At 51.9% G+C, this 242,224-nt stretch overlaps 5 protein-coding genes across 24 annotated transcripts; 2 read left to right on the top strand and 3 right to left on the bottom strand.

Moving 5' to 3' along the window:
* Nucleotides 1-2,365: 2,365 nt before the first annotated feature.
* Nucleotides 2,366-18,228, bottom strand: GGT7 (gamma-glutamyltransferase 7). The gene is made up of 15 exons (XM_072350189.1): nt 18,016-18,228; nt 15,490-15,716; nt 15,151-15,302; nt 14,433-14,547; nt 13,886-13,953; nt 13,226-13,299; nt 12,632-12,825; nt 11,279-11,366; nt 11,011-11,138; nt 9,576-9,664; nt 8,856-9,008; nt 8,006-8,123; nt 7,226-7,363; nt 6,416-6,515; nt 2,366-4,958 (listed from the first exon to the last, which is right to left on the bottom strand). Exons 1-15 carry the CDS (start codon nt 18,197-18,199, stop codon nt 4,795-4,797), a joined length of 1,992 nt encoding a protein of 663 aa, XP_072206290.1. The 5' UTR covers nt 18,200-18,228; the 3' UTR covers nt 2,366-4,794.
* A 1,736-nt stretch (nt 18,229-19,964) lies between these two features.
* Nucleotides 19,965-23,225, bottom strand: RAB5IF (RAB5 interacting factor). Of its 2 annotated transcripts, none has more exons than XM_072350358.1 (4): nt 23,021-23,223; nt 22,656-22,759; nt 21,213-21,342; nt 19,965-20,801 (listed from the first exon to the last, which is right to left on the bottom strand). In XM_072350358.1, exons 1-4 carry the CDS (start codon nt 23,150-23,152, stop codon nt 20,760-20,762), a joined length of 408 nt encoding a protein of 135 aa, XP_072206459.1. In that variant the 5' UTR covers nt 23,153-23,223; the 3' UTR covers nt 19,965-20,759. The 2 variants fall into 2 exon arrangements, with proteins under 2 accessions (XP_072206459.1, XP_072206460.1); XM_072350359.1 differs by having other exon boundaries at nt 20,622-20,824; nt 21,208-21,342; nt 23,021-23,225.
* A 2,154-nt stretch (nt 23,226-25,379) lies between these two features.
* On the top strand, nt 25,380-32,126 carry MYL9 (myosin light chain 9). The gene is made up of 5 exons (XM_072350357.1): nt 25,380-25,511; nt 26,269-26,340; nt 29,648-29,851; nt 31,213-31,374; nt 31,495-32,126. Exons 3-5 carry the CDS (start codon nt 29,668-29,670, stop codon nt 31,665-31,667), a joined length of 519 nt encoding a protein of 172 aa, XP_072206458.1. The 5' UTR covers nt 25,380-25,511; nt 26,269-26,340; nt 29,648-29,667; the 3' UTR covers nt 31,668-32,126.
* Nucleotides 32,127-34,198: 2,072 nt separating this feature from the next.
* TGIF2 (TGFB induced factor homeobox 2) lies at nt 34,199-40,800 on the top strand. 4 transcript variants are annotated; one of them, XM_072350173.1, is made up of 3 exons: nt 34,199-34,274; nt 35,879-36,117; nt 38,070-40,800. In XM_072350173.1, exons 2-3 carry the CDS (start codon nt 35,914-35,916, stop codon nt 38,646-38,648), a joined length of 783 nt encoding a protein of 260 aa, XP_072206274.1. In that variant the 5' UTR covers nt 34,199-34,274; nt 35,879-35,913; the 3' UTR covers nt 38,649-40,800. The 4 variants fall into 4 exon arrangements, with proteins under 4 accessions (XP_072206274.1, XP_072206271.1, XP_072206272.1 ...); XM_072350170.1 differs by lacking the exon at nt 34,199-34,274 and adding an exon at nt 34,929-35,113; XM_072350171.1 differs by lacking the exon at nt 34,199-34,274 and adding an exon at nt 35,260-35,354.
* Nucleotides 40,801-45,274: 4,474 nt separating this feature from the next.
* Nucleotides 45,275-195,926, bottom strand: DLGAP4 (DLG associated protein 4). 16 transcript variants are annotated; one of them, XM_072350502.1, is made up of 15 exons: nt 195,490-195,925; nt 174,113-174,258; nt 113,672-113,812; nt 106,166-107,206; nt 104,627-104,797; nt 99,678-99,895; nt 97,584-97,698; nt 94,701-94,751; nt 93,378-93,621; nt 53,093-53,454; nt 51,617-51,708; nt 50,780-51,189; nt 49,016-49,107; nt 46,647-46,799; nt 45,275-45,858 (listed from the first exon to the last, which is right to left on the bottom strand). In XM_072350502.1, exons 4-15 carry the CDS (start codon nt 107,114-107,116, stop codon nt 45,643-45,645), a joined length of 3,075 nt encoding a protein of 1,024 aa, XP_072206603.1. In that variant the 5' UTR covers nt 107,117-107,206; nt 113,672-113,812; nt 174,113-174,258; nt 195,490-195,925; the 3' UTR covers nt 45,275-45,642. The 16 variants fall into 16 exon arrangements, with proteins under 16 accessions (XP_072206603.1, XP_072206602.1, XP_072206609.1 ...); XM_072350501.1 differs by having other exon boundaries at nt 113,719-113,812; XM_072350508.1 differs by lacking the exon at nt 104,627-104,797 and adding an exon at nt 105,497-105,550 and having other exon boundaries at nt 113,719-113,812; nt 195,490-195,924.
* Nucleotides 195,927-242,224: the final 46,298 nt, after the last annotated feature.

The raw sequence follows: 242,224 nt of genomic DNA, 5'->3' as shown, positions 1-242,224 counted from the left end.
TGATCTTCCCCAGAACATATTCCCCTACCCCGCACACAGTCAGATCAGATTGGTCTTCTCAAAAATCCCCTTCCAAATCCCGCTGTTTGTCCTCATTATAAATTAGTGCAGGATCATCCTTTATTTTTCCTTTCCTTGTCTTTATATATCTATGTTAACACAGGGTTAACCACAGCCAGCAATGACAAATAGAGCATTATTCTGCCCAGACTGAGATTTCAGGCAGTGCAGTATTGGTGCATCTCGTCAAGGTTTGCTCTGGCCACCTGAGTGCTTCTTACCTGGAGCAGAGAGGCTGTGTGCCACTCACTCGGGGTCTGCAAAAAGCCCTTCTTTCACCAGTGGCTCCCTGCGTTGCACATCCATTTAGAGCTTCATAACACCACTTCTGCTGACTTTATCTTATGCTTCTGAGCACTTGAAAAAGGCCAGGATTGGCACAAGCCCTGCATGGCCAAAATTAATCCCATTCTACCAAAGAGGTGGAAATAACTTTACCATGTGTGTGGTAAAGCTGGCCTCTGCACAGCATGAGTGGGACCAGGGGGTTTTCAGGCCAGTCAGACAAGATTCTGGTTATACGATCCTATATGGAGTATTTTAAAAGGAAAAATGCTATATAGCAAAGATGTCCCCGTGGCTAGTTTTAGATTCCCTGAACTTAAATGTTGACTTGGATGGAATGATTTACCTTCTAATACTGGCATAGGGCTCACTTAGAGAGAAGACCTGCCGTGCTGTCCTTGTATCTACTTCTGATCCCAATCTGTAGCTATCTAGGATTTGGTTAAACTGTGAGTATGGTGACAGACATGCATAGCTGGTAGGTAGGGTGGGGGTACTTGGCTGTTGGCATCTTCATGCATTTGTGGAGGGCTCAGGCCAGTCCCTGTTGCCTGAAACCAGACTAGCAAGCAGCCTTGGTCACTCAGGATTTTGTGCTGGGCTGGACTCCCGACCATCTGCATCTAAAGATGCTCTGGCCACTGGAGGGCCCTTTGTGGGCAGCGTGCTTCGGCTACCTAGCCCTACTGTGCCCTCTGCCCTGCACACTGGTTTCTTTGGCTTCCATCGGATCCCTGCCTCTCTGGAGGCTGGATGTGCCTACCAGAGCCCTACCAGAGCCCTCTCCACCCAGTTTTTCCTAAAACCTTGCAAAATCCACAGTGTTTTTGATGCATAATAAATATTGTTTTGTTGTTCACAAAAGAGAACGGGGTCTGGGGAACTTCAGGCAGAAGCCGACAGCACTGCACAGGGCAGGGCAAGATTCCCATCCCTAGGGATGAGGACTAGAGCCCTCCTATGACTAGTGCCCTCCAGGACTAGTGCCCTGCCTATGACTGCTCTGCCCTGTGGGACCCTTGCAGCCCCTAGCCCTGAGGCACACGAGGTCTGGGCAGCAGGGAGGCTCAGCTCACAGCCCTTCCTCGCACCAGGTACCACCAGCAGCGTGGCTCTGACCACCCTATGGAGCTCAGCAGCATTTCGTTTGGGAGGAGCTAATGGGAGCAGCACAGGCTTCAGCCTGTCCTTGTGTCCAGGCACTCAACAGGAAAATGAGGCGAACAGAACAGTGCTGCAACAGGGCGCAGAGCATCCTTGGCCCTGGATGCTGATTTCCTCTTTGTCTGGCAGTGGTCTGGGCTTGCAACACACAGACAGAAGTATCTGCAGGTAGCGAAGCAGTGCTTGTTAATTGCAGTCGTTAATGGCATTGAGCCTCTGTGAGAAATCTCTGCCTAACTGAGCTGATGCTTAATGCCAGGCCCCATTTTCAGCTTACCCCAATTTGAGAAACCGTGCATGTTAGTGGAGAGCAAAGCAAATGGGGACAGATACGAACAGATGGCTTTCAAGACCACAAGAGTTATATTTGTCAAAGGTATATCTTATTTTTATTGCTATTTTTTGTTATTTTTATTATTATTATTTCCTTTTCTCAGCCATCCCATAATTCATATTTTATGTTCTGAGGACCTCAGACACTTGGATGTATAAGTACTGGGAGAGTTCTGCTTCAGAGTTGTTAGATGTCTGCAATAGCTGGCTTGAAATCATTGCAGACACTGTGCACCTGTGCCTCCAGAATATGGCCCTTTATTTCACAATGTCTGTCTCACTAATACATATGGAAACATCAGGTGTTTATTGGTGCCACAAACTATGTTTGATATGTCTCATCACAACAGATTGACTTGCAGTACCAGAGACATGGGACCAATTAGCTGATCAAAGGTTTCAGTTCTGAATATAGCTGTGCAACATGGGTGCCAGTTTTAAACAGAAGAGGTGAACAATTCAAAGTACCTCCCAATTATTCTAAACAGTATTTTTTGCAACATAAGCCAGAGAGACAGTAGGGCACTTAGGAACGTGCTTTATTTTATGGTTCTTAATAATTGCTCTGAAATCACACCTTGGGGCATATGAGCCTCTTTCAATTCAAAACCAGAGTCTTCAGCTCACAAATGAATACAGTTTCCGGCATCACAAGTGACTTTGTGAAAAGAACTGAAGGAATAAATAGAAATGTCCTTTCAAAGTGTTCTGCAGTATTCCATGCTAGGTACTGTAGCAACAATTATCTGATCGCTTTGAGCTGTACTCATGCCATGCCATGTCTGAGGCACACATCATTGCTGTCCTCTACCAGAAAGTCCCAAATTTCCACCCATGATTCAGCGCTCACAAACACATGCTCTCCTTGCTGTCTGGACCTGGAGAGGTCACCTAATGTTTTATGAATGTTCCAGCTTTGGGCAGTGCCATTTCTAGTGCCTATGAGAGAAAAATGAATGAGCCGAGGTCCTTCTGGTGAGGAGAGCCTGCTCTTGCCATAGGGGCAGTTTGGTGACAGAGGACACAACTTCCCAAAGGTAACACTGTAATTTCCCCATCTCTTGCCTGAGGCCACTTATGTGGCCAGAAACTGTAGATGTAGCCTGTTCTGGTTGCTGGTGACCTTGCACATAGCAGGGGGTTGAAACGAGCTGTTCACTGTGGTACCTGGGCCATTCTATGATTCTGTTTTTCCTAACAGAAAGTGCTGTCAGCATTGATGTCTGCTTGTGGCTGCCTCCTGGCTGGCCACATTTCAGCAAAGCAGAAAAGCACCCTTCTCCTTCCTCAGCATAATGAGCAGGACTTACTGTAAGATACTTTGGGATTCTAAGCTGGTAGGTGTCAGGAACAATTAGTCCAGTTCTCTCTGGTAGTTTCCTGACCACCTCCAAGTGCCCTGCATGCTCCCTGTGCCCTGTGGCAGCCTCTGTGGGCACAGCACTTACATGTGGACTGGTGTCTGTGGGGCTCCTTTGGAAGGAAGGCTGGGCCAGCTGTGTCACCGAGGGTCACGCCAAGGCAGCCACAGGCAGACACACACGTGGAATTCATGCAGCAGCCACTGACCTATTTGCAATGTGAAGGAAATCACCACTGTGGAAGTGTGTCCAATTCCAGAATTTTCTAGGGCCAATGGCTTCTTGCTAACTTGTTAGTTAAAAAAATAGAAGGAAACGTTCCAACATGGATGGAATTAAACGGTGCAGCAAACAGACGTGGTGTTTTCTCCATTCTCTTTCAGACAAGAAACACAGAGTTATTCTTATATTCTGTGTTTCTTGTTACAGACAGACAATTACCCCAATGGTTTTTTCTTTGCATTGGACCCTTTCTCTCAATCTCCACAGCTTTTCCAATAGGGCTGCTGGAGCTGAAATACAGGCATGGATTTAGCAAGCAGAAAATCCTAAGCCTTTCTGTAGGGATTAAACAATTTAGGCTTTCACAGCAGGTTGGGATAAGGCAGCGTAAGGAAAGCCCTGAATCTACCTAAACTGTTTCCATGCAGTTTTCAGTCTGTGCTCCACAGATTCTTACAAGCCTGCAGAGTACTTTGAAGATATCTCCAAAAAGTATCTAAGAAAAATAAGCCCATTATCACTAAGCTTAAAATCACTGCAGAGGAGGCCAGAAAACTGTAAGAAAATTACTGGGGGGTCTACCAGTTTTTAGAAGTTGAAAACCATTGTTTGTGTTACAAAATGTGTGGTGGGACAGCTTCTTCTGGGAACAAAAGCAGTGAATTTGGGGTCCATGTTTGCCAGTAAAGAGGCAGACTGGTTCAAAGTTGGACTCCAATGTGTCTGCACAGAGAATTGATTCAAAATAATCCAAAAATTCAAGGTTTGAAGTGATGTGAGAAAAGGAACTAACACAGGAGGCTGCATGCTGATAAAAACCAGCCAGCCCAGACACAACATTAAAGGGTGCCCTGATATTCTAGCTACAGGCACCTACAAACACTACGTTAGGCTGCATTAATTACTGACTTACACAAGAATAAATTTGGGAAAGAAAAGGAGATGAAGATTAGAGCATTATCAGCAGCTGTTTTTTCCTGCCATTGTTTCCTTTGCTAATGTTGCTGCTCACTAAAATTATGTAGTTGGCTAGAGCTGGGCTTTTGAAAAGACTGAAATGAATGATAAGATGGTGCCAAAAGAAAAACTCCCTGTGTTCCTCTGTGTTCCTATAACAATGACTGGGCTGCTTGCAGTTCAAATTATTTTAAAAGGAAAAAAATCAGAGAGATGTTATGCTGGCACCATTAATGCCTCCTGTGTCATCCTGGGTAGGGAATGCAGGACATTTGCTCAGCGATGTAGATGTGCGAGTGTGTGTATGCAGTGTCCCACCCTGAGGAACAGCAGGGGGCCATCCCAGAACATGCACATTAGCTGGGCTGATCTGTCTAAAGCCTTGTTCAGTGATTAAGTTGTCTGAGAGGTGCTACAGTATTGTGGCTCCAGCAGCATCCATACTCCTGGGGTCCTTCAGGCCGATGATGAAACTGTTGGTTCTCCTGGCCCCATGGACCAGGGAGAGCACTTTGACTTTATTCACTTCGTTGCCCCTGGCTACAAGACATTCAATATCTTCTTCAGGAAATTCACCTGTAGGGATTTTAAAAGAGGTGTTTGTAACTGAAACCACTGCTGCCCTTGATGCAAAGCTCTGTCTTAACCCTGTTGAGATCTTCAGGGTGTATGAAACTGCCTGTGTCCCAGACTGGGTGAGCCGAGGCTGAGGACGTCCAGCCCTCACCACCCCGAGCACATCCTCAGCAGCAGAGACTGCTCAGAGCTGGGCAATGTTCTGTGCAGGGAAGGAAAGGAGAAGATCCAGAATATCATTTAAATATGTGGAAAACTGTCCTCTCTGAAAAGGGAAAAAGACACTGCTGGCACCCATCCTACTTATTCTGTTCACCGAACAAAGGACGGTCTTTACTCTGAAGAACTCCGTTACAAATAACAGTATTAAAAGCCATTCATCAGCATAAGATGCTAAGCAACTCAAAACAACACAAGCTGGCAAATGACAAACTTTGTCAATTAGAATATGATAAACCCTGGGCTGTTTGCTCTTCTGTTCTTATTTTGTTTACTTGGTGTGTTTTAATTTCCATATGAATAGGAGTGCCTGAGGATATGGAGCAGGGGAAACAGATTGACAAATCCGGCAGACACATAGAAAGACTACAATGATAAACACTGTAGATGTATCTTAACATCATCTTGTTGATATCAAATGTCCAAATCTACAAATCAGGAGCTTTTGAAGTTCTGGCCTTGTTTTTAGTTCCATTTTAGTTTTCAAGCCCGTGGGTCACACTTCATAGCCATCTTTACATTTTCCTCCTGAACAAGAAGGCTTAGAAAGTTTGCTATTTTTTGTGTGCAAAATAAGAACTAAATTTCACTTACAGTTCATTCTGGTAAGATAGGGATCTTTGTGAAGAACACCCAATAGACGAAGTATTGCAGTAACAAGGACAAGAGCCGACAGTGCACTTTCAACTGTATCAGCACTGCTGCTGAGTTTCCAGCCTTGTCCTGCACCTTGCCTGCTCTACATCTACTGGGATTCGAGAATGGAAAGTGAAATGAAAGTATTTATGGCAGTAGTTATATAGTGCGTGAATATTTCCTAGCTTTTGGGACCTGTTTGGGTAAAGATATGATTGCAATATATATATATTTTTAAATTTCGATGTCCACAGTGATATAATATCAGATCAGCTGAACGGTTTTCAGGAAAGGACAAAAGTGCTGCCTGGAGGTGGGCTGGGGACAGAGAAGCACCTAAAAGAATTTGGACAGGTGGTGGTGGGGAGGCGAGGGAGCGCTCCCCAGATGACAGCATGGCTCAGCACGGTCTCCAAGCTTTGAAGAAGGCAGGCTGCCACTTTCTGTCTGCCCCAAAACCTCTGCGCCCACCAAGGATCCTACAGCTCGGTGAACTGTGCACTGGGCTGTCTCATTTCCACAGCAGCGTTCCAAGGAAGTGCTGCCACTCTCCTACATGCGCCAAGCTCGCAGGCTGCACCGCACCCTCTGCCCATACTCACTGTCAACCTGCAAAGTGTTGGACTGAAGCTGTGGGTGAAGACGACCAAGAGACAAACTTTCACTCAGATTCTTGTTGAATGCTAACACGTTTACCAAGACCTGCAAGAGAATAAAAGACCCCAAGTCATAAAAATGTAAAGAGAACAGGAAAAGTGAACTTCCTGAGCATCCTCCTTATTTGTGGCTCCAAGATCTGCAAATGCAACAGGCAAAGAAGAACTTTTCGCCAAACTGCATGAACAAAGGCAGGTTTTCACAAAGTGAAGAGCACCTTGAAGTACTGCCTGTATGTTGTTGTTGGAAAAGCAGTACATTTCAGGCTCACGTGGGCAATTTGTCACACAGTTCCTGCTAAATTAGGAGAGTTTTAAGTCCAGAACATGATATAATCTCTAAAAGTATATTTCTCTAGGCCACAATATCAGCATGCAACTTCTAACAAAGCATAAGGAAGTAATGGTTGGCTTTAATTTTGCCCTGGATTACGCCTTCCAAGAGATAAGGAAGACAGAAGCCAAATTTATTTTTAATAACGTGGTACTGTTGTGCAAATAATGAAGCTACTGGCACTTGCTTCACTCAGTTACAAATTATTACAACAGAGGAGCTCCCCAGTATATAGTGAAAGCTGAGCAGGGGGAAATATAATCTGGACATGCTAACAGGCATTTTTCATGTGGTAGAAAGAGCTCCCAGAGGCACACAGCCCAGATCATCAGGATGGAAAGCTTGCGCTGCAGGAGGGGATGCTGCTCAGTACTGAACCCAGCAGCTGCATGAGGAGGTGGGCATCTGGACACAGCACTGACCTGAACGATGCCGCTCAAGGCTTTGTCCCCACTGTTAGCCCCCAGACTCAGGTACGTCCCACACATCCCCTCTGATGGCCTTACGATGGTGGGCAACAAGAAAGACAGGGGTCGTTTCCGAGGCTGAATGAGATTTTGCTGTAGAAAAGATGTATCAAAAACATTCATCGAGGAGTTGTGCAGGTTAACTACTTACTCCTTCTGCTGGAGCCAGCAATTGCACCTGCGCAGTTTTATAATGCTGTTATTGTCACTGCTGTCATCTTGCTCTATGAAGTTATCAGGACCCAGCCTGTTTCATGTCCTCAAAGCTCTTTTACAGAAGACATACAGAGCCATTTACCCACTCCTAATGTACCAACACAGAGAACTGGGAGTTTTGAAATATATGGCAAGAAGACTCAACAAGGCAGAGCTAGATGCTACCAGGACCAGTCTGTAATTGTTTCTTTGAAAGACCTGAAGATTTTTCTTTTACCATTTATTACTTTAAAATCTGCAGAGCAATAATTCATAATGAGTTATTAATTCAAGTCCCTAGAGGACAATTGTTCTAAAGTGCATCTGGGCTACAGGAAAAACAGTTACCTAACACACACATCTGTGCTATGCTATTTGATAACACCGCTCATGTAGTGAAAAGACAGGAGCTTTCTATAGACAGTTCTCTCTGAGTTACTAATAAGCCACCAAATAACCCCACCACTGTGGAGACGAGAATGCAATTAATACGAATAGTGCAGGCAGCTCAGACAAAGGATTTGTTGTACTGCTCATTACCGGCCTGGGAATGGAGTGGTTCGTTGTTGTGTTTTGCCAGGAGAAGTCCAACATCTGGCTGTTCAGGAGCACTCCAGAGGGTGTCATTATTCCACTGCCAAACGGACGATTCAAAGAACTGAAAAGAAATGAGAAGAAATCTCATACCGTTTTTCACAGTGTACACATTGAGGCCTTCAGTGATGTGATTTTCTGTCCCGTCTTGGCTTGACAGAAAGTCAGCCATGCTTTTTGAAGCTGTGCACAGTGGAAGTCTCCGTGTATTTAAGAACAGCACTGTAACCAGGTGAATGACAGAGGATCAATCCCTCCTTGCGCTCAAGGATTCCCCCTAGGTGGTGGGTCTGCCTTCATGCTGCCAAATTCATCTGGAACCTCTATAGGGAGCAGAGTGCGGCCAGTTGAGACACGTGAGAGCCACAGGCAGAGCTGGTAGGGCTGCACAACATGGATCAAACACCTTGGGACCTTCCCAGCTCCACCCCAGCTTCTCCACTCCTCCTGTTGCAGAACTAATGGCTGGAGCAACCCCACAGGGGCCGGGGAGTTTGGGAATGCCATTCTTACAGTCAGGATCCACACAACGTGTAGTCTCAAGTGACTACAGATCTCTCCTAGGAAAGTGCAGCCTCTTCCCATCAGGTCTCTGGAGGAAGGCTGTGGGCTGCCCCAGCATGCTGGACACGGCTTTGGGCTGGTTTGTATGGGAGTGAAGCCCACGCTCCACCCAACAGCACTCTGGGTCTGGCTCTGTCCTGCCCTGCTGAACCTGCTTTCTTCTCTCTGCTCCCACCCTCTGAGTTTTTTTGTGAAGCAAATTGTGAAGCAAATTGTGAAGCAAATCCCTTACCTTAGGACTGCAACAATGAAGTCGTCAGGTCCCATGACAAGAACCTGGCTGGCAGCAGGTCCGCTCTCCACAGAGAAGTGAGGCAGGCGGAGATCCGAAGAGAAGGGCTGGGAATCATTTATCAGCTGGCGCAGGGAATCAGCTTCTGATTTACTTCAGCAATGAGGAAGGGAAAGAGAAAAGAAGGTGGTGAGTGTAGGAGGCCGAATGTCTCTTGGTCTCCTGGTGGGGGATTCATTTATGCAGCTGCAGGATTGCTCCCCTGCACTGCAGGCAGGGAACCACCCCACTCAGCCAGTGGAAGGACACAAGGAGGCTCTCCCACAGCCACCAACCTCCCAGGCTCTACCCATGGGTGTGAACTCCACCCTGGAAGACGAGAGGTGTCAGCACTGGCTGAGTGCCAGTTCCCTGCATGCAGAGGAGGGTGAGACAGATTGGCTGACCCCCGAGATGGAAAACTTAGAGAGGTCAGAAAGTGGGAGGAACCCTCCAGAAAAGCAGGAACTCTGTGTGAGGACATCTTGTGTTTCATCTCCACAGCCCTGTGGTATCAGCTGTGATCCTTGTGGGTGAGTGAGCCCAAGGTCTGAGCTTTCCTCAGTAAAACAGAAATAGAAAAAACTCAGGTTTCCTTGTGTGCAGGAAAGAGGAAACCCAGGAATGATACCCAGACCACACACCTTGCAACCACCAACGTGCCATCAGCCTCAGACCTACCTCAACATCCCTTCTGCAGCATGAACGATGGACGCATCATCGGATGGGTCTCCCAAGTTGCTGGCTAGGCTCAGAGCTATTTTTAATGTCTAAATTGAACACACAAAGAAGGAAACACAGAACATCATTTAGGTGGTACTGGAAATATCATTTCTGATACACCAAACAGGAGGTACCTGCTCTGCCAGCATGTTGTCCAAAGCCTATGAACTCTAATATGGAGATGGGAACCAGAGGGGGTCAGATTTTCATGGCAAACTGCACGCAGGGGGAAGGCAAATGCATCAAGTAGCATTTGTGTACAGTCCACCTTCCAGGTGGGGTTTTCCAGTTGGTTTAGCCCAGCAATGGTTCAGTAGTATTACAAGCTGACAGATGGGGTTACCAGCATGCTACTTTCTTTCTATTTCTGTTCCTGAATGGTCACCACAACAGAAGAGATGACACCAAATCCCGGTGCAAAAATGGGTCCTGGGCTTGCTGTTATGTCTGGAATGGCACGAGACTGTCAGTTTTCAGGTCATGCCATTTTCATCCAAGTTTCAAAAGAGCTCATTTGCATTTTGATATGTCAAAATCAACAACCAGTCTTGATATGCTGTACTTTATCTTCTGATGTACAATTCAGAGCATGATTAACTTCTGGACAAGGTGGTGTTTCTGTGAAATCATGACCACCACAGCATAGGTAGGATGTACAAGCAGCTTGGTGGCTTCCTTGAAACAAATGGAGCCGATGTCTAACCCATGGGCTCCGGTTAAAGACATCGTGGTCACTGCTGTTCCAGGGCTGACTTAGCACTGAATCTCAGCAATGTGATCAGCTTTGCAATCCTGGGAAGTCAAGATTATGTGTGTCCTGAAGTGAATGCCCTTTACCTAGAGGCTGCTGCTCCTCACCTGTGACATGATAACTAGTGAGTGAAACTCTTCATCAGGTGTAAATGCAGAACAAAAGATTCATTTAAAGCTCCCTGAAGAGTACTCAAAATAACTTTTCTGAGTCATCCTTCTCACTCTCTTCATAGCTCTAGCAGCATGTAAAACCCCCAGCTGCTGTATTTTTGTTAAGGCAGTAACTTTCCTGTGCTGTGCAAGGTGCCCTCTGCAAGAGCTTCTGTAGCAGAAAAGGTGAAAGAAATCAGTGGAATGCCATTAGATGTTGTAGGATCATTCTCACATACAGAAAGTTGGCAAAAGCCACAGTCTGATCTTCTGAAAAGGCTCTGCTTAAGCTCGAAAGAGCTCAGCTAAGCAGGGAGCTCCAGCATCGCACCTACCTGAGGCAGCAGCACAGCTCACATTTACACCTTAGCAGTCTATTTGCTCATTCTCCTCTGGGAATCACCTACAAACATTTTTGTACAACCAAGGAATAAATGAATCATCCTCTAGCAGCACAACAAAGTCATCCAAATGCTGACCCTCCTCTTACCTCTGCAATCCAGTGCAAGACATTCCCCCTGGGTGCTAGATTTGTGATGTTAAAGCCCTCAAGGATATTCAGTGCTGTGATCAGAGCAGGACCTGCATGTGGAGGTGGGGGACTCAAGACAAGATGACCTGTGAGGAGAAGAAACTTCCTGAACACATCTGGTGCATCAGTTGCAGTAGGGAACTGCAGGGCTTTTCTGCAGATGCTGTCACACTGTCACCTCCTGTCAGGTGAAGTGTGTGACAGTGGGTCAGGCAGCGATATTTACCTCGATATATTGTGTGCACAGGATTCCCCACTGTAACACTGTAATTGCTGAAGTCTTCCTCCACCAAGACTCCTCCGTAGTTTTGGACCTGAGTAGGAGAACAAGGCTGAGAAAGCTGGGTTGAGGCTCCTGCTGGCCTGGGTGAGCAATCACCACATTGTTAAGCAACTAACATGAGATTCCTGAGCCATGTTCTACAGAATCCCCTGAAAATGTGTACTTTCATGGCCTTGGCAGCTTGGCTCACCCTTCACCAGCACTGGAAAGCTATGCAGTTTATCTTCAACAGCCCACTCACCCCATGGCTGCCTGCAGAAGTTCTGCCTACCCACTGGGAGGTGACAAGCACTGCCTTGCAGCCTTTCTGCCCCTGGGTGGCAAGGATGAATACGCTGAAGGTTATGGAGTGTCGGAATGCTGCCAGGAAGGACACTGGGTGCAGCAGATCTCCACTAAGAGAAATCTTTAACTCCCAATTTCCATCCTATTTTTGATTAATTCATATGATAAGGGAGGATTGCTGTACCATTGACCTTCCCCTAAAACTTCTTCCCTAGGCTGGTAATTTTCATGTGTGCAGTAAAGGTGGGTAATTCCATCTACTGCAGGTCCTCAGTTCTTGAATTATGATGGAGATATGTTAGAGCCATCATAACAGCACTGTGCTGGTCTTAAAAACCCCTTGGCACAGGTACTGCTCTCAGTCAGTGCACAGGTGTTACTGCGTTCAGAGCACTCCCTGCAGAGCACTACTCTGTGCCTGTGCATTCCCACCTCATGATTGAAACAAAGGGCTGCGTGCTTGAGTGATTTCTCCACCTCTCCCTTGGCTGAAACAATAAACACTGTGAAGCTGATGTGGGAAGCCAGAACTTTGCTTTGCAACCGAATCTAGAATAGCACACCTGATCCCAGAGTTTGCTGGGCTCTTTGTGCTGCAGCCCCAGAGCTGGCACTTCCCTGCACCGCCAGCCTGGGACGTCTGCTATTCCTCATTCTCCACCTCTGCTGTTGTCCATGTGAGACAACAGAAAAGGTATCCTAACACACAGTTCATGTCTAAGAATTGAGCTGAATAAGCCCATCCCAGACTACTAAAAATACACTGAAGGAGCATCACTTGAACAACAGTGGCCAGGAGAAATGGTGCCACCAGCCACCCTGACTGCAGCTACCTAGGTATAAAAGCAGACTTCCAGTACTGACTACATGAAAGGGCTCTTAACATGCTAGTAAACATTCGTATAGCTGTCACTGTGGCCAGAGCAGGTTGGGTTGTTGTTTGCTTTCTTTTCCATTGCTATATTTTGAGAGCACAACTAGCAGCAGGAGTAGCTAGCAGATGTGGCTCACCTCAGAGATGATCTCCTGGCTCAAGTTTCCGCTGTAGAAGGCTGAAGTCCCTTCTGCACCAACTAGCTCCAAGACAGCTGCGAGGTCCAGGCGCCTCACAAACATGCCAGGCAACAAAGGCTGGCCATCTGGCAGGAAGGTCTCCCGAAACTTGTCAGAGTAGTTCAGGTCTTTAAGCTCACTTGCAGCTTTGGCTGTGGAAGAGAAGGAGAGGGGCAGGGGAGGGACATCCAGAAGCCCCAGGATGCACAAATGTGTAGGGAACCTGGGAGCTTGCTGCTGCCTCTTGCCCTGTTTCCAAACCAAAGAGCCAAAATGCAAGAGATGGATCACACCTCCGCTGCAACAGGGGAGGATCCAAAGAAACCCTGCCACTTTCTCACCGCCCTGACAAAGGGCTCTGGGTTTGCAGTCACTACACACCTCTTGCATACCCCTGCTCTGCCTCGCTCCCACTGCCACCCATTCCCAGCTCCAAAGCACTCTGATTTCCCATGTACAACCACCTAACATGTCCCAAGCCCTGCAAGAAGCCACCCTCACAGTGGTCTCCTTTTTGCTTTGTGCCACCTCGGCTCCCCAGCGTGTGCTCACCCAAATCATGCGTGACATTAAATCCATCCCGGGCAACGGCAGCCACGAGGCCCAGCAGCTGTGACCAGGGGAGCCTGCAAAAGGAGAGCAGCCAAGGAGCCATGTGCCCATGTGGGTGGTGGGGCAGACAGGCTTTCAGCAAGCTGGGTTCAGGGTTGGCGGTGGCCAAAACAAGCACGGGGCTTTTAGTGGGTTGTTTCTTTCCATCAGGATTCATTCCTCCCCAGAGAAAAATGTCAGCGCAAAGATGGGGAAATGGGCACCTCTGGAGCAAAACGTCACATCCCTGAGCAAGTTATTCAGTCTCTCTATTACTCTCTCACTGCTCTATCAGGGCATCAAGCACAAGTGCATTTCTCAGGAACCAGCTAAAGAGAGAGCTGAGAAAGTACGAAAATGCGCAAGAATGTTATTCACATATTTCTGAGAACATGAATTGCCTATCTCATTGGAAAGCATGTGAAAGAATTTCACCGTGTGGAAACTCTGGCCAAGATGAATTATTTTGTTAAATAAAGCAACAAACCTTGGATGTGCTTTTCAGCGTGAGCCTCTAAGTGCCTGTTAGCTGATGGTTTTGACTGGTGGCTGAGGGCATGCTCTGATGGAGAGGGGCTGTGAGGGAGCCCGGGGTACAGCACGTGCAAGGTGGGCTCTTACCTGCCATGCAGCTGGTGCGCACGGTGCATGCCTTGTAGTGTGCCGGGCACTCCAACGAGCAAACCTGGCTGTAGAAAGGGAAGGGAGAAAGAGAAGAGCGAAATGCAAGGCCCCTGGCTACAAGTCAAGGAGCTGTGATTAATGCTCACACAGAAAGTGTTTGGTCTTTAGGAGAGAGGAAGAGGTCTGTGGCAAGACACTAAAGCTGGAAAGAAGTCTTTGGAAGGAACGAGGAAACTTCAACCCCAGTGTCATTCCAATTTGGTCAGGAGAAATAATCCAACTGAATGACATGGGATCTTGTCCTCCCAGATCGCCGCTGCCAGATGATGTTTCGCTCCCTGCCCCAACAGGCCTCTCTGCTCCTCATGCCCTGCAGCCTCCAGGTCTTCTCGAGGTGATACAGGAGGGTTTCCCTTGGCTCCCCATGCTCACAGGGCCCTGGGGCTCCCACGGTGGCCTCCTGTCAGTTCCCTGGGCCTCTCTCACACTGAGAGGCCAATGAGAGGGCCCCCAGCCCGCCCAGCCCTGCTGGAGGGCTCCTCACCTTGGTGTCCTTCAGCAGATCGCCATCCAGCGGGACACCCAGCGGAGCCACCTCACGGAAGTCGATCACCTGGCTCTGGTTCTTCCGGATGTCATGGACCAGCATCACCCCACCCCTGTGTGAGAGTGGGGTCAGACATGGCACCAGCTGTCCCCATTGCCACCACTGCCGTGAAGCCCATGCAAAGAGCAGACCCTCATCAGGGATGAAGCTGATCGGTGCCCGCCAGAATGGCCAGAGGGCCGCTGGCCCTGTTCCACCACCAGGCTGGACTGCATGGGATTTTCTTGCTAATCCTGGCTGGTTTGCAACAAAAGAGGGGGTTGCTTACAACGGAGCAACATCCTACCCAGCCTGGGGGAGCTGTGGGGTGGGTTTGTGCAATGTCCTGCGCCTCCCATAGCTCATAGACACCGGGAGGAGTGGGGAGATGGGGCCAGCTGGGCTGGAGGTTGGGCTTCAGGAAACTTAGGAAACACTTCTTTACAGAAAGGGTAGTTAAACACTGGAATGGGCTCCCCAGGGAGGTGGCTGAGTCACCGTCCCTGGATGTGTTTAAGAGCTGTTTGGATGTGGTGCTCAGGGATATGATTTAGCAGAGGGTTGTTAGAGTTAGGGTACTATGGTTAGGTCTCACTTGATGATCTTTAGGGTCTTTTCCAACCTCAGTAACTCTATGACCCTGCTGGAAGGGCGCATGGGAGCAGCTGGCACCTACCCGCCGATGCCTGAGGTGTGGGGGTTCACCACTCCTGCACAGAGCACTGATGCGATGGCTGCGTCCACCGAGGAGCCTTGCTTGCTGAGCACCTCGATGCCCAGTGCTGTGCAGCGGGCAGCGTCCGTCACCACAGCTCCACGCTGGAAGAGCTGCCAATAGAGAGAGGGTTGTGCCCAGCTCTCCACCCGCGCGGAGCTGCAATTTGAATGCCAGTAAGAGGGCAAGAAACTGAAAAGAGCAAAGCTCTCCCATTCGTGGGTGTGCAGCCAGGTCTGTCCTGCATGTCCCAAGCCAAAACAACCCAAAGCATGCTGCAAAGCCACTGCTTTGTCTTACCTGAGGGTCTCCAAAGTAGATCTGCATGATCAAGGCCACCGTGACCCCCGTGGCAAAGGTGAGGCAGGCGGTGATGATGACGGTCAGCCCGTCCTGCCGGCAGCTGCAGTCTCCAGTGAAGGGGTCCTTGCTGGTCTCACGCAGGGGAGACGCGTCCTGGCTGCCCATCTCTGAGGAGGACGAGGGCAGGCGCTGGAGGCGTGCAGACTTCAGGAAGGAGTCTGGGTCTTTGTGGGCAGCAAGGAGAAAACAAGGATTAGTGATTGAGCAACACAGGGCTCCTGTTGCAGTGTTTACCCAGCACTAGCGTTACACCAAGCCACATCCAGTAGACCTATTACTTTCCCTATTGGTATGAGCCCTTAGTAGACTTTCTGGATCAGGTACCTCTCCGGGTTGTTTTGTTGTTCCTTTCCTTTAGCTCAAACCATCCCAAGATTACTTTCCTGGAGATTAAGAGGGGGAAAAAAATGAACTTTTCCCTATTCATCATTCTTTAGGGGTGGACCCACGATTACTGCCCTGTTTGGATGGGTTCTAACGCAGCACTGACTTGCAAACAGGTCTCAGAAATGCGGTAGAACTGAAGAGGACATTCCAACTCAGAAAGGCAGCAGCCATATCTGGAGCTGCACTTCAGCACTTCAGCAAAAGTCTCAGGCACAGGAAACACATCCACTGGCTCTTGATTGAAGTGGGGGCAGAAAAGAGCAAACCTGCAAATAGTACCACTGTAGGTCCCCCGGCCCTGGCTGCAGGGAAGGCTCTGTGTGAGTCTCTCTGAGATCCAGCAGGGTGCTGAACGCCCAGCCTCACAGTGAACACCATGAGGAGGAGTTTTGCTGGGCAGCAAGCAAAGCTCGGGATGATCAAAAGGTCTGAGACATGCCTTGGCTCTCGGCTCACACTGGCTCTGAGGGGTGTGCTGGCCCAGCACCCTGGGCAGCACAGCATTCCCATCCCTACCAGGCGCCGTACAGCCCCAAGCCAGGAGCTCCCAGGCAAGAAGGTCCAAGCAGGAAGGTCTGCAGCATGCAGTGATGTTCCTGGTGCAGGTGGTGGGGACACCCTGCTGAGGGTTGTCATGGATGTCCCACAGGGCCTTGGGCAATTGCTCAGCTTGCATGACCCCAGTGCTGTGCTTGGACAGCACGGCCATGATTCAGCTGCAGGGGGTCGGTCCGGGCACAGAATGCAAGGAGCATCCCAGCACCAACATGCATCCTCCTTGGCCGTCAGCCCCACCTGGCTGAAGCCGTGAAGGGGCATTTTTATGGTTTTATGTGGGGACCAGCACTGTGGGGACATGGGCCCACCTCAGCTCTGCATGTGCCGTGGTGGGACAGCAGAGGCCGGATCTGCTTGCAGGTGCACGCTGCAGTGAGGGACACTTCTGCCCTCTGAGGTGGCTGTCCCTGTACCCACCAGCACTACGGGGGACAACTGTTAGCAACCTTCCGTGCTGCAGAACCCAAAGGTCTGGATTCCCTGCCCTGGGGCCTGGCAGACAACGTGATGTGAAGCGTGGATGGTTTTTGCAAGACACACACAATGTCAGATGAGTGTGAGGCTCCGCGTGGCAGCAGAGGTGATGCATGCAGCTCTTCCAGACAGCACCTGCAGGACCCCCACGCAGCCCACACGAATCTCCACTCATGCCCCCCATGCAAAAGGACAGAGTTGGCACTGCTCCTGCCCGGCTGCCTGTGCCACCTTCACCTCACCATGTCCAAAGGCAATGGGAAAATGTGGGAAATGGGGTGGCAACAGACAATGGAAACTGTACTCAGTGTTCACAGCACGAGGTCACAGACAAGGTGTAGGCAGTGCTGAGATCCATCTGCAGGCTACGGAACAGCCCGGGAGCAACGTGCATTTGAGCTGTGGGGCCACAGCCAGCGGCCAGGGTGGGAGCAGGCCTTGGTTACAGCACAGCCCAGTGGCAAAGAACTGTGGCCCGGGATGCACACGAGGAAGAACGTAGGGCTGTGGAAACCACCTCGTGGTGGGGTCCCGGGGATGTCATGCAGCGATGGGCTCTGTTGCTTGCAGAAACATGAAATGAATGAGAACAAAAAAACCCAAAAACACAACACACCACGACTCTGGACTATTTACAAGGAAGTAACAAATTAAAAACAGGCAAAAGGTTTTCCACAAGCATAAAAAGACCACCTGACTTTATTAAGGCCATGCATCCGGCAGGGAGGAGCACCGCCTCCTTGCAAAACCCCTCTCGCCCGCCGCTGGCGCGGGCTGTCAGGGCAGCTCCGGCTCGTTTGCGGCAGGAACGCGGAACGTGGGAGCGAGAGGAGAACGCGCGACACACAGCGGCGGCGTGACGGAGCCCCGCGGGACGAGGGGTGGCCGTGGAGCGGCGCTGCCCGGCGCCGCCGGATGGATGGGGGCGGCCCTCGGGGAGACCGCGAACGGACGGGCGGGGCGGCCGCCCTCCAGTGCGGGGGGCCCCGGGATTGCGGGCGCGGCGGGGCCGGGAGCACGCGGGGCCGGGCCGCCGCCCCTCACCCGTGTCCTGCTCGCCCAGGAACGCGTCCTCCTCCTTCCGGGCGCGGAGGCCGCTCTCGGCCGCGCCGCCCGCCTCCTCCTCGGGCAGCCGCGGGAAGCTGGTGATGCTCATGTAGTCCACGGGCGAGTAGGCGCCCAGCGCGCGCTGCCGGCCCCCCGCCGCCTCCTCCTCGGGCGCCGCCATCCCGCCCCGCCGCCCCGCGCCGCCGGAAGGGGCCGGGCCGCGCCGCAGCCTGCGCCGGGGCGGGGCCGTTCCCGGGACGGGGCGGGAGCTGCTCGCCGTCAGCCCGCCGCGCGGCGCTCCGGGTGCGGGGCTCCGCGCTGTGCGGCAGCGCGCCCTTCTGCTCGCGCCCGCCGGCAGACCGAGCGGCACGAGGGCGCTACCGGGAGATAACCGCGCGGCCGGCTGGAATCGCTGCGGGGCTTTGCCACCCTGACGGCAGCTGTTCTAACTGGGGTCTGACAGCACAGGAGAGACCACAACAAACTCCTCTGGCGGGACATCTGCTCCTCTCCTCACAATGAGCTTAGGACAAGGAAAACCTTCCTCGTGCTCCTTCCCGCCAGGGTCTGCTTTTAGATGAGAGCCAAAGCCGCGTTCCCACAGGGCCAAAGCAAGTGAGCCTCCCAGAGCCTGCAAGCAGAACAGCCTCCTCTGAGCAGTCACAGGGAAAACACAAGGATGGGGCCTCCTTATGGAGTCACACGAGTGACAGCTGCAGCTCCCACAGCTCAGCTCTTCCGCACATCGCAGCCCCGTGGCAGCACAGACTCCCAGCAGTTGTTCATTCACCAGCCCTGCGAGAAACCAAGAGCACAGAGCAAGCGCACCCAGGCCTTAATGGACAGCACAGCTCATACAAGAGGCAACGCTTGCTTTACCCTGCTTGTTAAAGCGTGAACGTGAGCATTGGCCACCACTTCCATTACAAATGCTGCTCTCTCCTGAAAGCACAGCAGTCGAGCCTGCAGCACAAGAGACTTAAGAAACCCAAAGAGTTGCTGTCTAAGATACTTACTAAAATTCAGGCCCTTAAAGGAATCTCAGCTTTCCAATATTCTGCAAAACCCCAAAGATCAGAGGATACAGAAGCTGCACAGCTGGTTATCCAGGTGACATTTATTAGAGCATTTCAAGTATACAGTGATTCTCCCAATGGCTGCAAACTGATGCCAGTAGCAAAGAGCGACTAAGAAGTAGCAGGCAATGTAATCATCATGGGAAATTAATGCTCTTAGCTGAAGTAAGAGGAAAGAAAGAAGCAGACTGAAAGGTTGAGCAAGTTTGGGGATGGGGAGGAGCAAATGTAGTTCTTGTTTAAGACCATTTACTTAATTTGGCAACTCACACGTAGCAGAAGCTGCCTCCTATTGCACTGTTCCCTCAGTGTCACAAGGACCTAAGTTACCCAGGGGTGTATTTCCCTGAGTGCAGCCAGCATCATCCCCAGTAAGGAAAAGCCACCTGCATAGGTGGGTCAGTTCTAGAGCCCAGCTCAGCAGCTGGACAATCAGACCCCCAGCTTTGCACAATCACATGCAAGAACCGAGGTGTTGCACTTCCACCAAGAAAGCAGCACAGCCTTTCACCAAGAGCATGCTAAAACCATCGGCTCCTGGCTACAAGGCAGCTTTAGGTCAGGAATCCTTTTGGATAAATGGGCTGTCGTTTATAAAAGCAAGAACCACGTGGCAGCTGGGCTGCAAAGTCCTCTGGCAAAAAACAAGGACGGTGCATTTCTCAGTCAATACTTGTGAAATACAGGTCCTTAAAAATACTTTTAAAGCAGAACTCCTCACCAAAGCATAAAAAGGGCATGGATAGGAAGGAACCGAGCTATGGTGTGACCAACTCAGAGAGCACCTCGCAAACCAGAGGCTACAAATGTTACTGAATCTGCCTGATTCACAAAGTAGTAGTTATACATTTAAGATATTAGCTGCCTTGATGGTGTTGGTCTCCTGCATTTATTAACAAAGAACAGCTGAACTAAAAAAAGCAAACATAAAACCAAATGAAAAAGTAGAATTCAAAGGGAGACCATTCCAAGGGCACCTGCTTAATGACAGCTCCTCAAGACCACTGAGCTCTGAGGTAAGTGCTGGCAATTTCATGGTCAGGCCAGCAAAATGCAGTGGTGTTTCCAAGCCTCCAGAACACATCTTTTAAATTAAACATTCATTAACAAAATTAATCAGCGAGTAAAGCAAACTATGAGAAATTGTACCAACACGGTCTGTTTAATCAAATCAGGTCTGATTACTACAAAACATGCTGAGGGCAGCCACTGAACTCAGCTCCTGGCAGCACAGGGCCTTCCTCCCAGCAGCCTTGCAATTGCTTTTTAAAAACCCATCTGCATAAAGGACAACAATGGAAGACACGTCCGAACATCATGGCAGATTCCAAATACAGGGCATACATACATTAAATTAATGGGTTCAATCTTCAGCACTCAGGAGTTTGGTACAGTTACTGGCTAGAGTCGTAAAGTTGAAAATCAGAACAGTCTTGAACTACTTCCAGGAATTCCAATGGCTTTTTAATAGTTCCAATAATTAACGGGTATATAAAATGGAGCGGGACTGCTTCTCCAGCAGAAGAGGTGGGGCTTTTCCACGCTAATCAAAAGGAACTCGATGGCACTTCCCAGCCTTCCCACCAGTCTGCTAAACATGATGATTTATTAAAACCTTCTTGATTTACTGACGACTGATTTAACAGGCAAAAGCTGCAGACTGTGTCAATCATAGTGGATGGCAGTGTAGAAGATTATCCAAACAACCTGTAGAAAAGAAAGGAAGGAAGGTTGTTTTTGTGCCTCTGGAGAGGGTTTGAACACTGACAACAAGCTTCATGCCTCGCTCTGACAGGGGCAGAATCCCAGCTCTGAGAGTCCATCAGGGAGGCATCGGGACCTCTATGCACCACAAATAGTGCTGTTCATCTCACTTGGCTTCCAGACTTACTAACACAGCTACAAGAAATCCCACCACAGTCCCTCCAGCAATTTAGAAACACCACTGCATCAAATCGTGACCTACAGAAGGGTAGTGATGGTAATCCTGCTCCCCATCAATCCTACTTAGCAGATGTTAGCACATCAGTGCCCCGGCTCTCATGCTTTTCTTCCAGACCCTCAGAAAGTTTACCAACACAATTCACAAACCACCTTATAGAAAGCAAGAGATGTTACCAGAAACAGTGCAAAAGATGTCATGAATCCTTCCTTTGTTAGTTCCCAAGTCCCCCCATACTCTTCCTCATCTATCTGCTGGAAGCTGCTGAAGTAGAGGTACAGAACACCAGCATTGATCAGGCAGAATCTGGAAGAAAGATTAAGAGCTGTCATTTTCCATGGCACATTCCATATGCCACACAGCAACATACAAAACATCAGCAGAGAAGAGGTAAAAGGGAGCACTATCCCTACAGCTTCACACAGGCAGCTCAGTGTCCTCCTAACAAGAGTCCCTCCAGGTCAGTACAATGGGTTTGGATGAGGTTCACCTCACAGAGCACAATGTGCAGCAACTAAGGCTCAGCAGACAGTGATCAGAAGCTGGAATTATCAGCAGATCTGCAAATCCTGCAGATTTTCTTCGGCTGCAGATCAGCAATAGTCCTGCTCCCAACACAGAGTCCCATTTCCTTGCACACACTACTTGATTTTGAGGCTGCCAAAAGGGAAGAGTGTCTGAAGACAATGGAGACAAAAAAAAGTGACCTCCCATTTGTTCTTAGACCCGTTTGGCCTTATATTACCCTAACTTCAGGCTGAGACAACCTGGCAAGTGACAAGTACATGTCCTGGAAAGAAAGCTGCAGGAAGGGCCACACTTGGAAACATGCAGGTTCAAAGACCAGCAGCAAGCTGCAAGCAGCTGCTCAACCACAGAGCAACTGCATGCACGGTTCTGGAAGCTTTTAGTTTTCCAAATGCTACCACGTTGCTTTTATTTCTAACACGTAGCACAGAGGTGGCACATGCACCTGAAGGCACCTTGGGAACAAATGGAAGACTAAGAACAAACACTTCCCAGCTCCTCCTCATCTATTGCCAGGAGCACTTCAGTCTGCATGTAGCTGCTGTCAAAGTGTTGCTGTCCTACAACGCGTTTCCATACGTTCCAAACTTTGGGGTTTTTTAGAGGCACACAGCAACACCCCGTCCATCTCCTTGCCACAGATGGAGCAGATCATTTCATCTTCCTCCAGAGCCGTGAGCTGTTTGTACAGAGGCCTTAATTAAGCCGAGACATTCGCAAACAAGAGACTCCCCAGAACCAACACGGCTTTTCCTGTTACTTCTTTGAAGCCCCCATTTACACACACACAAATAGGACGCTTCACAAGTCAGCTGAGCCTTTTATGCACTCCTTCCACCCCTGCCTTCTTTAATATCGATAAATAAAGAAGAAAGCGTTAGTTCAAGGGGGCAGAAAGGAGCTGACAGAGGCGTTATGGATTGCTTGAGTTTCCTGACAAACAGCAGCCTGGAATGCAGCGCTGGGCTCAGGACACGAGGCAGGCACAGGGGTGGCACCCGGCTGTGTTGACAGCACAGGCTGCAAGCAGACAAGAAGCCAAATCCAAACGCGGGAAGGTTGTGCGGGGCAGAAGAGGCAGGGAGCCTTACATTGCGATGCCCACGAAGCCCTTCAGAGGAACCACCCCCCAGATGACTCCCAGGATAACCGCGATGATCTGTCGGAACCAGTAGATGACATCCAAGAACTCGTCCTGGGGAGACAAAGCAAAGCGGCACTTCACTCGTTAGCAGCAGACAGCGGCCGGGCGGGAACCCGGCACGGCGCGCTCGGCCTCCAGCCGTTACAGGCCGCTCCGAGCCCCGACGGCCCCGACAGCGCCGGCTGCGCGCGGCCTCGACGGAACGGCCGGCCCAGCCCGGCGGAGGCGGATCCCGGGTGCCGCGGGACGAGCGCGGTCCGGCGGCGCTTCCCCGGAGCCGCCCGACGCCGCCCGCCCCGCCCGGCCGCGCACCTTGTCGTGCCAGGCGGAGTCGCTGCGCAGCGCTTTGCCCCACACGGAGCCGCGCGGTCCGGCCCCGCCGCCGTTGGCCACCGCGTGCTGCTGACTCTGCGGCGGCTCCTCCCTGCGCCGCGCGCCGCTCATCCTCCCGCACGGCGGCCCCGCACGGACCCGGAAGCGGCCGCCGCGCGCCGTCACTCACCCGCGCCGGGCGGCCGCCAATCGCCGCTCTGCCGGGTGGCGCGTGACCGAAGCGGGCGCCCCGCCCTCCTACGGCGAGAGAGAGCGGTCAGCGCGGGGCGGGAGCGGGAGGTCCGGCTGTCAGTCAACCGGCGGTCCGGGCTGTCAACCGGCGGCCCTTACGGACACGGCGCCGCTTCGGGCCGTGCGCGGGACCTTCGTGCTCAGCCCTGCGGGGCGACCGGGGCGCTCCGGGGCTCCTTCCCGGCGGAGCGTTTGGAGCTGGGCGGGCTGGATGCCGCCCGGCAGCCAACTGCGGGCACCGCGTGTGCTGCGCGGTCCGGTCATCTCGGAGCCGCTGGGAGAGCCCGCACAGCCCGCACAGCCCTCACAGCCCGCACAGCCCGCACAGCCCACACAGCCCGCACAGCCCACACAGCCCTCACAGCCCGCACAGCCCGCACAGCCCACACAGCCCGCACAGCCCACACAGCCCACACAGCCCACACAGCCCGCACAGCCCTCACAGTCCGCACAGCCCTCACAGCCCGCACAGCCCTCACAGTCCGCACAGCCCACACAGCCCGCACAGCCCTCACAGCCCGCACAGCCCGCACAGCCCGCACAGCCAGGCCTCGCAGCCGGACCCGCCGCCTCTGCCTCAGCCCTGCGCACATCCTTCCCCGGGAGCCGCGCCCTGCCTGCCCGTCTGCGCGCATCCCGCTCGGGGAAGCTCGGCGCTTCGTTCCTGCATTGCAGACGGCGGCTCTCAGGCTCCGCGTCCTTCTGCTGCACGCGCGGCACGTGCTGCACTCAGCAGCTCCAATGTTGCACGGTAGCTGCGGGCCCCCAGCACCGCCCAGCTGTCTGCCAGCCCCCCGACTGTGCGCTCCGAGGCTTTTGCCGCAAGCTGAAGAGGCCGGTCCGAGTCACTGGACTCACGTTGCATTACATGAGGCTGATGTGTGGCAGAAGGGGACTCGTGCTGTGTCTCCCGTAGGAACCTTCACGTGTGACTCCTACCGTGACAAAATTAATTGCTGAGGGCTGCTCTGACCCTGCTTTGCTGCGGCTCCTCAGGCTTTTGGGGCACGGCAGCCCCCTCTGCCTTCACCCTTCAATGAGAGGGGCACTGAGCACAGTGAGGGCCATGTCTGGAGGACGACAGGACTTCGGTCTGTGTCCTTGGTTTGCAAGGAGTCTCAGTGTCTCTGGCTCCGTGCTCCTCCTCGATGCCACTTTGCAGAGGTGGAAGCATTTGTGTGATGATGGGGCACTTGGATTGGGGAGCTGATCTAAAAATGACGTGCTAAAAGACTGCCTGGTTTTACCCCAGCTCCATTCTATGACCCACTGCCCCCAGAGAGAAAACAGTGAAATTATAGCGGGAAAGAATAAGGAAGAGGCAGAAGAAAAGTGAGAGAAGACATGGAGGTAGGAACAGACTCCCTGCTGAGGGACACATTTTGGCAGGGGAGGAGGATGTACAGGGAGCTGGAGGCACTGTGAGAAGGGAAGGTGGGAAAGGCTGGAAGGGAGGAAGAGGAGTGTGTGCCCGGCATCCCAGCTGCAGCCCTTCGTGTGCACCCAGCTGCACAGCGTGAGGAGCTGCCACGTTCACTGCTGCTCCTGGAGCACAACGGCTGCTCGCTGCTGGGAGTTGGGGCTGCCAGGTGCTGCACAGACACCTCTGTGCTCAGTGCGGACACGTGGAAAACTCCTGGGAGCAGCACGGGTCTGCAACTCAGCTCTGCCCCCTGAGATACGTTATTTCCTTTTTTATTCCTCTCTTTTCTTTAAAAGGCAAACTTTTTCGGGAAGGCCCCACGTGGAGCTCAGGCTCGGCACAGACTCTGCACAGCCCCACAGCCAGGCAGCCCTAGGGCGGCTATTCCCGGTGGGAGGGTGAGGGCTGCAGCTCGATGTAAACCACAACTCATGTCAGCTCTTTGTCCCCCTCACCCTCACCCCTCTGCAGGCTGAGTTCTGGCCACGGGGACCCAAGGCAAATCCCCCCGGGTCGCCGTCGGGGCCCCCACGAGCCTTGGGCTGGGGTCACCTCCGGGTGACCCACCTCCATCTCCCTGGACGGCGGCCACGCTTGGGCCTCCCGGCCGTCCTTCCGTCTCTTGTACGGCCGACAGCGCGCCCCGCCGCCCCGGCCCCGCCGCATTCTTCTGCCTTGTATGGGCCGAGCCGGGCCGGGAGGGGCGGGACGAGGGGTCCGGCACCGCCCCGACCCCAGCCCGAGCTTAGGGCCGCGCCGCCGGCCAGGAGCTCAGAGCAGCGACGTCGGCCCCGCAGCTGCCCCGCTCCGGCCCAGGTGAGAGTTCTGCGGGCGGCGGCGGGGCGAGAGGGAGCCGGGCGGCCCCGAAGGAGCGGGCGGGAGGGATGCGAGGCAACCCCGGGGGCAGCTCGGGAGAGGGCGGCGGGGCACAAGGGTACAACCGGGAGCACTGCCGCGCTGCTGCAGCCTGGGGGAGGGGGGGGGGAGACGCTGCAGGGGGAGCCCCGCGCCCCTCGCGGTAGAGGAGCGCCGCTCGGGTCCCCGTCCCGCACGAGTGTCCCTCGGGGAAGGCGAGGATCCGGCCCGAGCGCAGCTCTCGGCGGCTGCAGTGACCGCGGCCGGGACCCATCCGCTCTGTCACCGGGCGTTGTTCGTTCTTGCCCGGAGCGTCTGCTTTCCCCCGGGTCTTACTGACGGCCGGAGTCCAAACCCAGATGTATGCGTGATGCTCCAGAGATCTCCTGTGGGACCCGTGAGGAACTTATTCCAGGCAATAAACTGTTGGAAGGCAAAAAAGCTTTATTTAGCTCGTTTTCCTCAGAGGCGGGGGAATTCTTTTGCCCATTAAGACTTTAGGTCCCCATGGCTTCCTCCGCTCCACTCCCCGCATGCCTTTTTGGTACTAAATGTTACGAACGTGATAAAAGCCAGGGAGGTTCTTAGGCATGGAGAAAGCAGTGGCTGGGGCAGCATTCTTTGGAGCGGAACATCCTGAAGTGTCAACAACCGCTGCTGCTTACCAAAGATGGTCGGTTTCTTCAGTCACTTGAATTTTTTCCCTCGTCACTGGCAGGCTCTGCGCTGCTGTAGGAGGAGTTTGCCGTCGCCTCCCCCCAACGCACTGAGGCCGGATTCCCCCTGCAAGGTGAGCTCCTTCATGCCCTGGGAAGACGGCAGGGTGTGGGGCCATGCAGCCTTCCTGCCCCGCAAGGGCCGAGGGTGGTGTGGTTCCACATGCAGGCAGTGTCTGCGTGGTTGAACGTCTTGTGTGTGCAGCGAGGACAGGACTGAGCAGTGCTGCACCCTGGGGCTGGGGCATCCTGTTCTAGCAGCAGGGAAGAATGGGCAGCTCAGCTTCCAGCACACTCACCTTTCAGTAAAGGCTGTGTGTTCTGGCTTGCTGCTGCTTGAAACAGACTCTCAAAGGAGCCATTGTTTATCCCCACGGGTCTGTACTCCGGAGCAGTGCAGGCTGTTTGAATTGCCCTTCCCCTGCCCTACACAACCCAGAGCACCCAGAAGATGTGTGCCCTGTGTCTGAGTGCTGGGGTGTTGTGCAGATGATGTCCTTCCCTCCCACAAGCAGCCCTGCACGGTGGCAGAGCCGTGCAGCACTCCCTGCAGTTGCATACCCAGCCTTGAAGGAGCCACCCCTGGGACACCCTTAGCAGCACAGGAGTACCCAGCATCGTATTTGCACCACACTGAGCTGCATTGCAACTGGAAGGCTGAGGTCCCCGTGTCCCCTACATGTCAAGGCACCTACTTCATGCCAACCAGGCCCTCCAGGTGCCCCTGCAGTTGCTCACCCAGCAGCACCTCTCTTCTGGTTTATAATTTTTTTGTTGGGACAAAAGGCTTAAGTGATACACGAGATCTGGTGTGGGCAGGAGGGGCTGGGAAGGTTCTCGTGCCCTGGCAGCATGGGGATGCCCCTTCACCTTGTCTGCCCCCCCAGCAAGGACAGGAACTGCACTGGGGTGAAGCTGCTTGCTTTTTACCAATGAGGAAACATATGGTGGCTTATTTTACTGATAACGGCTCATCTTTGGTCTTTCTCTTTAAAACGACAGCTATTTTCTATAGTAACTTTTCAAGTCAGGCCCGTGGCTGTGTGGGGCTGCCTCTTTAGAGGGGAAGGTACGAGCCCTGTGATGCAGGAGGCAGGTGGCAGAAGGGCAAAGGTGAGCTGGTGGCTGCTTTCGTGGCAGCACTGAGCTCCGTGGCTCCACTGCTGGGGATGGGCAGGTTCTGGGCTAGTGCCGTCCTGGGGTGAGCCTTTCACTGGAGCAGGTCACATCACTGTGGCTTTTCCTCTTGCTGCAGAAAAGCTGGACGCACAGCCCTGCAGCATGCAGGGTGTTATGGCCCAGCACTGCCCAAACCGTTCTGGCATTGGGTTTTCTGAGCAGCCAGCATCTCACAGCCTGACCCTGAGGCTGCATGGTGGAGAGCTGCCATCGGGCCCTCCAGTAGGGTGTAGACTGCCCGGGTCAGTGGCACAGCTCTCCTCCTCCAGATAGAGGCGCCTTCCCTGAACCCACCCTCAGAGTCTCTTTCTGAGCCACAGGCAGCCCCAAGAAGCAGAAATGAAATGCTCAGGAGCTGAGCTGCTCCTTGGGACCAAACACCTTCCCAGGGAGTTGTTGTTTTTTTTTGATCAGTGGAAACAGTGGAATTGAACAGAAAACCACGCGCTGCCCAAATCACACTTAGTCCCGCAGCGAGAACCATCACAGGGGCCTCATGCCAAGCTGTGCTCGTGCTGGCTGGTCACAGCTGGGGCAGCATAAATATTTGGGTTGTATTAATGCATGTGATGAGAGCAAAACTCCTGCTTATTTCTTCTGCTAATAGCTCTGCTCGTTGCTCTCTGGTTGGGAGGCACAGTGCTGGCTGAGCCATGTTCTGCTGGCAGAGCTTTTATTGCTGAGTCTGCCCTGGCACAGCAGACTGGGGGGGGGGTCACTTGAGCAACCTCACAGAGACTGGTGCCCTCACTGCTGGGAGGGCCACAGGCAGGTGGGGTCAGGCAGGGGGTTCTTCTGGCACACAGCACAGTGCTGTTGTTGCTTTGCACTGCTTCATGCGGTGTGATGTGGCCCTCAGCTGCTCTGTGTCCCCTGCCAGAGCAGGCAGACCCCAGAGACGGCACTGCCACCAAGGCACTGGGTGCACCCTCTGCTCCTCTCCGCTGAGGAACTCATTCACAGTCTGTTAGCACTGCTCCCCCTCCTGCAGCAGGCAGGGACTCTCTGTCCCTGATGGGAAAGCTGAGGCATGGGGCTGCCTGCAAAGCAGTGGCCGTGGCAGAAGCGCAAGGACCCAGGGACAGTGCCATGGCAGTGGGTTGACCTCACCCAGGTTCTCTCTCAGGGCTGTGCTGAGTGGCAGCTGATGCCAGGAAGGTCCCTGTGTCAGGTCTGTCTCTGGTGGCAGCTTTGCTCAACTTCACTTTTCGGGATTTGACAGGGAGAGCTCTAACTAAGCATCCTCTTGCTGGGCAGTGTGGGTGGTGGCCAGTGCTGCAGGGCCCTCTGTAAGGATTGGGGTTGGGCCCCGGTGCCCACAGAGCGGGTGTATCAGACACTGACCCGGCCTGGCAGCGCCAGAGGGCACCAAACAATTGCTCGAAGGCTCTGAAGGGGTTTGGGTACCGTCTGCTCATCCCGAGCTGATCTGCTCACCCCTCTGCAAGGCTACGGCCATCCGCACTGCCGTCCCCACTGGGACACGGACTGCCCCGGCTGAGCCTGCTGGGGACCGTCCATCCGTCCATCCGGTGGCAGAGGTCTTGCTGTTGACCCCTCCCTGCCCCCCTGCCTGGCTCTTCTCGTCTCCTGCCACTCCTTACATGTACCAACTACGCGTTCCTGTGTGCCCGCCGTTCCCTGGTCGCTCCCCAGCACCCCCCGGCGGTGCCCTCGCTCCCCACCAGCCTCTGGGACTCTCCCGTGGCCACAGCCGGGTGCGGGCGGCTGGAGCGGGGTGGGGGGGGCGGGAGGCTTTGGCACGCGAGGAATGCGCCCGCAGCGATAACCCCGGGCACCAGCAGAGCCTCGGCCCTGTGAGGCGGGGGGCTGCTCCGGCACAAGGAAGGTGTGATCGCGTTCGCCCAGCGTGGGGGGGCTGCGTCAAAACCCGAGGTGGCACCTGGGAGGCACCCCTGGTGGTGCTGCTTTTGGGGCAGAGGGCGCAGCCTTGCAGCAAGTAGGTCTGGGGGCGGAGGGGGTGGGCGTGGGGACGGCCCTGCAACGAGCTGGGAAGGCAGGGCGCTCAGCAAAGCCCGGCTCTCCCCTGTCCCCACATCCTACCCAGTGACCACATTATGTCACTATGGCCGAACTCGGTGACTGCCGTGAAACCGATAGAGCTGGTGAGCAGCGTTTGTGCAGCAGCACAGGGAAGCTGTGTCCCTTGGCTCCCCGCTGACAGCCCTGCCCTGCCTGCAGGTACCACCCCAGCTGCCAACATGTCCAGCAAACGTGCCAAAGCCAAGACCACCAAGAAGCGCCCTCAGCGCGCCACCTCCAATGTCTTCGCTATGTTCGACCAGTCACAGATCCAGGAGTTCAAGGAAGCTTTCAACATGATTGACCAGAACCGTGACGGGTTCATCGACAAGGAGGATCTGCACGACATGCTGGCTTCCATGGGTGAGGAGACACTCCCCCGGTCCACCCACATCCCCCAGTCCCGTTTCCCCTCTCGCCTCTTTAGCCAGCTGCTCGTGGGCCACAGGGACAGAGATTGGTGAGGGGTTCTGGTCACCATGCAGCGAGCCCACTGTTGGTGTGGCATTGGGGCACAGCGTTCCTGCTTTGGGCCAGTTTGGTTCTGCAAAATCAGGAGAGACATCCTCTGGTGCACTGGTTGTCCTTGAAAGTGTGCTTGAGGAGGTGCCTGAGGTTCTGTTGCTCTTACAGCTGCATTCACCAATAAGCACAGGTCATGCCTCTGCTGGGGCTGGAGCAGCTCTGCACAAGCAGCAGCTTTGGGCTGGAGTGCTGCCACCCCAACATGTCACCAGGACAAAGCCCTTTCGTTGCTCACAGCCTGTGTGACAGGACAGACCTGTCCTGTGCCAGATCGCATGGCTGGGTCAGTGCAAGGAGGGGGCTCCCAACCCAGCACCTGCAGGCTCCTCCACAAGGGGTGGAGCAGGATGCAGCTTCTTGCTGGACACAGGGTCCCACATGGGAGATGGCTTCGAGCTGTGGGTGGGTGAGGTCTGTGTCTGTGCTGGCAGGGGGCTGCAACAGGTGGGTGCTGGTGGGACTGGTGACAGCACTGAGCCCACAGAGCAGGCTGGCTGCTTGGGGAAGATGTGCACTTCCCAGGCACTCTGGCTCAGCACTGCTTGGCACAGGGACTTCTGGGGATGAGATCGAGCCCATCTGTGCAGACATACTGCCCACCCAGAGCCTGCCCCTCCACTGCCCCTCTCTTGGCCCCATGCCATGCTGGGAGATCTGTCAATCATTGATCTGGTGGCTGGACCTGTTCTGAAGGTCTCACCTGGGAGAGGAAACACAAGAGGGCCATGCACTGAGTGCATCAGGGCTGTGCTTGGCAGAAGCCAACCTTAGTGCTCTACTGGGAGCCATGCTTGGGACACAGTGACATGGAGAGAGACTGAGCAGGAGCAGTGGGTGCTGTGGAAACCCATCTCTGTATTCAGGGCACATGAATGAAGGAGTCCCCAAACCCACCTCCTGTGGCAGTTGGTGCCTGGCAGGGGCATGGAGCACTGGAGGCTGTCAGGGTGCTGCCCTGCAGCCCTGGGGAAGAGCAGCTGCTGTAGGCGGTGAGCACCATCCCACTGGTGTGTCAGCAGCAGGGGTCCATCCCCAGGGCAGCCTAAGGTGGTTGTCATCAGCTCAGGCACTGTTTGGGCAGGTAATGCCTAAAATAAATGGCAGAATCTTTGGGGGTCTATCATAGCTGAGTTCTGCGGGCAGGATGGGCATGGGGCTGGGCTTGGGAATGGGACCCACACACTGCCTGTGTCCGACAGGAAAGAACCCCACTGATGAGTACTTGGAGGGCATGATGAGTGAGGCACCGGGGCCCATCAACTTCACCATGTTCCTCACCATGTTTGGGGAGAAGCTGAACGGCACTGACCCGGAGGACGTCATCCGCAATGCCTTCGCCTGCTTCGACGAGGAGGCCTCAGGTACACCTGGGGAGCACTGCGGCCGGCTCCGTTGCCGTGGGCAGGGCTGGGAGCAGGGCAGTGGGGGGTCCCCACTCACGGTGCTCTCACATGCTGATGCTGTCCCTGCCATCCCCACAGGGTTCATTCACGAGGACCATCTGCGTGAACTGCTGACCACCATGGGGGACAGGTTCACTGACGAGGAGGTGGACGAGATGTACCGGGAGGCGCCCATCGACAAGAAGGGCAACTTCAACTATGTGGAGTTCACCCGCATCCTGAAGCACGGAGCCAAGGACAAGGACGATTAGAGCCAAGAGCTGCGCCCCGCCTCCCGCACGTGCCACCCGCGCCCCTCCCCCTCACTGCCCAGCCCCACTGCAGGCTCCCCCTGGCCGGGACGGCACCCTGCTCCGTGCTGGTGCTGCCATCGCGTGCCCGCCTGCCCTCTCCCATTGCCCCGGGATCCCGGCCAGGCTCCCCCCCCACGCGCTGCTGCTCACCCCGCTCAGCAGGAGGGTCCGGACGGGGGCAGGCAGCCCGGGGAGTGCTGGCCGGGGGGGTTCCGGCTGGCTCAAAGCAGTGCAATCTCTCTCCCAGAGGACCTAACACAGAAAGAAGCTCTCCCCTTTCCTCCCACACTCCCTTCCTTTAGGAAAGAAAGAAAAGAACACTTTGTTTCCTCCTCTTTGGCTGTTTTATGGCTTTAGAGCCTGTGATCTAAGGGATTCAGAAAGCTGAAGCAGCCTATAAAGTCTGATGGGTGTGACACAACGGTGTGCTCTGTGCTCCCTCCCTGCCCGGTGCAGCCCTGGGCTTGGGGGTTTGGATTAGGGCTGCTCGTGTCCCAGCTCCCCCTTTCCTCGCTGCCCTGCTGCAGCTCCTCCCGAAAGCAATTAATTTGGTTTTGAAGCCAAATTATTCCCGACCCATCCGCAAAATCAGCTTAAACACCATTGACCGCCTTTGCTGATGAGAGCTGCACTTAAGGATGGGCAGAGGGGTGGGTGCGGGGAGACGTTTGGATGCGGCACGGCACGCGTGGTACGGGCTGCGGGTGCATGTTGCGGAGGATGGGCCCCCGCCGCTGTGGGGCTGCGGGCATTTAAGGAATTTAAGTCCCGCGCTCGCAGGGAGGTCTCAGCTCACTGCCAGCCTCTCCGTGTCAGCCCTTCCCAGCTCCTCGTGCTGCCCGTCCCCGGCTCCGGCTGCTCATCCCGCAGAGCTGCAGCGCGGGGGTCGCGCCATCCGGAGTTCCGCGGGGCTGCGGGAGCGCGACGTGCGGCTGCGAGCGCGGATGGGTGCGCGGGGCTGCGCGGCTGCAGGTGTGTGTCAAACCGCGCTGCACGAGGGGACGAGCGGCCGCTGGGAAGGAGGAGCTCAGCCGCTGTCGACATACAGAAAAGAAAGAAGAGGGGGCAGGGGGGGGGGGGCGGGGGGTAGAGAAACAAGAAACAATCACATGCTAGGAATTAGGAGGGGAAAAACGTGGATTAAGAGAGAGCAGTTGTCTGGCCATCGCCTCGGGCCCCAAATCGCCCACACCTCGAACGTAAAGCAGACCCGGCCGTGCTGGGAGAGTTCAGAGAAGGGCATCTGAGAGTTCGACAGCAAGGAATGGGATTTGCTACAGCAGCTTGATTTAAACTGGGAGAAAGAGGAGCTAAGGGCACACGTGCAGTGGGAGTGCCGGTTACACGGAGCAGAGCAGCAGCTCCTGGGACCGAATCGGATCCTTCGGGCTTTTCCCCTTCAACCGCACCGCCTCCAGAGCCGCCCGCAGCTGCCGGCCGGCTTTCCAGAAGCACCGCAGTGCGCCGGTGGTGGGGCCGGTCCGCTTCAGTGCGGCCAGCTGGGCTCCCAAAGGCATCTCATCCCCTTTGGGTAGAGCTGCTTGAGTATCAGCAAACCTGCGAACTATTTTCGTGTGCAGGTTCAGGGGTTTTACTCCTAAAAAGGCCCCAAACAACAACAACAACCAAACCGAAACAAACAAACGAATCTCCCGAAGCAGCTCTTTCAGAGATGTGCTGTTTCAGCCCCCCCAACCCAAAACTGGGCATAATGTCAGCACTGTTCGCTCGAGGCAGGGACACCGAGACAGGAATCCATCTTTCAGGGCCAACCTGAAGCAGCCGCTTTCTCCCCTTCTCGCTGGGCCGCACCGTCTCCAGCCTCCTCGCTCATCAGATAAGACTGTTATCATTCCTGAGGAGCGCAGCGGCTCTGCCGCTCAGTTGGTGTCCGCCAATCCCCTGACCGGGGCTCTGCTCAGATTCCGGCTCGCCAGCGGCCGCAGCCCGCGTCGCTCTCAGCTGTGCTTTCTGCCCGCAGCCGAGGCAGCGCCGGCACATGGCAGCCTCCCCATGGAGGTTTCTCCCAGGCCCCGACCTCTCCGCGCAGCGCTGCCGGCGGATCCACGCCCCCCGCTTCCCCTCCTCCCCCCGTGTTCCTCCCGCAGTTCCTGCTCAGGTGCGGACGCGGCCCGGGCAGGCAGCGCCCCGCTCCCCCCCAGGAGCCCCTTTCCATCTAGAAATACAACTCGCACAGGGAGCGGCTCCCGAGCGGAGCCGGCAGCCCCGCGGCCCCATCGGTTCGCTGCACCCCCTCCGGCACCGCCCGCCCGATTGTTTTCCAAACGGCCGAAGTTTAACGGCATTATCATGTCAATGAGTCCGGAGAGGCGGGGGGGGAGCGCTGCTCGGGCCGCGGGGTCGTTCCCGGCCGCCCCGGCCTCGGGGTGCGGGGGTTGGGTCCCTCCCGGAGCTCCCCGGGCCGTGGGCGGCCGCGGGGCGGTAGCGTTACGCCGAGCGATTCGGGGCTGCGGGTTCACGGGGGAGACGTGGCGGACTTCGCGGCAGCGAAACGGCCGCTCGGAGCGGTTCTCGTTCGGCCGCCGCGGAACGTCGAGAGCGGCTGTGAGCGGGGATCGCGGCGGGGCCGCCCCGCGGAGCCGCGTGCGGGAGCGGTGTGCGGGGATCGCGCGGCCGCGCCGGGCTCCGGGGAGCGGCCCCACCGCCACGCGTGACGCCGGCGGCGGTACGGAAACGGGCCGCGCGGTGCCGGTGGGAGGGGGGGGGGGGGGTCCCGCGCGTCCCCCGAGTTAGTTTCCCACTTCGCTCTCCCGCTCGGAACGCCCCCCCCGTTCCCTTCCTCCCCCCCCCACAACGGGAGCGCCGCGGCGCCGAATCCGATTTCCCACCCGCGTGAGTTAAAAGCGTCCGAACGCGGCGCGGACGGTGCCGGGGCGGCTTGAGGCCCGCGGAGCCGCCACCCCCGGAGCCGCCGCCCCCGGCCGCTCCCCTCCCGGGCTCCGCTCCCCGCCGCGCGCTCTCCCGCCCCGGGGCCCTCCGGACGGCTCCGCGGTGCCCGGGCCGTGGGAGGGGGGTGGGCGGCACCCCGGGGAGCGCCGCGGGGGGCCGGCGGTTGTCCCGCGAGGAGCCCCGCGCCGTCCGCGGGAGGGGGCGGCCCCGGCCCCGGCGGCCGCGGCGGTGACAGCCGGGGGCGGGCGGGCGGGCCGGGGGCGGGGGGCCCGGCCCAAGTTCCTGCCTCCTTGGGAACAAAGGGAACTCTGTCTCGGCATCTGTCACCGCCGCGGCCCGCAAACTTTTCGGGGCGCCTCGGCCCCCTCGCCGCCGGCGCCGCCGCTGCGGGAGGGCTCCTCCCGCGATCCCCGACCGCGGCCCGCGGCGCGGCGGCGGCGCGACCCCGGCGCTGCCCATGCGAGGGCCCAGGCGGCGGCGGCGGCGGCCCGGGGGTAAGAGCGCGGCCGGAGCGGCACAAAACATGGAGTCCCGCGCGGGCCGCACGCGGGGCGGTGCGGAGCGGTGCGGGGCGGTGCGGGGCGGCGCGGGGCGGCGCGGCGCTCGGCGGGGCAGTGCGGGGCGGGGCGGCACGGGCCCGCGGCGCGGCCTCGCTCCCTTTGTGCGGCCGGGCCGGGAGCCGCCCCCCCTCGGGCGGCGTGAAAAGTTTGTACGAGTGCCGGGCCGGAGCGCTCGGTGCGTTTTGTTGGCGCTTGGCGCTGTTTGTCTCTCCGGGCTGCAGTCGGGGCAGCTCGTTGTTTGTTGTTCGGGGCAGCTCGTTGTTCGGGGCGTGTTTGGTCGGTTTTTACTTCTTTTTGCGGAGGGGGGCGGGGGAGTCGGAGGGGGGGAGTGGAGTTCGGGTCTCCGTCGGCTCTCCGCGCGGTTTCGGGTTTCCGTCCCTCTTTCCGAGCTCCAGCAGCGGGGCGGGTCCCCCCGCCCGCTTTGTGCCCTCCGGGGCCCGGTACCTGTTGCGGGCGGCGCCGCTCCCGGCCCCTCCCGGCGCGTTCCCCGCTGACAGCGGCCGGGCTCCGCAGCCCGCCTAACGATGCCGCCGGGGCCGCGGCCCGGACCCCCCCCGCGCTCTCGTCCTCCGTCGGCCGCGGGGAGCCGAGCCCGGCCCGGCCCGGCCGGAGCTCCGCGGGCCGCGTGCGCTCGGGCGGTCGGAGCCCCGTCCGTGCCGGTGCTCGCTCCGACGCGCGTGGTGCCGTTACACCCTCCAGGCTCGAAGCAGGACCGCGCCGCGGGCGGCCCCGCCATGTCGGACAGCGACCTCGGGGAGGACGACGGCGCCGCGGCTCTGGACCCGTCGCAGTCGAACAAAAGGAAGAGAAGGGGCAACCTGCCCAAGGAGTCCGTGCGGATCCTGCGGGAGTGGCTGTACGAGCACCGCTTCAACGCGTACCCCTCGGAGCAGGAGAAGCTCAGTCTCTCGGGGCAGACCAGCCTCTCCGTGCTGCAGGTACGGGTGCGGCCCCAGCCCGGGGGGGGGGCACGGCGCCGCGGGGCAGCCCCTCCCTGGGAGCTCCCGGAGCGGGGGCTGACGGTGCGCTCGACGAGGCCGTGCAAAGTGGTGCCTCTCTGTCACTTCGGTGCCCGTGGGTGCTTCGGGCTTCCGTGCGTTCCCAGGATAGCCCTGCACCCCCCCCGGGTTGGGGGCACTCATCCCAGGAGGACGCCGTGCCCTGCCGTGCCGTGCTGGGGGCTGTGGCAGCGCTGGGAGCTCACTGCCCTGCACTGCAGCAGTGGGGCGGCTCGGCACAGCGCTCCTCTCCCCCTCTCCTCACGCTGCTGCTGGCCCAGGCACAGCTGCGTGGGCCGGGCACTGCCCGCTTTCTGTCTCCTGAGCCGACAAGGCAGACTTTATTTTCTCTTTCCCTTATCGGTTTGAACACCAGTGGAGCAGCAGGTCTGTGTCCAGCAGCCTTGGGGGAGTCCAGGGCTGGGGCTGGCCGTGGGTTTGGGGCCAACTCAGCCTGGTCCTGTCCCTGGGGCCCCGGGCTTGCCCGGCCAGGAGTTCTCGGGAGGTGCTGGCAGGGCTTTGGAGGGTTCCTTTCCCTGAAGCCCCGGGGGGGGCTGGCCCAGTGTAGTCTCTGGGTTTCCCCTCTGAGGTGACCCAGGGGCATGGCTGCAGCCAGGCTGGGCTATGGAGTGTTCTCCCAGGAGTTGGGGCAGTGGGGCCAAGCTGGGTGCTGCACTCCCAGCGCCTGGTTGCACGCACAGCAGCCCCAGCTCTGCAGAGCGATGGCAGCTGTGTGGCCCCACATCCTCTGTTGGGGTCACTGAGCTCCTGGCGAGGTCCTGCAGCCACCGGTCTCCTGCTCTTGGAGTGTCCTCCCCAGGAGCGAGGAGGTGCTGCTCTTGTGGGAGTGCTGTTTAAAAGAGAAATAAAACAAAACTCAGCCCAGTGGCATGAAAACTGAGGAGCTGAGGCCTGCACAGCCCCGAGCAGCTGAGTGCTGGAGTGTGGCTGCAGCAGCCCTGGGGCCGTGTGCCCGTCTGTGGCCAGGTTGTGTGCTGGGCTGTGTGCCACGTGCAGGGCTGCTGCCTGCTGGCGGCGGTGCCGTGGGGCTACGGGAGCACGTCGGGGGCTGCTTATGGCCTGTGGGAGGAGAGAGCTTGTGAGGGAAGAAGGGGTGAGACTTGTGGATTGGAGGGTGTTAAATGCCAGATATTGTCTGAAAGACAACAGAAGGACAACTGAGATCTTGCTGTGATCGAAGCTGTGGTAAGTTCTCTTTCCCCAAGGAAATAATTTACAGAGCTGTTGATTTGGGAAAGATTCATCATTTGTTGGCCAGATTTATTCTCTTCTAATTGTTTTCTAGGAAATAGGCTTTTTTTTTTTTTTTTTTTTTAAATGCAGCTTTTTATATGAAGACCCTGAAACAATGCATGGCAGAAACCAAACACACGGCTGCTTACTTCCAAAAGGGCTTCCCGAGGTGCAGCTGAGGAGCCCTACTCTGTTGCCATGCAGATGTTGGGAAGTGCCTTCAAAACTCAGCCGCAGCCTCACGGGCGGGCAGCAGGCATAGAATCCAGGCAGGCACAGAATGCAGCTGCCGTGCTGCTGAATTCCCTGCTGCCCACACGGGGCTGAGGCTGCAGCTCTGTGGGTCGGGGTGTTGGTACCGGCGATGCTGAGGACGATGCTCTGCCTGCCTGTGCGCCACAATGCTCCGCAGGGCTGGGCTGCACTGCACACAGTGCCAGGATGGAGGTGCTGGGGGGAAGGGGCTGCTCAGGCCGGCAGCATGGGGCAGGAAGCAGCCGGTGCTGGGGTTTCCGCGTGCAGCTCCTACCAGGATGGCTTTGCTCCTCCAAGGGAGGTGTGGGGTGGGAGATCCCCGCGGTAGCTGAGGGGGGCACGGAACCTCTCGCTGACGGCGCTGTGCCCCTCTCTCCTCCCAGATCTGCAACTGGTTTATCAACGCTCGGCGGCGGCTGCTCCCTGACATGCTGCGCAAGGATGGCAAGGACCCCAACCAGTTCACCATCTCTCGCCGAGGGGGCAAAGCCAGCGACGTGACCCTGCCGCGGGGGGCCGCCGCTGGCTCCGGAGTGCTGGTGGTTCCTCCGGTGACGGCGGGGGCTGCCAAGGTGCTGCCAATATCCATGTGCCCGCAGGTACTGTGCCATCCCACCCAGGCGCTGGGTGGCAACCTGACGGTGCTGGGTGCCCGCAGCCCCGAGCGAGAGAAGCAGCCCGGCCTGCAGCGAGCGGAGCCAGACCCCCACCCCAAAGCTCCACCAGGTGCTGGCAGCACCATGGCCCTGCTGGCACGTGCCGAGGCAGCCAGCCCCACCAGCGGACTCTTCAACACGCCACCCCCCACGCCCCCCGAGCTCTTCGGTGACGACTTCAGCAGTTTCCAGCTGCTGGTGGAGGTGGCGCTGCAGAAGGCGGCCGAGCTGGAATCGCAGCGGCAGGGTGGGCAGCTGCCCCTCTTGCCTCAGACTGAGTCGCCGGGCGCCTCCATTGCCAAATAGCCCCCTGTCTGGGTCCTGCGGGGTGCCCCTCCCCAGGGGTGCCCAACCTCCAGCCTTCTGCCACCCACGGGGCCCCTTTTCTCTGGCCTTGGGAGCCTGTGACCACCTGCACCCCCACACAGCTCATCTCAGAAGCAGACCTGTGCGTCCCTGTACCTCTGCTGGCCATTGGGGTGAGGAGAGGGGAGGAAGGGCTGTCCCACCCCATCCTGGGGAGATGCCTGCCGCCACGGAGCTCCTGCTGGGGATGGGACCCTGGGCAGGAGGGACCAGACCTCTGCAGCTGAGACCTCTCCTTGCCGTGACCGATGGTTGCCGCGTGAAGCCACAGAACTCCCTTGGAAAACCTGCTGACTTCTTTTTCTCGTTCCTAGAAACAAGGGTCCAGCCAACACCACTTCTTCAGAGAGAGGAAGAGAATCTAGAGTTCATTAAGTTCGTCTCCATTTTAAGGATTGTGGATCTTTTTCCTCCCAGATGTCTCCGATCCTTTTTATACCTTTCTCCAGTTGCAGAGGGCCGTAGCGGAGCCCCGTGCTGGCCAGGAGCCACGTCCTGCCTGGAGAAGGGCAGGGGACGGGCCAACTGGAAACTTGAAGCCCGTGGCAAACGCGGGACCTTCCTCTTCTGCCTGAGTGTGCGACAGATGCTGCCAGTAGAAATCTCGATGGTGCTGTTTAGTGGTTGTTGTTTTTATTACTTTTGTCGCTGTTGAAACTTTTTCCCTTTCATTGTGATTTATGTTGTGGGGTTTTTGTTTTGTTGCTGTTGTTGTTGTTTTTTTTAATTTTAAATTTCTTCAACAAATGTTTCCACGATTTCCCCGCGTTTCTCTCACGTTCCTGCTGAAGATGTGCACGCTGTCCTGGAGCAGAGCATGCTGCACAGCCTGAGCAGCACCGACTGCAGGCTGCTGCGGGGGGCAGACGCAAAGCCGACTGTGAAATGTTTGTATCCAAGGTTTTTGTTCTTCATTAGTTTTGTTCTCAAATAACATTGGGAAATAAGTGTGCCGGGCAGGCCGTGGCGTTCCTCTGCAGGTGCGCTGCTCACAGCCTGCACACTGCTGTCCCTGGAAAGCAGCCGGACGCCGGTGAGATGCTTCGGGGGGGAGGCGAGTCCTGCTGCTCCCCACTGCCTCCCCAGCCCTCCAGCAGCACAGTGTGTGCTGGTGACATCCAGCAACGGCTGGTGCCTGGGGGAGCCCTGGCATGGCAGAGCTTGCTGGCGCTGGGGCTGTTTTGGGTCATGGGCAGCTCCTCCTGGGCATTGCTTTCTGTGCTGCAGTGAGAGCCTGGGCACTGCAGCGGTCCTGGGACTGAGCTATTGCTGTTTCACTGTAAATTGAAGTTAAATAATGATACGTACACACCTATGTTATCTATCCTGAAAAACGCTAATTGTAGGTTATTAGCTTGATGTTAAGTTGCATGACTAGAGATAATGTCTACAGGACCTGCTGCTCTGCAGCTAATGGAGCCTGGGGAGAGCACTGACTCGGGGGGCTGTTTTTTCCCCTCTTTTCTTATTTAGAGGAAAGCGACAGGGGAGGAAGGAGAGCTTCCAAGAGCTGAGAGGCTGGGGATGGTTTGCCAGCAGCGCACTGCATCGGCAGAGTGCCCTTCTGCAATGGGGGACCAATCGTAAGTGGTCCCCAGCCAGGCCGGGGCACCAGCGCAGTGCTGTGGGGCTGATGCTCACCATGCAGTTACAAGCATCGCCCTGCTCAGCTCCCCAGGCTTTGGTTCTGTCCAGCTTTTGCCCTGTCCCTCCTTTTTGGGGAAAGCCCTGAACTTAAGGACTGCCTTTCTTATTTGTAGGTAGCCCTTCTCCCCAGTGCTGTTCCCCTTGGCAGGGAGAGGCTTTTCCCTCACCTCCCCTTATTTTTGCCTCAGTCAAACCAAAGTGGGGACGAGCAGTGCTGCTGCACTGGGGGCAGGAGTGCTGCAGCTGTGCCCGTGAGATGGATCGATATTGATGAAATGGTATTGCTGCCCTGGGGGTGGACCAGAAAGAATCTGGGGGTTTGGGGGGAGAGGGGTGGGATTTCTGGAATTAAAGTTTGGAGCAAAACAACTACTGTAAATACATTTTTGTTTGTTCTTCTGTTGTCAAATAAAAGGTTTTGTTTTGTTTCTTTTTTTAAATACGAGATCTGAGTCAGGCTGTGTTATATCTCTCTTGTTCCTCCTTCACCTCATTACCCAACACGCCGACGCACTGCAACGCCAGCCCCCAGCTCCTGACACTCAGCCAAAGCAGCTTAAGAAGTTTAAGGACCACTGCTGGGTGAGGGGAAAAAGGGGCCTGTGCCTGCCACCAGCCTGTACCTACCCTGGTCTGGTGGCCATTACCCACTTGCTGCTACAGTGCTGGGTCATGATGTGTGCAAGCAGAAAGCTCCCTCCTCCACCTGGCCTGCATCAGAAAAGTTGGACAGCAACACTGTTAGACCTTTATTGAAGGGAAAAAATGATAAAAAGTCCATGTCTTGACCCTGCCTGATGTCACCTGAGTGACATGTGGAGCTGACCACAGAGCAGCAACCACAGCCTCGCTCGTCCACGTGCAGCTGCGACAGACCCAAAGGTAGCAGCAGCACCAGCACTGTAAGTGCTGCCCTGGGCACTGTGGCAGAGTTGGGTGCTGAGCAGGACTTCCCAGCCTGGGGCAGATGCTGGCAGTGCGCACAGTGGTACTCTGTCTACTGCTGGCTTTGAATGTGCACACCCGACACTGCAGTGCTGTTGGTTCCTGCTGCCCTATCCTATGCCCCAGGCCCTAGTCCCCCTGCAGAGTCTCAATCCTGCAGCTCCAGGGATGCCCTTTAGCTACTCTGGGGAAAGGAACAGCAACAATTGACCCCACCTTGTGCTTTCTGCTGCTGATTTCTGTTCTTGGTGATGGGTGCCAGCTAAAGTACCTGGGTGGCAGGGAGGCAGTGAAGGACTGAGCACACAGCCAGGGTCACCTGCCCAGCATAAGGAAGACTGCACAGCAGTGAGGTCTCTGACAGCCTAAAGCACAGCTGGTGCCCTCCCACCCAGCTCTGCCTGCCCCTCCAGCAGCCCCAAGAGGCACCTTGCGCTCCCTGAGCCCCAGGTGGGGCTCTGAGCACCCTGCACAGCTTGGACATGCTTTGGGCAGAGCCTCACGGACCTGCATTCAGCCCTGCAGGGATGGGGTCAGCAGACTTCAGCAGAGCTCAGGCTGCTCAACACCTTCCCGATAAGGAGATGATGGGAAGTCGCAAGAGGCTGGGCACTGGGGCAGCAGGGCTGCTACCTGCCCGTAAGCACAGCCACAGGGCTTGGCTCTGTTCCACTGCTGCCCGTCACCTGCTTCTCTGAGAGAAGGGCGAGAAGCCATGAAAGCGAGCAGCAGAGACGGCAGCAGCCCTCAGCTCTGTCCTGCAAGGCAAGAAGTGCAGATTTGTGCTCCTTGGGGGAGTCCTGCCTCCTGATCCCAGACATGCTCAAAACAGCCCCGTTAATGTGATGCTTTCACACCACACGTGACACCCCCACCGCCCTGAAGAGATCCACGTGGTGATGAACCCGGGCCACACGCCCACGTGACCGCAGCCCCCATCGCTGGGGCAGAGCGAGGCGGCGCCCATCTTACACATCCTCCTCCACAGCAGCGCAACCTCCGATGGGGTGAAGTTACGGGCGGTGTCACCATGTCGGCAGAGCGGCGACCTGCCCCGCCGGCGCCAGGGGAATCCCGCAGCCATCCCTGCGCACAGACGGTATGAACAGGAAACCGGCAGCGCTGCGGTGCTGCGGGAACTGCCGGCCGGGCGGCGCTCCGACACACGGACAGCGCCGAGCGAAAGGAAGGCAGCGCCGGCAGCACCAGAGCGGCGGCTGCGGGAGGAGGCCGAGGCCCCGGCCCGCTTCCACCCGCGGCTGACGCTCCCGGCCCGCAGCACCCCGCTCCCCAGTCGCGCGGCCCGGAGAAGCGCCGACACGGCGCCGTCCGCAGAGCTCGGAGCCGCCCGACCGGAGGGAGCTGCCGCCCCGGGCCGGGCCTGCGCGGGGAGCAGCACAGACAGGCCGTCCCACCCTCCGCTGACGGCGGAAGTCCCGCCTTTCCCAGCGGCCTCGGCGGCAACTTTTACAGAACGTTCCTCCCCGTTTTCCTTCACGCTGCCCGTTGTGATTGGCTGGCGGGACCCGTGACCCCCATCGGATTACCCGGAAGCATACGGAGCACAGGAAACCCTCCCCCTCGTCAATGGGGGCGGCCATTTTGTCTTGACCGCCATTTTATGGCGGGAGCAGCCATTTTGTTAAACGTCACACTGCTCTGTGATTGGCCGGCGGCCGTTTCTTCACACCCCACACCCACGTGTTCTGAGGCAGCGCTGCGATTGGCCGCATTCTTCCTTCGCCCCCAGAAGCGCTCAGACTCGGAGATGGGTTCGTTGACAGACGGAGCGTACAGGTAAAGAAATAGTTGTACAAAGGCTTGTACAGACGTGTATAAATGTTTTATTTATATGTATTTGTATATATATGTTTATAGCTTTACATATATATGCATTCATCGAGCTGCAGAAGTTAAATGCAGAGCCCTCAGGGACCTGGATGAGGGCAGTGCAAAGGGAGCAGCTGATGTGCCTCCAGGTGAGCCCAGGGCAGTGGCTACAGCTGCCAGTATCACACAGCTGGCATTACCACACAGCTACCAGTATCACACAGCTGCCATTACCACACAGCTACCAGGATCACACAGCTACCAGGATCACACAGCTGCCATTACCACACAGCTACCAGTATCACACAGCTGGCATTACCACACAGCTGCCGGTACCACACAGCTGCTATTACCACACAGCTGCCGGTACCACACACCCGGCCCACCACGTGCCTCCCAGCAGTGTGTTGAGGCACAGCTCCAGGCCCGCTCCTCTGTGGGGCAGGACGCAGCTGACTGTGCCCAGGAAGGCAGAGCCTGCAGGCCCAGGGCATGCATACCCACTGAGGGGCAGAGGAAGAAGGGCTGTCCCCACACAGTGTTCTCAGCACGGTGCTGGTGCATCTCCCATCCCTTCAGGCCAGAGCCTCCCCCTGCAGCAGCCTCAGCTCTCTTGAGAAGCATTATATGTACATATATACAAACGTCCCTTCCCCTCGTCTTCCCAGTTTCAGTGCTAGAGATCTCTAAAAATGCAGAAGCTTCTCAGCCTACCCCAGAAACCCAATGGTGTAATTACCAGGTGAGTCTCTACACGTGAAGTTGAATTTAAGTAACTTTGCAGCCAAACTGCAACGGAAATATAATTCCGCTGTGTGAGTGAAGGCATCTCCAAGAGCACACGCATGCAGCACACTGGTCGGTACAGAACGTTAACTCAGACATCGTTTAAGATTTCACTTTTATTTATTTTTTTTTGCCTTCTGGATCACCAACACCCTCACTGAAACTTCTTTGGGATTCCACTCCCACCCCCATGAAAGTAGCAGACCATCTCCCAACTCATTCAAGCAAGTGAACAACAGCAACAAAAAAAAAAAAAATCCCCAGCAAGATCACTCGGAATGGGACCAAATGCTTATTTTGAGGGGGTGGCAAAGAATTGGGTGGTGACAGCTCTGGCTTCAAGAAGCCAAACCGAAAAGGAGGCCTACAAAGGGGAAAATAGGCTAAAAAATACTTAGCAATCCTTTCTCTACCCAAAGAGCAGGGAGATAAGGAAAAAATAGTCATCTGATTACACACAGGGTATATATTTTTACACACACTTTTACACACATCTAGATATAGTACATGTAAAAATATATGCTATACATATGCCCATCCTCACGAAGGTGCTTTTAATACACCATCTGCACTGTGTGTATGGGCACGTATACGTGTGTAGGAATTAAATGTACAGGTACTAAGTGTATATGTGCATATGTACACATACATACAGGCAGGCAGCCTACCTTTAGCCACCCCTGCCTTCCACTTTGTACAAAAGCCCAGTCCTCCCACCCTGAAACACCAGCACACACACCCAGCCCTCCCCTGCCCCAGCCCACTTTGAATCAGGTCCCTCAGTGGTTAGCAGCTTCTTTCTAGCAAGCAACTCAGGGGATGTAATTTTGGGTGTGTGTGTGTGCGTGGGGCGGGGGCAGAGAAATAAAACTCAAAGTGAAGCGTGTGTGGATCATGTCCGTAGTTGCTCTGTGGTCCTTCAGCTCCCCTCCTGTCCCTGGGGTAGGGCACTGCCAGCCAAGCACCATCCCTGCCCCCTTTGCCAGCTTATTGCACGTTTGCTTTCAGGCTGCATTTCAGCAACTCTGCATTACATTCCACAGATCCTGTCATCCTCTCACTTCATTAAAACAGGAATACGAACGCAAGGCCCTGATCCCTGCCCACCCATCCTCCCCCCACCCCCTATCCCCATCAAAAGGGGAACAAAAAAGAAAACCGAGGAAGGCTGCTTGCTAGCAGAGTGCAACAGTAGTACACACTGAATAGGTGTTCTCTTCAGGAGCTCTGTGGAAGAGAGGTTATTTCTAACACAGTAAAGAAAGCCATGCAGAGGGAGGAGAAAGGGAGCAGAAGGGGGAAGAAAATAAAGGATGAGGAAGAAGAACAGAACTAAGGAGGAAGAAGAACACAGCATGGCAAGTGCTCAAGGCTTCATGTTTTGTTGTCCTCTTCTTGTAAACAAGCTAATAATTCTCATTAGTTAGAACAAGTAAAAAGATTGAAGTTCCAAGTTGAGGGGCTGGAGGTTCCAGGAGTCTGTTCAGTCCATTCAGCAACACCACAGCCAGTGAGAAAACGAGGGGGATTTTTTTTTTCTTTTTACGTTTAAAATCTTCATTACTTAAAGCTGAGAGAAAAAGTCAACTCAGGAGCCCTTTGCAAGGATGGCTCATTGTCTCTAGACTGAATAAATCACACTAGTTTAGAGAGAACCTTTTTTTGTTTTGTTGTTCCTTTTTAATGACTTATAAAACCCACACGGTTCCTTCCTCTGCCCCTTTACTCAAAGGCGTGTCTGTGCCTCGGGGACGTAGATCTCGATGCTGTCTGCACTCTCCGTGGCTGAGTTCTGCCGGACAGAAGCAGCGCGCTTGGCTGCCATGAGACGCTTGCGAGCTTCCTGGCGCTGCTTGTCTGAATCAGAGGCTTTGTCCCGGTTCAGTTGGGATTTGGACTTTGCTGGCTTCTTTGGCACTGGAGGGGGTGGTTTCTTCTCTTCCTTTAGGGAGACAGTAAGGAAAAACCCAAACATAAAATAAAAATGCACATACAGAAGTTTGCTCCCTGCTATGGCAGGGATGCTCAGGGCCTGAAGAGCTAAGAAACAAGGTTGTGAGTGACAGGTGCAGGAGGTAGGGACAGTTCCCAAGCAAGACACTCATAAAATAAGCTCTCTACTTCTTAAATAAAAAACCAAACCATTCTGCATTTCATGGTACAGACTGGGTTTTTTTCCTGACTGCAGCTGTGGCCCAGCTGTACGTCAGAGCACAGAAAACAACACAGACTGAACATCATTGAAACTGCAAAATCCTAGTTTGCTGCACTGCCCATAGCCATAGCATTCTTTCTTCCCCTCATATGTGGGGTCAGGCATGGTGGCCCTGAGATGTAGCCTTCCCTGAGTTTCCAAAAGGCTCCAGCAGATGCTTTTTATACCACCCAGACACCATTACTTATGCAGTGCTTATAACACTAGAGGCCTCTGCATCACTGCTTTGAACGTACACCACTTGTTTCTCCCCGTCTTCCTCTTGTAAAAATTGCTTCCGCTATTACTCAAGAGGCTGTGAAAGCATGCACGGGGAGGGAGGCTGATTGACAAAGCAATCTCATTAGTACAAGTGTCAGAACTATTATCACAGGCAGCTGGATTATATGGAGGGATTACACTGCAGAAATAGAAGGCAGCGAACATCCTAGGGATCTTCCGTTTGCAGAGAGGAGTAGATGTCATACCTGAAACGCCTGAAGTGCTCTCACCACTCTGAATTGCCCCACACTCACCTTTCTCTCCGGTGTCTCTGCCAATTGCCAGCTATTAGCTTTCAGGTGGTAGAGCTCATCAAATTTCATGCTGATGTCTTCAATGGACAACTGCAGGAGATCCCAAAACCCAGCTAGGTCCTGGGCTGTGGGTCTGGGATTGGCATTAGGGTTCTACAAGGGAAAGCATAAAAATACATCAGAAAGAATATGCCTCCTTGAGAAGCAGAGCTGCCTGCACAGCTTACGTTTGTTCCTTTCAAATCACTGAAGCTTCAGAAACCCTCAAGAAACTTCAGTCCTGTCTGGGCAGAGGTATGAGGCCATCATTTACAGCCAGAAGTTCTTTTGTAGCAATCAGGAAGAAAAGATCCTGATGGCATTTCTAATATAGGAGACCCAAAAAGAATCCTAAAAGGCGCTCTGCAGCAGAAGGCAACAACACCTTTCTCCTCATGGCACGCCTGGTTAAATCCACTCCCACAGCAGTAACCTCTAACCGAAGGCCTCTGGGCATGCAGTTCAGAACTACAACACTGTTTTAGAAGTACATAGATCATAACTGAAGGGAACCGAATAGCAGAACTTGTGCAGCACGATGCAAACCACAGCATGCAAGCTTTCCAGCTGTCAGCCAGTGTTTTCCCAAGCAAAACTACTTTGCTACGTATCCCTGCAAAACAATCTGAAAGCATCAGTTCAGGTTAGGGGATGACCTGCTGGAAGGCTGTGGAGAAGGAGCTGGGTGCCTCAGTTCACAAAAGACAAGGATCTCCTAGATGGAGTCCAGCAGAGGGCCATGGAGATCTCCAGGGCCTGAAGCATCTCTGTATGATGTATGAGGAAAGGCTGAGAGTGCTGGGGCTGTTCAGCCTGGGGAAGAGATGACTGAGGCGGGGGTGGGGGATCTTATCACTGTTTACAAGTATCTGAAGTGAGGAACTCAAATGGGAACTCAACTGCTCTTCCTGTGGTGTGCAGTGACAGGATAAGGGGCAACAGGTGAGAACAGGAGCACAAAAAGTTCCATCTGAACACGAGGAGGAATTTCTCTACAGTGAGGGTGCCCGAGCCCTGGCACAAACTGTGCAGAGGGGAGGTGGAGTCTCCCTTGGGGACATATCCAAACCCACCTGGACACTTTCTTGCATGACCTGCTCTAAAAGTGGGGTGAGACCGGGGATCTCCAGAGGTGCCTTCTAACCCCTTTGATTCTGTGATTCCTTAGACTTCTAGGTTCATAGAATCGTAGAAGGGCTTGGACTGGCAGGGATCCTACAGCCCACAGCCCCATCCCTGCCGTGGGCTGGCTGTCCTACCTCAGCTCAGGCTGCTCAGGGCCCAGCCATGGCCTCGGGCACCTCCAGGGATGGAGCACCCACACAGTGCTGGTCAGCAGTGCCAGCACCTCATCACCCCCACCTTCTGAAAAAACTGCAAGGAGCTGAAGTACATCTACCCCCATTAAAAACAGAACTTCCCTAATTCTCAGGCATCTGAGCTGTCAACATAGACCTGCACTGTCCCAGGAAAGCACAGGATTAAATCTAAGCAACTCAGCACAATGTGTCAAAGGAAAATTTCAGCACAATGTTCCTGAAAGCCTGGCAGCTGGTGTTGCTGTTGCTCTTCTCTCAGCCATGTTCAAAGATCAGCAAGGAACATCCAGCACTTCACCTCCTTCTTTCTGAGCTTCTCTAAGCTTCTTGCAAGTAAAGGGGAACACATCTTAAGAATTCTGCAAAACCCAAAAGCTTGAGGGGGAAAGAGACAACCTCCAAATCCTAGATTCCCACCCATCCTTAAGTGAGCTCAGCAAGGGCAAACCTTTGGTGTTAATTTGAAGAGATCGGATTTAAGCCACGTTTTGTGATTAACCAGAGACAACTGTGCTGGGACAGTTCTACCATCCGCGTTATCCACATGCACAGTAAGCATCTTTAGAGAACAACGTGCTTTTCAAACACTCCCCCCCAACTTGGCAAAAATCTGTGTTTCACCTCAAAAAACCCTTTAGAATCAACAAAGAAGTGGTTTCCAGGACACACAGCAGAATGGCTACATGGCATATCAGACCTATGAGAGACTCTGTAGGCACCCTTTAGTGTGACCTAATGGCAGTTGTGCCACACGAGTACAAAAAGGAACTGCAAATATTCATCCCTGAGAAGAGCACAGCTGAGAACTGCCTGTTCAGCCACCCACTGCTCACCTGCTATTTGAAAACAGCAGGAATCCATCAGGGCACAGTGGTCAGGTTGTAGGCTACAGCTGTTCTGGCTTTGCTCTGTACCACTATCAGGTGTTATAGTGTAAATAGTATTCCTGTTGTGCTGTTGAAACAGCTGTACTTCCCTCCCAGAAAGAAGTGGGAATAAAACCAGACTCACCAAGTTTTGTTCACAGAGACCATGGAATTGCTGGAACTTCTGTGACATGAGTAGCTGTGCACTGCCCACCGCACTCAGGACTTTTCCTAGGACTATTTGGGGTGAGAGAGAAAAGAAAGGACTCAGTTGAACAGATCAGAAATGCAGCAACAAACTCAGGCATTCCTGAAGCAAGAAACGATCATAAGCAGTTACACAGACCTCTTAAGAACCAACTACACTCAGGCAACAAAGCTACACTGAAACTACAGTCTGTGGTTGTCTTCGCCTTCCATTATTGCTCCTTCTATCTAGAGCAGGTCAGAAGCAGGACAACAGACCAAGATCATGGCAGAAGAGATTTCAGGAAGTACCTTATGGCTGAAGATTACTCAAGCACCAGCCAGAGAAGTTCATTAACCGGCACCTGCTCACAGATCATCACCCGCTCTTCTGCCCGTGGACAAAGCAGAAGTGGCAAAGGACAGAACAGTATCCAATCTCCATTTACCAGAATGGGTTAAAATACTGTCAGGCAAGTGTTTTTAATCACAGTGCTTTTAAAATCCGGGGCTTTATGCTGCTCTTAGTGGGCTTCCAAGGAGCCTCTGAGTATAGCAACATTCTTCTGGTTGATAATGGAAAAGAACTAAATAAGGCTTTTCCCTTGCAAAGGCAGGGATGAGACTCAGGGTGCACACAAATACATCACGAGCACAGATGGAATGATCTGCTTTGTTTTCCCCAGCCTGCTGCAGCTCTCCCAAATCAGTTCTGAATGTTTACAGATTTGTGCTTGACTGGACAGACATAAGCAGGGCTTTCTTTATACCCACCATGTTCTTAGTTACCAAACCTACTAGAAGATTGTTCTCAAGGTCACAGATCTAACATCACACCAGTCTGTGCCTCTTCATACCAAGGTACAGCTACCACAGGCAGAGCAAGGGCAACACGACACGCTCTATCCCTCTGAAGTGTGCAGGGCCCCAGCACTGCCTGTCCAGCTCAGGGACCAGTGCAGCATTGCAGTGCGATACGATTAGAGTTGTACCCACTCCCAGCAGTGGCAGTAAGCTGTAACTAAATCTCACCACCATTTCACCTTCCTTGGGTACTAACAGGCCCCAGATATTGTGCTACCTGCAGCCTAGTTACTTGGTTCTGTCACTCAGTACACACCCAGGCATGATTACCACTGTAAGCAGCAGAGTATTTGCCAACTCATTTGAAAATAATGGAACAAGTCCAACTGTGACTGAGCCCAGTAAAATCAGGCACCCTCGTGTTTCTCATGTATGTGACTCTGGTGTACTTTGAGGAATTCAGTGAGATGTTCCCCTGTGAAGAAACCTCCTCTTTGCTATGAAGACAAGCCAGGTCACACAGGCATGCGCTCATGGTGCCTTCTACCCCACCACCAAGTAAACCTTTCCTTGTACATTAATTAAAACAGATTGGCCAGGAAGAAAGCTCTCACAGCCTCTCTGAAAGCAATCTAGTCAGGCTTTTAGCTGCTTTGACTTCTCAGCAGATGATGGCAACTTCTGAAGTCTTCGACTGTATTATTTCTTACCCCATTTGCTAAAACAAGTTGCCTTATCCCTTCCTGTCCTTCCCAAGGACAACTTGTTGCATACCCACCCCTCCAGATTCCACTGTCACCCTGTGGGCAATCAGCAATCTAACTACAGGAAGCGAATCCAGTACTCTGCTTTAATTCCTTCTCAAAGGAGGAGCTACTGGACTGCTCCAGCATTGTATCTAGAGGCTGGCGGCACCTACCTTCTTCAGAGAGATTGTTCTCTTTGGTCTCCTGGTCCATCTGGCGGCACCAGCCCTCTAACCGTTCTGTTTCTGCCTGCAGTAGCTTCAGAAACCAGAACCCGTCCCGCCGGCAGGCTCCTGGCTGTGTGGGTTCCGATGGCGAGGCAGATGATGTCTCAAGCCAAGGGTCAGGAGGAGGGAGAGAGGAGGGCTCCAGGGCTGGGTCAGTGTTATCTCCATAGGAGAGGTTTCTCTTAATCTGTGAGGGCTTGGCTGGTTGCCTGGTACTGGTATCAACACCAACAGAGTTGTTGTGTTGGGGGCACTCAGCAACGTTTCTCTCAGATGATTTACAGCTAGAGTTACTGGGCTCCTGCGTGTCAGAGTCTGTATCCTGTTTGGAGGACATACTGCGAGAGTGGCTGTTTCTAGAGAGATCAAACCCAAACATATTAAACAGCAGAATTCAACCTGTCTGGTTGCACACACTAACCGTTAAAGACACTTGTTTATTATGCCTGCAGTTGAGCCTTCTCTTCACCTTCTCACACACAAACACACTACACATTCAGACAGACAAAATCGTAAGGTTGCCTGCTTACTGCAATAGGCCATTCAGACGAGAGGGCTGATGCATAATTCTAATTACATCTTGGACTATTCTGTTTCAAACTCCCATTGATTTGTCTGTTTGCAGCAGGTGTGTGCTGTGGAGGAAAAGCTATCCATGGGCCCCACACAACACCATTTGCATTAGAACAAAAAAGGGGAGGGAGGTGGTCTGAGCAGAAATGGGGACAAGAGCAATTTAGAAGAAAGGAATAAGAATTACAAAAGCCTGAGTCTGTCACTTACCGCCACTCGTCTTCTACCTGAACCCCGATGGACTGGAATTTGGTGACTGGTGGAGGAGGCTCCTCTTTGACCACTGGCTGAAGGCAGTCAACCTTATTAAACAAAAGAAATACAGACAAAAACAGACACAAGAACTTGCTGCTAGAATTCACGTTAGTAGACAGGAGAGGTGCACACACACACGGCATGCAGACACCACACAACAACTGCAGAGTTGTGCCAGGAGAGGTGCCAGGCTGCTGCACGGGTTTGCCTCCACTTGAGCATCAGGACTGTACCCCACTGGGCTGCTGCCAGGCACCTGCTCTGAGCGCACCCGGCTCTGCCATCTGCTGTTTGCATGGCACTGGCTGGGGAAGGGCTGCATGTCCCCAGGGGAGCAGCTGCACGTGGCACCTGACATGGGCAAAGGCCACGAGCTTCACAATCCAATTAAGACTGACAGAAAAGCCCGACTTCCTCTTCCCCAGGGCTGACACTCTCCACAGCCCTGGACAGAAGACTTAGAAGGTTTCAGGAAGGAAATCCAGGTGGTGGGCAGGTGGCACAGGAACCAACTCAGGAAAAGAGGAATGATGTCAGCCTCTCCAATGCAACTTTTCTTGCTCATGGCCCTTAACACATGCTTTGTCCCACCAGTCACACAGAGAAGCCTTTGCTGTGCTGTGTACTTAACTGGCCATCTAATCCCAGTGTAAAGCCATGGAGAACTTGTTCAGCACACACACAGTGACCTGCAAAGCCCAGCTTGTGATCTGGACATGCCGAAGTGCACGTGTTCTTGTCTGCAGTTTATAACTTGCAACACTAAGCCAGCAGTTTGGGCCAGAATTGCTGTTTTCAGGGAGCAGCCACCTGTACCTGGGAAATCGGCTCACAAGGAGTGCAATTGCAGCTGACAGTATTTGCTGGACAAAGCATAGGTTTATGCTACTCTGTGGGCTCTCACTTGCCTACAGTACAAACAACTCATCTCCATTAGTTTTCACAGAGTTAAATGCTTCCAGCAGGAATAGCAGCAACCTACTGGCACAACCAGCCAGCCCAGGGGAGCAGAGGCCACCAAGAAGTGCTCCCATCTGCCTAGAGCTCTGCAAGTCACACTGCAGCAGCCCACACTGCACAGATGGCAAGAAGGGGGGCCCATCACTCAGAAGAAAGTTGTCCCAAGAACCACAAAGGGCAAGGAACAGAATGACGCTGAGGAGGGTGAGCAGAGCACAGGATCAGCGCAGGTTTAACAGCACCAGAACGCCTCTTTAGAGAGACCCACTGATTTATGAAACGTTTCAAATTAAACTATCAGGTCTGTTACAGAAAGCATCTGCCCTATCTCCCCCCTGGGAACACGGAAGTTAGTATAACAAGCTATTCTAAGTGGGTTCAGATGAACACCTGGTCACACAAAACACACATGCTAAATAGATGGGCTAAGGACATTCCTTAGGACACAAAGAACAATGAACTGGTCCGTACTTGTATTCCTATAGATGACAGCTTCCTTTTGGGGATGTTTTCCACTTTAGGCTCTTCACTCGTCAGAGTCCCCTTGTCGCTTTTCAAAGTTGCATTTTTCTGTGGTAGTTCTGGAGTGTCTCTTGCTGGAGTCACGATGCTGCCCCTCGTCACGCTGGGTGTCCTGGTGCTGTCTAAACTGTCTGAAGAGTTGCTTAGTCCCGACTGGCTGGTCACCTCGCTCTTGTGGTCCTGGCTGTCCAGGTAGGTGTCCTGCGCCGATTCAGTACTGCTCTGCACAGTGACAGAGATGAACGGCTTTGATGTGGTCCGAGGTGGGACAGGAGGTGGAGTCTTTTTATATGCCACTAGGCATGATGAACCTGCAGCGATGGAGGTGGGGAGAACGGAGAACAGAAGAGGCGGACAGAGAGAGTACAGTAAAAGAAAGAAAAAGCAGGTCAGTCACAACATCCAAGAGGAGCCTCCAACCAGAAGCTGGAGGCAGAAATGCAGAAACAGCTTACAGCCAGCAGCTCATACTGAGTAACCCAAACCACAGCATAATGGGAAGCGGAAGGCAGAGCTAGAGCTAGCTTGCAAAAGAAGTTAAAAGAAACACCATGATGTGTGAAAGGCTAGTAACGGAGAAGAGGTACAGAGAAGCCTCCCAGGACTGCTACAAGGTTTGGCAGGCGTTAAGTCTCCACGCTGGGGGAACTCTTTTTGTCTATGCCCTAGGTTTTAGAGTCCTAGTACAGCCAAGTGTCTCAGCTCTTTGTCCCATCAGTTGACAACTTTCTGGACCAGGGTGGTGTTTTTTCCTATAAAAAATGGAAAGAAGCCATAAAATGTATTAGATGTTGATAGTAAGAATATAAAAATCTAGCTGCTGTACATGACAGGAAAATACATCACTCCAGATCCAATAGCTTGAGAGGTGAGGCTGTGCTGCTCCACATGGCAACAGGGATACACACACAGCCACTACATACATATATACGCACACAGGCTCACAATGTCAAAAAGACATTAGCAATGGCCTCACCAAGATAGGTTCTCCCCTCTGCCTGTCTCCGGACTTTGGGCTCCTTAGAGTCTGGGGACACAAGCCAGACTTCCCCAGCTGCAGTACAGACTGTCACACACAAACAGAGCCCTTGTGCTCTCAGCCCAAGAGCTGCCCTTACAGACCCACTTGCCCTGCTCCCAGCCTGCATCCCCTACTCACTGGTTCAATGGGGATGCCCTTCCCTAGTGATCACAACAGGCACTGCCCCGGACACGAGGACCCTGTCCTCTGGGTCTGCTGCAGCCCCCTGCAGCCTCACCCCATGCTGTGGGGAGCACTGAGCCCTCACCCAGGTAAGGACTTCCATATGAACAGTACAGGCTGTGCTGGGCAGGACAAAGCTTGCAAGCAGCCACCTCACTACACACACCTGCACCCTTTCATTCCCTTACTCCTCTTCACCTCAGTTTTATTCCTCTCTCAGTCACCCAAACCCTGCCCTTGTCCTGTCTTTGGTCTAGCAAGTCCTATGCCATCCCAAACCATTCTTCCACTACACCTGGGTACCCGCATGGGAAGGGTTGTTTCAGGCAACTGAGTCTCACAGCTCCTCCTTTTTTCTCCCTAGAAATATCCCTGTGTGCCACCATGTCCCCAGCAACGTGGCCATACCACCAGCAGACAAACTGCTCAGCAATGCATTGTGCACCATGGGCTATTTACACAGTCCACATGTACCTTTATTAATGGCTAGAAGCTCCATTTCAAAGAAAGAGCTAAAAAAAAAGGGTTTATGAGGAGGAGACCCATGCTCCCAGAAGTGTCTGCGTAGCTAAAGCTGCTGTGGAGCGCTGTAATGGCCCCACTGCTGCAGGAGAATGGAGCCCGCAGAGAAGCTCAGGAAGGTGAATCAGTACCAGTTCTGATCTGCTCGAATGCACAGACTGAGTATGGAGTGAGTGGAGACCTGGAGGCCACCAGAACAGAACCTCTCCTGCCAGCTCACCCCACAACTCACACTCCCTTCTGATACAGGTCCCTCCTGCAGCCACGAGGGCTATCCAGCTGGGAAGCACACAGCTGAGAAACACCTGGACAAGCTATTTTGTGTGACAACTGGGCAGTTTTTCAGCTTGACCTGCTCCTGCTATTCCTTACGGTGACACAAGCTGTGTAAACTGCTCAGGACATCCCAAGCCTGCAGCTGCTGTATGTCCCGCCAGAACAGGAACATATTCAGCACTTGAAAAGCCACCCACGGTGATATCCTAAAATGTCAGACAAGTGTGGCAACTTGTCAGATTTACATGCCAAAACACAGCTACACACATCCTTTAGCCAATACTTGTTCAGTCACATTAACAGCGCGCTGCCGTCCTGCCAGGGCACTGCCAGCTGCTGACTGTAACAGCACCAGCATTCACTTCCATCCTGCTCACCCCAGACCACTCCCATCCTTTGCAGGGCACAAGCTCACACTCCAGGACAGCAGCAGGACACGCTCAGAGCAGCACCAGATCAGAACCATTTAGTATCTCCAAGCAAGTCAACCTTGAAACTGGGATGCTGAGTTCAGCAGAGGTACCAGATTCAATAGCAGTACTTGCACAGGCTGCACTGCAGTATGGAGCTGGTCTCTGCCCACAGCAACGCATCCCAGCACTGTGCAGACATAGGAACCAGGAGGTCAGAGCACCACACACCACGTAACTGCTGCCTCTTTCCCCAAGTTCCTTGTTGCACATCTCCCAACACCTCCTTGAGCACACTGCAGATCTGATTAAGTTAGAACTTCACTTGTTACAGATGTTCACCTGCTCAAACCTTTCAGGACAGGTTTTGGCTACACCTACCCAGTCACTATGCTAGATGGGTGAAGCACTTCTCATGTAAGCATGGTCAGGAGTGGCTCTCCTGGGCAGGGAAAAGGGAGCCATGGAGCCCCCCACAGGTAAGGAGTCTGCCTAGGCACCTCATCAAGGCTTTCCTGATACAGGAACACCATCTTAGCACTGTGCCCGGCCCCAGCATGCCCCCTGCCAACCAGCAGTGAGGCCTGGGGAAATCACGCCATGTGGGGCAGAGCTGATGGGACTGCTTTGGCACTTCTGCTGCTGTGTTTACAAGCAGCACAGCTCGGGTTTCCCAGCTGCTGTTTATGCCCACAGGGCTGTACTGTAATTAGGAAAGTAAATCAGCAGCTATCTGATATCGAATACTGCAGCTAGGCAAAACAAGGGGGGGGGAGCACATCAGCAGGGACAGAAAAAGGCACATTTCCTAGGGAAGACAGGTGGTGCTTAGGGTCAGTTGTGCTTACAAGCAATAACGCTGTTTGCAGTGCTGCGTATGCAGAGCAAAGCAGCAACTTCACATTCCAGCAGATGCTTTTGTGGTGTCCTGCTCAGCTGAAGAGCACAGATTTTCGCTAAAAGGGAACCCCACTGTGCAGCAACAAAATGCCCTCATTGACCAACCTGTGGTCAAAGAGCTGCCTGTGATTTCTTAAGAGTCTACTGCTCTAAAAGCCCACACAAACAGAGGGAATGCAGGAAGATCTGGAACCTTGAATAACTAAGAGTGCTTTGATGAGCGCAGTTCCAAAGTAATCCCACTGATGCCCTCTGCAATCATAAGACAGGGACTTTTCACTGCAAAGCCAGAAACCACAACAAATCTAAACCTAACCTAAAATGGGCTCCAAAAACCATTCAGGGTAAACCGACCTGTAACAGGCAGCCCTTCTCCCTCAGTGCAAATATGAAATTTCAGTGTTTCTTGTGTCCATGGGAAGAGATAAGAAGTCCTGAGGAAACCAAGTGCATTGTGCTATTTCTGTGGGGGAAATGTGATGAACCAACCAAGCGGGCAGCATGCCCTCATGCCACCAGTTGTTCCCAGCAGCGAGCAGCTCCTGATCCAATGCAGGTCACAGCCTACTGCACTTCTAGTTCAGTTTGTGATGTAACGTGGAGCTGCAGCCCACGTTACATCCCATGGGGGCAGTGGAGCAGGTATACATTTTACTCCACCGTTTGCCTGTAGTGTGCAGCACCACTGAAATTTGTGAACATCAACCAACACTGTGGAAATGGGGAAGCTTTGCTTAAGCCCCCAGCTCTGCAGCACCAGAACCTTCCCACCTGTAGGATCTCCTACAGTCATCAGAATTTACAGCTGCTGTGGATGACTGATGGGCCAGGGGAGTGCTGTCTGCTTATAGCCTTCTTTGCATTATTGCTTTTAGAAAGCAGCATGTTTCAAAACTAGCATCTTCCACACGGCATGACCTGCTGCTGGCAGGGATTAGGGCAACACCCACCAACTTGACTTCAGGCAAAAGAGCTTCACTTTCAGAGCGTTAACCTGGAGGGCTGCTCTGACCCTCGAGCCAGTTGAGCATACTGTGATCCTCACCCTCTCCTTCTGAACTGGGCAATTGCTTCTTGAAGGACTAAAGCACAGGAGTCAAAAAAGAATATTAAATCCAGCACCGCCTTGAGAGGCCCCTGTTCAAACACGAGCAAGCTGAACTTACCTGCACAGTACCTGCAGCACTGCCAAGATCATAGCCAAGGTATTTGGTTTTAGATTTAAACACTGTAATTGCTGTCTGGTGTGTGTCTAGCACAGAGTGCAATTATTTTGTTGCTCTGGTTGATTTAACATAGACAAGCAGTATTCCTTGTCATCCTCATGGCTTTAAAGACCTATTTAAGCCATTCTCAATTTTATTAAATTAAAAGCTCCAAGTCACAAGTTGTGAAGGTGAGGTGCATTAGCAGAGCTCAGACTGCTAACCACTTCTGTGCCCTACACATCATCCATGGAAAGACCTAAAGAAATGACATACCTTCCCCTTGCATAAGGCCACGCACTCCAAAATAATCTCTCCTGGTACAAGACAAACTCCTTTGCCTCTTAAATGAAACTTCCCAATAATAATGCAGCAGGAACAAGAACAGCCCTAAGCTGCACTTTGGTCACATGTCTCCAGGCTTGTTTACGGGACATATTTACAGGTAGCTTTTAATAGTAAATGATACCAGAACAGTCACATTCCAAACAGCCTAACCGCCGATCTTCATGAACTTGCACGGCACAACACAGGACCGAAGCTCTAAAGACCCGCAGGATGCCTTGTTTGTAGGATGTCCAAGAAAAAACGATTCCCACTAACAATTGCTACTGCAGACAACACAACTGAACAATAGTTCAGACAGAAGGGACCCCCACCTTTTCCTCACGCCTACCTCTTAAGTGATCGCCTTCATAAATATCAGTCCAGTGCTTCCTTTAGATCCCTTCTTGCTGCTGACATGCATAAAAGAGCCCTTTTTCCATTCAGCAAAAATCGTGTACTGATCTATTTCACCATCTTCCCAGCCAAGACAGCCACCTGCTGTCACAGCTCCCACAAGACCTCCTCTATTCTAAAACACGTCTAGGAAGGCATTTTTCCTAGCTGGCTCGCTTGGTACTTGCAACACAGAGTTATCTTTCATACGCTTTAGGAATATCCCAGACTTCTTTGTCACAGCAGTTTGTGGTTGAGGAGAGGATGAAGGCAACTGTTCCAGAAATTTCCCCCTACAGAGTAGGTCAACCGTGCCATCACCCTGGGTAGGTGATCAATAGCAGACACATACCACATTGCTTTGCAATGCACTGCCTTAATCATCACTACCCAGAAGTTCTCTCCTTGTATCATCCCTTATGGTGATGGCCATAAACCTAGATCTTTCCACCACCACCTGCTTTGCTATTGCTCTCCAACAGCTGACAGCCCACTAGCCCAGCACCCCAGGCACGTGAGTGTCATTGATATCAGTTTCGGAAGGACCAAAGCTCATTCATTCCATCTCAAGCATGCACACATTAGTACATATCTCTTGGCACAAACTCAGTGCTCCTAATGATGTCCCCCTCTCACACCAATCCTGGTTTAAAGACTTCTCCATCACCCCTGCCAGATTATGAGCCAAGGAATTGTTTGCCCATTGAGACAGTCGGGTTCCACCCATTGATAAAGGCAACTTGCCAGCTGAGGGTGAAGATACTTACAGTGATAAATTCATCTACCCACGTTATTAACCAACAAGAAAATGTTTCCATCTAGACAAGACAGGCATTCTTTGCATCCCCTACTTTCAATTTCACTAAACCTTGGTTAAACAAAAACATACTCCTGAAAAGCAAACTTAAGTGACTGCTTTAAAGAGACCGCTTGTGGAAGTGCTACAGATTCGTACTCCAATTTTCAGTTTTCCATTTTAATAGTAGCAAACTTTGAAAAAAGGAAAAAATCTCCACACTACAGGGCAAAGGAAGTGCCTGACAGGGAAGCGAGCTGCTGACAGTGATGATGGAGCTGAGGGCCTGCAGAGCTTTGCAGCCCTTCTGCCCCCATCAGGACAGCTGCCTGCCCTCGCTGCACTCCAGCCTGTGTTGCTTCCATGGAAACTGAACGTGCCTCTCAAGCCCTATGGTGTGACCAGCCCAGGCCCTCTGAAGCTCTCAGAAAATCAAAACCAATATCTTCAGCAGCCAGCCAACCCCTCCAACTTTGCTCACTGTAACAGCTCTGGGCTTCCAACCACGCAGATGCCAGGGAGCACCACCAAGTACGCAATACACCTCCCACTCGAGCCCACACACACAATGCTCCTGCTGCACAAAGCATTGCATGTTGTTCTGAAGGAGGCCAAAGAAATCCAAGCTCTCATTCCTCTCCTGTCAACTTCCTCATCCTCAGAACCTAGGCAAAGCACAGCTCTGCAAGTAGAGCAGCACGCCAAGCAGTTTGCTTGCACACATGCAATGACAGCCACAAAAAGGCAGCCATTGCTACACTACTGTCTGTGTCACCGCTTCCCCTCCTACCATCAACACCACCATTCTGAAGACAGATACTTACTTTCCAGACAGACACAGTGACGCCTGGGGCTGGTGTGCACTGTCCCATCCGTGCCAAGGCATTGAGCATCCCTTTTAGCCAGCCCTGGGACACAGTACCAGCTTCACTAGCACACCCAGCCTGATGTGACAGCATCACAATGCCAAAGAACACAACCGAAGCAGGAACAGGGATGGAAGGTGGGTCTGCAGATAGGGGAACTGACTGTTTCCACCTTACATCAACAGCAGTAATTCACCTGCGAGATGAGCATGCATTAGATGAAGGTGCCTTTACTAACAGGGCTGTTCTTCCCACACATCGCACAGGCTTTCCCAGGAGCACCCACCATCATACCAGACACACCTGACCCACATCACTGCCTCCTGCTGCCCAGGGCCTGCAAGTAGACTTCTCCATTTCAGCCTGACATTTCTTTGCCAGAATAACTACCTACTTAAAGGCAAGAGAAACATCCACTTCTTTAAAGCCTAGCTATGAGTCAGCCAAAGCAGCTAACAGTTGTCTCCTCATCACTAAGCAATAAGTGCTGCCACGCTTCTAAGTGCTACAACATTACAAAGTCACATGCAAACAGATCTTTGCCTCCTAGCTGGGAAAATAGTTGCTGGTCAAGCAAGCAGAAAAGCAGCACCTGCTGCTTCTGGTTCAGTACCCATCTTGGTCACAGCACTCTTGCATGTTTCCAGGGCTAAGCTGGCATATTTATTCATCTGCTGCCTGTTATTAAGACACAAGTGACTGCCTTGCATTTATTTGTCCATTGCTTGGTACACGAAGTTCCTAAGTATTATGGAAACAAAAGAACTGGACATCTGCAGGAAAAGGACCTTGAATGCAAGGGAGCAACTTCAAAGTAGTACAGCCACAGTAAGAGCTCCTCCATACCATGCAAATACAAAACCCAAGGGCTGTCCTCAAATAGCTATGTATTTCTTGACTAACGGTACAGCCTTCATCCAAAACGGCCTGTGCAACCATTACAACGCTGCTCATTTGTGCCCAAGATGCCCCAAATGTGAGAAGTATGAGTTCACAGTCAAGGGGGGCTGTGATGCTGAGCCAGGGGCTACATAAAGTGAGGCATGGACAGGCAGGAGGGCACAGCGCTGCCACTCAGGACTGCAAGGCACTTCAATGGCCACTGTAGATCGGACGTCCAGGCCTCGAGCTCTGCAGAGGGAGATGGAAAGTTCACCCAGGGAAAGAAAGGCTGTGACCACTAGAGGAGCCTTGGATTCTTCAGCATGCCAGGTGAGAGCATTTTGGAGATGCTCCTATTCAAACATTGTAGCAAAACTCAGAAGTTACAGTAAACACTTATACAATGAAATCTGCTACACTGGGAGGGCACAGCAGCTTTTCCTCCTTCCCTTTCTTAAAAGGCAGCCTTTCAGAAGGTCACAGTTTTAAGGAGAAGCATGAGGCATCGGATGACACTGCCCAAGAATGACAGGGTTTAAAAATACAGCATCTCCCACAGCTGGGCTTCTGACCCATCTGGTCATCTTCTCCTTTCTGGGCGCAGTTAATGTTACTGTGAGGACAACACATGCTGCAGAGAATGCAAGCCATAGACACTCCCAGACCCATCTGCAACAACTGTTACTGGGGCTTCTATTTGTACTCCAAGTGACACTAAATTCTCCCCACCCTCCCGAAGTCATTTCAGCACGGGTTTTTAAAGCAAGAGCAGCTATGCGCAGCTCCACCCTGCTCCACAGCCCTGCGCTCAGCAAGCACACCATCTGTATTGTGGACTCAGGCAGGACTCCAACCCAGCAGGCAGAGTAGCAGCATAAAGGAATATTTTTTATTTTCAAGCTGTTAATTCACTAATAAGCGGCAAAAGCCTTAAAAACTGTCACTGGAGCCTAGACAAACTCTTGGGCAGCAGCATGGGGTGACCAAGTATCCATGCTGCCAGCTGGTCTGATAGGGGCTGGGCAGTGGGCAACCCCATCTGATTCCTTCCGCTGCTCATTCTGCCCTGCAGGCCCTTCTGCCATGGCTCCACCTGCACAGTCAGGTTGGCCTCCCCTACCTGGAATATTATGAGCAGCTCCAGGCTCCCCAGTATAAAAATGACAGGGATCTCCTGGAAAGAGTCCAGCAGAGAGCCACAAAGATGATGAAGGGCCTGGAGCATCACTTGTACGAGGAAGGGCTGAGCAACCCATATCTGCAGACCCACCTTCCATCCCTGCTCCTGCTTCAGTTGTGCCCCCTCGCCGCAGCACTGCAGTTACACAGCAGCCAACTCCCTGTCTGCAGAACAAGCAGCTACAGAAGACCAAGCGTAGTCCTAGGCCTGTAGCACGTTGGTTTTTGTTTGCTTGTTCTTAAAACCAAGTGTGGGAATCTCACAGGGGCAGAGGCTCAGTGCAGCTTTGAAGCCACACTCAGACACACTGCTTTTCTTGCTTGCTTTTGGCCAGAGGACGCAGAAGCAGCTGGAGAGCACACTGACACAGACACCCGTGCCTGGGAGAGCAGCACTGCCACACCACGGGGCTGACTGTGTCACCCAGCACAGGATGGCTGTGCACTCACACTCACCTCCTGGCACCAGTGGCAGCCCCAGCATGCCGGAGTGTCTGCCCCAAAGCAGAACCTGAGCTGTGTCCACACAGTGAGTGTCAGTGCAGATCAGACACAGATCTCAGCACTGACACCACCAGCCAGGAGATCAGAGACCACAATGATCTGCTAGCAAAACAGGAGAGAAAGTGACTCAACACATCTGGAGCCCTATGTCCCAAAAGGGATATTCTTCAGGAACAGTGCTCGCTGTGGGCTCCATTCCTCCTTTCTTGAACAGGAATACTGCAGTGATCCAGAAATGATGATTCCTTCACTGAAGAGCTAGAAGAATGTTAGTGCAGACCTCCCACGACAGCTTTTATCTGGGGCAGCTTTGGCTCAGCAGCTCCAAAGGCATTAGAGAGGCCTTCTGAAGAGTAAGAGCTGCACAGGACACCCAAGGCCACAGATGAGACAGCCAGAGGCACTCCAAGGAGTGCTGTTCTGGGCTGGCTGCTGTGGCATTACACAGAGCACCAACCATGCTGGAGTGTCTCTGTGTTCAGCACCCCTCCCCCTGTAATTTTTGTATAGAGACACCAAGGCAGCACACATTAATTAGGGGCACATATGTGAACCGGACACAAGTCATTAGCCAGTGCCACAATGTTGCAGGCTGTTTCCCTTCTCCACTGGGGATGTTAATCCATCACTGTCAGTTTACCTACTGCTGCAAGAGCAATTGATGCACCATGGAGTGTCAAGCTGCACTGATCAGCATCAGGCATTTAATAGAGACACTGTTCTAATAAGAAATCAATGAGCATCCTCTGTTTATCTCCTGCTATAGCCACTTCTAAGTGGAGCAAGAGTATTAGCATTAATCTTCTGCGTTTGAGAAAGCAGGTTTTATTAGTTTTTCCTCCAAGCTAGCAGTTTCTAGAATATCCTGCAGAAGTAGGTCCCACAAGCTAATTATGCATCACATGAAATATTCCTTTCCATTTGCCATCACTTTGCTTTATGCGATACCACACCACCCTCAATCAGAGGATTGCATTGCAGATGCTTTCAACTATGCCACTGTAGGAATCCAGGGAATCTTAACACCTCCTCAAAGTCACACCCAGTGAAAAAACATATGGCTAAAAACCCATGCAGGACTGCTTGGTAACCCAAGTCTGCTCCTGTCCATGTCAAAGCTCAACAGCTCAGACTTATTTTAGCACTTGCTGACCTCTCAAGCACACACAAAAAAAGTCATTCTGAAGCATTTATTCCCATGTCAAATGAGAAGCACTGCAAGCTTTTAAAGTACAGGCAATAAGCTGTACTGTACACGTTGAGCACCAAGTGCAACAACCCAACTGCTTGTCTGCTCAGAGGGATTTATCCACTGGCACATTACCAATAGCACAGCTATTCTGCAGTACTTCCCATGCATCTCCTGTTTGGCTGAGTGAACACTCTCCAGTCCCACCATAAATCACAGAAGCTCTAGAGTTGAAAGGGACGTTTAAAAGTCATCTAGCCCAACTCCCCTGCAGCGCACAAGGACACCATGGCTCCATCAGGTTTTCCAGGGCCTGATCCAGGCTCACCTTAAAGTCTCCCAGGATGGGGCATCCACATCTCTGAACAACCTGCTCCAGCACCTCACCACCCTCACTGTAGAAGTCTCTTGTATCTAACCTAAATCTACCTCCTTCGATCTTGAAACCTTCCCCCCTTGTCATTCTGCCTTGGTCCCACCAGCAGGCAGCTTCAGAATCAGTGGGGATGGGTTGCCATTATTTTAAGTGCACCACTTAAACACTGTTCACAGAAGAACTAGCCAAGAGGGTGCTTAGAATGCTGATGGCAGCCAGCAGCTTGTCAGCAGACTGTGATAACTGGAACAGGGCTGCACTGATGACAGCAACATCCAGGCTCGTTTGCTCCCCTGGTATAAACACGACTACCTTGGGGATGGCTTCACTACCAGGAGCAGCAGTCCTCCAGCCTACCTCAGACAGCAGACAGAACAGGTAGGAATTGTCACCATTGCTGGAGAGAAACCCTGAGGCAAGAGGAGAATCAAATCCTCCATTGCTTTATTCAGTCTCAAGACTTCACCACAGCATTCAGTTACGAGGTTCCAACTGTTACTCAGCCCCAGAAGAGGACCTGGTGGCACCCGCTCACACAAGATGAAATTTCAGCTGTTTTAGGCTATGGCAGCTATTCAGTGATGCCACCAGAAAAGCAGCAGATGGTTTTGCCAGAACATTATGGAAAAAACTCCCCCCACACCCAGAGACTGGGAATTAATTCTTTGTAAGCTCCAAACAAACCACACCCTGTACCCACAGGGGCAGGGAAAGCAATGTGTCAGCAGACAAGCAGACAACAATGCAACAGTCTCTGCGTGAGGAAGATGGGGAAAGGCATCAGGATACACTTCTGCTTACCTACCCTGAGAAAAGTCCAAGCATTAGCCAGGAGGGTCTCCTTGCTCAGAAATATGCTGCCAGGCAGCCAGCACTCAAGATTTACATCGACAAAGCTATAATCATCTCAACAGGTTCTAATATTTAGATTCAATTGAAGCTGTTTCCTGCCTTAAGAATATACAAACCGAGATGTGGCAACATTATGCTAATACCGAAGAATCAAAGTCAAAGTTGCTGGGAAACTTCTGACAGCTGAAGCACAGGACAAGCTTTACAGGTTGAGAAAACTAGTCCATATTCTAATTCACAGCCCAATACGGCATTAGTTAAAAGATAAATAACATGAACATGCAGAAAAGGCTTCCTCTATAATCAGGTTGCTCCTTCACCATTAGCATTAAATTTGAGAGCAATTAGCTGTTGCTCCAACCAGAACTGGCAATACTGCACAACCCTCACCTGATCTGAAGAGACCAAGTCAGTCCTCAAAGTAACAGCAGGCAATTAAGAAAATAACTCGACCTTCTAATCCTTTTGGATAAGGTATTAGAAAGCTTCTGAAAGCACAGCTGTTATCATCACTTGGTTTTCAGCATGCTCCTTTATGAACTACCATGTTGCAACAAAGCTGAGCTGACTTGAGTTCTAACACCACTTCTGTCTCACTCTCTAGGCACAGAGGAGGCAGAGACAGTACAGAATGTCCCGACTTCACTTACACTGCTCTCCTACAGGCCTAGAGTCCTCAACTGTGATTTCCCAGGAATTTCAAGTATCACAAACACTCCCAGGGCAATGCTCTGTTCTGCCACCCTTCCAAAGGGAGGAGATATCAGGACTAAACTTTCTGGAACTCTCATTTTGGTAATCAAGGAGACAATGATACAAAGAAACCACTGTTCTAAGCTCCAAAATGAAAGAGCACAACAAACCTCGGGTACCAACTGAGTCTTTTCCAAGCACATCTGAGCTAACTCTGACCTAAACAGCTTCAAGCCATTGACAAGCCTTGCTTTTTACCAGAGGTTCCAAGCCCCCAGGTTCCCATCCGACAGCCTTGAAGAGTTCCTGCAATCTTTTAAGCTGAGAGCCCAGACCGCTGCATTTCTACCACAAGTATGGGAAGCAGGAGGAAGGTCTGCAGTCATACATGCAATACCCACATCAACATCAGCCTGGTCGTTTGGCTTGCAGAACTCACCAGAAAGCACTTTGAAGGCTTTTAACTAGAAAAAGGATGCAAAGGAGAGGCTAACAGTCCTACCACATCAATTTACCAGATTCAGTTACTAGGCAACAAATCTGAACAACACTTAGTTATGTTGCTTCTCACTCCATCTTGTCCGCCATGGTGTATTCAGGAGTTTGGTATTAGACATGATGACTCCCTGACCTCCAAGGGAGGGTTTGCAATAGAACCCAGTCCTAAGCAGAAGCGTTCCATGTCAGTGCAGCACAACCAGCTGCTCTCAGGAACCTGCTCAGCTGCCCCACACTGCTTTCCCATCTTGAAAGCTATATGCTGCAAGACTTACGGGCTTCCCTACATTGCTTTTCCCAGTTCAAGCCCTGTTTTCTACTTGGGACTTCATTCCACTCAATTTCCACCCCCTTTCAACCCACTTCTTGCATAGCTCCCACTACAAAGCAAACACCATCCAGATCACACTCTCAGGAATCTTATGGCTGTTATTCAACACACTTGCTGCAGGGACGCCACCTGCAAGGCTGAAACATCAACTAGTAGATCAATTAAAGCTTCCTCAAGTAAAGCTGCCAGCACTGGCACTCTGTTTTTCCTGATCACAGGACCAAAGGGAGAGGTTACTCTGGCTGGTCTGGAAGAAGACAGCAAGCACTGGTTTAGAGTAGCTTAAGGAAGGTGATGTGAATGAACTTGAGTCTGACAGTTGTGAAGTTGTTCCAGTGGAAGGCAGTTTACCAGAGATGTTTTTGGAAGAAGTCTCTCCTTACTCAGCCACAGCTATGTGACCTCATTAGCACTCCCCTGACTACCCAGAGCTGCACAAGCCTTCAGGGAAGGCTCTGAAAGATTCCTCCAGCTGTTCTGTGAGAAGAGCTGTAAACAGATGTCAGCAGCTATCCAGGGAGACTCATCTAGAAGGATGGAATGGCCTCAAAAGTGTTCTATCCAAAATGCTCCTCTCTCCTACCCATCTTTAGCTTCCCCTTCCAGCATGCACACTGGTTTCACAGAGCTGTCTCAGCCATCTGCGCTTGTCCCAGGCAGCAGAAACATCAGCAGGGTTTTTTCTTCTTTGGTTGTGAAGCCCTGCTCCAAACACACACAGAAGCCTTTTGTCAATTACAAAACAACTTCAGCAATAACAGAAATGGTACCGGGGCAAAAAACACAAGACCTATGGTATTCAGTTTGACACAAGGTGCAGGTCAAACACCAAAACTAACATAAGCAGCTACAGCCCTGCTTCTTATACCAGGGATTTGCCAAGTTTGAAGTTCTAGACAGTAGATAAGGGCCTTTTTGCAGGGGTCTTCTGAGTCCCAATTATACCAAACAGCTGTGTCACCAGCCCCTTGGAGGATACCAGAGATACTGGCAGAGAGGTGTTGGGACTCATTCACAACAACTCTGTGATTCCACCTGGCAAAGCTGGAGCATTCAGACAGCTGTTGGAATACAAAGGTAGAGACAACTCAAAAGCGTACAGTACAAGGAGAGTCTTCCTGCAAGAGTGGAGTAAGCTGCACAAACTGCTACTTGTGGAGACTTCCTCACCAATCAAGGATGAAAATACCTGCAAGAAAACCAGTGTGGATTTTCCTGGCTAAGGAGCCAGCTCTGCAGAAGCACCAAGTGTTGGCCTGACCTTGCTCTCACAAAGACACCAAAGGGAGCACTGAGCAGCACAGCAAACAACCCCACCTCTCCATCTCCCTGAAAAGCAGAGACAGAGCAGACGCTCTGAGGACTGCCCAAGGTTGGAGTTATTTCTTGGCTTGGCTATTTCCCTGCTCTTGGCCAGGGCACAATTATGGGACAAGAGGAAAATCACTGTATTTAATCAGCCACTTCATGCCAATTGTCAAACAGCAACACTGGCTGTAGAACAAAACTCACAGTAGCAGCTGCACTCTTCCATGTGAAACACCAGTATTCTGATGTGTGCTTTCCCCTCAGCTCAGCCTTTGCCCTCTCTAGCTCAAAAGGATCTCTGAGCTCAGAGCTATACTGTAGCTATTACAAGACAAGCCCCAGTATAGACTGGTACCAGGTCAGGCTCTCTGAGGTTAGTCCAGCAAGTGCTTTCACCTCTAGTGTCCATAGAAAGCAAGATGTCATCATGTAGCCACCTAGAACATAATTTTTTGTTTTGTGTGCACAGTAAGTTTGGGTCAAGGTGAGACACAAGTAACACCTCTATGAGAGATGGGCACAGTGCGAGGGCAGAAGGAGGCTGCCATCATCGCAGGCTGAACCAGGACCAAACCCCAGCCCAGGCCTTCAGCACACACACTGCAGTGCTCCACATCCCCAGCACTCTGACACCACCCTTGAGTTGCTCAGGGTCACTTCTGAGGCCAGTGATATTGGACTGGGAAACACAAGAATCTGTCCTTTCTTCTACATTTTCTTACAAAGCACCTTCAAAAACATTCACATTGTTTAGAAAACAAAGCCACGCTTCCAGAGGAAGAGATACCAGACAAGTCACCACCAGTCTTCCAAAGACCAAAACAACTACAATGCTTCTGAAATTAATAGCCCTGTGCTAAGTAAAGAGATGGGAAAACACCAAATATGTGCCCTTAGTTTTTAGGTGTCCCGTGTGAGTAGAAGAGAGAAGCCTATCTGGTGACATGCTGGATACTTCCCCACTTGCTCAAGCCGTGGCTGTGATGTTAATCCCCAGCACATGAGGTTGAGGTGTCCTTAAAATCAAGGAGGGCCCAAAAAGCTGCTCCTCTTCAGCAACCAGTACATGAGGCTGCCTTGGGATCCGCTTTCTCCCACTCCCACCGCACACAGGACTCTGCCTGTTTCATGGGGATCCCAGCACCCAGCTGCAGAAGGATCATCCTCCTGCTGACTGCCAGGGATGTGCCAAAATGCAGCCAGGAGAGCCCTTCCTGCACAACTGGCCACCCCCTGCACATTAGGGCTGATAACACAACCAGAGTGAATCCCAACTTCAGGCAGCACTGTAAAACTGTTCAGTTTCCGGCCCAGACTTCCAGAAGACGTAAGATGCCTGTGAGATGACAGCAGACAAGCTTCACCCCAACAAGCCCAAATTCCAAGGGACTGAAAACAACGCTGCATTGAAGCACTGATGGGTGAAAAGTCCAGCCCTCCCCTTACAGCAACAGAGATTCAGTTCTTCTATTTTTTTCATCTGTAACCAAGATGCACAGCACAGCTGTGGGGAACAAAACAGTAACAAGTTATTTGGGATACCGCTTTGTAAACAGATGCATGGCCAGTTATCTAATTGTGGGAACATGACGACGAGGTGGCTGTAACAGGGAGCAGCAGAGTATTTGTAGGGTTATTTAACTGCAAGCTTCCAGCAGATTGCATCATCTTCATCAGTAGATTTCCATCACTGCAACATCAGCAACTTATGCTGCAAGACACCTGGAAGAGTTTGCGAAGTAACTCTGGGTACCACAGGACTGTCCTCTCCAACTGTAGACATAACCGGGAGGGCAGCTCAAGGAGGTAATCCTATGGCAAACTGTTAATTACATTAATTGATAAGATATCTGACTCAACTGCCATAAAGTCCAGTGCAACCTGGGCCAGCTCCCTCAGCTGCTTCCCATCACAGGGATGCCTTATCCCTGGGGAAAGGGTGTAACAACAGAAGTGAGTCACCTTACACAGCAGGCCTTCATGCTGAGAGAATTTATGCCAGGACATGGTCTGATTTCAACATGATTTGCCTACCTTAGCAGGCTTCTTACCAGGAAGTCATTATCTGAACACTTGAAAAAGCTGCAAACTGTTCACATGGGCACCAAGAAAGCAAGGCACCTGAGCAACATTAGGGAAAGCATCTGCCATATAAGTTCCCACAGCAAGCATTAGTTTGAGATGGACACAAAGGCCAGGAACTGCACACGTGAGACCTACAAAGCACTGCATTAGATGGACAGCACAATAGAGAACATGAGCTCCGTCAAGCCTCTCCGTCCACTGCAACAAGAGCAGCATGGCTGCACACCTAAAGGTCAGCAGCCAGAGTCAAGGCTGGAAGACAAGCAGGGCTATAAAAGCAGCCCAGAAGGTCAAAGCCCTTTTTCTACCAACTTCCTTCTTACAGTTGCTACCTATTCCCCACCATGCTCAGTGACCTCTTTAAACATGTCCAGACATCATGTGGTCACAGACAGCCATGTGACACAGGCCTACAGCACTTAACAGACAGTTGATCAGGTAGCAAAAAGGTAAATATCCACCTGATATGTGGCTTCTCTAGGCCAGGAAAGCAAGCAGACTGTGGGTAATCTGCAGTACAATTATTAGTATTCTGTTATTTAAGTACCACTTTTGCTGACAAGATCAGACACAACTGAAAAACAGCACAGCCTCCAAAACCCACATTCCTACAGGACACACATCTCTGGTATGCTTGGTCTCTCCCCCAGGACTGTTCTGTGTAAGTGACAGCTTTAGAAATGCTCGCTGTCTAAAATTAAAGGAGAGAGCTCACATGCTGTGGCAGTGCAGAAGGAAACAACCAGATCCAGCTCCAACACATATTTCAAATGAGAAGGAAGGTCTAGCACAAAAACATCAAGCACCCAAGTTCTGGGGATGCTGAGCTGCCCAGGCACAGCACTATTTCTGGAAGGCACAGTAAAATAAATCACTGGAAGGTCCAGTAGCACCATCCACCAAGCTAACAACTCCTGAATCAATCAACTGAAGTCTAAGGACCCTGACCCATCCTTTCACTTGGCTTGCTTGTGCAGTGATGTTCAAGCCAGGGCATGACTTAAGGGAAATGTTTGACACAGTAATAACCTGCACAGACATTGGATTTCTCACGTGATTAGAGTGCAACTTCTTTACTCAGGAAGCTGCGTTCCAGGACATCCCACCCTCTCCTTGTCCAGCCAGGTTCCAGGAGCAGCCACCTCCCTGCCTACACCACACTCAATACTGAGAGCGCAGGAAGATAACATTTAAAGCTAGAGATGGTCTTGGTTAGGTGAATTGTGCTGTTCTCAAACCCAGAATGTTATTAGAGCAAACTCTCAGAAGTCTGACTAACTAGAGAACCTTTTTCGTTGTTGTAATCAGCTGTCCCCACCAGAATGAGCTCTTGCACATTAATGTCCTGAAGCTTTTTGTCTTTAAAGTTCCAACACTCCCTTTTGATCTCGCATATAGCATACGTATGCCCTGCACATTACTACTCAGTTCTATTCGATACATATGTGAGAGCAATGACATGGAACAATTGCTTCTGAAATTTCAAAGCTAACATGCAGTCTGACTTACCACGTAGGACAACCAACCCACAGCCTGGGAGGTCCCACTGCCACCTTGAGCATCCAGGCCCTTAGCAGAGAGGAAAGCTGACCTGTTGGTTCTCTGAAGGTGCCAGAGAAGGGAAAGGTGACAAACTGAACTCAGGAGTGAAACAGAAAGCACAATGTGAAACTCTGGAGGGTGACTGCACTTCAAAGAGCCCACAAACACAGCTAAGCAAAAGCTTCCCTATGAGGTTATGGCCTCCCACCAACCCCCCTCCGCATCCCAGTTCCACTCGGAGCTGGTGGGTTCCACAGAGTGTAATAATATGGTGAGCAACGGATGCAAGGTAACAAATATGAACACTGTAAGGAAACATGGAGAGTTCAGCTACCACAGCACAGAGCATGAGCACATCTGGGATTACAGCACTCAGAGCAGGGACCTGGAGAAGAGCAGCCCCATTTGCTGTGCCTTGGTACCTGCTGGATTAAGAAGTACCAGCTCTGGTGCATCAACAAGCACCCCACTTCCCTGAGACACCAGAGACATCTGACCTCCTAATGACAGATTCCTTACCATGGAAAATCACTCCTTTGTTCTGTCAAAGGGATTTTGCCATGAAGCCAGTACAAAAGCTACTCATACATCTTATTCAGAAGAGGAAAAAAAATGTAATTAAAGAGTAAAGGTAAAGACAAGACCAAGTGGTAAAGACAGGACCAAGTGCAAACTGCAGACACAAAGCTCACATATGTACGAGTTCCACTGCTGAGCATGCAAAGTTTTGTAGATCCTGCTGGACTATTTCCTACATTCACGGCTGTATACATAGAAACCTTAGCTCTGATCCCCACCACCACACACCACAAGGTAACAGTACCCAGTGGGACAAGCTAACCAAGCTGAGAATGGCCATCAGCACTCCCCAGTCACAGACTTCCCTGCACGTGACACGCTCTGTCACCACAGCCAGAATCTGTCACAGTCAATCAGAGCAGAGCTGAGCCCAGCATGAATCAGCTGCTGTACAGATGAACAGGCTCAGAGAACCTCAGTACTGGAGACCAAACAGCACCTACTGTCCCTTTAAATTAAGGCTACTAATAGCTCAAAGCAACCCTGTGCAGTAAGTAGACTAAATATACGACCACAGTTCTGTCCGTGCCACAGCAGGGCATGCACAGGCATCTCCTGCATAATATTCTCTCCAGGAAAATGACAAAGATTTGGAAAATCTGGACAAAGACTTCCAAGAGTTCTGCAGCTCATGGGGACGGGTGCTGGGGGAGGTTATGCTGCCTGCAGCCAGGCCTGCAGGTTTTCAGACTTGTTTCTTCCAACCCCACAAAGAGGCTTTGGCACCAGGCAGGATCAGCAGCACTGAGGCAAACTGGCAGTTCAGCTTCCAGCTGCAGTCCACACCACACAGCGCAGCCAACAGCACTGTCCACCCATCCTATCCTTACTTATCCTTATTCTATATCCACACCATCCTACCCTTACTCAGCACTGCACTGTGATTTGGGCAGAAAGACTTAAAAATAAATAAATAAAGCAAATTCCACTGACACATAACTGATTCACATCCTTGAAGTGAGTAATTACAGGCTAGACCAGGAGAACTTGAGGACTGAAACAGCACAGTCCTACCCCTGCCTCCTTTATGCCTGCCCTGCACATGACACTTTACTGCAAGCAGTGCTCAACGCAAGTGAAAAGAGTCCAGGTAAGTACAGACCTAGGCTCAGTAGTTATTTTCCTTCTAGTGAGGGACTGGAAAAGAACAGATAAGGCTGTCAATGTGTTTTGCTTTTAAGCAGAGGGAAGGACTCCCTTATCTCACACCACTCACTGACCAGCTGTTAACAAGCAGTGAAGACACATCACAAAACATAAGTCCTACCCTACCACTCCAAAGCACGATGGCCTATCCTGGGGCTTGCAGATTTGCTTAAATGATTCCACTTTTAGCCATCTTCTTGAGAGCATCTGACAGCTCTGCATCATCTGCTTTTCTCTGCAAGTCTGCTTTGAGCACAAATCCATGCCTTGTCAACCCCCATCTCCATGGGAGATCCACAGGTGCTCTGTTTGCCTTTGACCACTACTGCTACAGGATCAGGCAGCTCTAGTTTAAAAGACTTTATCAGAGATCACACAAGGTGATTTGATTTTCATCTCCAGGCCCTGGCTCACAGCACGATCTGTTGACTTGCAATCTGAACAAGCACTTGGTGTCACAACCCTTAACCTACTGCTGCTGAAATGATGCCTGAAACTTCAGTGCTGGAAAGATACCCAAACCTGTAGCAATTTTCATTATGTTATCTTTCAGACAGGAACACCACTGCTCTTTAATACATGAGATACATTCTGCAGGGTTTTCTTTGCAAAAGATGCCAGTAGCCCATTACTTCCTCTTAAGCCTGGAAACTGCTTACCATCTTGTCAGCAATCACCTTGGCAAGCATCTTTTTAAACTTATCTGAGTGGCAGATAGGTGCCCCTGTGCCTACATTTCAGAGAACACAGACATTTGCAGAATGTTAACTTGCTTCTGGCCCTATCCTCAACTGCTCCACCTACTCCGGCTGGCATCTGTTTTCCCTCCTGCAGTACATCAGTTGGTTTACATGCCAGCCAATCCAGCCCGGGGTGTAACATTTGAGAAAACTGCAAGTATTGAGTAGAAAGGGTTTGGCACAGGAGGAGGAAATCGCAGAATGCAAACAGGTTAAAATACCTGAAGCCCAAGGTGGTCAGCATAGACCTGCCACTGGGAACAGAGGAGAGGCTGCAGACCACAAAGAAGCCTGGAGCACTGGTGTCTGCCTTTCCTGCCAGCCCCTTGCTCTCCAAAGCAGCTCAATGCTGACCTAGTTTTCCTTTGGCGGTGTGACAGCAGCCATAGAGGAACCTATCAGAAAGTATGCAACACAGATTTGTCACTCGTGAGAGCTGCTCCTCTTTAGTCTGTTCCAGAGCTGGACAGAGCCCTTTCCCACTGGCACAAGTTACCTGTTGCATAGACAGGGAAAGAAGAGGTTCCAAGCTGGCTCCCAAAGGATCACGACATCAGTTAGGTGCTTCATATTTGTGAAAGACGGGGACTCAAAAGCAGCCTACATCACACACTTCAAACTGGCTACATATAATGGATTATTGAGAACTCAGCAGTGGAATTTATCTAGTGGTCAGATTATCTGATGTATATTTGGTATTCAAGTGAGCCAGAAGTCATCGCTGGCATAAGAACAAAGCAACTGAGAATATTAGATCATGGACTCATCCACAGGTAACTCCCTAGGGCAAAAACAAGTCTGGAGGATAAGGTACACCACACACAGCCTTATTCTGGAGGAAGAAGCCATTTCTTAGCCACTCAATCACACAATGGAGGAATGTGTAGGGATAGCTGCTTAGACAAGACCATGTGTAATGAAAGAACCAATTTCCTGCTAGTAAGTGATCCATTCATAGCCTTTAATGGAAATCTCCAAATACTTTGGTACTGCTGTTTTGCTGTATGTAAGGGAAACTGTCTTATCCTTCCCAGAGATGAGGTAGCTTTCCACACACACAACTGGAAGCACACTAAAAATACAGACTAGACATAATTACAGATGAACTATTAACATTTTTTCCTCAGTGACATCCATCTTCCTGCAAACTTCGGTCTTCAGCAATTTTCATCTTCGACTTTTTAAGCATCCATTCCCTCCTAGTTTGACACTCCCTCCAGATAAGGTTTTTTTTTTTTTTTAAACAGTCAGGTATCCTCAGTAAAGCTGCTCACAGCCAGCAGGTCACACCTGACCTATGTCAGGTGAGAACACCCCCCACCCTTCTCAGCTGGTAACCAAGCTAGCCAGACAGCCATCTGCACTAAGATCAACCACTATGAATTAACGTGAATGCAAATGCATTTGGCCTATTGTCCACAATCCTTCCCCCGCCGGCCCCCCCATAGGGCTCTTACAGGGTTCCTTTAAGAGTGAAGGACACTGCCTTTGTGCTTCAGCCTTTCATCTTAAAGGCCAGCAATTCAAAAAGTAAATGAGAAAAAAGGCATCTGTCAGCAAAATGGTTGGAAAACAGTTTCAATCCCTTCAGGAAAACAGCCAGAAATTTCTCACACTGAAAAAGTCAGCTTGTTTTAGCTTCCATCTTACATGAAATTGTATCCCTTTGGCCTAAACACAAGGGCTGCTTAAAGCAAGCAAAGCACGAGGGAGATGTACTACTGTGCTTGCCAAGCAAGTACCGGCCCTGAGAGCTTAGAGCCCAGCACAGCCCAAGGAGCTGCTGCAGGTGCAGAGCTCCAGGTCCCTGTGCACAGCAGCATGGGAGCACCCTGCTCTCATCCCAGAGCTCCACACACACCCCATGGCCAGGGAAATCCGCATCCCTCCTCTCTAACAGCAGAACAACACAAAGAGAAAAGTTACAGGCAACGTGCTTCTGTGGCAGCAGGGACAAGGCCCCTTATTAAGGATGAAGAATAGCTGAAAGCCATTAGCTATCTGCTTGCCAGGTCAAGCATTGAGTCCTGCTTTCCATTAACCAAGAGGAGACTACTGAATATTTGAGGAGGTCGTTACAGCCCAAGACAGTACATTGTGCCACGTGCTCAGCCTGACAGCTTACAGCAAATGGATAAAGCTAGGGACAAACACGTGGCGGACACTGTAGAAACCAGAACACATTCTCAAACATTGTCTTAGCAGTGATGAGTCATGGCATTCCAGGAAATGAGATGCAAGTTCCCAGTATTTTGGCAAAAGACAGAACTGAGCCATGAAAGAAGCCTGATTCTCCACTACATTGCTGTCTCCACTGAGCTCATGAGGACGTACAAGTCAAATCCTGTCGGCCTTCATGATCTCACTGCATAGTTCTCAGCACCCTGCTACACCACAGCGCACTGAAGTAACGCCACGATGGAAGCTGCTGTCTCAGAAGTGATGGAAAGCTACAGAGACCCTTAGAAAAGTCGCTCTGACAGCCACGTCAGCATTTCAGACCGATATCAGAGCAATGGAGATGAGCTCGGTGTACCTGTTAACCAGCCCAGGCCTACCATAGCACCGCTGGAATGCAGCCAAGGGGGTACTTGGGTTTTGGCATCACAAACATTTGCTAACAGGGCTCAAGTGAAGCGCTGAGATAGCTGGAGATTTTGGGCTTCCTGCCATATTATCATTATTAAAGCATGCTCAACGCAACAGACATACAGCCTGGAGAAAGCAGTTATGTTACCTCTGCCTTTGTGTCTCTCCCGAAGCAACAGCAGCCTGGCCTTGTTTAAAAGCTGTGTATCATTCCTGAGCCCTATGGAGCTCTCCCGCACTCCCCTCCCACCAGTAGTCAATAGGACTACTGGGGCGAGGGTGAACGTTACCAACTGCCTCCCAGCCACTTCCCTGTGATGCCATAGCATGTGACATCACGATCGTCTCCATGGCGACAGAGCAACACAACGGAATCCGAACAGGAGGAGGCCAATTAGAACAAGAAAGCTCTTTTGTGGTTGGAGCCATAGTAATTGACAGGAATAAGAGGAGCTGTTAGAAAAAGCACGTCTTGCCGACAAAGAAAATCTTGTTTTTAGTTTGTCAGGTGAACCTAAAACCCCCAAACCGTGGCTATAAATACAAAGTCCTTGTAGACTGGAAGATTCATGAGATCATTAGCACCTTTCCCAGTTTTAAGAACACTGAGCACAGCCTGGCTCAGAGATAGCATTTTTCCTCCCCTCTTCCCTCACATTGAGTCCTCCTTTCCATTGTAGCCAGCCCACACGCTTCAGACTCTTCTCAGCTCATTATTCCTCAGCAAATCTTCTCAAGTGCCTTTCAGCTTGTTATAATTAGCACACACATATGGGGGCAACACACAAAAGAAACCAACCCAAGGAGGCTGCCAACCCATGCAGTGAATCACGACAGCTAAGACAAGGATGGCACAGACCTGGGATTTGAAACGACTGTGAAAGAGATTTGCACCTTCTAGGTATCCGTGTTACCTTGCTTTCAACTTCCAGAGCAGTAAGAGACACACAGAACCAATCTCCACTACTTTAAGTGAACGAGCCAAAACAATTTAAGTCAGGGAGGATTCCCCTGACATCCCCACACTCCCTCCTACAGCACATGCTAACCAGGAAAAACTTTCTCCAGACCCGGAGACTGGAGCAGCACAAAGCTACTGGGGAGCCCTCGGGGCAGAACAGCTGCTCAGAGCATGCTACAGTTGGGCTTTAAGTCACAAGCACCTCTACTTGTCTATAAATTCGGCCAGCCACATTTCTCAGGTAGCCTAAACATTGCAGCAAGTTATAAGCTTGGTTTACTTTCAGATACAGCAAGCCTAAGGTGCAAGCGATAGGACAAAGTCAGGCTATCTGAAATAAGAACAGCTGCACCCAACACAGCATCTGGAGTACAGCAGTGCTGACCATGCTCAACACCAGCAGTGGTTAAGCCTTCAAGGGTAACACTGGACAGAGCAAACCTAGTCTGTTCATGTGTCATTCAGTGGGAAGGAGAGGCCTGTCAGCCTTGGCAGGAAAAAGTGTGCAGTCCCAGCACTGGCTGGCTCGTGGCATGCAGAGGCTGGGCAGTCATCAGGATGGCAGCTGTTCTGTGATAAGAGGCACAGCTGGCAAAAACTTCAAGTCACCTTAAAGCGATGCTGAAAAAAATCATCGCACCATAAGAATTAGCATAAGAACATTTAACAGGTACCCTTAACAACTACAGCAGAAGCAGTTCTGAGCTATAAATCCATGCTAGTGAGTTGCTGTACACAACACTTACCAGCTCCTACCTCAGCCTGGCAATGTTACTTTGCGTGCAGAGGCAGGACCTGAGTCAACGCCTGAACAGCAACCCATTTCACTGCCATTAAAACAAACTGTCCTCTGATGCTTCCAGGTCTTCTCTCAGTCACTGTCACCTGCAGACACCATTGGCTCAAGCTGCAGAGGAACAAGCACCCTCATGCTTCCACCTGCAGGCCAGCCTCTGAGGGACACCACATTTCACAAACTACTGCTTTACCAGAACAGCCACTTCATTCTTCAGTATGGCTTCAGTATGGCTGCCATACAACCTCACTCTGCAGAGCTGCAATCACATCTGTTGGCTGTGAGAATGCATGCCATCACCCATACCCAACCGTGTTTGCTAGGAGATCAAGAGCTAGAAGTGAGCAGAATGTGTGATTTAGTGTGAGCCAGACCTTGCTGCAGGAAAGACATCACCTGCAATGGGGACGAATCGAGAGAAACAGTAACTCTGGACATAACCAGCCTCTGAAGTTATTTTGAGAGCTGCTTCTCCCAGCACCCTGAATATTCAAAGACCTCAAAACATGGGGTGGGGGGAAGAAAAAGAAAAATCAAAGGTAAGAAAAAAGCAGACAGCACTTCAAAGTTCGCTGCTGTCACAACACCAGCAGCCTAAACAGCTGGCCTCATTCTGTCCCGACAGCAGGAGAGAGGCTCAGCAGCCCCAGCCCTACAGCACAAAGCACAGCACTCTAAAGAGGCAAGGCGACAGACACACACTCATCTCTGCTCCTTAAAGCTCCCTGTTGAACATACAGGACAGGTTCAGAAGGGATTCATTCCCCTGTGCAGCCAGCAGTCCTCTCTCCAGGAGAGCCAATGGACCCAGTCAGAACAGCAGCAGGGTGTTATGGCTCTCACTGATCAGAGGAAGCTGCCCCAGCTCCCAGGTCTCCTGCAAATGGACTGCAGTCACAAAGCCACATCCTGCTGCAGCTCCAGCCCTGCTGACACAGCCACCTGGGCAGGGACCATGCAGAGCAGCACCGTGCATCCCCACAATTCTGGGGACAGCCAATGCAGCAACCACTCATGCCCTCACACTTGTGTACTCACTAGGAGACACCTGCAGTGCAGCCATGAGCTGCTCCCAGGCACTAGGGTTCCCTGCCCCAACCCTACACTGCTCAGCAGGCTGGATGCTTCCCCTTAAAGGCCTGGCTTCCTTTTTATTTCTAAAGCTGATGCCTTGCTTTGATTCAAGGAGCAACTTCTGCAAGAGCAGAACTGCACCAGCCTATGTCAGCAGCCTCCCCTCGGCAACACTAAGCTTTTTCAGCACTTGTCTCTAGTAAGCAAGTTAGCAGAACATGAAAAAAACTTAACATGCAGTATAACATCACTATTAGCAGGGGCTGCCTCCAGAATGCCCTAAAAGATTGCAGAGTGTCAGTGAGATGCAAACATCGAAGCTGGTGCCTACTGCAAAGCCAAGGCCAACCTCAGCAGTGCTGAGGCTGAGTCAATAGGCTGCTGGTTACAGCTCTGCACTACCTGCTACCTGAGATTTCCAAGGCCTTGCTGCAAGCTGAAGGGTCGCTAAAATTCAACACTTTTGGATCCCAGCAGCTACTCCGTCCAGCACCAGAGCTCTGGATGTGCAAGCACTGCCTATCACTCCAAGGGAACAGGAGAAGCAGCTGCTCAGGCACTCAGGGAAGAAGTCCCCTGCTCTGCATCACCAGCATCTTCTTCCCAAAGCTGCCTTCTCCACAGGACAGTCACCCCACACACTGTGTAGGGCTGGGGCATTATGCCAGCTACCAGGGAGCTTGTTTGCTCTGATCAGCACTGCTAAGAGGCCAAAACCCTCAGGCTGGGATTGTTACTAAAGTGGCAGGCCAGGCAAGAAAGCACTGGTAGTCTTTCAGTAGAGAGCACAAAAACCTGGAAAAGTTCCTGGACAAAACAGTTGTGACTCGAGACCCCATGTTTAGGCCAAGCTGAGAGACTGAGAAAAGCCTCAGGGTTCAAACAAGGAGATGAAGGCTTCCTGACAAAACAGGGACCAAAGCAACCTTCCAGTCGGCAGGGAGAACGGCTGCACTGCAGCGTGCTGGCACCCAGGCTGCTCTGACGCACGGTGCCCTGGCAGAAGCAGCACAGCAGAACCTCACCAGCAGCTTCAGAGGAGGGCTCACAAATCCCCACAGGGACAACTCTGCTGTGCCTGGGACGCTTCCTCAAGCTTCAGACATCAGTAGTCACCTTAGGAATAAGGCCTAAGAGAGATGGAATATCCAGGCTGTAACTTCTCACTTCTGAGTCTGAATGGAATGCAACGGTAGATAGTCCCACTCTGGCGAGGAAGTTTGGGATCACCTGCAGCTCAGCAACACCTCGCGTGGGCTACGTTCAGTTAGAACCTCAGCTGCTCCCAGAATGGAAAACAGCAGCACAAATAACTTCCTCAGAAGTTTGACTATCCTCATGACAGCAGCTCCCACTGAAAACTCCCTTTTATCAATTTTTAAATACCTTTCATTAAGTGTCACCCTGCACTGCAACAGCACCAGGAGGAACTCGTGCTCAGCTTCTAATCTTGGCTTTAATTCCACGCTCTGACAGGCTCAGAATTTACCAACACAACTAAGAATTTACCTTTGAAACACTCGTCACTGGAGTTTCTTGGTCAGCCTCAAACCGGAGACGCAACACAGTAACTTCAGCTTTGATCTCTTACAATTAGGCTTAAAAGAAAAGATGACTGAAATGAAGCCTGAACTTCTTAATGAAGAGCATTAAATAAGACGCACAAGACAGATAGTCAGCACGTCCTTCATGTGAACACTGGAGGTAATTTAAATTGACGTATCCTCACACTGTTTCTCTTTGAGCAGTTCTACCTGGTGGAACAAACTGCAGCCCGTTTCTGGTAAGTCTGCTGTGAAGAGACTTTGTAAAATCTTCTTTGCTGTTGCAACAAGAGGTGACAAGCTTAACCCCTGGGACCCCGTACGGCAATGAGGATTATCAAGTTCCTGTGTGCACCCTCTGCTAAGGGGGAGCAGCAGCACACAGGCTGTAACACTGCAACTCATGCAGGTGTCAGACACCCTTCCTGCATCCTGGTATGCATGCATGGGAATTTCATGTTGTGAGAGCAAGCAAGGGGCCTGGCAGGGCAGGAGAAAATCCTAACTGATGTTATCTTCCTCCAGAGTGCCCAAACGCCGTAAGGAGAAATTCAGGGAGACCTGGCAGCAGGTAACCAGAACCCTAACTCCTGCACAAGCTGGAAGGACCTCCAGGGGAATTCTGCTTAACTCTCCTGGGTGGAGAAAGGCAGGGTTGAGAGCACTTCCCTCTCCAGCCATGGCCAGCAGTCAGCTGCTCAAGTTTCAGACCTTCAGTAAAGCCCAGCAGCTCAGAGAGCAACAACAGCGCTGCATTCAAGTCCCCACACAAACTCACCCTTACACAGCCCTGGGTCAATCTGTGCCTTCCCCTGCTCACATGTTTCAGGTCACTGTTGCAGCACACCCTGAGAAGAACTTCTCTGCTACATTTCTGCTCAGTAGCACCTGCAGGTGAGGACCATCACCCCAGGGCTGCTCCTTACCCACCCCAGGCTGCAATACAGAACAGCTGGTACTGCCCCACGCTGGGGCAGAGATGCAGAGGGCTGAACTCAGGCCCAAACTTCAGCTCTGGGGCAATCGCTCCCTTTGCCTGCTGCTGCTCCAGAGGACAGAAGGTTCACTCAGCATGCTCATCTATACCAAGAGCCCAACAATTCATTAATGCTGAAAAAGGAACGGAGGCAGACAGCATGCCTGCTCTCTCACTAACTAGCACAGCTGCAAATAGTTTGACTTCCACTTGGTTAAGGACAGTTTACTTCCAGCGCTCCTGCATCGCTGCCCTCTCACCACACCACAAAGAGCAGAACAGAAGCAAAGAGGATCAGCACCTTCTGGGAGCTGCACTGGAGGGACCGCAGTTCACCACCGCTGTCCCAAGTTGCAGTACAGCCTTCACTTGATCTGACAGCCTGAACACTAATCTCCTTTCAAAGCAAACCACAATCATACTTAGTATTTCTTCCCTCCCTTTTAAAATCTGCTCTGATAGGAAACATACTGACAACTTTCCACTGCAGAAATTAAAGTGGATTTTTTTTCCTTGAACAAGGCCACCCGCCTGCACAGCCTTAATCCTTTCAGCTCACATATGTTACTGTAACTTGCACTGCGCTGAATCCAATTATACCTCCTCAATCCATTAAAAACATTTGAGGCTGTTGTGCAGGTTGCACAGAGCAGAAGCACCGGCCAAGGCCTTGCAAATGCACAAAGTGAGCACTGCGAGGCCCAGCAAGTAGATCTCTTCCAGCTACAAGAGCTCTAACAGCACACATCCATGCAGGACACAAATAATTATGAGTCGGTTCTTGTGAGTGCTTGGCACTTATTAGTTATCTATTAAAAGCTTTCTCAATTGCACTGCTCTGGCAGCACGCAGAGCTCAGAGCGAGCTCATGGAGCAGCAGGTCTCCATGCACAGCACAGTAGGTTGGAGCAGCAGGTAGAAAACCCTGAGCTAAGCAGTCAGAAGCATCCACAGGCCTGATGTGCGTGTGCCAATCTGGCAGCTGAGCACCCAACTGCTGACCCACCCACAGCTGCAAAGGCCAAGGCAGCTCAGCCAGCATCTGACTGCCTGCCCTACAGCCACGCTGCAAACACAGCCCACTACGTCCTGCAGTGTGCCTGTTGGCCAGGGAGCTGGGAGGGCTGCACAACTCCAGTCCCCTCTCTCCATATTTTCACTACTCTCCAGACATCGAATCTACAAACAATGACAACCCCGATGGCCACAGTACGAATCCAGCAGTCATCTGACTCCCACCTGCTACACAGAGGAGTCAGGTGCCACCCTGAAGAGCTCTATAGCGCTGTATCTTAAAGAACAAGCTGCCAGGATCTCCACAGCTCCAACACCAGCCCAACACACATCACCTCGCCCTGACTACCACTGCAGAATACACACACACGTTATCTTACAGATGAGCCAAGCAGGCCAGATGCAAGCCCTGGCTGCAGACACTTCCCCACAGGCTGACAGCAGCCCGACCTCCTCCCAGTACCTGCTGCAGGAGCAGGCACCAAGCGGACCCTACAGAACCAAGTCTGCCGATGGGCACAAGCTGGCAATCTGGCTCATGATCGTTCCACATGGTCGGGATTTATTTTTAGGATCCAGTGCTACAGAGTGGGATTTTGGCTTTTATTTTTAATCTCTTAACTGGGGAGTTACAGCCTAGGAGCCAGAGAGCCTGATTTCACTCCTCACTCAGGTATACATTTCCCAGGGCCAAGGTCCACACTCTCATAAAATAAGTAACGTGGGTCCTAGCAGACCATCCTGGAAATAATGCTTTTCTTTGAGCCTTTCAGTAAAGGCTACAGTAGAAACTAAGAGTTACTCAGAGCTCTAGATGTGAAACCCCTCTCACCTGACACCACGCTGCCACCAGAGCTATTTTTGCTGCTCCGTTCTGAAGCACCCAGCGTAAGGCAGGAGCCCCGGAGGAGGGCACAGCGCCAGGCAGCCCCAGCCTCGTCCCAGCCCAAAGTGGCACTTTCCAACAGAGAATCCAGCTCAGCACATTGTCGAGCATCAGCCTTTAGCAGCAACAGGCACGGAAAGCTTCAGCCAGCGGCAGCCAGACAATAACCTTCCCCAGCGGGTGGAAGAGCCCTACCAGCACCCTTAGAAGGGTTCAGCAGCACTTCAGGAAGCGTGAAACCCCCAAAAAAACCCGCTATTTCGTTTCCTTCAGCACCGAGGGGCCGCCCGACGGCCCGAAGCGGCGATCCGGGACGCTCATGCGCTGACCCGCCGTGACCCCGGCCGGCTGACAGGCGCGCGGCACGGCGCGGCCCGATCCCCCGGCGCTGCCGCCCCTCCCCGCCCTCCGCACCCCCGGCTCCTGCGGGGAAGCACAATAGCAAGCGGGATCCGCAGCCGCGCGCCTCCCGCCCCCACGGAGAAGCGCCCCTCGCCCTCCGCCCAGCAGCGGCACGGCACGCCCGCGCGGCGGGGCTGAGGCCGGCTCGGCCGGGAGCGGAACTCGGCCGCGGGCCCCGGAGCAGCGGAGAGCCAAGCGGGGGAGGAAAGGAAGCGGGGCGCCCCGCGGAGCGGGCCGGGCGCGGCGGCGCCCCGAGGGCGGCGGCCGGGGCAGGGAGCGGCGGCAAGCGGAGCAGGCGGGGAGCGGCGGCCGCCGCGGAGCCATGCAGGGCCCGGCCCGGCCCCCCGCCCGCCCAGCCGCGCCCCGGGCACTCACATTGCTTCAGGAGCTCCAGACACAAAGCCATGGGAGACACAAAGGAGGGGCGGAGGGGACCGGAGAGACGGGGAGGCGCGGGGCGGGAGGGCGCTCGGCCCGGACCCACCGAGGGAGCCGCGGGGCCGCTCGGCGCGGCGGAACGGGCCCGGCAGCGGGAGGAAGGGCGGGCGCCGGGCGGGCCGCGGTGCTCGGAGCCGCCGCTCGCTGCTCCTGCGGCCGGCGAGACAAGGGAGGAGACGCGCGCCGCCAGCGCCGCACTCACCGCGCCCGCCCGCCGCTCCGGCTGTGCGCTGCGGGCGGGGCCGAGCCTTAAAGCCGCGAACCGCCCCGCGCAGGCGCGGCGGACCCGGCGGCGGCGCCCCCAGTCCGGCCCGCCCCGCCCGCGGGGTGTTCGCACGGCCGGGGCTGCGCTGCAGGACGAGCGGAGCGCCGCGCGGAGGACGGCGGAGGGAAAGGGAAAGAGAAAGGGAAAGGGAAAGGGAAAGGGAAAGGGAAAGGGAAAGCGCCCGGGCTGGAGGTCGCGGCGCTGCGGTCGCCTCCCGGTGGTGCTCGCGGAGCGGCGCTGGCGTTCCTGCAGCCCCGAGGTGGAACTTTGTTCCTGCGCGGGGCTCCGGGATCGACGCCGTCCCCGGCGCTGCTCCGCTCCCCGCACGGTCTGCCCGCGGGTGTCCCCCGCTCGGGGCTGCTCCTATGCGGCCGGGCTTCGGCACGCGGCTCCGTGGGCTCACGCAGTGTGTGCCCGAGCTCCCGCCGCCACGATCGGCCGCCGGTTGTTCTGTCTTGTTTATGGCTCCCTGCGCTGCTGGAGGACTGCTCGGGTTCCTGCGGCACGGAGAGGCCGCGCGGAGGACCGCGCTACAAACACGGCACCCAAAGCCGCGGGGCCTCTGCCCCCCACAGCGCGAAGGACGGAAGCTTCGAGCGCAGCAGCGGGCGGGCAGAGCATGCCGGTGTCTCGCCCTGCTCCGGGCAGCGCACTGCTCTCGCCGGAGGCATTTAGCAAGTTGGGCTGCTCTTGGTGCTCCGATTTCACCTCTGCATGCACATGGACAGAATTACTGACTGCAGTCAGCGCAGCTGATAGTAGCAAGCGGTGAGAAGGATGTGGCTGCTGAGCATGTTACTGAAAGGAAATGCTGGCGGCTGCCTTCCTTTCCTGCTTTGTGTACGGCCGCTGCTGCTCACTGGTGGCCCGGACTTCAGAGCCGTGCTCACTTCCCAGTGTTAAGACTGAGCCACTTCTGCCTGCCCTGCATCTGCTGGGCAGCCTCACTGCTGCAGAGGGACAGAGGTACTTTGGTGTTACAGCCATGGAGCAACATCAGGGACTTCCTGGGAAGAGGGAGCAGCTTGGGCTTGGTATTGGATTTTCCATAATGACGATGAAAAGGGATGAAAAAATGAGCAGATAAGTATGGAGAGAAACAGCTGTTAGAAATTTCTTTGTGTCTTACGGTCATATGAGCTGAACATGGAACACTCGTACCCTCCCTTATTCCTTACAAGCAGTCCTGAAGCATGCACCATAAATCGTTCTGTGTGTGCACACACGCACACACAACTCCCTCTCTCTCTCTCTAATCCTTTTCCTGCTGGTATGTCAGAGAAAGCTATTTCTGGAATGTGAAATCTAGGTCAAAAAGAAGGAGAAAACCTAAAAGCACTGAGAACAGTCCCTCTCCTCAAAAACCATACGGGGTGAGCCCTGGTTGGCACAATCAGCACGGGGCTGCTGGAGTGTCCCGCTGCTCAGCACGGTCCTTCACACCCTGCCTGTGCTGCGTCCTGGCTGTGCTGCGTTTCCCTCTGCAGCCACACTGCAGGATTTTCTCCAGGAGAGGAGAGTGCTGTGCTCCAGTTCGGGGTATGCTGGTGGCCTCTGCTTGGCCAGCTGAGGGAGAAGAGGGAGCACAGTGTGCCTGCCTACTTGAGAGCTGCAGAGGGGGAGGAAGGATGTTGGACCCTTCCATCCCATCCTATTGCTACATAATTCTCCATGATAAGTTTTTCCATAGCAAAGCAGCCTTAGTGGGCCCGCTCAGCTGCATGCTGTGGGCATTTTCTTGCTGTGTCCCTCATGGGGATGCTAGTGCTGGGGCTGGGCTCCAGCTGGCCCCTCCCAGTGCAGGGTTCCTGGTTCAGCAGTACTGCTGGGAACCATCTCACTAACTCAGAGATGAAGAAGACAAACCAACAAGCGAAAGGCAACGCAAAGAGCTTGGAAGGGTGACTGTTCTGTCATGCATCTGGGGGATTGCTATCCCAAATAGAGCTCTTGTGGACTTGGCAAAGCTGCTGCCTGCAGATAGGCACAAAGTGTGTACAACTCCAATGGCTGCTGCAGGAACAAAGCTTGTGCCTGGTTCTGGGTGGGGGGAAGGATTGTCCTTCCCTTTGCTCCTTCTGCTCTGGGTACTGCAATTCCCTTGCTGGGCTAGGCTCAAGGCTTGCAGTCTCTGCTCCACCAGAGTCTCTGCCATGGGGCCAGCGGAGAGGGTGAACTGGAGCTCACACTGTCAGGGATGGCTTGTCTCAGGGATTTGTGGCAAAGACAGGTCAGCAGGAGAAGGAGGCAGAGCTGCATCCCCTGGCCTCCCTGCAAGAGCTGGGTACAGTGCAAGGAGCTGGGAAACAAGATAGGCTGATGAATCCCAGGGAAGAATGTTGTGAGCAAGGCTGATACTACACAAGGCATTAGAGAAGAGCTCGAGTAGGAACTGGCCTGGTACAAGCTTTCCCTGCTGCCTCTGTGTCATTGTTTGGAGGTTGGGATTGGGTCTTGCCTTATTTTGCTGTGCTTTGCTCACCTCTCTGCTTTCCCTTTTCCCCTGGACATCAAATTCCCAGGGCTCGTTGAGGGCAGTTTGGTATTACCAAGTGGTCTATTTATCATGCAATTCCTAGTGATGCCTCTAACAAGAAGGCACTGGGGCTGGGAGCCCTCCATAATGCACAGGGGTGAGCAGAGCTGTCAGCAGAATGCCTGGCAATTAGTTGAATAGGTTTCACAGAGCTTCTGAGTCTCTTGCTTTGCAAGGCACATAGCTTTGTTTAAGGCTGATCAAGGGCAGTTCGTCTTGCTGGCTGTCAAATGGGAGCTAATTGCCCTGTAATGTGGGAGCAACACCAGTTTGTGGGAGGCACGGAGCAGTTTGTCAGAGGGGTGACAGCTGTCAGGCCTCTCCCACCCACCGAGCACAAGCAGGCTGCAAACCCCAGGGCTTGCAGTCCTCTGTGACATGGAGCTTGCCGCACATCCTCAGCTCCTCAGCTGGGGGCTGAATCCCCACAACACTGCTTAGTGCTGGGATTCAAACCCTGCGCGTTCCTCAAAGATAGAGAAACCTGTGGGAGCTTGGGAGACCAGCTCTGCAGCACAGCAGCCACCAGTCAGAGCCTCACCGATGCACATGGATGTTTGCAGGAGGAACTGAGATCAAGTGACTGATTAAAAATGTGACTGCTGCCCAGATATGCCTCCTGCCTTTCCTATCATACTTGCATATAAAAACAGACGCCCCTCTGGTGGTGCACTCCACCCCCTCCATCATATCTACTTCCCTCTCCAAGTCTCTGCAGCTAATGCAAATAGATGGAGAATGTTTTGGAAATCTGCAAATTTCTGCTGCTTGTATCACTGGTGGCACATGCAAGGTCCTTGCTTGGCCTGATCTTGTTTCCCAGCATTAGCCTGGACTCGTGGCAGTGCTGAGCTGCGCTGTTAGGAGGAGCAGGATGGGAATGGGTTGCACTTCTTGGCTGCTCATGCTCCCCACTGCTGACACAGGGCTCTGGCTCAGAGCTGGAAAGCACGGTCTCTGCTCTCCAGTGCCTCTGCCAGCTGTGTCTGTGTGGAGGCTCCTCTGACACTGTTCTGTGCCCCTGCAGATGGGTGCCAGTCCAGTTTGTGCTGGGATCAGCCTGCCCAGCAGGATCTGCCTGGGTGTCCCTGTGGGTGACTGCTTGCTATTTGCCTCGTGTCTCCAGCAGCATGGTGCAGCCCTGGTGGGATACTGGCACCTGCTCCTCCTGCAAGCTCCAGAATGTGCCTAGAATCCCCATATCAAAGGCATCTCCTTTTCTAACCTGTGCTCACAAAATGTTTTCCAAGAGTTAACACAGCTTCCTTTCAGCCCACCATGGAGCTCTAGGCTCTAGCCAAAGCAACAAGCTGGATCTACAGCCTGAAACCGTGTGCTCTGAGCAGCAAGGCTGACAGTGCGCTGCTGCTGTTGTCCCAGACAGGTGACATAACAGAAAGGATGCAGTATGTGTGCTGGGTGGGCAGGATGGGAGCCCTCAGCTCCACTGTTGTGGACAATCCTCACCTCTGAGGTGAGGCACTGACACCTGGCAAGGAGCTCAGAGGCCATGCCATGCCAGCTGAAAGGCTGCAGTGAGAACAGAGCTGCCCCTACCCTGCAGCTTTGTGCTGCAGTACCTGTTTACTCTGCCTTTGGGAGCCATTAACAGAAGCACCATTTTGAGAGCAGTAGCCCTTCCTGTCACTCACAGTCACACACAGAATCACAGAATTGTAGGGGTTGGAAGGGACCTCTACAGATCATCGAGTCCATCCCTCCTCCTAAAGCGTGTTCCATGCCACAGGTTGCACAGAAAAGAATACAGATGGGTCCTGAGTATCTCCAGAGAAGGAGACTCTACAGCCTGTTCCAATGTTCTGTCACTCTGACAGCAAAGAAGCTCTTCCTTGTGTGTTAGTACGGAACTTCCTGGGTTTCAGTCCTCACGCACCTTTTGCAGAAGAGTAGACCACTGGTATGTGAATTTAACTGCTGCTGGAGCCTGTGAGGGGTTAATGCAGCCACTGATGGAGCCTGGCGGCACAAATGTGTCCCTGGGCCAGGGCTGTGCTGCACTTGGGCTGGGGCAATCCTGGGTATTTATACAGTCTGAGGGAAGAACTTGAGAGCAGCCCTGTGCAGAAGGACTTGGGGGTCCTGGTGGATGAGAAGCTGGACATGAGCTTGCAGCCTGGAAGGCCAACTGTGTGCTGGGCTGCATTAAAAAAGGGGTGGTCAGCGGGAAGAGGGAGGTGATTGTCCCCCTCTGCTCAGCTCTTGGGAGGCCCCATCTGCAGTGCTGCATCCAGGCCTGGGGCCCCCAGCACAAGAAGGACGTGGTGCTCTTAGAGAGGGTCCAAAAGAGGGCCAGTGAAATGATCAGAGGGCTGGAGCACCTCTCTTATTAGGAAAGGCTGAGGGAACTGGGCTTGTTTAGCCTGAAGAAGAGAAGGCTCTGGGGAGACCTCATTGTGGCCTTCCAGTACTTGAAGAGAGCATAAAAACAGGAGGGGGAATGACTATTTACATTGGTTGATAGTAACAGGACAAGTGGGAACGGCTTTTAACTGAGACAGGGGAGGCTTAGGTTGGATATTAGGAGGAAGTTTTTCACCCAGAGGTTGCTGACAGGAACAGGTTGCCCAAGGAGGTTGTGGATGCTCCATCCCTGGAGGCTCTGGGCAGCCTGGTCTGGTGGTTGGTGACCCTGCACATAGCAAGGGTTTGAAACTAGATGATCTTTGAGGTCCTTTTCAACACAGGCCATTCTATGAACAGAGTCACTCCAGCCTCTCCCCTGCCCCAAGGGATGGAATTACTCTGGCATCTCCTCCAAATGAGAGGCCAGGCTTTTGTCCATTATAGTAATTACCAACTAAAAGAGTAGGACCTGTCTGGAAAGAATAATGCCAGCAGAGACATCAGGAACTGAGGAATAAGAGCACACTGAGGCTACAGGTTGCTGGGCACTGGACTCAGAAAAGCTCCTTACTCTATGAAATTCAGAGCAGATATTTTTGTACTTCCCACCAGAGATGCTGAGTGGGGTGTCCAGGCAAGTACACTTGATGGGCAAGGGGCACATAGATGCCTTAAATAACTACATGGCTGCTGCCATTCAGCATGACTCAAGGAGATAAAGCAATTGGAGCCAGTTCAGCCAAAGTTCCCAGCACCTCCTTGTATGAGGGTTTTGAAAGACCCTCCTCCAGGCAGTACAATGGCAGCAACAGCCCAATGATCCAAGTGATGGAACACCTCCCCTGTAAGGATGGGCTGAGAGAGCTGGGGCTGTGCAGCATGGGGAAAAGAGGACTCTGGGGAGAGTTGAGAGTGGCCTTGCAGTATCTAAAAGAGGACTCTGAGAAAGAAGGGAACAGGCTCCTTAGCAGCGTCTGTTGTGATAGGAAAGGTGGAAATGGTTTCAAACTAATAGAGAGAGGAGATTTAGATTGGATATAAGGAGGAAGGTTTGTACAATAAGGGTGGTGAGACACTGGGACAGGTTGCACAGAGGGGTGGTGCGTGCCTCATCCCCATAGGCATTCATAGTCAGGCTGGACAGGGCTCTGAGCACCTGATGGAGCTGTAGCTGTCCCTGTTCATTGCAGGGGAGTTGGACTAGATGACTAGATTACCTTTAAGGGTCTCTTCCAACTCCGATGATTGTATGATTCTATTTCTTCTGCGCTGGCCATATCACAGGGCTAGGCTAATGCTGGGGCTGCATGGGAAGGTCCTGTCCTTTCTGTCTGTGACTGTGGAGCAAAATCACAATCCCTGATAGTCTGAATGGGGCAAAGTTACATAATACACATTTTCACCCAGACCTGGTCCCCTAGAGCTATTTCTGGAGTCTACTCTATGTGAGAGTGTGCAAAGGAAACTTGTGAGGAGTGGCTGGTGGAACTGGGGTTGTTTAGTTTTAGGAAAAGGAGGCTGAGGGGAGACCTCCATCATATTTGGAAAGTTGTGGCTGTCAGGTGAAATCCCCAAGACTGGAAGAAGAGAAACATCACTCTCATTTTTAAGAAAGAGAGAAAAGACCCAAGAAACTACAGGCTTCTGAGACTCACATCTGTGCCTGGAAAGATCATGGAGATGATCCTTCTGTAAGCTGTTTTAAGGCACATGCAAGCTGAGGAGGTGATCTGAGACAGCCAGCACAGCTTTACCAAGGACAGAATGTTCCTAACCAACGTGGTGGCCTTCTGTGATGGAGTGATAGCATCAGTGGACAAAAGAAGGGCAGCTTATGTCATCTACCTGGATTTGTGCAAGGTCTTTGGCATGGTCCTGCACCATGTCCTTATCTCTAAATTGGACAGAGATGAATTTGAAGGCTGGACGACTTGATGGATAAGGAGTTGGTTGGATAATCATAGCCAGAGGGTTGTGGTTAATGGCTCATTTTCCAGGTGGAGACTGGTGATGAGTGGTGTCCCTCAGAGGTCTGTATTGGGACTGGTGCTCTTTAACATCTTCATCAATGACAGAGTGGGATTGAGTGCACCCTCACCAAGTTAGTGGACAACACCACACTGAGTCATGTGGTTGATATTACAGAAAGAAGAGATGCCATCCAAAAGGGCCTGGACAGGCTTGAAAAGTGGATACATGAGAACCTAATGAGTTTCAACAGGATAAGTGCAGGGTGTTGCACTTGGGTCAGGGCAATACCAAATACCTGCACAGACAGGAGGGTGCTCCTTGAGAGCAGCCCTGTGGAGGAGTTGAGGGTCCTGATGGATGAAAAGCCAGCAGTGGACACGATGGACATGAGCCAGCAGTGTGTGTTTGCAGCCCATAAAGCCAACAGACTCTCCAGAAAAGCCCCAGTGCTATAGCTGGATGGGGTTGTGGGCAACCTTATCTAGTGCCTGATACAGTGTGTGGCAACCCTGCCCATGGCAGATTGGTTGGAAGTAGATGATCTTCAAGGTCTCTTCCAACCTAAGCTGTTCTGTAATTCTATGATTTCATAATTCTCTACAGCTACCTGAAAGGAAGTTTCAGTGAGATACAGTCAGCCTCTTTTCTCAAGTGGTAAGTGACATGGAAGACATGAAGGAATAGCCTCAAGTTGTGTCAGGAGAGGTTTAGGTTACAGGTTAGGAAGAGTTTCTTCGTGGAAAGACTGGTTGGGCATTGGAACAAACTGTCCACAGAAGTGGTAGTCACCACCCCGGAGATGTTTAAAAGATGTGTGGATGTGGTGCTTAGGCACGTGCCCTAGTGATGGACTTGAAAGTATTGGGTCATATTTGGACTTGATGATCTAACGGGTATTTTCCAACCTAGATGATTCTAGGTTTACTCTATGCTAAAGGACTTCACAGCAGACTCAAAAACCTTGTCGCTCCTCCATCACTAAGAGATGAGCGCTGATGCCTTCTGTCTCCTGTCCACCAGCCCAAATTTCTGCCTCTGACTGAAACAGCGGAAGAGAGCAGGGTATGCTCAGACCCTGTGGAAATGAATGCTGAGTTCCTGACATACCCATTTGCTCCCAAGAGACAAGGTCAATGCCCAGACCAGAGGAATGTTAATGACATGCGAAGTGGAGAGCATGAGGAGGATGAAAGCTATCAGCAGTGGAGACCCTCTGGCTGAAGGTTCCTGCTGCACCTGCAGCCCCTCAGTACTTTAGCCACTGCTCCCACCCTGCAGTACGGCAAGGCAAGCATCCTGCTTCATCATTCCCAGCTGGATTTGCCTTCCCTGAGCAAAGACGCTGAGCTCTCCCTGACCTTTGCAGCCTGCACCAAATCTGCAACAAGAGCCCATCAGCCGTTTCAGCATCCATATGCAGAGACTTCAACTCAGCCATCCTGGAAGCATCCCTGCCTGCTCCCACTGGTGCACAGCAAGCTCAGAGATGCTCCCCCACAGAACCCTTCAATGAGGCTGGAGATACTCCACAAAGTGTCTGAGGGCAGTTGCCTGCGCTCCCAGCACCTCTGGGCACTCAGAGCTCTATCCCGGCCATGGCTGCGCTGGCACTCACTGTTGGTGGGCAGGGTCCTGCTGCCGCTGAGGCTGCCTGCTGGCGGGGGGGAGATGGAGCGGACGGAGCTGGTGTCCTCGTCCTGGGAGCAGCCCGCTTGGATGGCTCGGAGGTAGCTGTGGCTCCGGGAGCGGAAGTAACTGGGCAGGGGCAGATCCAGCACCTCGGCGGCAGCTGACTCGGCCTCGCTGTAGGTAGAGTCGCAGACTGCCTCGTACTGCTCCCCCAGCTCCGGCTCTCTTGCCTGCATGAGAAGAGGGGCAGAATAATCACCCTCTGCCCAGAGCTGGGCCCCTTCCCCTCCCTCTTGCAGCCTTCTCTACTCCCCTCTGTGCTGCCGCTCTGAAGAGGTTTTGATCAGGCACGAGCAGAGCAAGAGGAGCAGTGCTGGCTGGCCCAGGTCCTGGGCAAGGGAAGAGGGGACCCTCCTTCTAGGTCAGAGGATCCCCACGGGAGCAACAACTTACCACCACAGTGCTGCAAAGCGCTACCCTGTCTCTGATGGAGGGGCTGGGAGTACCGGAGGACAAAATCCCTTCCCAGACACCAACAACTTGGTTGTCCGCTGGCATGGGTGGAGGACCCCAAGCTCAGCTGTGAGACCCTACTGTGGGAGGTGTGCTCCCCAGTGGGGTGTTGCCCTGGCCCTGCAGTGGGGCACAGGACTGGGGATGTGTATTCATGCCCTGGGCCAGGCCGGCTGGCCCCATGCTGGGCACCGTGTTGCTGCAGCCCTGCTTGAGAGAGGAGAGGGCCAGGTGTGTGGGCTGAGGCCCAGCATGGCCTGTGCAGAGGCAGCCCCACTGCCTGCTCCCCGCTCCCTGCCGCCTCTGCCTTCCCTGGCCCTTTCCTGTCCACTGGGGACAGCAGCTGATTCAGCTTCAGCTCAGTATGTTCACCTGGGTTAAAACAAAGCCAGCCTGAAACAACAAGCGTTTTGAAATACTGATGATGAGAGACACCGAGGATGGCTCTGTTGCCCACTTCCACCTCTCCTGGCCCTTTATTTTTTTGCTTCAGGGACACTACTTATGCCTGCTGCTGGCATCTGTAGCCTATTCTGGGCTTCACAAGGTTTGGCTGAAAAAGTTCTTCACTTCCCCCTACAACACCCTTAAACCCTCTGCCTGGCCTGGGGTTGCTGCAGTTTGATATCAAACTGTCCCGGTGTGCTGCAGTGCCCTGAGCTGGGCAATATGTCAACCTCCTCATCCTCTGGCCCTGGGCGAGGGGACCCCACAGCTGCCTCACACCCTGCCAGGGTCCAGGGAGACCCCAGAAAGCTCCATGGAGAAGGAAGAGGGAACACCAGTGGGACGGTACCTGCTCTCCATGGGCAAATATCTGAGGGATAAGTGAGGGGGGTCCAAAGATCTGGAAGAAAGAGTTGAAGAAGGTTAAAGGTCAAGAAAGGGGTAGCCCTCACACAGACAGCCATTGCACAGGGACCACAGACGAGGGGAGCAGATGGCCCTTTCCTGCACTGCAGACACTTCGGTACAAACTTCAGAGCCCATAAGATGCCAAGCAAAATGCCGCATGGGCTCCTTTGACAGTGGCACAAAAAATGATACGGCAAAGCTCCACAGGACACCTCTGAGACAGAGAAAAGCTGCTGATGCATTTAATCTTCTGTATGCACCGTATATTAATGTATATAAACAGGGCACGCATGGACACTGACAGTAGGAACACAGTGCTGGGGCACCCTGGGCACACACACGGTGCCTGTGGCTATGGGATGAGGGCCGGTGTGGCTCCTGGCTTGTACCTCACGAAGCCCCAGAACCTCATGGTGGGGTATGGAGCAATGACAGCCCCTGCAGCTGCAGAGCTGGGTGGATGGCAGGCTGAGTGCTCCATGTCAGGGACTCTGTACTTTGGCCTGCCTGGGATCAGGCTGGCCACCTTGCTGCTGACTCCTTGATCCCTACAGCAGGAAGAAGCTCCATAGAATCCATGCTCCCTTCTTTCCATAGCAAAGCCGTGGCATGTACTTGTCATCAGAACAGACACCTGGCAGACCATGCATGCACTGTCTCTGTGAGGAATCCCACCTCCCCATCTCCTGGCAGCTCCCTACATCCCCAGTCTACAGAGCTCATCCCAGGAGCTCTTTTTTGCACAAGCTGAGCAAGATGACTTCTTCTGTGAAGAATCCGGGTTCAAATGCCAAATGTACTGCAGGCTCTGGGGGCTTCTGTACAGGGCACAGCTTGAAGTGTGCTTCAGAAAAGTTGGGGGTCAGCAGCCACTGGTCCCCTCATATTAGAGGTAGATACTGATGCTGTCATCAGAAGAACCCCAAATTTCCAGAGGCTTGCAAGGTGGAATTCAGCCAGCAGAAAAACAAGGGGAGTGGACTTTGAGAGCTGGAGATGCTTCTGCATTGTAGGTCTGACAGGGGAGGTGTTGGGGATTGCCCAAAATGAGGGCAGGGGAGGGGCTGCCTGCAGCATGTACAAAAAGGCAGGTTGGAGCTACCAGAAACTCAGGCCTCAGGTGAGGTGGCTGCAGTAACTCCATCCCGAATCAACAGTTATGCAGTTCTGGGAGGACTTTAAATTCAGCTGCAATTTGGTCACTGGTTGATTTGGAGGACGGCAGGCAAAGCACAGACAGTGACACCAGGCCCAGGCTCAAGCCAGTGCTACAGCAGTCAGCATTATGGGTCTACAGGTCTGGGCCTGGAAAGGGGCACAACTGTGCATCTCCTGTCACATTGCAGACTGCCCAGCCTCTTGAGATACTTCAGGCACCTTTGTAAGGTACTTCTCTCAGCTACTGAATAGCACATATGGGCTGGGAGAGAGCACAGACTCAGCCCACCCCTGGCAGAGGCTTGAATTCAGACACAGATTTACATGCAAAGGACAGGAATACAATGGCCCTGACCTCTTTCTCTGTGCTCATAAACACCTTGCATATTGTCTATGTACGAGACTGACCACAAGGAACATGTATGCCCCTGAGCAACACTTTTTGCCTTTCCCTGAAGCTCTTCACAAACGGCTTCAGCCGTCTGCTACTAGTAGCTGCTATGGGGCCGAAGCAGCCAGGTAGGGATGAATGTGGGCTCAGAGTCCTGCACACCTGGAGCAAGTGGCAGCACACATCTCTAGCCCTCCTATTCAGGCTCTACTTCCCCGTGTCCAGCCTGCTTCCTTAACTGCTGCCTCATTTTGCCTCCCTTCATCAGTGAGCACCAGCTGCATGTGAGAGACAAGCTGCAGCAGCACGGAAAGGGCATGTGTGTGCATGTGTTCCCACGCAGGCACACATGAACAGCGACAGGACATGGCAGAAGCTCAGGGTGGCAGTGACACAGCTGGGCAAAGCTTATGGAGCCACTGCTGCCCAAGGCACCTTCACCTGCATCCCAAAAGGAAGGATCCCACCCCACAGTGGAGATAAGCATGTGAGACCTGTGCAAGTGCCTCATGCTGGTATAAGTGATTTCCTGGCCTGCAAGGCAGCTGCCTCATAGCCACCCAGGCCCCAGGTCCCTCCAGGTTCATCCCAAGGGGAGGTGTGGCATGGGGTAGGGACTTAAGTGCAGAGGCTGTGGTCAGGGTTTGCCGCCCACCCTCAGTGCCTCCATGGCATCCCTGGCTCTGCTTGTCCTTCCACCAGGCATGAGGACCAGGAATACCTGAAGGAGACATCCCAGGTAGCAAGCCAGCATCCTGAATCACAGGCACCTTGTTCCTGGTCCAAGCTGCTTCCCAAGGGATGGGGTACTCAGATCATAGCAGGACTGCTGCTCCCTCTGCAGGGTCCCTGGCAGCCAGCCACAAACCACCTGCCACCGGTGAGGCTGGCCTGGGCCCTGTGCTCACCCAGTGAGAGCGTAGAGCTTGTGACAGGAGTGGGCAGCCTTGCAGGCAGCTCCTGGTTGCTCTGCAGTGCAAGCCTGCATACACAGGAGCCTTGAGCTCTGCCCACCACTGTGAAGCATGCAGGGCTCCAGGCTGCTGTACCCATGGCCATGGCTACAGTGCCCAGCAGTGCTGAGAGGAGGCAAAAGCCAGAGCAAAAGGAGTCCAGTGTGAATAAAGGAGCTGGCTCTGACCCTTTGGTAAAGCTTGCAGGGAACAGCACATCTGCTGATAGAGTGCAACTGGTGCCTTGTTTTTAAGGGATCACCCTCTACCAGTCTCCATTCTTTCAGGCTGAGTGTGCAGGCTTCACTCTCTAGCACCTCACCTGGTTGATGCAACTGGACTCATTGACGCTGTCAGAGATCTGGTTGTATTCTTCCTCCCAGGTTGGGAACTTTGGAGGTAGGAGGATCTCGACAGAGTCCAGGCGGTCCAGGCTCCTGCCAGCAGAGAGAGAGGGTGTCAGAGCTTGTCCCCAGAGAGCAGGAAGCACTGGGGCTGTGCTGGAGCTGCTGTCCCAGCCAGACCACACTGTGAGGCACAGGAACACATGGCAGCACAGAGCTGGTGCTGGGTACTAGGCACACTGCTTGGCCCTGGCTGCAGCTGCTGCAGGAGATGGAAGTGCCTTCTCACTAAGCTGTCCCCTGAATTAAGCTGGTACAGTGTACATGCTAGGTTTGTTCAGACCAGGAAGCACGCAGGATCTGTGCCAGTCCCCAGAGTCACTGTCACAGTTACAGATCAGCTTCAGCACAGACTGACGCTGAGGGCTGTGGTCACAGAGCCTGCTTGTTTGTTTGCTTGCTTGTTTCTGTAGAGGAACCCAAAGGTTTATCTGGAAGAAGCCCAGGGGAAGCCATGCCTGGATGGCAGTACTGCGGCAGCTAAGGGGATCAGTATTTCCAAAGTAGCTTTTGCTGCAGGCTGTGAGGGAAGAACCGTCCCAGACCTCGGGCTCATTGGGGTTCTCTGCAGCAGCAGCAGAAGAGCAGGGCTTTATTATATATATATTAATAATAATAACCAGGGATACTGCCAAGAGCTGTGTGCATGGGGCTGGGAGTGATGGAGGAAGAGCAGGAGGCATGTGGGAGAGCCAGGAAGGGTGTGGGAAGGACCAGGCTTTCCCACTCTTCATTGCTACCACAAGACCCTGTGTGAAGCTGGAGTCCTTGTCACAGATCAGGTGGGTGTGTGACAGCCTTGCATATTAGTTCAGTGCCATCTCTGAGTGTGTGTGGTCTGTGGGGGCTGCTGGGGCTCTGGAACAAGTAGCAGGGCACTGACAGGTGTGGTGAGGGGTGAACTGCAGTGGCTCTGCACTGTGAACAACCTGTGGTCCCCACAGAGCAGTGTGAGACTAAGTCCTGGGGGGGCTGTGGGGTGCAGGAAGGTTACAGGCTGTCTCCTGGCTAGGCAGACCCATGGGAAGAATGATGGTATCTCCTGAGCCTCTATTCAGGGGTGTGATGGACAGAGGAGTTGCCTCTTCTCCCAGGTGATGGAGGAAACACCCGGCCCTTCAGGGAACTACTGCTGAGCTCTTTGTGCCTGGCTTCACCCTGTGGGGAAACCAAGTCACAGAGCAGGCAGTGCGCTCTGAAGGAGCCAAAGTCTCCTTAGCAGGATGGGGCCCGGTAGCTCTACCTGAGGAGACTGAGGAGTGTGGTCACGATGGGGTGTGGGGCCACTGCTCTGATCCAGCTTCTGCCTCACCGGTGTGGCCCCGAGCCAACCTGCATGGCCACAGCTCCAGAGAGTTTTCTACGAGGGGGTTGGGGGGAAGGGGCGGGGAAACCGGGGTGAGGGGGTGGTCAGCAGATGGCAGTCGTGCTCACGGTCCAGGCCAGCAGGGTGCTGGACCCCAGCAGCCGTGATGACGTTTCATGCTCTGATGGGCATGACCTGAGTGAACAATTGGCCCAAGACAGGAAGAACCTGAGTGTTAGTTATTTTTCATCACTGTCTCCCACCAGAAAGCAGACTGATGACGAAGGGTCTCCAGGACTTGTGATGCTTGTGGAGCAAAGCAGATGACACAGTTGCAGCAGCATGTAGCCTGTATGCCACATGTCCTCAGCCATGCTGGCTAAGCATCTCCATGTCTAGATAGTATCCCTGGGTTGTGATCTCCACACTCCCTTGGAGCAGCAGACCCTCAGCCAGAGAAAACCCACACAGCAGCACCAAAGGAGGGCCATTCCTGTCACTGAGAGACCTGGAGAGTTCTGTTTGGAGTTAGCAGGATGGGGAGCTCTCTCCCGTCTACATCTTCTCCTGTCATACTCTGCCTGCCCCCTGGGCTCTGCTGCCCACGTGAGGTCTCTGTGCAGTGCTGCTGACCAAACCCTAAGGATGGCTTCCAGCATGGCCCCCAGGGACACATGCAGAGCTCTTGGAAGAGCTCTGGAGTTACCTTTGGGTGGTGCTTTGCTCACTCAGGGACTGTTGGGTGGCCTTGAGGTAACTCTGCCTCCGAGCTGCAGTTTTTGGGGATGGTTTGGGGCTGGTTTCTGAGTCTTCACTATCATCATCCCCCATGGCTTTGATGTAACTCCCACTCCGCATGCGCCGGCATGGGATCTCACTGTCCTTGTCCCGAGACAGCGTGTTGTTCCACTCCCCCTGAGGCACCTGCAAGAATAAAGGGAGCGTGAGCAGTGATGGACAGTATCTCTGGGACCAGAGGGACCCTGGGGATTCAGGGGATTGCGGGCAAGGCCAGTTGTAGTAGCCTCAGCTGGAGAATAGTGGGAATGGGCAACGCGATTCCTTTCCAACCCGCCCTTGCCAGCTCATGCCAAGCAGTCTTATGTTTATTTGCCTCAATTTTAGCACATGTACCTTCACACATTCACTTGATGACCACTGCAGACCACCTTCACACTGGACCATGCTTACACAGTTGATATAAGCTGCACAATGCCAGACACAATGAGAAGGGAAGAGCCTCACCAGATTCGTGCTGCAAATTAGGACATGAGCGGCACACATTTGTTTAACACAAAGCCCATGCTTACTTGAAGCACACACACTGTTCAGGCCAAAGCCAGTAATATCTGCACAGACCAGGAACTATGGACCAGAGTCCAATCCTCCCTCCAAGGTTTGTAAGTTGAATGAGATTCTTAGTGTCTGAAATTCACTTTGGCAGCCAAGCCAGCCCCTCACAAGTCCTAGAGCAGCTAGGGCATGTAGGCTTTCTGCTTTCCATAAGTCCTGAAGTTCTGATCAGATCACCTAATACCACTGCCTATCTGCAGTGGCACAGGCATGGCTCTGGACCAGCAGAAGAGCCAGATGTCAGCCCAAGGCTGAACAAGGCAAGAGCACATGCACACAGGCCAAGAGAAAGATGGGGCAACTGGAGCTGACAGGAACAAGTCCTGTTTTTGTGGCTAGCTTGGTTTGTGGTTGGCCCTTGCACAGTCCTTAAGATAAGAAGACATGGTCAAGGAGAAGAGGGGAATGAAGGGTGGGATGAAGCAATTGTTCCTACACGTTTCCCTCATCAGCAATCTGTTCTGCAGTTTTTGCCTATCAACGGGGTGTAACAGTATGGGCTGTCTGTGCAAGAGAAGGGCAGGCCAGTCCAAGGACAGCAAGGGTATGCCTCAACAAAGGGTCTGCTGTGGCTTTTGGTACATCCAGTACCATGCAGAACTGCCCACTGCACTGCCTGTAGCTGTAACAGATCCAGAGAGTGATAGTGAGAGAAAGTCATAGACTGTGGGCTCTGAAAGAGATCTTCACTTAGAAATGTGCAAGGACCAGGACAACTCAAGGCTGCCCAGCCTGCTGCTGGGCTGGGGAGCACCAGTGGGAGCTGCATGCTGAGCCAGCTCATGCTGGTGAGAACATCCACATTTACTTTGCTGACAGAGCTGTTGGATTTACCCAACTCCCTGAGGGGCTGTAGGATTAATCAGCCAGTGTTTATCTAGTGCTTTGGGAATGCAGCTAACTGTGATCAGCTGGAGCTGCTAAGTACCACTGTTCCAGCTCCCCTCCTTATCTGCAGCAGGTTGTTTCTGTGTGCTGCCTGCAGCTGCTGGGGTGCTAGAGCTGCAGGTAGTGAATTCCTGTTCTGCCTGTGCAGGGTGTTAAGATGTGGGCTCAGACCACACACAGCAGCCTTTTGTGATCTGCTCTAATGAAGTCAGTTCAGTCCCTGCTCCCCAGCCAGCTACTGTGCCTGTGCAGGGGAACCCTCACAACCTTTGGGATCCCGCTGGTGATACAACTGCTATAACCCCAAAGGGGTTTCCTCATCATCAGCCTGTTCTGCTGGCTTTTTATGTGTCCAGAGTGCACCGGTTTGGGCTGGCTGTGTAAGAGAATGTCAGACAAACCTAGGGACAGGAAGGGGCCCTGGGAAGCACTGTTGTACAGATTCAACTGCCCTGGTGTCAGGTCTGACTTGAGACTGGATTTTGCTTACTGAGGATGGGCTGCAGCCTCCTGCCCCCACAGCTTCTGGGACAGTGAGCAGCTGGGGCAGAGGCAGACAGGGCTGGGGGCTCTGCTGCTGCAGCTGGCCTACAGCACTGTAAGCTGAGCATCCCACAGCAGTGCGTGCCCCTAGCTGAGCTGGGATGTAGGCTTCTCCTCGAGGCAACCTGAAGCAGCTTCCCTGTGATTACAGCCATCTGGTCCTAACTCAGCTGCCTTGTTTCTCCTTTCCCTCACCCTGGCAAGGCAGCAAGCTTGGTGTCAGAAACAAAGAAGCTCCCAAGGTGCTCCACATTTCAGTTGCCAAGGAAAGGACCATGCTTGGCAGGACACCCTTTGACTCTAGTGCCCCAGTTTGGAGTTTGTCCCACGTATTGCATGAAGAGGGCACGGGGCCTCCCATAGCTCTTACTTCCCATGGGCCAGAGTGCAGAATGAGCATTTAAAGCGGGTGTCCTTGGGGATCTTCAAGAGCAGTACAGGTATTTGAGGTGCTTGTTCAGCATCCTGCTGGGTGCTTCTCTGCATCTTCAGGCATCCGAGGACTCAAAGAGCCTGTCTCACGCTCTTAAGTCATAGGGGGTGAAAAGACGAGAGCACTTCCTGTTATCCAGGGACTGACCTTGACAGTGACTGACACAGGATCTCTGTGGCAGATGAGACCCTGGGCTCTGAACACAGCCTGTGTTTTAAAGGAAGGACAAATATGCTGATATTACACGTTGGCCTGGCATGAAGAAGCCTGGGGCTCCCTGTCAGCTGGTTTCTCCTGCTGTTTTTCCAAATGCAGGCTTTGTTCTGCCTGTCGTGGTTTGGTTGGTGTGAAAGGTGTGGGAGCATGAGAGTGCCCAGGTCCACAGCCCTTGCAGGTGGCCACTGGCCACCGGGGCTTGGGATCCACCCTGCCCAGACAGCTGCACGGGGGGAAGAATGAACAGTGGAGAATCTGCCAGGCTTTGGGTGCGGGTCCCTCTCTGTCTGGTCTGCACAGTGCCCCTTAGCACAGCCACTTTTCTGCCCCTGAGAGCGGGGCTCCATTGGTGTTCTGTGTGGTACTGCATGCTGTAAAACAGCAGTGCCTTCTGGCTCATTTGGCCTTGGTATCATGAGCCAAGTGTGGAGGGGACAGGAAAGAAGGTGCCACATAGGGATTTTTCCCTACAAGGGCATTCCTAGAAGGAAATATGCGGCCAAGAAAAAAATTCCACCTCTTAGGTGGGGGGTGAAAGAGCTGTGCTTTTTCTATAACTTTGGGGTAGAGAGACCTACAGAGCAAGCAGTGTTCCCATTCACATATAAGCCAGCTCAGACATGCAGCCCCACCCTGGGACACATGGACATGCACCCAATGTGAGCACACCCACCGAGGCCCCGCAGAGCTGGGTGCAGTGTGCAGGGATGCACGAGCCATGCAGCCAGGCTGCAGTGCAAGAAGGAGCTTGCTGAGGGCACAGTGCTGCTCCCTCTGGAGCTAGTCCTTGTGATGTCCTGAGGGCTACATGTAGACACATCCCCAAGAAGGAAAGCTGGAGCCCAGGCCACCTGTGTCCTACCTGGCCTTTGAGGAGGAATGCTCTGTGGACAACCCAGGCTGGGCTTCCTTCCCTCTGGGAACTGTCATGGAGGTGGCTGGCACTCAGTGGGCTGCCCACCCTGACTTGCCAATTTATGTTTGGGGCCACTGGGGAAGCTGTGGTGGGGTTGGGGAGTCAAACCTGGATGGAGCTCCAGGCTAACAGTGCTGGTGGTGTGGCCCTGTCCCCTGGGAGCACTGGAGAGGCAGAGGCTGTGCTGCTGGTGCTGTCACCATGGCTCCCTTTCCACAGTTGAGAACATCCATGATACAGCCATCTCACTGCTTATTCTGGGAGACGATTATGAAAGAGAAATATCCAAGGCCTGGGCATGGCTGCAGCATCCCTGAGTGCCCCCTGGCTGCACTGAGGGACACAGAGGTGCCTGGGCAGCATGGATCCTTCCGTTGCTCAGAAGTGGGCTGCCTGCAGCTGGGAGCACTGCCCAGATGGGGCCCAGCTGTGTGTGGGGCAGAGGCAGCTCAGTCCATCCTGCTCCTGCCTGCCCATGGCCCAGGGCATCCCTGGCTCCAGGGAGCTCCTTTGCCACTGACTGCCACCAGTCATACACGGGACCCACTCCTTCAGAGCTGTGCTCCAGCCCTTCTCCAAGGTCTTTGCCTTGAGGGCTATGCCACATAACTCCCCCCTGTGAGGCACATGGCCAGACCTGAGTGGAGTTGGACAGTCACTCATTCTTAGGTCTCATGACTGGCTCTGGGAATAGGCCTTGAAAATATCATGGGGAGCCCCAGTTGTCCCTGATGAGCCCCGAGCCTTCCCAGAGCCTGCAAATGGAGCAGAAAAGGTGAAAAACCTTGGGGTCTTACCCCTGTTTGGAGGATCGGGGGGGTCTGTTTTTCCTCACTCCACTTCTCATGTCCTTGGGTGAAAAGGGCATTTCTGCAGCAGAAGGGCTGCACTCCCCATGTGTGGGCTCTGCAAGCAGGTAGAAGCATCTGGCTCCTCACCACTGCAGGAATGGGAGCTGACAGGGGACCTGTCCTCTTCCAGGGGAACGTTTCCTACATGCTGTCCACCAAATGCTGGAGGTGACTTCTCCACTTCTATCCCTTCCCAGGTCAAGAACTGGTTGCAACTGCCATCAGTGACCCCGAGGCTGTAGTCCTTTGCCCTGCCTGCTGGGTACAGCGTTGGCCATGATCTGCCAGGTTTTGGGAATACACGGTGTCCATCTCCTGGACTTGGTGCCTGGCGTGGTGACTCTGTGTCCTGCCCAGCCTTGTGGCAGGGGCTGCTGGCCCCATCTGATGGTTCCAGGAGGGTCAGGGAGGGGAGGGAGCTGGGCAAAAGCTTCCCCTCAAAACAAGATCCCTACCTGGCCGCTGCCTGCGTCGGTCGGCCCGGGGCTGAGGGGCTGGTCCCACCTCCGTGGGGGCTCGCTCGGTGGCAGCGGGGCGGCACCCGTGTCCTCCCAGCCGAGCGGTGGGGCTGCCCAGCTGCTGGCCGGGCTCACGCCACCCAGCTGTGCCCACAGCCCTCCGTCAGGCTGTCAAGAAATGGAGGCTCATTACATGGGTGGGGAACAAAGCAGCAGGACCTGTCTCATACCGGGACTGGCCCCACTGAGGGAGCGAGCACTGCACGGTGGCTGTGGGGTCTTGGCTCCTGGGGTCTCTTGTGCTGGGCCTGCTACCACAAACAGGGGGGATCTGCAGCTCTTAATGCTCCTAACGGAAAGGAGGGGGCAAAGAAAAAGAAACCAGGCCGAGGACATGTCTCCGATGACATTTCTGGTACTGCAAGTCCCTCCATAATTTGATTTGCAGCAATGACCAGCCAGATATGAGCAACAGTTTGTGCTTCAATAATTCATGGCTCTTTACAGCTTGTAAGCCCGCTGGCTGCAGCCAGGAGAGCCGATGACACCTTTGCATTAGAAAAGAATGCTAGATTTACATCAAGTTGCCCACCGGATCATCCCACCCCCTGCTTTCCCCATCCAGGCCTGGCTTATTTGTCTTCATTCCTCTCTCCTGGGCACAGCCAGGTTTATGTTGTTCAGGTGCAGCTTTATAAACCCCCAGTGACGTGGCGCTCCCCATGATGGGCGTTCAAGCCTGCGGCCCGCAGCATTAGCCATGCAGGCCCTGCCATGCAAGCCAGGAGGCTGGCACTGCTCTCCTCGCCGCGCAGCCCCAGGGGGAGCAGCAGTGGGAGCCAAGCCCTGCTGAGCTGCAGGTCCTACCAGCACTCCAGGGAAGCTCTGCGGAGCGGGGCTGACAGGGCGCGCTGGCACATCCTTGCAACACATGGATATAAGGGGTTAACATCAGTTATTACTGGCATCCTTTGGGCTGTGTGATGGTGGCAGCGCTTGGCCAGAGGCCGGGAGCCATCCTGCTCTGGTGGGACGCAGCCAGCTGCCTGGGCACCCAGCAGAAGCAGTGCTTGAGTGCTGGGTTTGCCCTGGCCGCAGTGGCTGCAGGGTCTGTGTGGGCAGTGGGATGTGTTTGATGTGTGGGGATCCAGCAAACTTTGGTCACAGCAGCAGGAGCTGTGGCTGTGGTGGAGTGGGGAGCAGGGGGCTGGAGGTTGCCCTTGTCATGGGCACCACATCTCCTGCTGGCACTGCGGCGGCCCAGCACAGGGCCTGGGGAAGCTTGGAGCAGCCTGACCCCATCAGTGCTGACCCCATCAGTGCTGCGTCTCTGCGGGTCTGTCCCTGAGCACAGCTGGGGCCTGGGGGAATTTACACTTGTGTCCCCCCAGCCCGATCTTGGCAATGTGACTTTGGGTAGCTGCTGTAGCATCTGGTGCTGTTTGGTTAAAGCCCACCGGGCAATAGGGTGCCCACCCAGTGGCCATTTTCTTGTTTTCCTGCATGAAGCAAACCGTAACCCTTCGCTGCACCTACCTGCAGGTAGTGGTAGGCCAAGTCTTGATGGCAGGACTTGGATTTCAGCAAGGCTTTGTCGATTGTGGCCGAGGCCTTCTGGCACACTTCCCGAGCATGGCTAAGTGTCAGCGTGGACCAGGAGCCCCTCTTAATGTAGTTGGAGTCATTGTTAATGGGGATATTGGTGCAAGGGGTGACCTTGAGGTCGTTATTGCTCTTGGAGGATTTCAGCATGTGCTCGCTGATGGTGTTGTAAGCATGCATGAAGTACTTCGGCTGGCTGTGGTCCGGCTGCCGGCCCAGCGTCATGAGGCCCATCGGGTTGCGGTAACTGCAGGTGTCACTGTCTAAGTTGTCATCTGAGCTCCACCAGCCTGATATGTTGGATCTGGTCCTGCGCTTGGGCTCAGAAGTCTTTGCTCGGTCTTTGCTCTTGCTCCTTCGGTTCTGCTTGGGGTCATCAGCCCCTTTTTTACCGTTCACATTGCCTTTGGTGGGGCCCTCCAGAGACTGGGACTTGGCAAATAGTTTCTGGACGGAGTGGACAAGGTGCCGGATCCGCCCAGGGCTTTCACTCCGGTGTTTTGCATCACTCCTCTGAAACTGGAGGGTGCTGAAGCCGTCTCTGTGGATGGGCAACTGTTTCTCAAACTGGTCAAGGAGGTTTGCAGGCAGGCGGTTGATTTTGGTGGCTTGGGCATGGCTTGGAAAAGGGTTCTCATCCGGGACCTCAAAGTGGGAGTTGTAATGGATGCGGGGGAAAGTGCTGCTGTTGGAGATCTGGTTGTTGAGTGGAAGGAGACAGTCACCGTGGAGGGTGTTCTGGGCTGGGAATCGGGGGTCCATGGTGAAGGAGTCAGTGGGGCTGAGGAGATATGGATTTCTGTCCTGGGGGGCATAAAGAGAGTCTTGAGGGGAGTCCAGGTTATCGGAGAGGTGACGGCTTCTGTTATCTCCTAAGCCCTTCATGGTCCCAGTGTTTTCTAGAGCATCGCTCAGAAATGCTGCAGCAGAAGCTTTGTGTGAGTGCCAGCCCTGCTCCCCCGCACTTCTCTGCACCTGGAGAAAGAGGAGAAATGCTCAGAGTGTGCCGAAGAGCTCTTTGGGCAGCCCAATCCTTACTGTGGCAACCTTGTAAGGGCTCTAAAAGCAAATGTCCCAAGGTCAAGGGATGGAAGAGAGAAACAGGACATGAGAGGGATAGTACAGCTGGAGGGGAGGAGATGTGAGAACCAAGGGTTGGAGATAACAGGGCACAGAAGTAGAGGATATGTTTATTTTAATGGAGTCCCTTCCTCAGCCAGCATAACAAATGACAGCAGGGCTACTGCCAGCAAATCGCTGCTCTTGTCCCATTTGTTCAGGGGGCTGAAGAAAAACCTGCTGTCAGATACTACACATGGGCCTTGTCCAAGCCATGGGAAGCAAGGTGCTGAACGTCCAGTCCTGCTGCATTATGTTTTGTGTTTCTGTGGTTGCTGGATCTCTGAAGGGAGCTGGCAGCCCTGCTCTATGTTGCTTGCAGCTGCACTAATGCAATATGATGTCTAACGTCTCCTCTCTGACAAGCACTGAGGTTTATGGCATGTTTTACCCCGGAGGAAAATGTTTCAGTAGCTTGGATGAGAGCAGAGGTGTTTTTAAGCACTCAGAGCCTGACCTGAGAAGCTGCTTGCTGCTCAGTTGATCTTTTCTGCCCTGCTGCATTGCTCCTGGTGGAGCTGTGCTGTCCTGGCTGGCTGTCTCTTGCTATGGTGTCCCTCTGTCACCATGGCCTACGCAGCAGGCACAAGCATCCCTGCGGGCTGGTGGAGGGAAGAGGCTCTGAGATTTGGCTGTAACTAATCTGCATAGCAGAAGGGAGCACCAAGGTGTACTGATCCCATCCTGCTTGTCTCTGATTGACTCCTGTCTGTGCAGGGCTATACAGGGGGATAAGACTAAGTCTTCTGGGGTAGCATAAAGAAAACCAATGATTAGATTTTCCATACTTAAAACCTCACTGAAATCATGGAGTGTATAAGATAATTTTGGTTTCCTTTGATCTTTTACTTTAGTTTCTTATTTTGAACTGAGTGTAGTTTGAAGGCAACTAGAAAACACAAGCATACTGAAGGTGTAAAAATCCTGAGGGCTCCAGCCACACTGCCCAAGCTGCAGAAAGCAAAGGTAAGAACTTCAAGGAGGAAGACCTGCCTACTGTAGGTGAAGATCAAGTCTGAGACCATCTAAAGAACCTGAAGGTGCACAAGTCCATGGGATCTGACAAGATCCATCCACAGGTTCTGAGGGAACTGACAGATAAACTATCCATCATATTTGAAAGGTTGTGGAAATCTCGTGAAGTTCCCACTGATTGGAAAAGGGGAAACATAACCCCCATCTTCTAGAAGGAAAAAAAAGAAGGTCCAGGCAACCGCAGGCCACTCAGTCTCACCTCTGTGCCTGGCAAGATCATGGAGCAGATCCTCCTGAAGACCCTACTGAGGCACATGGAAAATAAAGAGAAGGTGATCGGTGGTAACCAGCATGGCTTCATCAAAGGCAAGTCATGCCTGACAAACTTGGTGGCCTTTTATGATGGAGTTACAATGTCAGTGGGATAGAGTAACTGATGTCATCTACCTGGACTTATGCAAAGTGTGTGACACTGTCCCTCATGACATTCTGGTTGCTAAATTGGAGAAAAATGGATCTGATGAATGGAACTCTTGCTGGATAAGGAACTGGCTGGATGGATGAAGATGAGATGGAGAGGCGAGGAGAGGCGAGGGGAGGGGAAGGGAGGGGAGGGGAGGGGAGGGGAGGGGAGGGGAGGGGAGGGGAGGAGAGGGGAGGAGAGGGGAGGAGAGGAGAGGAGAGGAGAGGAGAGGGGAGGAGAGGGGAGGAGAGGGGAGGAGAGGAGAGGAGAGGAGAGGAGAGGAGAGGAGAGGAGAGGAGAGGAGAGGAGAGGAGAGGAGAGGAGAGGAGAGGAGAGGAGAGGAGAGGAGAGGAGAGGAGAGGAGAGGAGAGGAGAGGAGAGGAGAGGAAAAAGCCAGTCTGATTCTGTCCTGCTTGCCTTGGGCATCCCTTCACCTGATTGCCAGCTGCTCAGTGGGGCACAGCTTCCATGCTGGGCATGCATGAATCTGCTGGAGCCCACATTGCTGTGGCTGCTGCAGCATCCCCTGTGAGCTGATTTCCCTTTAAGATGGATTAAAGCATTTTCCTTGCATTTCAATTACTCTCTGCAACTCTTGGCACTTCATTGAGATGTGATGAAGGGGAAGCAAAAGCTCAACAAGCCTCTCCCTCACCTTTTTATTTTTATTTTTATTTTTATTTTAAATTTGGAAGGATGATAAAGCTGGAAATTAAATCTCCCAAATCCATGACCCTGCAGCTCACAGACTGAGCAAGGGCAGTCTGCCAGGACAGCTGCCTGGTCCCTGCTCTGTCCCCCCACATGCCCAGCAGAGTCTGACAGGGGAAGGCCCTACTTATGAGACACTCGTAACAGCTGCATGGAGAGGATGCATCCCTGAGCCCAGGGGAAGCAGCGTGGCCCATTACCTTCCTTCCCCTGAGCCTGTGCTTACTCTGTGTTCCCCTTCCCTTTCTGACTAATTTTGCTGATGCTCAGAGGTCTCTGATGTGCAGAAGATGACCTGACAAGTCTTATGGCAGCCTTGTGTGTCCCAAAGGTGTCTCCTTTGTCTCGGTCATGATTTGCAACAGCAGCACTGGAGTTGCTGTTTGCAGCATCCCATCTGCAGTTCCCAAGACTGAATAGTAGATGAGACTTCAAATAAGGCAGATGATAGCCTTGCCTGAAGAAGCTTCCTGCTCAGCAGGTAGTCCTCTCCTCTCGTGGTAGAGCAATGCCGACTGCTCCCTCCTGTAGGGCTGTGCTCCTCTGCTGTGCTGGGAGATGGGGCTAGGCTGGGGGCTGCCAGGTGCTGCTGGTGGGAGATGGTTTGCTGTGCTCCAGGAAGACTGAATCACATCTTCACTGTGAGCTGAAAAGCCTCTGCTGTTGTAAGAGATCCTTCACTGACTGCAAGTATTTGCTTGCCAGTCTCTTTTTAACAGCAAAAAGATTAGGCTGGCCTGGCCTGAGCTCTGGACAGAGCAGGGGATAAACAAAAGGGAACGGATGGAGAAGAGGAGCTGAGTGCAGTGTGTATCCCAGTCAAGCACACTTTTCCTGTCTATCTGTCCTGCCCTCTCTCCCACACGCCTGCCCAGATTCTGGTTGCTCACCCACCCAGCAGCCAGGCAGCGCTTGCTGAATTACTGTGACGTGAGTCCTTGCAATTATGGTTTGTAACTCCTGTAAGAAAGTGAGAGAGAAAATGTCAAAATGTCACCCCAGGAAGAAGCCCAAAGAGCTTCCCTGGAGATATCTGTCTATCTTTGCAATCCTGTAGCACCTCTGAAGTTACTTCTATCCAGCCAGGATGCCTCTGGTGGCAGCTCCAGCCTGTGATGTCTTGTCTTGCCTGCCCTCCCCATGGAGCAGATACCTTCCTGCCCCTCATCCCTGGAGACTAACTCCATGTCCTTCTGGAGATGCCCCCCCAGACTGTGTGCTGTGTCTTCAAAAGGATGGCTGTCCAGCAGACACTGGACACTGGACACAGATTCATTTCCATCTCCCCATAGAAATTACTCCCTTGTTGCCCTGATGTGGAGAGGGCAGCAGAAGGTTCTTGTTCTGACCACTGAAGACTCCACGCAGACTGTTACTTGCCTGTTCTGAACAGGCTCGAGCTCTGTGCATGAAACACCAAAGTCCGGGAGGCTCCTGTGCTCTGAGGGGACAGAGCACTCACCTCATATCAACCACTGGTCTGACCAGCTAGGACTCTGTGATGTAATGGACTTTGGAGAAGCAGCTGTTCCTTCCCACCATGCCTCCACCTGGTGGGAATTACAGCTGCAGAGCTTTCCAGACTTGTTCCCTATGGAAACACCAAAGCTGTGCTCCCACCCTGCATGCCAGCCCAGGAGCCTTCATCCTTGCTGAAGAGCAGAAGGAAGCTGCTGTGGTGGGTGGCTCCTGGGACTGCTTGGCTCTGCCACATTAACCAGTCACATCCTGACTTAAAACACAATGCGCCGCAAAATAAAAGCACCAGACACCCAATAACCAGGCCTTTGCCCAGGTGGTGCCCACAAGCAGCCAGAGACTAGGATTTATGGGATTTATGGTCTATGAGACTAGGCTTCTTGGCTGGCATATGGTGAAAACCACAGGCTTGTTTGGGTCAGGGACTTCTTGCCATCATAACCTTTGAGGAAAGCTTAGCTCTTGAAGCAGGGCTGGCCATGAAGGATTTCTCAGGCACAAGTTCTGCCCATGAACCAACCCCTGGTGGGCTGCAGGCACCTCTGAACCTCCTTGTCATGCCCTCTACCAATCAGCCCTGCCAGGGCCCCACACACTGTCATCTCCCACGTAAACTTCAGCTCAGCCATCCTTGCTGGCTGTGAACGCAGGGGTGGCTTTTATATATAGAAACCTGGCAGCGTGCTAATAGCTAGCTAGATAAGGAAGAAGTGATTCGCAACCTGCACAAGAAAAACGACTCCCCTCACCCTGCCTCTAGAAGCTTAAAAAATTGTATACTGTGGTGTAGGTGACGTAGGTCTGCCTACATGCCTGATTTCAAATGTTCCCCGAATTAGCAGGAATACTTCATGTGGCATTCAGCAAGGGGGGCTGCTGGCCTCCAGGGCGTTGCATTAATGATGAGTCAAAGAGTTCAGAATCTAATCGCAGGGGATAAAAATAGCCGACTTCTACTCAGAACGATTAATTGCACAACAGACCTTCCTCCAGCCTCCTGCCTCTCGTTCCTCCCCAGGAGCTTCCCCCGGTGCTGTGGGCTGAGCAGTGCTGCTTGCTGTGGGCCACCACGGAGGGCCAACGCCATGGTAGAGGCTTGGGGGCTGCGGTCTCCTTGCTCTCTGTGGTGTCAGTGCTGGGGCTGGCAGTGGATGCCCACTGTGGTGATGGGGAGCGGTAGAGTCTGGTTAAAGCCTTCCCAGAACACGAAATAACTTTTTCCTTGTATTCTACATGCACTTTAGTTGTTGTTTTTCTTTTTTCTTCTTTTTTTAAACAATTTTCCATCTTTTTTTTCTTTTTCTGTACCAGCTCAACCAATTTCTGAGCAAATCAGTGACTGCAATATGGCAGATTGCTGACTACACATGTTGACTAATTTGGAGAGGCAGATGAGTTCTTGAGAGATAGAACTCGTTTTGATGCAAATATCACAGGTAACAAAACCAAATCCCGAGAGAACAAAACATCAAGAATTTTAGAACCTGTTTGATTGTCCCTAAATAAACATTCCTCAAAGTTTTCCAGATCTGCTCTGCTCTGAAGAAGGAAATGCAAAACATTAAGGAAGTCAAATGAGACTAACAAAGGGAAGGTGAGAAAGGGAGAGTCTTCAGGAAGAAAGCTGATGAAGGGGAGTGGGAGGACCAGGGAAGTGAGCAAAGGGCACTATGGTTTGAAACCTCACTGTAGGTCTGTGCTCCCTTCCTCGGCTCTCTTTGCATGTGCTGGTTGGTGGTGGTGTGTGCTCCAGTATGTCTGAAAGAGCAGCTAATAAGACAGCTTGGGATAAAAATATCATTTCTTCCGTTCAGTCCTGCCCAAGTGACCAGGTGGAGTGTGTGTGCCTTTCCAAAGCCTTTCACGGAGCAGGCAGAGCACTCCACATGCCTGCCTTCCATCTAATAGCGTGTGCTGTGTCTCCCAGGGATGGATGTTCTCCATGCTTGAAGTGAGCATTTGTGGCACAGCACATGGCAGGCCACTCTGCATGGCTGTCCATGCCACCATCCCACCGCAATCTACTGTCTACATCCTCCTGCCTCACCGTGCTGCCAAAGCCAGCAGCAGCCTGGTGATGGTGCACCGAGGTGAGGGTGAGGTGGAATGGCCAGCAGGACAAGGACAGGCTTCTTGCCCTAGATTATGTATGACAGGGCAGTTAAGGGGCGCACTGTGTGGTGATTGCTGCTGCTGTGCCATCAGATCTCTGCACCTTACAGAAATGTTGCTTTGTACCAGGGTAGGTGCTCCTGCTGCCTTCATGCCTGAATGGATCTAGGCAGGACCCCAGCTGCATTCAGGATGCAGGATGGAGGTGCTTTCTGACAGTGGCTCTGCTTTGTGCCTGAGACAAAGCAGCTCATGGTGCATGAGGGCCTGTGGGGCAGGTGGGGAAAAGTCAGCAGCTCCCTCTGCCATTCTTTCTGGAGAACAGACTGAAACTTGTCTGCAGCCTCCTGCATGCTCAGAGCTGTGGGAACACTTCCTTTGTCTCAAACTAGGTCAGTGCAGAGGCGTGATGTTACTATAGCAATTGGTATTAGATTTCATAACTTTATTTAGTGATGGGTGTGATGAAGGATTCACTACGAGATGCAGGGAGGGTTGTCATTGAAATGCCCTCGGCAGCTCTCCTGCCTTGGCCTTCCCCTGCCACCACCCCTCCAACCACATGCACACAGCTGTCCCACCTGGCAGAGATGAAGAGCCCCAGAGGCTGCCCCCGGCCGTGCCGTACCTCTCACAGCTTGCTGGGTTTCAGGACTAGGCCAGATTCAGCATCCTGTGCACTGCGTTTCTCTCTGGGCTCCAGAGCTGCCCCTCATGAAGACCTGCCAGGCAAAGAGAAAAGGGAAAATGTCCTCAGGTCACAAAGCACCACAGACTCTCCCTGCTGAATATGCCAGCCCAAAACCTGGTTATGTAAAGTCACTGCAACTCTGACTGACACCCGGGTTGTCATCATTAATTCCTAGCAAAGGCACAAGGGAAGTACTAGAAGGCATCTTGCTAGGGAGGCAAAGGGATACCTGTGTGGGAAGTGTGGAGGTGTTTTTCCTGTCCCTCAGCATCACAGACACTGAAAGGATGGACTAGAAATCAGCTGGGTGGGGAGGAGACTATGCAAAATGCCTGGGCTCCCTGCCTGGAGGCATAGATCTGGGGACAGCCCCTTTGTGGGGCTTTTCCTTCCCCACTCCTTTGTCTTAAAACAATCCTTCAAGGTCCTCCCTTGCTGCCCACAGCTCTGCATTTGTTTCTTAGTCATTCCAGGACCTCACTGTTCCAGGACAGCAGAGATGGTTCTGCAACCCTCCTTGCTGCAGCCTTTGTTCTCCTCACTTTGCTCAGCATCCTGGGAGAACACAGCCTGGAAAGAAGGGAAGGACAGACGTGGGGATGAACACCTCCTCTGTGACGGCTGCTACCTCTGATGCATTTAGCCATACACCTTCTAAATCAGCATCTTATTCTCACCTATTGACGCCCATACTTGTGCTCAAGCAGATCACACTATTTCTTTCCCATCTGATCACTAGATGCTACTGTATTGCATCTAAAAAGTTGTGGTTCCTTCCTTATGGTTATTCACCATCAGCTACATGGCAACTGGCTGAAAAATAAACACTCCCTGTGAGAAAAGTAAATAAATAAAGGGAAAAATAACAATGCTTCTTAGTGTTAAACCTATGCATCACAACACAGGTTGCATTATTTTATCAGTGAGAGTAAAGGTTATTTGGGGCTTACATCAGTTAATTTCCAAAATGGGCTTGTGTGAGTGTGTTTTCTGTTCTGCACTGAGAAGGTGCAGGTACAGTGCTGGGGCAGCTTGGGGCATTCAGGCTTTCCCTGCTGTGCTCCAAGGGGCAGGAACAGCATGGGAACCCAAAGCAAAGAGACAACCTTCCTGTGCTGGCATTTCTTCTCATTCCTAACTGGAGTGTTCCTAACACAGGAAGCACTTGAGTTGCAAAAGACTGGATACGATGGACAGACAGAGTGCAGGTAGAAAGATAAGAATATTTGGTATTCCAGAAGCGTTTGGAAACTCCTAATGGATATCCCAACAGAGAAAAATCAGAATACGACCCTCCTAATCTGGTACAAATCCTCTCCCACTTCCCACTTGTTCCATACCACTTGAGCCCACAAAAATGAGGAGGAAATTTTTATCAGAAAGTCAGTCATCCTGGGAGAGCCAAGAAGGACACAGCTGTTACTTGTCATGCCCATCCCCAAAGGTCACCAGTCCTCTACACCAAAGCGCCTGTTCTGACTTTTTAGCTGCTAATGGGTACTCAGCTGTGAAACCCAGAGACAGAAGTTCTATCCAGGAGCCTCAGGAAACATCTTTCTGCCCAACCAAGGAGACCTTCGTTGTAGGTGCTCTTGAAGATAAGGCACAGTTCCATATCCAAAGCTCACACAATCCCAAGATGTGAATGAGGTTGCAAGTTGCTGCCAACTGGCCACTGTTCCCAGTACTAAATATAATGCTGTGTGCATGCAATAAAACTAGGTGTGACAGGTCTGCATACTTCAGGTGGCCACGCAGCAGTAATTGCATTGACACTAACTTTTTCACAGCTCTCCCCTCACAAGTAATTTCCAGTTACTGGTGAGTTGGGTTATGTTTGAGACAGTAATCTAGACATACAGAGCCTGCAGTGGCCATTAGAACGGCTGGTATCTGTGGCTGGTGCCACCCACATCTATTCACAGCATCAGCATCCATGTGACCAGTATCCACCAGCAGTTATTGCTCTCCAGCCACCAGTATTGCTACAAAGGGTGGCACTATATGTCACTAGAGCCACCACTGTCCATCATTAAAATCACCAGCATATGATAGCAATGTTATCATCATCCCTCGCTGCACAAGTAGGCACCACTGCTGCCCAGCATCCTGTAACACTGCCCAGTTGTGCTGCAAGTATCTGTTCCCAGGACTACCATCCCCTTCGTGTCTGTCACCAGCACTCTCAGTTTCCCAGCATACTTCTAGGGGTGGTGGTGACCCTGGGACCCATTGGCACATAGTGGCTGTGATGGGCAGGAGGAGCAGAGCCCATGCACCTTGCAGCTTTTGCAGAACAAAAGGTGAAAATGGTGGAAGTAGACTTTTTTTTCCCCCTCTTTTTTTTTTTTTTTTTTTTTTTTTTTTTTCCTGCAACACTGATTTGTCTTTACACGTTACTGTTGGACTGAACAAGCAGTGCTATAATTACCTTTAATTAATAACAGCATTGACACCCTGAGGAAATGTGAATGAACAATTGTGCCGCCAGCACAATAACGCTACATTGGATACATCCACCCCTATCATCCCCCTCTTTCTCGCATTCTCAGGAGCAGCTTGCTCACCATATCATGGCTGCTGCTTGGAGGGAGCAGGACTGAAGAAGCCTTGTGGAAGGAAGCCTCCACAGTGCTGGTACCTTAAGCAAGAGGTCTCCAGACCAAGGAGGAATGCAAAGGCAGGTTGGGTCCCAGAGTTCCCGTTCTGTTGTTTGCTGAGATCTGCCTTGCTGGTGAACAGATCTTCCTTCCCCATGGAGTTCAAGACAGTTGTGGTGACCTAAGGCATTCTGCAGCCAAACCTTTCTGGAGAAATATCATAACATCATAGTATCATAGTATCGTGCTAGTTGGAAGGGACCTTAGAGATCATCGAGTCCAACTCCCGGGTTTCAAGCCCCCTGTGTAGCGAAGTGGCACTTCTACCCCCTGCGCCACAGGGGGGATTCGAACCTGGGCCCTCCGGTGCTGCAAGCAGCAGCTTATACCACTGTGCCACTGGGGGCACCTCCTGGTCTTTTCTTGGCCTCACTCCTTCTGCCATCCCCCTTCATGGCTGCTCTCACTTCATCTCATCCAGAGTCACCCCCCACAGCACCAAGATAGAGCAAATAGGCCTGTTGTTGTTATCCAGAGCCTTGAGAGTGACTCTTCAGTGTCCTCACAATCATCAACCAGGTCCCTCCAGGACTGGAGAAACCGATCTGCTTGTGTTAGAGGCAGCATCTTGTCAGCAGTGCGATCGTTGAGGACACCTCTCCACAGACACAGTCACGAGGTTCCGTTCTGCAAAGCTCTCCATTGGGACTGAAGGCTCCGCCGCCTGCCGCCTGCTGTCTCTCTGCAGCACCATGGAGAGCGGCACGGGAGGGCAGCACCGCCCATCGCGTCCTCGTGTCGGCTGCCGGCGGTGGCTGCTGAACGAATCGCTCCCCTCTTTCTGCTGTTATCCATAACTCCAGCGTCCGACTCCAAGATTTACAGACTGCGAATTCAGGTATAGTCATTACACACCTCTGGCCTGCTCTCCATTACAAGATAGGCCGTAGCATCTCTCTGTGCAATTCCAGGAACAAAAATATTGAAAACAAATAGATGTGTGTTCTTGCACCTTTAATCCTATAGCCATTTATCTGGATAAAACAAGTAGATTGAACTCCTTTGTATCTCCAAGAAAGACCTAAATTTCGTGTGAAGGATACTTGAGGCCTGATTTGAGAGCTATCGCTTCCTCACAGGCAAGGAAAAAAAGTGGAGAAATGATGTTGTGTAGAGGGTGGGAAGTGCAGATGAGATATGGGTGTTCATAAAGCTAGAGATCTGTAGCCAGTACTAAGGTGGGTCTGAAGGAGGTGAGAATGGAAAAATCTGTGTGTGAAAGCACCAGAGGAAACAATAGAGCAAGGCTGGGAAGAGCGACAACGTCCTGATTAACCTCAGGGAGCACGTTCCTTGCTCCAAACCCAGACAGCTGTGCTCTGCTGAAGGTCCCCACGCAGATGACTTGTCAGCAGAAGAGTTGTGTTTGGGTCATGGGAGGTAGGAAACAAGGTTACAGCACATACAGTGTGCTCTTCCAGCTCTCCTAACAGGAAGATACCCTGAGCAAAGACACAGAGACAATGAGCACTGATAGTGCCTAAGATTTATGGAAATTGAAGGAAGCAAGATGCTGTAGCAGAAGATCTGCCCATAATGACCATCTTCCTATAGGAGTGTAAAACTCTGACCCTGAATCCTCATAGACATTAATTAAAAGGAACCCAAGAGATGTACTAGAGACTCAGCAGCAATTTTCCTCTCCTGTCTTTTTGTACAGAAAATACTGGCAAAGAACTGTATAAAGGTTTTGGAGCTTGTGAGGATGCAGCTGAGAAAAAGGAGAGAAAGAGTCTGAGTGACTAAAATCTGTTTAACTTGAAGGATATATCATCCTCCCTTCCAGTAAGTTTCTCTATTGAATTTTGTTTAATTAATTTACTAAATTACCACATAACCAGGGTCTGCTCTGCATGGCAGGAGAGAAGCCTGTGCAAGCTTGCTGGGTGGAGGCTATCAATTCTTGGCATGAAAGCAACTTGGAGGTTTCTGGTGGCAACATGGGAGATGAAGCAAAACTGAGGCACCCAGCAGGAGAATGGATACTCCCACAGAGGGGACCCATCCATCAGAGGCTGGGCAGCCATGACAGAGGGATTCCTTAATGTGCAGCACTAAGGCATCTCCCAGACAGTCACTGCTGGGAATGGTAGGACAAGCAGGGGAAGCTGCTCTGGAGAGTCTTCATGTCTGTGCAGGTATCCAGCAGGCAGCATGAGGGAGGGAGATGGGTCTGGTGTGGGGCAGCAGACCAGGAAATGCTGCTCATGATAGGAGATCTTCCTCTGAGGGGTTAGGGAGCAAGGATGGAGCAGGACAGACTCAGTACAGGGTATGAAGCAGTGAAGAAGGGAAGAAGGAGGGACTTCATTCAGTGTGACATCATGATGTTGAGAAGCAAATAGTTCCAGACAGCAAGAGACTTGAAGGAATTCTGTAATTGCCATCACACTGAGGACAAGGAGCTTAGATAATGCACTCTGCTGACAGATGGGCACAAATTCAACCTAGTTGTGCTCCTGAAGTCTGGCTTGGAGAGTCACACAATTGGAGCGCTAAAATCAGCAAATGTTAAAGTCAACACCTTTAGGGATGAATGAGGGTGCAAAGAGGGACACTGAATGTCATGGTGCTGGTAAAGGGCAAGGTCAGCATTCAGCATTCTGAGTCATACCTACCTGTAAAGCACATGATTACAAATGCTCACAGATCTGTGTCCTAGCAGAAAAAGCAGGACGTGGCAAACATATGGAGCCTTTCACAACTCACCGGCTCACCTTGGTGTGCCTGGCTGCCTGCTCTTTGTGATATGCGTGGAAAAGAGGTTCCCTTACTATGAGGAACTTAACTGGAGAGACCTGAGCTGAGAACTGCATGACTTCCAAGATGGAGTTTTATTTTTAACAAACAAGAGTGATTGAGCGTTACAAGGATTGCACTCCACTGAGTTCAGCAGTGCAGTCTCCACCATGGGCAAAAGTTCAAGTAACCTGGAAGGCTTTTGCCACACTGTTTAGTTTAAACACAGTTCTGCACAGGCTGCGTTTTTGGGCTAAGGCACTGCAACAAAAGGGGGAGTGTCAGGAATGAGGACCTCTGATTTCGTGCCTGATGTCTTCTGGGAGACAAACTAGATTTAAGATATATTGTTTTCTTAAATGAAAAGTATCACACGTGCAGAACAGCATCAAATGCAATAGTCATCCTGGTACTGCTTTAGTCCATTGGCTAGGAGGGGACAAATGCCAGACCTTCTAACCGGCCAGGAAAGGCAGTGGGGAACTCCAGTTCCAGTTTTGTGTTGTGGAGAGGTTTGGGATCTCCTGCTCAGGGGTTCCAGTCTCTCCCAGTCCTCAGGAACGCGCATTCCTGGGTCCTGTGGGAGAGGACAAAGCCACACCAGTGGTGCCCTGCGGGAGAATGAAATTTTGGGAGCCTCCCTTCTCTCAGGTGCTGCAAGATCTGTGAGCTTGAGATACAAACTTAAGGCCAGCAGTGGCTTCCCTGCTCGGAGATACAACCAGCAGCATGAAAGATAGCCCATGGAGGACTGGGAAATGCAAGGGTGCAGTTACGGTTTGGCTCAGGGGGTGGGAGGAGAAATGCTAGGCTGCACTTGCTCATCCTGTTAGTCTCTCTCCTAGGAGACTGGCTCAGGTGACAGACACGGCACTGCCCCAGGTGGCCATCCTACAGACAGCACCTCAGTGCCAGCAGGATGCTCACAGCATCCCTTCATCTTTCCCATGCAGTGAATACATTTTTTTCTGTCAGTTTCAGAATGGAAAGAATCATAGAATCATAGAATGGCCTGGGTGGAAAAGGACCAAAATGATCATCCAGTTTCAACCCCCCTGCTATGTGCAGGGTCACCAACCAGTAGACCAGGCTGTCCAGAGCCACATCCAGCCTGGCCTTGAATGCCTCCAGGGATGAGGCATCCACAGCCTCCTTGGGCAACCTGTTCCTGTCAGCAACCTCTGGGTGAAAAACTTCCTCCTAATATTCAACCTAAACCTGCCCTGTCTCAGTTTAAAACCATTCCCCCTTGTCCTATCACTGTAAACTGTCCTATCCATGTAAACAGTCATTCCCCCTCCTGATCATATGCTCCCTTCAAGTACTGGAAGGCCACAATGAGTTCTCCCTGAAGCCTTCTCTTCTTCAGGCTAAACAAACCCAGTTCCTTCAGCCTTTCCTCATAAGAGAGATGCTCCAGCCCTCTGATCATTTCACTGGCCCTCTTTTGGACCCACTCTAAGAGCTCCACATCCTTCTTGTGCTGTGTCCCCCTGCCAAATGCAGCACTGCAGATGGGGCCTCACAAGAGCTGAGCAGGGGGGGACAATCACCTCTCTCTTCCCGCTGACCACCCTTTTCTTAATGCAGCCCAGCACATGGTTGGCCTTCCAGGCTGCAAGTGCACACTGCCGGCTCATGTCCAGCTTCTTGTCCACCAGGATCTCCAAGTCCTTCTGCACAGGGCTGCTCTCAAGTTCTTCCTGGGATTTGCCTGACCCAGTTTCTAGCAGGCTTTTCTCTCCCCTAAATCCTGAGATTAATCCAAGTAAAAGAGCATCCCACCCCATAAGAGAGCACTCCTGGCACTCAGACATCACCTCTTGCAAGAATCCATGTTCCTTCCCAGCCACCTGTGGACTGACATCAAAGGAAAGTGTGAACACTGCCAGAAGTAACACCAGGCCCACAGGGAAAAGGAACACCCACCTGCAGCCTCTGCAGCAGCTGGAACAAGGGCTGCAAAGCAGAGAACAGTCAGCTCAGGAGAGGAAGCATGCACATGTGTATACGTGGTTGCAAATGTCCTCTCTGTGGGTGGGGCTGCATGGCAGCATCTCCTCACACCCGGAAATCAGAGCAGCTCTGCCCTTCACTTGTGGCTGCTGCATGGCCTTGCAGTGCCCAGGGATGATTTGGCTGCCTTAGGGGCAGTGAGACTTCCACAGCTTGTGAGCAGCATCAGAGCAGAGATCCTTGTGGGGGGGACCATGTGCACACTGGGATGGGAGAGTCCTTCGGGTGCCCCATGAAGGTGGTGCCTCAGACATCAGCTTTGTTCAGAGGTCCCAAGGACTGTTTTTTCCCATCAGGTGGGCAGAAATATCCACATCTATTTCAACCTTTTTTTCTTTTTTCCTTCTGTAACTGTCTTATGTCTGCCCTGTGATGTCTCACAGCACTGGAGGCACTGCTGCCTCTGCACTGCTGCCCCAGCCCTCTGCGCACTGCCTGAGAACCACTGCAGCTCTAAAAGACGCTACCAGCTCTGACTACATCCGTTGCAGTGACTGTGTCACCTCTGCTCCAGCCTATCATCCTGCAACCATTGCCCTGGGGAGCTGTCACCCCAGGAAACATGATGTTCAGAGACAGGGTTTGATTCCAAGAAGTAATGATAAGTTGGGTGAAGGGAATGAATCATGCATGGCCAAGTGCTGCGGGAATCATTCCTTTGCCACCTCCACCTCCAGCTAAGCCACAGCCCCGTGTCCACGCACATCCTGCTGGCAGGGTGCACGCAACTGTGTAGGATCCAGCAACGGATGGTATCATGCAGCCTCAGGAAAGCTATGGAAAAAGAAAATCCGAGTGGCAGAGAGATGAGCATTCCCCATAGGGGACAGCAGCAGACCTCGAGGTGTGCATGGCACCGCTGCCTGGCACAGGGCAGGGTCTGCCTGTCACAAAGGCTCTGTGGAGGAGTACAAGGTGTCCATATCAGCTCTGAGCATGGAAGGGCAAACCACAGGTGTGCAGCTGCCAGGGACTGTGTGGGGGAACAGCATGCACAGAAATTATTTGATTCCCAACTAAATTTAGGGAAAATGTGCTTCTTCCAGGTTCTCCTACCATTATATCTTCCTTGGGTTTTCTGAAGCAGGACACCAGGAAAGTGTTTTGGGATCTCCCCCCTTGTTCACCCCAGGTTTGGAGCTCCCCCAGGCTGCACATTTCCCACAGAGACCACCCATCTCTGCTGCAGGCCCTCACGTGGACGCAGAGCGGTGCCCTCAGCTGTCACATTTGTTACTCCATGGTTCATGAGTGATTTCTCTGTGCTCACGGACAGAAGCCATGTGTTTGGGTGCTGACTGCTAATAGCCTCCCAGCCCTGGCTTCAGTACAAACACACAGGTGCTACTCCTGTACTTCCCCTCACCTCTGTGTCACCACGCTCCTGAGATCACCCTCCATCATATTCAACATCCGACTGTCTGGGTCGGATGCTGCCAGCCCTGAACCAGAGGTTTTCCTGTCACTATGGCTTGGTTAAAGAAGATGTGCCAACCTCAGGCTGCAGTTCCTCTGGGGGGGCTTTCCCCTCCTGTTTCTCATTCCCACCCACTCCCAGGGATGGCCACTCGCCCACCCTCTGTGAGTCACCTGCTAGTCTCCGCTTCCTTCTGCAGTGCCCTGGAACCAGAGCCCTAATTACAGGGCACAACTAGCGGAAACAAGCTTATTATTTACAAGGCTAATGAAAATTAATCATGCCTCCCCCTCCCTTTCTTGTGGGAACAGTCATCCTGAAGAAAGCATATTATAAAAGCATTAGTGGCAACTGCTGTGCCAGTTTGGGGGCACTAAACGGGAGATGGTGAGTGGGCTGTGTGCTTTGTCTGCAGGCCACCTGAAACACAAGGGTTAAGAGTACCCCGAAGCTTGACTGACACTTACTGTCCCCCTTCCCAGGCATGCCTCCCCACTGCTGCTGACTGAGGCTGCTGGCTGCAGCAGGGAGCAGATGGAGCCTACGGCCCCCAGTGCTAAGCCAGACGTGCTGTAAAGCCCTTTGGTCCTGTTCCAGGCAGCTGCTGCTTCCTTGCATGCTGGAACCCCTTGGCAGCATCTCTCTACTTGCAGACAGAGGGTGGTGTGGTAGCAGAGTCCACTGGGGGACTCCTGCACACCTGGCTCAGGAGAGAGGCAGATGCCCACGCCACGGAGCCCTATAGGATCCATGTAGGCAAGCAGGTCCCAGGGCCCCAGTGTCCCCACATTCCAGCCTGCTGTGCCACACAGACAGAAATACTGTGTGCAAAGCCAGAGGGAGGAAAACATGTCAAGGGGCAGTTCATAGTGCACAGGTTTGGAAAAACAGTGCCACCTGGAGCCACTGGTTCTGGAGTGAGTGCTGCTGACCTCTTTTCTATGGCACAGAAATGAAACTCATTAAGTGCCCAAACCATCACCTTTACTTAAACCTTCACCAGAACTCAGGGGAAACTGAGGCACGGGGCAGGGAAGGTCGACCATAGAAGCAGAGAAAGAACCCACTTCTCCTGAGCTCTGTCAGCTCAGTGAGGACACAGCTGCAGGGGATGTAGTGTTGAATGCCCCAAGCACCGTGGTGACCATAGAGCTGCTCTTTCTGCCCTCTGTGGTCACCATGTCCCCACTTTTCCAGGCTTTGAGATTTCCACGGCTGTAAACAGCCTGCCTTCCCCTAGGGATGCCCAGGCTGGGGATCAGGAGGAAGCCAAAAGAGGGGCACTGGAAGACCACCCCAAGATGTCCCCAGCCACCCTCAGGCCTGACTGCCTGGAGCAGGGTCTGGAATGGAGGGAGATGAGGTCCAGCTTCTGGATCCAGGTTGGAGAAGGAACCCTATGTGGACAAACCAGCCCCATACCTTCTGTAGGCTGCTGCAATAATTAATTGCTGCTTTGGAGAAGAGAGAAAATGAACATGAGGTCAAATCTCAATTTCCCAGCTGTGTATAACAAGTTTCTAGCAAGAAGCTGGAAAATAAATCTCCATCAGCCTAGTTACCACTTAATTACCATCACTAGCTGCAATGTGCATTCCCGCACAAAACACAAAACTGCTGTTCATCAGCTACTGATGTACAACCAGACAGATCCAGGATCAGGGCACGATGGTTGGGAATTCTCTAGCCTGAAATTTCAGCCCAGTGTGCTGGACTTGTCCAGCTCAGGCAAGAAAACTCTGCCTCATCTTCCCCTGAAAGGCACTGGGATAAGGATGCCTGCTGGGCTCCTCAGAGCTGGATGCTTTTGGGGAGTGTTTGCATAATGAGCAAAAGAAATGTGGTGAAATAAGTAGAGTCTGTCTTCTCTTGCATATTCTGGAATAAGTAAGAAAATGGGGCCGTGTAGGTGAAATTCATTCCTGAACTGCCATTCAGCACACGAATATCTCATTCTTTCCATGATGTTATCATGCTCAGTTGCCCGTGAGGAAGTGTGGTGTTGGGAAGCAAAGGGCACTTGGCCATCACAGAAGGAGATGCTGGTAAAAATGACAGTAAACATCCTGAATCTGTAGTGGAAGGCAGACAATGATTCCAAAATCATACAGTTTTAATAAGACCTAAATTTCAGCAGACAAAGTCTCAGCACCCACTTGTCCTGGTTTTGGCTGGGGCAGAGTTATATTTTCTTCCTAGAGGTTCGTAGGATGCAGTATGTTGCACTTTAGATGAAAATAACGTGGATAACTCAGAGATGTTCTGGTTGCTGCAGAGCAGCGCTCACACTGAGTCAAGGACATTTCAGCTTCTCACGTTGCCCTGCCAGCAGGGAGCTGGAGGCACACAAGAAGCTGGGAGCAGACAGAACCAGGACAGCTGACCCAAACAAGCCAAAGGGATACCACTACCTTTATGGCATCATGCTGACCAATTAAACCGAGGGAAAGAAGGAGGAGGAGGCAATGGGGTTTGTCTTCCTGAGGAACCATTAGAAGCGATGAGCCCTGCTTTCCTGGAAATGGCTGAACACCTGCCTGCCAGTGGAAGCAGGGAACAAATTCCTTCTATTGCTTTTCATGTGCACTCAGCTTTTGCTTTACCTCATACCTCTCCATCTCAGCTCCTGAGTTCTCACATTTTGACCTTTCCATTCTCTCCCCCCTCTCACCCAGGGAGTGCAAGCAAGCAGCTGCAGGGTGCTGAGCTGCCTGCTACAGTTAAACCACAACCCCAAGGAATGCGGGATGGTGGAACAGGGCAACATCAGCACATGGCTGCTGGCTGCTGGTGCTGCTGCCCTCCTGTCCCTGGGATCTGGGCTAACTGAGAAGTGCAGGTGCCATCCCAGTGCCCTGGCTTGGGGCAGCTGCCAGCTGCCCAGCAGCAGCTCTGGGCTCATGGCACAGCCAGGCCAGCTGCTCTGCGCACAGACTTAGGAGGTTCCTTCCCCCCAGGACATGTACCTGTGTGGTGTGAAGAAGTCCAGAATCTAACTTGCACAATGATGAGCTTTAAGGTTCCTTCCAAGCCATTTTATGAGTTCTCTTGGGGTGGTTTAGGCTCTGGGTGCTTCCCAGAAATGTCTGTCCCACGAGTACCTTCCACCCTTATTCACCTCTGCTTGCCCCTGTACCAGACCCAAACCCTGTGAGGAGCAGGAGTCCAGACAACAGTGCTGTCCTACCATTTGGGCATGTCTTATCTCTAGCTCTTGGAAAGGTGTTTGCTTGGCAGAAGTACCCTGGATCAGCTCTCCACGTGTGCCAGTTAAGTCCCTTTTTCACATCTCTGTAAAAACATGGGTTTCATGAGAAAAGCAGACTTAAACCTAATCCTTCTGAGGCAGAAGCCAAAAACAGGAGTCAGGAGACCAAACTGACAATCAGAGCTGGGAGGCTGGGATGTGGCAGCACTGCCTGTCCAGTGGTAAGAGCAGCATCAAGGCAGGGCCACTTCAGATGGGATGGTCATACTGGGAAAAGCCTGTTCCTAGGTAGGGATGACAGTGGGTTTGGGGAGGTCACGTGAGGTCCTGCACCAGCCTCACACCAGTAAGATATCATCCCTTTTTCTGCCCAAGAGATGTCCAAAGCCATTCTGGCCTCAGACATACGGGGAGGGTTCATCTTTTCTCCGCTGTGCAAAGGTAGATGTTTCCACCAAGCTGGTAAAGAGCAAATTTGTTTGCTGTGCATGAGCTGGGCTCTGACCAGCAGGCAAGGCTGCAATCCCCCTACCAGCATGAAGCACAGTTTGTACCCAGTGAACCAGTGGCCAGCTGATGGGGCTGTGGGACACAGCTCACCATCTGGGCCACAATGGGACCTGCATGCAGCCATGTGAGTTCCCTGGGCAGAACTGGGACAGAAAGAGCTCCAGTTGGAGAGGTGTCCACAGCAGCTGCTGATCTTGTGAACAGCGTGTTTAGCTTATTGTTCTCCTGGTCTCTTTACCTGGTGTCTGGGACTTGGACCCACGATCCTTGCACCCCAAGCAAGCTTCCTTTGTCCATTGCTCAGCTGCTCTTTTGGGCAGTGGGCACAGCAGACCTGTAAGGGAGCTGAACCCTGTGCTTTCTCCAGGTGTCCACCTCCTATTTCCTTCACCCCGAACTTCAACACAAGACAACACTATCCCCACCCGGTGACCTAGCAAAGGAAAAACACACTGGCTGTTAGCATGAGCCTGAGTGGAAAAAGGAAGGAGACAAGATTAAAGAATCCATTTGCACTCCTATCATCATCCCGCTTGGCACTTATCTTCAAAGCACCATACAAACATTAATTAATCCTCCTAGCACTCCTGGGAGGAAGGAACATATTAACATGACTCTTATTTTAGATGCCAGATAAACATAAAGGATGGGCCAAGAGATACCAGACAGGCGAAATGGGCAGGTCATGCCAGCTACCCCACTCTTCCTGTTGAACACTGCAGGCTTCGTGAGTCAGTGGCAATGTGTTCCAGGCAACGAGCTGGTGTGCTCACACATTGGAGGGTGGACAGAGAGTGGAGAAGCTGGAGCAGAGGGCAGAACAGGCAGTGTTGCAGAAATATATGAGAGAGAAACGCTGGAGCAGAAAGAGAGGAAGAGGATGAGCCTTGCTGTCTGCATAGACATACTGCCATGAAGGCACATGCTGGAAGATGAAGAGCATAGAAGCTCCTTTGTGAGGAGAATCACAGAGTAACAGAATCACAGGGGCTGGAAGGTACCTGCGGAGCTCCCCAGTCCCATCTCCCTAAAGCAGGTTCCCCAGAGCAGGTTGCACAGGAAAGCCTCCAGGTGGGTTTGGATATCTCCAGAGGAGAATCCGCCACCTCTGCACAGCCTGTGCCAGGGTTTGGGCACCCTCATTAAAGAGAAGTTCTTCTTCATGTTCAGATGGAACCTCCCATGTTCCAGTTTGTGCCCACTGCCCCTTTTCCTGTCTCTGAGCACCACTGAGCAGAGCCTGGCCCATCTGTTTTCCTCCCACCTTATGGATACTGATAAGCACTGGTCGGATCCCCTCTCAACCTTCTTTTCCCCAGGCTGAACAGCCCCAGGGCTCCCAGCCTTCCCTCACACAGGAGATGCTCCAGGCCCTGTATCATCTTTGTGGTCCTCCACTGGGCTCTTTCTAGGAGATCCCTGTTATTTTTGAACTGGGGAGCCCAGAACTGGGTACAGTGCTCTAGACATGGCCTCCCCAGGGCAGAGCAGAGGGGGAGAACCACCTCCCTCGCCCTGCTGGCCATGCTCTTTGTAATGAACCATTGGCCTTCTTGGCCACCAGGGCACACTGCTGGCTCACAGCTGAACTGTTACCCACAGGACACCCAGAGCCTTCTCTGCAGAGCTCCTCTCCAGCTGCCCCATCCTATACTGGTACATGTGGTTATTCCTCCCCCAGTGCAAGACCCTACATTTGCCCTTGTGGGTTTCTCCCTGCCTGACTCTCAGTCTGTTCAGCTCTTGCTGAATTGCAGCACGGCCTAATGGTGTATCCACTCCTGCCAGTTTTCTATCATTAGAAAACTTGCTAAGGCACAGTGGCCCTTTTGGCTGCCTGCTGGGAAGGGTCCCCCTTGGGGAGCTTGCAGGGGTTCTGACATCCCTAGTGGCTTTTCTCACAGTGAGAGATGTCAAGAGCTCAGGGGCACATCCACAAGCTGGGAAAAAGTAATGCAGAGCTCAATAGCACTCAAATTTACTTTTCCTTTTCTTTTTTTTTTTTCCCAGTCAAAACAAACAAACAAACAAAAGAACAGCATTAATTTGGGATGAAGTAAAGGTTTTCACTGCCAGCTTTGGAGAAGTTTTATAAATATCATAACATTACACTAAAATGAAAGGAAATTGTGTGCCCCGGTGGCGCAGCGGTAGAATTCCCGTCTGCAACACCAGGGGGCCCGGGTTCGAATCCCCCCTGTGGAGCAGGGGGTAGAAGTGCCGCTCTGCTACACAGAGGGCTCGAATCCCGGGAGTTGGACTCGATGATCTCTAAGGTCCCTTCCAACTCGCACAATACTATGATACTATGATACTATGAAATCGGCGGTGCTGCCGAGGCATCCTGGAAGAAAGTATTGACATAAAGCATTTGGCCTTCAGACAACAGTGGATATCGACCTGCTCAGTGTGGCGACTGAGCTCCTCCAATGGCCTTAAAAAGAAAAAGCCATGATAAAAAAAAGGCTGAAAACTTCCACTTCTCCCAGCCTTCTTGCTGGCGTCACACAAAGGCGGCCTCCTGTCCCTCCTGAATGGTGTGGTGCGGCAGGCTGGTGGTGGGTTCTGGGTTCAGCAAGCACTGAGTTGGGGAGACAAGCACCAGTAGATGACAGGGCAGGGAAGAATGGGCAGATTCCTGCATGGCATGGCATGGGGAGCCTGCCTCAAACCCTCTCCATGCCTGATGAATGCTGAACAGAACATTGCGGTCCTTTCGGTCTCTTCTGTCATGTATGTCTTCACGTGAACCCCACCCCCCTGCCATCAGCACTGCCTCTTCTGCCATTCTGTAACAAACATCCTAATTACGGCACAATAGCTCTAATTGCAATTACCTCTCCTTATTGCTGCAATCTATTCCAGCTGAAGCGCGATCATCCTGGCTCTACGAATTCACAAAGCGACAACACAGTATGGCCTCAGCGTCCAAGGGAAAATGGCACAGCTTTCTGAGCCCCTCCTGAGGGCAGTGGGTCAGTGGCTGCCATGCTGTCTGCCTCAGGAGGGCTCACGCTGCCCAGAGCACCCTCATACTGTTATATCTCACAGCCTGACCCCATTCCTGGCAACAGTTTCTCCTCCTGCCCAGCAGAGGAGGTGCTCATCTTGCATTTTCAGACCCAGGGGATTCACAGTCCTTGGAATTTATCCTAACAAACGAAGTGCAGCTGTGGCTGTTGCAGATCTACCTGCCTGATGGTTTATAAAAAAGGCACAAACCCTGAACAACATCATAAGCTGTGCTGGGAGCTCCAGGAGTTCTTCTCAGTGTCTTCAGGGAGAAGAAAGTCCATTCCTGCTCCCATAGCAGGTCCTGTCGGAGAATGCCACCCACCCACACTTGTGACAAGCCCACAGCCTGAGTTGGGCCAGGAAGTTATCTAAGGAGCCCATCATACTCTTAGCTGGTGGCTGTAGCTACTTTCATCTTCTAACCCTCACCCTCTGGCAGTCCTCTGCAGTGCTCCCAAGCTGTGCAGACCAAATACGTTAGCTTTGTTCTTGTTATTCATGATGGCATGCTTTATCCTGCCTGGAACAAGACATATAGGTAAAATATCTTGGTGCTTATTGCTTTGGAAGGCATCTTCTGTCTCCTGTTCCTTAATGTCCTATCTGAAATATGAAGCCCAGAAAGAAATGCAGCCCCTCTCGCAGAGATTTTAAAGAGCCTTATAAAGGAAGAGATTCATTTCTCCATTTCTGTTGCACCACACAGAGGAGAGATGCATGCAGTCACTGGGAATAACAGCGCTGCTCCCTCGACAAGGAATTGAAGCACCTCCCTTCAGTGCTCACCTGTGCTTCTGTATGACTTCCCAGCTTGAAAATCTCCAAATGTTGCACCATTTCTTTTGACCTTTAGCTGAATTCTTTCATCCTTACTGTTTACCCTATCGATAGACATTGCTGCATCTCCTTTCTTTCAGCAGCACACAAAGCCTGGCATCCTCTTAGGATTGGCCTCACTGGGAGTTTATGTTCAATACTCCCTCTACCTTGACCCCAAATCCTTCCCAGGATCACTGCATGCCAGAATCCAACTCCGTGGTTCTGTAAGGTGTGACCTGTACTTAGTACTCCTTGCAGCCAGCTGTCAGAAAGGATACTGGCTGCAGTAAAGCCTCTGTGCCAAATGATACACATCTGTCTGTAGAACCACACTGTGTTTGCCACTGGAGCTGGGGGTGGGGGACAGACCACTTGGGGGCAGCTGGTGTTGCTCCTCGTCCTTGGGGTCTCATCTCCTGGACTTCTCCAACCTTACAATTTCGGAGGATCCCGAGGGGTCTGGGGTACCTGAAGTCAAGCCAAGGCCTTGCTGATTTCACAGGGGGTTCAGTTGGACTGGTCCGATTGCATCACTGTCTGCTCTGCCTACAATTATAGCTGCTATGTTTTTTTATACATGGCAGCATACAAAGGCCAAAAACAGAGATGAGAGGATCTTCCCACTTGTCTGCCCACAGGTCTGGAGAGACACAGTCCATTTGCATAAGATCTTAAAGTCCTTTCACAGAACAGTTCTGGAGATGGCTACGTCTAGTTCTGGGAGGTTTGCTTGGGTAAGGCTGGAAAAAAACCTGCTGCACAACAGCTTTTGAAGATGGCCTGAGCCCACCTCACACAGACACAAAGGCACTTGGTAGAAAACTCAGGTTTTTTGTTTGTTTCTTTCTGGTTCTACTGCACATAGAGATAGATTCCAGTACATTCAGTTCCCGCTCTTTCAGGAGGCCCTGCACCAATCACACACTGATTTAAGGTGTCAGGTCAGCTGCCAGCAGCCCAGAGAGCTTGCTATTTCTTCTACTAGTTGTCTTATAATATTCCCTCCTTTGGGATAGATCCCAACCCTGGATGCATCCAGCCCTGCCTTGAGAGCTCTGTTCCATGAAGAGACTGTGCAAACACTCAGCAACTGAGAGGACTGTAGGCAAGGGATCTCAGTGCCTTGTCTCACCTTCACATTTGCTGAGCCAGTGACAGAGCTGAGCTCTTCATCACTCAGACTCAAAGAGGCAGAGGATAAGAAAGGGAAGGAAGTAACCTTCGGGATGGGACAGACTGCCCTCACCATGCCCAGCTGACTGCTCTCCTTGCTCCAGACAGAGCTGACCCAAAGTTCGAGGACCAAAGCGAGGGGTCAGAAGGTCACTGCTCAGCTGGGACCAGCAGGGAGCTTGAAGAAATCTGAGTGGTCCAGGCAGGTACATTTGGGGTTGGAAATATCCAGATGGAAGTCTCCATACTGTATAGCTGCACCATATGCACTGTTTGGGGATAACACCTGAACCTCTGAGAGGAAACCCCCTCAAGGTCAGGGTAGGAGCTTGCTATCTGATGAACGTTCAACATACAAACTGTGCAAGGAATCTGCAGGGCCTAGTGAAAGGTAAGGCCTGTTGCCCCTAAGCAGTGGTACAAAGCATCAACAGCCAGTGCAAGTGTCCTGGTTGAAATGCTTATCAGTTATGCAATGGCCCCAGAGCAACACCGAGTAGTTGCTAGGCTTCACTTACTGCTTCCTTGCACTGTCCTTCCTTCATTGCTCCATCCCCTTTGCTTTGTGTGGATCTCCAAGTAATGATGTTGGGAAAAAAGGGACTGAGCAGACTGAGCAGACTGAGCACTGCTAACCCCCAGAGCTTTGTCTGAGCTGCCAGGTGCCAGCAGCAGCCTGCTGAAACTGCATGCCTTCCCCCACATCCTGCCCTCCTGCAGGCATATCAGCTCTAGCAATGCTTTCTCCCCATGACCTCTGCATCTGCACTCTCCAGCTGTGACAATCCAAGCACTTGATTTGCACACTGTGCTCATATGTTGAGGAAAAAAACCAGCATTTCTTTCCATGATGACTACCACAGGGGACTGCATGCTACCTGCCCTGGAGGCACATCAGCTGCCTGTTGGTGCAATCTGCAGCTCTGCTTCCAGCTCCCTGTGCTCGTTCAGATGGTTGCAGCATGAGATGGGGCAGCAGCTGCCCACACCCTATGGGGACACTGTGAGTACTCTGTGCCCTGCAAGCACAGCAGTTTGGTTGGGATTGAAGAAAGTGGGGTGGCAGTGGCAGAAAGGATGGAAACCACCCTCTCCTAATGTGGAGGTACCTTACTACAGTAAAAATTTTGGGCAATGCTGTACGGCTACATTATATATCAGTGCAAGCAGCAGCACAGCTCTGTCCTGCATGCAAACCTTGTGCTTGGCAGAGGGACACAAAATTCCCCCCAAAAGCATGGAGGGGTTTCCTTAGCTGTGCATAAGGGTCACTGTTTCCTCTCCATCCCCATGCTACAGCCCAGCACTTGAACTTTAGTCAGACCCTTGTGCCCTATCCTTGCTCCACATAAGCAGAATGACCTCTGCTCAAGAGATGGCCTTGCCTGAGGGCAGCAGTGTGAATGGGATGTGCACAGAGAGGGTTTTGGAGAGACACCAAAAGGCTGAACTTAAACTACCATTGTGGAGTGCTCCAGTCTGCGTTCAACACGTTCAGCCATGGCTAAAAGGAAGGAGGGGCAACCAAGCAAAGCACATTAAAATAGTCCAGAAGCAAAAAAAAAAAAAAAAAAAAAAAAAAAAGAATAAGGCAGAGACAAATCACATCACAGAGATGTTCTCTGTGTGACTCACACGCAGTGAGAAAAATGAAACAGGCCAAGGTCCAGCCATTTGAGCACTGCTTACACTGGGAGAGCACCTGGGGTGGGATCAACAGACCTCATCAGACTGTGGACTCCCCTTGCTCTGGGAATACCACAGCCCTGGAACAAGTGCTGCCGCCCAGCCCCAAGCTCTCCAGCAGCAGGACACCCTGTCCCATTGGCAGGTGGTTGGCGTGCTTGGGAATGGGTGCTGTGTGCTCCACACTGTGCTGAGGCAGCAGCAGTGCAGAGGGCAAATGCAACCCTCCCCAGCAGGTACCACTGGAGCAGTGCCTGTGGGAAAGCTGTCATGACTGACTGCAGATGTCCTGAAAGTCTCCAGAAGGACCTCATCTGACACTATCACCCTTCAGCATTAAAAATCTCATTCTCGGTCATCTGTTTCCTTGTTTCTGAGATGCAAAACAAGATGGGACAGGCAGGCAGCTGCGCTGGACTGGTGTGCCCTGCAGACATCTGCAAGCAAGGCCAGCACAGTTAGCAACAGCTGACTGCCCTCTGCAAGGTCATCGCCTCTCCTCCACCAGCTCCCAGGGGTAAGGCCATGGAAGAGCTGACAAGCTGCATCCTGCTGGGAGCGCAGGCCGGCTGACATCGTGGCTGTGCCAGAGGGCTCGCCTTCATGAGGACTTTCCTTCACAGCTGGGCAACGGGGAACTGGCTGAGCCAAAGCTCAGAGAGCATGGGAGTGTAAGGCAGGAGGGAAGCTCAGCTCTCTGGCCCCATATGCTGATCCTTTTGGGAAGTTGGTCCTCAGACACTGTGGCAGTGGTGGCTGCAGCCCTGGGAACAGTTCAGTGCACAACCCAAAGGAAGGAGGCCCTTGCTGTAAATATCACAAAGGAGGGCAGGTAACCTCTGCCTCAGGAGCTGGGTGAGATGACAACTCTTTGGGTGCCTGGAAGCAGTCCCAGCAGCATGGCTGTTGCACCAAGTTTGTCGTGTCTAAATCTGAGCATCTGGCATCCATCTGGGAGCTCGTGGCAGGGCTATCTCCTCCACTCAGGCCATACCTGCCCCTGTGCTTGAGGCCTCAGACTTACCCCAGTGCAAAGCACTTCTGACATCCCATTCTTTGGATGCAGCACATCTGCTCCTGAGCACAACAATGCTTGAACCATGCTCCAAAAGGAGTGATAATGATCTCCCTGGGCCGGGAGATCATCCAGGTATTAAGTGAGGCTCTCAGACAAACCAGAGAACAACTTCAGAAGAATTTAAGATTTACATATTTAATATTTATGGAGAGCCACAAAGACAAAAGAGATTATCAGAAGCAATCCTGGGCTTCCTGCAAACACAGCAGGGGCAATACACGCTCTCTGAGACAAACCTGAGACATGAAATCCTCACAGGAAAAGGAGATTATAAACCACCAAGGCCTTTTTGTCCAAACATTGCAGCAGATGTGTTGAAAATCCCCCCAGCACCACCTGCACAACTGGGATTCACAGCTACTTGCTCCTGTAAGCAATTCAAGTCCTGTGCCATCCCAGCATCTCCTTCCACTGCTGCTAAAGCTCCTTACGTCTTTTCTCTGGAAAAAATAAGGACTTCTACAGGAAATCTCCACAGCTTTTGTTCCTGGTTCAGGTGACAGCAGCTGATTTTTTCATCCACAAATACAGGCAGCACCTGACCAGTGCGTGTGAACTTCTCAGCTCACAGTATCAGTGTGGGCTCCCAAGTGCTGCCACTCCAGGGCTACAGGCCCTTGTGAAAACCCAGATTGATTTTCTGTATTTTAAGTAACAAAGCCATGGTCTTCTGATGGCAGTGGCATTACAGCGTGCCAAACAGCCTGTCAAATCAGAGAGAAGCAAAAAGATCTCAGCATACAGTGTTTTCAGAATCATCAGTCTCTGCTTGCCTAGAAAGCCAAATGTGATATCTGAGCATCTGACTTTGGTTTTCCTGGTCTCCTACGTATGGAGACACAAGTTGTTTCCTAAACACCTTCACAGCTTTCTGCAGACCTTCTCTGAAGTCTGACAAAACTCATGTAGCATGGGGCTACCCACAGGATGAACAAGCCTGCCCATGTCAGAGAATGGAGAAAGCCAGGACTAACTCTGGACTCCCAACTAAGATGCCTGCATGACAGATCTCTTGGGGAACGCAGCTTCCAGGGGTACCAGGGAGCTTCACACCTCCCATGCCAACCACCCCTCACAGGTCTCAGCCCTGCCAGCTCTGAGCGTGAGCAGCCCTCGCCATCAGCAGCCCTCCTTCAGCTCACCTCCCCTTTGTGCACTGCACAGACGCATGCCCACGTGGAAGTTCATGCCCCTGCTCCCCACATCCTCATCCATATCCCAGACACTCTCTGTAGCAGAACCAGCAAGGTGCAAGGCTGGGTAGTCTGCACTGTGGGGCTCTCTCTCTCTCCTTCGGAGCGCATACGCACATTCATACATGCATGCACACACATGCTGACATGTACACATACATGCAAACAAACACAGAACAGCTACTGACACAGTTCCCCAGGCTGCAACACAATGTGCTAGAGACACGGAAAGAACCCATGAGAAGGAAAAGCAAACAAGTGGCAGGTAGATAGGTTGACAAAGCCCTCCAAGTGCCTCGGTGACAGCCACAAGCAGGGGAGAATCGGCACTGCACAACCAACCTCTGCAAGAATCTCCCCTCCATATGTGCCAATGAACGCAGGGGCCTTGCCGCAATATAGGCTGCTTTGAGGAATCTCATTCATGCTGGCAGATTATCTACTTTTCTAACTCTGGCATCATTTCCCTGCAAGAATCAGCAGTGTCCTGAGTGCTGGTCTGGGTGGTCTCTGTGCAGTCTGTCTCGAGTGGGGCAGTCTCTGCCCACAGGAATGGAGCAGGAAGGGTACAGCTTCCTGCAGGGCTATCTCCATCCCACTGACCTCATACAGCGAGGGGGATCTGGGGACACGCTGTGTGAATCTCATTGGTTCTGGCACCAATTTGTTCCACCAACTGCTTTGGAAGAGATTTGTATTGAGTGGTCATGCCTTCTTCCAGTCAATGCTTCGGTGCTGGCGGTCCTCCCTTCCAAAACCCAGTTAAGTCGCTTCAACCTTTTGGAGCCTCAATTCCCAATCTGGAAAGCAAAGCTTATAATATTTCTTCTATCTGACTTACTACGATAGCTCATAAGCTGTTTGGGACAGAAAGAGTCTCTGAATATGAATTTATGACTTGCACATTGAGCCCTGGGCTCTAGGGGCTAATGCGATCATTTGTGCTGCGTCTAGTGAGGAGAAATGCAGTGCTGAAGGTATTTATTCCCGTATTCAGAGACAGGAATTCAGTAGGGATGACATAAGGCATATTCCCAAGTATTCCACACCACTCCTATTTAACAAGTGTGGTGGTCTCAGCTTAGGCACCTGCAAACACTGTTTTCCCTTCTGCTGATTTCTCAGTACAGACTTTGCCTCAAGGTCACAAAGACAGCACTGCTACGATGCTCTCATATTCATACATATTTATATCCCACTGCACCCCAAACCATCCCCGTGGTGCAATCATTCCTTGGCTGTGGTGGCAAACATTGCCCAGGTCTTTCTGTGGAATATGTAGGGGAAGTTTGGAGACTGAATGAGATATTTTGGAGACTGCACAAGATTTGTTATGGTGATATTGTCTGCTTTAGCAATGGGGATCGATCCATGTTATTTTAAGGGCCAAAATATTAGTTTAGCAAAAGGAACTGATGTCTGCTAGTTCATTAAAATATTCCAGTTTAGCTTTGCTTGGTGTGTGAAGGCCCAACAGACTTATTTTGTGCTTCACTGGTGCCACAACAGACAACTTCTTATCTGTATAGTATGTGCTGGGAGCCACCGGGTGAGAAGACTCTTCTTGGGTTTCATTTAATTGTTCTGAGCTGTAGTGAACCAAGAGAAAAAGCTGCTCATTTTGGTATAACGAGCAATGGAGATCTATCAAACTGGGGAAAAACTGTTCAAAGTTGCCTGAAGGTCACTGTGAAGAAGCTGAAGATGAAATAAAGGGGATGAAGTAGGGGGTTGTACAGCTGCCAAAGGCCTGGATCGTGCATGTTCAAAGGACATTAGCATATGTTAATGAGTTCTTGGAAAGGAATGAATATGTATGCCATTTCTGGGAAATGTATTGCATACGTATGCCTTAACTCCATGAACGTGGCACCCGAACTCTAAGAAGGCGCACTTGATTTGTCAGGTTGCCCAATATTGTGAACACCACAATGGAGTCAGGAGTTTTCTTCCCAGACTTTCCAATGGGATGGTTCAGAGAAGGGTCACTGGCAGGGAAAGGGGGAAGATCCAGGTTGATCACATGAGAACAAGCATGAAGTCTGCCCCCTCTTCTGATTTTCCTGTGTATTACATCCTCATGCGTGTGGTGCATCCTTTTGTGTGCATGTGATCTAGATCTAGCCTGACCAGCCAGAGAGTAAACCAACAGTGCTGGGGCCAGACCCTGGAGGGCATGGAAGCTGAGTACCAAGGATGCTCTGTGCCTCAGAAGTAGGATGGGGTTGTTTGTGTACCTATAACCCTACAGCTATCCATACAGGAACTGCCCTCACGTGTTTGGTGGTGCCTGTAGGCCATGAGTCTGGCTCAGCCTTGCTGATAACAATGGTAAGAAGTGACTCCTCACCTTGACCAGCCCCAGACTGGAATCCATAGGACCTTCAATCCCTGGTCTTAAGCTACCCTAGGGAGTCCTTGAGCAGGAATAACATTTGAGCCAGGTTGGGCCAAGGATCCTGTTAATAGCTTGTTTGCTCTTTGGTTTGTTCACATGCTGCACCTGAGTAAGTACAGATCAAAAGCATCATTGACAAAGCTGCAGCTGGGATGCAGGTCTGACATAGGAGCCCTGAAAGCATGCCAGGAAAGCTGCTCTTTTGGCACCTAAAGCTCTGTATTAATGGTAAGATGATGATATATTGAGCCCTCTCCAGTCTTGTCTTTGAAACTATTTATCATCAGGGCATCTTATGCTGCAGACCATTAAGTGCAATGTACTGCCAGGCAGGATGAGCTGATATAACAGCAGAAGCATCTCCAGAGAGAAGTCAACACTGGGATGCCATAGATCCCTGGCAGCTGAGTATCCCTGTAACCACCTCCCTCTTGCAGCTCTTTGTACACAGTGCTTTCCCTCTAGGAGATGAGATGGCCACCCTGCCATAGCTGATTACCCTGTAGTCTTTGGAAGATTTTTCATTCCTCATTCTGTCATATGACAGGGATGTCCCGCCCTTGCTTTGCAATGCCTTAGAATCCATTCAGGATTCTGCAAGAAGCATTCAGTGAACTTGGAGGACAAATCCATGCCCTCATCCCCAAAAGAGGCTGGCACAGCCTCCTTCCACCCCTGTCTGTGCTGTAAGTGGAGGCTGGAAGGGTGAGAGCTGGCAGCAAAGCTCTGCACTCCTCTGTATGCTGCAGCCCTTCAGAAAGGTCCTAGGCATCAGTGCATGCTGGCTTGCATCCACCAGCTGCTCAGAGAGTGGGATTTAAAGCCGATCTCTGAACAGCTGTTTATGCTAATGGCATGAGAAGCCAGAGCACTGCCACACCAGTGACAACCAGTCATGGAGGTCAGGCTGTCAGTGCTGTGATGACTGAGCTGCCTGGGTCTGGGCTTGCACAACATCCAGCCAGTGCTCGGAGGGTACACAGAGGAGATTTAGCCTAAGTGAGAAGCAACAGAATGAATGGGAATGGACTTGGCACATTACAGGTGTGCCTCCAGCCTTCACCTGCTCTGCAGCATCAGCCTTGACCAGATAATCACACAGGTCTTTCTGATCCACAGATCTCAAAGTCCTTTTCAGCCCTTGAGAAGGGACACCAGGACACGATGCCTCACTCTTTCCTATCCTCCTGTAGCTGCTGCAGGAAACTCTCAGGTTGCAATAAGGTACAAGGGCTGGTGGTAGATGCAAACAAGGGCAGTTATTTCAGCAGTGGCACATTTGACGTTGCTCCTCTGGGGAAACGTGGTGAGCAGAGGTTGATCAGCACAAACTGCACTGTGAGTGAGCACCAGACCCACTGCACTCCTGCTGCTTAGAGACACATCTGTCTGCAGGATGGAGGTCAGGCTGAGCTGTGCTCACCTTGATCATACCATGGCTATGTCCTAGTCTGTATAAACTGGCACTGCAGCACTACTGATCCCTGGGCTACAAATGTACCTAGATGTGTCCTCAAAATGACAAGATCAGCTTAAAAACAGTGTATGTAATACCACAGACTTTGAAAGCCCCTCTATGTCTGCTGTTTGACCCACTGGAAGGCATGCTTGGAAGCATATTTTATTGCCACCAGGAGGATAAAATCCTCTTTTAGGAAAGGGGATGACTGAAATGGTCACCCTACTCCTGGTGCTGGGGCTTCCAGAGAAACCTGCTGTGCATGGGAGGCCACATTCCCATCCGAGCTGCCCAGTGGCAGCACCTGAGCAGAACCAGACAGGGGAAGGAAAACAGACGGTGTGTTTATTCTGCCAGCTGCCTTGACGTCCCATACATCTGTGATTATCTAACAACAGCTGCTAATGTCATGCATGGTCAAAAAAGGGAGTCAGAAGCACAAGGAGTGTGGGAGAGGGGGAGAGGAAAAGATGTGCTGTTGCTCACTGCTGGAACAGCATCAGCTCAGTCGCTGCACTCCCCAGTTATCCTTCCCAGCTTCAGGGACTGCTGCTGGAAGCTGCCACACTCCCCATCAGCCAAAAGGTTTTTTAAAGATCCCAGTGTTGCAAGTGGTGACAGTGAAGTGACACAGCTGAGGAGCATGAGCCCTGGTTTGGCAGAACTTGTCTGAGAAGTGAGGTGAGCACAAGTCCCCTGGAAGCAGAGTGTGGGTTCAGTGCAATGGCACACTGGAGATTCCAGTAGCCTTGAAGATGGTCTAGACCTGAAGACAGCACACAAGACACTCCCTGGAGCCACATTATATTTTGCAGAGTTTTTTCTGGGACTGTACCACTCATAATGGCAACAACAGAGTGGCCTATGTGGGGATGGGAGTTAAGCCCATGCTGTCTGACTTGCAGCAACAACTGCAGGAAGAGCACAGTCAGGCCCCCAGGTACTGTGAGCTGGAGAGAATAATGACATGCTTGTTTGCTTTCTACAAGGAAGCTGCAAATGCTTTTGGGGAGCCTATCAGTTATGGCAGAAGGGGAAAGGAACTGTGGGAAGGAAAGAAGCTAAGTACATGCGGAGAGGGAGCATGTGAAGGACTCCCAGAGATGGACAGTCTGGAGGCTGGCACTGCTGTTGGCTCCTCAAGAACATACAATGTTACGGTTACAAGGCAGAAGCATTACTGCTGCCAGCTACTGGCTGTGCAACATGGAAGGATGTGTGTACTACATGCAGACCAAGTCTATGGGTTATATACACATCAGGGACCCCTGAAAGACTTTGTCAGAATAAAAGACATTGGTGCATCACTATGACCCTCCAGGATCAGCTCCCTGTTGGGTCTCCAATCAGAGAACCTCAGTTGTGAGCTAATGACTGTGGTGCAAACCCTGATTTGATACAAAGAATCAATGACAGTGTCGTTAATAAAGGGTGAGCTTACAACTATTGGTTGTGATCTTTATCCTCCTCTGCTCAGACCCCTCACTATGAAAAGGGAATCAACACCACTGACAAGAGGGGGCAGGGGAAGGGTCAGCTCCCAGCTGACAGCGACCTGCTGGGAGTGGGAAAGGCTCTGATTCCCTACTGGGAGCAGCTCCAGGGACATCCTGCTGAATTTCAGAGCGATGGGCTCTGATGCATTAAGTCTAAATTTGAAAAGACTTTGCAAAATTAGCAAAGAGAGCTCAGAGACTTCTGTTTATTTTTGCAAACATGAAGAAAAATAAGCTGATATAGCTGTAGTCTCTCTGCATTCACACTGGCGGCCAAACAACCACCTTGTTCCTTGGCTAAGATTATGCCTTTTTTTCCAGTGACCAACCTAATGTATCCCTGGTTGTTTCATTAAGAGCCAGTCTCCCTGCCAGTTTCAGCATGAAGAGAAGTGAGCATGGTGCTGGCTGTCAGCTGCATGGCGTGCTGCAGGTGTTTACAAGCAGGCAGTAACTCCAAGGTTCTGGGGTGTCCGGCTCAGCCCTCCACCCTCTTTAGCAGTCTGTATTCTGCCATTAGAGAGGCTGCTGCCCGGGCTAGATGTGCAGCACAGGGGCGCTATGGTTGCAGTTCTTCAGACCTAAAAATAACTGCTGCTTCTGTCCTGCAGCGCAAGCCAGGCACCTTTTCATAGCGCCAGACCTGCTAATTGCTCTCACAGTCAAAAGGCTGTGAAGAGGAGACAGCAAATAGGTGTAAATTCCCAGTAATGAAGATTAAGCTGCAGAGCCTGGGGGCCCTCGCAGAAGCCTCATGTTTTTGTTTGTGAAGAAATGCTGCCCGCACAAAGATTAAGCCTCAGCAAATTGTTTTTCAGGTTTCGGCAATGCTTCTGCCAACAGACAGCAAGACTCGGAGGTATCCCCATGAAGCGGGAGCTTTGCTCAGTCTCTTGGCTCTCTAAGAGCCCCAGCTAACAGCTGTCAACCCCCAGCCCCATTGCCAAGCCGCTGAGAAGGAGAGCAGGGGACGGTTGTCCCCAGGAGCCAACCTGTTCCCCAGACCCAATTGCCAGATGCAGTTGGTCCCCGGCTGTCTGGGTGGCTGAAGACGGGGCACAGAGACCTGGTGTGGTGGCACAGCGGGTGCTGCACTCTGCTCACCCTGCTGAAGGTGCTGGAGCTGATGGATGGTGTGTGATATTTATTGTTTTTGCCATTAGGACTTTGTCGTGTTAGAATAAATGGAGCGCACTGTTCTTGTAGGTAACTAAGTGGCATTATATTGCACAGCTAATCAACTCCTGGTTCAACAACTCAGAAAATGTACTTTTTTTCTTTTTTTTTCTTGCTGTCTATGGGTAGGAATTTTATCTGCAATGATTCCTCCCAGTAATTGCCTTCTCAGCTCTACAACATGAGCCCACCCAGCTACCATGTCAGCAGGACACAGTGGGCCTCCTGGCCATCGACCCTCCTGCAAGCAGCTCACTCAGTCTTTGCCACAGGCTGCAGCAAAGGAGGCAGTTATTAAGGAGGAAGGAGCCACTGTGGATTGAGCTTTCTCAACAGTGCTTTCCCCTGAAATAGGATGAAAGACAAGAGCATCATGTGGAAGCTCTCGGGGAGATAAGGAAACCATCACCTATGACCTTCGTAAGACCTCTTTCCTCAGCTCAGTCTCCCTTGCTGTGTGCTGTAAAACATAAAGTCTAACAGAGAAGTGGGAGAAAGATGCCTGGCAACATGAGCAAATTATTATTTTCTAGCAAACATGTCAAACTGGTTCATCCAAGCACTGTGGGCATTGCCTAGCCATAGCCTGGGAGTAACTGAACTTTGCCGCTTCACTGACTTGCCCTTGAATGGGAGCCAAGTGGCCTCAAGCACCTGACTGGGTGCCCGCATGCTGCCTTCACCCCACTGGGCAGCTCTGAGCTGCTGTGGCTGCCTCTTGTCAGGAGTGAAAATATGCTCCTCATCACAAGAAATGTGCTGTCAATAGCCTCTAACAAGCTGCTGCAGCCGCACAGAGAAGCATGGGGAAAGGCACTGGCTGTTTGTTCTAAGATTCTGCATAGCCCAGGAGCACTGCAGCTGTTGGGCCATTACAGCACTCAGAAGTGGACTGAATGGCAGGCAAAGAGGGGCAACGTCTCAAGCTTGAGTTTCAGGCTCCCTCTTCTCTGACTGATGGCAGAATTTGGTGCTACCAAATTTGCAGTTTGCAATTGTTATAATTGACTTTGCTGTTGTATACAAGAAAAATCTTCAAAATCTACCTCTTGTGATCTGTTTGTGTGTCTCAGTCACTGGGAATTTAAGTTCAGCCACCTGCAGGCATCTCCTCCTTAACAGGCCCTGCTTCCATGTGCATTTCCAGTAGAGCACTGCTGTGCCTTCCTTCCAACTCCACGCTTTAGCATCTCTGCAATTTGTTTCTGAAACAATCCAGCCAGGCCCAGGTTTGCCATCCCATTTGGACTTCTAAGCCACTGGGCCTACAGTAAAGGTTACACAACCACTGCAGTTTTGCCAAGACCTGTAATGCAGAGGGGCAGAAACAAGATGCAAGAAGGCCGTGGTCACTGTGTGAGACCCTTGCAAGGTTCAAATTTCTCTCTACTGAGAAAAGGCGGAGGGAACAGACAGACATCTCAGATATGCCATTTCCTATGTCTGCAGCTTAAAACCAATGTGGTGCTTTACAATGAAAAGCAACTGCACATTCTTCAGTGCCTGGCATGGACCAAGCACCTGGGGCCTTTTTTCAGGCTGCTGTTTGATTCATGCAGCAAAAGGCTGCTCCTGGATTCTGCTGAGTTCCCAGACTCCATGGGAATGGTGAGGCTATCAGCATCTCAGCGCTGGTCAGCATCTGGCACAGGGGAAGATCTCAAAATTAGCCTGTGGTCAGATATGCTTTGTGCTGTCCTCCTGTGCATTACTAAGATGATGTTCTTCCAGAGCACTGTCATGACTCACGGTGCTATATATATATTTATATACATAAATTTGGAATCAAAGACCCATCCAGCCATTCAAAATCTGCTTTCCTGCATGGCCATGTTTGTGAATCCTCCTGCTGTTCTCACATGTGCACTGCAGAGCAGAAGCATCCCCCCAGTCTTGCTTTGCCAACGCTGAAAGAGGAAGGCTGAGATTTCCAAGGAGGATGATAAATTCTTGAAGATCTCTGCTATCCTGGGGGCAGCACAGTACTCCGGGTCCTTCCATAGGATGGCTGTTGCAGATGACCTGGGTGAGATGAAAGCAGGCTATGGAGACTGCCCAATGAAGGCTGGGTGCCCTCCCACCGCCTAGGGCTACTTCCTCCTTCTCAGGATACAGCCTGGAAAATCAGCATCAAATTAAGCCCATAAGCTCACCTTCACCCTGACCAGACCTTTTGCTTGCAATTGTGAGGAGTCCACTGTGGAGCCTGAAAATGAGTTTTCCATCTCAGTGTCGCTCCAGGATCGTCACTCAGAGATACTCTCCTGCCTCCTCTTTGCTCTGAATTGTGCCTAGGGGTAGTCAAGTGTCATACACAGTGCAAGCAAGTGAATATGTTCCAGAGTGGCCGCTTTATCTGAAGGTTTAATAGACAACTGAACTTCAAAGGCCTTGAGAGCAGCCTGCTGGACCCCAGCACTGTTCCCTTAGGACAGACCAGGTTTTTCTGAACCTTTAATCTACTCATCACCACTCAAGCTGCTGGATACACCCAGGAAGGTCCTGAGCCAGTCCCCCATTTTCACTCTTCTGCCAAAGACAAAATAAGTATAAAAAAACAACAGTTTTTCTCCTGCTGGTGGGGTATCCCAGCAGAGCACTAGAAATGTCAGCAGCCTTTTTTGGTCCCATTAGATCTTATAGGGACCCCTTAAGGAGAGGCAGATTCCAGCTAAGATGACCTCAGTCCCTTTGTGCTGGGTGCCAGGCCTGGTGGGTCCTCTCCCTCCCAGCAGAAACACTGCTGAGTGTTGGCTGATCACTGCCTTGGTTTAACAACTGGGGATATAATCTTTGCCCACTGAAAGGAGCAATTCCATTTGATCACTCCATTTTGAAGCTGATACACTTCAGCCCAACCCTCTCATTCTGACCTTTAATCACACTACATAAATGTAGTCTTTGTAGACACTTGGATCCATTTTCAGTGGATGGTCTTGCATGCTTTGTAGCCTTTGTGGGACAAAACGTCTTCTGAAGTGATAAACAATGCAAAAGGAGGAAAAGAAACAGGGAAAAGGAAAAAAATCTGTGATAGGAAGCCTGTGTTGAAGTTATACATAATATATTATTCTGCTAGATACAATTTACCTTCTGATAGATACCACTGTAGCATATGGCCTATGTATAAAAGAGGGAAATGCAGAATTAGGAAAAGGCTGAGTGAACCCTTCCGATGTGTCTGTTTTTATTTAATTATTGGATGGGCTGCAGGTCCACTTGCATCAGGACTTTGAAAGGACTCTCTTTTTCACTGCATTGTGCAAACAGGTCCAGAAGCATTTCTGCTCCAGGCAACTCCTAACTGGGATCACAGAATCCCAGAATCGTAGGGGTTGAAGGGACCTCCAGAGATCGAGTCCAAGCCCCTGCCAAAGCAGGTTCCCTACAGCAGGTCGCACAGGTAAGTGTCATGGCAGGACTTGAATATCTCCATAGAAGCAGACTCTACAACCCCCTGGGCAGCCTGTCCCAGTGCTCCGTCACCCTCACCATAAATAAGTTCTTGCACACATTCATGTGGAACTTCCTTTGCTCCAGTCCATTTCCCCTTGTCCTGTCTCCATCTGTGACAGTTCAGGACACACAGCCCTGCTCGTGTGAAAGCCCCTTGCTTCTCCAACACACAAAATGCTAAACATGTAGCTAACTTTAAATGGGATCAATTTATTTTGGAGCTTAAGAATATATTTAAAACGATGTACTTGTTTACATGCTTTGCTGGCGATGACCTGCAGAAAAGGGGCTAAATGTGACACAGTGTGTAGAGGTGGTGTGGGAGAGGTTTGAAGTTGTACTGGAACTGCTGTGTAACTGTCGGGGCTCCAACAGTCTATTCAAACAGAAATGCCAACTAAACGAAAAGGAGCAAAACTCAGTAACCTTTCTGTTAACACTCTGAAATCTTAATGCTAAATAAGCTGAGCTTCTTCACACTAGTGACACGTGTGCTCGGCAAATCGTGTCGCTGTGGATATCTCCAACAGGTGGATGAGAACTTAGTCCCTCTGGGATGATACTGCATACGCACCCTCAGCTACCCACACTGCTCTTCTCAGACAACGCAACGTACATCATCAGTGCTGCCGTTCCATGCCTTCTGCTTTCACTCCATCATTTTGCAGAGGCTGTTTTTGATGGTGGGCCATGGAGGGACTCTGGGCTTCCCAAGGAGGCTCTGACATGAGAATCTTGGGAGCACTGTTCTCGTGGGCGCCTTCCTTGGATGCATGGCTCAGCTCCTGACACTGCTGGGATTGCCATCATGAGGCTTGTTTGTTCCTCAGCGTGCTGTTCACTGACTTTATTTTCCAGCCAAGAGAGCTTTGCAAATAATAGTAAGAAGGGATGAATGGAACAGTATGGGATGATTAACCAGGATTTTCAAAGGTGGGCCAGAAATCCAGATTGCTGAGCACCACAATCACCTCACAAACAACTGACTGGGCACATCCTATCCTGTATGGAGAGGGAGAATTTCCTGCAGCCATTTGCCCTTAACTGGATCAGTGGACAATAATTACCTACAGTACTGAACAGAGCAATGAAGCTGTGTTGTCACAGTCTCTCTCTTTATTTCTTTTCTTTTCGTCAGGTTTCTGATCTCCTTACAGTAGAAACTCCCAGATTTATTCCTTCTCTCTGCATGCATTGCCACAACATTTGGGATCTGATGCTGCTATAATCTTTCTGGACTATAAAAAACAAGTAATGTCTTTCCATAGCATATGGTTCTCCCCTTACAACAACAGACACCAGAACTTTCAATTAAGTTTCTGGAAGCAGCGTTGAAATACACATGACTCATTTCAAAAGTGCACTCACAAGTGAAATGATCCCATTTTTTTGCCAGATCTCTGCTCATCAGGAAACAAACAGTATCTGATGTCTTTCTTTCTTCATACATTGACGAAAACAACACCGTTCTCCATCAGCACTGAGCCTAGTAGAAATTGTCCAGTTAAATATTATAATATTTGATAATAGCACTGCCAGCACGGAGCTGACTCATTTAATGTAATGTGCTGCTCCCTGAAGATTGCCTTTCAGCACGGCAAACAATTAGCTAGTTCATTCATCTCAGCTTGAGAATGGTAGATAGTTACAGGACCACGGGTCCTTTCCTAACTGGAGCTGATTTATCAACAGTCATAGTTGTTTCTCCTGTAATTCATCTTATGCTATTTACACACACACACACACACACACACACACACACACACACACACACTTCCTGGCCCCTGCCATGTCTCTCTGACACGCTGCCTGCACAGGCATCCCTGCACAGACATCCCTGCATGGACATCCCTGCACAGCTGCCTCCTGCTCTCTCCCTCTATCTGGGGATCTCTGTGGCTGACATTTCAGAGGGGCTGTGTCTCCCCTACCAGCCTCTCTTCTCCAGTCTTCCTGTCCCACCGGGAGTGAGATCCTCCCTTACCCCAGCCTGGATTTGCTCCCTGATGTTTGTTACTGTGACAGCAGTGTCTGCCAGCTTCAGATCTCCCTGCCCTCCAGGCCCTTACCCCAGTGCATTTATGGCCAGTGCTCTGTCTGGGGTTGGCTCTGTGAGCCACTGTGAGCCACCACCAGCTTGGCATTCACTGGTGGCACTGTGCACATGTGCGGCCCCGCTGTCCCTGCTGTGCAGCCATTGTGTCACAGTGTGCTCAGGGATGAACCTGTGCTAACCTTCACTGCCTGGTCCCAATGAGGATGAAACTTGCAGCAGCCCACAAAGATCATCTGGGATTCCTATAAAGGGGCTTTGAGAGCTGGGGGTGGGCAGCAAGGCTCAATCCCCAAAGCATCCCTGCTCTATGCAGCTCTCGCTCCTCAAAGCTGTCACTTTTCAGACTCTTTTCATGCTGTGGAGCAGCTGAGGCTGTCAGCAGGGCTACCCAGCACCCTGCCCAGGGTTGTGCCTTGCAGCAGTGTGACCCCGGCTGCCATGCTGCACTGCTGCACTCAGATGCTGCTTGGGAGTGAGCTGCATTAGATGCTTATGTTCTCACAGGGAGAAAATGGCAGATCCCTGGCAGTAAGCATTTCTTTATCTCACATTCTTGCAAGAGAGGGAGCTCCTGAGATTTTTTTTTCCTATGAACCTAGGCTTCAATGAGAGATTTATTTTATTGTGTTCATAGCTGTAATTATTGCTAGTTGAAGATGGTGACCTCAGCACCCAGACTGAATATAGCAGCGAGTTCATCCGCAATATCTTTATAATTACTGCCCAAATGCATGCCATGGAAACCAGAAGTGGGGAGACCCAGGTAGGAAGAGGAAGGAACAAGGGGAGGACAAATACACCCACACAGTTTCCATTACTGCATTTGAGATTGGAGAGGGAATGAAAGAGCCCAGTGCAAAGCACTGGGCTCACCTGTTCCCATGGATGTGCTGTTCTGCATGGGGGACAGAGCCGGGACACCTCAGTGTCACATCCCTGTGGCCACCGTGAGGCTGGCAGCAGTGGGACACAGACCTGCATATCTATCTCTATAGCCCCAGGCCATGAGAGACACCTTGAGGAGACAGCTGGAGATTTGTGCAGGTTGTGAGAGGTCTGCTTTGGCTGTAGGTCACTTTGCAGACGGCTCTGGCTTGCTGCCTGTTACTGCTCTGGTTTTTCTGGAGCAGCTCCACAAGTCCCTCTTTGCAAGGGCAGATGCCCACACTTGGTCATGGCCAGCTCACTCTGGACCCAGCTACCCTCAGGAGCAGTTGCATGGACCAGCTGTCCCAGTTTGCTGCAAAAGCACAATGTTTTTGACACGTCCCAGTACTGACTGTACCCTTCTAACAACACCAGTGAGCTTGGGGGAACAGGAACTGGAATGTTGCCAACAGTCTGTGTTACTGTATTCCCCATTCTGCCACCTCCCTTGGTCCAGGTGTGTGTGTGCTGTGGCTGTATGCTCAGTGCTATTGGTCCTAGGACATGAGCATGGACACCTCACCTTGGGATTTCTGGGCAGTTTTCTAGTTGTTGATGCCACCCTGGCCTGTATTAGTGACCCAGTCCTGAAAACAGAGTATAGAACCATAGAATCATGAAGGTTGGAAAAGACATCTAAGATCACCTAGTCCAACCACCATCAACACCATGCCCACTAAGCCACATCCCTCAGGGCCACATCTGGAACACCTCCAGGGATGGTGACAACACTACCTCTCTGGGCAGCCTGTCACAATGCCTGACCACTCTTTCTGAGAAGAAATTCTTCCTAACATCCAACCTGCCTCTCCCCTGGTCCTACCACAAGTAACCTGGGCACAGAGGCTGACCCCCACCTCACTACAACCTCCTTTCAGTCTCCCCTAAGCCTCCTCTTCTGCAGTCTGAACAATCCCACTTCCCACAGCTGTTCCTCATAACACTTGTGCTCCAGACCCTTCACAGCTTCATTGCCCTTCTCTGGACACGTTCCAGGGCCTCGATGTTTTTCTTGTCATGAGGGTCCCAAAACAACACAGCACCTGAGGTTCAGACTTACCAGAGCCGAGTACAAAGGGATCATCACCTCCCTGGTCATAGGAGATCAGTTTGGTCAAGGACTTGCCTTTCAGCAATCCAGGTTGACTAGCCTGGAACCCTTGGTTGTCCCACAGAGTTGTCCCACTTTGTTATTTCTTGGATAGGGAGATTTCATGTAAGAGATGCCCACAGGGACCAAGAGAGTTCCTGCTGCATCAGGCTTAGACTCCTTCCACCCAGACTCGGCCCAGCTTTCCTGGAGCTCAGTAACAGGGCCAAGGACCTCCTGCCTGCCCCACTGGCTATCCCCATTTCTCTCTCAGGCCCCCAGTATTTCTGTAAGTGTCTCTGGGAAGATGACACCACTGTGATCAAAGCAAGACAACATCTTTCTACAGAGTGCCTGAACCAAGGAGGGAAGGTGCTGCTGAGAGACTAAATCTAGTTGCTTAAATTAAACAGGTGGAGAACTTTGGCAAAAAGTGAGGGTAGAGATGTGGATTTGGGGAGTGTTTTGAAGAAGAGCATTTGGTTTGTTTTTAAGGGGAGACTCTTGTGTCAGCTGCTTTTCGCCTTTCCAGGATTAAATGTGGCAGTTTAAACATCAAAGCTCTGTAAATCATTAGAGAAAGAGCAAATGCAGCAGGATCAGATGGAGCACAAGGGTCTTCAGTTTTTATTAAACACTTGAAGTTGTTTGAGAGCTAGATTGAGAAGCAGCACTATTTTCTGTTTTGGTCCACACCAAATGCTGGCTGTCGAGTAAACCAGCCAAATCCCATTCACCCTATGCTGCACATTAGAAATATTGACCATTCGTGCTGGATAAATGGGAGGGAATTGATATCAGCTAAGAGACAATCCCCAGACCAGAAGAGAGACAGAATTAACCAGCTTATTATCATTATTTAATGCTTATATTGTGAGAACAGATGAATTATATGTTTGCTAGGCTCTGCATGCAAGGCTGTTATGAAACTTAATTCATTAGCACTTGTAAAGTGACTTGAACTAGTGAGATGAAAGGTGTCCTCAGAGTGCCAAGTACTATTATAGCTCCAGTACTGCGGATCTTTAATAACAATATTGAATGAGTCCCGTGAGCCAGCACATTGCTTTTAACTTCCTTATGGTTGTTTTTACAAGCACTGTCTTAGAGATACAAATACATATATATATATATAAAGTTACAAGAAAAAAAATACAGTAGCAGTGCACACACTTGCCTATTCCCTACCGGGTAGGGAGCAAAACACAGCCATGGGCACTGCAGCCAATGGGCCAGGTGACAGCTCACCACTGCCTGGCTCCTGAAGATGGGTGTAGTTACAAAACTGCACTTTTGAACTGACTTTAGGTGCCAGGTCTGCCCACAGATTCCCTTACCTTCTGTCTCATGGATCTACCATCAACACTGCCACTGCAATTGAGAGCTGTGCCAGCTCTGGGGGAACCATGAGACAGAGAGAGCTTCTTCGTGGGAAGACGAAGAAGTGATAGGACATAAAATGTATCAGGGGAGGCTTAGCTTGGACATTAGGAAGAATTTCTTCATGGAGAGGATGACTGAGTATTGGAGAAGGCTGCTTGAAGAAGTGGTGGAGTCCTCATCCCTGGAGGTATTTAAGATATGTGTGGATGTGGCACTAATGGTCATAGTTTAGTGATGGGACTCAGTAGGTCAGGTTGATGGTTGAACTTTATGACCTTGAAGGTCTATTCCAACACAGATGATTTTCTGATTCTAAGAAACATTCCTGTGGGAGTTGGGGACTGCCTGGGGTTTCTGCTTGCATGCAGGTTCCTGCCCAGGCTGACTAAGCTGCCATATGCCTGAATTTGGCCAACGCCAGGTAACATTGGGAGCACATCCCCTGAAGCCCCTCTCCACCATCCACTCATCCCTTAGAGCCTTATTCTTGCCTCTTCTGATAATCTGACAATGGGATGAATGGAAGAGGTTTGATGTGTTGCGTGGACAAGCAGAACCCCAAAGCCATCTGCCATGGCAGGAGTCATGTAGATACACACAGTCCCTCATCTCAGCTGTGCCTGGCCCTGTAAGCCCATGGAGGCCCCAGTGGAGGTGGTTTCCACAGAGGGGGTGATGGAGATGGCTCTTACAAGGCTCCCTGGGGACAGCCATCTAGCCATCTGCTGCAGGCCTCACAAGCACAAGTCAGAGAGCTATTTCACAGTAGAAATCTTAACAGCTCAGTTTGTTTCCTCCATACCCCTCCTCACTTGCTTTTTGCCAATGCAAGCACTGTCAGCCCTCTTGCTCCCACTGGTGAGCAGATTTATCTTAACTGACAGGCTTTCCTTCCCAGTGCACTGAGTGGACTTTCATGGACTCCCTCTGCTGAGATTTCATGACAATATCATTTCTTTGCTCTGTGCAGCCACTTGCTCCACGACAAAGCCATTATAACTCAGCCAAGGTCTATCAAGCCCAGGCACACAAAGCTGTACTCACTCTCCTTTGAAAGCCTGCTTCCTCCACATTCATCTACCTGCAGCTACTGTTGATCATTCATCAGTCAAGAAGCCATGGCCATGAATGTACAGAAATCTCTTCCCTGCCTTAGCAAGTTGGGAACATCTTTTCTTGCCTGTAGTGTAACCTATGGCACTTCTAATCGCTGCTGCATTTCCTATAAATTGCAGTGGGTCTTGAAAAGATGCTTTTAAAAATTTCCTTACTCCAAAGACAGCAGAAAGTGTTAATGAAGTGTGCCAACACAGCATGCCACCATATTGCAAGTAGCCTTCAAATGACCAGGAAAGAAGCAGCTTCTTTCATTGAGGGAAAAATGAACCCTCTAAAGAGAAAGCAGTGACCTTCTCATCCACTTTTCTCTCTTCCTTCTTCAAATGTTGCTGCACCCAGCAAAACTCGCTCATTATCTACAGAGGCAGTTTCCATAAATTGCTCCATAAGACACACAGTGCAGAAAGCATCTGGCTGGATCTGCTGCATTGCTGCATGGCGGGGCATGCTGGGCAACATGGAGCTGGCCTGAGCCTTGGCCTGCAAGCAGGTGCCTCTGCTTGGGCTGAAGTGGAGTAAAGGACTCGTTGTTCTCCTTAATTATTCCAAAGCCTCTTTACTTGGAAGAAAATAAAATATTTATCAGAGACGTGTGGCTTTGGCAAAGGAGATTAAACTCAGATTAAATTTACAATGCATGTAAAATTTAATTGCCATTAGAGTAGTTTATGTCTCCGAAAACTAAAAAGGCTTTTCTAGCTTGACCTTTGGAGAGCTGCCCCTTTCTGGTGTCCTCAGGGTTGCCAACGGACCAGCCTGGCCTGGTGCCCCTGTGCCATCAGGCTCCCAGCCAAGTCTGCCAGTACCAACCAGCTTTTGTCTGGCAATGCTGCAGGCAGAGATGGAGCCCTTTTACTATGTCCTAAAATAACTTGGCAACTGTGATGCAGATGGGCACCAAGGAAGAGACAATGGAATCTGGGAGAAGACGGAACTGGTGGGCAGTGATGGGTTATGCCTGGGACAGGTGCCTGTCTCCAGCAGGTCTGGCATTCAGGCTCAGTCACACAGACCTGCTTTGGCACCTGGCAGATATGGCAAGCCCTCATGGCTGCTCAAGAAGAAGCCTTGTCCAGGTAGATGTCTCTAACTTCCCCAAGTTTCTGCATGTACAGAAGATCATCTTAGATCCACTCCTTCCCCAAGTCTGGTCTCTGCTCAGCCCCTGCCTTCCTCAACAAGGTGCCTGGAGCTGACTAGGGTACATGAGCTACCCTCACGTGACCCTTCCCCACCATGTTTCCAAAGATATTCTGCCACATTTGTTGCTGCTGCTTTGGCCCAGTGTCACGGGGCAGGCTGAAAGAAGGCACTGAAAACCAGAGGAAGACTTTGAATGCTGGGTTTACACACAGCAAGAAAGGACATCAAAGTAAAGCTATCCTGCAGCTCCTGACCCTGCTGGGGTCAGTCGAATACAGAGCACAGACACTGCAGAGTAAACCTCTGAAATTCTTGAACCAGACTGTGAAACTCTGTGTCTTGCACAGCCCTTCACACTCTTTGTACCCAAGTAACTTGCTAAGCACGTGCTCAGAGCAGAAAGTAGGCACAGTGCGCTGTGCTGGGAGTAGGGAAAGCACCTCCACAGAATGGCTGCAGGCTCTTGGTGCTACAGAGTGGCTCTGACCTGTGGAGCTCCCACCATGCCATGGTACGAGACTTTCTGTCCACCCATCTGATCATCCTCCAAACAGCTCGGAATCAAAGCACACAAGGACAATGCACGTGTCTACATGCTGAGGAGACAAGCAAGGCACACCCACAGCAATTGTACATGCTGGGGAGAAACTGGTGGGCACATATCAACCCATAATGGCTAAGTAGCTAATTATGCTTCACCAGTCTTGCATAAAATCTGTTCTCTCTCCCTCATTCATGCTCATGCACTCTTCTCATTCACTTTTAAAGTGATGCATTATGTGAGAATAAAACCAAGGGATGGTCAAATGGTGTTATTCAAATGGATGAAGACCAATTGTCCAGCTCAGGGATTTTTACCTTCAGGCAGCAGTTCTGTTAGTGCTGTGGTTTTCTGGCTGCACTCAGCCCACATTCTGGGCTCATTTCACCCTGCCTATATGTTTTAATACTCAGCACAGGCAGGAGATATCCAGGCTTCTGCTATTTACTCTTACTCTGTGCTGTACTTTCCTGTTGATGCTGACAGCTTTGCAGGAGCTGAAACAATACTTTATTTTGCTCATATCCCTGGAGCAGAAAGCCAGAAGCACCAGGGAAAAAAAGCTAGGTCTGGAATGGCAAGAACAACCTACCAGCCTTAATTGCACGAGGAACTCCTGTCATTGAGATCCATCCAATGACTTTTAAAACACATCATGTCTCCTCCTTGCTCTCTTCTGCTCCTCTACCTGCTCTTATGTTTCCAAATCTACACACGCTACTCCAATTCTCTGTTTTCCCCAGAGCATCAGTAATTTAATGGTTTCCTTTTTTGGACCACCTTTGTCAATGCAAACAGAGGGTTTTTCATTTCAGGATTAATTTCCCCAACTCCACTCTTCCCAAAGGCTTACACAGACATTAAAGAGATCGCTCTTTGTTTTTCAGCAGGCAGAAAGCCTCTCCAGAGCTACCTGACTGAATTAAACAGAGACATCAAAAGAACCTGTCAAATTTGATGTGACCAGACAGTGGGAGAAAGTCAGAGCAACACCAAAGCTGAGCAAAGAATCGGGATGCTGCTGTGGCAGATTTAAAAAGGGACAAATTCTGTGGAGATTTTCCCCTTCAAGGGAAAAGAGGATGAAAGCAGAAGTGTTCAAACAGTCCTGAATGTGCAGGCTGGCACAGTGCAAGAGCAAGGCAGAGCTGTGTGGCTGATAGCCCCTGGCAAGGCACTTGCTGCCCGGATCCTGACCACAGCTCAGCTCCCGCTGGAGGCTTCCAAATTGCTTCACCATCTAATAAAACAGATCCCTGCTGGACCCAGAGGGTCAGTGCTAGTGCAGAGAGGAGTAGCGATGTGTTTGGTCCCTTGGAGGAGAGCTGCTCATAGAGATGGGTGCTGTGGGGATCCCTGGCATCCTGGAATGCTGTGCTTGCTGTGGCTGCCCCATGGACCTGCTCCTACTAAGCCAGCAAGGACTCCAATTCCATTTGGTCAACACAACTTCTAAATTACAAAAACACTCTCAATTCCTTTCTTGGATTGAAGCTGTCCTCCTTGCCCACAGACAGGTTAGAGATGCAACATGAAGTTACAGTAAAGCCGTACGGCAGACAGCTTTGCTGTAAAATGTGACTTATGTTAATATTAATCAGGCAGGCTCTGATGTATGTTGGTTGCTATGACAGAGATACTTCAGAGTGTTTCAGTTAATTAGTACTTAATTAACTTTAATGTCCTGAAAAAGTCTACAAGCCATACAAGTTGGTCTGTATGTTGCCACTCACGGATCCCCACCTGTTTAGGCAGCACATCCCAGACACTCTTGCTTAAAAGGAAGCTGCAAAGCACAATGCATTATTAACTCAACCTGCGTGGTCTTCTCATCATGTCTCATGAGATGATTTTTAATATCAAGCCTTCCAGGATTAAAGACAGGGAGATGCCAAGGATGAAAGCAAGAGTGTAACACGGTGGTGTTTCAAGTGACTCTCTGACTGTCTGAGATCACTGACAGCTGGTGAAAGCTGGAAAAGCCAAGGTTTGAGGGTTGTGGAACAGCTGAGAGCTGAGAGCAGTGTGGGGTGCTTGTGTTTGAACAGTGGAAGCCAACCCCTTCCTATAGGCTGCTGTGCTATCCCCAGATGTCCAATTGCAACCGCGGAGGTGCAGGTGGGATGCTGGTGCTTGTCATTGGACAGTCTGAGCATTCTCAGAGCAATGACCCTGAAGCAAAGCGTGTAATGAGGACTAAATCCTGGGTGAGGTCTCCCTCCTTTGTGAGAGATGCAGGAATCTCAGGAAAGAAGGGTAGATTCTAACCAGAGCTTGAAAGTGACCTTCCCTAACTTCTTGTCCCTGGACAGCAGGAGGGTCCAGCCTGGCACAGCCAAAGGCATTTACTGTTTCATTGATAACCCACTGACCCTTGGTTTCCTAGTGAGGTGGTTGATGTTCCATGCCTGTGCTTGAGGAGCATTTGGACAATCCCAAGTTACCTGCTTTAACTTTTGGTTAGCCCTGAGGTGGTCAGGCAGTTGGACCATGTGGCCTCTGAAGGTCCCTTCCAACTGAACTGTTCTGTTCTATGCTATGCTATGCTATGCTATGCTATGCTATGCTATGCTATGCTATTCTATGTTATGCTATGCTATGCTATGCTATTTGTCATTATGCAGATCTCTGACACCACCACCCCAGGTGACATCTCAGTGCAACAAGAAAGTTGTCATGCCTGCAGAGTAGTGGGGTAGTATCTAATCCTGCTGCCCATCCTTAGCTGCTCAGTCCTCTTCTGTTTGCTTTTGCTTGGGGCTGCAGTACTTTGGAGAAGGGCAGCTTTTGAACTGCATGCACATCTCAGAGAAAGGGTCACCAGCCCAGGAGGCAAACAACTTGGTAAGAGCAGGTGTGGAAATACAAGGCAGGCACCAGTCTGCCTCCAAAAGAGGGTAAGAACAAGATCCTTCAGGGGTACGAGCCTGAGAAAATGTCAGAACAGACCTCAGATATGGCAGCAGGAACTATAGAAAGTCTTTTTGTTGATGGGAACTCCCAAATTTACAGTTTTCTCCCAAGAGTCTTCCGTGCAACTGCATGGAGCTCACTGGCAGACAGGAAGAGGCAGTGAGAGCCAAGCTAGCTGTCTGCTAGACAGGCATGAAAACCCTGCCAGCATTGCTCTGGGGCACCCCATTATCACACATCACTCAGTTAACTTTATACTGAATGTAAAAAAGAAGCAACAGCTGGAGATGAAATCTAATTTTCTGAGGGAAATATGAGTAAAATAGAATGTAGCTGCTGTGTGAATTAATTTATCTTCTGTTAAGCATTTGTTAGTGCTCTGGCATGGCCTCTGTCGCATTATGATGGTAGGCAATGAGGCAATGTTAACATAATTTCTCCCTGTCCATTTTGCCACAGCCATGTCTGCAGTACAAAACAGCACCAAGTTTTGCCACCGTTGCTGCAGACTTGCAGATGTCTGAGGTAGGGAGTATTGAGAACCATGAGATGGCTTCGGTTGGAAGGGACCTTAAAGCTCATCCAGTTCCAGCCCGCTGCTATGGACAAGGTTGTCACCCACCAGATTAGGCTGTCCAGGACCCTGTCCAACCTGCCCATGAATGTCTCCAGGGATTACAGTCACTTCCAGTAACTGGCTCATTTATGGGCAAAGCCAAACTCCTTTGGCTTCTTGCAACCATTTCTCTGGGAACTCCTGCAAGCTGCCTTCCCCATATGTTTGCAGTAAAGCTGTTTCCCACTTTCATGCTCAAAATACAAAGGTTCTTCTTGCTGTCCTCTCCCGTGGCTCTCCTGCATCCTCCCAGGGACCAGGCAGATGTGCCCCCAACTCAGCAAGGAGCTGCAATGACCCCACCTTCCCCTACCCTTCACAAAGTGCTCTTTGGTTCCTAAGTCACGTGTACCCAGCAGAATGGTGAAGCCCCCACTTTGATCATCATGGAATATCTTCGGGGCATGGCCAAGCTGCCTGCAATGGAAGCACCAGGCACTCAAGCTGGCTGAGTGCTTGGATGAGAAGCTACCAAACACCAGGGAGCATCCAGGGAGATCCAGGTGGATCTCTCTATGGTTCCTGTGGATTCACACAAAAAATGGCACTGAGGGTTCACCTTGAGGCTCTTCAAGCTGGGAAAGAGGACAAGCTGAGCAGTGAGTGCATGGCCAGCTACAGAGCGATCATGGACCAGAGATCTGTAAGTGGTTGGGTGTTGATGCAAGATGGAGCCTAATGAAAACAGTGTTTGTTTGCAGTTGTGACCCCAGTGGACAAAAAAGGTCCTAATCCTATTTTTAACACTGTGATTGTAAATGTGCCCTACAATACCCAGGGTAGCTTTTACAAGGAAAGAGACATTACACATAGAAAGGGTAAAAAAAAAACATTCAGTACGGAAGCCAAATTGATACAAGGACTGGAGAGGATGACTTACGGGCAGAGACTAAGGGAATTTAATTTGTATAACCTAGAAAGATGATGCCTGAGGGGGAACATGATAACACTATATAAATATCTAAAGGGCAGTTGTATGAAGAAGGGGAAAAAAAGTGACGCATGCACCAGCCGTGGGAGTGATGTGATGGACTGAAGAAGGGAACAGTTTCCCAAGGGAGCACAGTGGGCTGTTATAGCCTGGTGGGCAGGGAGCAGCACAGCGTGCCTGGAGCCTGCACGTGGTTCCTGGCAGTGGCCACAGTTAGGGCTGGGAGGATCAGGAAGGAGCAGCCTGGCACAAGCAGCAAGGGAGGTGCCCATGGGATGGTGAAGGCTGCCCCGGCTGGGGGTAGCAGGGTGACATCTCCCCTGCAGACACCAGGTGACCATGCATGCTGAAGCTGTGTTAGCACAGAGTGCATTAGGAGAGCTTCTCCTGTGAATTCAGGGCCATTCTCTGCAGCATCCCCCTCCTGCTCCCTTTGCTATCCATGCTATCTCAAAGGGAAGCAGGCACAGCAAAGCATCCAGATCCTCAGTGCTTTTTAGCACTGCACAGCAGAGCCTCTTCACAAAATGCTGTCATCAGGCTGAGCTCCTTCTGCCTAGCCATTAGGAACCTCACCCAGGCAGCCTCAGGTTGGGGGCTCTTTCTGGGTGTCCCTGGAGCAGATGATGCAGACACCCCATGCCTGGCTGCCTGAGAAGAGCACAGCAACTGTAGTGGTCCCAAAATGGAGAAAGCAGCAAGGTATATTGATGCCTGTGTTCCTGCCCCTTTCCTCTCTCTTCCTTGCAAATGTGAGTTGCTTTTTACAATCCTATTTGCTTCTTCAAAAAACAGAAGAAAGAAAAAAGATTTTCTCTCTGCCGTTGCCATGTGAAAAACCCACACAAACAACAGGAAAAGCTGGCTACCTCTATGCAGAACTCAGCACAGTGACTGCAGAGCGACTGTCACACAGGCAGCAGCCTAAAAAAACAGGGAGAAAAATAGATTTTTCCCTTCAGCCCTTTCAGACACATGACTTAGAGACTTATTATAGTAATAACAAGCCAAAGATTTTTCACAGGAGAGGCCAGTCTTCATGTATTTCTTCCTTACTTTGATGAAGTCCCTTCACCAATTTAAATGGGGCAGGTTCTGCTTCAGCTGCCCTTGCTAGAGCTGAACAGACACTCAGCAACAAACTTCTCTAGCATCAGGAATCCCTCAGACTTGGGTCCTTGCAGAGAGGGAAGCCCACGCCGTGGGGCAGAGCCTTGCAAGATGGTGTTCAGTTAAACCTGCCATTAATTGCTCTCTACCTATTACAGCTAATTTGCTTGGCTCAGAGCCCAGAGCATTCTTTGCAAACTGCTGGTTTGCCAAACAACCTGATGTGAAACACAAAAGTCATGTGTACTGGCAGCCTCCCCTCCTCCTGCAAGCTGCTGGAGAACAAACAGGCGAGGCCTCACCATTCATTGCCACCCTGAGCGGAAGGGAAGTGGCCATGGCATGCTGCAGGAAGGCAGGAGCTGGAGTGGGGGATAAGCCCTTTGGATGATGATCTTTGTATTTGTTTATCTCCAGAAGACTTAAAATGTGAGCATGTTTGCATTTGCACGTTTTCAAGTACATCTGTAAATACTGAAGTTACGAGCTGTAGATGAATCTGAGACAGACACTCAATTGAAGCACAGTGCCCTTCAGTTCCTGCCCGGCCAGCTGTGGGTTGCCATGGAGACTACATCTGTCACCAGGCCTTCTAAATAACCCACACTGGCCAGACCTTTCCTGTTTTGGTATGACCAGCATAGATTCATGCCAACAGCATGGTTAGTAAATTCTGGATTTCCATCCCTAAAATCAGGAGCAGATCTATGCCAAGAACTGCTAACGTAGGTGCCAAGGTTGCTCTGGGCTAGAGTTTTCCAACTGAGACTCAGTGTGATGGTCTTTGTAAGGATCATCCCTACATCTTCCAGCAGGACAAGACCTTAAGCTCCTTCTCTGCTGTGCTGCCTGTTGTGCAAACATCTGTCAGGATCCCCAGTGAGATGAGGGGTAGCTGGTGAAGAAAGTAGGGTGGATAGGCAGTGACTAGGAGGGATGTTCAGTTCAGGAGACCCAGTAAGTCAGAAATGCTCTGTTCATTGCTGTGGTCCTGTCTCACAGGCCTACTTATTTTAGAATGATAGGATCATTTGAGTTGGAAGGGTTCCTTAAAGGTCATCTAGTCCAGCTCCTCTGCAATGAACAGTGACACCTACAGCTCCACCAGGTGCTCAGAGCCCTGTGTCCAGCCTGACTATGAGTGTTCCTGGGGAGGAGGCATCCACCACCTCTATGGGCAACCTGTGCCAATGCTTCATCACCCTTATTGTAAAAAAACTACTTCCTTCTATCCAATCTAAATCTCTCTTTTAGTTTGAAATCATTTCCACTTTTCCTATCACAACAGATCCTGCTAGAGAGTCTGTCACCTTCTTTTTTATAGTCCTCCTTTAGATACTACAAGGCTGCTCTCAGCTCTCCCCACAGCCTTCTCCTCTCCATGCTGCACAGCCCCAGCTCTCTCAGCCTGTCCTCATAGGAGTGGTGCTCTATCCCGTGGATCATTTTTGTGGCCCTCCTCTGGACACCCTCAATCATGTCTCTCAATCCATGTCTCTGCTGTGCTGAGGATTCCACATCTGGATGCAATAATCCAGGTGAGGCCTCACCAGCACAGACAGAGTGGCAGAAACAGCTCCCTCTCCATGCTGGCTGTACTTCTTTTGATGCAGCCCAGGATATGGTTGGCTTTCTGAGCTGCGAGGACACATTGTCAGCTCATGTCCAGCTGCCATCCACCAGTTCTTCCAAGCCCTTTTCTGCAGGACTGTACTTTCGTCCCTCAGCTTTTATCAGTAGTGGGGTTTGCTGTCACCCAAGTGCCAGCTTTGCACTTGGCTTTGTTTAACCTCACAAAGGTCTTGTGGACCAACAGCTGGAGCCTCTCTAGGCCTCACTGGTATCCTGTCCCTCAGATGTGTCAACTGCACTATTCAGCTTGGTGTCACCCACAAACTTGCTGTCAATCCCACTGCTGATGTCATTAATGAAGATATTAAAGAGCACTGGTCCCGGTACTGACCCCTGAAGGACACCACTTGTCTCTAATCTCCATCTGGACATTAAGCCATTGAGCCTCTGGGTATGATCTTGCAGCTGTTTCTTTGTCCATCACACAATCCACCCATCAAATCTGTATCTTTCTAATTTGGAGAGGATGTGGGAGACCGTGTCAAAGGCCCTACTGAAGACCAGACAGACGATGTTGGTGGCTCTTCCTTGTCCACTAATTCAATTACATCATCATAAAAGTCCACTAGGCATGTCAGGCAGAACTTGCCCTTGGTGAAGCCTTGGCATAGTTTCCAGGAGGATCTTCTCCACGATCTTCCCCAGCACAGAGGTGAGGCTGACAGGTCAGTAGTTCCCTGGATCATCCTTTCTACCCTCCTTAAAAATGGGTGTGAAGTTGCCTTCTTTTCCGGTCACCAGGAACTTCACCTGACCGACATGACTTTTCAAACATTATCTAGAGTGACTTGGTGACTGCATCAGCCAGTTCCCTCATGACTCTGGGGTGCACCTCATCAGGACTCGTAGACTTATGGTTGATCAGGTTCCTCAGGCAGTTGCGAGCCTTATCTTTGCTTACACTGGGAAGGATGCTACTCCACCAGTCTTCACCTTCTGAAACATTCTCTCAAGGGCTGTGTGAAGAGGAGTTGCCAGTGAGGCAGAAAAGCTGTTGAGTACTTCATCCCTCTCCTTTTCTGTTCTTTCACAGAATCACACAGTCACAGTATTGCAGGGATTGGAAGGGACCTCAAGAGATCACTGAGTCCAACCCCCCTGCTAAAGCAGGTATCCTACAATAAGTAAGTTACTCAGGTAAGCACTCAGATGGGTCTTGAATATCTCCATAGAAGGAGACTCCACAACCCCTCTAGGCAGCCTGTTCCAGTGCTCAGTAAAGAAATACTTCTGCATGTTATTACAGAACTTCCTGCCCTGAAGTTTTAGGCCATCACTCCTTGTCCTGTTGCTGCACACCACCGAGAAGAGTCTGGCCTCATCCATTTACATCCCACCTCCCTTTAGACATTTATAAACATTTATCAAATTCCCTCTCAGTCTTCTCACTAGAGAGGGTACACCCCCTAGGACTTTCCTTTTCCAGTTTACATACGTGTTGAAGCTTTTCTTGTTCTTTACACCTCTTGCCAAGCCCAGTTCCAGTTCCAGTAAGGCCTTGGCCTTCCTGACCCAATCTAGACACAGCCTAGCAATGTCCCTACACTTCCCCCAGGTTACCCGTCCATGCTTGTGCATTTTCTTCTTGCCCTCCCAGTTCAACTGTGCTGGTCTCTTGTCTTCCTTTTCTGACTTCCTACAACCTGTAGGTGAAGAGCACTTGGCTCTAAGGAAAGCTTCCTTAAAGATCTGACGGCTCTGCTCTGTTCCTTTGTACTTGAGGACAGACTCCTAGGGGGTTTCACTAACTCTCTGAAAAGATGGAAATTGGCTTTCCTAAAATGTAACATCCTGATTTTACTCTTTGCCTGTCCAATATCACGAGCGTGAACTCCACCACTGCATGGTCACTACAGCCCAGACAGCCTCCAATCCTGATGTTATCTGGCACTGAGTTAGAAGACTTTTTTGAGCTCTTGACTACCCCAGCCTTGTCATTACAACAAGAGGCCGAGTAGGGCAGCTCTTGAGGGCATTGGTTCTCCCTGGCTCATGGTGCTCCTTCACATGGGGTGCAAACAGTGTCATCACAATCCCAATGACAACAGGTCTGGGAGGCCGTGTGTGGGTAGGGTTGGCTGCACGCATGCATTTCTCACAGTGCTGGGGTCAGCAGAGGTGGCATTTGTAATGCCTCTTGAGAGCAGCAGCCCCACAAGGCAGAGGATGCCTGGTGCTCTGCAGCCAGGCCTGGCTGAGAGGGCAGCAGCCTTTCCCTAGCCACTGACTTGGGGCATGAATACCAGGCAGCCTCAGCTTTCCCCACTTCCTGCACTGGTTCCTGCTGGCCCTGCTGCACTGGCTTGCAGTAGCACTGCCATGCTCATTTGCTCACAGCCTCTGAAGGCCTGGTGCAGGAGGGGCTGTGAGGTAGCGCACACTGTGTTCTGCTGAACAGCAGCCTCAGGCTGGCTCTATTTCCAGCACTCAGGGAAGGGGGAGAGCATTTCAATCCCTGGGCAAGGCAGAGAATTTATAGCCTAATGCTAAAAAGAACAACAGCGACAACAGAGAGACACCAGGGCAAGTTTCACTCTTCATTTAATCCTAATGGATCTATTATAGAAAAGCAGTGGCTAGCACAAGCTCTGAACACATGTACATTTCCCCAGGCCACCCTCAGACACCATACGTTTTATTGTCCAGGACTACAAAGAATCACAGGCTGTTTTTTTATTGAAGGCACCCGGAGGTCCTCTGGTCCGAGCCCTTCCCCAGCAGGGCCACCCAGAGCACGATGCACAGGATGAGGCACTTGCTGTCCTTCCTGCCCAGCCTGAGCACCCCACTGCCAAAATGAACCTGCACCCCTTTGGCATGCTTGAGGAGTGCTTAAGGGCTCATGCACTCAACCAAATGAGCAGATGCTTTTGAAAGGTTGCTCAGGAGCACCCAAGCTGGCACAGCTTCCTCCTGGTATGACAACAACACATTTCAGTTTGGAGCCTGAGCAACACATGGAGACCCTCAGTGGCCGAACCAAAAGCCAGGCCTGCAGCTCTTTACCTGGTAGGCCAGGAAACCTTCCACAACTTGTTTTCCATAGCCACACTGCTTTCTTTTAACATGTCCCAGTACTTTGATTTTAGCTCTTTCAGTTAAACTAAAAGGAGGTGTTGACTGCAGGTGACTGCAGACCCTCCTGGTGCCCAGCTAGGTCTGAGGGGCCATGGCTGCCGTTATGGTGCTGGAGCACTGTCTCCGCTGCAGGCCTTGGCAGGCTGCGTGGCCACAGTGGAGCAGGCACAGGGTGAAGAGGGCAGGGAAAGCTGCGGGCAGGGACACATGGTGGTGGTAAGGTAGATCTTTATAATGGCAGGGTGCTTGGAATTGTTTCACCTTTACTACAGTGGTGACAGAAATGCGTCATCTCTGACAGCAGAAGACAGATGCTGGAAATAAGGAAGGGTGAAGGCAGCCAGAGGAGCCCTTCCAGGGGGACAAAGATGCAGACCAAATCCCTTCTCCAGGCAGTGTGCAGGAACAGGACAGGGCTCTCTGCCCAGTTATCTCCCTGTCAGGAAATTTTAAACCTGTTCTCAAGCCCTCAAGGCTGTCCTATGGCACAGCTCAGACAACGGACAGCTTTGATGTGCATGGCTGAGGCCAGTGTGATGCTCACCTGGCTGAAACAGCTTGGGGAACACAAAGCTGGCCAAGAGCAGAACCTTCCCCATTCCAGCCCACGCTAGCTTTGGCTCAGTGGCACTGGTTACATATCTCCTGGAGTCCTCTGACCAGAACACATCAAGGGTACTGGCAGAGGAATGCTGGACCCCATCCAGGGGTCAGCAGAGACTGCTTCTACATCCTGAGCTTTGGCCAGTGCCACTGTCACTTGACATCACTGCAGAGCAAACAGGGTCAAGGAGAGAGCCCAGTGAAAAACATCCTGTACGTCTGCCCTACTACAGCCCTGCACAGTGGGGAACAGAGGTGTAGCTCATCCCCACAGTCCTTTATTGCTCAGCCTGGGCAGAAGGAAACTTTAAGCCTCACTTAATACCTGATGCCTGCTGAGCCCTGCCCATTTTCTACCTTTCTTCCCTTCACTCCTTTCATGGCTCAAGGACCCTCTGTCAATTGAGTGCTAATCAAAACATATCCTGCCCCTTTCTGTCCCCAGACCTAGCCCAGATTGTGCAATTGAGCATGAAAAGGGGAGTGGTGAATGCAGGCAGACACTTGCAGAGCTGTGGCCACAACGGTCTATTTGAACATCTAATTAGATGAAAGCAAACCTCCCAAATGGCAAAGCTACAGCCCTGTCACCGTCCTCCCAAGACATCGGTCCATGCCAGGATTGCTGTCTGATTCTGATCTACATAATTTGCCATAATCTTTAGAACTGACTCAAGCAATGAGGTTCACTGCACAGCTCACTGGATTTAATCCACCACTCCAGCGGTGCTAACAAAGCTAATGGCATAGGCAAAGAAGGAACACATGTATAGCTAGGAGGCAGAGAAAAACCATTAATACGACCATATGCTTTTAACTCTACTCTTCTCCCTCACCCCAGTGTACTTTTGCAGCACTGGGAGACAGTAAACCTGGCTGGAAGAAAAAGCAAGGGAGGAATAATGTCCCCTTGAAGGTGTGGCTGTGTGCTCACATCTCTGTGCACCATCAGCCCACAGAACTGAGGGCAGAGCAGAAGTTTGGTAAGGCCAGAGAGATCAAGGGGACAAATGAATGGAGATTTTGCACAAGGGGAGGGAACAGCTCCTGGCTGAAGACTTGGCACTTGCTCTCCTTTGAAGATATAGCCCAACTATGTGAACTTGAGATGCCTTGTATGCAGTTGTCTCAGTAGCACCCATGTAACATTGACCCTTATTGTCACCACTGGTGATGTTTGTGAGTTGCGTATCCCAACCCACAGGCATATGGTCCCTTGTGAGCAGCAGCTGGACTTCAACTCACCCACAGCTGAGCCCAAGCAGCTGCAAGCAAGAAAAAAAAGAGCAGGACATAAAGAACAAAGCTCACCTGGCCTGGAGAGAGCAGGGATGTGTCTGCAGGATGGGAAGAGGTCCCCATAAGGAGAGAGCTCCAAGCTGGGGGTTTGCTCTGCATGCAGCCAGGAGACAACCAAGGCAGAGATGCTGATTCTAGTGGCTGTAGGCACCGTTTTCCCAAAACAGGACTGTGCTGCCAATTCTGACCTCTTTCCTGGAGATGGAGCTTGTTCCCTTTGCCCATGAAGCCTGGCTAGTGCTTGCCCAGTCCTGGTGGCAGGAAGCAACCCCTGACACTGCTGTGTTTAGAATCTGTCAGTATGGAAAGGTGCTCTGCAGAGGCAAAGGCATTCAGAGCCCAAATTAGCCGCACTGGGCTCAATCTGAGATTCTGACAGCAGATGCCAAATTTATTTCCAAGCGCACACTAGAAATGTCACCGGGCTGGTCGGAAGGAATTGGGTACATGCTCCCTTTTAAATAGAACCAAACATATGGGAGGAGGATGATTAGATTGCTTCCAAGCTGCCAAATTTCTTTGCTGCAGCTAAAAATCTTCCCCAAAATGTCCCAGCCCACAGTGTTTCTGAGCACTGAAGTCTGTACCGAGACTTTTCCATTGACAGCTGTGCTACAAGAAAGAAACCACCTCCCGCCAGTGCGGTCCCAGGTGGTCTCAGCTCTCAAATGGCTTGCGGTCTCTTGCCTCTCCTTGCAAACCAGAGCAACTCTAACCCAGGTGAAGGACAGAGTTTGCTTATCTCTTTTGCTCCAGTGCAAAGTAGCACTGATCTCAGACTACCCCCTCCCGTAGCACCTGCCTGTCCATGGCAGAGCCTCTCAAGGAGGAGCCATGTCTCTCCATGCTGGCCCTGCTGAGTCTGGCCCCCACACTCTTGCAGCTCTTGGCAGGGGTTTTCAGCTTCCCTCTTCCCAGTGCTCCAGCTGCTTGAACCACAAGGGAACCAGGGCCACATCCTGACTTTTCAAGGCAAAGGTACAGTGTTACTGCTTGGGGATGGGCTTCCCAGAGCCCAGAGGTGGCATTCAGACCCTGCAGATTCACACCCTGCCAGGTAAGGTGAAAATGAGGCTGGGGGGAGAGAGTGGGTTGGGTGCTGTGGCTCATAAGTCAGCAGCGGAGTAGAGATGCCTCTCCCACCTGGGCTCATGGGCATCTTGAGCCAAGCAACAACGGTGTGCTACCTGCAGTTGATCACCAGGTTCCCCTCGGTTTTGGATGAAGTGATGTAAGACACCATGCCCACTTTTCCAGTATGGAATGAGGATCTGCAGCGCAAAGAGCAAAGTAGTGGCAGTGTTCTGTCCTTTATCACAGTCCCAGTGATGGGATGATCTTGGGATCCTTGCCCAACTGAGACTGAAAAGCACACAGATAACATTCCAGTGCCTGGCAGGGAGCTTCCTTCTCTCTATAGATAACACTGAAGGGGATATATGGTCAGCAATGGCTTTCCAGGTCTGGGGCTGAGGCCCTGTCACACCTGACCTGCTTGAAATTCTGCCAGTCCAGAATGGTGGACAGTCATGACCAAACACACACTGATCCTTCAAAACCAGCTTCCACCAGCCATCCTCATTTTCCCAGCAAGAAGGGCTCAGACCTGAGAGAACTGGAATCCCTGTTTCTGGTGCTCAGCTAACCTGTAGTCCCTCCAGGCTCCCTCTCCAGTGTCCCATTACCAAAGGATCCCCTTACTTCCTCTGCTAACACACTGATCTGCTGGATCACAGACATGAAATTTATGGTCTTTTATCTTCTTTTATCCCCTCTATAGCATTTTTCATGCCCAAGACTCCAAGGAAAGCGCAGGGTGTAGCCAGCAATACTGTCTCTGTCCAGGAGACTGGGAAAATAAGGCATGTTGCAAGGAAGCAGCAGACCCTAAACCTGAGGGCATCATCTCCATGGTCCCCAGGCAAAACTCCAACCTCCAAGGCACACTATGTCAGAGGGCTGCAGTGGGGCTGTCATTAAGTCCACCTGCAGTTTCTAGAGCCACAGAACAACTGAGAAATTGCTGTAAAGTGACCAAGCCTGGAGGGTATGGGCAGGAGGACTGTTGAGCCCAAGCAGTAAAAGCGAAGTGGCGCAGCTGATCCCGGCTCTGCTCAGCCCACATGCTGCTGAGTGGCAGGTGGGAGTTTTTTCTCTGCATTGCAAATCCCTGCTTATTTAAGTGCTGCAGTGCTGCTTGGAAGGTAAACAACCACAGTGGAGAGCAAAACGGTCTGGGATGTCACCGGTACTTTCTCCTGCCCAAGTCAGGTCCTGGGATTGGCCCCAGGAGGGCCTGGCTTTATATATAAAGGTAAAGGTTCCCTAGAAGATAGCCTGGCTGCGAGCAGAAGCTGCCTATTCCTATTTTCCCATCCTTGTCTCTGGCACTGACTGCCCTGGCTGGGCTCTTTCGTCAAACCTGGAAGGGAGAAGAAAGAGGGAGGAAGGCTTCTGGGTCTGCAGAGGCTGGCTGGCAGCAGAATAAGAGCCGTGAGAAATGGTGGGAGTTACATGGCCAAATGCTCATGGCGCATGGCTGCAACCCTTTGGCAGCCTGGCTTAGACCTGGGCAAAGGTGAAGCCACACAGATGTACAGGTGGTGTGCAGCCCCTCTGCCAGAGCAGCTGGAGGTCCCAGGCTGGGAGAAAGTTGGACTCAGGACCAGCTTTCCTTTCTGCCCTTTTGGCACGTGAAGTTGGGCAAGCTGCTCATTTCTGCCCAGTGTGAATACCAGGCCTAAGCCCCAGGGTATGGGTACCACTCTCCCAGTGAAGTGATTGTATGCTCCAAACTGTAGAGGTTTACAGAGAATATTAGAGAACAGACCCACAGTCCTTACCCAGAAATGCATGGAAGCGATCATTTCCAACAACCACTTTCAAAAGCAAGTTTTCAGGCTGGGCTTAAAGCACTACCTGTCCATAAAGACCTTTAGGGAATCCACAGCAAAAAAGTAAAAATATAAAAAAATCCCTGTGCTGGCTGGTGCTGGTTCCCTCATTGCCTAGTTTTGGGAAGCCAGCTTACTCCATTTATACCACCAATATCCAAGCAGAGAGAAGCTGGTTTTGTACTTCTTAACACAGGTGCTGAGGGACTGAGAGCCTGGAAATTCAGGGAAAAGTGTCTGCAGACTCTGCAGGTGAGAAGCCTTTGGGGATCGAGCAGCACTATGCAACTGAGATTCAGTAAATGTGCTGGTGCCTTTCTACAGAGAGACCATTTGGACCACGGACCTTCTAATGAGGAAGGATGAGGTCCAGGATTTTGCGCACCAAGGCTTCTGAGAAGAAGCACAGCCAGGATGTGCAGGTACAGGATGTGCCCAAACCAAGCCAGATCTGCAGGTCTATCTGTCCACTCCCATTCCCTCTCACCACAGCCAGATACCTCTTCACCTCTCAGAATTTAGTTTGTCTTTACAAAACAAACCCCTCACCCATACACTTGTCTGCATGTCCATCTGTCTAATTGCATTTTTTTTTCTCTGCACACATCTCAAATTGATTAGCTGTCTAGATCACTGTTTATCAAGCAAGATAGCCCAGGAATTATTGGGATCCTTACATAGTAGCTCCAGGAAGTGCCTGTGCATTTCTTTAAAAAGAAGAAAGTGTGCTCTACTTCTGGACCAACCAGAAGCTGGGCTGTGCAGAGGTGTGGACTCAGCACTGCTGGAGAACACCGACACCACATCGATCACACGTGGTCTGTGGCAATGGTTTTAGAATCCCAGCATTGCTGGTACTAAAGGCCCCCCCAGCCCCACCTCTGCCGTGGGCTGGCTGCCCCCGAGCTCGGGCTGCCCATGGCCCAGCCGTGGCCTTGGACACCTGCAGGGATGGGGCACCCACAGCTCTGGGCAGCAGTGCTGGGGCTGCACCGCCTGTGCATAAAGAACTTCCTCCTCACATCTGGCCTAAATCTCCCCTTTTTTAGTTTAAAGCCATTCTCCTTAGCCTGTCACCATCTGCCTGTGTAAACAGTCAGTCACCAAGCTTTGCTTTTACACAGTATTTAAGCTAGCAAGTTCCCAGAAGGAGTCTCCACCAGTGGCCTTCAGAGTACGAAAAACAAGATAATCTCAAAGACTCTTAACGTGTAAATGTAGAAGCTGACTTTCCAGGTAGCCCAAACCTCTCCCTCTGTTAAGGACCCACTTCAAGCTTGAGTCTGCAAGTTGGGTGTTAGTTTTTCATGGCCTCATTTTATTCACCTTGTCTTACAACAGCATTTCTTCAGGCTGAACATCAGCTCAGGGGCTCCAGTAAACCCTGACTGCCTGAGGAACACCACTGCTCCAACCTGCGCCAGCCTCTTTGGGAAAGGATGAGTCCTTGTCCACGTGTGCTTATAGATATGCTCAGGGATACATTCCTCTCGCAAGAGGAAACCTAGTGACTATGGGGCAGGTGTTGGGCTCAACACTGCAAAAGCTCACTGTCCTGTCCTCCTTCATCTGCCTTCTGCATTTACGAAAGCAAGACTGCAGGCCCCTTATGCTCTCCCTCCCAGATAGACTGGTGTTGACCAAGCCCTACGCCAATTCTGCTCTCATTTATGTATGGTGTGTGTGTCAATAAGTAACGTAAGACTTAGATTAAACTTTTCTTGAAGATACTAAAAAAGGCCATTAGCAGTAAGAAGCTGCCTCTTCTCAATGCTCTGGGATCTTAATCAGTCTTACTTCTTAGCTTTTTTTTCAGATTCTCCCCACAATGCACAATGGTTCTGCAGGGCTGCACAGCAAACATGCCACCTCATGCAGCCTGGCTGCCTTAGCACCCCCAGATCCAAAGGGAGAGCAAGGAGTGATGCGTGCAATTATCCAGAACAGACAGCAACTGTCCCAGGGGCCTCTGTGTACACACACACGAGGCAGCAAAGGGATGGAGGTTTGTAATGCAATACTTTTCCCTTTCAATTAATGCGAGTCATTTTTTTCTCACAGTCAACAAGCAGCAGAAGGGTCACTGCAGTGCAGTGCATGTCCCCAGTTCAAAACTCCCCACAGGGAACCTCAGATGTAGAGTGAGAAAAAAGCTGTAGTGAGACAAGGCAAGACGAAGGCCTTAACATCTGCATCTTCTGGTACTTTCTGGAAGAACTATAAAAGCAGAAGACTCCTTTCTAAAGAAATGGTGCATGAACAACCTGAGCGGAAATTGCAAGGAAGTCCTTGCTTAAGACAGCCATGAGGGAAGTTCAGCAGAAGGATCCATCTGCTCCCAGGCTGGTGCAACGAGGCGTTTGGCCTCCTTGGCAGAGAGAGCAGAGGGAGAAGAGCAGCTCCAGGTCCAGCTCTGTGACTCCAGCTCCAGGGGGAGGCACACAAAGGGAGCTGAGCTGGCAGCGGGCACACAGATCTGTCTCGTGCACAAGTAGAGGAACAAACAGGAACTGCCAACCTGGATCAACTGGCTTGATGGGGACACTCGTGTGCCAGGGAGACGTGCAAGGAGAGCTGGGCTTTTGTTTCCACTGCCACACAACATGTGAGGACAGAGGCACCCAGAGGTGGCTGTACCAACAGAGCACTGTGCATGCCACTGCTGTGTGCCTCTGCCATCTGTCCTTCCCTGTGGGAAGGGCAGCTCTAGCAACAGAGAAATGCTGACTGCACCTTCCTTCTGAGCACCACCAAACCACCACCCTTAGTGCACAGCTTCTTCTTGACCACACTATAAAGTGCAAAGGAAGCTGATCCAGCAGTGCCCACAATCAGGCTGTCCCAAGATCACTGTTGCAACCAGCAGTCCACAGTGTTCTGCATGTGTCCTGCCTGTTCCATGGAGCCAGGGAGCAGAGGTAGACATGGCTGTATGACAGGAGCTGGGAATGGCTCTGAGCCATCCAGCAATGCCTCGTGTCTTTGCTGATCAAGCAAGTGCAGGAGGTGTAGAGCATTTGTGCAGGCTCTTGGTAAGGGAAAATGCCAGCACAGTAAACATCTTTCCGTCACACAGGCAGGGCAAGAGCACATCCCGTGCACACATCCTTATCCCTGACCCTAGAGCAAAACTCCAGGTCTTCCACCCTCTCTCATTCCCAGGTCAGAGAGGAGGAGATGGGCCTGTCTCTGATAATGATGCTGCTTCTCCAGCCCGCCAGGCAGGACTGCAGTGACCTGTGAATGGGGGTCCCAGCTGATAAGCCCTCCTTCAGCAACGCTCTATGTTGGAATGCTTGTCACCTGGCCTTGACCTCTAGCAGCTCCCAGCAGTGCTTTAACACCAGCCATCTGCCTTCCAGTTCCTGAGAAGCCACATCATGCCAGCAGCCTCCTGGAAGAAACATTACTTCCAGTGCTTCTCCTTAGTGCCAGAGCAATCAGGCAGTCTGGAGCCAGGAGATGGGCTGGATGTATATGGACTTTTTAAATCCCTCTCCTTCCAGTACTGAGGAGGGATAAAAAGAAGGAAAAGAATAGCAAAATAAAGCAAACCCAACAACTCCAGTTTCTATCTTAATGAATAAATGAAATGCATCCCAAGAGGTAATTAAGTGCTCTGAACAAAACATGTGTCACCTACGTAAATAAAAGAGAACCCAGGGAGAAATCAAGCAACAGCAATTAAGGGAAAGAGGTAGATGGGTGATTACCAGGGGTTTGGAAGCAGGAAAGACCCTGCTCCTACTGTTCAGTACTCCTCCTGTCAAGGACCAGGGCTGGTGCTGCCACTGTATCATGGCAGAGGGGCAGTCCCAGCCATGTGCACAGTGTGAAGGACTCCCAATGCCTAGAGGCAATCCCACAGTTTTCTCCTACCTTGAGGATGTCATTCTTCCCCCCTGACCCATCTGCCTCTGTGACCTACAAGAACTGTGACTATTTGCTCTCAGGTATCTGCTGTGGACTTGCCTTTCTCACCTCCTTCGTGTTCCCCCGGCAATTCAGAGTATCACAGAATAGTATGGGTTGGAAGGGACCTCTGGAGCTCCCGCAGCCCCAAGCCCTAAAGCAGGTTCCCCAGAGCAGGCCATGCAGGAAAGAGTCCCAGTGGGTTTGGATATCTCCAGAAGGGACTCCAGCACCTCTCTGCACAGCCTGTGCCAGGGCTTGGGCATCCTCACTATAGGGAAATTCTTCCTCATGTTCAGATGGAACTTCCCATGTTCCATTTTGTGCCCACTGCCCCTCATTCTGTTGCTGTACCCCAATAAAAAGAGTCTGGCCCCATCCAGTTGATTGCCATCATTAGACATTTATAAGCATTGATAAGATCCCCACTGCTGTGTCTCAGTCATCACCATGTGCTCGCCTTGCTGGATGGGTTTTGTTTGCATATGTGCTATGCAGTAGGAATTTTACAGATGGTCTTTTCTGCTGTACAGAAGGGAATAAGGTTGTGCATGACCTGCTCCACAACCCCACACAGCAGCCATACTGGGAGCACAACCCGTCCCTCAGGTAAATATGCCCACCCTCACCCTCAAAACTCCCTGAGGTCTCTGCACCGCCAGTCAAAAACCTGATATCAAACAGAAATCTCCAATGTATCTGCAATTTAGGCCTGCAGAAAGTCACATGCCTCTTCTTTCTGAATGATCCCAGAAGGCTACAAAGACACTTCTTCATTGGTCTAGGTGATGGGCAAAAAGATCTGCTATCGTGATGATTACTGGATTTTATGACCATCTTCCTTTGGGAGATCAAATTAAGACCCTTTGGATACTGAGCTGCTGCTGGAGCTGGTGTCACACCCCAGGATGCAGCAGCAGATTGCTCCTGATGCAGGGGAGGCAGGTGATTAATCCTCCATAGGTCTGCCCTGCCTATTTACTATTTCTCAAGTGTCTGCTACTTTCAGAATAAGTTCCTTCCCAATGGACCTTAGCAGCTGCAAAAACATTCCTTGAATCCAGAGTCCTGTCCTTGGCACAAGTTCATCTTTCTCCTTAGGGGAGAAATATAGGCTTTCCTGCAGGGAGGGCTGCAGCTTTGCAGCACTGCACAGATGTGCAGAGCACGTTCCACATGTCAAGGCAGTGCTTGGAGGCAGCCGCAGTCTTTCCTTGCAGCAGCTTCCTTCTCTGCCCAGAGCAGATTCCACCACAGCTCTCCTTGCTCCAGCACACCAGAGTCCTTGAGCCACCCTGTGTTCAGGCTATCTGTTTCCCCCGGCCACTGAGGCCATGCCAGCACCTTGCACATCAGATCACACCCATGTTCCCCCTTACCCTGTCAGCAGCAACCTTCCTCCATCCCTGCTGCCTTGTGCCCAGGCTCTCCTCTTTCCTCATAGGGCAACAGCAACATGAGCAAAGAGAACTCCACAGCTTCCCCAGACCCACAAGCTCCTCTTGCCTTTCACCCCAAGGCCATTCCGCAGAATGAGACTGTGACCCCACGGTTCTGCACTGCCCATGGTTCCCAGAGCACTCACAGTCTGAATGCTGCTCTCCGAGTGCCTCTTCTGCCAGGATGTTGCTGTCAGGCGTGAGCTGGGGAACGTTGCTGGTCCATGCACTGGCTGCGGGGCTCGAAGAGCTGGGTGGCAGCTGTGAGACCGTGCCCACCACTCTCCTTGGGCTGAGGAGGGTAAAAACAAGACTGGAGTTATCCCCTGTCCTTTCCCCATTGCAAGAGAATTATCCTTCCCCCTTTCCCACACCCTGGGTCTTTTCAGGCCCACAAAGAGAGGGAGACACCCAGCTAAGACACTCCTGCTCCACAGCAATCAGACCAAAGATGCATCACCACTTTTCAGGTTCACTACACACTTACAGCCAGACAACCCTCTCCATCTCTTCCCAGTTCCCAGCTCCCCACGTGCCCCTGCCTTTCCTGGGAGCACACTCAGCAGACATGAACCACAGGTCACGCAGGGATGGGCTGGAAGAGCACTCACAGGATGCTCTGCAAGCAGAGGAAGAGGCAGAGGCAAGGAAGCAACTTGGCAGGGATGAGAGTCCATCTCTGACTTCTCCAGCCTCATTCCAAGCATGGCCATGAGCTCACTGAGAAAAAACAGCCCACCATGGCAGTCCTGCCGTCAAGGTCAAATTCTCAGATGTCACCCAAGCCCTTGCTCTGAGGTGTGAACCCTCCAGGTTTTACTGAAACAGACAGTACCATTCCCCTGACTCCAGGGTCTCCATGGCTGACAGAGACCAAAGATCGGGCTTCAGCTTTATCAGAGTGTCTGAGAACGTTAACAGACTCCATAGTCCTGTTCCAAAGCAACCCTTTTTCCTTTAAGGCTACTGGTGTGCTCAGACATTTCAAAACTGTCTACAGGAGAGATGAAGTTCAAGCCATGAAAACAGCCACATGTGCCACCAAGCCAAAGAGCAGAGCACCTTCCTGCTGCTTTCTGTCAGCCCAGCTCACCGTACCAGTGACATGCACATCTGTCCTCCCCATGCACTTTGAAAAGAGCAGCTTACACTCTGATCAGATTAGCACAAGAAAACTGCACTGCATTAAATCCAAGGAGGGGACTGACTGCCCAGGCTTTAATCTGAGGGAAGCCTTCAAGATAAGAGCATTAAGAAGAAGACATAAAGCAGCCTTGGTAAGGTCTTTCATTGCAGAAATGGTACAAACTGGCCCCTTGTTTGGGAAGTAGCAAAGCAGAACTAACTGTGGAGTTTCCCTGGCAACTCAACATGCAAGACCTGTCTCCCTATGCCCGCAGCCCCCTCGGTGCATGAGATGAGCATTACAAAGGGCAGGGCACAGGAGAGGGCTGCTCCCTGGAGCTCATATTTCATGCCAGGATCCTGACATGCCAAGTGGGAAGCAGGACGGCACTGTCCCTATCAGGTGATTGTTGGAGTCGGGAGGGATCTCTGCCCACAGTCCCTCATTCCAGAAAGGGGATCTCACACCTCTCAGCACTGACTCCACTTCAGCTCCAAGCTTGGACTGGATTCCCTCCTCTGGAAAGTTCTTTTTCTGCCTTCTCCTCCTTCAGAGGAATTCATATCCAGAGTCACCATCACCTGAGTGATTTCAAACACCAGCACGTGTCCTGTGGACCAGATAGGACCTTAATAGCTGCTACAGCAGAACACACAAGCTATTTGCTCTCCACCTTGCTCCTCCTTTGGTAAAAGCCAAGCAGCTTTTCTTCCTTTAGCTTTGAAACATAACCCAGCATCTGCACCAGTTCAGCAAGAAGGAATAAAAACCAGCAGCCTGTATGAAGGCAGAGGTGGGCAATCAGCTCCCAGCACTCTGCAGGAAACACGTCAGATGGGTAGAGGCCACCTGGGACATGGTCAGCAGTGGATCTGCAGGGTAGATCTGCCCCTTGTGCCAGGACAACCCAGATGGCAGCCGGGGCTGACACCCATGGGGCAGAAGGGCCCTCCTGCCACAGGTTTTTGTGAACTTCACTGGAGTTTGTGAAGCTCCAGCTGAGTGCACAGCTTCATCATGTTCCTGCGATGAGCAGAACCAGCCCTGCAGCTTGGTATAAGTAATTGAGGAAAGAACATTTGTAAGGCAGGAGACAGCTGGATTTAAAAGGTGAAGCCCAAAAACCAAATGAAAAGACAATCATCAGTGATGGATGGGAAAGCAGTACCCAAGACCAGTGCTTTCCTGAATGTACTCTTGCACAGCAGTGAGACAAGGAGAGCTGAGATCAAACACCGACAAAGCCTAGGCAGCCACGGGCATTTGCAGGATCTATTGCAGCTTGGGAGGCACAGCTGGCTGCTGAGCTCTGCATTACCCAGCCTTGCTGAGAGACCCTGCAACTAGCACTGGTCTTGCAGCCCACATCTGGTCCTCCATCACCGGTCAGGGTGCCTTCAGGTGCTGTACTTATGGAGGTCTGCTCCAGGTACAGTTGAGCAGCAGCAGGGTCTCTGGAGTCAGTGAGCTGCCTGCCCGGCACAGCTCCTCCTGTGTATCTCCTCCTGTGAGGAGCCATGTCTTGGCCCTGCCTCCCCAAAGCAGAAATCCACAAACATCTGGCATGTGCTTCTTGAGGGCATTCAGAGAGGCTGCACCGCAGCACACTACAGAGGTCATTACTGCAGTTGCTTTGCTAATTGCTGCTGATCTGCTAGCAGAAATTCCCCTTTTTGGGAAGGGGAGAGAAAGACGTTCGAATGAAAAACAAAACCCCAACAAATTGAGTTCATAAGACAGGAGAGAATTCAGAACTCCTCTCTTTGCTTCAGGAGCCAGCAGAAACGGGCCACCCCTGCAGAAAGGAGCTGTGATCAGCAGGCGGATTGGTTGGGAGCCTTGAACGAAATCCCACCATGGTGGGGGGGAGTGGAGCTGCTGCCCAGTGGCTGCAGCAGGCTGACAGACTCGCTAAGCACAGAGCAGAGGGCTCTTGCCACAGTGGTACAGACAGGAAGGTCACAGGAAGGTCACGGCTCCATCTCCACCTGCATCCCTCTCCTGTCACTTTGCACATCCTTGCTTCATCACCACAGTTATTTGCTCCCAGGCCATCAGGAAGTGCAAACTGCTGCAGCAGCTTCCCCATCAAGCATCCAGCCACCTCCACTCCACCACTGCAGCCTCCCAGCACAGCCCAGGGACAAGTCTCCCCACACTCCACTTCTGCTTTTGCCAGGACCAAGATAGTGCCCAAGAGATTTCAATTCTTGTTCTCTCAGTACCAAGCACTAAGCAGAGTGCTGCTGTCCCAGCTGCATCCCAAGGCATTTAATTCCCCACCAATTCTATAGGCCAGCTGGGACTGTGAGCAGATGTGACTGTACTATCCCAAGCAGGCCACCTGCTACAGTGCAAAGCATAGATCTGCCTTGCAGTCTTGGTTTTCTTCAAAAGCCAGTTTGTTCCAGTGTTCTGGACAACCTCAATTATCTGTAGGCCTCTGAGGGGGTCTCAAACCTAGAAGCATTTTCCAGCAAGGAAGGGGGTTCCCAGAGAAGCTCAAGAAGACAAATTCAACCCAGCCCCATCGCTTCCCAGTAGCTGGAGGTCAGTGGCACAAGGCTGTTCCACCACTCTACAGAGATGGATGGTACAGCCCTGCTCCCACCACTACACGTCTAGTAACAAGTCCCTCCCCAGTACATTGCATGAACCCCACATCTGTCTTGCATCAAGGCACCGTAATGCACAGAGGGGTAGCAACTTGCCCAAGAGATCACAACTGGGGACCAATAGAAGACCCAGGAATGGAGTTTGTGTCTCCCAGCTCCCAGAATCTTATCCTCTTTATTCAGTATACAGTCAGGTTGGGACCCAGAGCAGACCCAAAGGCATCCATCTCAGAGGGATGAGAGTTCTGATTAACGTGCTCAATCTGTGCAGCACTATTCCCTGAAAAACACTCTGGTTCATCAGCAGCACATTCTGGGCAGCAGGATGTACTGAACAGAGAACTACCAGGCCACGATCCAGCCAATGAGCAGAGCTGCCGGGACCACTATGGCCAGGAGCTACACCCTGAGAGCAGCTGATATCTGCCAAAAAGGACTAAAAATCCATGCTGGAATAATAAAGCTGGAGCTCTGTCCTCCAGCATGCAAATCCAGCAGGACCTGCACAGCAGGACACTTGTTCTGGTGCAGCCAGTGCCTCCATTTTCAGGCAGATCTCCATGAGCCCACTGAGGAGATAAACTCATTCATCATCCCTAATCACAGGGAAACAGGAGCCCCCCACTCAGAGACAAAACCTGTTAGAGATTTAAGTAATGAGAAGGTTGAGGCACAAGCAGCTCTCACTGTGCTTGGAGGAGCAGTGCAGGTCAGGAAGCTCCAAACTTAAGGAGCAAAATGCATGGGAATACCCAAGCTGGGGCAGATCAGAGCTGCCTCTAGCAGAAGCAGGTCTCCTCCTGCTGGCTGAGACCTGGGCATGGGAGCACCCCTCAGTGCCAGGGGTTCACAGGAACACTGCCAGAAGGGTTCTTCCTGCCACTAAGAGCCTTAAATCACCAACAGGGAAGTATTAGAGCAGAACTCAAAGCAAGGCTCTCCCACTTCTCTGCCCTGCTGGAGGAGTTTATTCTAACACAGCACATACGAGGTCCCCAGAGAGAGGCACCACTGCTCCCTTCAGGGGCCTGGCTGGATCTGGGGGTTAATGAGCTCGAAAGGACAAGGGAGATGTACTTCAGCAATACTTGAACTCCAGAGGTACTTCAGCATCACACTGCAAAGTAAACACCCATAAAATGTTCATCTGGCAGCTGTACTATAGTGCACAGGTTCATCCATTTCTGTTCCCAGCACACTCCTTTGAAATCAGAAGTAATTGTTTGCACTGCCGAGATTTATGATGGAAGCACCCTGCAAATCCTCACCCTGTTAAACACCAACAGGAGGTGAGCAGCCCTGGAATCCCCATCCCAGGCTGCCTGGGGGCTGCAACAGTGCCCTGGGCCCATAGCCAGGGAGTCTAGGGTGAGCAAAGCAACAGGGCAGCCAAAGGGGGAAATGAAAGGCATGAACCATGTCTCCTTCTTCTCCAGAGAAAATCCCTATGCACCAGGCATAGATCTGTCCCTCAGCTCACACCCCATTGCCCGCAGACCCCCAGGCCATGGCCAGGATCTCTACTCAGCCAGGGCTACATGTGCTGGTGTGGGGAAGATGTGGCTGAGGGGGCTGCTGCGAAGCAGCTGCTGTGAGCTTTTGCTGCAGGGCACTGCCATGGCTTGCCCAACTTGCCAGGCTGTTTCCTCCATCTGCTGAACCCAGCACGTTTATTTTTGTGTTTCCAAGTTTGATCAGATCGACTCTTCCACTTTCCCCTAATGAGTGCACTGAGCTGAAACAAACACAATCTGTCCATGGAGGACTGGGGAAGGATATCTGGGGGCACTGCAGAGGCCCCATGGGGAGACCAGGCTACCCTGGTGCAGGGCAAGATGCTGTTCTGGCAGCTTACACAACACAAGCTCTCCTCCCTTGCCCACCTGCACGGCCTTCCCATCTACCTCGAGTCCGAAAATCCAAGGGTGAGGCCTCTGTGGAGAGAACTTCCTCCTCTGCTCCGATCCAGTCATCTCCCTGTGGCTTCACTCCTTTCCTTGCCCACTGTCCATGTGCATGGAGCATCTTTCCAGCTGACTGACCTGCAGCATTGTGGGCATGAGCCGCAGGGCAGCATACATCTGCTCAGGCTCTCAGGGATGACCTTGGCCGCCCCAAGGACAGTGGGAGGCTGTTCACCTCCCTGGCTCCCCTGAGGCAAATGAGAGGCTCCAGTAGAAGGGTTGTGTACATCCTGCCTGATGTGCATGTCTTACCCATGGGCTTTGCTGCTCCTCCAGAGCAATGCTGGAAGCTGGCCCTGCTGTGTGCTGTGCTGGGACACACCTGCTCCCTGCAGAAACTCCCCCGCAGGATATATCCTTGGCTTGTAAGCTTTTCTCCTGACTGTTTCTCATACCTTGCAGTGAAGTGGGTTAGCCTGCATTCCCGCATGGCGTGTGCAGAGGATAGAGAGCTCAGCCATGCTGCTTTGGTGTGGAGAGCATCAGAGATCTAGGGCTGAATGTGGGGTCCCTTAGGAAACAGCGTGGCTGGGCTGCCACATTGCCACTGAGCTGTGTCCCTGCCCTGGTGCACAGAGTTCAGTCTCAACAGGAAGATGGGGCAGAAGGGCACTGGCTCTGTAGAGCTCTGTGGCAGAAAAACCAAAGCTTGCTGCTGGGTCCTGCAGGTGGGGGCTGGCTGTCACCTGGCAAGCTGGGGTATGCCTGGGCAGCAGCTGAGAGGCAGGAGGCAGGTGGACTCCTCTTGGCACCCAGCAGGCCCAGAAAGGCCAGCTCTAGCAAGAGGAGGGCTTGATGCGTGTGGGGCATGCGGGTGAGAAGCAACTTGTCCACTCCAGCTGGTCAGGGCTGGGTGTGCTCAGGGGCTCCCAGCAGGCTGTCACCCCAAGAGCTGGGCACAGCCGGGCCACTGCCTGCACAGATTCACTTCCAGGTACTTGGTGGCTCTGCTGTCTCCTACACCATTCCTTGGTCTGAGCTCATTTGGATGCCGAAGGCTCAGCAGTGCCACAGGCTTCCTTATAACTTTGGGAAGTGCCCCCTTCTGTCTCGAAGGCTTTCCTCTTGCCAACTGCAGTGCTTCACACAGGCTGTGCATGCACCCCGCTGGCAGCTGGGCCTGGGGCATGGCTTGTTTGTTGCACCAGGCACAAGGGCTGCACATGCCCGCAGCGTTAGCACTAAAATGTTTTCTGCATCTCCTGTTGTGGCTGGGTGTGTGCCTGTCGCTCACCTCCTGGCCTCACACGCCTGCTCATCCCACTGCTGGGGTTGCCGGGTTGTGGAGGGATGTGAGCTCAGTGTGGGTGCCCAGACCCAACTCTAAGCCACAAGCTCAGTTTAATGCAAGCCCTATGAAAGTTGAAAATGTTCCTGTCAAAGTTGCACTAAGGCAGGAGAGGGGTTTCCCTTAGCCTCATTCCTGAACAAAACCCCCAGCTCTTCGCTGTTAGCACATTTAGAGATTCCTTTTCTCTAAAATAATAGCTCAGTGTATGCCGTGAGAGGTTGCCCTGCTTTAATAAAGATGGAAGATGAAAAGGCCAGGAGAAAATTTGTTTGTGTAGTTCCTTGCTGTTGTTCCCAGTTCTGTGCTCTCTATCCTTATTTCTCATTCTTCTTTCCAGGAGCTGCCTTTAACTCTTTGATAATGACCTCACCTCTCCCAAAAGCAGACAGGGTCCTTTCTTGCTTGCACAGCCAGAAAAATGCCACACTTTGCCTTTGATGTCAAGATAATGCGTTGATGTAACATTGTGTGCATGTGTGACAAATGCAAACAGCCAGCTTTCTGGCCCAGATTTGGTAATTTAGGGAGAAAAAGGAAAAGCTAAGGGAAAAAAAAAAAAATCTTGAAAAGAGTTCTTCAATCCACTTCGCTCTCCTATAAATATTTCCTTTTGTTCCTTGGTGCAAAGGTCTGAGAGGAGCTGGCTGTCCTTCACATGCACAAAGAGCTGTGCCTGGGGGCTCCACTGGGCTCAGCTGCCCCAGGGCCAGGACAGGCACATGGCAATGCCCTTTTTGGCCCCATTGATGTGAGCAACTTTCCTCCCCTTCCTAGGACTGGCTCTGTGGGTGCGTAGAGGAAAGCTGAGATTCTGAAGCTTGGGGAGGCTGCAGGGCAGCCACAAAGGACCTCATTACAGCAGGAGAAGCAGCTCAAAGCACAGTTTTGCCAAAAGCAGTTTGGAAATGGTCTGAATCTGCAGGATTGCCTTCTCCCTGGTGGCCCAGATGGAGGACTGACCCCATCTGCCTGGCAGCCTGGCTCCCATCAAGCAGAGCCCCAGCAGAACCCCGTGCAGGAGCTGTGCTCAGCCAGAGGCAGCTGCTCCCCAGGGTAGGTGTCAGCTGCTCCCCAGGGTAGGTGTCAGCAAGGTCCCCATGCTGCTCCCTTCTCCCCAGACCTCCAGAAGGGTGTCCCTGGTCCTCATGAAGGGGACATGGTGGTTTGGACACTGGAGACCCCTCTGGTACTGCTCGTGGAGCCTCCCCAGTCCCAGAGACATTGCTCAGCACAGACCCTTGGCTGGGTTCAGTTTGGGGCCAGCACAGGCAGGAACCATCTGAGGAGGCAATCTGGGTGGTGATACCTGCAGGCATGGGGCCTTTCTTTAGCTCTCAGTCTCAGTGCAGAGCTCACCCATTCATCTCCATTCCTGAAGGCCTCCCCCCACTGCACACACTTTGGCATCAGCTGCAGGAGAGGAACCCATGCAGCCATGCCAGGGGACATGAGCCAGACCTGCATGTGCTGCAGGCACACAAAAGTAGGGAGTTTTGTCTCCACCGTCCCTGTGCTCTGTTCAACCAGCGCCACTGCCGATGTTAGCCCTTCATGAAGAACGGTTTTATTCAGAGCTGCTCCAAAACCGGGGTGTGAGACTTCTGAAGCCTCAGCATATATGTCTGCCCAGCCCTCCTGCCAAACCACTCTGCTTCTCCTCTTGCCTCTCGCTCTTACGCAGACCCTCAGCATCACAGTAGGGTAAGAAGATGCCCTCCTCCATACGCTCATCTCTTGCCCTCTCTGAATGCCCCAGACCATCCTCCCCTATTACTGGAAATATGAGAGAAGGATTGAGTTTATTTAAACCAGAATCGCTCAGAGCACTGGAACTCTGCTCAGTCATTAACTGGTGAGTAAAGAGTGCTCAGTGAGTCATTGGTGCTATTATAAACACTTTTTTCTAAAGGCTATAGAAATGCAGCAGGGAAGTGGTGTTCCTTGAAGTCACTGGCAAGAGCTGTTTTCCTCTAGCAAGATCCCCGCTCTGCACCTGGGACGGCTCTGTCACCCCTGACTCTGCAGGCTGTGCACCCGCGCCCTTCCCACAGACCCCTGCTTTGTGGCAGCTCCTTGTGTCAAGTCATTTATAAATGTGAATGCGTTCAGGGTAGGTCTGCTTTGCCCGGATAAACTGATGCTAAAAGCTCCAAGAGAAAGGAGTGGCTCAGTGCCACCCATAAGGTGCTCAGTTCCCCACCCACGGTGCCAACGCTACTCCTCGGCCCCCTCTGCCTGCACAAAGCACCGCTCCTGCCTGGCACTGCTGCTCCCAGAGCTCCCAGAGCTGCTGCTGGGGCTGCCACATCAATTGCCTCATGCAGAGAGAAAGTGCAATACCTCAGGAGAGGGAGGAGGAAGGTGTTGCACCATAGATACAGGAGACGGCCATTCTTGTGCAGCTGAAGGGGCTGCAGAAAGCCCTTCTGCTTTATCCTCTCCACTCGGCCCTGCCTGCTGGGGCAACCTCTGCGCCCTTCTGCCCTTCCCATGTCTTCCCCAGGCTCCAGTGCTAGACACTAAGATCTCCCTATTCAAAAGGATTACAAATTACTGTCTGATCCACTAATTAGGAGGGGAAGATGAGCTTCCAACCGTGATGCTCAGCAGCCATTTAGAAATTGCTCTGAAGGCTGGGAGCTCACAGCAGCATGGAGCCGCATCTGTTTGGTGCCAGCAAGGCCAGCCTTCCCCACCAGTCCGCTGCCTCACTCTGGCCTTTCTGCAGAGCTCATCTGGCTTTCCAGGACATCTCCAGGCTGTTTGGCTCCTATCCTCGTTGCCATTACTTTATGTTCATTTAACAAAGTTAAAGTCTGCTTAGTGGCGCCCATCGAAGGCCGAGGAGACAAACTGAACCTTCCTGCTGCTCCTGGAGAAGGTCAGGCTGGTGTCAGGCTGGAGCCGCCTGCAGAAGGATGCAGAATCCCCAGCCCTCCTGCTGCCAAATCACACTGGGGCACGGGGCATCTGCTCCCACAGCAAGTGCCTCCCACAGCTCATGCCTTTTCAGAGGGATCCCACCTTGTCTCCTCCCTGATGTGACTGCTGGTGGCCTGGGAGGTGGCTCTGACTGAGGGAGAACTGCAAGGAGAACTGCCTTGGCTGGCCCTTCTGCACTGCGCTGGGATTTCCTGAGAGCAATGGGGCAACACAATACTTGTGTGTGCAACCAGGCCTGGCCATGCTACAGAGAGGACAATTCCAGCCCTGAGGTTGCTTGAATGCAGGCAGCCCATGTGCATCTGTCTTGGGTGATGTTCATAATGTGTGTGGAGACTTTTCTGAAGGCTCTGAAGACAGTGGCTGGAACCCAGACACAACTCCTAGCCAAGTGAGGACAGCAGAGATGACCCTGGCCCTCTGCGAGCCTCTGCTGTCCCCAGTCAGGACCTCTGAGTCCCTGTTCCCCATGTAGCCCCTTATGGTCCTTCCTCCTGGGTGAGAAACTTGTTCCAGGGCAAACAGCAGATCAGCTGGGACTAGGAACATCTCAGGAGATGCTCTAAAACTCTTGCCTTCCCAAAAGCTAACCTCACTGTGTGCCCCACAGTGCTGATCCCCATGAGTATACCACTACCAACTCAGCTACCTCCAGAAGAGCTCCAAGCAGCAGGCAAAGACTTTCCATAAGAGAGAGAGAGCAGCCACACCTCGAAAGCATGACCCACATGCACCAAGCTTGCATGCACTTCTAAGGCCAGTGATACCATGGACCTCTCCTTGCACTATCCTGAGGGTCCCTGAAGGCCACGATCCTCTGTGACTGTTTACCATGGAAAATTGCCCCATGCACCCCTGCATAGGTGGAAAAAGTCACAACAATGCCTTTCTCACTCGTCTTTCCTTCTCCTGATTATATCACTCTGGGCTTGGAGATGACATGCACAGAAGTCCCAGCCATGGTCCACACTGTCTGCTGCAGCTGTTGGCAGTGGCATTGCTTATCTCCCACCAACCCTGAGCCTGAACACCACACTGAAGTGGCATACCCACAGCATGGGGACCCAGGCAGAGCTGGTGAGTGCTGAACATGAGCCCATCCCTATGATCCCTGTGGGGGAACTGAAAGCAGCTAGAGGTGTCTGTGCTGTGGGGAAGCCATGCACCTTCCTTGAAGTGGGGCAAAAGCGGCTGGATTTGATGAGTCTGAAATCATAGCCTCAAAGTAGGAGTTCCCAAATAGCAACTGCTCATCTTTTTTGCCATGGCCAATCCAGGAGGGACAACTGAGCAGAACACTGCAGGGCACAAATCAATAGCTGGGCACTTAGTGTCTCTGTTGTGGTCATTGTTCAATCAACATGCGAACAGTCAGAGACCACAGGGCCCTGAGCAGGAGTGAACCAGGCTGAACCACAGCAGCCCTTGGTTTCCTCTCTGCTGAAATGGAACGCAATGGGAACCCAGGGGAGCTGCATGTCAGCAGGGGGACTGGGGAGATGCATGCTACCAGGATTCCACACTTTTGGAGGTACCCTGGCAGGGCTTCCTGCATATTTTCAGTAACAAAGCACTCCAGAGGCAGTGCAGATGCAGCTTGGGATGTGCAGTTTGGGAAGGGTCCCTCTGGTCCACCCATACAGTTCTGGATCACAGCAGCCAGGCTGGTGTTCTGCAGCTTTGCCTGGCTCTGGCAGGCACTGAATTTGGCCACAGGTGTCAGCCAGCATCACCTCCCACCTCTCTTGTGGGTCAGCAGAGCTCTCCAAGATCAACAGCCCCAAAGCAGTGGAGAAAGGAGGTGGCTGCCTGGACTGGGCAGCACATCTCAGAGCAGCACCAGGAGCAACTTGGCTGGGACTCACTGCCAGGAAGCAGCTCACCTTCGCTGGGACAAGCGGGCATTGAAGTAGGGCTGCCTGGATCCCCTGGGCCGCAGTGGCACAGAGCCTTCCTCAGCACAGAACAGTGCGTGTCAGCTAATTATATCAGCTCTGTCCCACAAAAAGGATCTGGGAGACAGGTTGTCCTATTTACACGGCCCCCAGCCTATTCCTTGCCCACACTGGCCCCACGTCCTTCAGTCCCACTGGCCGGAGGAGGGGAGCAGCAAGGCACAGCCCGCTCTCTGGCCTGAACATTTGCTGACTGGTTTGGAGGGAGGCAAATGGCTGCATGGGACTGGGACAGAGTTCCACGACCAGCAACCTGCTCCCACACCACCCTGCAGCCCAGCACTGGCTAACACAGGACCAGGAGCAATCTTGCAAGGATGCAGAGGTCTGAGTGCCACATGGGGCATTCAGGGAAAGCATCCTGAGTAGTCCTGCAGTGTGAATTTAGCAGTGTGATGGTGCTCGTGGCTCAGGCAGATGTGTCATCACTGTACCACTTTGCACATGCTGCCTGCAGCCACACCTCCTGGTCCCACCAGACCAGGCTGTGGCAGTCCCCTCCCCACCAAGCACTTGTTTCCCCTATCAGCTCAGCTCTGCTCCAGGAGGTCTTGTCACTGGAGGCCACAACTAGGCCAGGCTGGGTTGTAGTGAATGGCCCAAAACAAGTGCCCTTGAAGATGGCTGGAACCATCAGGGGGAATGTGACATCTCAGGGCTAGGCCACAAGCATGAGCAGGGGAAGCAAACACCCCCCTGTCCTTGACTGGAGAGGAAGCTGAAGGAGAACACCAGTTCCTGGGGTTACTGCTGCCCTTTGAGGGTAACAGGCTATAGGACAGGGCAGAGCCAAAGGTGCTCAGGGCTGGTTCTGGAGCAGCGCAGCAGAGGAGGGCATCCCATCAGGTCAGGGGATCCCATCCAAATCCTTGGGGTCACCTCCCAGAAACTTCACCGTTCTCCAGAGGTCCTGGCCACCAGCCACACAAAGGGCCTCTGGGTGCTCCATATGGTCAGCAGCCTCCCCTCACACTGTGGAATCCCAGCCCCACTGTGTGCACTGACAGATGTGACCTTCTCAGGAGCTGGTCTTCAGGGACTTCTGCTGGGCTGCCCACGGCATATGCATAGCATTGCTGTGCTGAGGCGTGCACTGGAGGGCTCCCTGCCAGCCTCATTCCAGGGCAGCCCAAGGACTGAGCATAGGTTGGGGATTGCCTGGCCCCTGCCAACAGCCTGATGGAGGGGCTGTGGGCCGAGAGCAGGTGGGGAAGCACTCCTCACCTGACGTTATTTTGGTTGCTAGGTGATCAAATCATCCATCTGCTTATGACAGCACGGGAGAGCAATGAGTCAGTCTGCTTCGTAGAAGACAACAAAGGGTTTTTCAACTCCAGCCCACCTCCAGCCTGCCCCCCAGCCCGGCCCTGCTTGCAGGACGCTCGGATGGATACACAGCCCCACACCTCTGGCATAGCACTGTGGGCTCTGGGGCAGATGCTGAGGACAGCCAGCTGTCACAAGGCTGTGGGCATCTTCAGATGAACTCCAGGTATAGCAGGTCCTCCACAGCATCTGAAGAACATGGCTGGATGATGGCAGGAGGGTTCTCCATAATTACATCCAAAACTACTGAAAGGGATTAGATCAGCTTCAGTGGAAGCAGAGAGAGGTGTGCTGTGTGAGCTCGGAGGGCAGCCCAGATCCTGGCAGCATAGCACGGCATCCCCAGCACATTCCCCTGCTGCAGGCTCAGCAGTGCCCATGGCGGGGATGTTGTTAACATCACACATGAGGAGCAGCTGTGTTTGCCCACTCTGGGAGCAGAACCTGGGGAAAGGCAGTGGGCTGCTTGGGGAGAACACTGCAGAAAGGCAACAGTTTGGGTGAGAAAAAAAAGTTTTCATAAAGTCTTTGAAGTCTTTTGGAGGAGGAAGGTGAGGACGGAGAGGAAGAAAATCCACTGTTTATGTGTGCACATGTTAGAGAGAGAGAGCCTCCTTCCATGCTAAGCAGAAACTGTCCCCATTGCTCAGGTTTTGGAGAATGCTGAAACATGGAGAAGTTAAAGCATTGCCTACAAAACATGTGTTGTGAGTCCAGTTTTCATTAAGAGAGCTCTGAACCACATGTAGCTGCCGCATGACTGCTCTGCTGCCGACTGGTGTGCACTGAGCTTGGCACCAGCTGCTGGGTGAGGGGCTGCAGGCTCCCCTGGCCCTCAGAGCCCATTAGGCCTGAAGGCTACCAGGGGCAATGAAAGACCCCTAGGAGAGGCAGGGGCCTTTGCAGAACATCTTCAGTGGCCACACAGGGCTTTGCAGTGGGGATGGAGCTGGGAATGCAGCCTGCAAGTTCCCTGCCCAGAAGAGCCCTGAAGGAGAAGCCCTAAAACAGGGTGGGGAGCTATGTGCACAACAGGGATGGTGCAAAACCACAGCGGGGCAGCTGTGAGCTGCCCATTGCAGGGTATCAACCTCCTGCGACTGCAGATGAGCAACACAAAACAGCCTGCCTGCCACCTTCCTTCAGCCCTGCACAGCCAGTGCCAGGCTCAGCACCCACAGCATCCAGCACCTTAGAGCCTAGGCTGCTGGGAGCTGGGTTGGCAGCTCCCCCACCACTGTCCCCCATGCAGCCAGCCCTCCCAGGTCCCCCAGCAGCTATCACAACTTCTTAGTGCAAAGAAACTCATTAATGAAGTGGAAAAAGAGTAGGAGGAGGAGCAAGCTGAATTGTCTGTCCTAGGAGACAGCACAGCAAGAAGGAGCAGGAGAATGCTCAGCGCTTATCTCAGGATAGGCAGCCACCGAGGAATGACCATCTGGAAAATAACTGGGAGGAAAGGATGAGAGGACAGTGGGCAGGAAGCCTGCCAAGGGGGCCTGCAAGCAAAGGTGGAGGCCACAGCAGGTGGGAAGGAGGAGGGCAGGAAGGAGAGGCATCCTCTAGAGCAGCACAGTCACCACCAGTGCCCCCATCCACAACAACCTCCACCAGGAGGCAAAGGGAGGCCTGCAGAGGCCAAGTGCATCTCCCACGGGATGCCTATGGCTGTCTGCTCCCTGCCATTGCACTTGGCCCTCTGCTTCCTGCAGACATCATGCCTTACCAGCTGCCCTGGCTTGGCTTGCCTGCAGCTCTCCAGCAGCAGCGCTGGCGGAAGGAGGAAGACAGTTTGGGCTGTGTAGGAAGGACATATTTTCTCTATTGCATTGGTTCTCAGTTTCCAATCTGTCTTTGCAAGAGCCTGGCTACTGTTAGCAGCACGGTGGAGTGGCTGGGGTGAGGGGCATAGTGCTCAGCACCTTTGGCCACCAGGCACCGGACACCAGCCCCTGCCCTATGGTAGCAGCACCAGAGGCTGCCAGGGGCTGGGACTGATGAGAGGGGAAGATTTCCATCCCCATCTTTTAGCTGCAAGCAGAGAAAGAGGACACAGATCAAGATCTCAAGAACAGAGGTTGCGTGGCCACTGGCAACACCAGAGCTGCTCCTCCAAGTGTCCCAAGCAGAGGCCATTTCCAAGCCTAAGGGAGCCCTGGTGCTCTGAAGCCTCCCATTCCCATGTTGCACACAGCCCCTGCTGGGATGTGGCTCCCTAAGGCTCAGAGCCTACAACCCTGGGGCAGTCATAGCCACCTCTGATCCTGCGCTGGAGGACAGCACATGCTGGGTTGCTGTCTCTTCAGCACATTGCCTTCAGGACTCAAGCAGGCAGACCTCTGGGACGAGGACAACTGAACATGAACTCCAGCACTTGGCCAAGCCCACAAATGACTGAAGAGCTCATCAGGAGTTCAGGCGTCCTATTCCTGCCCAGCCTGGCTCCCCCACACCTCACTGTGGAGGGCATGCAGACCTACAGCGGACATCGCCATCAGTGTGACGGAGACCAGTCCATAAAAGCCCATCAGTGATCCCCAGCAGGAGAAGGGAAGGGGCCCTCCTCCTGCTCAGCTGCAGGGGAAAGCTGTTGTGCTGTGGTAGGGCTGTCTGTCTGCACACTTCAAGTCACCGACTCATGCAGAATGCTGCCCAGGAAGCACAACTCAGACTTACACCCAGCATGAAAATGGCTTTCCTACACTGGAGGCTTTTACCTGCAGCACACGGGGACTAGATAGGAAATTGCACAAATGTTTATGAACCTAATGGCTGAAAACTCCTCTGTGCTCCAGCCTGCTGAAACACTTCCTTGCAGCGCTGCCGAAATGATTCACCCAACTTCTGCTTCTTTCAAAACCAGCAGCAGCAGCATCTAGCTGAGAGAAAAGGAGAGTGTTTTATGCAGAAAATGCCAAATGGGCCCCTTTTCATCATGAGGAAAATTTCCTTCATGTTCAGAACATGAAAATCTCTGAGCGAGAACCTCATCTTTTCAAGTGCCCCCTCAGCCTCAGTATCCCAGGGCAGTGCCTTGGCAGAGCAGACGCAGGAGGGGCTTTCCAGCCAACCTGGATGCTTCCCAGGGCCTTGCATGGATCCAGAAGGACCAGTCATCCCTACAGCTGGACCTGGCTGCAGCACAGTGTGGCAGCACTGCACTGGTGCTGAACAACACGTGCCTGCACTGCCTGCCTCGAGGACTTGCCTGAGTTCACCAAGGCCTCTGTGGCAGGGGATGGTGCTGAGCCACATGAGAGCCACTCGAGGAGCTGACCCCTTGCTGCAACTTGGCATGGAAAGGATTAATAGGCTGAGGGATATGGTGAGGGAATATAAACTTCATTCCTGCAGTGAAGAAACTGTGCCATTAAAATCCTCTCCTCTATGACACACACTGAGCCTATTTCAGTAATAGTTTGGCAGGGGAATAACATTACAGAGCCTATAAATATCTTGTGGGGTGCTGCTCTGCTGATGGAGCAGCAGGATGTGGCCCCTGCCCAGCGGGGTGCTGGTCCTGACCACCTCCCAGGGAAGGCACAGCCATTGCAGAGCTGGCGGCTGCACAGCCCTGTTCTCGAGGGTGAAGGACATGAGGACAGAAGGAGGCATTATGGCAGGGCTGTCACTGGGGCAGCTGGGCACATCCCATGTGCAGGCCTAGAGGAGGGATGGGTTTCGGTGATATATGTGGTGGTGGGGATGGGGTGTGGGCTGTATAGGCCCTGGAGATGCCAGAGAAGAGGTGGATTAAGCAAAAGATGGAGGTAAGAATACAGTGGAAAGCATTAGCACCCAGAAGGGGCTTGCAAAGCAAACCATGAGGCTCCCTGTGTCTGCAGCTGGACTTTCGGATGACTTAGATAAGCCTGACAGGGGCAGTCAGCCCTTCCCTTGCTCCGGGGGGGAGGGGGGGGGGGGGGGGCAGAGGGGCTTCTCACAGCAGTAAGAGCAGCAGCTGAGGCACCTCAGGCACAAGCAATTCCCCTGAAATATCCCAGGGGCATTTGTCACATGTTTTTCCCAATGACAGTAACTCACCTCCACTGCTCACTCCCCTACCAAGGCCCTGAGATGACAAGAATCAAGCAAACACCCTGACATGTCTGAGAGGCTGACAAGAGAAAGGGAAGAAGCTCAGGAGGGTCCAAGTGCTCTGCCCATGCCAGGCAGCCACACAGTGTGGGGAATGGCTGCACTGCTGCTCTGCAATGCATTTGTCATCTTGCAAGGGAAACTGCATGGCTGGCTGCTGTCCTACCAGGCACACTGTGACAAGCGGCTTAGGGATTTGGTTATTACATACTTGATGTAAAGGAACTTTCATGGCAGTCATCATAGGCCTCATACTCCTCCTGAGAGCAGGGTTAACTCATTGCTGAGTAGCTTCAATACTCCTTGCATGTTTTATGCACACACAGGGTGCCAGCTGCCTGCTCTGCCAAGTGTCAGCATCAGACTCCAGAGCTCCTGGGTCCTTCCCAGAGAGTTCCCCTGCTCCTCAGGCAAGAGCAGCTGATGGGCCTGGAGGGAAAGGGGTGCCCAAGGGAAGGGTCCACGCCCAGGGGACATGCCTCAACCACCCTGCAGCCAGCAGAGCACAGGTTTGTGGCTGCACAGCACACATCCCTTCTGTTCTCAAAAGGCATAAAGGTTCTGGAACTGCAAAGATTGCTATAGCAGCCCTAGAAGTTGTAATGTACTTCCTTCAAGCTGCTGGAAAGCTTTGCACAGAACTGCAGCGAGCCAGGCCTCATTCAGGGAAAGCTCTCAAGAAAGGTAATTTTCCTGACAGCCTGTGATCCAAACCCACCAGACATCCATTAGAGCCAGGAAAGGTTGACATCCATGAGAGCCTGAGCAAAAACAGGGCTGGCAGCTCAGAGTCTGGCCTTGTTGGAACTTCCCCTGCATAGTGCCTCTGTGAGCAAGAAAGGGCTTGAGATCCCCTTTTTCTTGGGCACACAAAGCCAGAGCAACCACACAAGGAGTCCACTGGAAACTGCTGGCAGTTGCAGAGTTCTTGTAGCCAGAGATGAAATCCACAGGGGGACCCAGCTAAGCCCCTGGACAAGAAATGGAAAGCAGTTACAAGGTATAAAATATGGATGTATTCTGAAATAACCATTTTTATGCCACAGATAATGGGACACACCATCAAGTCCAAGACAAAAAAGACTGGTACAAATTGCAGCCTTGCTGTCACGTAACCAGCTTCCAGCAGCACAAAGCACCTTCAACAGCTCCTTGTGACAAGGGCCTCCCTGGTGTCCCAACCCTATCACTAAGCAGAGGAGCTGAATCTTCACATTCCTCTGCATAAACCTGAAACATCCCCCAAGTTAATAATCAAACTGACTCCCCAGTCAAAATAACACCCTACGGTTGTCCCAGCTTCCTCCAGCTATGGCCAACGGTATGTCTGCAACTCTTTTGCCTTCAGTAGGTGTGGGTGAAAGTCCCCTCTCCAAATGCAGTGTCTCAAGGATGGGATGCTCAGCCTGACCCAGACTGCCAGCCACAGCCTCAGCCCTGGTGTGAGGATCTGGGCTGGAAGATGTTAAGGAGAACAGCAACACCGAGCTCAGAGCTCAAAATCAGCACCTTGAATCACGTCCAAAAGCAAATCGGAAGTCAGCACAGCTTCTGGCAAACAGGTGCTGCCTCGTCTGTGACCGATGCTGCTCAGCTGATGGCTTCAGCTCCAATTGTGGGCACCAAAGTAGGGACAGGGGCAGCTGCAGGCACTGCGGTCCTCCTGGGGACGCTTCCCCATGTACCACTCCCCTCCTCTGAGGGGATGTTGTGGTACCGAGGCAAGCAGGCTGCCATCTGGATCCAGGGCTGTTCATATCTGATGACTGCAGCAACGGCTCAGTGCTTGGGTGAAGGCTGATTGTGGACAGATTACAGGGGACACAGCGTGTTCACTTCTATCCATGCTGCGCTGCTATTACCCAGACTGCAAATAAAGCCTCATTTTTCATGCAAAGATGCACAATGGTTAACATGAGCAAAGCTTGCCTGTGAGGCATGCAGGTATCAAATCAATTTCAAAATGGGTCTCCAATTACGACTGATGTTGATTTGATTTACATTTTTTTCTGGCTTGCCAGATGTTTATGCTACAAGTACAAAATTCAGCCCAGTGCCACTGGACTGGTGTGAGGCTTATAAGAAGGCACAAAGGTCTCCTGCTACAGAATGGCACGTTTCCTTTGAATTGCACTATTCCTTCACCACTCAGAGCTGTGCTTCAAACTGTTTGGGTACGTCATGTACACAAAGAGGAGTAAGGGAGCTGAGCCTCTGCACAGATCAGACCCAGGCTTGCATGCAGCAGCTGCTGAGCCCCAGGAGCAGAAGGGTGGCCCAGGCTGGATGACAGCCTCCCATAGGAAGCCTCTGGGCTGCCTTGCCTCGTGCTTCACCCAAGGAGCAGCAGTTGGAGGAGGATTTGTGAGTCTGCGAGAGTCCATTTTGTAGGTGGCACTCTGAGGCTCTGCGGGCTGCCAGGCCCTGCACAACACTGTGGGCCCATAGGGCCCGGCCATGTGTTAGGGTAGGGACTGGAGGGTCACTGAGGAACAGCCCCTGCCTACCTGTGATTGAAACAATGACAACTGGGCTCCAAACCTCACTCCTGCCCTGGGCTGGTGTCATGGCTTTGCGTCATGGCAAAGGCCCATGAGAGTTGTTCAGTGGCACCTCTCACCTGGAGGAAGGACCAGCACGTGTGGGGACCACTGTCTGCCTCCCAGAGAGCTCACGCAGAGGCAGCAGCCCAACCACCAGCACAGGGCTGGAACACGCTGTGGCTGGGAGCACAGTCAGGCCTGCCCGCTGGCTGTGTGCTGCTGGAGCAGGGGCACGGCCTGACAGCCCTGCTGCTCGCTGCAGGAGGGGTTCCCATCTCTGCAGCCCCTCCTTGCCTCATCCAGTGCCAAGCAGGAGCACCTCAGCCAGCACAGGAAAAACCTAACAGGCAGCAGAGGGTGAGGCTCACCTGCCTGCCCACCGGCATGGCACAGCGCGCCAGGCTCTGCCCCCATACCTGGAAAAGCAGAGGGGACAGCTGGGGCCACCAGGGGAGGGAAGGTTCAGTTTGGCCTCTCCAATCTGCAGAAGGCAAGCAGCCCTCCGGCAGCCACGCGGTACGATGGGGCTGGGCAAGTCCAAAGGCCAGGCACCTCTGCTAGATGTCATCCCCAGCCCAAGAGGCAGCCCTGGCACAAGGGTGCTCACAGACTGCTCTCACCTCCCCTGCTTTCCCCATGCCTGCCTGCTCTCTCCGTCACACCTGTGTGCTCCCCTGCACCCGCCCGCAGCCTCCAGCACACACTGACACACACACACCCTTACAGCACACGCTCCCCAAGCCATGCACATCACGACTAGTACACATGTGTGCACGCAGTGCACACCAATGGAGCGGTGCACACGCATGCACCAGCATGCACTCACACGCACACAAACACTTGGGCTGGTGCTGCTCCCACACACAAGCTCAATGCGGTTTGCATGCACGCGGAAACGAGGACACGCTCAGCTCTGCGTCTCGCAGACATCCAGGCTTGTTGTGGAGCTCACACCCCAGCACAAACGCACACAGTGGCTCCGCAGTGGCTCCCACACGCATGCATACACACACACACACACACACACAAACACTCAGCCCGGGGTTCTCGCGCACACACACACGTAAGTGCAATGTGGCTCCCAGGGCCGCAGTGACAGGGCCATGCCTTGCAGCAGCTCGTGCACACCCCTGTGCAGCCGCGGAGCCCCGGCACGCCGCACCCTGCGCCTGCACACCTCGGCCTTCCCACGGCCCCGTGCTCGCCCTTCACCGACACCCGTGGGGTGCTAAGGGCCACGCCCCCGTGGGTACGGGATCTCACACACACACACACACACACACACACACAAACACGAAACCCGTTTGCTCCGCAGATACTTTAACTCCTTGTTAGCCTGTCCCCGGCACCATCAAGCCCAGCTCAGCACCATCCGGCTGGATGCCGGCACCGTCCGGCTCGGCGCCCTGCACCACCCACCCACCTGGCATCGTCCAGGCCGGCCTCTGCACCACCCAGCCCCGCGCCCGCACCGTCGGGTCTCGTTCCCGCACCGTCCGTCCCGGCTCGCACCCGGCTCCACCCGCTCCCTCGGCTCCGCACCTGCCTCGTCGGGCCGGCCCGGCGCCCCCGACCCGCAGCCGTGCACCGCCGCCCGGCCCCGCCGCCCTCCCCGTCGGCCCGGCCCCGCCGCAGCCCCCGCCGCCCCCTCCGCCCGCTCACCTCGATCCGCGGCGGTGGGACGCGGAGCCCGGGCCGGAGCGGTCCCGCAGCGGGGCAGCGCCCGCTCCTCGCAGCGCCCCGGCGGCAGCGGGCCTGGCGGGGGGCCCGGCTCGGCTCGGCCCGGCCCGCCCCGGCCCCGGCCCCTGGCCGGCCGCCGCTGCCCCACTGCCCGCGGCGCGGTCCGGCCGCCTCTCCCCTATGCGGAGGCTCCAGCGGCACCGAGGCGATGCCCATTCATTCAGCTTGTCCCCCGCAGCCCTCCCCTTCCGCCCCGCGCTCCCAGACTCCTGGATGGAGGTAGCTGGTGATGCTGCAGCGGTACCCAGAGCCCCCGGAGAGTACAGTGCGGAGATGAGGGAGGGAGAGGAGGAGGAAGGAGAGCAGAAGGAGGGAAGAGGAAAGAGAGAGAGGGAGCGGGAGAGAGCGAGAGATGGCTGCCCCCAAAACCAGAGCTGGATCTAGACAAGACTCTGGGATTTCCACAAGGAAATGAGGGCAGGGAGTAGAGCTGGGCCGGCACAGCCCCCTTCCACTGGACGAGCACAGCAACGGTGCGGTGACCGGGGATGCTCTGACGGCCGCAAGGGCAGGCAAAAGCTCGGGTAATGTGGGCAGCAGGCAGGGCCCCATGCGGGGCTGGGACGGAGCCAGGGTTCCCCACAAAATGAATGTACCCCTCCCCGAGACCGGTCTGACCCCAGCCGGGGTGCCCAGCTGCCTGGCCAGGAGCTTCCAGCGTGCCAAAGGCTGAGGGGCACCCACCCTTTCCCGTGCTGCCAGCTTGGCATGCTGACAAGCAGGGAGGCTGTTTGCCTGGACCTGCATCTGCCTTTTCTTAGCCACACTCTGCCAGCACCCCACCACCCCCAGCTCACCGGGAGCCCCTTGGAAAGCAGCGGTGTCCACATGTCCCGAGCCTCAGCACCACGTCCTGCACCCCACAGTCGAAGTTTCTCAGTCTTTCCTAATCTGGGGCCTACTTAACCCTCTGACCATCTGCCACAGCGATTTCATTACAGCCCTGCACAGATTGGGCTCGGCTCTTCACTTGTTTCTCTTCTGCCCATGGCTTTGCTGTCCCCATGACATGTACGTTAGCTATGGTTTTGGAGCTGATTGCTCACTCAGGAAGTGTGGGAGACCTGACCAGGCTGCCCCATGTGAGAGCTGGGTGTTCGGAGATCAGCCGGCCACCAACCCTGTAGCTGCTGTGCACCTCAAAATCTTCAGCGCTGGGCCTGGGGGGTAGCGTGGTAGAAAGCTCATGGTTAGTTTCTTGTCACTTCACCCTTCATGTCTTTGGCTTTCTGGGGGAAAAGGCTTCATTCTCTGAGGAAAACAGAAATATACATTTATTTATTTATTTGTTTGCTTTTCCTTCCTGCAGCAGATTCAGCAAAAGTGCAGCTGCCTTCTCAGCCCTGAATACAGAATTCTGATCATCCCTAAGAGGAAATGGCCAAGTCGAGAGGAACAGCAAGCCCAAAGCACTCTGCATATCCTCTACAGGCTTTCTTGGCCCAGGCGGTTTCCACCCCAAGTTCCAGAGGTGTCTGGCTCCCTTTGCAGAGCAATGAAGGTGTGCATGCTCTGTGCACACCTACCGGCTTCATAATCTTGTTTTGCTTCCTAAAGTGAAGTTTGGGAGGTTAATGGTCAGTAATGGAGGTGGGGGCCAAGACAGGTAATGGAGACTGGGGAGAAGGGAGAGCAGAAGCTGAGGGAAGGGCTGACTTCAAAAAGCACCATGCTGCTGCGGAGGGAGAACACATTTCATCTCTGTCAAAGGCAAGAATGCTTCCAGATCGTAGCATTACTGCTCAGTCTGGGATATTTTAGCTTTGTGGGGCAATGCCATTTCCATCATCCTGCCTGTTCTGCAGTCCTCCCAAGCCACATCTCAGCCCCAAATGCCCCAGAGAAAGTAACTATCAAGGCACGAACAGTTCTATTTATTATTGCTTTTACTAGGAGTTTTGTGCACTTCTCAAGAAGCAGCAAACACCACTCTGTGTCCTGAGCAATTCCCTGCAGTGTGCAATGTCCAGAGTGATGGAGAGCAGCCCTGGGAGGCTGGTGTGCCCTCTGCAGCTCAGCAGGGAAGAGGATATGGTGGGATAAGGAAGGGGGCTGGGAATACAGTGGAGATGGGGAGAGAGTACAGGGAGGAATATCTGGAAAACAGACGCAAACCTCACCTCTCAGGAACTGAGTGGGAACTTGGACTCTAACAAGAAGAGTGTGGCTGTAGAGGCTTTTCCAAATGGAGACAAACAGCTCATATTCCTGCTGGTAAAGGAAATAGTAAAGAGGAGAGCATAGAAATGGGGGACACAGAGCCAAGGCAGAGGGGAAGCAGCATTTACAGGAAGGAGAATGGTGAGAGCTCACGAGCCTGTTGTCAGGCTGGAGGAAGGAGTGTGCTGGGAATCAAGCTGCAATATTCTCGAGTCCAGACAAGAATTCTAGCTGGAGGGATTAACGTAGAAGGCTTCATCTAGGAACACTCTATGGAGAGAATGTGCAGGATTTAGGCACAGCTGGAACAGGGTGTGTCCAAGGGGGCAGAGCGCAGAGCACATGGCCTCATCTGCTTGGAGAGAGCTGCAGTGAGAGGTGCCGAGCTCTGCTTTCCCTGTGCCAGAAATGGGGTGATGGGCTGAGCCCCCACCAGGAAATGTCAGCCAGGCTGGCTGGGCTTTTGGAAAGAAAAAGACAAGTCTGGCACAGCACGTTAGATCTGAAAATCACCATAGAGATGGTGGTTGGAGTTAGTGGGTGGTGGAGATTACCCAGAGCTAATGTGTGAAAGGAGAACAGAAAGGGCTGGAGGACACAAGGCTGCGGGCATCCAGCAGAAGAGGGAAACAGGCATAAGGAAGAGGCAGAGAATTGAAGATGAGAAAGGTGGGCAGAAAAACCAGGGCAGGACATCAGAGAACCCCAGAAGGATCAGAGTTCTTAGCCTGCATGGCTAAGTGTGGAGGCCGGGAAAAAAAGGAAAGATGAGGAGTGAGCATAGCTCACCAGAGACCACCATGAGAAGCCTGCACACAGAGCCCTGTGCTGAGTGAGGGGGATGGGAGACAGAGACAGCGTGACTGTGGGGTGAGGAGAAGGCCTGCAGGAGCGGGGATGGTGATTGGAGAGCATTTCCTGTGGCACTGAGATGTTTGCGCTGCATACATGATGGGCTGCAGCACTGCAGGAGTTTAGGGGCAAGCAGAGCAGAGGAGGGATAGGGTGTGAGGGGGCTGTCCCTGCAGAGAGGACAGGAAGAGATTGCTGGAAGAGACAGGGGGCTCCAGAAGAATCTCACCAAGGGAGAAGGGAGATTTGTTCTGCAGTAGAGAGGAGGAGGACAGGGCTGGCCAACCAGGGTCTCTTACATCCTTATGGAGGTAGCAGCAGGGTGCTATGTGGGAAGTCAGACCGCTGAGAGGAGCAGAGTTATTTAGGGAGGAGAAGGCAGAACCAAAGCCAATAAGATCTGGTTTAATTCTCTTTGAGGACTCAATGAGACTTGCACCGTGAACAATGGACATATGGACTTAACAAGGGTGGAGAATGTGGGAGCAAAAGCCACCTTAGTGACACAAAAGGCCTTTCTGTTTCAAGTGTTACACTTCTGGAAGTTTAGATAGGGAATGACTTTGCAGCTCACACTACAGTCAGCTCTCTGCTGTTAAACATAAACAATCCCTTTGGCACTTCAGCCTCTAAGGGTGACATCATTCGTCAAAGATGTCGCTGAACATTTCAGTCATAGTGGACACACATTCACTGCCAACATAAGAAATGACCTGGCTTGGCTCTTCATGGGGAGCAACCGATGCAGGGAGGGATGAGGAGGAGGTCAGAGGAGGAGTGAGGTGGCTGTGTGGAGTGATGAATGTGCTGCTGAGCATGCACAAAGCAATGCTGGAGCAGTTGAGTCTGTGGAACTACAAGAATAACAGCCAGAACTGCTTAGGAGCTAGAGGAATACAGGAGAAGCATCTCGTGAACCTGACCAGGCACAGCAAAGAAGCAGCAGGTCCTGTTCAGGTCCAGGTGCCAGTGCTCTCAGATACAGGAAGGGACAGAAAAGGAGATGTACTCTGAACACGGGGCAGATGGGCATCCTTGAAGCACAGGAGAGAGATGTGGCTCTTCTGCTGAGAACCTGCAGCCTACTGCAGCACAGACAGCTCAGAACACTGAGGGGTGGGCTGTGAAAGTTCAGAGGCGTGCTCACAGCTGGGTTTGGTGCAGCCCTCTTCCGCCTCCCAGCTAGGCTGAGTGCAGGCCTGCTTTGCTCGGATCTTCTATCAATGAATCACTAAGAAATTAACTCTTCTCTCTACTCCTCGCTGAACGAAAATGCTCGTGAGTAACAGCCTAGATGCTAGATAGCTCTACAGCTGAAAGCTGGAGCGTGGGACCCAGACATTGCAAAAACCGGCACTGACCCATGAGGGTCCCCTTTAATGTTCAGTCTAATATGAGGGGAGTCCAGGCAAAAGCAGAGGATTGTTTTCTAGGAGACAGAAAACAAAATGCAGGGAGCTGCATCTACCAGTGCTGCTGGGCTGGCTGAGGTGCAGGCCCACATAAAGCACTTCTGACTTGAATACAAAGAAGTGATGGCAGCATTGTTTGGAGCAGGCACATGCTCCCAAAACTTGGTCCTTGTTTTTATATGCTCTCTGCTCACAGAAAGTATCTCCCTGCCCCTGCCTGTGGTGGCAGCAGCTCTCAGAGCATGCTCCCATCTAGGAGGAACGACCCCTCAGAGCAGCCCCTGCTGCTCCTCATCACAAAATCCCCCCTAACCAGGGAATGTTTAATTCCTCCTGATGTGACTTAGCTAGGGGCCTGGAGAGGGCATTCTCTCCAAGGAAGGATGGAGCAGTAACCTCATGGGCATCTACAACCAGATGAAGGATCTCTCGCACTACCTGGAAAGCCAGAGGCCATCAGCACACCTGAGGAGAGACAGGATCCGCAGAGACCACATTGATCACCAGTAGCTGTAGGTAATAAAGCCTTCCTCAGAGGGCATGCAAGAGAGGGCACACCAAGAGCTGTGGGCCTGGGAGGGTGGAATAATGAAGTGGACAAAACTCAGTTCTATCATTTGTAACGCCCCGAGTCAATCCATTACACGATAAGACAAGCCATGAGCACAGTTGGACTGAGTGTATAAGGCCATATCTCATTATCTGAAGGGATGTCAGGGAAGAAGGCTGAGGAGTAATGGGATAAAACTGAGGGAAAGAGCTCAGAAATAAAGCTTAGGCGCTTACAGAGAAGAGGAGCATCTGCAGTCCCATTAAGCCAGATAGGGGAGAGCATGAGGGACAGCCGATCTCCTGCTGAGGAACAGAAGCTGCTGAAGATTGGGATCGGGGGCATCTCCCCCACAGGAAGGACTGCAGCCTAAAGCACTTTATCAGCATTTAATGTCATTCTCGGGAGCATTTGCCGTGAGCCACTTCAGGACAGAATGTGCCACAGCAGACACGCTGTGTCTCTGCTCCGGTGTGACCGCGCATTTCTAGCGCAGGAAGTCATGGCTTCATGGCTTGGGCACTAGGAAGTGACGGCGCTGTTACACTCTTCCACGAGAGGTATTTTGTCTCTGCAAAGCTGAGTAATTGCGTTTGAGAAATGAGTCTGTACTGAGAGAGGAAGAGAGAAACCAATAAAGCACTCCTGGCCTGTATTCCATCCATTCCGGAGCCCATCCTGGCCGCAGCCAGCGGCCAACTCTGCCTCTTTGGAAGGAAGGGGAGGTTGGGGGGGGGGGGCGGGCAGTGGGCGGCAGGCTGGCTCTGCGGGGCTTTGCTCCGGGAGGCTGCCCCTGCTGCTCCGAGCTCCAGGGGAGGTGCTGCACACAGCGCTGCTTTGCACAGAGCACGGTGAGTCAGTCAGATAATTTGAAAGAAGAATCGCTTCCAAAGAGGAAGGACAAGGAGGAAGCTGCTTGTTCGGTAAGGATGAGGCGAGGCCGGGGCGACTGGATGACAACGCCAGCACTGCTGTGCAAGCATCTCTCCGTGCTGTCTGCCTCCTGCTCCATTTTGCTCGCATGGGCTCTGAACTGCAGCTGCTCCCACTCACCGGCAGAGCCTGGGGCAAGTCTTCAGGCCAGCCAGGGCCGCGTAGCTGGGGCTCAGAGCCCGGATTTGGAGCACCACGTGGACCCTTGCACCAAATTTAACTCCCACTTCACTGCACGTTCACTCTCTGCTACTCCAGCAGTGCTGGGGCACAGCGGGCTCTGGGATGAGCTGCTCTGCTGCAGTTCTCACCTGTCTAATCGCTAACGACCACTGATGAATGCCCCTGCAACAAACAGTGAGGTGGCTCTCCCCAAGGCTTTAAACACAGCGACGAATATCGGATGGACGCTGGGTACCTACATATCACAACTGAGATCATTCTCTAGATGCTTGTTGCTTGGCAGCCAAAGGCTTAGAAATGTCAATTTCTAATTAAAACCATGCACCTAAAATCCACACACCCTCCCCAAAACTCAGTATTTTTATACACTGTTCTCAGCTCCAGTGGGCCTGGTAATAGTTCTCAGCATGCAAACGACCAGGAACAAGCCATGTTTCTGCCAGGGAGGATGCAGGTGAGATGTGCTGAGCTGGTGCTCAGCAGACGAGCATTCAATTAAAAAGAAAAAAAATAGATGTAACCTGGTAAGAAAGGAGATTTAGGATGTGACCTAGAAATAAAAATGAGGAAGGCTTTGCTGTAACACACAACAGGAGCAGAAAACCCAGCCTCCAAACCACACAGACGATGGCAGCGCAATGTCACTTGGAGATTTCCATGCTGCGTGGAGGTGCTGGCAGCTTGGATTTATGGGGTTAGTATCTGCATCCCTCTCTCTTGGGTACCCTAATCATCCCCCGCGGCCCTGTGCTGCTGACTGGTCAGCCATGGCTGAGAACTAGCTTTCTGGAAGGAAACAGAGACTAAACGCAGAGCTGCTGTGTGTGCTGCCCAGCTGGTGGGGTGTATAGGAACGGGTATGGTGCTGCAGGAGCCTGCTGGGGGCAGCAGGGCTGGCGAGAGCCCGAGCTGCCAGAGCAATCCACTCAGTGGAAAATTTCTTTTATTTTTGGATGAGAGCTTGAAGAACCTCTTTTTAGCATTTTTTTCTCGCAGAATAATTCTGGGTTTCTACTTCTAACTGACATTTGATTTCAACATCTGAGCTAGGGATAAAATGAATATTTTTGCAACCTGACTGAATTCAAACCAACATGCTTTGAAATGATGAAACTGTCATCTGCAGAGCAAAGCAGATGTGGGCAGGCAGCCACAGCCACGTTGGGTGCTGCAGGTTTTGCTGGTCTGGGTCAGGCTAGAGAGACCTTTCCAGCCCTGTGCCATCCCTCTCATCTCAGGCCACAGCAGGCTTTGCCCAGGGAGGACTTGATCTGTGCACTGGGCTCAGCGTGCACCTGCTGGGCAGTGGCTCTTGCTATTTGAGGATATTTCACCATGATGAATAGGCCTCAGTACTAGGCTTATCTTTTCATCATGTTCCTTGCCTCTCCTCGTGCTATATTCAGCTGATCTTGTAAGACGTTTGATTGGCAGGCCGTACCTAACACATTTTCTTTTAACTTTTGCAGTTACTTGCAAAATACGCTCTTAAAAGGACTCTGGAACCTTAATTTATTTCCTTTGAGTGGAGTAAGCGACCCTGAAATGGAGGCCAGAGTGAGATATTTCTTCTCATAGACACACTCCAAAGAACACTTCCCTTGTTTTCCTGAGGGTGAGGGTTAGGACTGAACGTCACCTATGCAGTAAAATCGTTCCCTCTGTTGCCTCCCCTCTAAGTGAGGCAAACACTCCCAGTGGTTAAGAGAGGGTCTCTTTTATTTTCACGTGGTTAGTAATCAAGCCTAATAAGTCATCATGAACAGACTGAAATCCCCTTTTCCTGGTTCAAATACACCACTGCTTTACAAATAATATAGCAGCAGCATCTCAGCAGAAACCTCCTTCACTCTCTCCATCTCGTTAGCATGGGGTGGCCCCAGCAGTGAGCATGGTGCTGCTGGTGAGCACGAGGCCGCTGGCACACACGCTCACTGCCAGCACTGAGGGCAGCCCCAGAGGGGCTCCTGTTGCTGCCTTGTTCCTCTGCTGTGCTGGCGTGGCCGTGGACTGGGTTTGCTCCATTCTCATAGCCTGGCATCTTTGGGCCTTGCTAAAATACCCAGATCCCTTTGGATCCCATCTCCAGGTACTGTTCTGGGTCAAAGCAAAGATAAAGCAGCCTTGTGTCAGTTCCCCTTTTGCAGGATGCTTATTTTGGAAAATGCAGCTGGGGAAAGAACCAGCATTCACTTGGAGACACGTTGAAACACGGCTTCCAGATTAGTGTCAGGTTTGAGTTCCCAAAAGAAAAGCAGGATTTCCAGGGACTGAGCATCAGTAAATCCAACAAGTGGGATCGCTGAGCTGTCACAGAGCAATTAGGTTAATACTGGCATGGAGGAAAGTCAAGAATCCCTGGGGAGGATTTTCTTTCAATGGATGGAAAGGCATCCTTTGGGTGGGGGTGCTCAGTATGGCAACTTTAGAGGTGTAGTATCAGCATCCCTTAAGCTGAGGCCAATAGCTAAATCATCCAAAAAAGCCAAATATAAGCTTCATAAAAACTTATAAAGCCTTTACAAAAGCCGAACAGAAATAGAAATAGCTGTGCTTTGTTTTTAAAATCACTTACAGCATGGACCATTATTAGTCTTAATTACCTCCCTGCAGCATGGAGATACCACTTTTTCACCCCCTCCCTGTATTTTTCAGATGCAGAAAGCACACAAGGCACATTTTAGAGGCGAAATAAAAAGGCCTTTGTGAAGTGCAGGGGAGGCTGCAGTGCCTTGCCAGCCTCCCTGCTCCTCCAGCAAGCACAGAGCCAGGGCCACAGGGCACTGCTGCCTTCCTAGATCCATCTCTGCACCCATGGGTGCCACTGTAGCACTGTGCTGGGGACTGCAGGGCTCTGGGGGCAGACCCATCTTTCCTCCCTCCATCACCCCTTCCTTTCCTGCTGAGAAGCCTGCTGCTGTTGGGAGAGGAGAGGAAGAGCCAACATGGTTCTGTTATGTGCTTGGAGCATCACAGAGCATTTGCCTTTGTGTGCTGAGCATGGCCATGTTGGTAACGGGATCTGCCCCAGCACTGGAATGCATCCAGTCCAACTGGCTGAGGAGGAAAGAGATGGCAGAGGCACCATGCAAGACAAAACCCACCATTTTCCACCTTGGAGTCTTAATTGAAGTCTTACCAACTTTTTGCATAGGCAGATGGTGACAGGGGGAGGGGGGATGGTTTAAACTAAGACAGGGGAGGTTTAGGTCAGATGTGAGGAGGAAAGTTTTTACCCAGAAGCAGAGAGGCCCCGGTGCCTTCCATCCCAGCTATGCTGTGGTTTGTGATTCTATGAAATGAAATTGAAGGCAGAAAGGCAAGATCAGATGAGAGTTTTGGGGACGGGGGTACCTGAGGTACTCCTTGCTGCAGGATTTTGCAGATGCAAGAGTATATAGGAAGAGGATGAACGTAGGAGATGGTAGTGTGAACGTGATGCAGCACCTGCAGCAGGAGGCCTTCCTTAAGGCATCGTCTCCAGCAGCTCATCCACCTGACCACCAGGCTGTGAGTTGAGATGTGCTTCAGAGCTCCCAGGGTGACAGGAAGCACAACGAAGATGGGCAACACCAAAAGCCAGGCAGAGCAGGGGAGAGCTGTTTTCGTTTTGTGCCAGGCAGGCAGGGCAGCCTTGACAGTGTGCCTGGTGGACAAGAAAGCCAATAATACATTAGGGTCAGCAGGGTGAGAGAGGTTCTGCTCTCCTCTGCTATGCCCTGGGGAGGACATTTCTGGAGCACTGGGTCCAGTTCTGGGTTTTCTAGTTCAAGGCAGACAGGGAACTGTTGGGGGTAGTTCAGTGGAGTGTCACAGAGATAGTCAGAGCATGGAGCATTTCCTGTGTGAGGAAAGGCTGAGAGCCCTGGGGCTATTCAGTCTGGGGAAGAGAAGACTGAGGGGGGATCTGATCAATGCTTCTAAGAGTCTGAAGGGTGGATGTCAAGAGGATGGAGCCAGGTGACAGGACAAGGGGTAACGGGCACAAACTGGAATGAGGAGGAACTCCACAATGAGGGTGCCCGAGCCCTGGCACAGGCTGTGCAGAGAGGTGCTGGTGTCCCTTCTGGAGATATCCAAACCCAGCTGGACACTTTCCTGCATGACCTGCTCTGGGGAACCTGCTTTAGGGCTTGGGGCTGTGGGAGCTGCAGAAGTGCCTTCCAGCCCATGCTATTCTGTGATTCTGCAGCATGCAAGGACAGGTCCCCAATGTAATCTCTACATTTCCTGATGGCTGCTGTCACCTGTGTAGGACCAGGGCACTAAAGGCAGCCACTACAGCACAGCCCGTCCTGAACCTCTCATGGAGCTGCAGTGTCTGGTCCTTGTGAACTTGTGGAGGTGCTGCTGGGATGTGGGGTTCCTGGATGAGCAGTAAGGCAGGGGTGATCCTGGAGAGGCAGAGTGCTGCCAGCAGTGCCAGCCACTGAATGGTGCCGTCTGCCCTGGGAAAAATGCATCTCCTGGTGCAGAGACTGCCCCAGCACAAGGCTTTGTCTGGGTTCAGGAGCCCATACGCTTGTGGCAAAACCTTGTCCTGCTCAGGTCTGTGTCTTTCTGGTAGGCTGCCTCTCCCTGGGAACCCCGTGACATTGAAGGAGAGCTATTTTGGGGGAAACTGAGGAGCTGAGGCTGTGAAAGGAACCTTGGGGCAGCTGCTGAGCACTGCCCAAGTGGTGCACTTCAGCTTGCCTTGGCTCCTGTTTTGTGTCTCCATCTGAGTCCTGCGTCAGGCTGAGCCTGGCAGCACTTTGCACAGGGGTACCAAGCTGAGTCTATCTGGCAGACCCCACGGTCCACTTGCTCCTCCAAGGGCACCATGGCATTTTTAAGGGGCTTTTCTGAGGCTGAGGTCCCAGAGCTGTGGGGCAGCCACTCCAGCTGCAGATTATTCTGGAGCCTGACTATCAGAAGTGAGCCTGCTGGCATTGTTTCATGGGCACAGAAGTGGCCTCTGCCTTTCCTGAGGATGAAAGTGGCTGCATGCTGCTATTGATCTACCACACTGAGGACTGCATGAGAGCTGAGCTGTGCATGGGGTTGGCTGTGCACATGTCCAAGCAATGCAGCACAGCCCTATCTGTGTGCCAGCCAAGGAACCTGTGTGCTGCCCCTGGAAGACTTGTAACACCACAGCACTCTCAGCCACTGGTACGGCCAGCGAGTTCTGGCACAACCTCACCAAGTAAGAAAGAAATGTGTGGATTCCAAGACGGGCTAAAATAAAGTGGGTTACATCTTCCAGCCAGGATCACCTGCTCAGCATACTTCTAAAGTGCCCAGCTGTCAGGGTGCAGGGCTTTCTCTGGCATGGAGGCCAGCAGCTGCAGCACTGCTCAGAAGGGGAATGGAGTCAGAGGAAGGCAGTGTGCAGTGATGTGGGAATATCACAGTGCAGAAGAAGGATCTCTGGGCAGCCAGAGAAGCAATGACTGGATCGATGCTATGTGGCTCATCTCGGGCTGCCTGCTGCTCCTTCACAGCATGTGGAGTGGGAAACACATCCTCTATCCAACATGGTGACAGTGTGTGACACACCAGACTGGTCAGCTCTGCTCTCAGGGAGCTCAGGATGTTCCTATGGTGACACTGCAGCCTCCCGAGGCGGCTAAGCCTCTTCATGTGATAACGAGGAGCAGAATGAGCGCTGAAATCCAGAGGCTGACAATAACTCCCCTAGATGCTGTTCTCTAAAGATGCCTTCAGCCCACGGAGGATCCCAGCGCTCCCTACAGATCGCTCACCCTGCAGCTCTGCACGGATCCTGTGCTGGCGGAGGCTCAGGGAGGACCAGCAGCTGCCACTCTGCTGCCATCAGCCTGAACCCATTCAAAGAGCATCAGTACCAAAGGAGGGGAGGATGCAGCAGTCTGTATCCCTGCTGCAGCAGCGCAGGGTGTGGAGTGGTGGCTGCAGCAGGGGCAGGCAATGGGCCAGTGCTTCTGGCAGCCCTGCAGGAGCCCCACAAACACCTCTATGGGCAGCGAGGGGCAGAATGAGGGGCTACGAGCAGTCCTCATGTTCAAGAACCTTAATGCCAGCTCAGGAGAAAACTGTCCTGTAAAGTGTGCAGTTCTGGAGCAAATGAAGTTTGGAAGACCAGAGTAAGAACATTTGTTTCCTCTCACTTTCTCATTTTGATTTATCTGTTGTTCCCAAGGATACAAATTACATTTCTTTACATGTTGGTCACTCAGAATGTGTGAGCGGCAGTGCTGTGCACTACGTGTTGGACTCATGCTGGGGCAGAGGAGTCTGGCTTTTCTGCTCGTCTATTTAAATTGCTGTATTTGTTTTATAGCATTCTGAATGACTTTAGCTTAGCTTTGATTGAAACATCTTATTTTCCAGATCAAAGTCTTTCTTTGTATTTTAATGAAATACTTTGACACAACGGTTTTGTGTTAGTTTAAAATCATTATTTCATATACTGAAAACCTCTGGTCCTCTAATTAGTACGCCGTGTGCTGCTCTTCCTATCTCGTTCCAAGTGTCAAAACATTTCACCACAGAAGAGTTCTATTAGGATACATCAGCGGTGATTGTGCGCAATGTTGATGCGTCTCTCAATGATGCGATGATGCTGGACTACTGCATCAGAGCAGCCAGTGATGCAGAACGGAGGGTTGGAGTAATTCTGCATGTAGATCTTGTTTCTCCAGTGAAATCTGGAAAAAATATCAGGACTTGGTAGGATGTGGTGGTGGGTCTGAACGCCGCCTGCCTCCTGCTCATCTCTAAGTGTGGATGAAGTCCATAGGGAAAAAAATGCAGCTCTCAGGTGCAAGGGAGTTCACTGCATAGGAGTGCCCTGTGCTCCATTTCCCATTCTGTTCCTCCCCTTTTCTGCTCTCGGCTATCCATTCTCAAAGTGATCTTTCCTTCTCTTCTTGCACTGACATCTGTATGCATCTCTTTTGCCCTCTCATCGAGGGACCAACACGTGCAGTACAATGGGGAGATGCCAGTCTCCTTATCTTTCCTCATGAATGCAAGCATTATCCTGCTTTCACCATAGATGTGCAAATGATTTTAATTAAAAATGACCCATTTCTCTACTTACTAGGGACATTTAAGAAGTATATGTATATATTCATAGAACCATAGAATGGCCTGCATTGAAAAGGACCTCAAAAGATCATCCAGTTTCAACCCTCCTGCTGTGTGCAGGGTTGCTGAGCACCAGACCAGGCTGCCCAGAGCCACATCCAGCCTGGCTTCGATATTAAACCTATTTAAAAAACGAAGTGTGGTTTGGGTGGATCTTGGTGTGGAAATTCTGTGCATCTCAGGGAGGAGGCTCAGTTTTAAGGAAAAATAATCTCAGAAGCGAAAAAACCAACTGTGTACAGAAACGTCTGTCCCTGCAGTGCTGAGATCCTCCTTCCCTTTGCACATCTCAGCTCACAGCTCAATACGATTGAGTTTGGCCGATTAGGAGCCAAAAGTCACTGGCTTTACTGCCCAGGGTCCATCTCATCCCTCCACAAGGCTCACACCAAAGGTACATCACTCACATTCCTGCAGACTGTGCATGTGCTCTCAGTGACTCTTATTTATTGCATGATAGATGAATCATGAAAGCATCTTTAATGCTTTTCCACCTACTGATCAGCTACCATACCTGCTCCCTTCTCTGTTTATCTAGCCATGTGCTTGCCTGCCAGTTGTCTGCCTGAATCTGTCTAGCAAGTGATTCAGCTTGTCAGCACACTCAGAGGTGTGCTTGTGCCACAGCCTCTCACCTATGAAGTAACAAGAGATTGCTGTACTGCGTATGTGAGCATGTGTATGAGGGACACAGTTTATGGATAAAAACACTCCCTTTCTTTCTTTCTTTCTTTCTTTCTTTCTTTCTTTCTTTCTTTCTTTCTTTCTTTCTTTCTTTCTTTCTTTCTTTCTTTCTTTCTTTCTTTCTTTCTTTCTTTCTTTCTTTCTTCTCTTCCTTCCTTCCTTCCTTCCTTCCTTCCTTCCTTCCTTCCTTCCTTCCTTCCTTCCTTCCTTCCTTCCTTCCTTCCTTCCTTCCTTCCTTCCTTCCTTCCTTCCTTCCTTCCTTCCTTCCTTCCTTCCTTCCTTCCTTCCTTCCTTCCTTCCTTCCTTCCTTCCTTCCTTCCTTCCTTCCTTCCTTCCTTCCTTCCTTCCTTTCCTTCCTTTCCTTCCTTCCTTCCTTCCTTCCTTCCTTCCTTCCTTCCTTCCTTCCTTCCTTCCTTCCTTCCTTCCTTCCTTCCTTCCTTCCTTCCTTCCTTCCTTCCTTCCTTCCTTCCTTCCTTCCTTCCTTCCTTCCTTCCTTCCTTCCTTCCTTCCTTCCTTCCTTCCTTCCTTCCTTCCTTCCTTCCTTCCTTCCTTCCTTCCTTCCTTCCTTCCTTCCTTCCTTTCCTTCCTTCTTCCTTCCTTCCTTCCTTCCTTCCTTCCTTCCTTCCTTCCTTCCTTCCTTCCTTCCTTCCTTCCTTCCCTTCCTTCCTTCCTTCCTTCCTTCCTTCCTTCCTTCCTTCCTTCCTTCCTTCCTTCCTTCCTTCCTTCCTTCCTTCCTTCCTTCCTTCCTTCCTTCCTTCCTTCCTTCCTTCCTTCCTTCCTTCCTTCCTTCCTTCCTTTCTTCCTTTCCTTTCCTTTCCTTTCCTTTCCTTTCCTTTTCCTTTCCTTTCCTTTCCTTTCCTTTCCTTTCCTTTCCTTTCCTTTCCTTTCCTTTCCTTTCCTTTCCTTTCCTTTTCCTTTCCTTTCCTTTCCTTTCCTTTCCTTTCCTTTCCTTTCCTTTCCTTTCCTTTCCTTTCCTTTCCTTTCCTTTCCTTTCCTTTTCTTTCACTACAATCATATTCCTGGATAAGCCTGCAGCATGAAGACATCTGTAAGCGGCTTTGACAATCTCAGAATTAACAGCTGGGAGGGAAAGAGCCATTTCCTGCTGAACACAGGCTCCTCATCTCACGTACAGCTTGCTAAATTTCTCCCAGTTCAGATGGGTTTTGTCCAGCCAGCTGCTGTACAATCCAGGGCTGGACTTCCTGGAGCCGAAGGAGGAGCAGATCATGAGAGAAGTGGTTGCTGGCATGGAGAGGTGGCAGGGAAGGACAGAGCATCTCCTGGGACCCAGGAAGAGAAAGCCATGGAAATGCAGCCTGTTGCTTGCCTCGTGTCGATGGCGGCAGGGCCGTGCAATGGTCTTGTGCACTGCTTTTTCTTTGGAGCTTCAGGAGGACAAAAGACTTTGTTCTGAGAAAGAAAACATGTTGAAGGGAATTGTAACATCGGAAGTGTCAAATGCCACCCGGTTGCTGGGCCCCGCTCTGTAGGGACTGTGGGGCACACATGGGGAGGTGAGGACAGGAACAGGGCTGTCAGTTATTCACTCTTCCTCACGATGCAGGAGATGAGCCAGCAGGGGCTGTCACATCTAAAACATGGAAAAGGAAAGGCCTGCCTGTACAAAGGTGCAAGCAAGTTGTGGACCTCCACAGGGTGTCATATTAGCAAAGAGGGACTGGTGTGTGCGTAACCTCAGAGCACACCACAATGGGGTGGCTGGGAAGAGCAGCTTCTTGTGCTTCTCCCTGCAAGCATTCTCACTGGACACAGCCTGTTCGGAGCACAGCTTGGAGATTCTCACTCCCTTCCTCGATTCCTTACACACGATTTTCTGCCCCTCTCTTCTGAGTAGCTGCTCTTTTCATAAGAGTTGTTCAGCAAATTACAGTGCCGATGGTCTGCGGGGATGCTGGGCACTGGGCGTCTGCCCTGCAGGGATGGCTGTGCTGCCTGTGCGCCTTCCTCAGCTGCGGGGAACAGCCAGATGCACAAAGCCATGATTTATTCACATGGTTTATTATGTAAAGTGAGGTTCTGGCTCATTTCTGTGTTTATTCATATACCACAAGTCAAAGGAGATTAATCCTTCTTGTGTCACACTGCATGGCATTGCCTGCTAGTGTGTGGCAAGGGCCGGCTGGAGGGCACGTGGGGCAAGGCTGCCCCACCCCCACACACCAACGTGGGTGTGCACATCAGGAAATATTCCTCCAAAGGGCCAGATGCCCCGGTGTGAAAGACAAGAAATGCCATGCTGGGCTGCACAGGCAATTTGCAGCAGCTGACCTGTAACAGAGTCTGTAATGGTAGGACAGAGAGTAACAGTTTTAAACTAAAACAGTAGATTTTAGACTAAGCACGGTATGGAAGGAGCACAGAAAGGACAGCAGGTTCTGGCACGAGGAGGCAATGAGTGATGGCCAAACCGGGCTGCAGTGGGTAGAGGCAGAGGCTGCCATTGCAGGGGAGCAGGGTGGGCCAGGGCTCCTCTAGCACTGAGCCCCAGCAGCAGCTGTGCAGGTGGGCACTGCAGAGACACCCATCCTCTGGCTGAGCCACAGGAATGTGCTGCTGCATCTCTAACCAAGCCTTGCCATTCCCCCCCCCCCACTTAACCGTAGGATTTTGATGCTGCAACGTTTTCCATTCTCCCCTTTCTGATAACAGCAGCTTTTGGCAGAGCACATCATCCTGCTGCCAGACAGCCTTGGAAGCTGACAGATCCTTCATACGAAACTCTCAGCAAACTGACGGCCCCTTGGTAACCGTGAGGACCAACCACAGCTCTGGTACTGGGACAAGAAAATCCCCAAATGGGTGTTTGTAAGAAACCTTGTGGCACAGAACAGCACTGCAGATGGTGGGTGCGGTGTGCTGGCGATGCCCAGAGCCCAGGGTCAGTGGCCCCAGCTTCTTCCTGGCCTCTCTGACCCCTTTGCCTCTGCTTTGTTCAGTCTTTAGTTAAGCACCAGCCAGGACTGCCCTAGGAAATCCTGCCCCAGAGGAACAGAGCCAGAGCACCGTCCTGCACTACCCATGTTTGCTCAGGGGAGTGCATGCAAACCAAGAGCCGGCCCATGCTCTGATTGCTCTGTGCACCAGGAGCTGTGCTACCACCTTCCATGTGGGAAACCAGACATCTCCAGATTTGTGGCTCCTCATGCCTGCACCAACACAGCAAACCTGACCTGCGGGCACCTCTCTCTCCTCCCCAAGGTGGTTGCTCTTCACCTTTTGGCAGCGAAAGCCCATCCTGGGCCCTCTTCCCTGCTGGGGCAGGGGCAGTGCCAAGCCCCCAGCCTTGCATCTCCAGGGTGACCTTCTCCTTCAAGGGCCGAAAGCTACAGGAAACTCTGTGGTGACAGCAGGAGAGAGCACAGCTGCTGCTGCTCAGTGCCATTTGGGGCTTCTGGGGCTCTGGATGACATTACCCAACTTCTGACAGCTGCCGACTGGGCCAGGTCTCCCTCCTGCCTCTACAGTTATGTTTTCCAATGACCTCCCACAGCCAAGTCAGGCACATTATGGTGTACCAGGCTTGTTATTTACCTGGTATATCACTTTCATTTGTTCAGTTCATTAGACCTCACTCTTCACATAACATCTCCCAGGTCTGGTCAAAGTTTCTGATGGTTTCCCTTACATCACGGTGTTCAGCCTTTTGGCTTGCCTGTGTGAACTGAGTAAGTGTAATGGGATATTGGTGGGAAGGTTCAGCATCTACTGCCATACCACCAACATCCACCTCTGACACTGCGGGCCAGCACCATAAAATAGCCAAAAAGCAACGACATGAATAAGGCTTGGCTGTGGAGTGAGGGATATTTCTTTCTACTAGGATTGGGCTTACGAAAGTTCAGGAGGGAGAGATGATCAAAGGTTTGAGTTGAATGCCTGATTGCAGCTCTATACATTTCATTTGACAATTTTCAGCTCATGTATTTATTTTGACTGAAAATCGAGTCGCAAATATACTGAAAAAGTTATTATTTCTCCTCAGTCTTGAAGCCTCTTCTCACATTCCTTCACCACAATGGGAAGCAAGGTGCACACTTTTCCCATATGTTTCCCTTTCTTATCCATAGGACTGTGTTCAGTCAGCGGATCAAAATGCAGAACATTATTTTCCATCACTTGAGCTGGTGCTGCACGGTGCTGTCCCTGTGCCACGGTGTCATCCCCAATGGCACTGGGTCGGTGCTGTGTGGTGGGTGCCAGGCTGCTGCATGATTTGTGCTGCCCCTCCGGAGCACCCCTCCTTTCCATCAATGCTGAAACAGCTTCTTCTCATCCCACCTGAGGCAACTCCATGCAGATGGAGGTCATCTGTTTCCCTTCACAGCTGCTTCCCATTGGTCACCGCCTGTGGAGGTGAGCGCTGCTCTGTGTTAACTCTGAGACAGCATGTCACACAATCATGGGATCACAGATCCGTTGGGATCAGAAGGGAGCTCCAGCAATCTTTGTGCCCAACCCTGTAATGATCATATCCTCTATTGGGTCAACAGTGCCAGCAGAATTCATGCTCCAGGAGCAAGCTTGGACAGCTTCTTTGGTGAGCAAATTCTAGTTGGATTGCAGTTAATTCCGTGTTTGTTTGTTTGTTTTTTTGGTGACTTTCTGAGCTTTCTGTGCTGTATCTGAATTACTAAGAGATCTCATCTCCTCTCAGGGATCCGTTATCCTGCCGATATTGCCTCCTTAGATTTATAAGAGCCACAAACTCTTCTGTGCTCTGTGGATTTCTGCACCTCATTCAGAGTCATCTCTCAGCTGCTCAGGTTTTGTGCAGGGAGCGTAACTCTTCAATTTTCTGTAATACCCTGTGATAGTTAGCTTCCTCTGCGTGACTTAATTGAGAGTATTAAAAACATTGCGTGCTTCAGAGCAGACTGTAAGAAATTGAGCTGCCTTTTGACAGTCTTCATTCTCCAGTTCATCCACAACTTGAAGAGAAACAAGAAAGCACCATTAGAATTATCCCTCCCATCTTTGCAAGATGCCGTGTCTTGTGCCAGAATTTTAATAGGTCTGTGCTTGCCCTGGGGGTGCTGAGCACCTTGCTCTTGTGTGGATGCAGTCTGCCTTTACATCCAGGGCTCAGAGACTCTGAGTTGCTATTGGTGTGGCTGGGGGAGATGTTTGACTGTCTTATTTCCTCACCTGGTGCCCTGATGGGGTGAGCCAAGGATGGGGAGTGCCCAGGGTGTGCAAGGCCCACAGCGGTGTGTGCTGTGAATAACTGGGGACTGGTGAAGAAGCACGTAGAGCCCCCATTACTGACCTACAGCCCAGTGCTGTGTGCAGCAAGCTCAGCACAAGAAGAGGGCTGACACCCACTGCAAACTACCATGGCTGAAGCTGAACCTGGAAAGCCTCCACCCTTACTCTGTTCATGGAGGATCTCAGACCCTCTCATTTTGTAGCAAGAGGCATGTGCTGTCTTTTCCTTATGCTCCAAGACTCAGTAACCCTGTAGTCACTAGAAACGTTGACTTGTGATTGGTTGTGTCATGGTGTTACCACCAGCACAGGCTCCTCTCCTCTCCTCCTTGTCCCCAAGGATGAAGCACAACAAGGAGCATACCTCTACTTCTTCCTGCCAGCGGTTCTGAGGGAGGAAGGTAAGGTCCTGCCAGGGCACAGCGCTCACCTCGTTCTGCCAGTAAAAATCAAGTCAGTTCAGTGACTAGCTGTTCTTAGCACTGAAAACTGGCATGCTGGAGCACTGCAGAAGAGCAAAACTTGCTGCACAGGGCACTGCATGTGCACCTACACAAAGGACATAAAACACGGGGGAGAGAGAACAAAGCAGCCTGGAAGAGGTGCAAAGGTCATAGGTAGCCAGAGGTTTTGGAGCTTTGTGGCTTTTCCCTACCTTGTTTGCTACAGAAGAGAATTGTGGTTCCCAGTTCTGTCAGCCCTGTTTTCAGGCTTCACTGGAGAGAGATGGAAGCACCACAAGCAGAGGGGTGATTGCCATTGCATTGAGAGAGTAGAGAGGGATGGTGGTTTCCAGAAGAGCAGATCTAGGCCTGAATGGCCAGCAGAAAACACAAAACCTCACACCAGCCTCTCTCCTGATGTGTTTTAGTGTCATGAAGTCTGGAGATTAAAGCCAATCTAATGTTCAACTCTACTACAATCCTTTTTGCAAATGATGCTGAGCAGCAGATGAACATAAGGGACATCTGCAGTTGGGACTGGAAGGGAACTGAGCCAGGTGTACACCTGGGAGAAGAATTGTAGAACTGTAGAATTCTTAGAGTTGGAAGGGACTTCTAAGGGCTTTCTAGCCCAACTGCCCTGCAATTAACAGGGACACAACAGCTCCATCAGGTTGCCCAGTGCCTGGTCCAGCCTGGCCTTGAAAGTCTCCTGTGATGGGGCATCCACATCTCTCTGCAGCCTGTGCCCGTGCCTCACCACCCTCACTGTAAAAGATTTTTTCCTGATATCTACCCTAAATTTCCCCTCCCTGAGCTTGAAGCCATTTCCCCCTGTTCTATTGCTACATACCCTGCTGAAGAGTCTGTCCCTTTCCTTCCTGTCACTCCCCTTTAGATACTGCAAGGCTGCTTTCAGTTCTCCCCACAGCCTTCTCTTCTCCATCTGCACAGCCCCAGCTCTCAGCCTGTCCTTATAGGAGAGGTGTTCCATCCCGTGGATCATTTCTGTGTCCCTCCTCTGGATGTACTCCTACAGCTCCATGTCTCTCCTGTACTGAGGACTCCGCATCTGGATGCAGTACTTCAGGTGGGATCTCACAGCACAGAGCAGAGGGGCAGATCCCCTCCCTTGTCCTGTTGGCCATGCTCCTTTTGATGCAGCCCAAGGATTCAGTTGGCTTTCTGAGCTGAGAGGGCACACTGCTGGCTCATGTCCAGCTTCCCACCCACCACCACTCAGGTCTTTTTCATCAGGGCTGCTCTCTACCCTTTCATCCCCCAGCTTGTATTGATGATGGGGGTTGCCTTGACCCAGGTGCAAGATCTTGTACTTGGATTTGTTGAACCTCATGAGGCACCTGAGCCCACTGCTCAGTCTGTCTATGTCCCTCAGAATGGCATCTCATCCTTCTGGTGTGTCAGCTGCACCCCACAGTTCAGTGCCATCAGCAAAGTTGCTGCATGTGCATTCGACCATGTTGGTCTCTGAAAGAGATCTCTGGACATGACCAGAGGCGACTCCCTTTCTGTCCTTTACATTCACAACAAGAGTATGCTGATCTTGATCTAAATTGGAGCCTTGAGGAGTTGAGAGGCCTTTAACCTCTGGGGTGGGGGGTGGGGGTTGTCTTTTCTTTAAATAAATAAATTAATAAATAAACAAAAAACCCAAGGAAGTGCCTGTCCCGGTAGAACCCCTATCCAATCTTGTTTGATTCTAACAGGCAATTTGCTTCTGCCTAGCAAGCAGCTTGGGAAATTAAAAAGCCAGTACCAGTCACAGACAAGAACTGATAGCAACAAGTAATCAGAAAGGCTGGGGAGACATAAAGCGGGCTGCAAGAGGCCAAGCACGTCCCTGGTGTAACGTGGCTCCGGCAGGGACTGCATGTCTTGCAGCATTGTAGGTTGCAAACACAGCTTGTCCTTGGCAAGCAGCAGGCAGAATTCTGCTCATTTCTGCTAAAGCAACTTCTTGTTCCCTGATGAAAGGATGATGGGGCGACACTGCTCTCCATCCCCATCTTCCTTGGGGAGCAGAATGCTTTGGGTTGCACTTATTTTCTTCCATGCATAATGAGTTTTTATTCAGGATATTTTGTCCCAGCTACGGGATGATTCTGCTCTTGCCCTGTGCCTGTAGTTGTGGTGGCAGGAATGCCCTGTGATCACACTGCCAGTCTGTACCAGGGCCCTGCAGCAGTGACCTGATGGCTTGGGGGAGCGCTGCCCCATGCTGTGCTTGACTGATGCCCCTTAAGTCTCAGCCTGAGATCTCCAGCTAGAAAAGAACTTTGACCACCTGCTCTTTGTCCCAGCTTTCTTGACCTGGGAAAGACAGGCAAGCAATGCCAAGTCCCAGCAGGGCTAGAGATTGTGCTGCAGGGCTGGAAGCTGATGTCTTCTGCAAGCAGATAGAGAAATGAACATGGGCTGTGAGCATTAGTTGTGTTACACTGCAGGCCTGAAGGACTCAAGAGCCAGGAGCAGGCTTGTTGGGGTTAAAGAAGGGACAGGACCTCGATTCCTGAGCCGCACTACACTTACAGGTGATCTTGGCCACCTTCCAATGGTTGTGCTCCTGCCTCTTCCCTTCCTCTTCCCTTCACTCATCAACTGTGCCAGCGCCTGTTCCAGGACAGCAGAAAATAGGGGAACTGCCCATGCAGAACTCCCAGCTTGTACCTTCAAGTCCTGTCAGTGCAGACGGTACTGCTGATAAAGGAATGAATCAGCACAGGGATGCATCCTGCTCCTGCCCTCGCTACAGCACCAAAGGGAGACTGGTGGGCAAAGGATGCAGAGGAGTTGGGGTAGGGCACATTCATTCTGCCCAGTAGCCCAGGGGTTGCATGGCTGAGGCACATGGCCCTGCACGCCATGGCAATGGTGGCATCAGGAGGCTGGAGCCAGCTGGCTCAGGGACTGTGCTGAATAATGGTACAGATTTCCTGAATGATTGCAGGACAGGCTGGTACACCATGCAGAAACCAGCCAGATCTGATTTACAGATCGGGTTAGTGGAGGAGAGATAAGACAATCCACTTAGTGGTTTTGTTGAGCTGCGTTCAGCTAAACCAGATTAGGGGCAGATGCTCAGCTGGTGTAAAGTGGCACGGTGCTGTGGGAGCCCATCTTAAAGCCCCAGTGTGCTTCCCTCCTGGTAATCTCTGGTCTCTAGGGGCAGTGCAGCGTGAGTGCAAGAGCTGTAAACTGACATTGATACGGAGGGATGGATTGAATGGGAGATTTGGTGGCAGCATTATGCATGAATTTCTGCTTTGTCTCACTCTGGGCATCTCACACTCGACCTTCTGCAGAGAAAGGTAATGCACGAAATGCTGAAGCCCTTTTACAAATGCTGCCTCTGGCTTTGCTGAGGCCCTTTGCTTACGGTGTTTACTTGGGGCTATTCACACCCACAAAGACCACACTTTCTTCCAGTGCTGAAATGCTACGTCCGTCTCCCAGCTGGCTCTTCACCCACGGCTTCCGATCTCTCTCCTGAAACACTTTGCAACCTCATTTGTTTATGTATTAACAATCTCATGTCTCCCAGAAGGAGAACAGGACACATCTAGTACTGATTGGCTGAGTGTGCTGAGCACTGCCTTGGAAAAGCCCACCATTTGGCTCTCAGACTGGTTCTTGGCTTATGAATATCTCACAGGCACCACACGTATCCCGTTTTTCCAGCTGAATATACCAAGAGCATCCATTTTGATCCATCCAGCTTTTATTAGACTTTGCCTCTTATGGATGAAGAAAGTGAGGATGAAAGCATAATTTATTGAGGATGTGACACTGTCAGGTAGTGTAGGCAGAATGGTTTGGGTTCGAAGAGACCTTAAAGGTCATCTAGTTCCACAACCCTGCCATGTGCAGGTACATCTTCCTCTAGACCAAACCCCCTCCATCCTGCCCTGGAATGCATTCAGGGATGGGGCACCCACTGCTCAAGGCTGCAGTGCCAGGGCCACACCACCTCTGAGTAAAGAACTTCCTCCTCACATCTGACCTCATTCTCCCCTCTTTTAGTTTTAAACCATTTCTCCTTGTTAGTAGAGTGTCTCCTTATCTTTCTTGTAGATTCCCCACAAGTACTGGAAGGCTGCACTGTGATCTTCCCAGAGCCCTCTCTTCTCCATGCAGAACACGCCCAGCTCCCTCAGCCTGTCTCCATAGCAGAGGTGCTCCAGACCTCTGAGCATCTTCATGGCCTCCTCTGGACCCACTGCAGCAGCTCTGCGTCCGTCTTGTGCCGGCAGCCCCAGCGCTGAGCACAGTGCTGCAGGTGGGGCCTTGCAGCGGCAGATCAGTGTGGACAGCCCCAGACATAAACACTGACATGTTCCCAGGAGGATGTAGGATGAAACCTTGCTGGTTCTGGATGAACAAGGCAAGGTCATGAGGAGAGAATGGGAAGGTCCTGTCTGTGCACAAGTTCCAAACAGATACAGAGCAGAGTTGTCCTCAGCCACATCTGGGCCCCACAGGTGACCCTGACAAAGGCATCCAGCCCTTTACCTCTCGATCTTATGATTGCCTCTGGGCTGGGCTGCCTCCTTTCCCCTTCCTTCAGACTAGCTCCAAACCAACAGTGCCAGCCCCCCACGGTCCAGCACTGCATCACATCACGCTGCTGTGCCCAGCCGGGCAGCCCGTGTTGGGACCACCTGTTCCCAGAAAGTCAGCCAACATGGCACAGGGCTGCCAGCACTGCCAGCCAGCAGGCACACAGCTCTCATGGGGCACACCGTTCTCATCGAGCTGAGGGCAGCCCTGGGAGCAGCGCCCTGAGCACTGCCCTGCTCACCAGCACCCGACAGAGGCTGCTGCAGCCACGGCCGCCTGCTCTGAGCGGGGTTTGCTTCAGTGAATGAACGAGGCAGCTGATGAATATTCAAAATTGGCAAAGCAGATCGCTTTCAGCTAAATTTGATCACAATACGGGATAAATTAAGCCGCGGGATGAATGCATTTGAAATGAAGATTAAAAGAACGCACTGTACAAAGTCAGGAAAGTAGGTTTAGCCAAAATCTGACAATGTACACAAACAGATGAAAATAAAGTTCCTTTCACTGAGCAAATAATGAGGTCGGGATCAGCTTCTCACCAAGTTCCTATGGAAACGTCTGTTTTTTTTTTTTTTTAATCTTTTTTAATTTAAAAATAAAGGGGGAGAGGAGGGGAGAATACCTGGGAAACAAAGGTCCAAGAATAGAGGGAGGTGCCCAACATGGGTAATAACTACTGAGAAATACAGCCTCGTACCTGGGAACCTGAGGGGAGAGGGAAGGCTCAGTGGGGTGCTCAGGAATGGCCCTGCCACTGGCCCAGGGTCCCAGGGTTACTGAGCAGCAGCCCCCACTGCCCAGCCTGGCCCAGGGGATGCTGGTGCCCATCTCCAGATCTTTGCAGGTCCTGGTCAGGAGACCAGCCTCCTTCAGCAGCTTAGAGAAGGATAAAGGGAGGGGAAACATCTGGGCTTGTTGCAGGGCAGTGGGCGGCACAGGCTCCAAGTGGGACAAATGACAAATGGAGGTGCATGCCTCATGCTTGCCTTTTGGAAAGATCTGGGTTATTGAACGCCCCTAAAGCAAAGCAGAGAACAGCATGATAACTGCTTTGGCTTGGGGATTTGTGAAACTGAATGCAGAGGGATACAGAGAGCTCTCTGCTCTCCAGCAAGCAGCATCCCCCAGGGGATGGCTTCAGCCCCCTGCAGGCCTAAGGTCAGGAGGGGGAAAAGCCCTGCGGGCAGCAGCAGGCAGAAGAGGCAAAGGTCCTCTGGAACCTCCCAGGCCTGAAGTTGGCCTTTCCTGCCCCACTCTCCTGTGGCCCCATGGTCCCTACCTGGGCTGCTGCAGTCCTGCTGCCCACAGGGACCAGCCTGGGCCATCTCCAGCCTCACCCTGCTGCTCACCTGCTGCTGTTCTAGGGAGCAAAGACAGGAAAGGTTTAGGGGAACCATGAGCAACAGCTCCAGAGCACAGCTCTATCCAGCTCAGAAGACCTTGTGCAAGACAGACTGCAAGTGCAGCACCTACTGCTGAAGGTCAGCAACCCCTGGGATGGGCTCATCAGCATGGGGCAGGGACCTGGGGCCACTTGCCCCAAACCATGGCTTGGCTCCCTCCGCTCAGGGCCCCAAATGGTTTGGAAATCCACCAGACCATGAGACCCCCTCTGGCAGATGGCCTCCTTCTCCTGGACTACACAGTTTGCAGGAGGAGAAAATTAAAGGGCTTCTATCAGGCTGACACGAAGAAGTCTATTAGCAGCCCCTGGCAGGTGAGAGGAAAGCATTAGCATATGGAAAACGGGGGAGGAAAGGCAGCATGTCTGGGACTGTTATGACTGAGCAGGCAGGTGAAATCAGGCAGGTTATTAATAAATCCCCTGCACACATCCCCAGCTGTACTTGTGTGATGTCTCAGGGGACAGGGCTGATCTTGGGTGCCACGAGAGGCCCCATGCTGTGCACCAGAGCTGGACATAGAGTGGCAGAGCAGAAGTCCAGGCCAGAGGGTTGGGCTCAGTTTGGGTTGGGTTGGGTCAGGGGCAGCCATGGCAGAAAGGATGATGGAATTGCTGCACTCAGCCATCTGTTCTGTCTGAGGAGCTTGATGGTAGGGACAACTCAGTTCCACCTCTGTCCTCCTATGGTCATCCAGGAGGTGTTTATTGCAACATCACTGCTGTGTGTAAGAGCTCTCCATGTGTGATATCAGAAAGCCAGCAGCACTGCATCAGGAGCTGCACCAGGAGGGACCCCAGGCCAGCCCTGAGGGGGAGGACATAGATAGGAGAAGGAGGCAGAGGCCCATACATTCAGGTGAGAGTTCTGAGAAAAAGAGTTAGAAATGGACTTAGATGGACACTTGCATGCCAGTGAGAGTAAGGGCTCTGCAGCACAGCCCCTCAAGAATGGACTGCCAGATGCCACAGTAACCAAAGCAGAAGGGGCTGTGTAACCTTTCCTGTATATCTGAGCCCACAGCAAGGAGTGCTACGGTGGAGTGGTGGGAGCACACAACCCTCTCACCCCTCCTTGCCTTGCTCAGAGCATCCTAAGGATGCATCTGAAGGGCCAGGGGGACAGTTGAGCTCCCAGTGCAATACAGGATGCCACCTCTCAGTGCCCTTGCTGCTCTTGGTGCCACTGTACCAGGAGCCATGGGCACAGTAGCACTGTGCATGTGTGCTCAGCCAGTGGTGTGCTGAACAAGGCTTCATGTTAGCAACTGCAAAGCCACCCAGCAAGATTTCCTTTTGAGTTCTCACTACAGCAGCAAGCACCAAGCAGGAGCTGTGTGTCAGGCTGCTTTCCCTCTCACCCTGTGAACCAAAGCTTCATCCAGCAGCTCAGTTCCTGTGACCAACACCAGATTATCCCAGAGGAACTCCACCAGCATCCCTGAGACCTCTCCAGAGGTTCCTTCCAACCCCTACAATTCTGTGATTCTGTGAAGGGCTATGGATAAAGGACCATAGGGTCCAAAGGTCAGGCATGCTGAAGAGACTGCCACCAGGTTGCCTTTGACAGCTGCAGAGCCCCTACAATATAAGACTATCTATCTTCCCATGGCATCTGATGAGTTGGACTGGCGAGAAGTTTGTTCATGCCAAGTGCTGTTCCTCTACTGCAGTGGAAGTGCAATCTGCAGGAGGGATCCTTTGTACAACCCAACTGTTACAGAAGGGAGTGTGACCTGGTGTGTTACTGAAGCAGGATGGAAGCCAGGTGTCCTGCTCTCTTTTGTCACATCTTGAAATGAGGAGCCACAGATCATCTGCAGTTGCAGTGTCATGCAGATGCTGTGTTGTCTCCTTTTGCAATTAGTGACAGACATTAAAACAAGGAGTACATTAATTACTGCTAAGTTGCAGCTCAACTTCCACGTCTGTCACTTAGCAGAACTCAGACTTCATTGGTTGGACTTGATGATCCTTAAGGTCTTTTCCAACCTGAGCAGTTCTATGATTCTATGATTCAGTTGACTCCCACTCCTGGGAAACTCCCAAAGCCCCCACACTCAAATGGCAATGTGCTGGCAGTGTAGGCACTGACCTGCTTGTGCCAACTGCTCCATGCTGGGTCCTGGCAGTGTGAATGCAAAGCAGGCTCTGGAAGATGACCAAAAGCAACGCCCTGGCCAGGTGATGCTGCTGTCTGCAGTACCTGCCTCTTGGGCCCTTTGCCACAGGCCACTGCACACCCAGAAGTCTTCTCCTTTCCTTGTCCTGCTCCATCTATAACACTGTGCCCTGGGACGCAGTCCAACATGTCACAGCTCTGTTAGGAAAAGCAGTGGTCTTGTTGCTGTACAGCAATGCATCATTCACTGTCAGCCAGGCTGTCTGTACTTAAACCCTCCTTTCCCAAGGAACACGACTGTACCCAGGTATTTTGCCTGAGGCTAACGGTTTGGACGAATAGCAGCTTTTGGTTCTTTCTCCCAAAAGAGTGTAAGGCTGGCAGTGCCTATGGGGCCTGTGAAGCCAAAAGTGGAATTTGGACAAGTCATGCACCCTTTCAGCTTTTGATCTCTCATAGAAGCAAGTTTACAGACCCTGGTGGGCCTGCACAATAAAACTTCTCCTTTGATCTTTTCATTTTCACTGAATTGATGGTTATTGACAGACTGAGGCAGTTTCTTCAACGTTGTCCTTAGTGCCTGAACAGCAGCAGGCAGCAGGCAGCGCCTACCACAGTCTTGTTCCTGTTTTCATCTGCTGCTGTGAGCTGCCGTGGGACCGGGAATACAAGTCTCCTTTATATTCTTTTCCTCCATTCCCCACCCTCATTTGTAGAGGAATAAAAGGGTCATCTTGGGTCAGAGTTTCTACAATCTTCAGCAACAAGCAGCTACTTCCCAAATCCATGCCTCCCAAACCAAATAGATGCTTCAAACGTCAGTATTGTTTTGGCAGAGTAATTGGAGGTCCACCACAGGTCACCTCTCAGCCTGAAATCATTCTAGTCTGGTTTCACTGTAATTCTTCTTGACTGCCTGGCCTAGCTTAGATTTCTTCCTACATCCTTCTCAAGACCTCTCTAAGCACTCTGCCCAGCCTTGCTGAAATGCAGTAGTACAATACAAAATACATGATGCCAATCTTCTGGGAGAAGTCTAATGATATTTAATAATGACTGATGGTGCCTGAACTTCACAGCAGAGTTCTCTTCCAGAGTCCCCATTGAAAGCAGCGTGGAAGAGCTTATCCCCACTGTGTCTAATTCCCTTGATCTGTCAGCACCAAGAGCAAACTATTGTGAGCCATGTGGCATTTTGCTTATGAGAGAGAAAACATCATTTAGTTGTGGATATTTTGTGTAAATGAGTGGTCAAAATATCCACTTTATATGTACTATACCCCCAAACCATGTGGTTTTATTTGAATGAAGATCAGCAGGTTTAGAGTTTTCAGACAGCAAACAGTCTTACAAACACTCAGAGAAGACATCTGGAAGCAGCAGGGCCAAACAGGCCAATAGAACTGAATAGGACGTGGACTCAATGAGCTTTGGCAACAGCCTCTGTGAGCATATGCATGAAAGAGCGAACAATTGCACTTCTATTGTGGATTTATTAAGCACCCTTGGGATCTGCCTGAGTAGAGTTTCCATATTTGCCTACACTTTTATGCTGTAGCCCATCCTGAAGCCAAAGGCATCAACAGGTTGCTTGAGTCTTTGAGAGGGCTTTAAGCCTTTAATTGAACAAGTTTGCATCAACTCCATGTAAAGTACCAGAAGCTCCATTGGTAATGCTCCATAAAAATCTGAAGACTGTTCCTAAGATATTTACAATGCTTTTGGAGATTGCCCCAACATACTAATCTGAAGGCAAGATTGCTCTGTTGATTAACACCTGTGGAAGGCTTGCAGTTTGATGGGCTCTAAAGAGCCCAGTCTTTCTGGGCATCACCTGTTTGAGATATAGTAGGTATGGATCTGACACCTGAGAGCCAAATGGGGTCACAGACTTTGCAAATTCAGGAGCTTGGAGGTACTTTTTCACTGAATTTGAAGATGTAAATACCCCATGCCAGCATTGCATCAGTTGGCTGGGAGACTGTCCAGTGAAAACAGCATGGATGAGATATGTCTGTGTACAGCTCAACCCCATACAAAAGATAAGAATGATCACCCTGAAAACACCATGGTTTCAAAGAGGCATCTTCCAAGCCTCTTCTGTTCTTTGCAATTGACATTGACAAGACTACAAGGTGGCAGAGATACACCCGGCACCAGCAGGTAAAACAGGTCATGTCTCTCCACTGTGATAACAAATACTAACTACCCAGGGATCTGGTATGATACCAGGCTCATTATCAAAGAATCATGAAATATTCCAGGTTGGAAGCTGATTGACCAAGAGATAACAAGAGAATAGGGAAGGACCAAACCAATCTCCCTCCTACAGCTAAAATCACAGCCCAAGCCATGGGACAAAACCGAAGACCACTGTGTGTGAGTGGTCAGTGCCTAATAAAAGACAGCTTCATGCACTGTCAAGGGGGGCTAATGAACTAGCAGTTAATCATGGGCTTAACTCCTTAGTGGAAAGATGAAGGATGACTGTCATGCCCCAGTATAATTTGGGAAGTAAATAAACAAAACACCCTAATGAAGTTATAAATTCTGAATTCAGAGTTCTTGGCTTTGAAAGACATAAGGCCAAAAGGCATTGTTGAGAAATGACAAAGAATCAGCGGGACGCCCCTTTGTCAAGGACAGCCACCCTTAGGACTTTTTCATCATCTCCCAGAGAGGATCTGCTCAAAGAGTCCATCTTCCAGTCTCAGCCAGAGACAGATACAGGACTTTCAAGCTGGAGAAAGATCAATCCTTTGCATGCTTCACCTGGTACCACTCAGAGGGCCAGGTCCATGACTGGGACATCCACACAGAGACAGTGTGTGTTTTTGTTACAGTGAGTCTGACTTGCATGTGCAGGAGGGAGTCTGCCAGACAAGAGATGGATGCTTCCACCAGCAGGCACAGCCTCCAGTGTCAGAAAGGCAGAATCCATCCCCCCCAGTCCCTGGGAAGTGCAGGCATGGCACCAGGGTCTGCTGCATGAGCAATTCTGTTTCTCAGGAATCAGGTCAGAAATAATTTCAGCCCCTGACAGCAAAACCACAGTCTGACCCATTGCTGTTACAGTAATTGCTTCTTGACTCCAGGAAGCCAAGTTCACCCCTGTAGCAGCTCTGTCCTACCTCCCGTAATGCACCCATGGGGATCCATCACATTCACTGATCTGGCAGTCAGGGGCTGGCAGCAAATCTGAGCCTTGCATTGCTATTCAGAGAGGTGAACGGAGGCTTTCAGACACCACCCAGTTCAAGAACACTGAGAGCTACAGGTCCACCCTGTCCTACATTCAGAGGCACAACACCATCTGATTATTGTGGGTTGACAACCTGCTGCCTCTCTTCAGCAGTAGCACCTCTTTTCCAAGAGACTGCTGAGAAAGATCTGCAGGTAGAAGGCATTCAGCAAACAGCTCGGTGGAGAAGTGTGCTCAGCACCCAGGCCAGGGCTGCCCTTGGCAAGCTGTTCCCTCACTCCGGCTCACTTCCAGCTGGACAGTGCAGGACCTGGAGAACACAGCAGTCCCTGGGGATGGGGTGGCAGCTTGCCCTCTCCTGGGAACACCGGGCACTCCTGTCAGAGAGCTAGATCCTGGCAGCACACAGCAGCACCAAGAAACAGAACAGTTGTCAGCAGCTTGGACAGCCTTGGGCACTGCACAGACACAGTGCTGGCCAGGGCATCAGGTTTCTCTTCCTCCATTAACTAAAAGCACTATAAGAGTCCTGGCATCCACGTGGAAAACCATCGGGGACAGCGATGAGAAAACTTCTCATCAAGACGGGGCTCTGCTGCTCAGCATTTGCTTCTGGGAGGCCTTGCCTTCAACTTTTGTTTCCCCTTGAGATGGCAAGCCTGTTATTTTCATGCTTGTGGGGGGAGCAGATGACTTTCAGGCTTGGACTGCTCCCAGGGAAGTTAATTTGCACATTTTACCTTGGCTCAGGCGGGCTGAAGAGCTGACAGTTTGGACCACAGAGGACAATGTCCAGCAGCAACAATAAGAGCAGGAAGATGTGATAAGGAACACTCAAGACAGACTAATAGAGGTGAGCCCTCCCAGACAGCGCCCTTGTGTCCTATTCTGATGCTGTTTGTAAACACTCACAACATGCCCACCTAATTCTTGTCACATTTCTTAGCCTGCAAAGCATCAGTTCTGAAAACACCTACTGGACTGCTGGCATGCCAGTTCCTTTGCCAAGATGTGCCATGGACAAATAGAGCTGTAACTAGTACTGGCAGTGTCAGGAGGGGCAAGCAGGAACTGGTGGTAAGAGCAGTGTTTCCTGCTTGCAAGGAAAGCAACACTCCTCCCATAGCGGAGGGCGCTACTGGGCAAGGAGCAACTATAAGCACATCAGCCCAACTCCCTCTGCTCTGGAGACCCACAAGCAGGACTGGGCATCTGTACTGCACGTTACAAAGCTGTCAATATATCTCATGGAAACAGTGTAGAGGACACACAATGGAAAGAATCCCACTTTGGAATAGCATCAGCACAACTGAATGCCAGCCCCAGTCCCCCGGCCACCAGCCTAGTGCCACTCTGTTTGGATGCTGTAGTAGTGCTGGAGGTGGGCACCCCATCACCACCTACTTGCACCCTTGCTGCTGCCTGTGTGCCACTGCTGGTGTTGCATCCCCATGGGACATTCAGCATCTGCAGACAATGCCTCCTCAAAGCTGCAGTTAGAGAGCATCAGGGCACAGCCGCATGGGGCTGTGACTGCAGGAAGACAAGCGTGACCTTGTCCTATATTTTAAAGGCCACTTTTCATCTACAGAATCAGCCAAATGAGGGCAGCAGCAGGGAGGAGGAGGGATGAGCAATGCAATACAGCCTCTGGGCAGAGAGGCAATGCCTTCCAGCTCAGCAGTACCCTCCTCTCCATGGTGAGAAAGGAAGTGCCTGGCTGGCCCCATCTCTGCTCTCCTCCTCGCTGCCCTACTCCATGACAGTGAGAACATTTGTGGGGAACTGGAATTGTGGGGTGGGAAGAAGGGCAGCAGGTGGTGCCCAAAGGGGCAGAAGGGGCAGGGAGGATTGGGAGCCTGTGGGCATAGCCACATAACTCTGAGTCAAGGCTTCTGAGGATCTGAGCTTGGTCTTGTTGCAGCTGCCAGCATCCCAGCAGCTCCCTAGGTCCTGCCTCAGCCTGCCAGCCCTGCATGGTGTCTCTGGCACTTAGGGAGCTCCAAAAATCACTAGGGACCTTGTGTGGGAACTGCAACCTGAATGGTCCGTTGATGTTCTGTTCTGGAAGGCATGCCATAGTCTTCATTTTGCCATGAAAGATCAAACACTGCTGTTAGATCACAAGATTAGGTTTTCCAGTCCAAATGTGCCCCTGACCTTGGCTTTGTACTTCAGGAAGCAAATGGAGAAATTCAAGTGCATGATCAGCTTTGCAAAGGAAACACAAAGGAGAACAAAACTTGTAGTCACTTCCACACACATGTCCAGGGATGCCGCCTGCCTCTGCAAGAAGCACGAGCCACTGGGAAGGCCAGGCTTTGGCCATGGGCAGCCAGAGCCTGGAAAGGAGCATTTGGGCTATGGATCCATAGGTGCAGAGCTGGGGTAGGAAAGCTCCTCCAAGAAGCCGGTGGTTCCACAGTTGTGAGAATTCACTCCAGGCTCTGGCATTAAAGATATTCTTAAGCATTTTCTTGCTTCAGAGCATCATTTGGTTGGCAGAAGTTGAGAGTTTGTGCTTCCCCCTCCTCACCAGTCACCAAGCATTAGCAAGAGAAAGGAAGGCCACATTATGAATTGATGTTCTCTGTTCACCCTCCCATCTTCTAAGAAGAAAACCTGCTCAGACGCAGACATTAAAGGAGAAGGCTCTTCCCAAACCCAAGCCCCAAAACTAGAAGGCTTGCTCAGATTTACACAATTCAAGAGTTTATAGGGAAAAAAAAAAAGGCTATGTTGCCTGCTGATATGAAAGAACATGAGAGGTCAGAACAGGAGTGCTGAGGGGCCACAGCTGCTTCACTTTTAATCCTAACAGAGGCAAAGCACTGCCATGGGCACAGGGACCTGCTAGCATCTGGCTTTGTGTACTGCAGACCTCTCTGTGAGCCCTTCCAGCAGTTTGTGTGCAGACACAATATGCTGCAAGAGGTGTAAAGGCAGGTGCATTATCCTTTCCCAAGATCCTGTTTCCTTCCACACTGCCACCCTTACCTGAATTCTGATAGTGCCACAACTTGAGAAGCCTTTGTGCAGGTGCCCTTGTCACTGGGGATGGGGGAGTCAGAACTGGGTGATGGTGCTTGGCAGGATGGAACAATGAGGTGACACATGAGGCTGTGGCAGGTCTATGGACCAGGCTCCAGAGATGCTCTCTGAGAGGCTTTTGTCTCTAGAAGCTGCCCGAATTAGAAGCAATTTCCAAAAGGATACTGTCCCCTCAGAGCCATAGCCATCAGGGTCAGGCTTGGGCTCCACTTCCTTCAGGATGGATGTATGGCAGCAATTCATGAAGCAAAGGCTTGAACACAGCTGAATGTGGGAATGGAGGTTTGTTGCATAAGACATCAGCTCACTCCTAACGCCACTGACTGCACTGATTTGTACATGGTATCCAGCCAGACAAATTCCATTTGAATGGCAACTACAAAGCAGTAGACAGCTGTCAAAAGGCAGCCAGGTGGGAGAGAGGCATGAGGATAAGGGAGGCCCAAGATGGTAAAATTAAACAAAAATACAGAGAGAAAAGAAACTTTGCTACAAAGTGAAATCTTCTCCATGTTTGGAAGGAGAGGTAGGGCAAGGAGTCCTGAGGGCTGTGCTGATCCTCAGAGATACAGGAGAAGCTCCTCAATGGCCCCGCAGAGCAGCCTGGAGCTTTTAAAAGGTCTCTTTCTTTCCTCATTCCTGCCCTCTGAGGAGCTGAGAAAACCAGAGTGAGTGGCAAAATGGGGCAGAGGAAGAAAAGCTCTATTGCTGCCACTGGAAGAATGAGACATCTACGTAACTGCAAAGGCAGTTTTGTTGCTAATTGTTTTTACAAGGGGTTAGGCTAGGTTGAACATTAATATTAACGTCTCAGTAAATTATGCATATTATGCATTTGCATGAGGCATCCCCCAGTGATGCTTTGTGCAGCTCCCTGCATCATTAGCCAGCTTCCCCCTCAGCACACCGGTCCCCACAGCAGCTCACAGAATTGGTGGCTGCATGTCCAATTAAGAAAACAATATCCAAAGCAAAAATGAGAAAAGCCAGGGGAGTTGGTGCCTTCCTGCCAACAGAGTGCAGATTCCAGATGAGGGGCAGACAAACATCGTCACCTTCCAGCAACAGTGATGCTGTAGCCCAAAGGCAGAATCCCTCTTACAGGTGGAGGTGAAAGCAAAAGGCCATCTGCCCAGCCATCCTCCTCCTTTAGGAAAGGCAGATCCTGAGCCCTAACCTAGATATATCTTTCCCATTGCAGACTATATCTACTTTTCCCTACTTCCTTCCCACATCCCTCTCTCTCCCAGTCTTCTCTCACTGGATGCTTGGTTCCTTGTATTCTGCTCCTGTCTCTTGTTACTGCTTGTATGAGCCCAGACTGTATCATCATATCATTATCAAGCTATGCACCTGATTTTCTGGTACACTGTGTCCTCACTGGGAGGCAGCTCCTTGCAGCTTAGTGCTGCATTCTGTACAAGCCAGGCAAATTGTGTTAGCAGCACTAACTCTTACCTGTCATCTGCCATGTGCTCTCATTTCCTGCCCAGCATCCCATGCACGACCCCCAAGCAGCTGCTTTAAGCCACAGCTCCCTGCAGCTGGGAGTTATTTCTGCCTGGTGCGATCTCCAGGCTCATGTGTCTGTGATAAGACACCACTGCAGATGCTGTGCCCAGTTTGCCATGGCTGTGTCAAGGAGCTTGCCAACTCCTCCTTCCCCTTCCAGTCATGGCTGTAATCGCTCCATGGCTGTGGCAGGAGCTTGGCTTGGAGTGCCTTCACTGTGATAGAGAGGCCATTGGCTGCTGTCTGGAGCTCCCCCAGCAGTTGCACATTTCTATATGAGTAGAAGAAATGGCAGGTGCTTGTGTTGCAGGCTTCCATTTCACAGTTGCCTGCCCAGTTTGCTGCAAGGAGTGTGATTTCAAGACCCTGCTCAGCCAGCACCCTGAGCCCCCAGTAGCTCTTCTGCTAGTTTTCTTCCATTTCCAAACTCTGCATCCTCATTTGCTCCACTGGATGTATATTTTTTTCTCTTAGCCTGACAATTAAGTAATAACCAGGAGAAACCTTAGCTACACTTCTCTGCTATGCTTGCCAGCCCTCCCACCCTTAACCCTGGCATTGGTGTCCATGTCACCTTACTGCAACATTCCTGATAGGCTCATGCAAGGGATCAGAACCAAGACACTCCATGAGGAGAGCAAAACACTGAAGGAGTATGCCACTGCATTTCTGGCATTAGGAGGCCACATCAGGGACCTGGAACTCCCTCTTTGATTGACCCACAATAAGGACAGGCAGGGGCAGAATGGGCTCTGTGTTCAGGAGGAGAAGCTTCTCTTGGGCTGTGCTTGGCAGCACATGAGGAGGGAGAGCACTGAGAGCCACAGCTTCTCCTCCACTGCTCAACCCTAATACCCACAGGCAAGTCAGTGCTGAGTGCTGCATTTTGAGTGCAGCCAAGAGTCAGACACACCTCACCAACCACAAGCATTCCCCTGTCAATGTCTTGCCACTGCAGAGAAGATGCATGGCCAGTAACACCCATTGGGGGCACTGGGATCATAAGGAGGTTCTGTCTGAGTTTGAGATGGACAGTTGCAGAGAGGGGGAGCATTGGCAAGGTCATATGAGCTGCAGTGGGCAATGTGTGGCCAGCTGAAGTCACAGGAGCTAGTGGAGGCAGCTGAGGATTAGAGACACCCATAACTCCGAAGAGGATCCTCCTGAGAGTGGCTGTGCCCAGCCTGTCACAGAGATAAGAGGGGCAGGAGAAGGGGATGTGTGTGTGCCCTAGCAGGAGGCTCCAACTGTCCTGACCATGGTCAGTGGGAAGGAAAGGACCAGTCGATGCATGAAGGGCTACTGCGCATGGTGTGGGTGGAAAAGTGCAGCTCAGAAAGAGACTATACTCTCTGCAAAAGCCCTTCTTACTTCTTTCTTTTTATAGAGCACAGCAATTAGGCACTCCTCAACTCTTTTGCACTTGGGGCTTCCACATGTAGGAAGGGGACATTCATTGTTTTCCACTGTGCCAGCCAGCAGAGCCCGGCTGCTAAAAACACACGCAGCCATGGCTGAGAGCTTCTCCTGCTCTGGGATCCAGAGCTCCCACAGAGGTACTTAGGCACCATGGCTGAGGGGTGAGGCAGACATCAGGCCTTGAGCATCCAGTCTCAGCCCTCAGTCTGTGCCTACCTGCATGGCAGTGCCACTGCAGGGCTGAGTGTGTGTGTGTGCACTCACCACGCTGTGCTGTGTTCCCTAGCACTACCAACCATCCAGAGGACAGACAGCTTTGCTGCACAGACACACACTGCCTTGGCTGGGGCATGCAGCTGCAAGGAAGCAGGAGAAGCTGAGCACAGAAATGAAATGTGAAGGCAGGTACCAGGGCAGAGGGACACTTCCCACAAAATGCTAATCCCCTGCCCAGCCCCTGCACCATGCCAGGGCACTGACAGGACAGGGCAGTCAGCAGGAGGTAACCTGTCCTGTGCTGCTGACATGATGCTCTCCCTTGGAGCAGTCCGCAACAGCTGGGAAAGGGCAGATGGGTGCTCTAAGGTCTCACATGTGAGCCAGGGTATGGGGTTATAGCACAGCAGGGTACAGAACATCATCTGATGTGGTCAACAGCATGAGACTTACACGACATTCTGTCAGCTCCATGCTCCTCTTTCATTAACACGCTTGTCAGGTGCTGTAGTGGCAGCACTTAGATGTGTAAGCAGAGCAGAGCAGGGACAGTACGTGCAGCTCAGCACCACCTCCTCACCAGACCACACTGGCTACCGCAGCCCCTTCTTCCAAGCACGTAACTCTCACTTTGAAGCTGTCAACTTCCACCATGCCATACAGTCTCTCAAGGCCCCTCTTACTGCCAGACAAAGGCAGAAATTTTTCAAGGAAGCAATATATAAAACCCTGACATGGGCAGCCAAATGTTTTGCTGGAATTGCTACTGAGGGCAAGAACATTCTTTGCATTCCCCTGCAAGCCACAGCTCTGGAGTCTGTCACTGCAACTTGAATCTCTGCTCTCATCCAGGCTCAGGCTTGAGGACTCCCTTTGGCTGTTAGGGATACAGGATGTGCAAAGACTTTTCTAAGGCCAGAGCTGTTGCAGGCTCTGCCAGTGGGATGCACAAAGCCACATACAAACCTGCCCTCATCAGTCTATGCCACATCAGTCAGAGGGATGCTGAGAAACTTGGGTCTTAACAAGGGAAGCTGCTGCATCGGATGCCAGCAGACGTGCCAGTATGAGGATGCTCAGCAACACTTTCATCTCTGCCTGGCAACATCAATTTAGGCCTGTTCATCTGGTGCTAAGGTTTAGAGATTCAGCAAAGCTGTTATCACAGCCTGATCTGCCATGCCTACAGTGCCAGAGCCCTCTCCTAAGCTGCAGCCTCCCAGCCCCAGGCTGGTGGGGGTAACATTCTGCATACACACAACACCTAGCACAGCAATGGCCTGGGGGTGGCACAGTCTAGAGACACTTAGAACCGGAGAAAAAACACACAGCTTGGAGGAAAAAGCCATAAAACACACTCAGCTTTGTCTTCTCACTGAGTGAGACACTAGGTCCAAGCCAAGTGAAAGGAATTTACACAGAAATGGCCATGTCTTTCTGCAGCTAGGGTACAAGCATCCTGGAAGGGCTCCAAGGAGACAGAGATAACTGGTTGGAATCCATGCACAGTGCTCCTCCCACCCACTTCATCCCAAATGCCAGCCCTGTAGCTGCTGCACCTGCAGGTTGCTGGTCTCAAAACGTGGCACAGGCTTCATCCTAGAGAAGAAGTGAAGTCCCACAGAGACCATGCAAACTTAGCCGGCTGGGGTCTGGCAATACGGGACCCCTGCACAGAGTGTTCAGGGAGCAGCACTCTGGCAACAACCCATGGGCAGTGTGCAGGGGACATGTGGTGCATGCACACAGAGCAGCTGGGCTCTGCTGTCAGCACTAATGAGATATGTGCCCTCCCGAGCTTGACCTTTCTGCGAGCAGCTTGTCACTTGCCTGCGAGAAAATAAATGCCCAGAGAGAAAAATCTTTGGGAGAACATGAAGAGAGAAGAAACAAGCTGGGGGTCACTGGCTCCCATCCATGGACAGAACAGATCCTCGCTCCAAGGTCAGAACGAAGTAGAGAAAGACAGGCCCGGCCCTCCTGCCTCTAGCTGCAGTGAGCTGGTCTGATCTCCGCCTGCTGCAGCCAAACCACTGCATGCCACAAGATGCCAACAGGCCACAGCACTGCACCCCACACTGCCTGTGTAGGCACAGCTCCAGCAAGACCCTGCCACAGGTAGGGAATGTGTCCCCCTCCCAGATGGCTGGGAGGGCACTGGGACACGGCTGTGTGTTCCCAGTGCGTATAAAGCACTTGCTTCCCCCTCACAGGGCTTTCCAGAGTGGCACTCTTCACTGACTTTGCTGTGGCAAGGACAAGGCTGAGGGCAGAATCCAGCTCACTCAGTAGCCTCTGTCCCACTAAAATATGGCAGCTGCCCTCAATCAGCATTACGGCAGGGGAGCACAGCCAGCAAGCATCTTCACCTGTCTCTGCTGCAAGAGCACAGAAAACGTGACAGATGTTTTCCAAGCAGGATCAGAAGGAAAGCAGAACCCTTCCAGGAAAGGTCACCTCAGCAGCGAGCTCCTCCTCTGGTCCTTCACATTAGCTCCCCTTGCTTACAAGGACACAGGGTGAAAGATTATTTCTCAAAGCCTCCATTACCAATGTGCTAGTACACGGCAGCTGCGTGGGGAACCACTGTGCAAGGAACAAGCCTGGGGCAGCACTACTGGCACTGAAGAAGTCTTTGCTACTCAGAAGAGGGGTGATTCAGCTGGCAGAAGGACACAGGGAAGCATTGTTTAGCACCAATGGGCAGCTCAGCTTTGCTGCATGGCTCTCTCATTCCCCTTTTGCAAAGGATGAGGAGAAAAAATGATGAAAAAGCTCATGGGTTAAGACAAGAACAGGGAGATCACTCAGCATTTACCATCAAAAGCAAAAAACCTCAACAATAAGAGAGAATTATATAATTTATTGCTTACTGATAATAGACTAAAGCAGTGAGAACTAAAAGCAAAATAAAACCACCTTCCTCCCATCTACCCTCTTCTAACTCCTCCTGAAGGGAATGGAAGTTGCAGCCAGCCCAGAACACTCCATCATCTATTGCTCTTTCATCCCCAGTGTCTTCCCCTGCTCCAGGTGTGTCCCCCCTATGGCTGCTTATCCTTCCCGGACTGATCCCACTTGGGCTTCCCACGGGCTGCAGCTCTCCAAGCATTGCTCTGCTGTGGCTCAGTCCCACGGGGCCCATCCTTCAGGCACTGCTCCAGCTCCCCCAGCCCCTCTTGCTCCCTGCAGCTCTTCCCCGAGGGCTGCAGCTCCGGCCCAGGCCCTGCTCCTGCGGGGCTCCGAGGGCTGCATTTCCTCCAGCCCACATCCACCGTGGCTGCGAGGGGAGATCTGCTCCGTGTGGCACCCGTGGGCTGCAGGGGGACGGCCTGCTCCACCACGGGCCTCTCTTGGGCCGCAGGGAGCTGCTGCTCTGTGCCCAGGGCACCTGACCTCCTTCTGCACTGACCTTGGTGGCTGTAGGGCTGCTTCCCTCTCGTCTCACTCCTCTCTACCAGCAGCTGTTGTGCAGCTCACAGAGGTACTCTGTACCACTCATGGCTCGGGTCTGGACAGCACCAGGTCCCTGTTGGAGCTGTCTGGAGCTGGTTCTGATCTGACATGAGGCAGCTGCTGGGCTTTCCTCACAGAGGCCACCCCTGCAGCCCCCTGCTACCAAAACCTCGCCACATAAACCCTGAGCAGCCTCCTGCATCGCTGCTAACAGAAGGTGCTCACTCTATGGAAGACTGCATACATCAGGGCAAACACAGGCTTCAGCCTGCAAGACAGATGGGGTTTTGTTGCTTTTGCATCCATCTCCTCTGCAGTAGTCAAGGAGGGCTTCTGAAGTCAGAACACTTGACTTCAAACTGCTAGAAAAACAGAGCTGCCTGGTGCTGCACCTCGGACAGGTTGCTCTCTGGGTACAAGTTACCATGCAACTAGGTAGCTCATCAAGCGGCAGTGGCTGGTAGAGGGCCCAAGTCATTTTCTCACCAGTACATTTCCAACTGATACCAAGTAGTAACTGCCAGATTCCAATCAGGTCCCTTACTGCAGAACCAGGACCTGCCATAGACATCCATGTCTCGAGCTACGCTCGAGCCACAGAACCCAATTCTCTCCCTTGTCCCAGCCTGGCTGCAGTGCACCAAGGGAAGTGCTGCTGGAAGGATATTGCACGCAGTCCCAGCTCTGCTCCCAGGGGCTACTTGGAGGGCCATGCTGCTCTCCTCCACAGCTGCCAGCCTGCCCAGTACTCAGAAGTGGAGTGGAGGAGAAACAGCTCTGTGCACAAACATAATATTGGTGAAGAACAGTGGTCAGGCAGCAGCTGAGCAGGAGAGTCTGTTCTTCAGCTCCACTAACTACAGAGCAGGCGTAAAGATGCTGCTGCTTTAATTTCACGGATCCAAGACAGTCAAAGCTGCACAAGTCCCTTCTCAGACGCAGCCTGTGGTTGAATGCAGTAACCCTCTGCTTGTGTGTTAGACAGAATGATTTCACTTGCCTGGAAACGGTTTCATTATTGAAACATCCTCAGAGTATTTGAGGCCTCAGTTGCCCTTACCCTTTATTCCACTGAATGTGCTTAACAGCACACTCAGCTTGCATTCAGAGGGAGGAAGGCTGGCAGCTCATAGGCCCTGCATGGTGGCACAGCAGAGCCAGCCCAGAGGTGCTTTTAGTGAGCATGAGAGGAACATGGAAAAAAAAAACAACAACAAAAAAAAAAAAACAACCCATTTATTTCTGGTAGAAGACAACAGCTGCAGTTTCCTTTTGGTATTGAAACACAGAGGAAACAGAATCAGTCATCTTAGAACTGGACTACGACTTCTGACATGGCAAGAAAATATGGCCATTGTTCTGAAGCATGGATGAGTGCTTTGTTATTGAAGATGCAAAAGAAGAGGGAGAAAATGTAAATTAAAGATACATTTTCTTCACAAATGCAAAAGAAATCCTTGCAGGGAACAGTGAATATTAAGGAAGGTGGAGCATCTTGCTAATGCAGACAGCTCCTGACCTGCCCGTGTCTTCTGGGGAATAAAGTGAATGAAAGCCCCCAAAGGAACATTAGATCAAACTGGTTATTGGCCTTGTTAAGAAACCAAGTCCACTAAATGAACACACTTAATGAGAGTGAACTTCCAGTAATGCTACACATGCACAGCCCTCCCCAGTGATCTCCTCCTAATGAAATAAAGCCACAAGAGGCCCCAAGTGGTCACACACCACAGCTGGGTGATTGATTGCTTAATAGGTCCCTGCTGGATTGCAGACAGAAGGTCACTCACAAGTTTGGGAGCCTCTCAGCAATGATCAGCAGAATCTCAAGTGACGGGAATTCCGCTGGACAAGAGGCTGTGCTCAGCACAACCAGAAGGACTCCCAGCCCTGGTAATGTGACGGCCACCAGCCCAGCCCTGCTGTACACAGGCTAACAGGCAGTGATGGGCAGCAGGATCTGGATCGTCATCCTGTTGCACAGCTCTGGGCTCAGACTGCCTGCCAGCCAAGCAAGGTCAGTGAGGTGGCAAGTTGAGCCCTGCCTCCCACCAAGCGCTGAGCAGGATGCTTTCATCACCAGATGGGAAACAAACCATTTCCAAACACATGTGGATTTAGTCTGTTGGCAAGACTATTCAGTTCAAGAAATAAAAGGCATTTGCTCGTAAAGTAATCACATTATCTGGAGATATTCTACAGAAACACGACCCAAAAGCAACAGGCCACAGTAATCCTAACTCATTTCCTCACCGAAGATGATGCCTGGGACCGTCCACACACTCCTCCTCCCCACTTCCCTGCCATTCCCTGTCCCTCAGTACTGCAGCAGAGGGCTTTTTCCCCTCAGCAGGCAGCGCTGGCTGTTCATTAATGTGAACACATTGATGCCATTAGATAAAATCCCAGAGAAAATCCTATTAAAGGAGTCATTCACCTTCCTGTGACTAAGAGCAGTCACCTCTGCTTGGAGACGTCATGGGGCACAGTCTGTTTTGTTGCTCTGCAGAGGCAGCAATGCTGGGCACCAGAGCAGGCAGCCCCTTCAGGACCAGCACGTGAAGGCCCCAGGAGGAGGTGAACCATTGCCTTCTTGACGGGCAGTCCAGCACAAAGAAAGCTCTGCACCTTGTCCAGCACAAAGAAAGCACCTTAGCTATGGAGAAAGGCTGGGGGAGCAGGGCTTGCTCAGCCTGGTGAAGAGAAGGTTCCAAGAGACCTCACTGTGGCCTGAAGGTGTGCATTACAAGCTGGGATGTGCAGAGGTGTGGACACAACACTGCTGGAGAACACCAACGCTGCTTTGAATACACATGATCTGTGACAATAGTCATAGTATCCCAGCACAGCTGGCACCCCCAGCCCCAACCCTGCCATGGGCTGGCTGCCCTGGGCCCAGCCATGGCCTTGGGCACTTGCAGGGATGGGGCAGCCACAGCTGTGGGCAGCAGTGCTGAGGCTGCACTGCCTCTGCGTAAAGAATTTCCATTCACAGCTGACCCAAGCCTCCTCTTTCAGTTTAAAGTCACTTCCCCTTGTCCTGTCACCATCTGCTCATGTAAAAAGTCGCTCTCCCTCCTGTTAGGAAGCTTCTTTCAAGTACCAGACGATGAGTAATTCTGGCAAAAAGACAATAAGGAAATGTGCAAAGAGACACGGCAGGATTAGGGCAGAGCTCTAGCGAGTGCCAGCTCACCAGCAGGTGGGGAAAACATTGGGCATTACAGCTCTGGGAATGTGAAATTTGGGAAACTTCTCAGTGCTTCCAATACACATCCTGTTTGACCCAGGAGGTGCAGGACAAGGCAACGGCCAGACAGGCCCTCAGCACGGCTGTCACAATGTCTGCAAAGGGGCCTGAGATGAGAAACTAGGTCATGGGACATCATCACGTTGGTTCCTGCTCACCCTCATTCCTCGCCTGCCCAAAGGTGACACCTGACAGGCCTCCAAACAGCCCAAGCTCAGCACAGCCTTCTCAGCCAGCTCCCGGGGGCCCTGCATGCAGAGGTGAGCATAGCAGCAGGGCACTCCAGCACAGCCCCAGGGCCAGCAAGGCACCACCATAGCGTGACCACACAACACTGTACTGCAACAACGAATGGCAGCACCTTCCTTGTGGAACTGCAAAGCTCTGAGCCAACTGAAACAGACCCAACAACTCCAAAGCAGTGGCTCTGACATTCTGTGCATATGGATTTTTTTCTCATATTGATTAACCCATTTAGACTTAGTTTATTTATTTGCAGTTAGGCTGCCTTGCAACTCATTTATGCTCTTAATGCAGCCCCTGCAGAATCAATGCCTCTTCTGCATTAATTACAGGCTCCAACACAGCCGTGCTGCTTGGAGCATCCTCCCAGCTGTGCTTCAGCTCCACTCTGTGGCTTGTACAGCACTTGCCTCAGCAGGACGGCTCTGGACTACTCCCAGTCTGCATGTAGGGAGCTGTGTGTTCTCTGAGGAGGAGCAGAAATAACTATGGGGTAGGTGACCACACCATGAAGGAGCAGCCATTCACAGCACTTCCCTTTGATAGTAACAGGGCTGCAGAATAAACCACTGTCAGCTCTTCTGGACTACAAACAGTAGGATCCAGGAGATTTCCTTTTTCAGAGGAAGGGATCAAGACATTCTGCTTCATCTTTGTCCATTTTTTTTGTCCTCAGTGCTGAGGGCTCCATTCATAGCAGCTGCCATTATTTGTCCAGCTGACAAAAGTGCACCTTAGCAACAGCAGAAATGAATACTGCTCCTAACAGAGGTGCCGCCCGTCCACAGGCTCCAGCTAATTGCTTAACTAATTAAGCAAGTATCTCATGTTTGTTATTTCTGAATAAAAAGAAAATAGCGGTACAAGACTAACAAACAATAGAATATTTAATAGAAATAGAAAAGACTTGAGCTGAAACAAGACAGACACAGACAGGTTAGGGCTGCTGGAAGAGACCAGGCAGGAAGTAACAGAAATTAAGCTCACCATTAAGTGGTGTAAAGTGAAAGCATGGAGCAGACAAGCACTGAACAGTCAAGCAGTGGGACAAGAACCCCTCCACATGCCTGCACGGCATTAGCACTGCACGACCTTGGTGCTGTTGAAGGACTCAAAGCATTGCTGTGGCAGGAGTTAAAATACTGGTGACATGGCTGCCATGTAAAATTAATTGGATATGCAAAAGTACACTCTGGATGCTCATTGGTGACACAATGAAGTCATCAGCAGCAATCCCCCTGAAAACAGATGGATACAGTCTACCTGCCCTTTTGACAATGGGAGAAGGAGGTGGAAATTAAACAGAAGGCTGCATGAGCTGGCAGGGAAGGATGCTCTATTTCTCTTCCCAATGAAAGAAGAGTGTGCCATGTTACTGGGATGGCAGGACAGCTTTCTGCAGCTCATTTCACATCTTCTCATTTGCAAGATCGATGAAACTCTGGAAGCATCCCTCTTCAGGGTGGTGCAGAACAACAGAGGCCACCATACAGAATATGTATCAGCAAGACTCAGCTCTGGTTTGCCTAATGCTAAGCCAATGAAGGAAGAGAAAATTGAATGGTGGCTCCCAAGGCTGAATATAATCACACTGGGCTTTGCACTGTAGATGTTGTCTGCAGTGGATCTCTCGGGTACCCAGTGGTCAGCTCATGCCATTGTTAATCCTTAAAGACCTTTGCCCAGGACTGAGCAGAATCCACATTCCAACACAATTTGCAATGAAAGCACGTATCAGAGGACATGAACAATACCGCTTTGCCTCATTGCAAAGCTCTGGCAGCTGGACAACTCACCACATACACACAAAGCCAACATACCTCATGCATCAGTGCCATTTCACTGCTGCTCAGCCTGACCCTAATTCATTGCTGAATCAGTGCTGCAAACACATCACCTGTTATAGTTCATTAGCGTGCAGTAATCTGTATTTACACACACACAAATCTCTCTTTTTTCAGATTATCCAATCAGATTATCCAGCTGTTGTAGCTGGAAGGAAGGGTAGTGTTATCACAGCCATAGCTGGCCTCAGGCTACATAAAGGCAAGAAAATATTCCTGCCATGACATGTTACAGCTTTCCATTTAGGCCTTCCTTCCTGCTGACTTCAACAAGAACAACAGCCCTCACCTCCTTTCCCTCCCAGACTTATGACCATCTCCCCTTGCAAACATTCAGTGCGTGTTGCTTCATATGTGCAGACTTCCCTCTCCCCCTTAAGTGTGCAACTGATTCATGGAGTTGAACTCTGAGCACTCAACTTCAATCTGTATTTATCTGAAAGTTCCTTGTTTCTGTTTCACACATACCAAATGGACGATGCCCCCCCAAAGGCCTACTTCTTCCTCACCTCTTTTGTGGACCTAATTGGAGACGTCTACTACAACCTCACAAAAAGCACAATGGAAGAACAATTACATTTTCGGTTCTTGGTTGCTAAAACTGCAGTTTATTATGGGAATCTGGCTGCTGCACGTGTTAAATCTCAAAAACTAAACCTGATAATTAATTTCCAAAGACACACTCAAAGTAACCTACCCATCAAAGAAGCAGGAGCACTGCCAGGACAGCCTGCAAAGCATTGACACTGTTGGGCCAGACTGGTTTTCAGCCAGGAAAAGCACCAAGCACCGTTCATCTT

The sequence above is a fragment of the Excalfactoria chinensis genome, chromosome 15, assembly GCF_039878825.1.
Source record: "Excalfactoria chinensis isolate bCotChi1 chromosome 15, bCotChi1.hap2, whole genome shotgun sequence".
Lineage (NCBI taxonomy): Eukaryota > Metazoa > Chordata > Aves > Galliformes > Phasianidae > Excalfactoria > Excalfactoria chinensis.
The sequence above is the reverse complement of the archived record's forward strand: the minus strand, read 5'-3'. Positions and strand labels throughout refer to the sequence as shown.

Bases quoted from the DNA above. Each gene is read 5' to 3' on its own strand.
- GGT7 (XM_072350189.1), bottom strand. From the start codon at position 18,199: ATGGCGGCGCCCGAGGAGGAGGCGGCGGGGGGCCGGCAGCGCGCGCTG. The intron at 13,954-14,432 runs GTGAGGAGCCCT...CCCTTTCTACAG, and splicing joins ATCTGCTGAAGGACACCAAG to CCAGGTTTGCTCGTTGGAGT. The intron at 4,959-6,415 runs GTGAGTATGGGC...AAATCCCTACAG, and splicing joins CAACACTTTGCAGGTTGACA to GTGAATTTCCTGAAGAAGAT.
- MYL9 (XM_072350357.1), top strand. From the start codon at position 29,668: ATGTCCAGCAAACGTGCCAAAGCCAAGACCACCAAGAAGCGCCCTCAG. The intron at 29,852-31,212 runs GTGAGGAGACAC...TGTGTCCGACAG, and splicing joins CGACATGCTGGCTTCCATGG to GAAAGAACCCCACTGATGAG. The intron at 31,375-31,494 runs GTACACCTGGGG...CCATCCCCACAG, and splicing joins CTTCGACGAGGAGGCCTCAG to GGTTCATTCACGAGGACCAT.
- TGIF2 (XM_072350170.1), top strand. From the start codon at position 35,077: ATGCGAGGGCCCAGGCGGCGGCGGCGGCGGCCCGGGG. The intron at 35,114-35,878 runs GTAAGAGCGCGG...TACACCCTCCAG, and splicing joins GCGGCGGCGGCGGCCCGGGG to GCTCGAAGCAGGACCGCGCC. The intron at 36,118-38,069 runs GTACGGGTGCGG...CTCTCCTCCCAG, and splicing joins CCAGCCTCTCCGTGCTGCAG to ATCTGCAACTGGTTTATCAA.
- DLGAP4 (XM_072350502.1), bottom strand. From the start codon at position 107,116: ATGAAGGGCTTAGGAGATAACAGAAGCCGTCACCTCTCCGATAACCTG. The intron at 97,699-99,677 runs GTAACTCCAGAG...CTCTGCTGGCAG, and splicing joins GAGCAAAGCACCACCCAAAG to GAGCCTGGACCGCCTGGACT. The intron at 93,622-94,700 runs GTACCGTCCCAC...CTTCTCATGCAG, and splicing joins TATTTGCCCATGGAGAGCAG to GCAAGAGAGCCGGAGCTGGG.
- RAB5IF (XM_072350359.1), bottom strand. From the start codon at position 23,152: ATGAGCGGCGCGCGGCGCAGGGAGGAGCCGCCGCAGAGTCAGCAGCAC. The intron at 22,760-23,020 runs GTGCGCGGCCGG...TTGTCTCCCCAG, and splicing joins ACTCCGCCTGGCACGACAAG to GACGAGTTCTTGGATGTCAT. The intron at 20,825-21,207 runs ATCTCTTGCTTT...CACAAAAACAAC, and splicing joins TTTGCACTGTTTCTGGTAAC to CTTCCTTCCTTTCTTTTCTA.